General features: G+C 41.9%; 4 protein-coding genes across 45 annotated transcripts; 1 reads left to right on the top strand and 3 right to left on the bottom strand.

Annotated features, from left to right (window-relative positions):
• The first annotated feature begins 6,475 nt into the window (after nucleotides 1-6,475).
• Nucleotides 6,476-143,524, top strand: SAP30 (Sin3A associated protein 30). 7 transcript variants are annotated; one of them, XR_014825641.1, is made up of 9 exons: nucleotides 6,476-7,098; nucleotides 8,643-8,768; nucleotides 9,653-9,751; nucleotides 27,354-27,414; nucleotides 50,762-51,394; nucleotides 54,928-55,158; nucleotides 55,360-55,641; nucleotides 61,747-61,834; nucleotides 61,983-62,119. XR_014825641.1 is itself a non-coding variant. In XM_021072433.2 (5 exons), the coding sequence occupies exons 1-5, from the start codon at nucleotides 6,781-6,783 to the stop codon at nucleotides 50,770-50,772; spliced, it is 615 nt and encodes a 204-aa protein (XP_020928092.1). In that variant the 5' UTR covers nucleotides 6,476-6,780; the 3' UTR covers nucleotides 50,773-52,304.
• Nucleotides 27,027-53,674, bottom strand: SCRG1 (stimulator of chondrogenesis 1). The gene is made up of 3 exons (XM_084994790.1): nucleotides 53,621-53,674; nucleotides 30,713-30,968; nucleotides 27,027-27,236 (listed from the first exon to the last, which is right to left on the bottom strand). The coding sequence occupies exons 2-3, from the start codon at nucleotides 30,952-30,954 to the stop codon at nucleotides 27,182-27,184; spliced, it is 297 nt and encodes a 98-aa protein (XP_084850916.1). The 5' UTR covers nucleotides 30,955-30,968; nucleotides 53,621-53,674; the 3' UTR covers nucleotides 27,027-27,181.
• On the bottom strand, nucleotides 93,178-227,722 carry LOC146396499 (uncharacterized). Of its 36 annotated transcripts, none has more exons than XR_014826532.1 (10): nucleotides 227,469-227,722; nucleotides 214,449-214,786; nucleotides 212,539-212,740; nucleotides 210,790-210,972; nucleotides 209,154-209,273; nucleotides 198,232-198,334; nucleotides 196,520-196,678; nucleotides 194,286-194,360; nucleotides 145,534-145,705; nucleotides 114,259-116,499 (listed from the first exon to the last, which is right to left on the bottom strand). XR_014826532.1 is itself a non-coding variant. In XM_084994789.1 (10 exons), exons 4-5 carry the CDS (start codon nucleotides 211,097-211,099, stop codon nucleotides 209,248-209,250), a joined length of 336 nt encoding a protein of 111 aa, XP_084850915.1. In that variant the 5' UTR covers nucleotides 211,100-211,140; nucleotides 212,075-212,149; nucleotides 214,449-214,746; nucleotides 227,147-227,596; the 3' UTR covers nucleotides 114,259-116,499; nucleotides 145,534-145,683; nucleotides 194,286-194,360; nucleotides 196,520-196,678; nucleotides 198,232-198,334; nucleotides 209,154-209,247. The 36 variants fall into 36 exon arrangements, 24 of the variants coding, with proteins under 24 accessions (XP_084850907.1, XP_084850894.1, XP_084850890.1 ...); XM_084994789.1 differs by lacking the exon at nucleotides 212,539-212,740 and adding an exon at nucleotides 212,075-212,149 and having other exon boundaries at nucleotides 145,534-145,683; nucleotides 210,790-211,140; nucleotides 214,449-214,746; nucleotides 227,147-227,596; XR_014826533.1 differs by lacking the exon at nucleotides 212,539-212,740 and having other exon boundaries at nucleotides 227,469-227,596.
• Nucleotides 227,723-234,979: 7,257 nt separating this feature from the next.
• HAND2 (heart and neural crest derivatives expressed 2) lies at nucleotides 234,980-237,867 on the bottom strand. Its single transcript, XM_013982698.3, has 2 exons — nucleotides 237,233-237,867; nucleotides 234,980-235,862 (listed from the first exon to the last, which is right to left on the bottom strand). Exons 1-2 carry the CDS (start codon nucleotides 237,785-237,787, stop codon nucleotides 235,764-235,766), a joined length of 654 nt encoding a protein of 217 aa, XP_013838152.2. The 5' UTR covers nucleotides 237,788-237,867; the 3' UTR covers nucleotides 234,980-235,763.
• Nucleotides 237,868-238,493: the final 626 nt, after the last annotated feature.

The following is a 238,493-nucleotide window of genomic DNA, read 5'->3' as shown; positions in this document are numbered from 1 at the left end:
TTCTGAAGGCTTCATTATATTGTTTTTTCCATTTAGGATTATGATTGATTTTTATGTATAGTGAGAGGTAGAGGTCCAAGGGTCATCTACCTCTCACTATACGCAAAAGTCAATCATGTCAATCATAATCCTAAATGGAAAAAACAATATAATGAAGCCTTCAGAAGATAATATAGAAGAGTATCTTTATGACTTTGAAGGTACTAGATAGTAAGGAACTATTAAGTCACAAAAATGACCAGCCATAAAAGAAAAGATTGGTATATTTTTCCACATTAAAAGACTTCAACCGGGAGTTCCCACTGTGGCTCAGAGGTAAACGAATCTGACTAGTATCCATGAGGATGTGGGTTCAATCCCTGGCCTTCCTTAGAGTGTTAAGGATCCGATGTTGCCGTGAGCTATGGTGTAGGTCATGGACATGGCTCAGATCCTGAGTTGCTGTGGCTGTGGTGCAGGCTGCCACCTACAGCTCCAATTCTACCCCTAGCCTGTGAACTTCCATATGCTGCACATGTGGCCCTAAAAAGCAAAAAAAAAAAAAAAAAAAAAAAAAAAAAAAAAGACATTAACCAAAAGTCTCCAGCACAGTTAAAAGGCAAGTGATTGAGTATGAAAAGATATTTGCAATACATAACTTTGAGAAAGGGCTCTTACTCAGAATATGTAAAGAACTACAAACCAATAGAAAAAGACAAACCCAACAAAAAAACAGCTGAAGACCTCAAAAGGAACCTCCAAAGAGGAATGCCAAAAAGCAACATATAACCTCATTAGTAATCAAAATATTCAATATAGGGAGTTTCCATCTTGGTGCAGCAGAAACAATCTGACTAGGAACCATGAGGTTGCAGGTTTGATCCCTACCCTTGCTCAGTGGGTTAAGGATCCAGCATTGCCATGAGCTGTGGTGTAGGTCACAGACATGGCTTGGATCTGGCATTGCTGTAGCTCTGGCGTAGGCCAGCAGCAACAGTTCCAATTAGACCCCTAGCCTGGAAACCTCCATATGCTGAGGGTGCGGCCCTAAAAAGACAAAAGACAAAAAAAAAAAAAAAAAATTCAATATATAATCACAATTAGACAACATACAAATGATTCTACCTATATAAAGTTCAAAAACAGGCAAAAAAACCAAAAATCTTTTTAAACTTAACAATTGTGGGTAAATTTATAAAGAAAAGGGAGGTAATGAATACCATAAGTCAGGATAGGATAGTTGTTGCTAGCAGAGAGAGGGGCTGTTATGGAGGAGCAGGGGGTCGCCTCTTGTCAATCAGGGCCAGTTGTGCAACTTGTGGGGCTCAGTCAGAAATCTTTTCTTTCTTCCCTGATCCTTGCCCCCCCCACCCATCTCCCTCCCTTCCTCTCTCTCTCTACCTCTCTCTCTCTCTCCCTGCCTTGGCATGGTATTTTCTAATTTGGTATTTAATGTTTCGCTAGACGGACCCTCTGACCGCGACCTGACCCCTGACTCAGCGTGGGGGTGGGGGGAGAGAGAGGGTCTGCCTACCCCAGAGGTGCTCAGTCCTTTGGCTCTGGTTCTCAGGCCAGAGCAGAGCTGAGAAGGACAGAGCCACTGGAACCCACAAATTCAAAACTACAAGGTTAAGAATTTCATGGTAGTGAGCACTGAACCACAATCAGAGTAGAGAGATTAAAGGGTTGGAGGGAGTGGGCTTCTGAGCCTGGGGCCCTGTGCCACCGTGCTGGTTGCATGCCCAGGAAGCTAGCCTTGTTGACAGTGTTCTATCTCTTGACCTGGGTAGCAGTTATATAGGTGTATATTTTACCAAAACTGCTTAAACTGGACATTTATGTTGTGTGCACTTTTTTGGTATGCTTGCTATATTTTAAGCTAGATTTTTTTTTCTAAAGCATGGTATAGAACGTGATCCTTAGCTGCAATAAAATAGAATTATTCATATATTGTGATGTACATACTGGTATATGCATATAATTTTTTTCTATACGGAAGCACCAGAAATCATTAACATTGGTTGCTTTATTTTTTATTTATTTATTCATTTTTTGCTTTTTTTAGGGCTGCACTGCAGCATACGGAGGTTCCCAGGTTAGGGGTCTAATCAGAGTTATAGCTGCCGGCCTATGCCCCAGCCACAGCAATGCCAGATCTGAGCCTCGTCTGTGACCTACACCACAGCTCATGGCAACGCCAGATCCTTAACCCTCTGAGCAAGGCCAGGGATCAAACCGGCAACCTCATGGTTCCTAGTCAGAATCGTTTCTGCTGCGCTACGACCGGAACACCAAATCGTTAGCATCAGTTGCTTTTATCTGCATGGATCTGGGGAGAAGAGGGGCAAGAGGCTTTTGTTTTTCATATTGAATCTTTTGTATTATTTGAACTTATAGTCATGTTCATGTTAGAATTATGGGCCAATTTGCATATTCTTATAAATAATTTAATTGCTTATTTTGCAATAAAACCAGAAAAATTCAATCATATTAAAAGCCTTAGAGGGAACAAAGGCAAGGGAAAATGCTTTTCTTTTGCTTTTTTTGGCCATGCTGACAGCATGTGATGTTCCCAGGCCAGGGATCAAACCCATGCCACAGCAGCAACCCAAGTTGCTGCAGTGACAACACTGGATCCTTAACCCACTGCACCACAAGAAAACTCCAGAACTTTTAACCCACAAGAGAACTCCAAAAAATGTTTTTTAAAGAGTATTTTGAATGCTTTCAGAAAACGAAGTCTCTGTTGATGTCAAAACACCCTTATGACTTAGGTTTCATAAATCTGTATTTCCATATTGTCTATTGTGAGGTGTATTTACCATGAAATAATAGATGTAAGGTTCAGAGTCCCTCACTTGGACAGTCCCTTTTAAAAGATCTGTCCCAAATTCTGCATTCATAATTCTTTTTTTTGCATTCATAATTCTATATATCTTTTCTCAAAGACCCCTCAGATTTTATAAACTTGAAGCTCACCAAAATCTGATTCCAGTCTTGACTGTGAGTTATACCTAAAGCAAGGAATTATGATCTGCCCTAAACATGAAAAATTGTAGAAATAAACAGTGAACCACGGTTGTTAAGAAAGTTTCTTTGTATGGACAATGGATTCACTGAAGAGATACTTTAAATCAGGGATGGAGAATTTACGTGTCATCTACCCCAGGAATATTTTCTATTTGCCAGAGGTGAATAATTTCCTCCTGTGTGCTAAGTCTAATTTTCCTCAAATTTTATTGGGGTATGCGTGTTACTCTGTCTGGGCTACTATAAAAAAATACTATAGACTGGGTGGTTTATAAACAAGAAGCTGGGAAGTCCAAGATCAAGGTACTGACAGATTCATGGATGGTGAGTGTCCACTTTCTGGTTGACAGACGGCCATGTTCTCACACAATTGGTGGAAGAAGTGAGGTTGCTCTCTAGAGCCTCTTTCTGAGGGCACTAATCCCATTCCTGAGGGCTCCACCTCATGGCCTAATAATCTCCCAAAGACCCTCTCTTCAAATATCATCACAATGGGGATTAAATTTCAACAAATGAATTTCGTAAGGTACAAACTTTTAGTCTATAGCAATATGTATTATGTGTTAAGCTACCTGTGTCTCCTATTAGATAGTGAACTCCAAAATGGCTAGGACTCTCCCCCAATTATTTTTGTATCCCCAGAGCCTGGAAAAGATCCCAGTATGCAATAAATATTTGATTGGATTTTTTTGGATCTTTTTAAAACAATGTATTGTATGTAAAGGAGGCATAGCCACAATTCATGACTTTAGTAAAATTCATATGAAATTGATATTTTACCATTACATACATACATGAACTGATTTGATCACATTTGTGGAATGTCATCAAACAGCTCACAGATTATAAACTTTTAAGGGCAAGAACCAAAGAATATTATAAATTCTTTAAAAATATATAAAAGTACAAGAAATATAAAAATCCAACATCCCAATTTCATGTTTGCTTTAGATCATTTTCTTTCTTTTTTGCTGCACCCACACCACAGCATTCTGATCCCAGGCCAGGCATCAAACCAGAGAGAGCCACAGCGCAACAATACTGGATACTTAAGCCACTGCGCCACTAGATTTTTTTTTTTTTTTTTTTTTTTAAGCAATACCTGTGGAATATGGAAGTTCCCAGTCTAGGGGTAGAAGTGGAGCTGCAGCTGCCGGCCTACACCACAGCAACGCCAGATCCAAGTCTCATCTGCAACCTATGCCACAGCTTGCAGCAACACTGGATCCTTAACCCTCTGAGCAAGGCCAGGGATCAAACCTGCATCCTCATGGATACTAGTTGGATTCTTAATCCCCCAGCCACAATGGGAACTCCCCTAGATTGCTTTTTAATAAATAAAAACTTACAAATAGAAACCACTTTTTAACCATTCCCAGATACTATCCATTGGCCTCTCTCCTAAAAGATGACCATCATCTTGAAGTTGGAGCATATCCATCCTGTCCATGTGTTCTCATTTCTACTATTTAAGAAAATATATCCATAAACAGTAGATAGTATTATTCTGCATTTTAATATTTTAAACCAGCAATATCTAATACAATGTGAGCCATATGTGTAGTTTTAAATGTTGTAACAGCTACATTTTGAAAAATAGAAACAGGTAAAATTTATTTTAATGTTATGTTTTATTTAACCCAGGATAGCCATTTTTAATCATTTGAACATGTAAGCAATATAAAAATTATAAGCTATTCAATATTCTTTTTTATTTTTTTTTTGGTCTTTTCTAGGGCCGCACTTGCGGCATATAGAGGTTCCCAGGCTAGGGGTCGAATCAGAGCTGTAGCCACCGGCCTATGCCAGAGTCACAGCAATATCAGATCTGAGCTAAGTTTGACCTACACCACAACCCACTGAGCAAGGCCAGGGATCAAACTCACAACTTCATGGTTCCTAGTGGGATTCATTAACCACTGCACCTCCACCGGAACTCCATCAATATACTTTTTTTAAAAAAACTTATGGTACTAAGTCTTTGAAATCCTGCTTCTAGTTTTCACTTACCACACATCTCAGTTGAGATGCTAAATTCAGATTTCACAAAATTTTTAAGAAAAAAAAGATTCTTATCCAAGTTGTTCCTATTTAATAATTCTCTGATTACTGAAATCAGTATTAAATATTTAAATGAGGTAAAATTAACAATTCAGTTTTTCATTCACAAAAAACACAAGTGCTCAATATACACATAAGGCAAGCGGACACCCTACTGGACAGTGCAGCTGGAAAAGCTAACACCACTCAGTATCTTTCTTTTACCCACTCCATTTATTTATTTTTTCTTCCTTTCTTTACCCTAGGACAGAAGTGCACAGATGGACTGGATGGCTTTGAATTTCAGTGCAGATGACACTTTACATTTTAAATAACCATCTATAAATAAGTTCACTCCGTAAATATAAAAGAACTTTCAAAAAACCTAATCGCTTTCTATTTTTGTTTAAACAATGTAATTGTTAAACAGGATATACATACTGACAAATAATGAAGCGGTGCAACCAGCAAAGGTGCAGCTTTCGTACCAGCCTCTCCCATCCCTCCACCCCGACCTCCACAGACACGCGTCCACACGCACGCATACACACGCGTGCTCACGGAAGATGCGGCCCCCCCCACCCCATGCCCTTGGGGCAGGGCGAGTGCCGGCAGCCTCAGGAACGGTTAGACCAGCTCCCGGTTCCCCGGAAAAGAAAGCTGCCCCGTTAAGTCCACACGTCAGCAGCTCCACCTCTGGAGGCAGCGGACAGAGTGCACGTCCCTCGCAGGGACAATGCGAGGATTTGGCAGCGGCCTCTAGCCAGGCATTAGCGATGCGGCCGAGCGCGCGGAGAGGCGGGGTCACGGGGGTCGGGACCAGCGTTCCCCACCTCAGGCAGGCGCCCTAATGGACAATTTGGGGCGTCAGTTGGTGGAGATGCCCTCCAGATCCCTTGGTGTTAGCTGCGGGACCTGGAGGGCCCGGAAAACGCCAGGGCGCCCATCTTCCTTGGTTTGGGTTTCCCACAAAAACGGTATCACGGCAAAAACTTTTACCAGTGATACGAAAACGGCCCCAAAACTTTTTCCCACAGGCTCACTTCCCTCCCCTCCCACCCACGGCCCCTACGTTTTGTGCTACGCCTCCGGAGTTGAGTGACCTCTTCCTCTAGAATGCCAGCTCTGCAAAATCCTGGGAGCTAAACACAGCCTAACTTCCCGGGACAGACCAGAAGCCAGAAAACACAGCAACCCCCAACCACAAGTCCTTGTTTTCCCTGTGCTTTACACACAAAAAAGCCGGCCCGCCTCCGCGCGATGTATGCTGGGGTGAGTAGTCTCCCTAAACCGCGAAGCACTGGGTCATATTGGAGCTCGGGTTAACTCCCGGAAGGGGAACTACAATTCCCGTGGTGCCCTGCGGCAGAGTGGACGGGTTCGGGCTGGGCGAGGGCACAAAGCGCTTGCGCAAGTCGAGGACTGAAGAGAGGCGGAGGCGGAGGCGCCACGGTCCAACTGCTGAGGAGTCTCCATGTGACAGAGAGGGGTGTCCTAGCTCCAAACGACGCCCGACCGCGGTTCCCAACCACACACCTTGTGCACTGTCCCGGCGCCAGCAGACAGCGGCAGGCCAGGGACCTCTGGTTTTGGGCGGAGGGCTCGGGCTCAGAGTGAATAGCTGCCGCCGCGCAGGTGTCTGAGGGACCGCTGAGACCCCGGCGTCTCCCGAGAGGCAAGCAGCGCGGCGAGCTGGGGCTTCTGTCAGCGCGGCGCCGCCAGCTCGGGGACATGAACGGCTTCACGCCAGAGGACATAAGCCGCGGCGGGGACGCAGCCGCTGCGGTGGCTGCCGTGGTCGCGGCCGCCGCCGCGGCCGCCGCCTCTGCAGGGAACGGGGCCGGAGCGGGCTCTGGAGCTGAGGTGCCCGGCGCCGGGGCGGTTTCGGTTGCGGGGCCCCCGGGGGCGGCCGGGCCGGGCCCCGGGCAGCTGTGTTGTTTGCGGGAGGACGGCGAGCGGTGCAGCCGGGCGGCGGGCAACGCCAGCTTCAGCAAGAGGATCCAGAAGAGCATCTCTCAGAAGAAGGTGAAGATCGAGCTGGATAAGAGCGTAAGTGGCGGCGGGACGGCCTGGCCTGGCTTGCCCTGCCCACCCTCTGGGCTCTCGGGAGCGGAGCCGACGCCAGGCGGGTAGGGGTGCAGGGGCCCAGAAGGGCGCAGCGCGAGCCGGTTCCGGGATCCTTAGTAGGAAGCAAACAACAAAGTGCTTCAGCCGGGACGGCCGCCCGAGCGGCACACTTGCGCGGCGGACCCGCTCCCCTCCTCCCCCGCCGAGGTAGGGGAGCGGAACAAAGAGGGCAGCTGCGCTGAGGCCCAGAGTAGTTTTCCCATAGCCCGGTAGCTCCTTCTGGAACCAGGTGTCTTTGTTCGGCTGCCCGAACTGGCGGCTGGCCCCGGGGAGTAGCTCCCGGTCTAGGGAAAGTGGAGTCCTGCCAGGACTGACGCCGCGGGCGAGGAGATCCAGTTCCTCGTCCCCCGCGCCGGGAGCCGGGCGCTCAGTGTCAGCATCTAGGGCCGCTGCTATCGACATGCGGAGCACGCAGCCTCCGCGGTTTTACCCTCGGTTTGGCAGCCATCAGGGTTTCTTTTTTCGTCCTTGTGCGGATCTGTTCTTTTGACCACCTATGAGGTTTTTATAAACAACCATTTCCACTTTTCGGAGCTTGAGCCGGCAGTATAAATAACAAGACGTCAGAACTAGCACACGTCCTGCATATTTTTAACTTGCACTTAGCTCAGAGGTTAATTTGAAAGCCTATTAGTTCTGCTTTCAATTATTTTTTTAAGGAGTAACTGTTAATGTACGACACCCAGTATTTCAGATGTTACTATACAGCTCTCAGGACAATGTAATAAAGTCTTTTTTGAAAAGTTTATTTGGGATATTTTCTGCGTGTTCTAACAGTTCCTTAGTCGTGTTCATGAGAACCTTTTCAGGTATACTTGTGTAATTTCACATTGCTTTGGTTGGAAAAACGTATCACAGACAAGTGCATTTACTTAATACTCAGAAAAATTTATGATTTAAATTTATCTAGAAAAAAATAAATTTATCTAGGGTATGAAATCAGTAGCTTATTTGTAAAAATGTGTAGTTTGTATCTGGATGATAATGTATTAAATTAGAAAGATGAGGAAGCATAGTTACGGTATTAACGATTTTTAAGTAGAGAAATATTATCAAATAGCAACATTGTGAACAATATCAATTTTCCATTGTTAAAAAAAAACAGCATGACCTCACTAATCTAGTATACCATGGCTACTGTTTGATGACAGAATCATGAGGGTTGACATTTCTCTTTCCTTTGCATCTCTCTTAACCTTACAGGCACCCCTCTCCCCCCCACGTCTCCCACTCCCGCTCCACTCCCAGTCCTTTTAACAATATTACCAGACCATGGTATGGGTGGTATGTTTTAACTGGGTGCAGGACTTAAAAGAGTAGAAAAAAACAGTTCAGATTATCTTAACAGTGGCCTCTTTGGGCTGTTGTTTTTATTTTTGATAATTCACTGTGAATTATGCATTTTGCCAACACGTAGACACATTTTACGGCCATCATAAGTAGTCTCTGAAACTTTTCTGTTTCAGGCAAGACATCTTTACATTTGTGATTATCATAAAAACTTAATTCAGAGCGTTCGAAACAGAAGAAAGAGAAAAGGGAGTGATGATGATGGAGGAGATTCACCTGTTCAAGATATTGATACTCCAGAGGTAGATGAAAGTTTTGTATGTTAAATATAAAGCTTAAGTACTCCACTCTGAAAAATTTTATTTTAAAAATGAACAGATTTTTAAAAATACTTCAAGGACTTACCATTGTGGCTCAGTGGTTAGTGAATCTGGCTAGGAACCATGAGGTTGCACGTTCCATCCCTGGCCTTGCTCAGTGGGTTAAGGATCTGGCGATGCTGTGAGCTGTGGTGTAGGTCACAGAGGCAGCTCAGATCCTGCATTGCTGTGGCTCTGGCGTAGGCCGGCGGCTACAGCTTTGAATAGACCCCTAGTCTGGGAACCTCCATATGCTGTGGGAGCGGTCCCAGAAAAAAAATCAAAAAGACAAAATAATAATAATGTTTCAAGCATTTGAACAGTCTGAAAATTGAAAACAAATTTAGCCAGTTAAATTAACAACTCTCATAGCTTTTTTGTCTTATAAGTTCTAAATTTTTTTTTAATTATTTTTTAATTTTTATTACAGCCTCACCTGTGGCATATGAAAGTTCCCAGTCAGGGGTTGAATTGGAGCTGCAGCTGCAGCCTGTGCTCCAGCTGTGGCAACTCAGGATCCTTAACTCACTGAGCAAGGCCAGGATTGGAACCTGCATCCTCACACAGGATGGGTACTTAACCTGCTGAGCCACAACAGGAACTTGTCTAAGTTCTATTTTTTTTTTTTTTTTTTTTTGCTGGCAGTCTTTACTATTTATCCCTCAAAAGATTGAAGTGTTTAATTTATTTGTGGTTTCGATTATATAAAAGGCCTTTTTAGTAACAGTATTAAGTTTTTACTGTGTTGAAATTGAAATATTATACATATCAAAGATAAGTTTTTAATCAGTTGTGTGAACTAATTGATATGTGTTAATTTTTTCTAGGTTGACTTATACCAATTACAAGTAAATACACTTAGGAGATACAAAAGACACTTCAAACTCCCAACCAGACCAGGACTTAATAAAGCACAGCTTGTCGAGGTATTTATGAGTTTTAAACCTACGAAAGAGCTTGTTCATACAAAAGGGTCGTTAAATGCTAATGACATTGTTAACATAGTGTATATAATAAATACATTTAGTTAGAACAAAGTTAATTAAAAGAAAAATCTATGGTGGAAAAATCTAGTTACCTAGAAATGTTTACATACTATTTAGGAAATTCCTTTATGTAATGATGACTCAATGGGTTGTGTGCCATTTTCTAGGCATCTTCTAATACTGACTTTTGGAAATATTGAGTGAGAGTTTTCTAATCCTCATTCTGGAAATCTGTTTATTTTAAAATTCTGTTTACTCGGTAAAATTGAACACCTAATTAAGGCATAATAAAATAATTAATAAGCTTCGATGTCTTTGTTAGAATTTATTTTTGAAGTTTTGATTGAAAAGGTTTTACAGATAAGCCCCTAAACAGTATTCTCATAATTTACTGATTTAACTATTTCGGAACTTGTCCTTGTTAATGTTAGTTAATTTTTTTTGAAGCATCCATATTTTTACCTCTAGAAGATGTGAAGATGCTTATCCAAGTTTGTACTTATAATTTCTTTGATATAGAACTTCTAGTCCTTTAATGAATTTTGAAAAGTTGAGTGTGTTTGTGTCCTCAGGAAATAATAGAGCCAAGAAATCTGCATCATATTAAGATGTTTATAGATTTCTATGTTTATACTTGGATCGTATTTTAAAATGTTTAAGCTACTTCACAGAATATAAAGGTAAATATGTAAATCAGTTTTTCTCATATTCAGCTTGAATTTAGTAATCCAACATTTTCTAAAACATGGATATTAAATAAGATAGAATAGAATGGTTCTTTGGCAGAATGGTTTTTAACGTTGATCCGATTTATTAACGTTTTAGCCAGAGTTTCTTTGGCAGAATGGTTTTTAACGCTGATCCGATTTATTAACGTTTTAGCCAGAGTTTCTTTTTTTTTCTTGCCTAGGCCACAAAAATCTAATTTTTCTTTAAATTCAGTTTGAAAGATCAAATCCTTTTTGGGTTGTATAGTACATTAGTATAACATAAATGTAGATATTATCTGTCATGATGAAACTGTATCAATATATATATAGATACTAATCAACTGGAGGTAATTCTGGGGACAAATAAGCTGATTATTTTCTTTCTTTCTTTTTTTTTTTTTGCTTTTTAGGGCCGCACCTGCAGCATATGGAGGTTCCCAGGCTAGAGGTCGAATCGGAGCTACAGCTGCTGGCCTATACCACAGCCACAGCAACGCCAGATCCAAGCCAAATCTGCAACCTACACCACAGCTCATGGCAACACCAGATCCTTAACCCACTGAGTGAGGCCAGGGATTGAACCTGCAGCCTCCTGGTCCCTAGTCAGATTCGTTTCCACTGAGCCACCGCGGGAACTCTGGAACTGATTATTTTAAATGTTGCATTGATTATTTTAAATTTATACATTTAAATGTAGAAATCAAACCTAAAAGTTTTTGATAATCTAATCTTCTTTTTAAAAAATTATATTACTTCTAGAACTGTGTTCTTTTTTAGAAATGAGAAATCCAAATATCCATGAGTATTATAGCTTAGTCAGAAATGCAGATAATTATAAATGCCTCCAGTTGAGTGCCTGTTTTCTTTAAGTCTCTTAATTATCTTTTTAAGAAGTTTTATCTTCTAGAATCTAAATATGCATATTAGTGCTCCAGTTTAGTCTATTATACTTCTCTTGGTGGTTGCAGCGCACATGTTAACATTAGCACAATGAAAAGGCAGGCAATATGGTAGATGTCGCTCTTTCCTTTCTCATTTTCCATCCGTAATTTTTATTCAGAAAAATTTTCAGGGAACCTCAACAAAGAATACTACCAATGAATGAATGAATATAAGTTGTAGTAAATATATTTGTAAGGTAATAACGGTTTATATTTATAGTACCAAAACTTTTTCAACTTGATATTTATACTTTTTCCATAAGTAGAGACTAAACCATTACATGATGCATGTGGACTCTTACATTTCTGTTTTATTTCATTGATATTTTACACTTAAAAGTAAAAATACTTAATTCCTAATCTAGATCTCAGCTATAAAATTTAAAATAAGTAAAGGAAATATGCATTCTAATTAATATATAGTTAATTCAATGGGCCAAGAGATCCTTTGGAATCACACTATCTCTTGTTCATAACATCTTAGTCTTAATGCTTTTTGTCCTGTTGGTATTTTGCTAAATACAGTTTATTTTTAAAAAGGAATAGCTTTTATCATCACATAACACTTTTTTTATGACACTTTTTTACCTAGTTTATAAAATCTGTTAATATCTATAATTTAATTTCCTCAATTTTTTTTTTCTTTATAGATAGTTGGTTGCCACTTTAGGTCTATTCCAGTGAATGAAAAAGACACCTTAACATATTTCATCTACTCAGTGAAGAATGACAAGAACAAATCAGATCTCAAGGTTGATAGTGGTGTTCACTAGGAGAGATGGAATTGAGACTAAGACTTGGATGTTCAGATGTTAAGACTGCTTATTGTTTTTTCACGTGTAGAAATGTTCCTTGTGTATTTTTTCTAAAGAGGATTTTCTCTGGTTTTATTTTCTTTGTTTCTGACTCAAATAATTAGTTGGAAACTCATGTAAAATGAGCTTTCCTACATTAAAAAATATTTTAAATAAAGGTTATTACTATTATAGTTGCTTCAGTGTATTTATTTTGTGAAACTTGATTTTTATTTTAAATTGACTTTTAGGGACCAGTATTAATTGAGATTTTAATAAGAAGATCATTTTGTTAACTTTTTTCTTTTTTTTTTTTTAATTGAGAAACTTAACATAGAAGTAACAGATGTAGCACATTTGCTTTCTCTGGGGTGATCTGATTTGGAAATACGAATATCCTAAACAGTAATATTTTTTTAAAGTGCTTTTTAGAAAAATAGATTTCCATTGGGATGAAATTTTTATTTCCTTTTATTATCATTATTGCTTGATGAAACATCAAGAAGAACAAATAGTTTAACACCTACCTCCTTCCAAAGAAGACTTAATGTGTCAGCAAAGATAAACACAGGGCTGAAAGTTGAAATATGAACATGGAAATAAATAGTTCATCATTTCTTTATTTATAGGAAACGTATTTATATGGCTGAAATATAGAAGGAACCTCTGCACTGCCCTTTAATTTTTAATCATGTTCTGTATTGTTTACATTGCAAATTAAATATGATAAATTTGAGAGATGTAGAAATGTAACAAGATCTTTAAATTTTAATCATACATAGCTCTGACCTGATTTCTATTTTATTTCCTTTTTATATTTCCTTTTCTATCAGTTTTCTCTTAAATATTTTTAACCTCTGCTTTTCATAAGATTGTATTATTTAGCCAAGATCTTCCAGTTAGAAGTGAAAATTTATAGCTTGTGGCATCAGAACAAAATAATAGCTTCAGTAAAGTGTTCTGAGATTGTGGTGCAGATTTTAGGATGGAAATGGGTGTGAGACCATTAATGTGGCTCAGGATATCTCAAGGTTGACATTGGTCCTGATAATTCTTTATTGTGGGAGGTTTGTAGGCTTGGCAGCATCACTGTAGTCCACACACTAGTGCCTATAGAACTCCAAAGATGATAACCCAAAATATCTCTAGACATTGTCAGATGTCCCTGGGGGAATAAAATCACCCTTGATTGTGAACCACTATGTAGTTGATTGGGTACCACTATGTAGCTGAATTTAAAGAATGTACTGCTTCTATAGAAAATGAGTCTGTATTTTTAAGTGTTCTGAGTGTATTGACTGCTATAAAATACGTTGAACGGTAAAGCTACTGGTCTTTGTCTTGCTGTGATCATTTAAAGATTTACTTCTTTATTGGTGAGCAGAGGCTGTAATAATTGGTTTTACAGAAACCTCTCATTTCCAGTAATCCAGACATTGCCATGAGAAGATTTTTCTTAGCTATGTAGAAATGAACCACATAGCTACAAGATATGGTAGTTTATTTGAAGAAAGTGTTATGTATTTTATATTTTTCACCTATAGCTATAAAGACTTAGTTTTTAAATAAAAACTTACCTGTATAAAAACACAGTCCATTGTTGTGAAAAAAGCTTTACGTTTTTGCTGACATTAAAATGTTTATGAATATAAATAACCTTTGACTACCAATGTTTCATATAATTAATTTTTTTTGCATAAAATGTACAAAAAGTGAAAGAATAAGAGTTCTCAGTGTTGATTATCCAATGAGATTCAATCCTTGTTAGAGCAGTTTAAATATGAAAAATTAAGAACTTGAGATCGTCTTAAGATGAGAGATGAGCCAAAGATGAGATTCAAGAAGCTGCAATGTAAAAGTTTTAAACAAAATTTTTATTTCTTTGCTATTGGGTTTTAAAAATTCACTGTGGTGCAGTGAGTTAAGAATCTGACCGCAGTGGCTCTGGTCGCTGTGATGGCATGGATTCGATCCCCAGCCTGGAGCAGTGGGTTAAAGGATCCGGTGTTGCCATAGCTGCAGCATAGTTGGGCAGCTGCAGCTCAAATTCAGTCCCTGGCCTAGGAACTTCCACATGGCTGCAGGTGTGGCCATAAAATTTTTTATTTAAATTATGAATTCACTAGAAATCTTTTTACTTGTCTATATCAACAAGAAAAAGTAAATGGAAATTCATATCTCTGTAAGGATATGGGTTTTAATGTTAGAACGTGAGGGAAAGAATCCAAATTTGACTGCAGGTAGAATATGCAGCAGGAGCTCAAGAAAGAAGTAAGCGATTTGGTAGCTACCTTTTACTGAATAATTTAGGAAAAGGCTTAAAATTAATGCCTGAAATATATTTCTTTAAGAAAATAATAAGCTCTATATTATTCCCACATAAAGTTTTTTTAATTGGGGGAAATGTACATAATATACAATTAACCACTTTAAAGTGTACAATTTGGTTGTATTTAGTGTATTTGCAATGTTGTGCAACCATCAGTTCTATTTTAAAAACTTTTTCATCACTATAGAAACACCTATAAATAGTCATTGCCATTCCACCTCCCCCATCCCCCAATAATCTCTAATCTGCTTCCTATAGCTATGTATTTACCTATAATAGATAATGTCAGATAAAGGGAATCATACAATGTATGTCTTTTTGTGTCTGGATCTTTCTTAGTCTAATGTTTTCAAGGTTTATTGAAATTGCAGCATGTGTATGCTTTGCTCTTTTTTATGGCTGAATAACATTCCATTGTGTGTATCGCAGTATGTTTTTCTGTTCATCCACTGATGGGACATTTGGACTTCCACCTTTGGCAATTATGAATGATGCAGCTATAAACATTCATGTGCAAGTTCCTGTGTGGACATGTTTTCATTTCTCTTGCATATGTATCTAGGAGTGGAGTTGATGAGTCACATGGTAGTTCTATAATGTTTTGAGGAACCTCCAGACTTTGCCATAGTGGCTGTATGACTTTATATTCCCAAATGTACAAGGATTTTTATTTCTCCAAATCGCTAATGCTTGTATTTCCTTTTTGTTTTGTTTTTCTTTTTTTCATTAAGGCCATCCAACTGGGTGTGAAGTGGTATCTCAATGTGCTTTTAATTTGCATTTCTTTTCAAGTCCTTTGTTCATTTTAAAATTGGGTGGGTTTTGTTTTGTTTTGTTTTGTTTTTTAGGGCCACACCCATGGCACATGGAAGTTCCCAGGCTAGGGGTCAAGTCAGAGCTGCAGCTGCCAGCCTACACAACAACCACAGCAATGCCAAGTCTAAACCTCATCTGTGATCTACACAGCAGCTCATGGCAGCTCGGGATCCTTAAGCCACTGAATGGACGAATCCTCATGAATACTAGTCAGGTTCGTTACCACTGAGCCACAAAAGGAACTCCAAAATTGAATGGTTTTTTGTTATTATTGAGTTGTAGGAGTTCATTATTCTGGATGCTAATTCCATAGCCAATATATGATTTACAAATATTTCTTCCGTCATGTGGATTGCCTTTTTACATCTTTGATAATGTCCTTTGATGCATATATGTTTCCATTTTTATTTAGAATAATATTTTTCTTTTGTTGCTCATCCTTTTGGTGTCAAGTCTAAGAATCCACTGCCAAATCAAAGGTTATAAAGACTAACACCTGTTTTTTTTTCCCTAGGAATTTTATGGTTGTTAGCTTTAAGTTTAGGTCATTGACCATGCTGAGTCCATTTTGTATATGGGGTAAGGTAGAGTTCCAGCTTCAGTTTTTTTAATGTGCACAATTTGTTGAAAAGACTATTCTTTCTCCAGTGAATGGTCTTGGCATCCTTGTCAAAAATCAAAATTAATTTGCCGTAGATGGTTTGGGTTTATTTCTATATTCACAATTCTATTCCTTTGGTCTATATTTCTATTACACCAGTACTATTTTTCCCATTTCTGCAAAAAATGACCATTAGAATTTTGACGAAGATTTTACTGAATCTATCACTTGACAATTGCCATCCTAAAAATGTTAAGTATTTCAATCCATAAACATGGAGTGTTGTTCCATTAATTTAATGTCTTCTTTCATTTCTTTCTGTAATGTTTTGTGGTTTCCAGTGTACAAGTGGAATACATTTATTCATGATACTTTATTGGTTAAATCTATTCATGATACTTTATTCTCTTTGATGCTATTATAAATGGGATTGTTTTCTTCACTTCTTTTTCAGATTGTTCCTTAATGGTGTATAGAAAAGTAATTTGTGTGTGTTGACCCTGCAACTCTGCTTAATTCATTTCTTAGCTCTAGTAGTATTTTGTGGATTTTATGAGATTTTCTATATGTAGGATCATGTTATCCTTAAATAGAGGTAACTTCTTGCTTTTTGTTTGTTCGTTTTTTGTCTTTTTAGGGACACACCCATGGCATATGGAAGTTCTCAGGCTAGGGGTCGAATCAGAGCTGCAGCTGCCGACCTACACCACAGCCGCAGCAATGGTGGGTCCCTAACCCACTGAGCCAGGCCAGGAATCTAACCACATCCTCATGAATACTAGTCAGGTTCGTTACTGCTGAGCCACTCCCTCTCTTATAATACATTTAATTTCTTTTTTTTTTTTTTTTTTTTTTGTCTTTTTGCCATTTCTTGGGCCGCTCCTGCGGCATATGGAAGTTCCCAGGCTAGGGGTCTAATCAGAGCTGAAGCTGCTGGCCTACACCAGGGCCACAGCAACGCAGGATCCGAGCCGCATCTGCAACCTACACCACAGCTCACAGCAACGCCGGATCGTTAACCCACTGAGCAAGGGCAGGGATCGAACCCACAACCTCATGGTTCCTAGTCGGATTCGTTACCAATGCGCCACGACGGGAACTCCCACATTCAATTTCTATAGGGTTGGTAGTAATGTCCCTACTTTTCTTTGTAATTTTAATTATATGTGCCTTCTCTCTCGCTCTCTTTTTAGTAGTCTAGCTAAAGATTTGTCAATTTTGTTGATATTTTATTTAGTTTCATTGATTCTCTGGCTTTTCTATTCTCTATTTCATTTATTTCTACTCTAAACTTCATCATTTTCTTTCTCCCACTGACTTTGGAGTAAGTTTGCTCTTCTTTGTCTAGTCTCTTAAGGTGTGAAGTTCAGTTGTTGATTTGAGATCTTTCTTCTTTATTAATGTGTATGTTTGCAGCTATAAATTACCCTCTAAGTACTTCTTTTGCTAATTTCCATAATTTTTGGTATGTTTATTCTTGTTTTGATTCATCTCAAAGTATTTTCCAATTTCCCTCATTATTCCTTCTTTAACTTATTGGTTGCTGCATTGTTTAATTTCCACATATTTATGGATTTTTCTATTTTTCTTCTGTCATTGATTTCTAGCTTCATTCCATTATGGTTAGAGAAGATAATTTGTGTGATTTCAATTTTTTTAATTCATGGAAAATTGTTTTATAGGCTAACATATACTATATACTGAAGAATGTTCCATGTGCACTAGAGAAAAATGTGTATTCTATCATTGGGTGGATGGTTCTGTATATGTCTGTTAGGTATAGTTGGTTTAGAATATTGTTCAAATCCTCTATTTCCTTTTTAATCTTTTGTCTAGATATTTATCCATTACTTAAAGTATTGAGGTCTCCAAATATTATTATAGAACTATCTATTTATCTTTTCAGGTTTCCTTTCATGTTTTTTTCCCTGGTTTTATTATTTGGTACATATATGTTTATAATTTTTACATCTTCTAGTGCGTTCGCCCTTTTAAACAATATAACAAGAGATAAACAAGGTTATCTCTTGTAACAGCTTCTTAATTTAAAATCTGTATTATCTGATGTTGGTATAGCCACCCTCTCTTGGCTGCTATCTGCATGGATTTACAAAGTTTTTTTTTGTTTGTTTGTTTGTTTTTACTTTTTAGGGTAGCACCTGCAGCATATGGAGGTTCCCAGGCTAGGGGTCTAATTGGAACTACAGCTGCTGGCCTACACCACAGCTCATGGCAATGCCACATCCTTAACCCACTGAGTGAGGCCAGGGATCGAACCCACAACATCATGGTTCCTAGTTGGATTGGTTTCCACTGCACCATGACAGGAACTCCAGATTTACAAAGTTTTGATAGCAAAATTCAGACTATGATCTAGGCAAGTGATAGTGGTTCAAACATAAATTTTTGTCATTTTATTGCCTATTTATGTAACAGCAGTTTTAAATTCAAGAAATATATGTATACATATATTTTTAAGTAGGTGTACTGTTTATTATAGAGTTCATTCCTTTTGAATTATGAAATTTGTATTTCTTTGTAGAAAAAAATTGATACTGTAAACTTCAGTTTATTATATTCATGTCCCAGTTGCATTTATAGTCTACATTGTCAATGATAGTCCTCAAATAATAATCATTAATTAACCATAGTAATCACTAACCGTATATGTGTATATGTGTGTGTTTATGTATATGTGTGTATTCCCTTTAATGTCTATTCAAGTAGACATGAAGTCAGTTTTATACCCATAATACTCAGCAGGTTTATTTTTTGATTCTTAAAACTCTGGAAATAATAACAAGTACTTTTTTTGTTGATAATTTACTACAGTTTTTGTGTATGTGTGTCAATTAGTGTTTTTTTTTTTTATTGAAGTATAGGTGATTTACAATGTTGTGTTAATTTCTTCTGTATAGCAAAGTGAGTCTGTTTTTCATATTGTTTTCTATCATGGTTTATCACAGGATACTGAATACAGTTCCCTGCACTATACAGTAGGACTTTGTTGTTTATCCATCCTATATATACTAGTTTGCATCTGCTAATCCCAAACTCCCAAGCCCCCCCATCCCCTCCCCCTCCTTGGTAATCACAAGTTTCTTCTTTACATCTGTTAGTCTATTTCTGTTTCATAGATAGGTTCATTTGTATTATATTTTAGATTTCACATGTAAGTGCTATTATTGTATTTCTCTTTCTGACTTCACTTAGTATGATAATCTTTAGGTCCATCCATATTGCTGCAAATGGCATTATTTTATTCTTTTTTATGGCCAAGTAGTATTCCATTGTATATATGTACCACATCTTCTTTATCTATTCAACAACATTTTTGAATAAAATAAACAACATTTAGGTTGTTTCCATATCTTGGCTATTATAAATAGTGCTGCTTTGAATATAGGAGCACATGTATCTTTTCAAATTAGAGTTTTCTCCAGATATATGGGTGTCCAGGAGAGGGATTGCACGATCATATAGTAACTCTATTTTATTTATTTATATATATATATATTTATTTATTCATCTTTCTGTCTTTTCTAGGGCCGCACTTGTGGCATGTGGAGGTTCCCAGGCTAGGGGTCTAATCGGAGCTGTAGCTGCTGGTCTATGCCAGAGCCACAGGAACACCAGATCCGAGCCACGTCTGCAACCTACACCACAGCTCACAGTAACGCCAGATCATTAACCCACTGAGCAAGGCCAGGGATCGAACCCGCAACCTCATGGTTCTTGGTTGGATTTGTTAACCACTGAACCATGATGGGAACTCCTATTTTTTGTTTTTAAAGGAAACACCATACTGCTGCTTTCCATAGTGGCTGCACTAATTTGCATTCCCACCAACAATGTAAGAGAGTTCCCTTTTCTCCATACCCTCTCCAAAATTTATTATTTGCAGACTTTTTTAATGATGGCCATTCTGACTGGTGTGAGGTGGTAGTACTTCATTTTAGTTTTGATTTGCATTTCTCTAGCAGTTAGTGATGTTGATCATTTTTTCCACATGCCTATTGGCTATCTGTATGTCTTCTTTGGAGAAATGTCTTCTGCTCATTTTTTTGATTAGGTTGTTTGTTTTTTGTTGTTGAGTTGTAGGAGCTGCTTGTATATTTTGGAAACAAAATCCTTGTTAGTAACATCATTTGAAAATATTTTCTTCAGGTCCATAGGTTGTCTTTTCATTTTTTTATGGTGTCCTTTGCTGTGCAAAAGCTTATAATTTTGGCTAGGTCCCATTTTTTAATTTTTACTTTTATTTCTATTTCTTAGGTAGGGAGACCTACCTAAGAAAACATTGGTATGATTTATGTCATAGGATGTTCTCTTCTAGTAGTTGCATGGTGTTCTGTCTTATATTTAAGTCTTTAAGCCATTTTGAGTTTATTTTTTGTCTATGGTGTGAGGGTGTGTTCTAACTTCCTTGATTTACATGTGGCTGTCCAACTTTCCCAATACCACTTGCTGACAAGACTGTCTTTTCCCCATTGTATAGTCTTACCTCCTTTGTTGAAGATTAACTACTCATAAGTGTGGGAATTTATTTCTGGAGTCTGTTCTGTTCCAGTGATCTGTATGTCTGTTTTGTGCCAATACCATGATGTTTTGATTACTGTGGCTTTATAGTTCTGTCTGAGGTCTGGGAGGATTATGCCTCCTGTTTTGTTCTTTTTCCTAAGGATTTCTTTGGCAATTCTGGGTCTTTTATGGTTCCGTATAAATTTTAAGATTATTTGTTCTAGTTCTATGAAAACTATTATGAGTAATTTTTTTTAGGTCCGCATATGAAGCATATGGAAGTTCCCAAGCTAGGGGTCGAATCAGAGCTGCAACTGCCGACATATGCCACAGCCACAGCAACACAGGATCTGAACTGTGTCAGCGAACTGTATATACCACAGCTAATGGCAATGCCGGGTCCTTAACCCACTAAGTGAAGCCAGAGATCAAAACCACACCCTCATGGATACTAGTGGGTTTCATTTCCTCTGAGCCACAATGGGAACTCCTGTTATGGGTAATTTGATAGAGATTTATTAAATCTGTAGCTTGCTTTGGGTAGTATGTCCATTTTACTAATTAATTCATCCAAACGTAGAGTATGGGATAGCTTTCCATCTCTTTGAACCATCTTCTGTTTCTTTTATTTATGTTTTGTAGTTCTCAGCATACAAAAGCCTTTTACTTCCTTGGTGAGGATTATTTCTAAGTATTTTATTTTATTGATGCAATTTTAAAAGGAATTGTTTGCTTACACTCCCTTTCTGATAGTTCATTGTTAGTGTCAAGAAATGCAATCAGTTTCTGTTTGTTTTAATCTTGTATCCTGCTACCTTGCTGAATTCATTTATCAGTTCTAGCAGTTTTTGTGTGGAGTCTTTAGGGTTGTCTATATTTAGTTTCACGTCATCTGCAAAAAGTGACAGTTTTACCTCTTCCCTACCAATTTGATTCCCCTTTATTTCTTTTTCTTGTCTGGTTGCTGTGGCTAGGACTTCCATCATTATATTGAAGAGAAGTGGTGAGAGTGGGCATGCTTGTCTTGTTCCAGATTTTAGCAGTAAGGCCTTCAGCTTTTCACTGTTGAGTATTATATGTGCCGTGGGTTTGATATTGAGTTATGGCTTTGGACCCATTCTGGTAGAGTTTTTATCATGAATGAACATTGAATTTTATCAAATTCTTTTTCTGCATCTATTGAGATTAGCATGTGGTTTTTGTCTTTTGTTGATATAGTGTTATCACACTGATTGATTTGTGTATGTTTGAACCAACCCTAGATAAATCCAACTTTGTCAGGTGTATGAATTTTTTATGTGTTATTACATTTGGTTTGCCACATATTTTGTTGAGAATTTTTGCATCTGTATTCACCAATGATGTTGGCCTGTAATTTTCTTTTTTGATAGTGTCTTTGTCTGGTTTTGGTATTAGGGTGATGATGGCTTCATAGAATGTCTTTGGGAGTGTTCCTTCCTCTTCAACTTTTGAAAGAGTTTAGAAGCTTTAGTACAAATTTTTTGTATGTTTCATAGAATTCACTTATGAAACCATCTGACCCTGGACTCTTGTTCGTAAGGAGCTTTTTTTTCTTCCTTTTTTGTTTTAATTACAGATTCTATTTCACTTCTAGTGATTGGTCTGTTTAAGTTATCTATTTCTTGTTGATTCAGTTTTCATGGGCTGTGTGTTACTAGAAATTTGTCCAGTTCTCCTAGGTTTTTGGATTTCTTGTCATATACTATAGGTTTTTATTTGTAAAATTCTTAGAGTTTAATGGCTACATATGATGCCATGCATTTCTCTATACGTGTACTACTATATAAAGGTGAGCACATTTTGGTAATAGCATTCTATTGAAGTAAATTGAAGAAGCTAATTTAATGTCAATCTACTATTCTTCTCTAATAGTGTTTCTCTTCAATTTTTTGAGAGAAAAGTTTAGGTTTGGGCTGTTACTGCAATATGACTTAGAAATATATGAATTTGATCAATTTTTCCCTTTGGGAAAATTCTTTCAAAGCTCATAGTGTTTTATCGATAAGATTATTTACATTTTAAAAACACCCATCATAATACTTTGAAAAAAACAATTTATTATTGAAAGAACTTGTGTACCTGTGGGCAATTATAAGGAAGTTGAAGTTGCAGAATGAAATGTAAATGTACTTATCTGTCCTTTTCTTCCTCTAAGAGTTGTTACTCATTTTTTGGTTATCCATGTTGCTTCCAATTCTCTAATAATCCTTCAGGATTAATACCTAATCCCAGCAGACAAAAATATTCAAGAAGTCCCAATGGATTATGATGAGGAAAAGAAAACAATTTTTGTTTGTTTGTTTGTTTTGTTAGGTGCAGCATATGGAAGTTCCCAGGCTAGGGGTCCAATCAGAGCTACAGCTGCTGATATAGCCACAGCAATGGAGGATCTGAGCTGCATCTGCAACCTACACCACAGCTCATGGGCAACTCCAGATCCTTAACCCACTGAGCAAAGCCAGGGATCTAACCCATATCCTCATGGATACTGGTTGGGTTTGTAACCCACTAAGCCACAGCGGGAATTCCAGAACATTTTTATTAAGAAGAGATGAGCTATTAGTAAATATTACTGTCAACAGTATACTTAGCACTGTGGAATCCATAGTAGGAATAAGAGTATAGAAAGATAAAAATATAGAATAAGCATTACAGTCATATGTCCCCTACAAGTAAGTTTGCTTTTCTAGGCAGGAAATAGGGGATTCACATTGTGGCTCAGTGGTAACAAACCCAGCTAGTATCCATGAGGACGCAAGTTCAATCCCTGGCCCTACTCAATGGGTTAAGGATCCTGCGTTACCGTGAGCTGTGATATAGGTCACAGATGCGGTTCTGATCTAGCGATTGCTGTGGCATAGGCTGGGAGCTGCAGCTCGAATTGGACTCCTAGCCTGGGAACTTCCATATGCCGCAGGTGTGGCCCTAAATCAAAATAAATAAATAAATAAAAATAAGTAGATTAAATGAAACTATTAAATAATTCAGTGGTTAAGATTCTAGATGCTAGAGGAAGACTGGCCATGTTAAAAACTTGACTCTGCTGCTGTGATGATGTAACTGTAGATGAGCTACTTAATCTCCAAGGCTTGGCATTTGTGTCCAGACAGCAGGGATGGTAGTACTTACCTCATTCGGTTGAATGACAGTGTTTAGAACAGTAGTACATTTTTAATAAAAGCTTAGTTGTAGTTGTGTTTTCTTATAGCTAAAAGAAATTGAAAAAGAATCTATTCAATTAAATAATTGAACCAAGTGTTTGCTTTTAAAAATACATTGACCAAGTTGGAAAAAGTTGCATAAGGTAAGTTGTGTGAACATTCATGCTTTTACATTTATTTGGTAATATGAAAAAGAATCTGTGCTTCTAGGATGCATTCATTTCTAAAAGAATGTAGTAATAATTTGACATTTACAAGTTATTTCTAGAAAGGAGAAATACGATGAAGAGTAATCATAATCTATAAAATTCCATTTATTAAGTATTTAGCTTTTTTCCAAATACTATTTTTCTCATCAGGTTTTGATTGCAGTTAATAAAGGAATACTTACTAAAAAACCATTGTTGAATTGCTTTTTTTCTTCCCTCAAAGAGAGTCTATACCAAGTAGAAAATGGTACAGATTTTACTGATGTTGTTCTTTATTTATCTTTGCTATGCACTGTTCCAGAAATGATATAAGACTTCTGTTGTTGGGTTAGTTTGATTTTAATACCTGTCAATTCAGTGAAGGAAAAAATCTCAACCAAGTCACATCCTATATTGATAAAATAATGTATTTGAGTTGCTTTTTTTTTTTTTTTTAACAATTCCACTTCATGCATTTTTGTAAAGGTCATAGTATTTGAAGACATCTTTTTTTTTTCCCATTGTACAGCAAGGGGATCAAGTTATCCTTACATGTATACATTACAATTACATTTTTCCCCACCCTTTGTTCTGTTGCAATATGAGTATCTAGACAAAGTTCTCAATGCTATTCATCAGGATCTCCTTGTAAATCTATTCTAAGTTGTGTCTGATAAGCCCAAGCTCCCGATCCCTCTCACTCCCTCCCCCTCCCATCAGGCAGCCACAAGTCTTTTTTCCAAGTCTGTGATTTTCTTTTCTGAGGAGATGTTCATTTGTGCTGGATATTAGATTCCAGTTATAAGTGATATCATATGGTATTTGTCTTTGTCTTTCTGGCTCATTTCACTCAGGATGAGATTCTCTAGTTCCATCCATGTTGCTGCAAATGGCATTATGTCATTCTTTTTTATGGCTGAGTAGTATTCCATTGTGTATATGTACCACATCTTCCAAGTCCAATCATCTGTCGATGGACATTTGGGTTGTTTCCATGTCCTGGCTATTGTGAATAGTGCTGCAATGAACATGCGGGCAAATGTGTCTCTTTTAAGTAGAGTTTTGTCCGGGTAGATGCCCAAGAGTGGGATTGTGGGGTCATATGGAAGTTCTATGTATAGATTTCTAAGGTATCTCCAAACTGTTCTCCATAGTGGCTGTACCAGTGTACATTCCCACCAGCAGTGCAGGAGGGTTCCCTTTTCTCCACACCCCCTCCAGCACTTGTTATGAAAACATCTTTTGACTTGTGTTTGCAGATTTTATTTTTAAAAATTTTATCAATTTTTTATGGCTGCATCCGTAGCGTATAGAAGTTCCTGGGCCAGCAATTGATTCTGAGCTGCAACTGCGACCTACGCTACAGCTACAGCAATGCTGGATCCTTTAACCCACTACACCAGGTTGATGATTGTACCCTCACCTCCACAGCGACCTGATCCCCTGCAGTCAGGTTTTCAATCCACTGAGCCACAGCAGGATTTGTAGATTTTAAGAGGAAATTAATTCTAACTCAAAATTGTTTTGTTCAGTCCGGTAACACCTATTGAACACTGAATAGATACCAGATACTATTCTGGGTGTGGCCTTTAGAAATAGATCAGGGACCTCTGAGGATAGATTTTGATTAAATGATGCCACTTTAACCTGCAAAATGGTCACCTCCTACATTTACTATACACATGCTTCTCAAATGTTCCCCCACAGCAGTACTTTGCATAGCACCCTACACTTCTTCTTTGCAGCAACAGGCTTCACATTTACAAATATTTGTAATGATTACACTTGTTAGAATACATGTTCCAAGGAGAGAAGTCCATCTTATTTATTATCCCTCATCAAATCTTAGTAATAGCTGACACTTAGCAAATCAATAAATTTTTATAGCATGAAGGAATTTCTGAAATTACTTCTGCTGGCCACTAGTCACGCATACCTCCTAAGGAATGGGACATAGTCCAGAACTGCCTCTAACAACCAGAAAATATCTTTGAAAGCATCTGTTTCATTTACCTTTAAACTCCATGTGTTTTTAATTTTTACCCATTACATGTTTCTTTTAATATGTGTTTTGTTATTCCCAGGAAAAATGGACACATCAGGACACATTCCCAAAACTATGTATGTAGCATAGTTTTCAGGATACAGCTATGTGTGTGTGAGTGTCTTGGAACTGGAAATCTGTTCAAAGTCTGTCTTGATTTTTAGCAAGTACTTTAAACTTGAGTGAGCATCTGAAAAATGGGTTTACGAATACTAACCTCAGAGTTCCCATTGAGGCTCAGTGGGTTAAGAAGTTGACATAGTGTTCATGAGAATGCAGCTTCGATCCCTGGCCTCGATCAGTGGGTTAAGGATCCAGCATTGCCACAGGCTATGGCATAGGTTGCCAATTCGGCCCAGATCTGGTGTTGCCATGGCTGTAGGCTGGCAGCTGCAGCTCCAGCTCAACCCCTAGCTGGGAAACTTTCATACATCACAGGTGTGGCCATTAAAAAAAGAAAGAACACAACCTCAAAGGTTTTGTTGTTTTTTTAAGCCAGCAAAATGCAAATGTGCTTATAGTACTTGGCAAACATAATATATACTCAAATAGTGGCTCTCTTTTCCCCTCTTACTAGAAAACTTCTAATTTCCTTTCCAAGAACCTCAATTTATATATGAATTCTTTAAGTATGCATGGTCAGTAACTGTCACTTAAGAACTGAAATTAGGAAGTTCCCACTGTGGCACAGTGGGTTAAGAATCCTACTGCAGTGGCTCAGGTTTCTGTGGAGGTACAGATTCAATTCCCAGCCCAGCACAGTGGGTTAAAGGATTGAGGTCACAGTTGTGGCTCATATTCAGTCCCTGGCCAGGGAACTTCCATATGCTGTAAGTGTGGCCATTAAAGAAAATAACCGAAGGTATGTTCCACCTTTGAGCCACGGTTATGGCTCTTCATGTGGGGGACAGAATTCTTTTCCTGACCACAGTGAACACCTTGTAGATGAAATTTTCTTTTTTTTAATAAATTTTTTTAAATTTATTTTTTCTGCTGTACAGCATGGGGACCAAGTTCCACATACATGTATACATTTTTTTCCTCCCATCAAAATTTTCTAGTAAAAAAAAAATCTAAAGTGTTCCAGAGGCAAGTTAAGTTGAATTTTTATTACTACTTATTTAACACAAATTTATAGAATCTGTGCTTTATTGGACTCCATAGAAACCAGCAATAGAATTACACTGTTAGAGTGCAGTTTGTGGGGAATTAGGGATGGTGCTGTCTGGAATACAGGAAGATTCTCAGTGATTGTTGCAAGGAATCACAAACGAGATCTTTGGTCCAAAGAAGACATCTCTGAAAGAAAGTAGAATATGAATTAAATCCAGCTGTATGTTGAGATATATGTTAGTTTTTTCTGGGTGAAAAATGGACAGTAATTTCCAGGATTTCAGATATGACTATTCTTTTCAGGTGAATAAAGTACAAAGAATGAGTGGGAGGACTTGCCACAAGAACAGCAAAGACCAAGAAGGTAATTAATTCTTCTACTTTCCCCCATTTACCATAGACATTATGCTAGTATTATCTATAAAGAAAAGTCAAGATTGGGTGATTTCAAAACCTTACAATCATACCAAAAAATTTATTTTGGAGTTCCCATTGTGGCTCATTGGTTAATGAACCTGACTAGCATCCATGAGGACTCGGGTTTGATCCCTGACCTCGCTCAGTGGGTTAAGGATCCAGCGTTGCTGTAGCTGTGGTGTAGGCCAGCAGCTACAGCTCAGATTCAACCCCTAGCCTGGAAACCTCCATATGCTATGGGTGCAGCCCTAAGAAGACAAAAGACAAAAAAAAAATTCATTTCTCTGATATATGTGGGGATGGGCTATGAAATTTATATCTACAGCTAAGAAAAATTAAAAATTTCTTAGTCAATGTTTAGGTTTTATAGGGAAAGGTGAAATGTTGAGCTACTCAACTATACTCTTTTTGAAAAGATCACATAAGGTAATGTATAAAAATACATGAAATAGGGAGTTCCATCATGGCTCAGTGGAAAACAAATCTGACTAGTATCCATGAGGACTCAGGTTTGATCCCTGGCCTCTCCCAATGGGTTAAGAATCCGGTTTACCATGAGCTGTGCTGTAGGTCACAGATGCAGCTCGGATCCCACTTTGTTGTGGCTGTGGTGTAGGCTGCAGCTACAGCACTAATTTGACCCCCAGTCTGGGAACTTCCATATGCCGCAGGTACGGCCCTAAAAAAAAAGAAAAGAAAAAAAATCTACTTAGCATGCTAGTCCTATTGATGGTATATTTACAGAATGCTAAGAGACTAGATCTTTTTGTGTGTGTGTGTGTGTGTGTGTGTGTGTCTTTTTGCCATTTCTAGGGTTGCTTCCACGGCATATGGAGGTTCCCCGGCTAGGGGTCGAATTGGAGCTATAGCTGCTGGCCTACACCAGAGCCACAGCAACGCAGGATCCGAGCTGCATCTGTGACCTACACCACAGCTCACAGCAATGCTGGATCCTTCACCCACTTAGCAAGGCCATAGATTGAACCCGCAACCTCATGGTTCCTAGTCAGATTCGTTAACCACTGAGCCACGACGGGAACTCCAAGACTAGATTTTAAAAGTTACCACAAGGAAAAAAAATTTGTAACTGTATGAGGTGATGGGTGTTAAACTTATTATGGTAATAATTTCACAATGTAGTTGAACAATGCAGCAGTGAGGGGTGCTGACCCTCTGTGCAGCCAAAAATCTATACATAACTTTACAGTCAGCTCTTCATATCCATAGTTCAACATCAGAGGATTCAGTCAATCATGGATGGTTTAGTACTGTAGTGTGTATTTAGTGAAAGAAATTTGTCTAGAAGTGGACCCATGCAGTTCAAATCCATGTTGTTCAAATCCATATGTATGTCAACTTATTGTACTGTACACCTTAAACTTATATAGTACTATATATTAGTTAAATCTCAAAATATATATTTCTGAAAAAATTGGATGGCAAATTAAAACTTGTGTTTTCAGGGAAAAAAAAGAGATATACTTCTATCTGTTGCAATTGGAAGAATGGTGACCCATAATCAGATAAAAATAACTCTTTATATCCATACTTCTCTTCTCATACATTAACACAGTCACAAAATTATGTCATAAAATAAGTGCAAATACATTTCAGTAAATTAGCTTCAAGTCTTACAATTACAAAAAGCAAACATGGGAATTCCCATTGTGGAGCAGTGGAAACCAATCCGACTAGTACCCATGAGGATGCAGGTTTGATCCCTGGCCTTGCTCAGTGGGTTAAAGGATCTGGCATTGCCTAAGCTGTGGTACACCAGCTTAGATCTGTGGCGTAGGCCAGCAGCTGCAGCTCGGATTAGACCACTGGCCTGGGAACTTCCATGTGCCAAGGGGTGCAGCCCTAAAACCAAACAAACAAAGAAAAAGCAAACATGATGTTTTGATATTAGCGGCATTTCATTTATGTAGTCTGGGTAAAATTAAATCATTTTATGGAATCAGTTAACTCAAGTTCTTGGTATTGTTGAATGATTCTCAAATTTTATTATGCATCAGAATCACTTGGACCATTTAGACCATAATTGCTATGCCTCTTCTCAATTGTTTCAGATTTAGTTGGTCTGGTCTGGGGCCCTAGGATGTATTACATTTTTAACAAGAACTCAGGTAATATTGAGACTGCTGTTCTGGGAACCAAACTTAAGAACTAACTGGCCTGGTAGAAAAAAATTCCTGGTCCAAATCAGAAGACCTGGGTTCTAGTCTCAGTGCTGATATTAACTAGTTCTGTGGGATGGTGCTGGCCATTTTACCTCTCTGCACCTTTTCTTGATAAGATGGCTATATCTGTCCCTTCTATCTCGTACATTTCTTAGAAAAATAAAAAATATGATGACATGTTGAGAGTAATTTGAAAAAGCTAATTTCACTATGAAGCAGCCAAGATCATAGTATTTGAGATTCCTCAATAACTAGGGGAAGATTATGTTAACATCAAGAGCTAAAAATATTGATTTATCTACCTTTATATTACACGTTAAATGCACCTGCTTTCCAAGTTAGTGGATAACTTCTATTTAGGTAATTTCTGTTTAACTTATACAGAAATTATAGAAAGCTTTTCTTTCACCACTACCAAACTTTATTTATTTATTTTTTGGCTGCCCCACAGCACATGGAGCTCCCTGGTCAGGGATCGGATCCGAGCCACAGCCATGAACTAAGCTGCGGCAACATTGGATCCTTAAACCACTGTGCCAGGCTGGGGGTCGAACCTGCGTCCAAGCATTCCCAAGATGCTGCTGATCCTGTGGCACCACAGCGGGAGCTCCATCCAACCCTTACCAAACTTTTCTAACCATGTAATCACTTGATGTCTTTATTGAGATCTTTTGAATAGTTTTCAAATTGGTTTAAGATGTCCTCCTTGAAGGTGACTTTAGCTAGTAGTAGATTGTGTGTGTGTGTGTGTGTGTGTGTGTGTGTGTGTGTGTGTGTGTGTGTGTGTTTAAAAACCAAATAGTAAATTTAGAATTTAATAGATTGGAGCATTATTAATTTTCTGCATTTCATTTAGTTTTACTAAAATCTGCCAAATTTTGTTTCTTAAATGGAAACATTCAGTTCAGTACACAATGGCGGGAATTCTAGAAAATAGCTGAGATTTGAACAGGATTTTACTGAAAAGAGTGATTAATTTCAGCAAAGTCATTATAAAGTTGTCTTAACAAAGTGTGGTTATGCATACACTTCACAACAATATATCTCATGATTGCATTTCCTTACTTTGGGCAGCAGAGCAATTCACTGAAGTTGCAGTAACAGATCATCTCACATCCCTTCCCATCCCAGAAGTGATCCTGGACGTTTACATCAATCTTTGTCAGGTCAGCTACTCCTTCTGGAAGGTTGTGACAGTTGCGATCTTTTAGAATCTTTCTGTAGCAAGAGAGGCGATTTGCAGGCATGGCCTGGACCCCTAGCAGCACAGTTAGTCCAATGGTGACAGCGAGTACTATAAGTTTCATGTTGGCTTTTGGCCCTGAGATAGAAGAAAAACCGAAATGTGTCAGTGTTCATTTTTTCTTAAAAGACAGAATTCATCTGAACAAAGTTCTAAAGCATTCTCATAAACTCTTGGATAGAAAGAGTGGGAGTTGATTTTTTTTTCTACTCTCTTTGTGTTTCTCAAATCATAGTTTTATGACCATCTGCAATAAAAATCACTTAGAATATGTTATAAATGAAATGCCTGAGCACGACGTAGAAATACTGAATGAAAGTTACATGGGGGAGGAAGAAGGGAGTTAGTAATAAGAGCCAGAATCTGCATCTTTAAATACTCAAAGTTATTTTTTCAGTACATTCAGTAGAGGCAAGCTGCTTTTTAAGGTGGTGAAACTCAAAATTTCTAGAACAAATAGCATCATCATATACAGCGATTCTCAACCTTGCAAATCCTAACAGCATTGTCAAAGAACCTAAGTCCCACCCTGACAGAAACAAAAAGCCCATTTATCCTGACATTTATAGATTATAGTCTATAGATTATATTTATAGTTAAGTTTTTAAAAAAACTTTCATAGTTATTTTGAGGACTCATTTTCATTGCATATTTTTTTTTTAGTGATTTATGCACTCTTCTTCCACATGGATTATAGCTGAAAACAGGCTTGAATTCCCACTAGGAGACAGTTTGCCTGTTCTTGCACACCTACCATGATGGAGAACTCATTGGTGACCAAGTTCACACATTGCACTGGTAAACTTCTAGTGCTTCCCTTACTGGAAATTATTTTTTTGTGGCTTCCACACTCCAGTTCTAGCTTCAACTCCTGGGGTCATACCAAGCAAGTCTAATTCCTCTTTTAGGAAATAACGCGTCAAGTGCAATATTTGCATACACCTGTGGAATATCCATTATGCATTTAATCAGTTTCTCTGGCTTCTGTATTAAATAGAGAGAAAACAGAAGCTCTTGTAATATGGGAAGATTAGCAATATAGTGGTGGAACCAGCACCAGACTCTACAGCCATCCAGATTTCATCTTCTTAGCAGGTGCTCAAGTATCTTTCCTACCTTTGGAGTATTAAACAGAGGGGAAGACAGATATGTATGTTGTACTATGAGAGAAAGCAATATTATTGAGAGGAAATTTTACTATGATGTTTTCAGTGATTAGATACCCCTCAAAGGTCAGTTATTTTAGGTAAGATAATGGGTTTTTTTAAAAGACTTAGTTATTTTAGGGCGTTGCTGTCGTGGCTCAGTGATAACAAACCTGACTATTATCCATGAGCATGCGGGTTGGATCCCTGTCCTCCCTCAGTGGGTTAGGGACCCGTTGTTGCCAGTGAGCTGTGCTGTAGGTCGCAGATATGGCTTGGGTCCTGAATTGCTGGGGCTGAGGCATAGGCTGGCAGCTGCAGCTCTGATTTGACTCCTAGCCTGGGAACTTCCATATGCCGTAGGTGCAGCCCTAAAAGGCAAAAACTAAACTAAACTAAACTAAACTAAAATACTTTGTTATTTTAAAGCAGTTTGGGTATACAGTATAATTAAAGGAAGGTACAAATTTCCCATATACTCCCTGCCCTTGCACATGGATTGCTTCCCCCATTATCAATATCACTCACTATAGGGGTACATTTTTTTTAATCACGAATGAACCAACATTGACACATCATAATCACCCTAAGTCCATAGTTTACCTTTGATTTCATGTTCTGTGTTATACACTCTATAAGTTGGATAAGTGTGTAATGGTTTGTACCATCGTTATAATATGATACATAGTATATGCACTACCCTGAAAATCCTCTGTGCCTGCCTATTCATCTCACCAACCCCACCCCTGCAGCCACCACTGATCCTTTTTATTGTCTCTCTAGTTTTTATAGCCTTTTCAATAATGTCCTATAGTTGGAATCATACAGTATATAGTCTTTTCATATTGGCTTCTTTCTCTTAGTAATATGCTTTTAAAATTCCTCCATGACTTTTCATGGCTTGACAGAGCTGTCTTTGTTTTTTAGCACTGAATAATATTCAGTTGTCTGGATGCACCACCGTTTATTTATCCATTCATCTTTTGAAGAATATCTTGGTTGCTTCTAAGTTTTGGCAATTATGAATAAAGTTGCTATCAACATTCTTATACATGTTTTTATAGGGACATGTTTTTATCTCCTATGGGTAAATACAAAGGAGCATGATTAAATGCTAAAATTATGTTTTGTTTTCTAAAAAACCACCAGACTGTCGTCCAAAGTGGCTAGACTGTTTTACATTCCCACCAGCAATGTGTGAGAGTCCCTATTATACCACATTCTCACCAGCATTTGGTATTTATTGTCAGTGTTGTAGATTTTGACCATTCTACTAAGTGTGTAGTGATATCTTCTTAATTTTCATTTCCTGATGACATATGATACAGAGCTTCTTTTCATATGCTTATCTGCCATCTCTATATCTTTTTTAAAAAATTTATTTCCCCAAAACAATTTTTTTCTACTGTACAGCATGGTGACCCAGTTACACATACATGTACACATTCTATTTTCACACATTATCATGCTCCAACATAAGTGACTAGACATAGTTCCCAGTGCTACACAGCAGAATCTCATTGCTAATCCATTCCAAAGGGAATAGTTTGTATCTATTAACCCCAAGATCCCCAATCACCCCACTCCCTCCCCCTTGGGAACCACAAATCTATTCTTGAAGTCCATGATTTTCTTTTCTGTGGAAGTTTCATTTGTGCCTTATATTAGATTCCAGATATAAGTGATATCATATGGTATTTGTCTTTCTCTTTCTGACTTGCTTAACTCAGTATGAGGGTCTCTAGTCCCATCCATGTTGCTGTAGGCATTATTTTGTTCTTTTTTATGGCTGAGTAGTATTCCATTGTGTATATATACCACTTTTTCCTAATCCAATCATCTGTCGATGGACATTTGGGTTGTTTCCAGGTCTTAGCTATTGTGACTGGTGCTACAGTGAACATGTGGGTGCATGTGTCCTTTTTAAGGAAGATTTTGTTCATATATATGCCCAAGAGTGGGATTGCTGGGTCATATGGTAGTTCTATGTATAGATTTCTAAGGTATCTCCATACTGATCTCCATAGTGGTTGTACCAGCTTACATTCCCACCAGCAGTGCAGCATTTGTTATTTGTGGACTTATTAATGATGGCCTTTCCTCCACACCCCCTTTCCTCCACACCCCCTCCAGCATTTGTTATTTGTGGACTTATTAATGATGGCCCTTCTGACTGGTGTGAAGTGGTATCTCATGGTAGTTTTGATTTGCATTTCTCTAATAATCAGGTATGTTGAGCATTTTTTCATGTGCTTGTTGGCCATCTGTATATCTTCTTTGGACAAATGTCTATTCAGGTCTTTTGCCCATTTTTCAATTGGGTTGTTGGCTTTTTTGCTATTGAGTTGTATAAGTTGTATGCATATTTTAGAGATTAAGCCCTTGTCAGTTGCATCATTTGAAACTATTTTCTCGCATTCTGGAAGTTGTCTTTTTGTTTTCTTTTTGGTTTCCTTTGCTGTGCAAAAGCTTGCCAGTTTGATTAGGTCCCATTGCTTTATTTTTCACTCTTATTTTTGCTGCTTTGGGAGAATGACCTGAGAAAATATTCATGAGGTTGATGTCAGAGAATATTTTGCCTATGTTCTCTTCCAGGAGTTTGATGGTGTCTTGTCTTATATTTAAGTCTTTCAGCCATTTGGAGTTTATTTTTGTGCATGGAGTGAGGGTGTGTTCTAGTTTCATTGATTTGCATGCAGCTGTCCAGGTTTCCCAGCAATACTTGCTAAAAAGACTGTCTTTTTCCCGTTTTATGTTCTTGCCTCCTTTGTCAAAGATTAATTAACCATAGGTGTCAGGGTTTATTTCTGGGTTCTCTATTCTGTTCCATTGGTCTATATGTCTCTTTTGGTACCAGTAACACACTGTCTTGATGACTGTGGCTTTGTAATATTGCCTGAAGTCTGTAAGAGTTATGCCTCCTGCTTGGTTTTTGTTCTTCAGAATTGCTTTGGCAGTTCTGGGCCTTTTGTGGTTCCATATAAATTTTTGGATTGTTTGTTCTAGTTCTGTGAAAAATGTCATGGGTTATTTGATAGGGATTGCATTGAATCTGTAGATTGCTTTGGGTAGTATGGCCATTTTTATAATGTTAATTTTTCCAACCCAGGAGCATGGAATATCTTTCCATTTCTTTACATCTTCTTTAATTTGCTTGATTAATGTTTTATAGTTCTCGGCATATAAGTCCTTTACCTCCTTGGTCAGGTGTATTCCCAGGTATTTGATTTTTTGGTGTGCAATTTTAAAAGGTATTGTATTTTTGTATTCCTTTTATAATATTTCATTGTTAGTATACAGAAATGTGACTGATTTATGAATGTTAGTCTTATATCCTTCTACTTTGCTCAATTTGTTGATCAGTTCAAGTAGTTTTGGGGTTGAATCCTTAGGGTTTTCTATATATAGTATCGTGTCATCTCCATACAGTGACAGTTTTACCTCTTCTCTTTCTACTTGGATGCCTTTTATTTCTTTTGCTTGTCTGATTGCTGTGGCTAGGACTTCTAGTACTATGTTGAATAACAGTGGTGAGAGTGGACATCCTTGTCTTGTCCCAGATTTTAGTCCCAGCTTTTCTCCACTGAGTATTATATTTGCTGTGGTTTTATCATAAATAGCTTTGATTATGTTAAGGAATATTCCCTCTATATCCACTTTGGTAAGAGTTTTTTATCATGAATGGATGTTGGACTTTGTCAAATGCTTTCTCTGCATCTATTGAGATTGCCATCTCTATATCTTCTTTGATGAGGTAGCTGTTAAGGTCTTTGGCCTATTTTTTGATCAGGTTGGTTGTTTTCCGATTGTTGACTTTTAAGAGTTCTTTCTATATTTTTGATAACTTTTATTTAGCAGATATGTCTTTTGCAAATATTTTCTCCCAGTCTGTGACTTATATTCTATTTCTTTTCATATTTTCTTTCACAGAGCATTAAGTTTTTAATTTTAATAAAGTCCATATTATTAATTATTTTTTCATAGATTATGTCTTTGGTGTATCTGAAAAGGTATCACCATACCCAAAGTCATCTAGATTTTCTATGTTATCTTCTAGGAGTTTTAGAGTTTTGCATTTTACTTCTATATCTATGATCTATTTTGAGTTAATTTCTTGTGAAGGATGTGAAGCCTGTATTTAAATTCATTTCACTGCATGTGGATGTCTGGTTATTCCAGCACCATTTTTGAAGAGACCATCTTTGCCCATTGTATTACTTTTGCTCTTTGGTCAAAGATCAGTTGGCTGTATTTATGGAATTCTATTTCCAAGCCCGCTATTCCATTCCATTGATCTACTTGTCTATTCTTTCACCAACACCACAGTGTCTTGATTATTATAACTTTATTGTTAATCTCAAAGTCAGGAAGTGTGTGTGAATCCTCCAACTTTGTTCTTTTCTTTCAATAATGTGTTGTATATTCTGCTTCTCCGTATCAACTTTAGAATCATTTGTCAAGGAATTCCCTGGTGGTGCAATTCATATCAACTTTAGAATCATTTGTCAAGGAATTCCCTGGGTGGTGCAAAGTGTTAAGGATCCCACATCATCACTGTTGTGGCTTGAGTTACTGTTGTAGCATGGCTTTATCCCTGGCCTGGGAACTTCTTCATGCTGGGAATGTGGCCAAAATATAATAATAAAAAATAAATAGGAGTTCCCGTCGTGGTGCAGTGGTTAACAAATCCGACTAGGAACCATGAGGTTGTAGGTTCGGTCCCTGCCCTTGCTCAGTGGGTTAAGGATCTGGCGTTGCCGTGAGCTGTGGTGTAGGTTGCAGATGTGGCTCGGATCCCGTGTTGCTCTGGCTCTGGCGTAGGCTGGCGGCTACAGCTCTGATTTGACCCCTAGCCTGGGAACCTCCATATGCTATGGGAGCGGCCCAAAGAAATAGCAAAAAGACAAAATAAATAAATAAGTAAAAATTTTTTAAAAATTTAAAAAATAATTCGTTTTTCAACATCCATAAAGTAACTTTCTGAGTTATTGGGATTGCGTCGAATCTATATAACAAGTTGGGAAGAACCAACATCTTGACAATGTTGAGTCTTCCTATACATGAACTGGAATATCTTTTCATGTATTTAGTTCTTTGATTTCATTCAACAGTTTTGTTGTTTTTTCATATAGATCTTGTTATATATATTTTGTTAGATTTATACCTAAATATCTCATTTTGGGGATGCTAATGTAAATGGTATTGTTTTTAATTTCAAATTCCACCTACTCATTTTTGGTACATAGGAAGACAATTGAATTTTTTATGTTAACTTTGTACCCTATAATTTTGCTGTGATCACTTATTAGTTCCGGTAGGTTTTTGTTGATTCTTTGTATTTTCTACATAAATAACATGTCATTTACAAACAAAGACAGTTTTATGGCTTCCTTCCCACTCTGTATGCTTTTAATTTCCTTTTCTTGCCTTATTGCATTAGCAAAGACTTCTGGAATGATGTTGAAAAGGATTTGTGAGAGGGGACATCCTTACCTCATACCTAATGTTAGTGAAAAAACTTCAAGGTTTTCACCATTAAATATGATGTTAGCTATAAATTTATTTAGTAGTTTAGTTGAGAACATTCCACTCTATTTTTAGTTCACTGAGAGCTTTTATTATATTTGGGTTTGGATTTTATGAAATGCTTTTTATGCATCTAGTTATATGATCATATGATTTTTCTTTTTTAGACTGTTGATGTGATGGATTAGATTAATTTATTTTCAAATGTTGAACCAGCTTTGCATACCTGGGATAAATCCAATGTTGATTTTTTTATACTTGTTTAGATTCAATTTGCTAATAGTTTGTTGAGGATTTTTGTATCTATGTTCATGAGCAATATTGGTCTGTAATTTTCTTGTAATATCTTTGTCTGGTTTGCGTATTAGGGTAATGCTAGCCTCATAGAATGAGTGAGAAAATATTCACTATGCTTTTATCCATTGAAAGAGAGTGTAGAGATTTGCTGTACTTTCTTCCTTAAATGTTTGAGAGAATTCACCAAGGAACCCATCTGGGTCTGATGATTTCTTTTTGTGGAGGTTATTAATTATTAATCCAATTTCTTTAGTAGATACAGATCTATTCCCATCATCTATTTATTCTTGTGTAAATTTTGACAGATTTTTCTTTCAAGGAACTGGTCCATTTCATCTAGGTTATCACATTAGTTGGATTTTCATAGTATTCCTTTATTATCCTTTAACTTTCCATGTGATTTATAGTAATGTCCCCTCTTTCATTTCAGATATAAGTAATTTTGTGTCCCCTCTCTTTTTTCTTGTTTAGCCTTGCTAGAAGTTTATCAGTATTATAGATCTTTTCAGAGAACCAACTTGTATTTTCACTGATTTTCTCTGTTATTTCATGTTTTTTATTTAGTTACTTATTTTTATTTATTTATTTACTTATCAATTAAAAATTGCTATGTCTTCTTGGAGAATTTATCCCTTTGCCATTATGTAATACCTTTCTTTATCCCTAATAACTTTTCTTACTTTGGTGTTTGATTTGTCTGAAATTCATATAGCTACTTCTGCTTTCTTCTGGTTAATGTTAGCATGGTATATTTTTCTCCATCTATTTACTTTTGATCTCTATGTGTATTTATATTTAAAATAAGGCAACAGCATATGGTTGGGTCCTGTTTTTCAATCCACTCTGACAATCTCTGTCTTTTAATTGATGCATTTAGACCATGGACATACAACATTGACATTGATATAGCTGGATTAGTATCTACTTGTTATTGTTTTCTATTTATTGCTCTTGTTCTTTGTTCCTATTTTTCTCTTCCACTCTTTTTCTGACTCCTTTTCTGGTTTTAATTGAGCATTTTGTATGATTCCATTTTCTTCCCTTTCTTAATATGTAAGTTGTGCTTTTACTTTTAAAGTGGTTACCCTAGAGTTTGCAGTATTTGTTTATAACTGATCCAACTCCACTTTCAAATAATATTATATGACTTCACAGGTAATGTGAGTACCTTAGAATAGCAAAATAATTTTAATTCCTTCCTCTCATTCCTTGTATCATTACTGCCATTCATAAACATATATCTATACATCTATATTCATACGTAACACAGATAGTTGAATACATTGTTGCAGTTACTATCTTGAACAAACTGTCACCTGTTAAATCAATTAAGAATAATAAGAGTATGGAGTTCCCATCATGGCACAGTGGTTAACGAATCTGGCTAGGAACCATGAGGTTCGACCCCTGGCCTTGCTCAGTGGATTAACCATCTGGCATTGCTGTGAGCTGTGGTGTAGGTTGCAGACATGGCTTGGATCCCACATTACTGTTGCTGTGGCTGTGGTGTAGGCTGGCGGCTACAGCTCTGATTAGACCCCTAGGCTGGGAACCTCCATATACCACAGGAAGTGGCCCAAGAAAAGGCAAAAAGACAAAAAAAAAAAAAAAAAACAATAATAAGAGTAATTTTTACCTTCTTTTATTCTAATTCAGTGAAGTTTACTTTCTTTATATAGATCCAAGTTTCTGACCTGTATTATTTTCCTTCTTTTTACATTTCTTGCAAGACCAGTTTACTGGCTACAAATCTCTCATTTTTTCTTTGTCTAAGAAAGCCTTTATTTCTTCTTTACTTTTGAAAGATAATTTTGCAGAGTACAAAGCTCTGGGTTGGTAATTTTTTTTCTCTTAACACTTTAACTCTTTCACTCTATTCTAATTTGCATGGTTTCTGAGGAGAAGTTAGATATAATTCTTTTCTTTATCTCTCTGTAGGGTGCATCCCCCTGCCCCTCGGCTACTTCCAAGACTTTAAAAAAATCTTTGATTTTCTGTAGTTTGAAAATTATGTGCCTATGTGTAGATTTTTGACATATGGCCTGCTTAGTGTTCTGTGAACTTTCTGGGTCCATGGTGTGGTGTCTGACATTAATTTTGGTAAATTATCTATCATTATTGTTTCTGTTCCTTCTGTTTTTTGTTTGTTTGTTTGTTTTTTGCTTTTTAGGGCCACACCTGCAGCATATGGAAGTTCCCAGGCTAGGGGTGGAATTGGAGCTACAGCTGCCCCCCTATACCACAGCCACAGCAACATGGGATCTGAGCCTCATCTGCAACCTACACCACAGGTCATAGCAATGCTAGATCCCAGACCCACTGAGTGAGGCCAAGGATTGAGCCCACATCCTCATGGATACTAGTCAGATTCATTTCCTCTGTGCCACAGGAACTCTTTCCTTCTGGTATTCTTGCTATGTGTATAACACCTTTTGTAGTTGTCCCACAGCCTTTGGACTTTGTTTTTTCAGTATTCATTCTCTTTTTAGTTTTCAGGGATTTTGTTGATAAATCCTCAAGCTCAGAGATTCATTCCTCAGCTGTGTCCAGTTTACTAATAAGCCCATCAAAGGGATTCTTCATTTCTGTTATAGTGTTGTTTTTCTCTCTAGAACTTATTTTGGTTCTTTTTCAGAATTTCCACCCCTCTGCTTACATTGCTTATCTGTTCTTTCATGCTGCCCACTTGATCCATTAGGACCCTTAGCATATTAATCATAGTTGTTTTTAATTCCTGGTCTGATAATTCCAACGTTCCTGCCATTTCTGGTTCTGATGCTTGCTTTATTTGTCTTTGGTATGCCTTGTAAATTTTTCCCAATAGCCATATATGATGTACCAGGTAAAAGCAACTGCTGTAACTAGGCCTTTGGTAATGTGGTGAGATATGAAGGGAAAGGAAATATTCTGTGGTCCTATAATTAGGTCTTGGTTTTTCAGTGAGACTATGCTTCTGGGCTGTGAACTTTACAAGTGTGTCTCAGTTTTTTTCTCCTTGCTTAGGTGAGACAGGATGGTTAGGTGGGCTGGAGTTAGGTATTTCCTTTCCCCAAGATCAGTCAGGCTCTGATAATACCCCAACAGGTTAGGCTCTGGTTAACTAGTTTCTCCCAAGGGCAGCCTTGACATATTTTGACAATATTTTGACATGGTTCCTTTTCACCTCCTCCTGCCAGAACCTTGTGGGGATTTTTCTCATATTCACTCTGTCAATCTGCCAAACTACTAGAAGTAATAAAAATTAAATTTAGGAGTTCCTGATGTGGCACAGTTGACACCTGCCCAGTACAATGGGTTAGAGAATCTGGCGTTGGCATAGCTGTGGTGTTGGTCACAGCTTCATCGCAGATTCAGTCCCTGGCCTGGGAACTTAAATGTGCCATGGGTGTGGCCATAAAAAATTCGGTTTAATTCCTACCTCCAAATATTAATGAAAGGAAACAATGAGGTTTATTTCACTTCAGATTTTTTCAGATTTGACAGAACAAGACATCACAGTCTAGTATATATAGAAAAATACCTTCCAATAGGCCATTTGCAAATTGTACCTTAAGTTTTATTTATTTTTTAAATATAATTCACGACAGAGTTCCCATCATGTTAACAAATCTGACTAGCAACCATAAGGACGCAGGTTCGATCCCTGGCCTCACTCAGTGGGTTGAGGATTTGGCGTTGCCAGGAGCTGTGGTGTAGGTCACAGAGATGGCTCAGATCCCGAGTTGTTGTGGCATAGGCCAGCAACTACAGCCCTGATTCAACCCCGCCTGGGAATCTCCACATGCCACAGGTACAGCCCTAAAAAGCAAGAAATATATATATGTGTGTGTGTGTGTGTGTGTGTGTGTATATTTGTGAATATATATATATTTTTGAATATATATATTTGTGTATATATATTATATATATATATATAAAATTCTCTGAGATGCTTTAGTTCTCAATTACTTCTGATTAGGGCCTTCTTTATACATATAAGATAAGTAAAGTTAAAAGAGAGATAGCAAGAGAGAGAAAGAGTTACATTTCCTGACATTTTTTTTCAGGTTATTCTTTAAAGAAGGGAGTTAAAGCTCCTGTTCATTGAGTACAAACTATATGGTAGAAATCTCCATCATCATTAAGCTTTAAAAGACATGCTGAGGTATGGGACAGAACTCCACTATGCAGGCAGGTTTTTTCAACAGCTTTATTGAGGTAAAATTGACATATAATAAAGCGCAAATATTCAAAGTATTCAGTTTGCTAAGTTTGGGCACAGGTATAGTCCCAGGACACCATCACCGCAATTAAGATAGTGAGCGCATCTGTCATCCCTAAGTTTCCTCCTGCCCTTTGTCATCCATCTCTCACATTCATCCCTGCCCCCATTCCCATCCAACCACTGATCTGCATTCTGTCACCACGGATTCATTTGCATTTTCTAGGATTTCATATACATGGTGGAAATTTTATTTATTTTTGTTTTTATTTTTGCCTTTTAGGGCCACACTCGTGGCATATGGACATCATCAAACATGTGCTCTTTTTGTCTGGCTTCTTTCACTCAGCATACTTATTTTGGGAGATTGATACATGTCCATTGCCTGTATCAGTAGCTGATTCCCTTTTATTGCTGAGAGGTATTGTACCATATATGCTACAAATTTTTTATCCACTTGGCTGTTGATGGATATTTGAGTTGTTTTGAGTTTCAGGCTATTGCAAAGAAAGCTATTATGAACACTTGTGTATAAGGCTTTGCAAGATCATAGCTTTCATTACTCTTGAGCAAATACCTAGGAGTGGTATACATATTTCACTTTTTAAGGAATTGGCAAATTTTTTTTGGCAAGAGCTTGTGCCTTTTAAAATTCCCACCAACTTGGGAGTTCCCACTGTGGTGCAGCGGAAACAAATCTGACTAGTAACCACAAGGTTGTGAGTTCAATCCCCGACCTCACTCAGTGGGTTAAGGATCTGGCATTGCTGTAAGCTGAGGTATAGGTTGCAGATGTGGCTCAGATACTGGGTTGCTGTGGCTGTGATGTAGGCTGGCAGCTGTAACTCCAATTAGACCTCCAGCCTGGGAACCTCCATATGCCACAGGTACAGCCCTAAAAAGCAAAAATAAAAATAAAAATAAAAATAAATAAAATTCCCACCAGCTGTAGTTCACAGACCTGGCTGGGATCCTGTGTTGCTGTGGCTGTGCCATAGGCCAGCAACTGTAGCTCAATTCGACCCCTAGCTTGGGAACTTCCATATGCCGCAGGTGCAGCCCTAAAAAGAAAAAAAAAAAAAAATTCCCACCAGCAGTGTGAGAGTTCTAGTTCATCCACATTCTCTCCAGCACTTGGTATTGTCAGTCTTTTTAATTTTTGGCCATTCTAATAGGTGTTGCATTGGGGGGTTTTGTTTGTTTGTTTTTTGGCCACCCCCAAGTCGTACAGAATTTCCCAGGCCAAGGATCAAACATGCACCACTGCAGCAGCAAAAGCCACTGCAGTGACAACTCCAGTTTCTTACCCTGCTGCACCATAAGTGAACGCCTCATGGTGGTTTTATATTGCATTTCCTTAATGATTAATGATTTTGAGCCTCTTTCATATGCCTGTCTTCATCTGTGTATCTTCTTTAGTGAAGTGTCTGTTCAAAGCCTTTCCCATTTTAGAAAATATTGGGCTTATGTTCTTGAGTTGTGAACATTCTTTATATATTTCAGACATAATTTCTTTGTTAGATATATGCTTTCCAAATGTTTACTCTTCATCTATCGCTTTCCTTTTCACTTTTGTAACAAAGGGGTTTTAAAAGAAGTAAAAGTTCTTGAAACTAATAAAGTCCAATTTCTCAGTTTTTTTAGTGGAATGTGCTTTTGGTGTCATATCTAAGAAATCACTACTTTATACAAGGTCACAAAGTGTTTCTCCAATGTTTTCTTCTGTAAGTTTTGTAATTTTAGGTTTCACGTTTACTTCCATGATTCATATTAGTTTTTTCCATTGTTTTTTAATTTTTTTTGTATACAGTGCATAGTATAGGTTGAAATTCTTTTTTTAAGTTGTTTTTTCATGTGGTTGTCCAGTAGTTTCAGCACTGTATGTTGAAGACTTGTTTTCTCATTGTATTGCCTTTGCATCTTTGTCAAATATCAGTTTTTAATATAGCTATGGACCTATTTCTGGATTCTTTATTCTTTTCCATTGATCTATTTGTTTATCTTTATGCCAGTACTACACTTTTGATTACTGATGCCTTATAGCAATTCCTGGAATCAGTTAGAATTAGCCTTCAACCTTTGTTTTTTTACAGAGTTGTTTTCCAACTAGATTTTTTGCATTCCATTATGAATTTTATTACCAGCTTATCAATTTCTATAGAAAAGGGTGCTGAATTTTGGTTGAGAGTACATTGAATCTAAGGATAAATTTGAGGAATATTGGCATCTTAATAATGTTGGATCTTCTGACTTCTGAACATATTTTTCCATACTTTTATTTTTATGTATTTGTGGCTTTATTGTTCAAATGTGTTTCTTACAGGCAGTCTATAGGTTGGTCTTGCTCTTTAATCCAAACCGTCTCTGCTTTTTAAGAGAAGTGGTTAAACTATTTACATTTAATGTGATTATTGACATGGTTAGGTTTAAATCTATCCTCTTACATTATGTTTTCTGTTTGATCCATCTGTTCTTTGTTCCTTTTTTTCCTCTTTTTTTTTTTTTTTTGGTGGGGGTGTGGGAGCATGCCTAAGCATGTAGAAGTTCCCAGGCCAGGAATCGAACCTGTGTCATAGCAGTGACCAGAGCCACAGAAGTGACAATGCCAGATCCTTAACCTACTGAACCATCGAGGAACTCCCTTTTTACCCTCCTTTTGTGTACTCTTCTGGAGTCATTGAAAATTTTTAATAATTTCACTTTACCTCTTTTGTTGGCTATGATGTAATTCTTCATTTTGTTACTTTAAAATAATTGATTAAAGGTTTATAGTAACTATTTTTACTTACCATTGTCTCCCTTCAACTGATATTATTCTGTTTTATATTAGTATAAGAACTCTGCAGTATTATATTTCCATTTCTTTCCTCCCATCCTTTATGCTGTTATTGTTATACATTTTACTTACGTATATGCTATAAACCCCCAAGGATATTATTTTCATTTTTTGCTTAAACAGTCAATTATATTTTAGGGAGTTAAATAATAAGAAAAATATTACATGTTTATCCATGCAGTTTCCATTTCCAGTGGTTTTTTTTTTTTTTTTTGGAGGGGGTCTTTTTAGGGCCACACCCACAGCATATGGAGACTCCCAGGCTAGGGGTCGCATCAGATCTGTAGCCGTTGGCCTACACCACAGCCACAGCAACTCGGGATCCAAGCCGAGTCTGCGACCTACACCACAGCTCATGGCAACTCCAGATCCCTAACCCACTGAGCGAAGCCAAGAATCGAACCCAAGTCCTCATGGATGCTTGCTTGTCAGGTTCGCTAACCGCTGAGCCACGACGGGAACTCCTGTTTCCAGTGCTCTTCATTCCTTTGTGTAAATCCATATTTCCATTTGGTGTCATTTTCCCAATACTTGGAAGATATCCTTTAGTGTTCTTATTAGGTTTGCTGGTGATGAATTCTTTCAGTTTTGTATGTCTGAAAAGGTCTTTATTTCACATTTTTTCTTTTTTTGAACAAAGGTTATAGTGTAAAGCAGATTATAGTGTGATAGGTGGGAGTGTTTTCCTTTTAGCACCATAAGGATGTATCTGTTTTAATGTCCTTTGCTAATTTCAACATTCGTATCAGTTCTGGGTTGGCTTCAAAATTATTCTAGTTATGAGTTATGTTTTCCTGCTTCTGTGTATGCCTGGTAATCTTTGATTAGATGACAGAAATTTAAAGTTTTGCCTTATTGGATCCTGGCTGTTTTTTATAGTCTTATAAACATTCTTGTTCTTTGTTTGGGGAGGTAACTAAGTTACTTGGAAGGAGTCTGACCCTTTCAGGTCTTGCTTTTATGATTTGTTAGGAGTTTCCAGATCTGTTCTCAGTCTAGGGCTAATTATTTCTTACTACTGAGGCCATTCCTTCCTGAGATTTCTCCCCAGAGCCCCATGAATTATGTTTCTCATCCATCTTTGTGGGTATTCCTGGCCCTTTGAGTACCAGGCACTCTGTCCTCGAATCCTTTCATATATTTCCCCCCAAACTTGGGTAGTGTCCTCACTTGCGTACACTAATCTGCAGACACAGGGTCCTGACTCTGAGTCTCTCTTCTCTCTGAAGTGCTGTTGTGTGCGCTCCAGATGCCTCTGTCTCTGACTCTGAGCCCCATTTCTACAACTCAGGGAGTTGACCGCACCTCTCTCAGGCAGAAGACAGGAAACTGTAGGGTTGACCCTATTTGTTTCCCATCTCTCAAGGATCAGTGTCCTTCCTTGCTTGAAAGCCAGTGTTTTGACAAAGATTGTTTCATCTCTTTTGGCTAGTTTTTTTGGTTGTTGTTCCAAGGGAATAAGCAGATCTGGTTCTTGTTATGGCATCTTGGGCAAAAGTAAAGTTTTCTATATCACTTTTACTATTTGTAGCTACTTTTGGAGGAATATGAGGGACAGACACCCAGATCTTACAGATTCTAAAAATGGAGCTGGATGGTACTCTGGTAATTTTAATACTTAAGCTGAATTCTCAGAACTATGTTTCTCTCTTCTATTCTCCCTTCCCCAAAGTGAACTGTGGCTTCTCTGCTGTGCTTCTCTTCTTGGGTCAGATCTTCAAGCAACAAATAAGACCAATATGGAAGCACAGGAGCCACTAGGCTGCACTTCCTTCTTCTGGAAGTATATATGTGTGTATGTATATATATATATATTTTTTTTCCTTTTCCCCTTTTTTGGCCACCCTGTGACATATGGAGCTCCTGGACCAGGGATCAGATCTAAGCCACAGTCACTATCCAAGCTGCAGCTATAGCAATGCCAAATCCTTATATATATATAATGATTTTTATTTTTTCCATTACGGCTAATTTACAGTGTTCTATCCATTTTCTACTGTACAGCAAGGTGACCCAGTCACACATACATGTATACATTCTTTTTTCTCACATTATCATGCTCCATCGCAAGTGACCAGACATAGTTCCCAGTGCTATACAGCAGGATCCCATTGCTTATCCATTAATGCCAGATCCTTAATCCACCTGCCAGAGCTCCCAAGATGCCACCAATCCCATTGTGCCACAGCGGGAGCTCCAGGCTTATATATTTTGTTCTTATGAAATAGGTTGCTGAAATACAGCCTGGGTTCGTTCTCCTCTCTTCAGGCCCAAAGCTTCATGTATATCCTTGGGTGGCTTAGAACCCCTCTGCCTGTGCCAGGACCAAATCAGCAAATATTTTCAGGAGAGGAGCAGCCAGTGCTGGGGAGGTAAGGAAGTGGGAGACTGGTACTGATGTGGAATCACTGATCAAGTCATTCAATAATTACATCAGAGCGGGGAAAACAGGAGAAAGCGGTTTCATTTAGTTCTACTTAACAGAATGTGTTTCAGTGTTTCATTTATGCCAAGCACTGTCCAAAGTGCCAGGAATACTAAAGGAATGAAAGAAGATATTAATAACTAAACCTATCATTTTCTGATATCTCCATTTTGAGTAAAATCTGAAGTCAGTGCAGTGGCCCCCATTTGCAGTCTGGCTCCCATGGCCTCTGTGAAATCATCCACTCTTCTCCTTGTTTATTGTGTTCCAGCTATTCCTCAAAAATGCCAGATGCCTTCTTGCCTTAGAGCCTCTGCACTGGTTGTTTCCCCTGGTTGGAAAACTCTTCTCCCATATATCTGCATATATAACTCCCTCTTCAAGTCTTTGCTCACTTTTCTCCTCAATAAGACCTGTCCCACTATGCTATTTAAAATTCTGACTCCCCTTACATGCACCCCAATATTCATTGCAGCACTATTCACAATAACCAAAACATGAAAACAACCTAAATGTTCATCAACAGAGGATGGATAAAAAAGATATGATACATATACACAATGGAATATTACTCAGTCATAAATAATGAAGTAATGCCATTTATAGCAACATGGATGGACCTAGAGATTATCATACTAAGTGAAGTAAGTCAGAGAATGACAAATATTATAGGCTATCACTTATATGTGGAATCTAAAATGTGACACAAATGAACATATCAACAAAACAGAAACAGATTCACGGACATTAAAAACAAACTTATGGTTACTAAGGAGGAAAGGGGTGGGAGATAAATTAGGAGTTTGGGACTAGCAGATACACACTACTATACATAAAATAGATTTAAAAAACAAGGTCCTAATAAATAAATAAATAAATAAATAAATAATTTTAAAAAGGAGTTCCCATCATGGTGCCTCAGAAGTGAATCTGACTAGGAACCATGAGGTTGAGGGTTCAATCCCTGACCTCGCTCAGGGGGTTAAGGATCTGGCGTTGCCATGACCTGTGGTGTAGGTCACAGATGTGGCTTGGATCTGGTGTGGCTGTGGCATAGGCCAGCAGCTACAGTTCCAACTCGGCCCCTAGCCTGGGAACTTCCATATCCATGGGTACGGCCCTGAAAAGACAAAAGACAAAAACAAAACAAAAAACAACCTAGGTCCTACTGTATAGCACAGGGAACTATATCCATTTCTTGAGATAGACCATGACGTAATATATAAAAATAACTTATACATATGTAAAACTGAGTTACTATGCTGCACAGCAGAAATTGGCACAACCTTGTAAATCAAGTATACTTTAATTAAATAAAAAAGAAGTTCAGAACTTATAAAAAAAAAAAGAAATTTCTGGAGTTCCCTCATGGCAGAGTGGTTTAAGGATTTGGTGTTATCACTGTAGCAGTTCAGGTATTTACCATGGTGTGGGTTCAATCCCTGCCTGGGAACTTCCACACACTATGGTTGTGGCCAAAAAATAAAATAAATAAATAAATAAATAAAATAAAATTCTACTTCCCCTCACATATTCTCATTCTGCCTTACTTGCTCTAGTTTTCCATGGCATTTATATACCTCTAAATTATTATAAAAACATTCTTATTGTGCCTCCCTAAATTTGAATGTAGGTTCAGGAAGGCAGGATTTTGTGTATCTCAAGAACTTAAAACAGTGCCTGGCATGTTACGTAAGGAGAAAAAATATATCCTAATCTCTAGACGCTACAGCCCGGGAAGGAAGAGTTTCTCAGACTGCTAAACTCAGTATCTAACTGCAGAAAACTATTCATGAATGTAAGGGGCTAGTGAGCTGCCTAATCCTTAAATGTGCATGTCATCAGGTCCTATTGTCTTAGTTTAATTTTATTTAAGTTTTCCTAAATAGTCTGGCTTTAAAATGTACTTTCCCATTTCTGTTTTGTTTGTTTGTTTGTTTGTTTGCTTTCTCTCAAACTAGCACTTATTCTGGCCTACTAACTCGTATGTGACTTTAAAATATGTATTTCTGGAGTTCCTGTCGTGGCGCAGCGAAAACAAATCCGACTGGGAACTATGAGGTTTCGGGTTCTATCCCTGGCCCTGCTCAGTGGGTTAAGGATCCAGCATTGCCATGAGCTGTGGTGTAGGTCACAGATGTGACTCTGATCTGGTGTTGCTGTGGCTGTGGTATAGGCTGGCAAGCTGTAGCTCTGATTTGACCCCTAGCCTGGAAACCTCCATGTGCCACAGGTGCAGCCCTAAAAAGACACACACACACACACACACACACACACACACACACACACACACAAGACAAAATAAAATAAAATATGCATTTCTATGTCTGTTTACATTTATCAGAAGATTCAATAGCAAATAGCACCTGGCTTTTCTCTAACCCCTCTCCCCAGATTCCTTTCTATCAAAAGGTTGGGAATATGGGGAAGAGAGTTGTAAGATCTTTTTAATCTTTTTACCTAATTTGTTAGAATTTTTCTGTTATTTTAGGTCTGGCATTTTTCATATCTTTTACAGCCTTGAGCTTCCTAGTCTTTTACTATGTAATCACATTCTTATTTTTGGTAATCTAGCTTAATTCTATTTATTCCTTGTGTCTTTTGGACAAATTAGGCTGCTATTACCTTTCCTTTTTAATTTTTAGGGCCACACCCACAACATATGGAAGTTCCCAGGCTAGGGTTGAATTGGAGCTATAGTTGCTGGCCTACACCATACCAAGATCCAAGCTGTGTCTGTGACATACACCACAGCTCACAGCAACACTGGATCCTTAACCCACTAAGCAGGGCCAGGGACCAAACCTGCGTCCTCATGGATACTAGCTGGGTTCATTACCACTGAGCCATGATGGGAACTCCCTATTACCTTTCTTAATATTTACAACATTTCACTATAGCTTGTTCTTAAGTTCATTTTTTTTGGGGGGGCACATGGAGGTTCCCAGGTTAGGGGTCGAATCAGAGCTGTAGCTGCTGGCCTACACCATAGCCATAGCAATGCAGGATCCAGCCTGTGTCTTCGACCTACACCACAGCTCATGGCAATGCCAGATCCTTAACCCACAGAGCAAGGCCAGGGATTGAACCTGTGTCTTCATGGATTCGTTTCCACTGAGCCACGGCAGGAACTTCTTAGGCTCACTTATGACTGTTACTGTCTTATGCTTTCTTTCCATTAGATGGTTATAATTAGAGCTATAATCTCAGTTGGATTTTTTTTTAAAGAAAAATAACTTTTCTAAGAAGAAAAGTAATAATCTAAAACATGGAAAATACAGAGAAGCACAGATAGAATAAAATTCAACTGGCATTTCAACGTAGAGAGAACTGTTGTTAACATTTTGTGTGTTTCTTTTTTGATGTGCATGGCAAGAGTGTTAAGAAGGAGAAATGAAGATAACCAGATAACCCTGGGAAACTCTTACGTTTATGTTCTAGGTGGGAGATAAGTTGGAGAAAGGGATGGAAGCTGACTGAAAATATGAAGCAAGAGGAGCCGAATCAAGAATGCTCCTAGGTTTCTGATATGAATGTGCTGACATTCATTGAGCTGAGGAAGAACTGAAAGGAGCTGATGGGGTGGGGAAGAATTTAAGAACGAAGGTTTGGACAAGTTAGTCTGAAATGTCTATCAGATGTGAAATGAAGATGTTGAGTTGGCCATTGAATGTGAGTGTGGAGATCAGGGCCAGAAATACACATTGGAGAGTCATCAGGATATTTACTGACTGTATTTATAGCTGTGGGACTGCAGGGTAGTGCGTGCAGACTGGGAAGGTAAGAGGAGAAGGATGGAGCTCTCATCTGGGGACTGGAAGAGAAGATGCCAGCGCTGTGCCTTCTCCTCCCGCTGCATCCCTCTGGGGCCTGTTTCCAGGCTGGGCTCAATGGAAGTGTTCAGAAAGCATTCGCTGAACGAAGGAACCAGTAAATTGCTGGAGAAGTTAGTGGGTATGTTGCCTCACCATGTGCCTTTGCTGGCTGTGTCCAAGCCAGAGCACAGAAAGGTGTTTCTGTCTGCCTTAGTCACACACTGCCATGGAAAGTTCCACACCTGGCAAGCACTCGCTGGTAGGTTTTTTCTTTTTTTTCTTAACGCTTTATAAATTATACGTTTGAACTGAAGTCTTCTCTTCTTCCTTTGCTTAACTGCAGATAAATAGCTTTAACTATTATTTGGCAAGTGGGGAAATGTCTGAACCAGTATGTTCTCATGATACATGAGTTTGTTTTTTCATTAAAAGACACCGCCGACTTTAATCCTTGGCAATCCATCAAGACTCTATTTTCAAGTGCCAACAAGAGTGAAATGACTTTGGCCAATTCAAAACAAATTGCTCTATTTTTTTTTCCCTTTCTGTTGAAGTACCTGCATTTAAAATTCTTCCTGGAGTACCTCCAAATTTTAACAGAAAACAAAGCTAAAGACCGAATATCTAAACGAATAACAAGAGATCTTTTAGCTGGTTACCCATTGCTTTTTTTGAATTCAATTTTATGTGATTAACATTGTTTCTAATGTTGTAAGATACCATTCGTATACCAATAGTGGCATTATTATTATTATCATTGTGCTTTTTAGGGCTGTGCACGCAACATATGGCGGTTCCCAGGCCAGGGTCTAATCAAAGCTACAGTTGCCGGCCACAGCCACAGCAATGCCAGATCTGAGCCTCGTCTGTAACCTACACCACGGCTCATGGCCAACTCTGGATCCTTAACCCACTGAGTGAGGCCAGGGATCAAACCCGCAACCTTATGGTTCCTAGTTGGATTCATTTCTGCTGCGCCACAATGGGAACTCCAAAAGTGGCATTATTTTAAAAAGATCAATGGAGAGGATAAAGAATTGTGGGCAAGATGATTCCAGTTAAACAGTAAATCATTGCCACCATCATACAGGTAGGGAATTGCAAATTTTGCTTATGTGAGGGTCTTTGGCACCAGCAAACTTTTGAATGGGTTGGAGTTAAGTGGAGAGTTAAAAAGAAAAATTATCTCGTCTAGTGGCCCAAATAACAGGGCTAGGTAGTGAAAGTGTTCAGACTCTTACGGAGCAAAGCTCATGCAGACAGCTGATGGCAGTTCTGGAAACTGGTATTAAGAGAAGTGGAATGAAACAGTTGATGAATGAGGCAGAAAGGGCAGTGCATTTTCAGACTCCTTTTGTAACACAGCCAGAAAGAAGCAAAAGCTGCAAAAGCAAATGAACATAGAACCTGACATTTAAAATATCAAAATCACAGTTGGCAGAGATTAAAATTGCTGTCCGTCTGTGATGTTTTACATTTATCTTTCCTGGTGGATGACAATCACTGTTATTTTTTAAATGTTCTCTTTTTCATATTAGCTGTACCAGAAGAGGTTTGTGTGAGAATGGCGAGTGTGGACGTGGACTTCTCAGAGTGTAGGTAGAAGGAGCAGAAGGGGTATTAGAAAGTGGATAATTCCTCCAAATAAATATCTTCTCAACAGACATGGTCAGGGTCAGCCCCTCTAGTCAAAAGACCGCCATCAGTGGAAAAGCCAAGTCCGCGTCCTTCCTAAAGGTGAGCTGCTTTCAGGCCCCTCAGAGGAGGCTGGAGGATGAGGTGAATATGCAGCCTGGCATCATTCTCATTATTTCCCAGGCCACAATAAATCCTCTCTACTGCATACGAGGACCAGCATTTGGGAGAGCTTTGCACAGCCTGTGCAAGGAATTCGAAAGAGGAATTTTCATTGGCCCCCAAGGGAAAAAGGCTTCCCTGTATGCTAGCAGTACAGACACTGCTGTGTTCCATGGTGGGGACACCAGGATGAACTCAATGAATTCCCTCTTTGTCTCCCACATTTACACCAGTTTCTTGTAGGAATCAGGGTTTTAAAAGCAAAAGACATGCCCTCTCTCAGTCATTGCCGTTAAGCTTCATATAAAGTAGGCATATGGAGATTAGCTACTGCGTATAAAAGAAACCTATATCCAGTATCATCCTCGAGTATCCTGAGAGGTGGACTCATGGGCCGAAATTTGGGGTTAACTCGGAGGAGCAGTGAGGGAGCTGCCTCATTTTAAGCCCCCAAGTACCTTTCCCGATTAAGGAATGTGTATGTATTTTCTTTTCTCTTTTAATCTGGTTCTTTCCCTTTAACCCAGGAAGTGTCATCTTTCTCAAAGTGAGCACATCCCATCCTCAGAGGCTCTCTCTGCCTCTGTCTTCTGACTCAACACGTACATACCCATCTGCCCTCATCCCTAGCAGTAGTTTGCAGTAGAATCAACAGCATAAGATGATTTTTAAGGATAAAAGTACATACCCCTTTTCTTCTTTCCTTCGGTCTTCTTGGCAGAGGAATCTTCTTAAATGCTCCAACTCACTGAGTGAGTTTGGGCAAAAGCAGAAGAGAGGAGGTGCTGGAAGGAGGTTACAAATGGACCTTTGTTTGCCTCCTCCTCCAGGACTGGGTGAGGAGGGAGTGGGAGGGAGATGGGGCTGCAAGAACGGCCCCCTGGATTCTTCCAAACCAAACTGGGCGAGAGGGAACCAACAGCTTCTTTTCAGTAGGAAATAGCTGGTCTGTATAGGAACCTCCAGGAGGCAGACTCTCAGAGCAATAAAATGCAGAGCCTGAGGGATTTAAAAAGAGCACAGAGAGTGATGTTTACCTTAAGTGTGTGTGAGAGAGAGAGACAGACAGACAGAGAGACAGAGACAGATCGACAGAGACAGCGACACAGGGAGGGAGAGACAGAGAGAAATCAGGACAGAGACAGAGCAGAGGAGAGGGAGGGGAGGAGGATGGGAGAGGAAAGGCTGCAAGAGCACCTGTTGTCTTTTCACAGTTTCTTTGTGTTTTCACTGAGTTCCCCTCACCATTGAGACCTCGCATCATGACATTTCGGTAGGTCTTTCCGAGGTCTTCCCCCAAAGGTCATTATCGGTCTCTGGAAGCATAAAATAAAAGGACTGAAAAAGAAATCTATTTTGTGCCTCAGAAATAAAGACACAAAAGGAATTTCACTCTGTTTTGAGCAAATGGGACTGGAATTGTAGGATCTATTAACTCTCCTGTAGTTGTTGGTGTTTTAATTCAAAGGCCCCGGCATTGGAAAGATTGTAATAGAGCAGGATTGTCTAGATCGACAAGAGGGTGCATTCCTGCTGTGCTGACAAGGGCATGACAGGAAGGGGAGGTGATGGCTTTGGGGTATAGCTGGAACAAGGGGTGGGAGGAGATAAAATTAGAGGAACAGAAAGTTAATGAAGTGCCCCACATGCTGTGCTCAAAACTGTGGATTTTATCCTGAAGGTGAGTGGAAAGAAAGGATGAAGCCACTGAGTGCGGCCTGGAAGGAGGAGAGTGTGGGAGGGCAGGGAGTGGAAGGAAGGGGGGAGAAGAATAGCCCAGAAGAGAAGAGAGTTAGGAAGGAAACCTGAAAACACTGAAAAGAGGTGGGGACCAATTCGATTTTTATGTCTAGGGCACATCTTAACCTGTGAAGAAAATGGGAACGCACATAAACCCTCTCTGCTGATTTCCACCTGAAGGCACATGCCTGCGCCCTGATTGAGAACCTGCTGCTTCTCTATTCTGTAATTGACCCCTTCTCTCTTTTCCTCCAGGCTTAAATCCTCCTGGAGTGGCTGAGGTGGGGGAGCGTGGGGAGAAGCGGCCAGCCGCTGCCTTCGACCTTCACACGTTCCCCTCAGGAGAGAAGGAGGATCTGTTTTCTGTGGGCATCCAGGACAAAAGGAGTTTCCTAACAATGATGCAGTTCACAGCGTGTGTGTTGGAAGAGTAATGAGCCACAGATAAAATCACCTCTTCAAACGTCTCTAAAAATCTTTCATCAGGTAAAAGGAAACAATTAACCTCTTTTATTAACTTAATTTTTTTGAACTCCATAAAAGAGTATGCGTTTTGATGAAAACTATTTAAGGCTTCCCTGAAGATTTCTTCTGACTCTGGAACATTTGCACTGTGAGAATGTTTGGCTTTTTTTTTTTTTTTTTGCAGCTGAGTGAATTAAGATAACCTCTATTACCCAAATTTAGCTTTTCTGCCACTGCAGTGGAATTTAGGAAGACCTACTCCACGGAGAAGCCCCCAGGGAGGCCCTTGAGGAGACAAGAGAATTAATCACCTGTCGCCTACGATGTCAAGCTGATGTTGCTGCAGCCGAAGAAAGGGACCTGCTTCCAGAGGCCCTCATACTGGAAGTAGGATGTGCTGGGAAACTGACAGGATCCCAGGCTGTAATGGGGGCCCTTGAGGAGATCTTGCCCAGAAATTTTGTCCAGAGAGCAAACACACGACCTCCTTTACCTGGTATGGAGGTAAGTCTCTCACTGGGATGCAGGACTTGTTTGCAGCACTGACTCGGAGAGATTGTGAACATGCTGACGAACCTGCTTATTATTATTATTATTATTATTATTATTATTATTATTATTATTATTTCATGGCCACACCTGCAGCATATGGAAGTTCCCAGCCCAGGGATTCAATCTGAGCCTCAGCTGCAACCTACACCACATAGGCAGCAACTCCAGATCCTTTAACCCATTGCGCCCAGCTGAGAATTGAACCTGTGCCTCTTCAGTGATCTGAGTCACTGCAGTCAGATTCTTCTTATTTTTTTCCTTTTCTTTTTAAGGGCACACTGGTGGCATGTGGAAATTCCTGGGCTAGAGGTTGAATTGGAGCTGCAGCTGCCTGCCTGCACCATGGCCACAGCAGATCCGAGCCTCGTCTATGACCTACACCACAGCTCACGGCAATGCTGGAGCCTTAACCCATTGAGTGGGGCTAGGGAGTAAACCCATATCCTTGTGGATACTAATTGGGTTTGTTACTGCTGAGCCACAACGGGAACTCCCTAGTTGGGTTCTTAACTCACTGAGCCACAATGGGAAGTTCTTGCAGTAGGATTCTTAACCTACTGTGCCACAGTGGGACCTCCACGAACCTGCGCTTTAAATATCATAGAAATAAAATCAGAAATATGGACCTCAGGACAGATTTGAGTCTAGGAGAACTATCCAGTTTTAGGAACCCATAGAATGAACAATAACGGTAACATGAAAATAAACTTTGGCCAGAAAAAAGATCAAGAAGGAGGGAAACTTGAAAACAAGCCCTTGGGTTTCCTGGCAGTCTAAAAGAGGTGCTCGACTGACAGGAAATGGAATCAGAGCCCAGATCCCAATAGTAATTTTGAGGTTTGTTGGAAACAACCCACTTATCAAACGTAGAAAGATAGATGGACAAAGTGTGCTGATGTGTGTTCCTTGTCGATCCTGAGTACAAGCCTCTGGTTGGGCGGTAATGATGACCACAATGGTATTGACACTAGTGGTAATAGTGTCCCTGCCAAGTGTGCCAAACACTTTAGAAATGTTGGCTTTATTTGATCCAAGCAACGATCATTTCAGATGGGGGAACTGAGACTCCAAAAGGTCACCTAGCTGGTAAGTAGTGGAGCTGAGACTGGAAAGAAGACAAAGCTATGCTGTTAGCCTGTTGCCTCAATGAGTGGTAGGCGGAGTGGAATGAGAGATGAGAAAATCTAAAATAACATACTTTTCAAAAAGACTGAGTGTAAATGAACTACACTCCCCTCAGGCTCAGAGGACTTCCTTTAATGTACCTCCTGTCTCAGTCTGTTTTCTGCTAATACCTGGCTTGGGACAACTCTTCCTTGGACACTTAGAAACTTGAATCAGCTCAGTGGAGTTTTCTACAAAATCAGATATGGAAAATTGCCAAAATGTTCATCCTTTGGAGAGGGTTTCTAAGTGATCATAATTCTAGGAGTAAAATGATAGGCAGACACTTAGTAAGTATTTGTTCAGTGAATGAATGAGTTAACAAATGAATGTGTGAATGGCTGAAATACTTGGGTAGAGGCTAGGTTCTTGGGAATTATTCACCATTCAGTAATTCTTTTTTGAGTGTCTACTGTGTACTACAATTGGTGTTTGGTCAGCGAGAACCAAGTTCAGCAGATAGCCACCCCTGTCTTCTCAAAGTGCAGGCTATAAAATCCTACCGTATGCCCTCAGTTTTCTCCCTTACAAAATAAAGGCTTTAATTAACTTTTTTTGTGTTCCCTTCCATTTCCCACTTTCTGTGAGCATATGATTCTCGCTTATTTGTTTTGCTTTTTAGGGCCACACCTGCAGCATATGGAAGTTCCCAGGCTAGGGGTCAAATCTGAGCTATAGTTGCTGGCCTACACCATAGCTATAGCAATGCAGGATCCAAGCTGTGTCTTCGACCTACACCACAGCTCATGGCAGCACCAGATCCTTAAGCTACTTTTGGGAATTCTTCTCATGTGAGATTTCTTTTTTTTCGGTCCTTTTTTTGCTTTTTAGGGCCACACCTGCGGCATATGGACATTCCCAGGCTAGGGGCTGAATCAGAGCTACAGCCGCTGGCCTATACCACAGCCACAGTAACACAGGATCTGAGCCACATCTGCAACCTACACCACAGCTCACGGCAATGCAGGATCATTAACCCACTGAGCAAGGCCAGGGATTGAACCTGCAACCTCATGGTTCCTAGTCGAATACATTTCTGCTGCACCATGACGGGAACTCCTATGTGAGATTTCTGTTCTCCTTCTTTTATTTATATCAGTATGAACTCATGGATATTTATCTTATACTTTGGATTATAATCCAATATTTCTTTAGAAGGGATTTTTTAAAAAATTAAAGCACAGTTGATTTACAATGTTGTGCCAATTTCTGCTATATAGCAAGGTGACTCATACACACACACACACACTTATATATACACTCCTTCTTTTTTTATTTTTGTCCTTTTGTCTTTTCTAGGGCCACACCTGCGACATATGGAGGTTCCCAGACTAGGGGTCGAATGGGAGCTGCAGCTACCAACCTACGCCAGAGCCATAGCAACGCAGGCTCCAAGCGGCATCTATGATCTACACCACAACTCACGGCAATGCCAGATCCTTAGCCCACTGAGCAAGGCCAGGGATCAAACCTGCAACCTCATGGTTCCTAGTCAGATTCATTAACCACTGTGCCATGACAGGAACTCCTATTCCTTCTTTTTTATATTCTTTCCCATCATCGTCTATCCCAAGAGACTGGATATAGTTCCCTGTGCTGTACAGTAGGATCTCGTTGTTTATCCATTCTAAGCAATTACTAATGCCGTAGTAGCTTGCATCTACTAACCCCAAACTCCCAGTCAGTTCCATCAATATTACTTTAAACGTTTTTTAATTGCTCAAACTGTTCCAGCCTTGGAGTTCCTGTTGTGGCTTAGCAAGCTAAGAACTTGACATTAGTGTCCATGAGGATGCAGGTTCGATCCCTGGCTTTGCTCAGTGGGTTAAGGATCCAATGTTGCTGAAAGCTGTGGTGTAGGCCACAGATAGGGTTCAGATCCAGTGTTGCTGTGGCGTAGACCTCAGCTGCAGCTCTGATTCTGCCCCTAGCAGCCGTAAAAAAACAAGATGGAAAAAAATTGTTCCAGCCTTGGCCACTGGGAGTCCTGTAAGTTTTCTCTGGAGTCCTTTTGATGTAAACCCTCATCAGGGGTTAGGTTCCTCCCACCCCTCCTCCCCTGGACATGTTTTTACTTTCTGGAACTACAAGAAGCTCCAGGCTCATCTTGTATGTTTCCTGTCCCAGTCCTAGAATCAACCATGTCCTCACGGAGCCCTGGTTCCTTTCATTGGAGTATGGATTTGAAACGCAGATGCAGGCACTGGTTGGACCCACTGCCCCAGGAGTGTTGTAACCTCTGGGCCCTCTCTGCTGATGGAACCGAATGTGTCTCCTAATCTGCACATGTCTACATACCTATAGGTGTCTCTCTGTGTAACCGTTTGTATCTATATCAAGCTACACATGGGTTTATATTGATGTTGCCGGCTCTAATCTGTTACATGAAATGATCTAGCCTCCCCTTGCTGCTTGGTAACCACCTGCTCCCTGTCTCCACCACCTGCTCCCTGTCTCTACCACCTGCTGTTGTTCATTTCCAGCACACAGAGCACCGCTGATGTTAGCCCGTATCCTGCGATATATAATTTTATCAACTAGTGTACAGTGCTTATGTGCAGTTGTCTTTTGCCCTCAGTTTTATGGGCTCCATTTCCAAAGTTGCTCTCAGGTCAGCACCTCTACCTCCAGCCCATCCTCCAGCAAGGTTGTTTTGTTCATTTGTAATGCAGTGAGGTTGTTCTGGCACCTGCATTCCATCCTGGGACACCCCAGCCTCTTAAATATATGTTTTAACTTGCATGCATGAAGGATCAGTCTTCGTGCTATAAAGGTCTAAGGGTTTTGACAAATGCATAGGGTTGACTGTCCACTATTATGTTATGATACAGTATAGTTTCAATGCCCCAACATATCTCCTGGGCTTCACCTCTTCTGCCCTCCCCCTGCCTGAAACTCTGTCAACTATTGATTGTTTTCTGTAGTTTTACCTTTTCAGACTGTCATATAATTAGAATATAGTATGTAGCCTGTGTAGATTGGCTCCTTTCACTTGGCAATATGTATTTAAGTCAGTCATATCTTTTTAGGGTTTGGGAATTTATTTCTCTTTATCATGAATAATCTTCCATGATATCTTCCACAGTCTCTTCTTCATTTCATCTGTTGAAGGGCATCTTTGTTTCTTACAGTTTTTGCAGTTATAAATAAAGGTGCTATAAACATTTGTGTGCAGATTTTGTGTGGACGTAACATTTTCAGATTTTTTGGATCAATATCTTTTTAATGTTTTTCAGGTTGATTGTAATTGTTGATCTGTAATCATCTAGATTTTATATGGCTTCTCAAACATAGCTATTTCAAAAAATAATTTTCCCATAATAAATCTGTTTTTATAAAAGCATAAACAATGAACCTATAAATGTTTTATGAAATAAGAGAACTCTAAATATAGGGCAATTTAGAAGTAATTTCATTTAATATTCTTTAAAATATGAGCAGACATGTGGTCTGCTGAGGCCATTTCTTTTACATTGCAAACAGAGAAATTTATAGGTGTTAAATTAGCTGCAAAATTGTTCCTTTATTGCTCTCTCACTAATAAAACATGTTAAAAATTGCATGTTTGAGAATCCAAATAAAAGCATTTGCAAGTTGAAGTAATAAATACAACATAGTATTAGATAACTAAACTCAGCTCCCTTTGTGTGTATACATATCAGATAGGAGACTAGAAATGCCAGGAAATAGTAAGCTATGAAAATATTTTCCCTGGATATTTCACCTCTAAATACATGATGTGTATTCCATACAGTATAACCCTATTAAATCATAACTCACTATTTCATAAGATATAGGCATGCATTAGAGAGGGAGGCAAATATGTTCATTAAAATTACTCTAAAACATGACAACAATTCTATTTTTTTTAAAAAAGCCTTTATATAACACTGTCTTCTCTCAATGGCAAGTTAGTCTTTGCCTTTATTACTAATATTCCAAAGAGGGCTCCTTTGGGATGAATTAATAAACTTCACATTGTTACCACCTTACAGAATTTTCACTTCATTTTCCCACAGAATCCAAGTGATTCGTGCTGACTGAACCAGCAGGGATGAAGTATAAAATATCCTGGCATCAAGAAAGCTTTTAACGGCATATGCTCTGTTTTATTTTGTGTCTTAAGTTACTCTATGTAAAGTGTTTCAGGAAATGGGGGAGGCCAAGTGTCAGTGAGAATGAGGGGTTTAAGACTCTCCTACTAGTTCAATGTTTTTCTCCTCTCCAGAGAACCCACAGCCTTTTTAGTGTTAGAAAATCAAAGAGTCCAAACCATGTTGGCAGAGGCTGGGATTTTCCTTCCTGATCTAAAAGGTTTGCAGATTTCTCCCCTAGGAGCCTGACTCACTGAGGACTGGCTTCCCAAGAAGCTCGGGAGGTGGGTAGGGTGGTGAGGGCTTTAGTTCACTGTGAAAAATTCAGGAGAGAATTCTTGAGAGCTTTTCTTCCGAAGCAGAACATACCTTATGATGCATTAGATGGGGGCGTCCATAGATAGACTATGCCCCTTTTATTTTTTTATTTTTTATTTTGTCTTTTTGCCTTTTCTAGGGCCGCTTCCTGTGGCATATGGAGGTTCCCAAGCTAGGGGTCCAATCAGAGCTGTAGCCACCAGTCTATGCCAGAGCCACAGCAACATGGGATCCGAGCTGCGTCTGCGACCTACACCACAGCTCACGGCAACGCTGGATCCTTAACCCACTGAGCAAGGCCAGGGATTGAACCTGCAACCTCATGGTTCCTAGTCAGATTCGTTAACCACTGCACCATGCCGGAAACTCCTGTAGACCATGCCCCTTTTAAATGCATAATTCTAATAGGGAAAAATCTTCTATCTCTCTTTCACAAAAATATAAATATATATTTATTTCGTCTGCTTGTTTTGCTTTTTAGCTGGAGCAGCGGCAAGGAAGAACAAGCCACTAAACCCCTGGATCTTCTCAGCTTGTTCCCTGAATCCCTTCAGTTATGCCAATGCAAGGTGAGTTGATAGACATGTCTCTGGGGAAAGAACGTTTGCAAAGATTGTTTTTCCCAGTACCCCTGTGATGTGCCAAATTAAACTTACAAAAGATCCTCTGGAGCGGGGGAGGCTATGAGACCCCATCTCCTCCCCTTCTGCCTTTCAGCTTTCTGAGGGACTGAGATGGCCCTGATGGGGATCCCTGGCAGGAAAATGCACTAAAGTTCCCCACAGAAAAAAGAAGGCGTCTGAGTCAGCGACTTCGGCTCAACGGCAGAGCCTCGAGGTTTGTGGGGGACAGTGTGTTCCAGGTGCAGTGTGTAGCTGTGGTTAGTAACCCAGTTACACCCGGCCGCCTTGGCAGAGAGGCGGTGTTTGTGGAACAGTGGCTAACTGTGAGTGTAGATCCAATACGCTGGCACCTTGGGAGTCTGTGTCCTCAGGGCCCCCCTGATGCCAGCACAGGGTTCTTCTGAAGCAGAAAGAACATCCTGACGGCAGGATGGGGAGCCACTGGAGCCTGCTGGAGCCCATTTTCAACAGTGAACACCACGTAGAAGTGATGAGAATTCAGAACTTGTTTTTAAAATTGAAGTAGAATTGATTACACTGCTGTGTTATTTTCTGGTGTTCAGCAAAGTGATTCGGTTTATCTATGTATATTTGTTTTCACATTCTTTCCATCGTAGGTTATTATAAGATATTGAATATAGTTCCCTGGGCTCTACAGTAGGAACTTGTTTATCGGTTTTATGTATAGCAGTTTGTATCTGCTAATCCCAGACTCCTAATTTATTCCTTCCTCCCTCCCCTTTGGTAACCAAAGTTTGTTTTCTATGTCTGTGAGTCTATTTCTGTTTTGAAAATAATTGCATTTGTATCATATTTTAGATTCCCGGTATAAGTGATAACACATGATACTTTGATTTATTTCATTTAGTATGATAATCTCTAAGTCCATCCATGTTGCTACAAATGGCATTATTTCATTCTTTTTTAGGGTTGAATAATATTCGTGTGTGTGTGCGCGTGTGTGTGTGTGTGCCCTTGCGTGTGCCACATCTTCTTTATTCATTCATCTGTCAATGGACATTTATGTGGTTTCCATGCCTTGGCTATTATAACTAGTGCTTCTGTGAACATTGAGATGAATGTATCTGTTTGAATTAGGGTTTTCTCCAGATATATGTGTGCCCAAGAGTGAGATCGTTGGATCATATGGTAATTCTATTTTTAGTTTTTTGAAGAACCTTTGTACTGTTTTCCACAGTGGCTGCACCAATTTACATTCCCATCAACAGTGTAGGAGGGTTACCTTTTCTCCACACCCTTTCTAGCATTGTTCATGATGGCCTCTGACCAGTGTGAGGTGCTACCTCATTGTAGTTTTGGTTTGCATTTCTCTGATAATTAGAGATGTTGAGCATTTTTTCACATGCCTATTGGCCATTTGTATGTCTTCTTTGGAAAGGTGTCTGTTTAGGTCTTTTGCCCATTATTTGATTGGGTTGTTTGCTTTTTCATTATTAAGTTGTATAAGCTGTTTGTATATCTTGGAAATTAATTCCTTGTCGGTTGCATCATTTGCAAATATTTTATCCCATTCCATAGGTTGTCTTTTTGTATTGTTTATGGTTTCCTTTGCAGTACAAAAGCCTATAAGTTTGAATAGGTCCCATTTGTTTACTTTTGCTTTTATTTCTATTGCCTTGGGAGACTGCCCTAAGAAAACATAGGTATGATTCATGTCAGAGAATGTTTTGCCCATGTTCTCTTCTAGGATTTTTATGGTATCATGCTTTATGTTTACGTCTTTAAGCCATTTTGAGTTTATTTTTGTGTATGGTGTGAGTAAGTGTTCTCACTTCATTGATTTACATGCAGCTGTCTTGCTTTCCTAGCACCGCCCATTGAAGAGGCTGTCTTTTCTCGGTTATATGTTCTCGCCTGCTTTGTTGAAGATTAATTGGCCGGAGGTGTGTGGGTTTATTTCTGGGCTCTCTGTTCTGTTCCACCAACCCCTTTGTCTGTTTTTATGCCAATACCACACTGTTTTGTAAAATCAGAACTTCTAAGGACTGATCAGTTCTTTCCCCCTGGAATTTTGGAACAAGACTCCTCCCTTTGGACTGATTTCCCAGGTTCCTGGACAATTTGGGGAGTGGAGAGCCCTGAAAAAAATACTGAATTACCTGCAATGTGGAGGGATGGAAGCAAAAAAATTAGAAAAATAGAGATGCCAAAATTTTGACTCCAAACCCAATGGAAGTCATATTGATTAATAGGCTAGTTCTCTGTGACTCTCCAAGGCTCACATGTTTGCCAAATTTGTTTAACTACCGAAACTTTAAAAAAAAAAAACTAAGCATCTTGCGGGACTAGATTCCAAGGAAGACTGGTTGGAAAATGTTTCTCAAATGGCAGAATTTTAGATAGTAAATCATGACAAAGGAGCAGTAAATTTGGGGTAGGGGCATTCCTGGCCTCACTGTCTAAGAGGAGAACAGCCCTATAGTTCTGCAGCATTAATCACAATGTTCTAATAACTCCAACCAAGAAGGGCAGAAGAAATGGTCCTGAGTTGAGATCAGGGCCTTCTCCTTGGCTCCATCCATCCTTGGCTTTGGACTAATGACCCCCTGCCATCACTCGTTGGCCCCCAATAGCTGGGGAGTTTAAGGAAAGGTCTTTCATCACCAATGGTGTAAGGAAATTTTTCTCAACAAGCTGGGGCACCAGAAGCAGCCATTTCAATGAGACCAGGTGAGAATACTGAAAACTCCACAGAGGTATTGGATCTGCATCCAGGGTTGAGAACTTTTATTTTAGGGTTCATCTGTCTGGGGTCCAAAGCAAGTGCTCAGTTTTTCCCTCCTTCAGAGGCCCAGTGCTGCATCTACCCACTTATCCCCATGGGATTAATTCTCAGGAAACTCATGAACAGATTGGTTATTATCTGGGCCTTCTGTCACTCTGTGAACTACTCCTGGGGACAGTGATGCACAGTTTCCTTTAAGTTAATTCCATAAGTTGCATTTAAAAAAAAAAAAAAAAGACTTTACATCACAGGGAAACCACTTGTAGTTGCTCCATTTCCTGGAGCCTACAGCTTTTTTTTTTTTTTTTTCTGGTACAGCTGGCAAAACGCCTGGGACAAGATGTATTCAATTCAGGTCAAAGCAGAGCTGTGTTAGGAGAAACAGATGGCCCACCTAAGGTGAAAAAATTACTTTTGGGGGGAGTGGCTTATTCACCTTTTCCTCTAGGAAGGCAGGAATGTGTGCAAGCAAAATAAATATAACCCATTACAAACACATTCCATGGAGGGACAGAATCATTCGTGCTGAACGAGACAGTGGAGGCAGGCTGAGGGAACATGTCACATGCATATTAAAGTGCCCCCAGAACTCATGTATTGCTCCAAAAATTGCTCCATCAGGACATAAGTAAAGAGACCTATTAGTAGCCCTCTCTGTGAACTGTAATGACACATGGAGAAGATGGGGGACAGTTGAGATGAGCCAGGTACAGCCTCTGAAAAATGACTGAATATAAAGCAAAGCAGTGAGAATTGAACCGTGCTCCATCTGAAGAAAACTGGGGCTAATGCAGTTAGGTGTGGGAGACAGGTAATCCACATTTGTTTAGAAAGAAGGAGACTAGGTCTAAGAACTTGTTACACTGATTATCTAATGCTTTTGCTGGAGGTTACGTGTGTTTGAATCACCTGGAAAGCACATTCTACTCAGAAGGCTTTCCAGTACCCATGAAACACCCCTTAAGGGGTTACCCAGCTCTTTTGTTCTGAATCTTCTTTCAACACGTAGCATCATGGTTATGAATCTGGTCTCCCAACTACCTTGATAATGGGCAGGATTGAAGAAACAAGTTTGGAGGTCACTGGAAAGGCTTATTATATACTTGTTATAAGTAAATTTGTGGTTCATTTGCTGTGTTGGTCTTTTGATGGTTTGCTGAGCACAGATTAGTTCTGCAACTTGCGTGTGCAGCACCAGTACAGACAAAATCCATTCTTTGTACCCGCACAGCTGAGCGCCAGGGCCGAGAACACTGACCATTGCGCTGTGTGCCATCCTGTCAGCTCCAGCCAAGCAGCCCTGGGTCTGTGCCATTCTCTACTTTTTCATTTTTATTTTTTGAGATGGTTTCTATTTTTTAAAAACATTTTAATTGACAGATAGCTGATTTACAATGTTTCAGGTGTATAGCAAAGTGATTCAGTTATTTATATGCATATATATTCTTTTTCAGATTCTCTTCAATTACAGGTTAATAAAAGATACTGAATATATTTCCCTATACTATACAGTGGCTAAACAACAGGTCCTTGTTGTTTACCTGTTTTATATATGGTAATGTGTATCCGCTAATTTCACATCCCTAATTTATCGCCTCCTCACCTTTCATAACCATAAGTTTGTTTTCTCTGTGAGTCTGTTTCTGTTTTATAAATAAGTTCCTTTGTATCGTATTTTATACTCCACATATGAGTGATATATGGTACTTGTCTTTCTCTGTCTGACTTACTTTGCTTAGTATGGAATCTCTCAGTCTGTCCATGTTGCTGCAAATGTGTGCCTCTCTTTAAATGTAACATAAATCATCTCCCCATCTGCCTCTTTAAAATCAGCAAGAATAATTCTAAGTTATCTTCTCTGCAATGCCTTCTAGTGTCTCATGGCCTTGAACCTTAGGAAATAAGTTGCATTACCTGTGATCACCCTGTGACCAGGTGGTGTTGCCCAGTAGCAAACTTTCAGCTTCCTGTGGTCCTTTGTGGCTACTTCACCTTGAGAAGTGGACACAGTGAGGGTCCTGTAGCAAGGAGATGGAAAGAAAGTTTTACGCTACCAAACACATTTCCCACCCACACCTCCTGCACTGCTTGATCAGGTAACTTGAATGGGGAGTTACTTGGGATAAATGAAAACAGGACAGTGTTTTCTCATCCACAAGAGCTGCCTGATGGCTGTGCCCTCAGTAGCTGTGGCTAGTGTGGAGCTTGGCCCTTCCCCCTTCAGAGATCTGTGTGCTTCTTGGACCTGACCCCCTGCTCTTCTCACCCTCCTCAAGGCACCTGCAAGTCAGATGCTCCTGCTTAGGTGTCTCCTTCTCAGGCAGTAAGTGGTCGGCATGGTGCCCTCTGGTGGACACTGCACACAGGTTGTTTGCTGTAGGGCATTTTTCCACTGGTCTTTTGGTGACCAGTTTTGCTCATCTCCAGAAGGATATGGAAGCAGTAATGACTCAACTCTGGAATTATCTACTTGCCTTCTATCCCAGAAATCCCCCTGTATCACTAGAAAACAGCAAACTCCCTTCCCTTTAAATGCAAAATTTAAAAAAAATCAGCGTTTCAAATGAATTTCTTTTTTCCCAAATTGGAGGAATTGGCCCAAGGACTAATAAGGATGAGTATTATAAAGATTTCCTTGAAAGAGTCATTTCATAAATAAAATAAGAGATGCATTCATGCCAACCGAGATTTATGAAGGTTCTGTGAGATGGCAAAATGGAGTTTGCAATTCAGGAAGTTTATTGCTCTCGGGGCTGTGGCTAATCTCTCATGAAGCAAGGTTTCAGTTGGGTAGAGATTGAGTAATTAGAACAGAGGTGCATTGTGTAACTCCTTCTTCCTCTTTATTTATTGTGATCCAGTGACTATGCTAAGTCTCAAGCTATGGGCTCTCTTGATAGACTTGATTTTTGAGTGTCTTGAATCATGAGAGCTCAACGTTTCTTGCAAAAAGTGCCCTCAGATACAAGGCCTGATACCTGTGTGACGCGAAGTTTGTCTGACAGATTCACCTGAGGGCAGCCTAATGGCCTTTTCTTCAAAGGGAAAGAGAAGTGCCGCTGACTGATTACTCACTCTGTAGCCACACTGTCTTTATTTCTCATGGCAAATCCTTGAGACTGATATTATTTCCCCTATGCTATGGATGGGACTGAGATGCAGAGAGATTAAGTAACCTGCTCCAGGTAATAGAATACCTTAGAAGCCAAAAACAAACATGCTGTCTTCCGCTCAGTGTCATACAGCAGAAGAGAGGCAATAGTACCAAAAAGCTGGATTTTCAGATTGAAAACCAGCCTGTCTGACCCCAAAGCCACTACTCTCTCTGCTGTGCTGTGTTGCCACGTTGACATACAAGAGGCTCAAGAAATGCATACGGAATTTTTTTTTTTTTTAGTTTTGCTACTCTGTATTAGTGTTTATTTATTTTTTAGAAATTTATTTTTTTTTTTATTTTTTTTATTTATTTATTTTTTTATTTTTTTTTATTTTTTTTTTTTAATTTTATTTTCCCACTGTACAGCAAGGGGGTCAGGTTATCCTTACATGTATACATTACAATTACAGTTTTTCCCCCACCATTTCTTCTGTTGCAACATGAGTATCTAGACATAGTTCTCAATGCTATTCAGCGGGATCTCCTTGTAAATCTATTCTACATTGTGACTGATAAGCCCAAGCTCCCGATCCCTCCCACTCCCTCCCCCTCCCATCAGGCAACCACAAGTCTCTTCTCCAAGTCCATGATTGATTTTCTTTTCTGAGGAGATGTTCATTTGTGCTGGATATTAGATTCCAGTTATAAGTGATGTCATATGGTATTTGTCTTTGTCTTTCTGGCTCATTTCACTCAGTATGAGATTCTCTAGTTCCATCCATGTTGCTGCAAATGGCATGATGTCATCCTTTTTTATGGCTGAGTAGTATTCCATTGTGTATATATACCACATCTTCCGAATCCAATCCTCTGTCGATGGACATTTGGATTGTTTCCATGTCCTGGCTATTGTGAATAGTGCTGCAATGAACATGCGGGTGCATGTGTCTCTTTTAAGTAGAGCTTTGTCCGGATAGATGCCCAAGAGTGGGATTGCAGGGTCATATGGAAGTTCTATGTATAGATTTCTAAGGTATCTCCAAACTGTTCTCCATAGTGGCTGTACCAGTTTACATTCCCACCAGCAGTGCAGGAGGGTTCCCTTTTCTCCACAGCCCCTCCAGCACTTGTTATTTGTGGATTTATTAATGATGGCCATTCTGACTGGTGTGAGGTGGTATCTCATGGTAGTTTTGATTTGCATTTCTCTTATAATCAGCGATGTTGAGCATTTTTTCATGTGTTTGTTGGCCATCTGTATATCTTCCTTGGAGAAATGTCTATTCAGGTCTTTTGCCCATTTTTCCATTGATTGATTGGTTTTTTTGCTGTTGAGTTGTATAAGTTGCTTATATATTCTAGAGATTAAGCCCTTGTCAGTTGCATCATTTGAAACTATTTTCTCCCATTCTGTAAGTTGTCTTTTTGTTTTCTTTTGGGTTTCCTTTGCTGTGCAAAAGCTTTTCAGTTTGATGAGGTCCCATGGGTTTATTTTTGCTCTAGTTTCTATTGCTTTGGGAGACTGACCTGAGAAAATATTCATGATGTTGATGTCAGAGAGTGTTTTGCCTATGTTTTCTTCTAGGAGTTTGATGGTGTCCTGTCGTATATTTAAGTCTTTCAGCCATTTGGAGTTTATTTTTGTGCATGGTGTGAGGGTGTGTTCTAGTTTCATTGCTTTGCATACAGCTGTCCAGGTTTCCCAGCAATGCTTGCTGAATAGACTTTCCTTTTCCCATTTGATGTTCTTGCCTCCCTTGTCAAAGATTAATTGACCATAGGTGTCAGGGTTTATTTCCGGATTCTCTATTCTGTTCCATTGGTCTGTCTGTCTGTTTTGATACCAGTACCACACTGTTTTGATGACTGTGGCTTTGTAGTATTTCTTGAAGTCTGGGAGAGTTATGCCTCCTGCTTGGTTTTTGTTTCTCAGGATTGCTTTGGCGATTCTGGGTCTTTTGTTGTTCCATATAAATGTTTGGATTGTTTGTTCTAGTTCTGTGAAAAATGTCATGGGTAATTTGATAGGGATTGCATTGAATCTGTAGATTGCTTTGGGTAGGATGGCCATTTTCACAATATTGATTTTTCCAATCCAGGAACATGGAATATCTTTCCATTTTTTTACATCTTCTTTGATTTCTTTGATTAAGGTTTTATAGTTCTCGGCATATAGGTCCTTTACCTCTTTGGTTAGGTGTATTCCGAGGTATTTGATTTTGTGAGGTACAATTTTAAAAGGTATCGTATTTTTGTACTCCTTTTCTAATGCTTCATTGCTGGTATACAGAAATGCAACTGACTTCTGAATGTTAATCTTATATCCTGCCACTTTGCTGAATTTATTAATCAGTTCAAGGAGTTTTGGGGTTGAGTCCTTAGGGTTTTCTAGGTATAGAATCATGTCATCTGCATACAGTGACAGTTTGATCTCTTCTCTTCCTATATGGATGCCTTTGATTTCTTTTGTTTGTCTAATTGCTGTGGCTAAGACTTCCAAAACTATGTTGAAGAGCAGTGGTGAGAGTGGGCATCCCTGTCTTGTTCCAGATTTGAGTGAGAAGGCTTTCAGTTTTTCCCCATTGAGGATTATATTTGCTGTGGGTTTATCATAAATGGCTTTGATTATATTCAGGAATGTTCCCTCTGTACCCACTTTGGCGAGGGTCTTGATCATGAATGGATGTTGAACTTTGTCAAATGCTTTTTCTGCATCTATTGAGATGATCATATGATTTTTGACTTTTTTTTTGTTAATGTGGTGTATGATGTTGATTGATTTGCGTATGTTGAACCATCCTTGTGAACCTGGGATGAACCCAACCTGGTCATGGTGTATAATTTTTTTCGTATGTTGTTGGATTCGGTTGGCTAAGATTTTGTTGAGAAGTTTTGCATCTATATTCATCAATGATATTGGGCGATAGTTTTCTTTTTTGGTGGTATCTCTGCCTAGTTTTGGAATGAGGGTGATGGTGGCCTCATAGAATGTCTTTGGGAGTATTCCTTCTTCTTCAACCTTTTGAAAGAGTTTAAGGAGGATGGGCACCAATTCCTCTTTATATGTTTGATAGAATTCACCTGTGAAGCCATCTGGTCCTGGGCTTTTATTTGTAGGGAGTGATTTTATGACCTCTTCAATTTCATTTCTAGTGATTGGTCTGTTCAGTTGGTCTGTTTCTGCTTGATTCAGTTTTGGCAGGCTGTAAGATTCTAGAAAATTGTCCATTTCTTCCAGATTGTCAAACTTATTGCCATATAGTTGTTCATAGTATTCTCTTATGGTTTTTTGTATTTCTGCTGTATCCGTTGTGATTTCTCCTTTTTCATTTATAATTTTGGTGATTTGGGTTCTTTCTCTCCTCTTTTTAGTGAGTCTGGCCAGGGGTTTATCAATTTTGTTCACCTTTTCAAAGAACCAGCTCTTGGTTTTATTAATTTTCTCTATTGTTTTTTGAGTCTCTATTTTATTGATTTCTTCTTTGATCTTTACAATTTCCTTCCTTCTGCTGACTTTAGGACTTCTTTGTTCTTCTTTTTCTAATTCATTTAGGTGGAGGGTTAAGTTGTCAATTTGGGATCTTTCTTCTTTTTTGAGAAAGGCCTGGATTGCTATAAATTTCCCTCTGAGCACTGCTTTCGCAGCATCCCATAGATTTTGAGAGGTTGTGTCTTCATTATCATTTGTTTCAAGATAGTTTTTAATTTCCTTCTTGATTTCCTCATTGACCCATTGGTTTTTTAGTAACATGTTGTTTAGTCTCCATGGAGTAGGTTTTTTCTCTTTCCTTTTCCCATGGTTGATTTCTAATTTCATGGCATTGTGGTCAGAGAAGATACTTGAGATAATTTCTATGCTCCTAAATTTATTGAGATTCGCTTTATGTCCCAATATGTGGTCGATTCTTGAGAATGTTCCATGAGCATTTGAGAAGAATGTGTATTCTGATTTTTTTGGATGTAGTGTCCTGAAGATATCAATTAAGTCTAACTTTTCTATTGTTTCCTTTAGGATCTCTGTTGCTTTATTGGTTTTCTGTCTAGAGGATCTGTCCATTGATGTGAGGGGGGTATTTAGGTCTCCTACTATGATTGTATTCTCATCAATATCTCCCTTTATGTCTGTTAATATTTGTTGTATGTATCTGGGTGCTCCTATGTTTGGGGCATATATGTTGATGATAGTAACATCCTCTCCTTGGATGGATCCCTTAATCATTAAATAGTGTCCTTCTTTGTCTTTCTTTATGTCTTTTGTTTTAAAGTCTATTTTGTCTGATATGAGCGTTGCAACTCCTGCTTTTCTGTCATGTCTATTGGCATGAAATACTTTTCCCCAGCCTTTCACTTTCAATCTATATGTATCTTTTGTCCTAAGGTGAGTTTCTTGTAGGCAGCATATTGAAGGTTTTTGCCGTTTTATCCACTCAGCCAATCTGTGTCTTTTGATTGGGGCATTCAGTCCATTGACATTTAAGGTGATAATTGATAGATGATTATTTATTGCCATTTGATCCTCGTGTTCCAGTTGATTCTATGGTTCTCCATTCTTTTTTTTTTTTTTTTGGTTGGATGGTCTCCTGTTATTATCTGCTTGAGTGTATTTTTTTTTTTCATTTTTTGCAAATGCAATATTTGGTTTTGGCTTGTGGTTGCCCTGTTTTTTAAGTATGCTAACCCCTTCCCATAATTGTGTGTTTTAGCCTGATGGTCCTGTAAGTTCAAACACTTCATTATTATATTAAAATTAAGAAGAGAGACATACATACAAACAAAAAGGATTATTTACCTCCTAACATCCCTTGCCCACATTTTATGGTTTTGATGACTCTTTTATTTTTTTCTTTTTAATTTTATTTTGTTTGAAGCATGTTCATGATTAAATCTGTATGCTGGCTTATTTGAGTGACTGCTCTCTGATTGTATCTTCCTCAGTCCTAGTTCTTCCTCTTCTTCTTCTTCTTCTTTTTTTTTTTTTTCTTTTCTTTTTTCTTCCCTTTCCTTCCTTTCTTTTTGGTTTAGAGAAGCCCTTTCAATATTTCCTTTAACCTGGGTTTTGTGTTGCTGTATTCTTTAAGTTTTTGTTTGTTGGGAAAAATTTTTATTTCCCCTTCTATTTTAAATGATATTCTTGCTGGATAAAGTATTCTAGGTTGCATATTTTTTCCTTTGAGCACTTTAAATATCTCTTGCCATTCCCTCCTGGCCTGTAGTGTTTCTGTAGAGAAATCAGCTGATATTCTTATGGGGGTTCCCTTGTAGGTAACATTCTGTTTTTCTCTTGCTGCCTTTAGGATCCTCTCTTTATCACTAACTTTTGCCATTTTTATTATGATGTGTCTTGGTGTGGGTCTGTTTGGGTTCAGTTTGTTTGGGGCCCTCTGTGCTTCTTGTATCTTGAATCCAGTATCCTTTAGATTTGGGAAGTTTCCAGCGATAATTTCTTCAAATATATTTTCCATTCCTTTATCTTTTTCTACTCCTTCTGGAATTCCTATTATGCGTAGATTGGCCCGTTTTATATTATCCCATAGGTCTCTTATATTGCTTTCCAGTTTTTTGATTCGGTTTTCTGTCTGTTGACCAGATTGAGTGATTTCCATTATTCTATCTTCCATATCACTGATTCGTTCTTCTGCATTATTCATTCTGGTTTTTACTGCCCCTAGTTCAGTTTGCATCTCTGCAAATGAATGTTCTAGTTTTTCTTGGCTCCTCCTTATATTTTCTAGCTCCTTTCTGAGGGTATCTGCATTGCTGTTCATATCTTCTCTTAATTCCTTCAGTATTTTCACTATTTCTCTTTTGAACTCCAGGTCTGTCAGACTGCAGAGATCAGTTTCATTGTTGACTGTTTTAGGTGAGTTCTCCTGTTGGTTTGACTGGGGGTGGTTTCTCAGCTTCTTCATCTTGCTTGTTGTCTTCTTTCTCCTGAGGGAGTTGTACTCTCCGTTATCGGGTAGTGTTTGCCTTGTCACTGCCCTGGAATATTTCCTGAGGGCTGTCGTTGTTGGTCAATCTTTTTTTGAGGCAGTGTGGCTTTTCTGGAGTGTTGATGGGGCTAACAGTGTTTCTTTGAAGCAAAGGAGGACTTCCTGAGGGCAGACAGGACTGGGAGGTCCACCCCACGATGGTAGCAGATTTCACTTGGTTCTCAGCACCCCCTGGGATCTTGGGCGGGTAGCAGGGCCCTTGGAGACTCAAGAGGTTCCTCCCCAGGGCAGCCCGACTCAGAAAGACCGTCTGAGATCTTTTCCCGATTCGGCCAGGCTTGTTGCAGCTTTTCTGGGCTGCAGGGGGTCCTGCCTGGAGCTGGCAGTCCTATGCAGCTGGTCCACTAGGTCTCAGCACCCCTTGGGGTCTTGGGCGGGGGCAGGGCCTTTGGAGACTCAAGAGGCTCCTCCCCAGAACAGCCCGACTCAGAAAGACCGTCTGAGATCTTTTCCCGATTCGGCCAGGCTTGTTGCAGCTTTTCTGGGCTGCAGGGGGTCCTGCCTGGAGCTGGCAGTCCTATGCAGCTGGTCCACTGGGTCTCAGCACCCCCTGGGGTCTTGGGCGGGTAGCAGGGCCCTTGGAGGCTCAAGAGGCTCCTCCCCAGGACAGCCCGACTCAGAAAGACCGTCTGAGATCTTTTCCCAAGTCGGCCAGGCTTGTTGCAGCTTTTCTGGGCTGCAGGGGGTCCTGCCTGGAGCTGGCAGTCCTATGCAGCTGGTCCACTAGGTCTCAGCACCCCTTGGGGTCTTGGGCGGGTAGCAGGGCCCTTGGAGACTCAAGAGGCTCCTCCCCAGGGCAGCCCGATTCAGAAAGACCGTTTGAGATCTTTTCCCGATTCAGCCAGGCTTGTTGCAGCTTTTCTGGGCGCAGGGGGTCCTGCCTGGAGCTGGCAGTCCTATGCAGCTGGTCCACTAGGTCTCAGCACCCCCTGGGGTCTTGGGCGGGTAGCAGGGCCCTTGGAGGCTCAAGAGGCTCCTCCCCAGGACAGCCCGACTCAGAAAGACCGTCTGAGATCTTTTCCCGATTCGGCCAGGCTTGTTGCAGCTTTTCTGGGCTGCAGGGGGTCCTGCCTGGAGCTGGCAGTCCTATGCAGCTGGTCCACTAGGTCTCAGCACCCCTTGGGGTCTTGGGCGGGTAGCAGGGCCCTTGGAGACTCAAGAGGCTCCTCCCCAGGACAGCCCGACTCAGAAAGACCGTCTGAGATCTTTTCCCGATTCGGCCAGGCTTGTTGCAGCTTTTCTGGGCTGCAGGGGGTCCTGCCTGGAGCTGGCAGTCCTATGCAGCTGGTCCACTAGGTCTCAGCACCCCTTGGGGTCTTGGGCGGGTAGCAGGGCCCTTGGAGACTCAAGAGGCTCCTCCCCAGGACAGCCCGACTCAGAAAGACCGTCTGAGATCTTTTCCCAATTCGGCCAGGCTTGTTGCAGCTTTTCTGGGCTGCAGGGGGTCCTGCCTGGAGCTGGCAGTCCTATGCAGCTGGTCCACTAGGTCTTAGCACCCCCTGGGGTCTTGGGCGTGTAGCAAGGCCCTTGGAGACTCAAGAGGCTCCTCCCCGGGGGAGCCCGTCTCAGAAAAACCGTCGGAGAATTAGGTCGATCTATTCACGGCCTGGCTAGGCTTGTTCTAGCTTTTCTGGGCTGCAGGCCTTTTCTAGGGGGCTGGTGGTGTTTGGTGCTGCTCTGTGGAAGTGTAGCCCCTCCAAAGGGCAAGCAGGCCTGTGCAGGGAGAGCCCCTGCGGTGGTAGGCTTCAGGCAATTGTTGAGGCCAGCCCTCCTGGATGGCAGGCAGCCCCAGGTTCCGCGAGAGCGTAGGGGGTGGCGGGGGTGGGGGGAGGGAATGCACTGGGAAGCACAGCTTTCTGCTAGCTAGCGGGCCTGTAAGCTTGCTGTGGCGTGGGGGGTATTCTATGGGGACCCACCCCTTCTTCTCTCCGCTCCCCAGCACGGGCGCAGACCAGGCTCTTCTCCCAGGTTCCCTCTGAGGCGGCTTTCCACTTCCCCGCCCCTAGAGTATTGCTCCCTTCCTCTGCCGACAGCTTTGTTTTCTAGTCTCCCAGGCAGTCTCTGCCCCGTCAAATGGTTTAGAGACCTCCCAAGCAGTTTCCGCTCTTCCCCGCCCCCCTAGCCCGGGGACTAATCTCTGGAGCCGAGGTCTCGGTACCCAGCCCCCCCCCCCCAGGCGTCCCCCGGCCCTTTCTTGGGGACTAACCTTCGGAGGCGAGGTCTCGGTGCCCAGCCCCAACCCAGGCGTCCCCCGGCCCCCTCTCGGGGACCAACCTTCAGAGCTGAGGTCTCGGTGCCCAGCCCCCACCCAGGCGTCCCCCGGCCCTTTCCCGGGGACTAACCTCTGGAGCCGAGGATTCGGTGCCCAGCCCCCACCCAGGCGTCTCAATTTTTGGTGACTGTGCCCGTAGTTCAGATGGTCCGTTGGGTTCTTGATCGTTTTTCCGTACTCCGACTTACTGCTACACTCTTCTCTGCATCTGGAGATTCCTCCGGTTCGTTTGATCTTTCCCCCGGTAGGAGACTTTCCAGGGTGCGGGATCCCTTTCTCCTCCGCAGTTCCCTTTCGGGAGCGCCCGTCCCGCTCGGATTCACCTTCTCTCACTCTCCTCTTTTCTCCCGTTCTGCCCAATAATGTCACGAACTTCTTGCCGTTATTGGAGTTTAGGTTCCTCTGCCAGCAATTGGTTGTTGTTCTGTGTGAGTCATTTCTTCTGTAGATGTGCTTTTTTTGTTGTGTTTGTGGGAGAGGGCGAGCGTGTCCCCCTACTCCTCCGCCATCTTGTCCTCTCCTCAGAAATTTATTTTTTAATTTTTAAATTTTTTTTCTTTTCAGGCTGTACCGACGGTGTATGGAGGTTCCCAGTCTAGGGGTTGAATCAGAGCTGCAGCTGCCAGCCTATGCCACAACCACAGCAACGTAAAATCCGAGCCGGGTCTGTGAACTACACCACAGCTCATAGCAACGCCGGATCCTTAACCCACTGAGTGAGTCCAGGGATCGAACCTGCATCCTCATGGATGTTAGATTTGTTAACCACTGAGCCATGAAGGGAACTCATGTATTGTTTTTTTAAGTGTGTGTGTGAGTGTACTATACAATTTACCAACCGAACCAGTTTAAGGGTACAGTTCAGTGGTATTAAATACATTTATAACGTTGTGCAGTCATCACCACCATCCTTCTCCATAACCTTTTTCATCTTATAAAACTGAAACTCTGTTCCTACTAAACACTAACTCCCCATTCCCCCCCGCCCCTCCCCAGCCACTGGGAACTACCATTCTATTGCCCGTCTCTGTGAATTCAACCACTCTAAGTACCTCACATTAAGTGGAATCACAGTATTTGTCTTTTTGTGACTGCTTTATTTTAGCATATCGTCCTCGAGTGTCACACACCTTGTAGTGTATTGTAGAATTTCCTTTGCTTTTGAGGCTGAATGTGTGCAGCACTCTTTGCTTATACATCCTTCCGCTGTTGGACCCTTGTCTTGCTTCCACGTTTTATTTATCATGACTAATGCTGCTAGGAACATGAGTGGGCAAGTATCTCTTTCAGATTCTGCTTTCAATTATTTTGGGTATATACCCCAAAAGTAGAATTGCTAGGTCATATGGTAATTCTATTTTTTATTTTTAATATTTAATTTTATTTCTTAAGTTTAATTGAATTATAGTTGCTACAGTGTTGTAATAATTTCTGCTGTGCAGCAAAGGATTCAATTATACATATACACATGCACATATCCATTATTTTTCAGATTCTTTCCACATGTAGGTTATCACAGAATATTGAGTAGAGTTACCTATGCTATACAGCAGGTGCCTGTTGACCACCCATTCCACAGACAATAGTGTGCATATGCCCGTCCCAAACCCCAAGTCCATCCCTCCCCCCACCACCTGTCCCCTTGGGTAACCATACATTTGTTTTGAAGCATGTGAGTCTGTTTCTGCTTTGTAAATAAGTTTATCTGTATCATTTTTTAGATTCTACATATAAGTGCTATAATATGATGTTCCTCTGTCTGACTTCACTTAGTATGATAATCTCTAGATCCATACTTGTTGCTACAAATAGCAGTATTTCATTCTCTCTCTCTCTCTCTTTTTTTTTTTTTTTTTTTGGCTACACCCTCAGCATGCAGAAGTTCAAGATCAAACCCTCACCACAGCAGTGATCCTTTAACCACTACTTCTCATTCTGTTTTATGGCTGAGTAGTAGTCCATTGCATATATGCACCACATCTTTATCCATTCCTTTGTTGATGGACATTTAGGTTGCTTTCATGTTTTGGCTATTGTAAGTAAAGCTGAAATAAACATTGGCGGTGTGTATATCTTTTCAAATTATGATTTTCTCTGGATAGATGCCCAGGAGTGAGATTGCTGGATCATATGGTAGTTCTTTTTGGGGGGGATTTTATTCTACTTTTTTAAAATAATCATTTTTATTTTTTCCGTTACAGCTGATTTACAGTGTTCTGTCAAATTTCTGCTGCACAGCAAGGTGACCCAGTAGTTCTATTTTTAGTTTTTTGAGGAACCTCCTTACTGTTCCCCACAGCTGTTGTACCAATTTACATTCTCATCAACAGTGTAAGGGGGTTTTCTTTTCTCCATACTCTCTCCAGCATTTATTGTTTGTAGACTTTTTTTTTTCTGTTTATGGTCATACCTGTGGCATAAAGAAGTTCCCAGGCCAGGGGAATCTGAGCTGCAGCTGTGGCCTACACCACAACCCTGGCAACGCCAGATCTGAGCCACTTCTGCAACCTACACCACAGCTTGTGGCAATGCTAGATCCTTAATCCACCGAGTGAGACCAGGGTTCAAACCTGTATCCTCAGAGAGATGTTGGGTCCTTAACCCACTGAGCCACAATGGAAACCCCTTCACTTCTGATTTTAGTAATTTGATTCTTTTCTTCTTCATTCTTAGTCCAGTAGCTAAAGTTTTGTCAATTTCTAAAATTTAATTGGGATGTAATTGATTTACAGTATTGTATTGGTGTCATGTTGACGGCAAAGTGGATTAATTACACATACATCTATTCTTTCCTTCCCATAGGTTATTTCAGAACGTTGAGTAGACCTCCCTGCACTGTTCATTAGGTCCTTGTTAGTTATCTACTGTGTGTATAGTAGTGTGTGTATGTTAATCCTCCCAATTTATCCCTCCCCTGACCCCATGGTTTCCCCTTTGGTAATTCTAAATTTAATTTTGAAATCTTTGAGTTTCTGTTTTATAAATAAATTCTTTTGTATCATTTTTATGGATTCCATGTATAAGTAATATCATATGATACTGGTCTTTTTCTGGATTACTTCACTTAATATGATAATCTTCAGTTCCATCCATGTTGCTACAGATGGCATTATTTCATTCTTGTTATGGCTGAGCAGTATTCCATTGTGTCTATGTAGCTCATCGTCTTTATCCATTCTTCTGTTGATGAACATTTAGGTAGTTTCCATGCCTTGACTATTGTAAATAGTGCTGCAGTGAACACTGGGGTGCATGTATCTTTTCGAATTACAGTTTTCTCTGGATATATGCCTAGGGATGGAATTGCTGGATCATATAGTAGTTCTATTTTTAGTTTTTTAGGGAACCTGCATACTGTTTACCAGTTTACATTCCCACCAACAGTGTTGGAGGGTTCCCTTTTTCCAGCATTTGTTGTTTATAGACATTTTGATGATATCTATTCTTACTGGTGTGAGGTAAGATTTGTCAATTTTGTTGATCATTTTAAGAGCCAACTTTTGGTTTCGTTGATTTTTCTCTATTGCTTTTCTATTCTCTATTTTGTTTATCTGTATTCTAATCTTTATTGTTTCCTTCTTCCTGCTAGCTTTAGGTTTAATTTGTTCTTCTTTTCCTATTCCTTAAGTTATAAAGTTAGGTTTTTGATTTGATATCATTCTTGTTTTTAAAGTAGATATTTATAGCCATAAATTTCCCAATTAACAGTACTTTCACTGTATTCCATAAGTTTTGGCATGTCATGTTTTTGTTTTCATTAGTCTGTAAGTATTTTCTAATAATATCCCTTGTATTGTCTACTTTGATCCATTGGTTGTTGATAAGTGTATTGTTTAATTTCCACAATTTTGTGAGTTTTTTAGTTTTCCCTCTGTTACTGATTTCTAACTTCTATACATTGTGGTTGAAGAACACATTTTGTATGATATCTGTCTTTTGGGGGGCATGGGAGGCTGTACCCTTGGCATATGGAAGTTCTCAGGCTAGGGGTTGAATCATAGTTGTAGCTGCCAGCCTACACCACAGCCACAGCAACATGGGGATCCGAGCCACTTCTGCGACCTACACCACAGCTCACAGCACCACCTGATCCTTAACCCACTGAGCAAGGCCATGGATCAAATCTACATCCTCATGGATGCTAGTCGGATCGTTACCACTGAGCCACAGAGGAACTCCCAATATCTGTCTTTTAAAATTGGAGACTTCGTTTCTGGGCTAACATATGACCCATCCTGGGAAATAGCCCATAGACACTTGAGAAGAATGTGTATGCTGCTGCTGTTGGGTAGAGTGTTCTATATGTATCTGTTAGATCTAGTTGTCTGTTGTGTTAAGTGTCTATTTTCTTATCTTCTCTCTAGTTTTTTTTAATCCATTATTGTGGTAATGGGTCTTGACATCTCCACCTGTTATTGTAGAACTGTTCTATTTTTCCCTTCAATTCTGTCAGTTTCTACTTCATATATTTTGATGGGCTGTCATTAGGTACACAAATGTTTGTAATTGTCATTAGGTACACAAATGTTTGTAATTGTTTTATCTTCTTGCTTTATTGAAACTTTATTTTATTTTATTTTATTGTCTTTTCTAGGCTGCTCCTGTGGCATATGGAGGTTCCCAGGCTAGGGGTCCAATCAGAGCTGTAGCCACTGGCCTACGCCACAGCCACAGCAACTCAGGATCCAAGGCATGTCTGCAACCTACACCAGAGCTCACAGCAACACTGGATCCTTAACCCACTGATCCGGGGCCAGGGGTCAAACCCACAGCCTCATGGTTCCTAGTTGGATTCGTTAACCACTGAGCCACAGCGGGAACTCCAAAACTTTTATTAATATACAATGTCCTTCTTATTGTACACTTTTTCAATTAAAGTTTATTTTGTCTAATATTATTATATCCACCCATCCTCTCTTTTGGTTGCTTTTTGCATGGTCTATCTCTTTTCATCCTTTAAATCTCACTCTCTTTGTGTCTTTGATTCTAAAATTCGTCTCTTGTAGATATAGCTGTATCTTTGTATTTTTATCTGTTCTGCCGATCTCTGTCTTTTAATTGAAAAGTTTAAACTATTTACATTTAAAGTAATTACTGGTAAGGAGAGGTTTACTTCTGTGATTTTGCTCTGTGTTTTATAAATGCCTTGTGTCTTTTTTATTGCTGTTTCCTGCATTACTGTCTTCTTCTGAGTTTAGCTGATTTTTTGTAGTGAGATGTTTAAATTCCTTTCTCATTTCCTTTTGTGTATATTCTATAACCATTTTCTTCATAGTTACCACAGGGATTACATTTAACAACCTAACCTTTATAACAGTGTAGTTTGAATATATACCAGCCTAACTTCAATAACATATCTAAACTCTGCTCCTTTACAGCTCCATACCCTCCCTTTCAGCTGTTGATGTCATAAAATTACATCTTTGTACATTGTGTGCCCCCAAATATAAAGTAATATATTTTTATAATGCAATAGTCATTTATGTATTTATTCATTTATTTATTTTTGTCTTTTTAGGGCCATACCCATGACATATGGAGGTTCCCAGGCTAGGGGTTGAATCGGAGCTATAGCCCCCAGCCTATGCCACAGCCACAGCAACATCAGATCTGAGCCAAGTCTCTGAACTACGCCGCAGCTCACGGCAATGCCGGATCCTTAACCCACTGATTGAGGCCAGGAATCAAACCCACATACTCATGGATACTATCAGATTCGTTTCCACTGAGCCATGATGGTAACTCCTGAAGTAGAGTTGATTTACAATGTGTTAATTTCTACGGTACAGCAAAGTAATTCAGTTGTACATATATTCTCTTTCATATTCTTTTCCTATTGAATATATTTCCCTGTGCTATACAGTAGGTCCTTGCTGTTTATCCATCATATATATACTAGTTTGTATCTGCTAATCCAAAACCTCCCAGTCCATCCCTTCCTCCCTTCCCTCCCTCTTGACAACCATAAATCTGTTCTCCATGTCCATGAGTCTGTTTCTGTTTTGTAAATAAACTCACTTGTATCAAATATTAGCTTCCACATATGAGTGATATCATATGGTATTTATCTTTGTCTGACTTACTTCACCTAGTATGATAATCTCTAGGTCCATCCATGTTGCTGCAAATGGCATTATTTCTTTTTTGTGGCTGAGTAGTATTCTATTGTATGTATGTACCACATCTTCTTTATCCATTTTCATCTGTCAATGGATGTTTAGGTTGTTTCCATGTCTTGGCTATTGTAAATAGTATTTCTATGAATATAGGTGTCCATGTATCTTTTTGAATTATAGTTTTGTCTGGATATATGCTCAGGATTGGGGTTGCAGGATCATACAGCAACTCTGCTTTTCATTTTTTTTGAGAAACTTCCATACTATTTTCCATAGTGGCTGCACCAATTTTCTTTGAACTTTTTTTTTGTTTGTTTGTGTGTACTTTTTAGGGCCGCACATATGGCATATGAAAGTTACATCCATGGCCTCTCTCAGTAGGTTAAGGATCCAGTGTGGCCATAAGCTGTGGTGTAGGTCGTAGACATGCTCAGATCCTGTGTTGCTGTGGCTGTGGCGTAGACCAGCAGCTGCAGCTCTCAGGGGTCGAATCAGAGCTGCAGCTGCTGGCCTATGCCACAGCCACAGCAACACAGGATCTGAGCATGTCTACGACCTACACCACAGCTTATGGCCACACCGGATCCTTAACCCACTGAGAGAAGCCATGGATCAAACCTGCACCCTCATGTTTACCAGTCGTGTTGTTACTGTTGAGTCACAATGGGAGCTCCCTTTGAAAATTTTTATGTCAGCTGTTTTAAAGTCTTGATTTAATATTTCTTCTGTTGGATCTCTTTCAGCGACAGTTTTTTATCAATCCACTTTATTTCTTTGAATATACCATATTTCCCTATTTCTTTGTATGCCTTGTGATTTTTTGTTTTTTGTTTTGGTAGAAGCTGGACATTTGAATCGATACAATGGTAACTCTGGAAATCATATTCTTTCTCTTCCTCCAGGATTTGCTTTGTTTTGATATTGTGCTTGTTTATTGTTTTTGTTTTTCAATTATGTAGACTGGCTTATTGTTGAGGGTCAGTCTCAGGCGTAAACTTAGGATATTCTTAGGTCTTTTTTGAACCTTTCCCTGGGCATTACCAGTCACTTTCTAACTTTCCCTATATATGTAGTCATCTTTTAATGTCGTAGTCTTTAATGTCAGACTACCAGAAAGGGGGAGGGGACCCAAAGTGGTTTAAAAATGGCACTGGTGGTAGTTCCCTGGTGGTCCAGTGGTTAGAATTCCCAAGTTTCACTGCTTTGACCCAGGTTTAATCCCTGGTCTGGGAACTGAGATCCCACATCAAGCCACTGCATGCTGGGGGGTGGTGGGTGGGAAAACAAAATATTGGCCTTTTAAATCTCCTGAATGGTACTTCAGCCAGATGAGGAGGGACTTGCATTAGCAGGGAAGTGCAACAGAAATGGCCACTGCACCCCGTGATCAGAACACAGATCTCTGCTCTGTGCCCCAGTGATCAGAGCACAAATCATGGTTTGGAGGACAGGTCCTTTTTGGCATCCTGGCTCATGCAGGCTGGGGGCACAGCTGCCTGCCATGGGGGTGGGGTCGCCACTCTGTGCTGAGAGCTGAAATTGGCCAAAATCAACTGTCCAAGTCTTCCCCTGCACATGGCAAGCCTTCGGTAAACTGTCCAAACTTCCACAAGAGTTACATCAGGCCAGCTCTGCCGGTGCAATTGTTGTGTAGTAGGGGAGACAGATTCCTGGGGACCCCTACTCCACCATCTTTCCAGAACCCTCCAGGATTTTAAAAAACAGATTTCCTTTTTTAAAAAGAGCACTGTTACGGTCACAGAAAAAATTAAGTGAAAGGTATAGAGATTTCCCATGTATCCCCTGTCTCCAATTGCAAGAGAGAAATGTCTCTGGATTTTATTTGATTTATTTTTTATTTTTATTTTTTGTCTTTTTAGGGCCACACCCATGGTATGTGGAGGTTCCTAGGCTAGGGGTCAAATTGGAGCTACAGCTGCCAGCCTACACCACAGCCACAGCAACACCAGATCCGAACCATGTCTTCGACCTATAACCACAGCTCATGGCAAGGCCAGATCCTTAACCCACTGAGTGAGGCCAGGGATTGAACCTGTGTCTTCATGTATGCTAGTCAGGTTTGTTTCCGCTGAACCACAACGGGAACACCATCTCTGGATTTTAAAGTTGCCATTGGTAACATCATGTTTAAGGAAACATTTCTTGAGAAAAGGCCAGGTGTCATATTGGAACATTTCAGTGCTCTCCACAGCAGGACGTCTGGCCCTTTTAGGACCAATACTCATGCCCCAGGGGTTTCTCAGTTCCTAAGAGGGAGGACCCCCTCCTGGGTCCTTCAGGGTGTACATGTGAGATGCAGGAATAACAGTCACACTGCTGCCTGAAGTCACGTGGTTTCTGTCAGTGGCCTTGACATTTCCCTTCTTAGCCAGGAGTCATCTTTCATAATGACCTATCCTCCTTGAAGCCTCTTCATGTAAATAGTTGCCACGTTCTAGAGATTCTGTCACTGCAGCATCTTACTCATCTTTATGCTCACTCCCAATGCCCTCTTTCAAACCCATGTACCTGGGTTCCGTTCTGTCGATAAGAGTCTCCTAACCAATTCTCCCCCTTGCCAGACGCTTCTTGTTCCCATCACTTCACCGCTAGATGTCACATCCTAGAGCACAGTTCCAATTCTCTTATACTTCTGCTCAAAAAAAGAGACGCTCCCCTCTTCCAAAATCAAACTTAGAAACTGTCTGGGGTAGTCACCAACTTCCTGGAGTCCTTCCCGATGCCTCAGGTCCTAGGACGAGGGTGCTCATTTTATGTTTTGGGTGCCGTTTCCCCAAAGCGGTACTTTCTGAGGAACTGTCAGAGTTCTGTTTTATAACAATCTATAAGAGGAAAGTAGGAGTAACAGTCCAGAGCCCTGGAATCTTATCCACGGAAAAACCTTTGTCCTTTTCCATTATGTTGTCGTCTAGTGCCACCTGGTGTTAGAACAAAACAGAGGCTCTAGAGAAAAAGCAAGTGGAGGATCTTCAGCCCTGGAAAGGAACCTTAGAGATGACTTAGACAAATGCCTCATTTTATAGATCAGTAATGATTCCAGGATGTAGAGGAAGAACTAAATTTCGATTTCTCCAGTCCCGGGCGCCTCATTTTCCAACACACCCCTCCCCACCGCCTCCCCCCAGTCGCCTCTTAAGCCTCCAAAAGAATTTGACTGGAGTGATGAACTACCTTTGGAAGTGGACAAAAAGAGGATACTAACCTTTATTGATCCCTTGTTATAAGCCAGTTCTTGTGCTAAATGCATTTACAAATATCTCATTTATTCCTGTAGTCTGTTCTTAATTCTTGTTTCACAGATGTACAAGGTCAGTTTCAGAGAGGTTGGGTAATTCTGCAGTTGCACTGTTTATGTGCAATCATCCATCCTCTCCTTGCCTTTGCCTGTGTCTGGGCCAGATACACCCTCCCCTGCCGCCTCCCCACCCCCAACTTGGGCTTGGCCAATTCAATTTTCTTTGGTCAATAGAATATGAATGAACTTGCTTTGTGCCACGCAGAAGCTTTAAATTCTTTGCTCTGATTAGATGCATTCTTGCCCTGACCTCCTCTTTGGGGACAATATGCCTGAGAGTGTGGTTATCCTTTCAGCCCTGTTCCTGGGATGGGACCAGAATATCGAGCCCATCAGAGTCACAGCCGACCTGTGGTTGGCCTGCAGCCCACGTGAAACATAGAAAAAAATAAGTATTTGGCTCTTAAGTCACTGAGAATTTGGGGTTATTTTTTGCTACAGCAAAAGCTGTCCCACACGGGATTTGAACACAAGTCTGAATGACTCCAAAATCACTTTGGAAACTGTGGAAACCCTGCTCTCAGGATGAGATCTGATTTAACTAATTTGAGTACCTACCTGTTAGGTCTTAAGTTTCTAAGGTTCTCACCTCCTTGGAGTCTTTGCTTAATTCTCCCCTCCTCAACAACACTTATCTTGAGGATCCAATTTAATTCTGCAACCTGCTTCTTCAGCCCCACCTCCTTGGGTGCTTTTGATTCCCTTTCTTTTGATTCACTTTTTCCTCTTTTTAAAGGCAGTCATTACCTTCCAAAATATCTACAATCAACTTATTTATAATGCATATCCTTTCATTGCTGCCCAGCTGAATTTTAAGAGGGAAGGGTTTTTTGGTCTGTCTTCTTTGTCATTCCTTAAACAGTGCCTGGCCCATCCTAGGTGCTAAAAAGTATTGTTAAATGAATGAATGACTGAAAAAACTTCTGAAATAATGATAGCTGTTGTATTTCAGTAGCCTGGCCAGTAGAGGTCATAGATGAGTTCTGTAAAGGTCTTGGACCTGCAAGTATTTATTTAATGTCTGTGTTGACGCAAGTGTGTGTTTGCTCTGGAGGTCTCAGGTGTTAGTGTGGATTGCCACATGGCAGTCAGTGATCACTTTGGTGGTGGCATTTGGCATATATCATGAAAACTGCTGAAAGTTAGAACTTCATGCTGCTTCAGATTTCTTTCTCTTCCTTCTATGACCTAGTCTTGGGAGCAAAAAAAAAAAAAAAAAAAAAAAAAAGGGCAAATGGGATGCAAGATGGGACAAAGTGTTGGCTTTAAGTTTCTGTCTATATAGAAATTGCTTGTAAATAAAAGTTAAATTCAGTCAAACAATGAGCGAGGATAGTAAATGCTTGTTCTCAGTTGCAAAGCTGTTTGCCTAGATGAATGACACAACCTCCCAAAAGTGTGTGCGTGTGTGTGTGTGTGTGTGTGTGTGTGTTTACTGATATAGCCTATCAACGCTGCACTTCACTGACCTTCTCTCCCCTTTTACAACAAAGCATGGCAAGCCAAGAATCACAAGGCAGAACTCTGCCTGCATGTGGTTTATTCCCCCTGGTTCAGTGGCCCCTGCCTAATGTCACAGAGGGAGGGTTTAAAGGAATGATGACCCTAGTTTGTAAGCAAACCATTTTCTTTTGATTGCATGTGGGTTTTGATTGATCGATGAGTTCAAGGGTAAATTTTTCAGAAGGAAGGAAATGTAATTGCACTGGTTGTCTCCCACATGTCAGACCCTGTGCTAAGTGCTTTTACACGGCATCTCATGCACCCCCTGAAGTGAACAGTGCGGAAGATAGCACCTAGAACTTAGCAGAAGCTCAGAAACTACTGAGTCAGTGACTGTTGGGAAAAGGGTCTGTTTCTTTGTTTTGTTTTGGTGTGTTTGGGGGGATTGATTTGTTTTATTTCCTCAACAGAACTAAATCCAATTGAAACCCCAGATAAGGGGTGTTGATGTTTATTCTGACATGTATCCATTTACTGGGCACTGAAAAAGTATGCCCAGACTGTGGTTCCTTTCGAGAGACACTGAAAGGTAGGTTTGGATGAAGACCTCAATGGAACAGATGTTCATTCTGGTCCTGCCATGAAACTGACCTTCCTTTTAGAGTCTGTACCAGGAAAATCATAATCACATGACTCCTACCTTTTCTCCTTGATATGTGTCATGAGATAAATGTGAAATGCCCTATTTGACAGGTTTTGTGGTGAATCATTGGGGAAGTTAGCCAATAAGTGGGGGGTTAGTGAACATTTTTTGTGGTGGTCCTTGCAGAGGGAGTGTGACCAAGTCACAGACTCCAACCTGCAGCACAGGTTGTTCTGTCTTTGTTTCCATTGGTGGATGAACAAACAGGACAGTTGTGCCAGTATCGTACCACCCACACCTCTCCTGTCCCTGTGGGCAGGGTGGACTTGCAGATGGAAGAACTCCATTGCATTGGAAGGTCAGACATGATGGTTTTCTTGAAATTTATGTTGACAACCAACCAACTAACACAGTTCTATTCTGTCATGAGGCTCATGGCCAGGTAAATGCAAGTGTAAGATTCTCCAGTGTGATGATGTAAAAGAGCATGCAGGAGTTCCCTTGTGGCTTAGTGGATGAAGCACCTGACATATTATCTGTGAGGATGTGGGTTCCATCCCTGGCCTTGCTCTGTGGGTTAAGGATCTGGCATTGCTGCATGCTTCGACATAGGTCAGAGATGTGGCTCGGATCTGGCTTTGCTGTGGCTCTGGCGTAGGCCGGCAGCTGCAGCTCCGATTTGACCTCTGGCCCGGGAATCTCCATATGCTGCGGTTGCTGCCCTAAAAAGAGAACACACCAACTACTCAAAACTATTTTTAGGGTGGGGCAGGTCGGGAGAGAGGATGGGGACCAGCGGCCATGGGGAAGCGCCCCCCCAGGAGTTTATGGAGGTGCGTGTGTCTTAGGACTTCTTTCCTCCCCCTTTTCCTCCTCTTCTGTGCTTAGAGCGTCCGTTGACTATTGGGCGTGTGATCTGTTCATTGAAAGCATAATCAGTGTACAGAATGTACAGATGCCAAGTGTGCAAGAACAAATTAGAGGTTCTTAGTCAAATCCAAACATACATATACTCGATAATGGCTTTGGCTGAAATGTATTTTTATGTTTTATAGCATGTTCCCATTTGCCCGTGGTTAGCAGAGATTAAGCTTGCCAAGCTTTAATGTGGTACGAATGCCATGTTCAAGGCAAAGCAAGTGGACTGTTATAAGATCTGGCAAATCTAAAGCATTATCAACAGCTGTGGTTTTCAAATGCTCTGTGAGACTGGAAAAATAAAGCACATGTGCATTTAGAGGGGGCATTAACCCTTCCGTTAATTTTTTAAAAATATAACTTGCGGTCACTGGTAGTTTCATATAGTTTTATAGTTACAGTCAACTTCTGATTGCATGTGATAATGGCCAGAAGGCACAAATTGATTACGTCCCTAATTAGTTAATTAATTAAGGATTTATTGAGAGACTGCTGTGTTCAGGGACATACACTTGGGGCTGACTGTAGCCAATCATGTCACACCCCCTCCCCATCCACGCTTTTTGCCAGACTTGCCATGCGTATAAGCGTTAATACGAATTTCACCTCTTTTCATTTATCTCCATTAAAGGACACGTCTTTAGAAATAAAAAAGATCCAAAGGAAGGAGAATTGTCATAAGGATAACAGAAAGACAGTGATTCTAAATTGTTAAGCAATCGACCTTTATATAGCCAGGTTCTGAGGTATGGTTCCAAGTGTCTGATGTCAAATGTCAACCCATGATTAGTTCAAACTAGGAGAAGCTGTTAGGGAAAAGCTTGAGCATATCATGAAAACTTTCCATGTCTGAGGACACCATGAATGGCTTATTTAGCTGTGCTCTGTGGTGTTCCGTACCATAAGCATTTAGCTATTTGGTTTTATGTCTCATTTCTTTCTTTCTTTTTTTTTTTTTCTTTTGGTCTTATATACCTTTTATTTTATTTTTTATGATTTTTATTTTCTCCACTATAGTTGATCTACAGTGCTCTATCAACCTTCACTGCACCACAGAGTGACCCAACCACACCCACATACATATACATTCCCTTAACAAGGTGAAAATTTTCTCTTCTTCTCAAGAAGGCAAAACAGTGATTTAAAAGTTTACAAGGTTGGAGTTCCCGTCGTGGCGCAGTGGTTAACGAATCCGACTAGGAACCATGAGGTTGCGGGTTCGGTCCCTGCCCTTGCTCAGTGGGTTAACGATCCGGCGTTGCCGTGAGCTGTGGTGTAGGTTGCAGATGCGACTCGGATCCCATGTTGCTGTGGCTCTGGCGTAGGCCGGTGGCTACAGCTCCGATTCAACCCCTAGCCTGGGAACCTCCATATGCCTCGGGAGCGGCCCAAGAAATAGCAACAACAACAACAACAACAACAAAAAGACAAAAGACCAAAAAAAAAAAAAAATTAAAAAAAAAAAAAAAATAAAAGTTTACAAGGTTGGAGTTCCCGTCGTTGGCGCAGCAGAAATGAATCCGACTAGGAATCATGAGGTTGCGGGTTCCCTGGCCTCTCTCAGTGGGTAAAGGATCCAGTGTTGCCCCGAGCTGTGGTGTAGATTGCAGATGTGGCTTGAATCTGGCATTGTGGTGGCTGTGGCCTAGGGCACCAGCTACAGCTCCAATTCAACCCCTCGCCTGGGAACCTCTGTATGCCCTGGGTGCAGCTCTAAAAAAAAAAGAAGTTACAGAGTAGCAGTTCACTCTTTACAAAGAGATATCTCCATTTTGTGTAACATGTCACTAAAAAATTACACATATTAGCTGCTTCTTCCACCAACCCAAGGTAGCATCCTTAAAGCAAGTGACGTAGACGTTGGAACGGTCAGGAGATACATGACCAGCACAGAGTATTGCTCTATCCTTTTTTTTTTTTTTTTTTTTTTTTTGTCTTTTTGCCATTTCTCGGGCCACTCCCGCGGCATATGGAGGTTCCCAGGCTAGGGGTCCAATCGGAGCTGTAGCCGCCGGCCTACACCACAGCCACAGCAACGCAGGATCCGAGCCGCGTCTGCAACCTACACCACAGCTCACGGCATCGCCGGATCCTCAACCCACTGAGCAAGGCCAGGGATCAAACCCGCAACCCCATGGTTACTAGTCGGATTCGCCAACCACTGCGCCACGACGGGAACTCCACAGAGCATTTCTCTAAAGAGTGGCTGATATGGGGCCCACCTTCCTGACCATCGATATTCAAGGCCATACTTTGCTTACCCTGAGCCTAAGGAATGTGTGAAGCTCATCACACCGAGTGACTTCACAGAGCAGAAGAGCTGCCATGTAGAAATCATCAGCCATCATCTGTTTCTGCCAATTTTCCCTGTTCTTCTGCCAATCATCAGAAAGCAAATTACATGTATACTTTATGAGTCCAGCGCCAATGGAAATTTGTTGCTGTGGAAATACTTGCATGGGTCTGTGACATCAAGTCAACCCATAAATAAAAGTATATTTTAGAATGTAGAATTATCAGTGAGTTGCCCATTTCATGACCACCATTTTGACTGACCTTTTGTTTTGTTTTGTTTTTGTTTGGGGGACATTCTTTCCAATTTCAGAAAGATTTCTCATTACTAACTGTGAGGGTTTAGCGTAAACTCAGAAGGCATATGCTATTCAAAAATATCATCATATGCTTTTCTTGAGTTCCATTCAACAGCCAAGGACTTCTCTGCTTGTTTTCATTGGTAGCTGGCTTCCCAGCAGTTTTCCAGGACAGTAATATGATTTCATTCCACTTCATTTAAAAGACATCCATTTCTGTGTCTCTCACACTTCCATTTGGCCAATTCCTGCTTCCCCCACTCCCCTCTCCTCCTTCCATACTTGTGTCTCCAGCCTTGGTCCTTTGTGCATTTAGAGCTCTGTGCTCATTTTTTTTTTAACTCAATGAATTTTATTATAATTGTACAACCATCATCACAACCCAGTTTTACAGCATTTCCATCCCAAATCCCCAGCCCATCCTTCCCCACCCCCAACCTGTCTCCTTTGGTAACCATAAGTTTTTCAAAGTCTGTGAGTCAGTTTCTGTTCTGCAAAGTTCATTGTACCCTTTTTTTAGATTCCACAGATAAGCGATAGCATGTGATGTTTGTGTCTCACTGTCTAAGTTCACTAAGCATGATAATTTCTAGGTCCACCCATGTTGTAGTAAATGCTATTATTTCATTCCTTTTTTATGGCTGAGTAATAGTCCACTGTATATATGTACCACATCTTCTTTATCCACTCCTCTGTCAATGGACATTTAGCTTTCTTCCATGTCTTGGCTATTGTGAATAGCGCTGCTGTGAACATTGGGGTGCATGTATCTTTTTGAGCCATGGTTTTCCTTGGATAGAGAGCTTTCTACTCTTTTATCCCATTGGCCCAAGGCCTGATGAGATGCACAAGAAGGCTGGCTTTTGGACCTTCATTCCTTAAACCAGCATGTCTCACCAATCTTTTTCATTTTATAATAACTTATTTTATGGAGCTATCGTTGATTTACAGTGTTGTGTTAATTTCTGCTCCACAGTGATTCACTTATACATATGTACCTTCTTTTTCATATTCTTTTCCATTATGGCTTATCATAGAACACTGAATATAATTCCTTGTGCTTTACATAGGACCTTGTTTACCCATTCTGTATATACTAGTTTACATCTGCTAATCCCAAACTCCCAGTCCATCCCTCCCCCACTCCCCTTGGCCACAATAACCAAGTACCACAAACTGGGTGCCTTAAACAACAGCAGTGTGTTGTCTCAGAGTCTGGAGGATGGAGGTTTGGGATCAAGGTATTGTCATGGCTTGTCCCTTCTGAGGTTGGAGGGAGAATTTGCACAGGTCTCTCCTCAGGTTGTAGATGGCAGTCTATCCACATGGTGTTTTTCCTAGATGTGTGTCTCTGTGTCCAAATTTCCTCTTTTTATAAGGATACCCGTCATATTGGACTAGGGTCCCACCTAAGACCTCACTGTAACCTAATTACTCCTGCAAAGACCTATCTCCAAATAAGGTCCTACTCTGAGGTCCTGGCAGCCAGGACTCCAGTGTATCTCTTGGGGGGAATTCAGTTCAACTCACAATGGGCTTCCAAAAGAATAAAACATAGTAACTTATAGGAGGCACCTAACAGAAACCCTGGGTTCTAAGGAATAACTTAATAAACAGCAGGTGATATCATAATCATTAACAGTTTTGTCTTCCTTATTTTATTTTATTTTTTTGTCTTTTTAGGACTGTACCTGAGGCATATGGTAGTTCCCAGGCAAGGGGTCAAATCAGAGCTGCAGCTTTCAGCCTGCACCACAGCCACAGAAATGCAGGATGCAGGATTCAAGCCTCATCAGTAACCTACACCACAGCTCATGGCAACACTGGATCCTTAACCCACTGAGCAAGGCCAGGGATCGAACCCACATCCTCGTGGATACTGGTCAGATCTGTTTCTGCTGAGGCGCAATGGGAACTCTTTGTCTTCTGTTCTTTTGTGATCATCCTATGAATACACAGTTACTGTCTGGGATTAATGGATTCAGCATCTAGTGGAGAGAATGTGTAAATACCCAGACCATGTTAGTCATGAGACGCAGTTACTGAACATAAAGGACTTTGTGTGTGTGTTTGGGGTGGGAGGTAGAGAAAGCAGGAGCACAGGATAGATGGTAGAGGGAGGTGGTAGAGTTAATCATCCACACTGGCGCTGGATTGGTTAATACTCCATTTTACTTTGTTTTCAAAACACAATCAGGGAGAGACACAGAGTCAAAGCTTACCCTTGACCAATATACTCTGTGCCAGAAACAATCATAATCACGGTGTTTTTAGAGCAAAAAGGGTCATTAAAGAATCTGCCACTTGATTCTGATGACCGAACAACTCAGACTCGAACTCTTATACAATATTACTGGAAGATATTTACTAGAGCAACACTGTCAAGCTTCTGCGTGGTTTAAACACGGTGCATTTTCTGGCGTACCTTTGGTTTCAGCATCTTATTTGAAGAGACATTCTCCCTGCTGATAAAACTGGCGAGGAGAAAACTGTATTTGTTAGCTTGGAGATGTCTCGTTTGACCTTGAAGGTTTCTCTTCAGGATGTCCTCCGTGGCGCTGGGTAACCCAGACAGTGCCGTGGAATGTAACACGCAGGGCAATTATTTAGAGTCTGGTCTCCATTAAGAATAGAGCAAGAGGACATATGTTTGATTTGCAGAAGGAAGGATTTAGGCCAGATCCAAATACACTTCGCATTGGTAATCAGTAATATAGATGCCCAAGAGAGGCTAAGGAACACCTTTCCAAGAAGATCTATACAATTATGATAGATATTGCATTGTTAATAGCTTTTGAAAATCATAAGGCCTTATAAGTGTTCTATCCAGCATATGAGATTTGCATTACCCTACCCACTGTTTCAATATCACTTACTCTTTTTTTTTCTCTTACTCTTTTTTCCTAAGTAGTCCTGATTAGTTATTCTTACTATTATTATTACTATTCAATTCAATGAAATAATGTATTTTTAAAGTAGGTGGTTGAGTTTTATTAAATTTATCAAATTGAAAGTTAGTTTTGGGAGTTCCCGTTGTGGCTCAGTGGTTAACAGACCTGACTAGTATCCATGAGGACGTGGGTTCAGTCCCTGGCCATGCTCAGTGGGTTAAAGGATCCAGTGCTGCTGTGAGCTGTGATGTAGGTCACAGATGTGGCTCGGAGCTGGTGTTGCTGTGGGATAGGCTGGCAGCTACAACTCTGACTTGACCCCTAGCCTGGGAACCTCCATATGTTCTGGGTGTATCCCTAAAAAGACAAAAAAAAAAAAAAAAAGAAAGAAAGAAAGTTAATTTTGGTGCAATAAAGGCACAGTTTTATCACTTTCCCACTCAAGGATTCCCATTAAAGTCAAGCCAGAGAAAAAAAGAGGAAATGGAGAGTTTTAAACACTGTATTTAAGACCTGAATCCTGATTTTCCCAAGGAAAGCCTAGATTTCTTTGGGAATGGGGCTGTTTCTTCTTTTTTCTCAAAGCCGATTCCTAAGAACCTTTCTCTAAGGAGGCATTCTGTGCTCTGTTTTGGAGAGAGTACCAGACCTTAAGAACCATGTGAAAGATGAGCAGGAGCGGCGCTGCGGTCTCCATACTGATGGTTTCTTCTGACTGAGGCTAGGAGATACTTGCCCAAATCTTTTCACTTTGCCTAAGAAAGTATTCTCAATGTATATCTATATGGGATCAAAAGAGATGATCAAGCAAGTTCATTTTCAGAAGGGACCTCATATACAAATGAATCTTGACCAAAAAAAAAAAAAAAAAGAAAAAGAAAAGAAAAAGAAAAAAGAAAGAATGGAAAGTCTCAAAGTATAAATACATGAAAAATAACAACACAGGACTTTCATTTCTAGTAATATTTGTGATTAGATAATCTGAAAACCCTCTTACTACAAATCACTTAGCTATACTGGATAAAAATATAACAAGTATGAGGGGAGTTCCCTGGTGGTCTAGTGGTTAGGATTTGGTGCTTTCATCACTGTGGCCTTGCTTCAGTCCCTGGTCTGGGAACTGAGATCCCACATGAAGCTGTGCACACTGAGCCCCACCCCCCAAAAAGTGTGTCTTTAAGTGCTAATAAGAAAGTAAAGGAAATACTCCAGAAACTGATATTCTGACTGTTCTGGATTTATTTTTTTGCCAGTCTGGTTAACAATGTGTTTGAATTCTAATGGCTATGTAAATACAGGCAACAAATTTTGAGGTCCACAAAGGGCAGAAATATGGACCTGACAGCCTCAAATAAAGAACCTTTGAATGACTACACATCTGTGAAAGGGGAGAACTGAAAACATTTATCCCCTCCCAAAGGGAGATGAAAAGGAAACTCTTCTGATTAGCCTGACCCATTGAGGGGAAGAGATGTGAAACCCTGAGAATTTGAAAAAACCTGAGAGCTTCATGCTGCCCTCCCTCAGGTTTAGGGTTTGAATTAGTACTGTCTGGAGGGCTCAGATTCTCCAACAAAATAGTTTAAAATGCAGTCTTGGAGTTCCTGCTGTGGCTCAGTAGGTTAAGAACCTGATTAATATCCATGAGGATGCAGGTTCGATCCCTGGCCTCACTCAGTGGGTTAAGGATCCAGTGTTGCCATAAGCTGTGGCATAGGCTGCAGATGCATCTCAAATCCAGTGTTGCTGTGGCTGTGGCATAGGCCAGTGGCTGCAGCTCCAATTCAACCCCTAGCCTGGGAACTTCCATATGCCCTAAAAAAGGGAGAGAGGGAGAAAAAAAATAAAATGCAGTCTCAAGCTGATAACAATACTGGAACCCTCAATAAAAGTAAATAAAAGCCTTCTCTTGAAAGGCAGATTTTCAGCCCTGCACACAATTCCTGTAGATGAAGTCCACTCAAATGAACTCACAATTCTCAATCATAAAATACATGAAAAAAAAAGCAATCCAGAATCATCAGCAATAACAACCTGTATAATTAGACCCTAAGAATTTGAGAAAAAAATTCTAAGTACATTTAAAATTGTTAAAGACAAAAATCAAACATTGCTGAAATATTTATTTTTAGTTTTTCAAGCCTCCAGAGAGCTTAACTGGTACTCTCTCCCATAGGTTGTTTTATTTATGAAGTAACTTGGGGCCAGAGTTCTGCTGATGGGAAGAGGGCACTCCATGGGATTTGCACACCAACCTTCCTGCACATGCTGGGGTCCAATGGGTAGAAATGAACTTGGGAACATGGTAGCTGCCGGCCTTCAGTTGTGGGCTGTTGAGCAAAGGGAAATGTAAATCTGCATTCCAGCTGAAGTCAAGTTTAGACAACAGATCAATTAATTCCAAAGGGGTGGAAAAAGTGGAGCCAAGCAGAAGAAAAGCAAGACAAGGCCAGCAAATTTAGGAGGTGGAGGAGGTGTCCCTTAGACAAAAGAATACAGGTGGAAGCAGCTGTTCATAAATCACCTTCAAAGGAAGCTGTGGTTGGGAGTTGGCTTGGGGAATATTTAGACATGTTGCCTTGGCTGTGAGGTAAGGCCAGATCCAGTGAAAGAAATCTAATTTCACAAAGAGACTAAGTCAGCTGGAGTATTAATAGGAGATTTTAATCCCTGGAACTTGGGTGTATTTAACTGGGTTTGGAGTCTCCTGCCTCTGCTCCAGAAACTTCTGTCCTTTGTTAAGTGGGTGTTGGAGATAAAAAACTACCAGAGACTTGGATCAGCTTTCAAGTGAGTGGGACAGAAATGGTCCTCAGAACTAGAACAGGGCCTCAGTGTTTTAATGTGAATTTACTGTCATGTCAGGTTTGTAGGTAGCACATCATGATGAAAGGAGGTATGCTGAAGTCATGTGGTCGCTGCTTTCATCCACATGTAAGTGTTGGGAATTTTAAGATATAGAATGGAATAAGCAAATATGTAAAATCAATCCAAACTGCTTTTGCTTCAGAAATTTCCAGAGAGGACAGAGCTGTCTCCATGAACAAAATCCAACTCAAACGTAAAAGCTAAATTAGCATGACTTGATGGAGATACTTCTGTGAGATGGACACATTCTAGCTGAATAGGAATAACTTAGAGCCAGTTTTCGAGGGGCCTGGAAAATCATCAAGCAGTTGTTTTTAGTTCCTTCCATCCTTCTTCCCTCCCTCCCCTGCCCCTCATCCCCCTCCCCCACCTGCCATCCCACTCTGCATCCTGCTTGTGCCTTTTCTCTCAGCACCTGTCTTTGCAGACAAGCTTTCCACCCCTACACCTGCATCTGCTACGTGGAGAGTTTTACTGCCCTGTGCCCTGTGTTTGTGTCTCAGCCTATGTCGAGTGTTACAATCAGACACCTCTTCCAGCCTGAGGCAGGCAGGGAGGGGGCTGAAGTAATTGGAGGCCTAGAAGTGAAGGAAAGGTAAAGAGTGAAGTATCTTATCTCTTCAATAAAAATACAGCCATCCTTGCTTGATGGGATAATTTTCAAGCTACCTTGTATGTTTAAGGGCAGCAGGTACCCAGAGCTCCTTATGACGGTCTGCATGGTTTCATGGAACACTTCCCTGTTTCTCTCAAATTTTGTTGAAGCTGGTGGTCTTTGTTTTGTGGTTGGTGATTCTTGGGTTGAATGAGGAATTCTTCACAGTTTGGTGAAGGGCAGCCCTTTTATAGATATGAAAGTGCAGTAGTAAGACAATACTTTGCAGGTAGAAGTCTATTTATCTCCCTAGTTCACTTGGATATGATTTTTTTTTTTTCCTGTTAGAAACTAACAGATAAAAAAGCAGTTTGGACTTAAGTGGTACCTTTTTTAGAACAGCATTGATAACATAGATTGCATGCTCTGAGGAATGTTACATCTGAAAAATAAGGAATTCACAATAAATAAATTTAAGAAATAATTATCTCGGAGTTCCCGTCGTGGCGCAGTGGTTAACGAATCCGACTAGGAACCATGAGGTTGCGGGTTCGGTCCCTGCCCTTGCTCAGTGGGTGGACGATCCGGCGTTGCCGTGAGCTGTGGTGTAGGTTGCAGACGGGGCTCGGATGCCACGTTGCTGTGGCTCTGGCGTAGGCCGGTGGCTACAGCTCCGATTCAACCCCTAGCCTGGGAACCTCCATATGCCGCAGGAGCGGCCCAAGAAATAGCAACAACAACAACAACAATAACAACAACAACAACAAAAAAAAAGACAAAAGACAAAAAAAAAAAAAAAGAAAAAAAAAGAAATAATTATCTCAATAAAGCCAAGCAGGATCCTTTGGTGTAGGATTTCTCCAGTCCTTCAATGTGCTGGTGGCACTAGTTTCCCCAAATGTATTCAACTATCAGGAAAGCAGCCTTGGAAACAAAAGAGTTTAATGTTGATCCTGCCGGTGCAAGTTCCCCTGCTCTTTAGACCCAGAGGTTCCTCTCATGCTGTGCTCGATCACGATGCTGGTCCCCAGCCCCAGACCCTCTCTTCTCTATTCTCTTTTGTGACACAGGGGCCAACAGTCTGGAAACCATCTTTTGCTTTGGTTAGCTGGCTTCCTACAGGGCACCCAAGGAGGAGGCTGGATGGCATGAGGGAAAAAAGTTTTCCTTCTTCTCTTTTGTTTGCTGCTTCTCAGCATCAGCCTCTCAAAGGCTGTTCACTGGGCAGCAGTCAGTTGCTGTCTTCAGCCTCCCTCTATGCTCCCTGGACCTCACTGGAATCCATCCGAGGTAGTGGTGGCCCCTCCTGGTGCCCCCATGGGAGCCAGAGCCCCAGATCCAGGAGCCTCTCCTCCAAGCAGTAGTAGGCAGGGCCCTGCCCTGAGGCCTGGGAACCAGCCTGTGTGGCCCTCACTGGACTGGCTTTCAGGCCTGGTGATTCCACCTCTTCCCCAGGAGTGGAAGCTGCTTCCTCCCTGTCTCTGCATCTTAGTGTCCTGTTTTGCTTCTTTGGTCTTCCACCACCTGTAACAAATTTCCTGTATAAAAACCCCTCTGTTGAAATACCTCATGTGGTGTCTTTTTTCCTGATTGGACCTCGATGGAAAAAGAATGCCTATGAGAGCTTCCTCTGCATAGGCGTGTCTTTGGGGATGGAGGGAGGGTGTGAGAGTGGATAGAGGAAGCAGGGAGGAACAGCCTGGAATTCTTTCCTTGGACCCAAAGTAGTGTTTTTAAACCTTAGAAATTTAAATGAATTCAAAGGAATTTCATTTAGAAAACTTCCCAGCATCCCTTGAGATAATAGGAGATATTCTGGGGTCCCATTAAAATAGAATATGAATTCCTTTCTCTTCTGTTAAGTTACTCAGCAATTTGTGTAAAAGTGAAATGAAATGTCTCTTTCTGCAGGATGCTATCCACCACAACTATAAACCACAGATTAGTCATTCTAAGACAGTGAAAGGAGATACTGGGGCTTGGTAGAGAATTGGAATTGGGAGTAAAATGCAAGCAATACATTCCAAATGGAACCTCCAAAGATACATTTTATTTTTAATGTTTGGCTTTACAAAATAACTAAGTTCTAGTCCTCAAATACGGCTGATCATTAGAATCACCTAGGGAGCATTAAAATTACAGATTGTAGACACTGCACAACCAGGATTCAGACTCTCTTGCTTGGGACCCTGGAACTGGTATTTAAAAAAAAAAAAAATCATGCGATCAAGGGATTCTGATAGTTAAAAGGTTTAGGATCCTTTATATATAAACATTGTTTTTGTCTTTTGTCTTTTTAGGGTCATACCCATGGCATATGGAAGTTCCCAGGCTAGGGGTTGAATCGGAGCTGCAGCTGCCAGCCTATATCAAAGCCACAGCAAGGCCAGATCCCAGCCATGTCTGTGACCCACACCACAGCTCATGGCAACTCCAGATCCTTAACCCACTGAGTGAGGCCAGGGATTGAACCTGCTTCCTCATGGATACTAGTCAGATTCATTTCTGCTAAACCACGGCGGGAACTCCTATATAAAAATTTAAATGTTTCTACTTTTTTTTTTTTTTTTTTTTGTCTTTTGTTGTTGTTGCTATTTCTTGGGCCGCTCCCACGGCATATGGAGGTTCCCAGGCTAGGGGTCCAATCAGAGCTGTAGCCACCGGCCTACGCCAGAGCCACAGCAACGCGGGATCCCAGCCGGGTCTGCAGCCTACACCACAGCTCACGGCAACGCCAGATCGTTAACCCACTGAGCAAGGGCAGGGATCAAACCCGCAACCTCATGGTTCCTAGTCGGATTCGTTAACCACTGCGCCACAACAGGAACTCCTGTTTCTACTTTTTTAAAAGCACTTAGATTCAGAATTCAGTCTTTTGGGATTTTTCCATTAAAAGTCTTAGCGAGGTGCTGACATTCTCTACCCTGCCGAGGGTGGTGGGGAAACACTGGGCTGCAGGAGACCAAAGGCAAAGGAGCGTTCCCCTGAGACAGGCTTTTGATCATCTCCAGTGTCAGAGCCCATCACAGATGTCAGAGCAGGCAGCTGTGACAGACTCAGTTTCCATGGCAACACAGCCTCTGTGGGGAAGTTGGGATTCCCTCTTCCGTGGGTCTTTCCCCAGTCAGCTGTGAGCTTTGCCCAGCTGTGGGATCCAGCTGGGATCCAGCCGAGGGACCAGGCATCTGGCTTCTTCAGACACAGCTACAAAATGTCCACACATCCTGCCAGGAGTTTATCGAAAGGAAAGAACAAAGCATAGCCAGAGTCAGCAGCAAGAAAGTCTCATTTACCTTTACCCGGGCCAGCTTTCTTGCTTTGTGACTTTGAGATGAGATATAGAGCAGAGTATAGCCTCAATATTAAAAAGCAAGCAAACACTTATAAAAACAAGGCATCCCAGGGGCAGGGAGGGATTGTGCGGGTCGCCCCTCTCCCTGTTCCCTCCTTGCCACCAGTCACAAATTTGAGACTTACTGTTCACTACGGGGGGACTGCTGCCTGGGGTAGGGGGTGGGGGGGAAGGAAGCGAAGTCTGTTAAGATCAGGAAAAAATAAGGATCATGTGATGTTGGAAGTTGGGCTGAAGCTCCCTTTACGCTGTAGGTGTCACAGATCAGGCAAGGCTGCAAAACCAGGCAGCCCTGCCCTCCGTTTGCGTTTGCGGGGAAGGAGCTGAAGCAACCAGTCCTGCTGACTTAACTGCATTAGAATTTTTAAAATTCAAACAATTTTTCAAAGGGGTGAAAAAACTACTTGTTTTCTAACTGAGCTGGCCAGTCACCTGTGACCAGCAGCTAGGTGGGCTTGTTGGGGACTCAGTTGGAAGAGCGGGTCCTGGATTTGATCAGGAAGTTTACCAGGCATGTGGCTTCACAGCAGTGGCTCTGCTGACAAAACAGCTCTCAGCACAGTGGGGGACTCCGGGCGCTCTCCAACTCCCTCTTTCCCCCTTGCTATTTCCACCTGCCACCAGAATCCCTCCCTTTGCTCTAACTTATGTGCTGCTGCGGATGTTTGCCTTCCCACTCATGCCCAGCAGCCCGGCTCCTGAACTCCCAGGAGCTACTGTTTGTCCCCTCCTTACTGGTGCAGTCACTGCAGCCCCCACAGAAGGGTGAGCAGCCAGTCCCTGGAGAGCCATCCATCAGGGTCATAAATGTTCCGTGTTTTACCAAGTTCCCTCAAAGTTCACGGCACACCGAAGCAAAACAATTCTCCTGTATGCATCCTTTTTTTCTCAGCATATTTGCTGCCCATAAGCCTGCATGCAGCGTTTGCGCTTGTGACAAGGGCGCTTGAACCCGGGCTTGCATTTGTGCCGTCGTGTGCAGGAGCGTGGGAATGTGGGGCCAGGGCTCACAGGTGACCAGGTGCACCCACCGCCTTCACTGGCTGTCAGTAGACACTGAGCTGCTCCTGGGCTTGAGTTTTCACTGCTCTCCAGTTTTCTCTTCAGCCTCCCAAGAGGTGGTTTTAATCGCCTCGCTCATTTTAGCATCTCCAAAGGCTGTGGTGAGGAGCTGGCATCCCAGGCTGTGCTGGCTCTCCCCTCCTCTGCTTCTGCCCACACCCCCAGCCTCCCTGGACACGTGCCATGCCCAGTCACCAGGATGGGGCTCCTCTCCATGGACATAAAAGGCAGCCTGTCTGCGTTAACGTCAACTCCAGCTTTCATCCTCTTTTTCTTCTGTAAGCTCTCTCCCCTCTTACTTTAGAAAAGCAGCAAACATTACCTGGCTTCCCAGAGCACGCAGTCCTGTTATTGAATATGTAAGATACTGGGGACAAGACAGACAGACACACACATACACACATAAACACACACGCGACAGACAGACACACACACACACAGCGCACGTCAAAACCAGATTGGCATCCTCTCCTTGTTTTTAATCTATGGCTGCTTCCCATCTAGTTTTCACCTCGTGAAACTTTTGAGCAATCTAATGTCATCACCTCCGCTTCGGACTGAGTTCTAAGGAGCCCTGTGGGACAGATGGGCTAGGAATTTGAAGTCTCTTTCTCCATATTCTTGAATCCTTTCAGTATGTACCTTTTAGTGGGAGGCGTGGTGCATCAACCTGCACATTTGGAGCATCAGGTGAAGAAAGTACATGGAAATGGTAGTTTGGGGGATAACAAGAAGTAGCCACAGATTCCTTTCTCTTTTAGCTGGAGGATTTTCAATCTTTCAATGTAAATTCTCTCGACTGGAGTGAGGCTTCTAGTTTTACCTCTTACCACATGTGGTTTTCAGACTTCTTAGAAGACATCATAATAGTGGAAAACGAGAGAATGACTACAGAACAGGACTTACCTCAGCAAAGTTGGACAACAGTGATAAAATTCCACATTTTTATCTAGAATCCGCCCTGGCATCCTGGTATGATTAAGGCTGGAAAGACACGAGGAAGGCCAGGGAATGTTCCATTACAGCCTGTGATGTCAGCATCCAGACTGACCCAGGGAGGCTGGAGAACAGGGTCTGCATCTGTCTCCAGGCTCTAGGGAAGAATCTGTGCACTGGGAAGATGCTTTTGCCTTTATTGATGCCTGTCCTCTGAACTCTCACAGCACCTGTAACCTTTGATGCACAACTGATGTATCCCGTGCCGTGTGAAGATGCTCTGTTAACTTTCTCTTTGTATGAGGTTGACAGAGTTTGTTTTTGGAGCCCTGCTGCCTTGCAGCTGTCACTGTGGGTGACTTGTCCCCACCCATCCTGCCTAAAGCATTCTTTGGACTAGTGGTCAGCAAACATTTTCTGTAAAGGGCCAGTGTATTTGGTTTGAGGGTTTGTGTTTCCTCCAGATTCAGACGTTGAAACTTGATGCCCAAGTGGTGGTATCTGGAGATGAAGATGCTGGGAGTTGATTGGGTTGTGAAGGATGAGCCCTCAGGAGTGGGACTGGTGCTTTTATATGAGAGGCACCAGAGGAGTCCCTTGCCCTTTCACATGACACAGAGTAAAGAGGTGGCCACTTCTGAACTAGGAAGTGGGCTCTCACCAGACACTGAATCTGCCAGCACCTCAATCTCAGACTTCCTAACCCCCACAACTGTGAGAAATGTTTCCTGTTTACCAGCCTCCCAGTTTATGGTATTTCATTAAAGTGGCCCAAACAGACTAAGACCAGCCAGACAGAATGCATTTTAGGTTTTGTGAACCACATGGTCTCTGTTGCAACAGCTCTACTCTGTAGAAAGTAGCCAGAGATCATCTTAAGTGAATGAGTGAGGCTGTGTTACAATAAAACTTTATTGACAAAATGGGCTGAGGGCCAGATGTGGCCCTTGGCTGTAGTTTGATGGCTTCTAGTCTAAACTGTTTCCAGGCATCTCATTTCCCAGGCTAAGTGACCAGAGCAGGCAGCATGTATGTATGTGTGTGTGACCTCATCCTGGATAGAAAATGGGAGGAGACATCTGAAGTGGACCTCTGGGAAAGGCTTTCTTGATTCTAAGACCTTGCCCCTTGTTTTCCTCTGGACCATGCTGTTTCAGGAGCAGCCACCATATTCCCAGGCTGAGGATGGTCCAACACTGACAGGTCAAGGCTGAGACCCTGACATGCCTCTCCCCAGCCCACTCTGCTGTGGTCTCCCAACTATAAGAATCAGTGGCCTTCTACTGTAAGCCAGTTAGCCTTTTTTCTTGCTAGAAAGCATACTAATTGATTCAGTTATATACCTAAAATGATGTTAAATTGCTGTGAACTGAATCTGGCTTCTCCTTGGGGAAAAATTATATACTTTATGTTTCTGATAAAGAACAGTGTCTGACTTTTTGCAGAAATGATAAAAAAATGCCGTGTTAAAAAATTTTAAATGCCATGTTGAGTAAAACATCCATGATATGTTTAAATAAATTTTTTACAGTGCATATAAACTGATGATTAGGACAGAATAGTCAGTACTTCAAACTCAAATCCCCCTAAATACGTACCACATGACATTCTTGCCTTACATCTCCGTAAGTCCTATGTCGTGTTTAGTGCAGTTCATAGAACCTATTGGGATTTTTAGGGGACATTTCAGAGTTCTCTGAGGAGACTTAAGAATATTTGGGCCCACATGATAAATTCTTGAGACATCATTCAAATCCACTTTTTTAATGGATACTTCTAGGCCCCCTTTTTTTTTCATTTTGTTAACCACAAAAGTCACACAGGGTTATTTTTAAAATTCAGACAGGACAAAATAAAAATAATGGTTCCCCCTTCATGCTGCTAAGGATACTAATATTTCTTTTCTTCTTTGTGATTATGTAGTAGCCCTTATAAGCATCGCATTTCAGGGGACCTGTGAGGTCGGTCATACTAATGCTAAGACACTGTTTGCCTTTTTCACTGCGTGGATGTTTGCACTGATGGTGCAAAAGCAATGGTGGGTAAAACTGCTGGCACCTCTGTATGAAGTCGAGTTGTGGCGTCCAGCTATGTTAGTAGTCATTGCATTATTCAATGCCGTGCGTTCATAGGAACCAAAAAAAAAAAAAAAAAAAGCTGCTTTTAATTCAGCATGTTCTTCAAGAATTAGTAAAAAGTACTACTTTCATTCAGTCTCAACCCTGAGTATGCATGTTTTTAATATTCTGTGAGACAAAATGGGGCCCACACATAAAGCATCCCTGCTGCAGGCAAGGTCCTACAAGGACAAGCATGTGTGCCATTATCTGTGTTATAAGCTTAACGAGCCTCTTTTCTCATTAAACACTATTTTTACTTGCAAGGCAGATTATGGTTATTCAGATTGAGTTTTGGCAGATAATTTCTCTCAAATGAACCAAAAGATCCAGTTACATCAAGGAATGTTGCCAATGATAAAGTGTGGGCTTTCAAGTGAAAATCTGAATTCTAAAGAATTTGTGCCTGCCACTGTGAGCCTAATAGCTTCTGTTTTTTATCATTTATTTATATATATATATTTTTTTTTTTCTACTGTACAGCATGGTGACCCAGTTACACTTACATGTATACATTCTTTTTTCTCACATTACATGTTCCATCATAAGTGACTAGACAGAGTTCCCAGTGCTACACAGCTGGATCCCATTGCTAATCCATCCCGAAGGCAACATTCTGCATCTATTTACCCCAAGCTCCCAGTCCCTCCTACTCCCTCCCCTTCCCCCCTTGGCAACCACAACTCTATTCTCCAAGTCCATGATTTTCTTTTCTGTGGAAAAGTTCCTTTGTGCCATGTATTATATTTCAGATATAAGTGATATCATATGTTATTTGTCTTTCTGACTTACTTCACTCAGGACAAGAGTCTCTAGTTCCATCCATGTTGCTGCAAATGACATTATTTTGTTCTTTTTTATGGCTGAGTAGTATTCCATTGTGTATATATACACCACATCTTCCTAATGCAATCATCTACCAGTGGACATTTGGGTTGATTCCATGTCTTGGCTGTTGTGAATAGTGTTGCAATGAACATGCGGGTACATGTATCTTTTTAAAGGAGAGTTTTAAGGAGAGTTTTGTCCAGATATATGCCCAAGAGTGGGATTGCTGGGTCATGTGGTAGTTCTATGTATAGTTTTCTGTTTTTTGGTTTTTTTTGTCTTTTTGCTATTTCTTGGGCCGCTCCTGCGGCATATGGAGGTTCCCAGGCCAGGGGTCCAATCGGAGCTGCAGCCACTGGCCTACGCCAGAGCCACAGAAACGCAGGATTCGAGCCACGTCTGCAACCTACACCACAGCCCATGGCAATGCCGGATCCCTAACCCACTGAGCAAGGGCAGGGATCGAACCCGCAAACCTCATGGTTCCTAGTCGGATTCGTTAACCACTGCTCCACGACGGGAACTCCTATATAGTTTTCTAAGATACCTTCATACTGTTCTCCATAGTGGTTGTACCAATTTACATTCCCACCAACAGGGCAGGAGGGTTCCCTTTTCTCCACACCCCCTCCAGCATTTGTTATTTGTGGACTTATTCATGATGGCCGTTCTGACTGGTGTGAGGTGGTATTTCATGATAGTTTTGATTTGCATTTCTCTAATAATCAGTGATGTGAGCATTGTTTCAAGTGCTTGTTGGCCATCTGTATTTGATAGCTTCTTAATACTAGAAGCATTTCTGATGAGCCAGTGGTGTTACTAATTACTGTGAGTTTTTGGATACTGCACCATGAACTGTGTCATCATCTGGAAGAAACACAGAACCTGCTGTGGGGTTGTAGACTCACATTACATAACCTTTAAGCAACTGCCATTTGTCCAGTTGTGGAGCAACTGCCAACTTGTCCAGTTGTCCAGAGTCAGAGAAGGGGAGCTACAGTGATCTTAGACAGCTGTTAAAATCCTCCTCCCTTTTCCAAAGATACATCTGTTTGAGGGTGGATTTTTTTCATATGTTTTACCCAAAGAGCATATCTCAATGGATTGACTCACAAGAAGATATGAGAGTCCAGCCAACTCCCATGAAGTCAGACATTAAGGAAACTTGCACAGGTGTGAAAACAATGCGATGCTTCCCCTTGATTAAAAAAAAAAAAAAATATATATATATATATATATACACACACACACATAGTTATTTTTCATACAGAATATTGTTAACATAAAGTGAACGGTAAATGTACTTTTAAAATTTCTCCCTTTGAATATCTAATATAATCAATATCAATAGAAATAGCAAACATAAACAAAACCTCTCTGAGGTACTCAGTAATTTTTAAGAATGTAAAGGAATTTTTCAGAATCCAGAACCATAGGTTTGGAAGTGTATTTCATGAAACGGGAAAATACTAGAGATATTATGTCAAGGGGTAAAAAGCAGAATATTGGACACGTAGTGACTCCACCTATGGAAAAAAAACATATGTGCACAGAAAAGAATAGGATGGAACACTACAAAATAATAATAATTTAGGTAACTTAAGTTTTATTTTCATAAAATTCCCAAGTTTTCTACAATAAAAAAAGTTTTGCAGGAGTTCCCATCGTGGCTCAGTGGTTAATGAATCTGACTAGGAACAATGAAGTTACGGGTTCGACCCCTGGCCTTGCTCAGTGGGTTAAGGATCCGGCGTTGCCGTGAGGTGTAGGTTGCAGACACGGCTCGGATCCCGCATTGCTCTTGCTCTGGCATAGGCTGGCGGCTACAGCTCCGACTGGACCCCTAGCCTGGGAACCTTCATATGCCACGTGTATGGCCCTAGAAAAGGCAAAAAGGCGAAAAAAAAAAAAAAAAAGTTTTACAGAGTTCCCATTGTGGCTCAGCAGGTTGAGAACCCAACTAGTATCCATGAAGACTCAGGTTTGATTCCTGGCCTCACTCAGTGGGTTAAGGATCCAGCATTGCTGTGAGCTGTGGTATAGGCTGCAGACGCAGCTCGGACCCAGTGTTTCTGTGGCTGTGGTGTAGGACTGGAGCTGCAGCTCCAATTTGACCCCTAGCCTTGGAACTTCCATATGCCTCAGGTACAGCCCTAAAAAGAAAAAAAAATTTGCTTCTATAATCAGGAAGAATAAAATTTTAGTTCTGACCACAGAATATATATACATCTGCCCTGTAATAGTGGCAGCCACTAAAAGAACATCATGTTTTCCTTTTATTAGTTGTTTATAAGGATTTAATGTCTGATTATGAGACAGTGAGATTTTTATTTTTGTATATGTGGTTTTCCCCCCTTTTTTTGGGCCATACTTGTGGCATATGGAAGTTTCCTGGCCTGGGATCAAATCCAAGCTGGATCTGTGACCTATATCACAATGGCAGCAACACTGGATCCTGAACCCACTGCACCAAAATGGGAACTGAACTGGCAACACCACAGAGACAAGCCAGATCATTAACCCACTGCACCACAGCAGGAACTCCAACAGTGAGATTTTTAAATGAAGAAACTTCCCCAAATTAAATGAATGTATTTCTTCCTGGTAGTTCCCTTAGGAGGCTATGTGCTTATTCAAATGCCATTTTTTTGGAGCTCCCAGTGAAGAACTGTCTCTAAAGAGTCAGCCACAGAAGAAATTTATCTCCTATCTCAAGATACAGAATTCTCTCTCTTCCCTCCTCCGCCAGCTTAAGCTAATGGCTTGTGTGCTTGTTGACACTGACCCTGAAAGCTGTTAGGGAAGACCATGGGGCCATCTTCAGGGGAGGAGCCCAGAAGAGCCCCTAGTCTCCATATGAAAGCAAATCTATTTGTGGACTGTAGGGTTTATTTGGCTGTCCTCCACAAAGGTGAAGAAAAAGAAATTACATTTTCCTTTCTATCCCTACTCAGTACAGAGCACCATGCTGAGCACAAAGCAAAGTTTCAATTACTGATGTTAACTGGGGCATCTGTGACATTCCTGAGTACTAGCTGGGGCCTGGATTGCCTGTTTTGATTTATCACTCAACTAAAGAAAAGCTGAGAATTACCGGCTGGTTTAGACTCATGGTTAAGTCAGTTTCCCCCAACAGCCTAAAATTTGGTCTCCTACTGAGGTGAGCAACTCATCCCAGTTTGCTCAGGATATTTCTCATTTTAGCACTAGAACATCTCAGGAGCTCCCTCAGACCTAGGCTGACTGGGGTGGTTGGTCACTCTCTCTGCAGGTGACCCAATTTTATAAGCAGGCAGCTTCCCTATGTCTTAGTTTGACTTAGCTTCTCCAGCCAAGCCAATTCACCCAAGGCCAGCCAAAGCTGGATGGAGCATCTGACCTCAGGTGCATGTCACTGTCCTGCAGACGAACAAGCCAGAACAAAGGGACTAACTGCCCCAAATGTATAACCTGGTTATAATTTTCCCAGGAGAGCTTGGGCTCCTGGCCTCCCCACCCACTCCTTTTCAAGAATGACTGCTAGGGGAGTTCCCGTAGTGGCGCAGTGGTTAATGAATCCAACTAGGAACCATGAGGTTGGGGGTTCGATCCCTGGCCTTGCTCAGCGGGTTAATGATCCGACGTTGCCGTGAGCTGTGGTGTAGGTTGCAGATGTGGCTCGGATCCCAAGTTGCTGTGGCTCTGGCGAAGGCCGGTAGCTACAGCTCCGATTAGACCCTAGCCTGGGAACCTCCGTATGCCGCGGGAGCGGCCCAGGAAATAGCAAAAGGACCAAAAAAAAAGAATGACTGCTAGGGTTGAGTCATCACTTCTATGTTGATGAGTCATCACTTCTATATTGCTGACCAGCCCGGCACAACCCTCCTCAGCCTAAGGCTTTGGGCCAGGATTTGACATGTTGGAAAACTTATGTCCCTTGAAAAGAAACCCCAGCAAATGAAAACCTATTTTTATTTATTTTTGCATTCAGAGAGGAGCGGCAATGTCATCCATGTCCTGGACACATCTTAATTTGTGGATTTTCTCTTATTTGACTTTCTTAATTGGATGAAAGTTATGCCGGGCTGATTTATGGATCTCCAGCGGTGCCAGGCATCATTTCAAATGTGCACAGCTGCTCTGCAGGAGTTTAACTTGGCGGATAGTATGAAACCCTGGAATTGTGTCATCTATTAGTATATGCGTACAATAGCCTCCTTGTGCAGGTTCTTCAAGAATCCCTGCAGGCGTGGTTGGGCCTGGGGGTTTAAGGGGGTGCACAGAGTGATGTATTCTGTTGGAAGGCTTTCAGGGTTTCCATAAGGAAGGATGAGAGCACATTCTGTGCCACTGATAAGCGCCCGAGGGAATCACAGAGACGGACTGACGTGGGGAGGGCAACAGAATGAAAGGAGTTCCACGCTGGGAACTCCTGTTTCAGGGGCTGTCCGGGCGATGTAAGACATGCGATGCTGACAACAGGCTCCCTCGCTCTGACATGTCACAGGGAAGCAGCTAAAGGGGGCGGTGGGGGGGTAAGCTAATGCAAGTGTCTGTGGGCATAAATAACCTGAAAAGCTCTGCTGACAATAGAAAATCTGGCATCCAGAGTAGTTAACAATGCTATCTTCAAATTCAAAGGGCCCTGAGATTTGTCACTGTTGTCCTTTGTAGTCAAGGATGATGCTGTTGACACTGTGGTTATCCCTGTCAGCCAGTGTGGCTGAAAATACCTGCTTGTGACAGATGATAAGGCCTCTCCGAGGGACCGAGGAGAGCCTGTTTTGGGTTTGTGTGTGTGGGCCTCCCAGCACATAGCTCGGCTTGACACAAAGCCAGGGTGTCTCTGTCTGCAGCGACCCAGCTGCTCTGGCCGCAGGCCCTTGGCTCTATTCTTGTGCATCCCTCCCCTGGGTCCTGTGGCGAGTCCCTTCCTGACTGGCCTGCTTGCTTCTCCTGCACCAGCCTCTTCCCTACACTTTGAGGTGAGAAAAGCCCTTTCAGGTGGGCAGTGTTCTCCAACAGCTTTCTTGATGGGTGACTTTATTTTGCCACTTCAAAACTGAATGTTTTCACCTAGAAAGCTATTTGAGGCTGAAAGAACACTTCCCCCTGCTTTCTCGGTGCTGCCTGTCTCAGAACGGGGAAAAGCAGAGGAAATGCTCTGGGCCGATGGGCGCCTCTCCTGTCAGTGGACTAAGTGGACAATCACACAATTTGTCTTAAAAATGGTTCCACAGCAACCTATACTCAAAATCCATTTTTAGGCCAGAAATTCTGCAAGGCTCATCTCTCATCCTAACACTGGGTATTCACAAGCTGGTGACAGAGGTCAGAAGGCCTTCCTGCTCAGGGGACTGGCTGGGGACAGTACTGAGGTCTCCACCCACAGCAAGTGCCGCCTGCTGCCCAGCACTTCACCTCTCTGGCAAATAAATACCTTTCTACCTGTGGGTTCCGGACAGAGGTTAGGAAAGATAGTAAAAGGGCTTCTCAATGGTGCCTTAGCCTTAAAACCTCCTTTGGGAGGAACTGCAAACTGTCTTGAACCAGGAAGCCCTAGAATCTTAATAGGTACTTAGCTGCTGAGCCAATCGCTGACCAGGTCTTCCTCCAGATGAGTCTGAACTGAGGGTAGCTTTATACATAAGAAAGTTGTGGTGAGGATGGCTGAGAGATAAGAGGGTGGAATGAGACCCACACTAGTCACTGGGCTTCCCCGGGAGGACTTGACCCAGGGCATCCCAAGTAGCAAAGGGACACCGGATGTCCAAGAAGGGGCGTTTTCTTGGGAGAGAGAAGGGGCCTGGAATTAGGATGGGGAGGGACCAAAAACAGACTTTGCCTACTTCACAATTTTGCTCTCTTTGGTTTGAGGTCACCCAAGAGAGTTCCATCTGACATAATTTTTGAAGTCACTTCTCCAAGGAATGTCTCAGAATTAGCTTTCATCTCTTCTTGGTCCTCTAAGGACACTGGAAATAAGGCACAGAGTCCCCAAGACTCTGGCACAGATAGCAATGACCTCTGATCTTGGAGAGAACGAGATATTAACTAAGAGGAATAAGATAGAGAGTAAGCAAGCATCTATTATGTTCTGTCACTCCCATTTAATAGATGAGGAAACTGAAGTTCAGTTACTGGACCAGGACCATGTGAGAGTGAAATAGCAAATCTGGGATCTAAACAGAGCCCATCTAACAGGGGCGTACAGGTCAACCAGTTAGCACAGCTTAGAGAGCTGCTTATATTTGATCTCTCCAGCTCCATCTCAGACCTGCAGGCTTCTCTCTCAAGTCTTGAGTGAGAACTTTGCCAGGAAGATGGGAAGTTCTCCTCATGGAATTTGAGAAACCACTGACTAAAGAATAAGCCTCAACAGTATCTCTGACGGCCTTAAAAAGTAGTAAATACCATACATACACAGTAGTAAAGCCAAGGTCCCAGGCTGTGGAGGTGAAGGGGCTGGAGTGTCTTTTTTAAAAAGTGATAAACATTGAAAATGACACCATCTACCCCTTGGTCATTCTGAAGGTACCATGCAAATTCTGTTCTTAGACCAATACCTAAATTGTTTTAATTAATAAACCTTATTTTGATGAGTTAATGTAATGCTCTTAACCTCTACTATATGTTGGACAAGAGGAAATAAGTTACTCTGAGATAACTCTTGAAAGATCCTAATAGGTTTGAATTGCTAGGCATCCAAGAAGTTACTCAGAAAAGTGACTGACATCGCTTTAAAATTAACATATGCCTGCAAGGCTGAGCCCATAGGGTTTCCTTCCTTCTCCACTGAATTTCTAAGTGTCAGGAATCCTCATCTCCATGGCCTGTGACATGACAGGGCCCCTTCTTTTTTTTTTGTCTTTTTGCCTTTTCTAGGGCCGCTTCTGCGGCATATGGAGGTTCCCAGGCTAGGGGTCTAATCGGAGCTGTAGCCGCCGGCCTACGCCAGAGCCACAGCAACGCAGGATCTGAGCTGCGTCTGCAACCTACACCACAGCTCATGGCAATGCTGGATCCTTAACCCACTGAGCGAGGCCAGGGATTGAACCCACTCAATCCGAGTTCCTGGTTCCTAGTTGGACTCGTTAACCACTGAGCCATGACGGGAACTCCATGGGCCCCTTCAGTTACAAAATTGCTTTGGGAAACCTCCAAGCCTGGGTATTCCTTTTCTATCAGGTGAGAACATGGAGACAAAACAGCCATGCATCCTGATGGCAGCAGAATAGTAAACCAGAGAGCTAGGACTAGAATCTAGAACAGGAGTGCTCTGAGCACTGCCTGCCATGTTCCCTCCTCCACAGTACACAGGAGCATTCATTAAAGATCATGCTTTTGCATAAGGCAGCCAACAGCAGCAGCACCTGTCATCTGAAGCCAAGGTCCCAGGCTGCAGAGTTGAAAGAGCTGGAGTGTCTTTTAAAAAAAAATTATCTTTTAATTGCAGTATAATTGACTTAAAATGTGTTAGTTTCAAGTGTACAGCAAAGCGAGTCAATTATACATACATATCTATTTTCTCTTATAGGTTATTTCAAAATATTGAGTCTAGTTCCCTGGGCTATACAGTAGGTCCTTGTTGGTTGTCTGTTTTATATATAGTGGTGTATATCCGTTAATCCCAAAGTCCTAATTTATCCCTCCCCTACTTCCTATTTGATAACTGTAAGTTTGTTTTCCATGTCTGTGGATCTATTTCTGTTTTCTACATAAGTTCATTTGTATCTTTTCTTAGATTCTACATATAAGCAGTATCATATGATATTTGACTTACTTCATTTAGTATGAGAATCTCTAGGTCCATCCATGTTGCTGCTAATAGCATTATTTTATTCTTTTTTATGGCTGAGTAGTATTCCATTGTGTATATGTACCACATCTTCTTTATCCATTCATCTGTGGATAGCCATCACAGTTGTTTCCATGTCTTGGCTATTGTAAATAGTGCTGCTATGAACACTGAAGTGCATGTACTTTTCTTTTTTTTTCTTTTTTGGCCACACCATGGCATATGGAGTTCCTGGGCTAGGGATCAGATCTGAGCCACAGTTGCAACCTAAGCTGCAGCTGCAGCAATGCTGGATCCTTAGCCTACTGTGCGGGGCTGGTGATCGAACCTGTGTCCCAGTGCTCTCAAGATGCCACCAATCCTGCTGCACCACAGCAGGAACTCCTGTACTTTTCAAATTATAGTTTTCTCCCAAAATATGCCCAGCAGTGGGATTATAGGATCATATGGTAGTTCTATGTCTAGTTTTTTAAGGAACTTCCATTCTGTTCTCCACAGTGGCTGCACCAATTTACATTCTCCCCAACAAGGGAGGGTTTCTTTTTGGGGCTGGAGGATCTCTTGCCTTGGCGTGGGATTGACCCAAGGGATTGACTGGAGTACAAAAGGAAGGACACTGAGGATAAAAGCCTGGCCTGGCCTGAATTGGGCAGCTCTAGTGGCACTCAGTGTAATGAAGCATTTTCAAACTACCCATGAAATATCTTTTAGGTGATAAAATCTTTATGTTCAAACTGCTAGAAAATATTTGAAACAAGCCATTCCTAAGTATGTTGAGGCAAGTATTCATAAAACACATTACACATATGTGTAAGTTAAATTTTTTTATTAAATAGAATTGAATTCAATAGTTTTAAAAAGGGTTTGCTATTGGGTTACATGGAGGAATGTATGTGGTTTGATTGTAGCCCTTACTTTTCAATGCTTTGAATGTCAAAAAGACATAGGATGGCACCTTTCTTAGGAAATATATGATTTATAATATTCTCCACACTCAATTAAAATTGAGTGTGTATTAGTCAAGATTAGATTACCAGAATATCCAAAATAACAGTGGTTTAAAGGAAATAAAGTTTCTTTTTCTCTCTTGTAAAGAGGTCAGGAGTCTGTTCATGGATGGTTTGGTGGCTTCATGGTGTCAGGGACCCATGCTCCTCCTATCTTGTTATCACTATGGGTGAATTCTATTTTCAAATTCACCTCATGGCCCAACATGGCTGTGGAACTCCAACAATCATATCTGCCATCTAGGCAGTAGGGAGTGAAAGTAAGGGAATGCTCTCTTCCACTTCCATCTCCTTGGCTAGGACCCTGTAATATGCCACATCTGGGTATACAGTAGGCTGATAAATGTATGATTTTAGCTAGACATAATGTTCTCAGCTAAAACAATAACTGGGATTATTTTTACAAAGAAAAAAGGGAGAATAAATATTTAGAAACAATTAGGAATCTGCCACAGCTTGGTTCTAGAACCTATTCCCATCATCTTGTTTCCTAGGCTCCCCACACATGCTCCTTCCATATCCTCTCTTGCATATGTGCATTTTACAAAAAGACCCTATTGCTTGAGAGATGCAGAGCCATGCAGAATAGAAAAGATCATTAGGGGTTGAAACTAAGTCAAACTAGGGAGCTTGTGGCTATGATTATTTTGCTTTATTATCAATACCATTTATATTATCAAAAAACTTTCTGTGTACTAGAACATGTAGGGGAAAGTGTCAGAAGTGTTAAGAAATAGAATATGGAATTCCTGCCTCCACTTTAGACTTTCTCATTTAGGAGAGATGAGACTCCCACAGTAAGGTCCTGTCAAGAACTGTGAAAGGCCTGAGATTTTCCCCTACTTGTAAGTTATGAGCTAGCCTGACAGTGTCCTAGATGCTGGCAGGAGACACAGGACACGGGGTCAGAGATAAAGGACTTTATCATAGCAATAGTCCAAGTGCCAGTCTTTTCTTGTGCTAGTTCCCAGGCCCTGATTCCCACAGGGTGACTCAGATGGCCACGTGACAACTGCATGGGCAGCGGGTCACATTACAGGAGAGGAATTCTGAGCATAAGGAATGCAAGTCTTCTAAAATGAGAAGAAAGGCAGCCTGCTCCTCTCCAGAGGGAAACATTGTCTCTGTGGTTCCAGGCGGTACATTGTATAAACATCCTTGTAAAGATGGTCCATCCAGTACAAGGGTGGTCAGTGTCTTCCCCGATGCCTACATAAAGGCCCGTGGAGAATTATCTCCTCACTGATGTGAAGCAGTGCACACCAACCACTGCCCTAGGACAGAAGCCAAACACTCCCTGCATCCCCTTGTGAGTGATAAGGGCAAGCCTGGACGGAGAGAGAAGGCTCTGGCCCACCTGTGCAGGTATAGCGATGGGTGTGACATGCATTTGCAAACATACCAAAGGCCAGTTTGGTTGAAGGGTGAGTGTTTTAGGAAAGCAGTGGGAGGTTGGACGGGTCCCAAGAGGGCCTGGAATACTGGAGAAACTTTCTGAATCCTTGTAAAGGGACAGTAATGGTGCCAGCTGGCAAATCAATGTAGGATGGGATAGAGTAGAGGAGCTTGGAGGCAAGGCAGAGACCACTGGAAGGTTACCACCATGGTCTGGGCATCAAGTGCTGGATACTTGAACTTTTCCCATAGGACAGGAAAACATACCTGTATTCATTCGATTTTGTTTTCTTTGCTATAGAGCACTCAGGCAACCTTTGCAGGGAACTTTACATGTGTGAGGGTCAATGGATAGCATCATTGACAAATCTATTACCTCGAGAGGCATCTCCTAGACTCTCAGGAGGTGTCACCTAGGTGTTTAGTGCTGGTCCTCTCATGTACTTCAGGATCAGGTCCTTCCCTGAAGTGTCAGAGTCAGGTCCAAAGGACCTGGGAACCCTTCCTCCATCTAATCATTGAAGAAAGTGGCTCTGAGGGATTCTGTGATGCAGGATTCTGTGATGCTGTCGATGCAGGATTCTGTGATGCTGTCGATGGGGACTTGAGTCTCAAGTAGAGCATCCTTGTGAAATGCTGGGTTAACACCTGTGTGGTAATGATATCCACAGGAGTGAGAAGGAAACAACTCAAAGGATATATTTACATCCAGTTATAGATAATTAGGTGACCTGACTTGAACTCAGTGAATCTGAAGGTCCAATTTGTCTCAAAAAGATGAGAGCACACACTGAGTCTTTTCCAGGGAAGCCTCTTTGCCAGCTGCAGTATTTCATGGTTGTCTGCCATCACCTAGAATGCAGGCGTGTGCACACACACAAATAATTGCTTTAATTCACACTTGTGTTGCTTCATCATATTAGAAAGGAACTCCCCATGTAAGAGAATAGCTGCATGGAGAACAGCTGAGAATGTGAGCACAGTGAAGTGTGTGAACGACTGGAAGGGTTTAGGAGAAAGTAGGAAGGGCTGCCTGCCCCGCTGTGACCAGATCCAAAAGGCTGCATGTGGTGTCCTGGGGAATGATAACTCCATCAGGGTGGAGGAGCTGATGTCAGGGTCCCTGCCTCCCAGGGGCTCTGCCCAGAGAGTGGTCTTGCTTCATGGGCCATTGTTGACCCTGCCTCCCAGAGGAGCTGTGAAAGGGGCCAGGGGAGGCTCTTTCCTCCATCTCTATACCAGAGGCCAGTAAGGAATAGAGGACACTTAGGAGCCAATGCATCTGTTTGCTTCTCAACAAAACTAGCAGTAAACGTGCTGAAGCCCAGGGCAGCCTGGCCTCTGCCTCCACCTTGTTGCTTAGAAAGGCCTCCTGCAGGAGGAGGGCTCCAGGGCACAGAGAGCTCACCAAGCACAACTGTGAGGGAATGAGAAAGCATCTAGCACTTCCAGAAAAATGCAGCAATTTCTCAAGACAGAGAGACGAAGATGATTGGTGTCTGATTAGCATGCTGATAAAAACAGTGATGACACCTAGCAGAGAGAGGGTTTCCCCCAACCCTGTTCAGAAGACTTGTGGAATGGAGCCGATTCTTTGTGTTTCTTTGTCGTTAAGAAAAATAGTCCTGCTTTGAGTTTGCCTCTGTTTTCTGAAGTCGCAACAGTGGATAACCACCCCTACTCTTTCAAGTGTAACCGATCCTTAAGGCTTGGCCTGCATAACAAGTGGTCTCCCCACCACTTCCCTGTGAGGTGTCTGTCCTTCCCCTGCGGCCAGCGAAGCCTGCACTCGGGGCTGCCTGGGCGCCCTGACACCTGTCACGCCATATTCTTTACTCAGGTTTTACTGACAAGACCTTGCTGTCTGTGGTATTGCAGGCACGTGAGGATGCTCAAAGAGCAATTATGACCCTGTAGTAGCTAAGGAGTGTGTGCAAGTTAGACCTGCAAGATGTGGATAGATCGGGTCTTAGGTCCCGCTCAGGCTCTGTCCTCTTGTCCCTCCCGCCCCCACTCTCAGCATCCTCGCCTTGTCTCCCCAAAGGAGTCCTTGTTCCCTGATGAAAGCATTCCATTTGTAAAAGGTCTGTTTATAAATCTGGGGGGCAGGTGATGGTGGAGGTGCCCACCAGTAAAGGCACAAAGATCCTGTGTGCACAGGCCTTTGCTGGGCTGTGGGTTCCCTAATGGGAACTGGAATTTCATGACCCCTTGCTGCCCTGAGGAGGCAGACTCAATGCTGTGACTCAAACTCAAAATTAAAGGGGCACTAATAGGGCTATTATAGGCTGAGATATATAGGGGACCATATACAAAGCCACCCTGACACCGTTTCAAGGGAATTTAAGAGCCTTCAAATTAGACCAGCCAGGGAAGACAAAAACCAGATGAATAACAACTGTTTAGCCCTACACTTGTCCTACAAAACTGTGATGCAAGTCATGTATAGAATTTTAAATGTTTTAGTAGCCATATCAAAAGTTAGAAAAGAAATGGGAGTTCCTATCATGGTGCAGCGGAAACGAATCTGAATAGGAACCATGAGGTTTCCTTGCTCAGTGTGTTAAGGATCCGGTGTTTCTATGAGCTGTAGTGTGGGTTGCAGACACGGCTTGGTTCTGGTGTTGCTGTGGCTCTGGTGCAGGCTGGCAGCTAGAGCTCCAATTGAACCCCTAGCCTGGGAATCTCCATATGCCATGGGTGGGGCCCTAAAAAAAAAAAAAAAAAAGAGACAATAAATAAATAAATAAAAATTAGAAAAGAAATGGAGAGTTCCAGTCATGGCTCAGTGGTTAACAAACTCAACTAGTATCCAAGAGGATGCAGGTTTGATCCCTGGCCTTGCTCAGTGGGTTAAGGATCCAGCATTGCCACGAGCTGTGGTGTAGGTCGCAGACGTGGCTTGGATCTGGCATTGCTGTGGCTGTGACATAGGCCAGCAGCTACAGCTCTGATTCAACCCCTAGCCTGGGAAACTCCATATGCCACAAGTGTGGCCCTAAAAAGACCAAAAAAAAAAAAAAAGAAATGAGTGAAATTACTTTTAATCTATTTCATTTAACCCAGTATACCTAAAATATTATCATTTCAATATGTAGCCAATGTAAAAAATTGTTTTTGAAACAGTTGACGTTTCATACTAGTCTTCCTATCGTGACATGCAATTTTTTTACTTTTTAAATTTTATCGGCGCATAGTTGATCTACAATGTTGTATTAGTTTCAGGTGTACAGCAAAGTGAATCAGTTATACATATACATATATATATATTCTTTTTTCCCCATATAGGTTATTACAAATTATTGAGTAGCCCTCCCTGTTCCATATAGTAGGTCCTTGTTACCTATTTTATATGGAGTAGCGTGTATATGTTAATCCCATCTTCCCAGTTTATCTCTCCCTCCTCCCATGGTTTCAATCCCTTTGGTAACCATTAAGTTTGATTTCAAAATGTGAATTTGTTTCTTTTATAAATGTGTTCTTTTGTATCCTTTTTTTTTTTTTTTTTTTTTTTTTGTCTTTTTGCCATTTCTTGGGCCGCTCCCGTGGCATATGGAGGTTCCCAGGCTAGGGGTCTAATCAAAGCTGTAGCCACCGGCCTACACCAGAGTCACAGCAATGCAGGATCTGAGCCGCGTCTGCAATCTACACCACAGCTCACGGCAAAGCCAGATGGTCAACCCACTGAGCAAGGCCAGGGATCGAACCCGCAACCCCATGGTTCCTACTCGGATTCGTTAACCACTGAGCCATGATGGGAACTCCTCATTTTTACAATTGAGTCCATATATAGATGGCATCATATGGTATTTATCTTTCTCTGTCTTACTTAGTATGATATCTCTAGGTCCATCCTCACTGCTGTAAATGGCATTGTTTCATTCTCTTTTTTATGGCTGAGTAATATTCATTGTATATATGTACCACAACTTCTTTATCCATTCCTCTACTAATGGACATTTAGGTTGCTTCCATGTTTTAGCTATTGTAAATAGTCCTGCAATGAACACTGGGTGCATGTATCTTTTTGAATTATGGTTTTCTCTGGATATATGCCCAGGAGTGGAATTGCTGAGTCATATGTTAGTTCTTTTTTTTAAAATTTATAATGATTTTTATTATTTCCACTATAGCTGGTTTACAGTGTTCTGTCAATTTTCTACTATACAGCAAGGTGACCCAGTTGGTAGTTCTTTATTTAGTTTTTTAAGGAACTTCCATACTGTTTTCCACAGTGGTTGTACCAATTTACACTCCCAGCAGTACGAGAGGGTTCCCTTTTCTCCAGGCCCTCTACAACATTTATTGTTTACAAACTTTTTGGTAATGGCCACTCTTACCGGTATGAGGTAATACCTCATTGTATTTTGATTTTCATTTCTCTAATTACTGGTGATGCTGAGAATCTTTACATGTGCCTGTTGGCCATCTATCTCTCTTCTGCCCATTTTTTAATTGGGTTGTTTTTTTGACGTAAAGTTGCATGAGATACTTGTATGTTTTGGAGGTTAACCCCTATTGATCACTTCATTTGCAAAGATTTTCTCCCATTGTGGGAGAAAATGGCTTACTTTGCTATGCAGAAATTCCTAAGTTTAATTCGGTCCCATCTGTTTATTTTTGTTTCTATTTCCATTACTTTAGAAAGTGGATCCAAAAATATTGCTGCAATTTATGTCAGAGAATGTTCTGCCTGTGTTTTCCTCTCGGAGTTTTGTAGCATCTGGTCTTATATTTAGATCTTTAATCTATTTAGAGTTAATTTTTGTTTATGGTGTTAGAGAATGTTCTAATTTTATTCTTTTACATGTAGCTGTCTAGTTTTCCCAGTATCACTTACAGAACAGACTGTCTTTTTCCATAGTATATTCTTGCCGCCTTTGTTATAGATTAGTTGACCACAGCTGCATGGGTTTATTTGTGGGTTTTCTATCCTGTTCTACTGATCTATATTTCTGTTTTTACATCAGTACTACACTATTTTCTTTATTATAGTTGTTTTACATTGGTGTGCCAATTTATGCTGTATAGCATAGTGACCCAGTCATACATATTATACACATTTTTTTCCTCATACTATCTTCCATCATGTTCTATCCCAAAAGACTGGATATAGTTCCTTGTGCTATACAGCTGGACGTCATTGCTTATCCATTCTAAATGTAATAGTTTGCATCTACCAACCCCAAACTCCCAGTCCATCCCACTCCCTCCCTGCTCCAGATTGGCAACCACAAGTCTGTTCTCGATATCTGTAAAGTCTGTTTTTGCTTTGTAGATATGTACTACATCTTCTTAATCCATTCACTGTCAATGGACATTTAGGTTTTTTTCCATGTCTTTGCTATTGTAAATAGTGTTGCAACGAACATAGGGGTGCATGTACCTTTTTAATTGTAATTTTGTCTGGATATATGCCCAGGAGTAGGACTGCTGGATCATTTGGTAGTTCTATATTTTATTTTCTGAGTAACCTCCCTACTGTTTTCCATAGTCATTGTACCAGTTTACATTACCCCCAACACTGTAGGAGGGTTCTCTTTTCTACACACCCTCTCAAGCATTTGTTATTTGTAGATTTATTAATGACAGCTATTCTGACCGGTGTGAGGTGGTACCTCATTGTGGTTTTGATTTGCATTTCTCTAATAATTAGTGATGTTGAGCATTTTTTCATGTGCCTGCTGGCCATCCGTATGTTTTCTTTGGAGAAATGTCTACTTAGGTCTTCTGCCCATTTTTTTGATTGGGTTGTTTGCCTTTTTATTATTAAGTTGTAGGAGCTGCTTGTATATTTTGGAGATTAAACCTTTGTCTGTTGAATCATTTGAAAAGATTTTATCCCATTCTGTGGGTTGCCTTTTCATTTTTTTAATGACTTCCTTTGCTGTGCAGCTTTTGAGCTTAATTAGGTCCCATTGGTTTTTGTCTTTAGTGTCATTAATCTAGGAGGTGGATCAAACAATATGATGCTGTGATTCATGTTAAAGAGTGCTCTGCCTATGTTTTCCTCTAGGAGTTGTAAAGTATCTGGCCTTACATTTAGGTTTTTAACCCATTTTGAGTTTATTTTTGTGTATGGTGTTAGAAAGTGGTCTAAGTTCATTCTCTTACATGTGGCTGTCCAATTTTCCCAGCACCATTTATGGAAGAGACTATCTTTCCTCCATTGTATGTTCTTGCCTCCTTTGTCACAGATGAATTGACCATGTGTTTGGATTTATTTCTGGGCTTTCTATCCTGTTCCACTGATCTGTATTTCTGTTTTGTGCCAATACCATACTGTTTTGACTGTAGCTTTGTAGTAGAGTCTGAAGTCAGGAAGCCTGATTCCTCTAGTTCTGTTTTGTTTTGTTTTAATATTGCTTTAGATATTTGAGGTCTTTTGTGTTTCTACACAAATTTTTAAATATTTTCTTCTAGTTCTGTAAAGAATGTCATTGGTAATTTTATAGGGATTTCACTGAATCTGTAGATTGCCTTAGGCAGTACTTTCATTTTGACTATATTGATTTTCTTCCTATCCAAGAGCATGGTATATCCATCTGTCTATTTCTGGCATCTCTGATTTCCTTCATCAGCATCTTATAGTTTCCAGAGGACAGGTCTTTTATCTCCTTAGATAGATTTATTCTTAGGTATCTTACTCTTTTTGATGTGATGGTAAATGGTATGGTTTCCTTAATTCCTCTTTCTGATCTTTCATTGTTAGCATATAGAAATGCTTTTAATTTCTGTGTATTGATTTTGTATCTTGCAATTTTACCAAATTCATTGATAAACTCTAACAATTTTCTGGTAGTATCTTTAGGATTTTCTAGGTATAGGATCATGTCATCTACAAACAGTGATAATTTTACCTCTTCTTTTCCAATTTGTATTCCTTTTATTTCTTCTTCTTCTCTGATTGACATGGCTAAGACTATGTTGAATAACACTGGTGAAAGTGGACATCCTTGTCTTGTTCCTGATCTTAGTGGAAATGCTTTCAGTTTTTTTACTATTGAGAATGATGTTAGCTGTGGGTTTGTCATAAATGGCTTTTATTACATTGAGGTAGTTCCCCTCTATACCCACTCTCTGGAGAGTTTTTATCAGGAATGGGTATTGGATTTTGTCAAAAGCTTTTTCTGCAAATATTGGGATGACTATATGATTTTTATTTTTCAGTTTGTTGTGGTGGTGTATCACATTGACAGATTTGTGGATACTGAAGAAGCCTTGCATCTCTGGGATAAATCCTACTTGTCCATGGTGTATGATCTTTTTAATATATATTTGTATGCAGTTTGCTAATATTTTGTTGAGGATTTTTGCATTTATGTTCATCGGTGATATTGGCCTATAATTTTTTTGTGCTATCTTTGTCTGATTTTTGGTATCAGGGTGATTGTGGCTTCAAAGAATGAGCTTGAGAGTGTTTCTTCCTCTGAAATCTTTTGGAAAAGTTTCAGTAGAAGAGTTGTTAACTCTTCTCTGAATGTTTGATAGAATTCAGCTGTGAAGCCATCAGGTCCTTGCTTTTTGTTTTTTGGAAGGTTTTAAGTCACATTTTCAATTTCAGCAGTTGTGATTGGTTTATTAATATTTTCTATTTCTTCCTGGTTTAGTCTTAGTAGGTTGTACCTTTGTAAGAATCTGTCCATTTCTTCTAAGTTTTCCATTTTATTGGCATACAATTGCTCATAGTAGTCTCTCATGATCCTTTGTATTTCTGTCTATGGTATCTGCTGTAATTTCTCCTTTTTCATTTCTAATTTTGATTAGAATCCTTTTTTTCATGATGAGTCTGGCTAGAGGTTTATCAATTTTGTTGATCTTTTCAAAGAACCAATTTTTGGTTTCATTGATCCTCTGAACTGCTTTCTTTGTCTCTATTTTATTAATTTCTGCTCTAATCTTTACAATTTCTTTTCTTCTACTTATGTTGGGCTTTGTTCTTCCTTATCTAGATGTTTAAGGTGTAAGGTTAGGTTGTTTATTTGAGGGTTTTTTTTTTCTTCTTTTCTGAGATAAGACTGTATTGCTATAAACTTCCCTCTCAGAATTGCTTTTGCTGTGTCCCATAGGTTTTGGATTATTGTATCTTTATTGTCATTTTTCTCTAAGTATCTTTTAATTTTCTCTTTGATTTCTTCAATGATCCACTGGTTGCTTAGCAGAATATCGTTTAGCTTCCAGAAGTTTGTGTTTTTTGCTATTTTTTTTCTTGTAGTTGATTTCTAGTTTCATAGCACTGTGGTGTGAAAAAATGCTTGAAATAATTTCAATTTCTTAAAATTTATCTAGGCTTAATCTGTGGGCCAAGAAGTGATCTATCCTGGAGAATGTTCCAAGTGCACTTGAGTAAAAAGTATATTCTACTGCTTTGGGGCAAAAAGTTCTATAAATATCAGTTAAGCCTATTTGGTATAGTGTATCATTTAAGGTGTTTCCTTGTTGATTTTCTTTTTGGTCTGGATGATCTATCCATTGCTGTAAGTGGGGTGTTGAAATCCCTCACTATTATTGTGTTGCTGTCAATTTCTCCTTTTATGGCTGTTAGTAGTTGCCTCATATATTGTGTTCCTATGTTGAGTACATATATATTTATAATTGTTATATCTTCTTGAATTGAGCCATAAATCATTATGTAATGTCCTTGTCTTTTGTGACCTTTATTTAAATATACTTTGATCAGATATGATATTTTTGTATTGCTACTCCTGTTTTTGTATAATTTGTTTGCATGTAATATTTTCTTCCATCCCCTTACCTCAAGTCTCTATGTGTCTTTAATCTGAAATGGGTCTCTTGTAGAGAGCATATGTATGGGTCTTGCTTTTGTATCCACTCAGCCCATCTGTGTCTTTTAGTTTGAGCATTTAATCCATTTACATTCACTGTAATTACGGTTAAGTACGTACTTACTATCATTTTCTTAATTTTTCTGAATTGCTATTTTGGGTTTTCTTTCTTCCCTTCTTCTTTTTGTTGTCTTCTCTTGTGATTTTTTGACCATCTTTAGTGTTGTGTTTGGTTTCTTTTTTCTTTTTTATGTGTGGGACCATTTAGTTATTCAGTTTGTGGTTCCCAATATTATTTTTTTTAGGCCTGCATCCATGGCATATGGAAGTTCCCAGGCTAGGGGTCTAATCAGAGCTACAGCTGCCAGCCAACACCACAGCCACAGCAATACAGGATCCAAGCCATATCTGTAACCTACACCACAGCTCATGGCAACGCTAGATCCTTAACCTTTTGAGCAAGGCCATGGATTGAAGCTGTGTCCTCATAGATACTAGTCAGGTTCATTACTGCTGAGCCACATGGGAACTTTCTCCCATTACTTTCTTTTTTTTAATTATTATTTTTTTATTTTCCCACTGTACAGCAAGGGGGTCAGGTTATCCTTAGATGTATACATTACAATCATATTTTTCCCCCACCCCTTCTTCTGTTGCAACATGAGTATCTAGACAAAGTTCTCAATGCTATTCAGCAGGATCTCCTTGTAAATCTATTCTAAGTTGTGTCTGATAAGCCCAAGCTCCCAATCCCTCCCACTCCCTCCCCCTCCCATCAGGCAGCCGCAAGTCTCTTCTCCAAGTCCATGATTTTCTTTTCTGAGGAGATGTTCATTTGTGCTGGATATTAGATTCCAGTTATAAGTGATATCATATGGTATTTGTCTTTGTCTTTCTGGCTCATTTCACTCAGTATGAGATTCTCTAGTTCCATCCATGTTGCTGCAAATGGCATTATGTCATTCTTTTTTATTGCTGAGTAGTATTCCATTGTGTATATATACCACATCTTCCGAATCCAATCATCTGTCGATGGACATTTGGGTTGTTTCCATGTCCTGGCTATTGTGAATAGTGCTGCAATGAACATGCGGGCGAATGTGTCTCTTTTAAGTAGAGTTTTGTCCGGGTAGATGCCCAAGAGTGGGATTGTGGGGTCATATGGAAGTTCTATGTATAGATTCCTAAGGTATCTCCAGACTGTTCTCCATAGTGGCTGTACCAGTTTACATTCCCACCAACAGTGCAGGAGGGTTCCCTTTTCTCCACAGCCCCTCCAGCACTTGTTATTTGTGGATTTATTAATGATGGCCATTCTGACTGGTGTGAGGTGGTATCTCATGGTAGTTTTGATTTGCATTTCTCTTATAATCAGCGATGTTGAGCATTTTTTCATGTGTTTGTTGGCCATCTGTATATCTTCTTTGGAGAAATGTCTATTCAGGTCTTTTGCCCATTTTTCCATTGATTGATTGTTTTTTTTGCTGTTGAGCTGAATAAGTTGCTTATATATTCTAGAGATTAAGCCCTTGTTAGTTCCATCATTTGAAACTATTTTCTTGCATTCTGGAAGTTGTCTTTTTGTTTTCTTTTGGGTTTCCTTTGCTGTGCAAAAGATTTTCAGTTTGATGAGGTCCCATGGGTTTATTTTTGCTCTAATTTCTATGGCTTTGGGAGACTGACCTGAGAAAATATTCATGATGTTGATGTCAGAGAGTGTTTTGCCTATGTTCTCTTCTAGGAGTTTGGTGGTGTCCTGTCATATATTTAAGTCTTTCAGCCATTTTGAGTTTATTTTGTTCATGGTGTGAGGGTGTGTTCTAGTTTCATTGCTTTGCATGCAGCTGTCCAGGTTTCCCAGCAATGCTTGCTGAATAGACTTTCTTTTTCCCATATTTTTATGTTCTTGCCTCCCTTGTCAAAGATTAATTGATCATAGGTATCAGGGTTTATTTCCGGATTCTCTATTCTGTTCCATTGGTCTGTCTGTCTGTTTTGATACCAGTACTACACTGCTTTGATGACTGTGGCTTTGTAGTATTTCTTGAAGTCTGGGAGAGTTATGCCTCCTGCTTGGTTTTTGTTTCTCAGGATTGCTTTGGCGATTCTGGGTTTTTTGTTGTTCCATATAAATGTTTGGATTGTTTGTTCTAGTTCTGTGAAAAATGTCATGGGTAATTTGATAGGGATTGCATTGAATCTGTAGATTGCTTTGGGTAGTATGGCCATTTTTACAATATTGATTTTCCCAATCCAGGAACATGGAATATCTTTCCATTTCCTTACATCTTCTTTGATTTCTTTGATTAAAGTTTTATAGTTCTCGGCATATAGGTCCTTTACCTCCTTGGTCAGGTGTATTCTGAGGTATTTGATTTTGTGAGGTGCAATTTTAAAAGGTATCGTATTTTTGTATTCCTTTTCTAATGTTTCATTGCTGGTATACAGAAATGCAACTGACTTCTGAATGTTAATCTTATATCCTGCTACTTGGCTGAATTTATTAATCAGTTCAAGGAGTTTTGGGGTTGAGTCCTTAGGGTTTTCTATGTATAGTATCATGTCATCTGCATAGAGTGACAGTTTTACCTCTTCTCTTCCTATATGGATGCCTTTGATTTCTTTTGTTTGTCTAATTGCTGTGGCTAGGATTTCCAAAACTATGTTGAAGAGTAGTGGTGAGAGTGGGCATCCCTGTCTTGTTCCAGATTTGAGTGAGAAGGCTTTCAGTTTTTCCCCATTGAGTATTATATTTGCTGTGGGTTTATCATAAATGGCTTTGATTATATTCAGGAATGTTCCCTCTATACCCACTTTGGCGAGGGTCTTGATCATGAATGGATGTTGGACTTTGTTAAATGCTTTTTCTGCGTCTATTGAGATGATATGATTTTTTATTTTTATTTTTTGTTAATGTGGTGTATGGTGCTGATTGATTTGCGTATGTTGAACCATCCTTGTGAACCTGGGATGAACCCAACCTGGTCATGGTGTATAATTTTTTTGGTATGTTGTTGGATTCGGTTGGCTAAGATTTTGTTGAGAATTTTTGCATCTATATTCATCAATGATATTGGGCGATAGTTTTCTTTTTTGGTGGTATCTCTGTCTGGTTTTGGAATGAGGGTGATGGTGGCCTCATAGAATGTCTTTGGGAGTATTCCTTCTTCTTCAACCTTTTGAAAGAGTTTAAGGAGGATGGGCACCAATTCCTCTTTATATGTTTGGTAAAATTCACCTGTGAAGCCATCTGGTCCTGGACTTTTATTTGTAGGGAGTGATTTTATGACCTCTTCAATTTCATTTCTAGTGATCGGTCTGTTCAGTTGGTCTGTTTCTACTTGATTCAGTTTTGGCAGGCTGTAAGATTCTAGAAAATTGTCCATTTCTTCCAGATTGTCAAACTTGTTGCCATATAGTTGTTCATAGTATTCTCTTATGGTTTTTCGTATTTCTGCTGTATCCGTTGTGATTTCTCCTTTTTCATTTATAATTTTGGTTATTTGGGTTCTTTCTCTCCTCTTTTTAGTGAGTATGGCCAGGGGTTTGTCAATTTTGTTCACCTTTTCAAAGAACCAGCTCTTGGTTTTATTAATTTTCTTTATTGTTTTTTGAGTCTCTGTTTTATTGATTTCTTCTTTGATCTTTATAATTTCCTTCCTTCTGCTGACTTTAGGACTTTTTTGTTCTTCTTTTTCTAATTCATTTAGGTGGAGGGTTAAGTTGTCAATTTGGGATCTTTCTTCTTTTTTGAGAAAGGCCTGGATTGCTATAAATTTCCCTCTGAGCACTGCTTTCGCAGCATCCCATAGATTTTGAGAGGTTGTGTCTTCATTATCATTTGTTTCAAGGTAGTTTTTAATTTCCTTCTTGATTTCCTCATTGACCCATTGGTTTTTTAGTAGCATGTTGTTTAGTCTCCATGTAGTAGGTTTTTTGTCATTTCTTTTCCCATGGTTGATTTCTAATTTCATGGCATTGTGGTCAGAGAAGATACTTGAGATAATTTCTATGCTCCTAAATTTATTGAGATTAGCTTTGTGTCCCAATATATGGTCGATTCTTGAGAATGTTCCATGAGCACTTGAGAAGAATGTGTATTCTTCTTTTTTTTGGATGTAGTGTCCTTAAGATATCAATTAAGTCTAACTTTTCTATTGTTTCCTTTAGGATCTCTGTTGCTTTATTGGTTTTCTGTCTAGAGGATCTGTCCATTGATGTGAGGGGGGTATTAAGGTCTCCTACTATGATTGTATTCTCATCAATATCTCCCTTTATGTCTGTTAATATTTGTTGTATGTATCTGGGTGCTCCTATATTTGGGGCATATATGTTGACGATAGTAACATCCTCTCCTTGGATGGATCCCTTAATCATTAAGTAGCGTCCTTCTTTGTCTTTCTTTATGTCTTTTGTTTTAAAGTCTATTTTGTCTGATATGAGCGTTGCGACTCCTGCTTTTCTGTCATGTCTATTGGCGTGAAATATTTTTCCCCACCCTTTCACTTTCAATCTATATGTATCTTTTGTCCTAAGGTGAGTTTCTTGTAGGCAGCAAATTGAAGGTTTTTGCCTTTTTATCCACTCAGCCACTCTGTGCCTTTTGATTGGGGCATTCAGTCCATTGACATTTAAGGTGATAATTGATAGATGATTATTTATTGCCATTTGAACCTCGTGTTCCAGTTGATTCTATGGTTCTCCATTCTTCCTTTCTTTTTTTTTTTTTTTTTTGGTTGGATGGTCTCCTGTTATTATCTGCTTGAGTGTATTTTTTTTTCACTTTTTGCAAATGCAATATTTGCTTTTGGCTTGTGGTTGCCCTGTTTTTTAAGTATGCTAACCCCTTCCCATAATTGTGTGTTTTAGCCTGATGGTCCTGTAAGTTCAAACACTTCATTACTATATTAAAATTAAGAAGAGAAACATACAAACAAATAAACAAAAAGGGTTATTTACTTCCTAACATCCCTTGCCCACATTTTATGGTTTTGATGACTCTTTTTTATTTTTTTCTTTTTAATTTTATTTTGTTTGAAGCATGTTCATGATTAAATCTGTATGCTGGCTTATTTGAGTGACTGCTCTCTGATTGCGGTTTCCTCAGTCCTAGTTCTTCCTCTTCTTCTTTTTTTTTTTTTTTCTTTTCTTTTTTCTTCCCTTTCCTTCCTTTCTTTTTGGTTTAGAGAAGCCCTTTCAATATTTCCTTTAACCTGGGTTTTATGTTGCTGTATTTGTTTGTTGGAAAAAAATTTTATTTCCCCTTCTATTTTAAATGATATTCTTGCTGGATAGAGTATTCTAGGTTGCATATTTTTTCCTTTGAGCACTTTAAATATCTCTTGCCATTCCCTCCTGGCCTGTAGTGTTTCTGTAGAGAAATCAGCTGATATTCTTATGGGGGTTCCCTTGTAGGTAACATTCTGTTTTTCTCTTGCTGCCTTTAGGATCCTCTCTTTATCACTAACTTTTGCCATTTTTATTATGATGTGTCTTGGTGTGGGTCTATTTGGGTTCAGTTTGTTTGGGGCCCTCTGTGCTTCTTGTATCTTGAACCCAGTATCCTCTAGATTTGGGAAGTTTCCATCGATAATTTCTTCAAATATATTTTCCATCCCCATATCTTTTTCTGCTCCTTCTGGAATTCCTATTATGCGTAGATTGGCCTGCTTTATATTATCCCATAGGTCTCTTATATTGCTTTCCAGTTTTTTGATTCGGTTTTCTGTCTGTTGACTGGATTGAGTGATTTCCATTATTCTATCTTCCATATCACTGATTCGTTCTTCTGCATTATTCATTCTGGTTTTTACTGCCCTTAGTTCAGTTTGCATCTCTGCAAATGAGTGTTCTAGTTTTTCTTGGCTCCTCCTTATATTTTCTAGTTCCTTTCTGAGGGTATCTGCATTACTGTTCATATCTTTTAATTCCTTCAGTATTTTCACTATTTCTCTTTTCAACTCCAGGTCTGTCTGACTTCAGAGATCTGTTTCATTGTTGACTGTTTTAGGTGAGTTCTCCTGTTGGTTTGACTGGGGGTGGTTTCTCAGCTTCTTCATCTTGCTTATTGTTTTCTTTCTCCTGAGGGAGTTGTACTCTCCGTTATCGGGCAGTGTTTGCCTTGTCACTGCCGTGGAATATTTCCTGAGGGCTGGCGTTGTTGGTCAATCTTTTTTGAGGCAGTGTGGCTTTTCTGGAGTGTTGATGGGGCTAACAGTGTTTCTTTGAAGCAAAGGAGGGCTTCCTGAGGGCAGACAGGACTGGGAGGTCCACACCACAATGGTACCAGATTTCACTTGGTCATGCAGAGCTTGCTCTGGTGTTTTTAGGCTGTGGGGTTCTTGCAGAGGGTTGGCGGTGCTGGGCAGCTGCTCCTCAGGAGTGCAGCACCCCCTGGGGGCTGGAGAAGCTATCTGGGTCACTGAGAACCTAAGAGCCTCTTCCCTAGGGCAGCCCAACTCGGAAGGATGGCCTGAGAATGTAGGTGGATCTTTTCACAGTCTGGCTGAGCTTGTTGCAGCTTTTCTGGGCTGCAGGGGCTCTTCCAGGGGGCTGGTGGTGCTGAGCAGCTATTCCGCGGGAGTGGGGTACCCCCTGGGAGCTTGGGCGGGTAGCAGGGCCGCTGGAAACCCAAGAGGCTCCTCCCCAGGGCAGCCCGACTCAGAAAGACCATCTGAGATCTTTTCCCGACTCGGCCAGGCTTGTTGCAGATTTTCTGGGCTGCAGGGGGTCCTGCCTGGAGCTGGCAGTCCTATGCAGCTGGTCCACTAGGTCTCAGCACAATGCTTGCTAGTTTTGATATGATATTTGTTAGTGGGTGATTTCCTACTTTTGTATTATTTTTGCATTTACAAATGAGCTTCTTCATTTGTAGTATTCTTGCTTCTACTTGTGGTTCTTCCTTTTCTGCTTAGAGAAGTTCTTTTAGTAGCTGATGTAGAGCTGGTTTGGAGGTGCTGAATTCTCTTAGCTTTTGCTTGTCCAAGAAGCTTTTGATCTCTCCATAAAATCTGAATAAGAGCCTTGCTGGGTAGAGTATTCTTGGTTCTAGGTTCCTTCTCTCATCACCTCAAGTATATCCTGCCACTCCTTTAATGCTTGTAGAGTTTCTGCTGAAAAATAAGCTGTTATCTTTATGGGGGTTCCCCTGTATGTTGATCTTCCCTTGTGGCTTTTAATATTTTTTCTTTGTATTTAATTTTTGTCAGTTTGAGTGGTATGTGTCTTGCTGTGTTTTTCCTTGGGTTTATTTTGTATGGAATTCTCTGTGCTTCTTCAACTTGAGTGTTTCCTTTCCCATATTAGGGAAATTTTCAGCTATAATCTCTTCAAATACTTTCTCTGCTCCACCTTCTCCTTCTGGAACCCCTATGATACAAATGATGGTACATTTAATGTTGACCCAGAGGTCTCTTAGACTTTCCTCAGTTCTTATCATTTTTCTTTATTCTTTCCTGTGGCAGTGATTTCCACCACTCTGTCTTCCACCTAACTTATTTGTTCCTCTGCCTCTGTTAACCTGCTATTGGTTCCTTCTAGATTATTTTTTATTTCAGATATTGTGCTATTCATTTTGCTCTTTAAATCCTCTCTTTGTTAAACGTTTAAGTTCTTGATCTGTGTCTCAACTGTTTTCCAAGGTCATGGATCATCTTTACTATCACCACTCTGGATTCTTTTTCAGGTAGATTGCCTACCTCCCCTTCATTTACTGGTTTTTGTGTGCTTTTGTCTTATTCCTTTGTCTGAAAGCTACTTCTCTGTCATCTCATACTGTCTACCTTTCTGTTTATCGTACCCTTGAGAGTAGGTATGTACATGGAGCAGCAGGTGCCCAGTCCTGGAGTTCTCAGGGGTGGTGGTGGTTCACAAGTACCCAGAGCACGTGATGGAAGAAGCAGCTGTATCACACTCCCTCTCCTGGAGCTGGGTGGTTTCTAGGGTTGAGGTCTGTGAGTTAGGTAGCAGTGACTCACAGTTCACAGGATTGCTTCTGTAGCACAAGGGGGGAAGCAGTGTCTCTTGCAACCAGGTAGTTTCAGGACTATTTTCCATAACTTGCAATGTCAGTGGTTGCTCCTATAGTCCCTCCCTTTACTGCGGAGGCTGTAGTGACCGCTCTCTGTAGCTGTAGGGGTAGGCTCCATGGTTCTGCCATCACTCTCCTTGCTTGTCCACTCTAGGGATCTCTCTCTATAGCCCCCCCACCCGGGGGAGTTCTTTCTATTGGAAAAAGTCTCTTTAGCTGCAAGACATTTACTTCTGGCAGTCCCTCCTCCTGCCTGGTTGCTAGTAGGCATGCTCTCTGTAGCCAGTGTGGTTTGGAGTTTGAACTTATGGGCCTCCCATGGCTCCCTTGGTGTGTAATGAGTGGCACTGGTTGTGGGCCCTTGCAAGCCCACTGGAATGGGCCATTACTTGTAATTTTCTCCAACTAGGTAGCCTGTAGATCCAGCAGGGAGCATGCATCAGCAGCCCTTTCTTGGCCCATTTTTTTTATTGGGATTTTTTGTTGTTGTTACTGAGTTATATGAGTTGTTCATATATCTTGGAGATTAGACCCTTGTTGATTGCATTGTCCAAAAGAATCTTCTTCTATTCTGTGGATTGTCTTGTCATTTTTTTAAATGGTTTCCTTTGCTGTACAAAAGCTTTTAAGTTTAATTAGGTCCTACTGGTTTATTTTTGTGTTTCTTGTCATTACTCTAGGAGGTGGACTAAACAAGATGCTGCTGCAGTTTATATCAAAGAGCATTCTGCCTGTGTTTTCCTCTAGGAGTTTTATAGTATCTGGCCTTACATTTAGGTTTTTGATCCATTTGTGGTTTAGTTTTGTGTATTGTGTTAGAAAATGATCTGATTACATTCTTCTACATATATAGCTGTCTAGTTTTCCCAGCACCACTTACTGAAGAGGCTATCTTTTCTCCACTGTATGTTCTTGCTTACTCTGTCAAAGATTAGTTGACCATAGGTGCTTAAGTTTATTTCTGGGCTTTCTATCCTATTCCACTGATTTATAGTTCTGTTTTTGTGTCAGTCACATCTTGTTTTGATGACCACTGCTTTGTAGAATAGTCTGAGGTCAAGGAGCCTAGTTCCTCCAGTTCTGTTTTTCTCTTTCAAGACTGCTTTTGCAGAGTTCCTGTTGTGGCACAGCAGAAATGAATTCAACTAGTATCCATAAGGATGTGGGTTCTATCCTTGGCCTTACTCAGTAGGTTAAGGATCCATTGTTGCCCTAAGCTGTGGTGTAGGTCCCAGATGCAGCTTGGATCCTGCACTGCTGTGGCATAGGCTGGCAGCTGTAGTTCCAATTCGACCCCTAGCCTGGGACCTTCCATATGCCATGAGTGCAGCCCTAAAAACGGAGAGATTTCTTTGGCCATTCATGGTCTTTTCATTTCCATGCAAATTTAATTTTTTTTGTTCTAGTTTTGTGAAAAAAAAAAGTCATTTGTAATTTGATAGGGATTGGGGATTCCACTGAATCCGTAGATTGCTTTGGGTAGTACAGTCATTTTAACAACATTGATTCTTCCAGTCCAAGAGCATGTTCTATCTTTCCATCTGTTTGTGTCATCACTTGATTTCTTTCATCAGCATCTTATAGTTTTCAGAGTACAAGTGTTTTGCCTCTTCAGGTAGATTTATTCCTAGGTGTTGAATTCTTTTTGATAGCACTGTAAATGGAACTGTTTTCCTAATTTCTCTTTCTGACTTTTCATTGTTACTTTATAGGAATGCAACAGATATCTGTGTATTAATTTTGACTCCTGCAACTTTACCAAATTCATTGATGAACTCTAATAGTTTTCTGGTAGCACCTTAAGGATTTTCTATGTATAGTATCATACCATATGCAAACAGTGACAGTTTTACTTCTGTCCCTTGTTGGTTGCATTGTTTGCACTATCTTCTCCCATCCTATGGGTTATCTTTTTGGTTTTTTTTTATGGTTTCCATTGCTGTGCAAAAGCCTGTACTTTTGATTAGGTCCCACTGGTTTATTATTTTTATTTCTATTGTCTTGGGAGACTGAACTAAGAAAGTGTTTGTATGGTTTATGTCACATGGTTTGTATAGAATGTTTCCCTATTTCTTTTCTAGGAGTTTTATGGTGTCATGTCTTATGTTTGAGTTTATTGCTGTGCATGGTGTGAGGGTGTATTCTAGTTTCACTGATTTACATGCAGCTGTCCGGTTTTGCCAGCATCACTTCCTAAAGAGACTGTCCTTTTCCGATTTTATATTCTTGCCTTCCTTGTCAAAGATCAATTGATCCTATGTGTCTGGGTTTATTTCTGGGCTCTCTATTCTGTTCCATTCATCCCTATGTCTGTTTTTGTGCCAGTACCACACTCTCTTGATTACCATAGCATTGTAATATTGTGTGAAGTCTGGGAAAGTTATGCCTCCTGCTTTGTTGCTGCTGTTTTTTTCCTGCGGATTGCTTTGGCAATTCTGGGCCTTTATGGTTCCATATAAATTTTTGGATTATTCGTTCTGGCTTGCTAAAAAAAATGTCATGGGTAATTTAATAGTGACCACATTAAATCTATAGATTGCTTTGGGTAGAATGGCAATTTTTAAATAATATTAATTCTTCCAATCCAGGAACATGGGATATTTCCATTTCTTTGAATCCTCTTTAATTTCCTTGATTGATGTTTTGCAGTTTTCAGTGTATAAGTCTTTCCCTTCCTTGGTTTATTCCTAGGTATTTTATTTTGGGGGGTGTGTTTTTAAAAGGTTTTGTTTCTCTATATTTCTTTTCTAATATTTCATTGTTAGCATACAGAAACACAACTGATTTCTGAATGTTAATCTTGTATCCTGCTACTTTGAATTCTTTGATCTGATTAAGTAGTTATTGCATGGAGTCCTTAGGGTTTTCTATATATAGTATCATGCCATCTGCATATAGTGACAATTTTACCTCTTCTCTTCCAATATGTATACCTTTCATTTCTTTTGTTTGCATGACTGCTGTGGCTAGGGCTCCCAATACTATGTTGAATAAAAGTGGTGAGAATCAGCATCCTTGTCTTATTCCAGACTTCAGCAGGAAGTCTGAGCTTCTCTCTGTTGAATATTATATTGGCTGTGGGTTTGTCATCAATGACGTTAATTCTGTCGAGGTATTGTCTCTCTATACCCACCCTGGCAAGAGGTTACCATGAATGAATGCTGGATTTTATCTAATGCTTTTTTTGCATCTACTGAGATGATCATGTGGTTTGGGCTTTTCCTTCATTATCGTGGTATATGACAAGAGACTGATTTGCATATGTTCAACCATCCTTGTAAACTTGGGATAAATTCCACTTGGTTGTAGTGGATATTTTTTATGTGTCATTGGATTCAGTTTGCTAAAACTCTGTTCAGGACTTTTCATCTGCATTCATCAAATATACTGGCCTGTAATTTTCTTTTTTAGTAGTATCTTTGTCTGGTTTTGGTATTAGGTGATGGTGGCTTCATAGAATGTCTTTAGGAATGTTCCTTTTTATTCAGTCTTTTGGAAGAGTTTACAAAAGATGGGTGTAAGTTTTTCTTTGTATGTTTGGTAGGATTCTCCTGTGAAGCCATTTGGTCCTAGACTTTTGTTTGTAGGGAGTGCTTTTATTACATATTCAATTTCATTTCTAGTGACTGGTCTATTCAAATTATCTCTTTCTTCTTTACTCAGTTTTGGCGGGCTGTATTTTTCTAGAAAGTTTTCCATTTCTTCTAGGTTGTCAAATTTGTTGGCATATAATTGTATTTCTGCAGTATCTGTTGGGAGTCCCACTTTTTCCATTTCTTATTGTTTAATTGCGTTCTCTCTTCTTCTTGAGTCTGGCCAGAGGTTTGTCAGTTTTCTTTTATATTTTCAAAGAACCAGCTCTTGGTGTGTTTTTGTTTGTTTGTTTGTTTGTTTTTTTAAATGTTTTAATCTCTTTTATTTTTTTTTAGGGCTGCAGAAAAATCTGCCAATAACCTTATTGGGGTTCCCTTGTATGTTGTTTCTTTTCCCTAGCTGCTTTCAATATTTTCTCTTTGTCTTTAATTTTGGTCAGTTTGACTAATATGTGTCTTGGGGTAGTCCTCCTTGGGTGTATTTTATATGGTACTTGTTGCACTTCCTGGATTTGAGTGAGTGGTTCCTTTCCCATGTTAGGGAAGTTTTTGGCCATTATCTCTTGAAATATTTTTTCTGTCTCCTTCTCTCTCTCTTCTCCTTCTGGCACCCCATAATACGGATGATGTGGGTGCATTTAACGTTGTCCCAGACTTGTCTGAGACTGTCTTCATTTGTTTTCAATCTTTTTCCTCTTCTGTTCCACATCCGTGATTTCCACTAATCTGTCCTCCACCTTGCTTATTCGTTCTTCTACCTCCCGTATTGTGCAATTGGCTGCTTCTAATGAATTATTTCTGTTATTGTATTTTGCATCTCCTCTTGCTTAAGTTTTATATCTTGCATCTCTTTGCTCAGTGTTTCCTGTAATTTATCCATCTTTGCCTCCAGTTTATTTCCAATGTCTTGCGTCATCTTCAGCATCAACAGTCTAAAGTCTTTTTCCTGGAGAATGAGAATCTCCTGATCACTTGGCTGTTTTTCTGGGGATTTTTCTTTCTCCCTTATCTGAGTTATAGTTCTCTGTCTTTTCATTTTTATGGGTTTTTGCTGTGGTGACTTTTACAGATAATAGAGTTGTAGCCTCTCTTACTTCTGATGTCTGCCCCCTGTGGCTGAAGTCAGTATGGGGGGCTTGCTGTAGGCTTCCTGATGGGAGGGACTGATGCCTGCCCACTGGTGGGTGGAGCCTATTCTAATCCCTCTGGTGGGTGGGGCTTTGTCTCTGGTGAGATTAGAGGTGGCTGTGTGCCTGGGGGCTGGGGTCTTTAAGCAGCTTGTTTACTGATGGAGGGAGCTGTGATTCCACCTGGATTGTTGTTTGGCTTGGGGCTTTTCAGCGCTGATGGGTGGGGCCAGATTTTTCCAAAATGGCCACCTCCAGAGAAACACATGCTGATGAAGATTCCCAAGAACCTTGTTTCCAATGTCCTTCCCCCACAACAAGCCACATTCACCTCTGCCTTCCCAGGAGGTCCTCTAAGAACCACAGCCAGGCCCAACCCAGATTCCCACAGAGACCCTGCTTTGCCCTGGGACCCAGTGCATGTGAAAGTTTGTGCGCACCTTCCAAGAATGGGGTCACCACCTACCCCAGTCCCGTGGAGATCCTGCACACAAACCCCACTGGCCTTCAATGCCAGATGCTCCAGGGGCTCTTTCTCCCAGTGCCAGATCCCCCAGTGTGGGGGTTTGATGTTGGGCTCAAAACTCTCACTCCTGTAGGTGAGTCTCTGTGCTACGGTTACTTTCCAGTCTGTGGGGCTTCCCACCCAGGAGCTATGGGGTTGCTTAGATCATGTAATCGCCCCTCCTACCTCTGGATGTGGCCTTCTCTTTTTGAAAGTTTCAGGTCCGTTTGGTTGAAGATTGCTCGGCATTTGGTTGTAAATTTTGTTGTTTTTAGTAGAGACATTGAGCTCCATTCCTTCTATTCTGCAATCTTAATCCCATCTCTGGCCTTTGTTTTAAAGTCTATTTTGTCTGGTATGAGTATTGCAAATCCCACTTTCCTGTCAATTTCATTCATGTGAAATATTTTTTTTTCTATCCCCTCGCTTTCAATTTATATGTGTCTTTGCCCTAAGGTTAGTCTTTCGTAGGCAGCATATTGTAAGCTCTTGTTTTTTTAATCCAGTCTGCCACTCTGTCTTTTCACTGGAGCATTACGTCCACTGACATTTAAGGTAATTATTGATAAACATGTATTTACTGATATTTTAAACATGTATTTACTGACATTTATTTACTGATATTAGTTGGGTTTGTTTTCCAGTTGATTCTGTCTCTCCTTTGTTCTTTGTTCTTTTTTTGGTTGGATAATTTCATTTTATGCTTGTGTCCTCTTCTTTTTAGTTTTTGTGATTGTATTGTTTGTTTTTGATTTGCGTTTTTTTTTTTTTTCATGTTTACCCCTTCCTGCTATCCGCTTTCTTTAGCCTACGAGTCATATAGGCACAAACACATTCTAAACTAAAAGAGAGTCTAGATTTTCTTGCTTTCCTTTACCACATTTTATGATTTGGATGCCTTCATGTTTATCCTTTTGCTGTGTTTATCATTGCTTTTACAAATAGGGTTTTTTTTTTCCCTTTAGATCTGTATACTGGCTTATTTAAGTGATTACTTTGCAGCTGTTACTTCCTCCATCCTATATCTTCTTTCCTACTTAGAGAAGAACTTTCAGTATTTCTTCTAGAATGGTTTTAGTATTGCTGTATTCTTTTAGTTTTTGTTTGTTGGAGAAATTCTTTATTTATCCTTCTACTTTAAGTGATAACCTTGCTGGGTAGTCTAGGCTGCCAGTTTTTGCCTTTTAGAACTTTGAATACATCCTTCCACTCTCTTATGGCCCGTAGTGTTTCTGTAGAGAAATTAGCTGATAGCCTTATGTAGGTTCCTTTATAACTAACTCTTTGTTTTCCTCTTGCTGCCTTTATTTTTATTTATTTTTTTCTTTTTAGGGCTGAACCTGCAGCATATGGAAGTTCGTGGGCTAGGAGTGGAATTGGTGCTGCAGCTGCAGGCCTACACCATCACAACACCAAATCCGAGCCACATCTGCAACCTACAGCACAGCTCATAGCAATGCCAGATCCTTAACCCACTGAGCAAGGCCAGGAATCAAACCTGCACCCTCATAGATATTAGTTGGGTTTGTTACTGCTGAGCCACAATAGGAACTCCTCTTGCTGACTTTAGAATCCTCTCATCTTTAACTTTTGCCATTTTTATTACAATATGCCTCGGTGTAGACCTGTTTGGGTTCAACTTGTTTGGGGCCCTCTGTACTTCCTATATCTTGACATCTGTTTCCTTTAGGTTTGAAAAGTTTTTAACTATAATTTCTTCAAATATATTTTCAATCTCCCTTTCTTTTTCTTCTCCTTCTTCAATCCCTATTATGTGTAGATTGGCCTGCTTTACATTATCACATAGATCTCAGACTGCTTTCATGTTTTTTTCATTTGGTTTTCTGTCTGCTGTCCTGATTGGGTGATTTCCATTATTCTATCTTCCAAGTCAGTTCATTCCTCTCTTCAATGCCTTTAACTCAGCTTGTGTCTCTGTAAATGAATTTTCCAATTTTTCTTGGCTCCTCTTTGTAGTTTCTAGTTCCTTTCTAAAATAATCTGAATTACTGTTCATAAAGGCTTTTAATTCCTTCAGTTTTTCACTGCTTCCTTTTTGAACTTGGTGTCTGGTAGACTACAGAGATCTGTTTCATTGTCTGCTCCTTCAGAGGAATTATCCTGTTCTTTTAACTGGGAATGGTTCCTAAGAGTCTTCATTTTACTTCTATTTTTCTTATTCTGTGAGTTTAGGGAAAACGGCTATCTACTGGAGGGCTATTTATATGGGACAGCACCCAAGTAGCTTGTGAGGGTTTTTTTTGGGGGGGGTGTGTGAAGGCTGATTTTAGTTTGTATGCTTGCTCTCTCTTCCCTCAGTGTGTTCAGGCTGTTATCCCCTTAATAGGGGGTGTGCTGGTGTATGACCTGTATGTGCTTCCAAGAAGATGGAGGTGATGGGCAGGGCCTGTAGCCAGTGCCTGGATGATGGGCCTTGACAGTGGTGAGGACACACAGGGATGTGGAAGCACAGGTTGCTCCTGGTTGCAGGGCCCTGGGCAGTGGCAGTGACTCTTAGGGAGGTGGAGGTGGCACCCAGAGCCTTTGGCAGAGGCAACATCAGGGCATATGCATTCTCAGAGAAGTGAAGGCAAAGGGTGTTGCTTGGTTGCAGTGCCCTTCTTGTCAGTGACTCCTGAGGTGACTGAGGCTGCAGGTGGTGCCTACTGCCAGGACTCCTCGTGGTGGTTGGCTGTGCCCACCTCTGGAGTCCAAGACAACTGCAGTGACTGCAATGGTTTATATCCACCGCCTGAGAACCCATGCACCCACATAGAGAAAAATGTCCCTATGGTATCCCGCCCATCCTCCTCTTACCCTCCCCAACAATGTTTCCTTAATTCTCCTGTGGGCCCAGGCCTTCTCCTGTACTTCCTCAGCTATGGCACTCCACTCCCCAGCCTGTGGCAAGCAGCTCCCTAGCTCCTCAGGTTGTCTTTACATAGCCAACCCGAGTCCTCTCCCCAAAACTGACCTCTGAGGCCTGAGTCTTAGCACCCAGACCCCTCCTGAGCATCTCGGGCTGTGGTGTCCCAGGCAGTGGCACTGATGGTCTGTGCAGTTCTCTCTGCTTTGCCCTCCTCAGTCTGGCTGCTGCACTTTTCTCCAAGGCTTTGAGGTTTCCCCTCTGTTCTGATTAGTAAGGTGGCCTCCAAGGGCACAAATTCCTTTCCTCTTTCACAGCTTCCTCTCAGGAGTGCTTGTCCTGTACTAATTCCTTTTCTCTCTCTTTTTTCCCTTTTGTTCTACCCATTTATGTAGAGAGTTTCTTGCCCTTTTTGGAGGTCTAAGGTCTTCTGCCAGTGTTCAGTCTTGGAAGTTTGTACCTTTTTAAGAATCTGTACCTTTCTTCTAAGTTGTCCATTTTATTTGTATATAGTTGCCTGTGGTTGTCTCTTATGATCCTTTGTATTTCTATGGTGTCAGTTGTACTTTTTCATTTCTGATTTTATTGATTTGAGCCCTTTATTTTTCTTAATGAGTCTGGCAAAAGTTTATCAATTTTGTCGATTTTTCCAAAAGAACCAACTTTTGGTTTCAATGATCTTCTCTATTGTTTCTTCTTCTCTATTTCATTTATTTCTGCTCTGATCTTGATGATTTCCTTCCTTCTATTCACTTTGGGTTTTGTTCTTTCTCTAGTTGCGTTAGGCGTAAGGTCAGGTTGGTTGTTTACTTGAGATTTTCCTTGTTTCCTAAGACTATATTGCTATAAACTTCCCTCTTTGAACTGCTTTTGCTGTGTCTCATAGATTTATACCTCCTGTGTGTCTAATTCAGACAAGCCACATTTCAAGGTTTGATATCCATGTGAAACTTGTCGCCTCCATGCAGACAGCAAAGGTTTAGTCCATGATTCAGTCAGTCAGTACCCTGGGTTATCTCCTCATTAAAGCTATAATTAATGACTTATTAACTCCTGTTGCCCAGGAGTCTGTCCATATTCCAGCCACAATTTTCTGCTTAGATAATACTGTTTCTGATACTTGGGATCCTGCATCCCTGACCATCATAGACAATGTCCCTCCTCTACATGAGTTTACATACTAGCATCTGCCCTGGGCAATAAGTTTGTAAACAAAGAAGAATATACAGTAGTTGCTGCCAGTAAGAAGCAATATGAAGAAGACAAAACAAGATATTTAATAAGCCTTTTCTTTAGGCTGTCTGAACTCTTGGCAAGGAGTGGCCCTTGGTGTTGACAGACTCTGCACTCTGTTCTGAGGAAGACATGTGTACTAGGCCCGGAGTATAGTACAGTATAGTATAGGGATGGGGCTGAGGATCCTCCTGGATCCTGAGAGTTTCCACACACTTGTATTCTCAGAACACAGTCTCTTACTGGCTCAGATATCAGTTGTGGGGATGGTTTCCTACCAATGAACAGAATCATCTTATAGGAAAGGGCACAGATCTGAGACTCAGTAGACATGATTGCACATAATAATCTCCTGCTTATTAGCTCTGAACAAGCCCTTTAGCCTATGTGGGGGCCTCAATTTCCTCTATGCTCCCTAGGCTTTATTTCATGATTTAATGCTTATACCAGTGGAGCTTTATGGCTTGTAGATCACATGAAAGACCAATGACAGTGGACACTGAGGATCTCAGAGGATAGAAGAGAGTAAGTCCAGTGGGCAGGGCTTCTTATAGAAGAACAGAGAGCACAAGGTGGGCATTTGACCAGCAAAAAAAAAAAATTTTAAAGCAAAATAACAGCTAGTGATTTAATAGGCAGCAGAACCAAAAGCAAATGGGCAGAGAATAAAAAATGCTGATTCGAGCAGCATTTATGACCAGATTTTAAAACTATTTGAGTCTGTGATCAAATAAATGAACTGCTTTTGCAGAATTTTCTTTTTCAGTTGGGTTGGGTGGGGGAGTTGTTGGGGAATGGTGCTTCCAAATGATTACATCTAAACACATCTAAAGTACACATCTAAAGCAGAAAACTGAAATTACATCAAAATTAACTAAAAATCTCTTGCCTCTTGACCATCTATATATTTTACAGAAAATATTGAATATGTCCCAGTTCACTTTCTATCATTAGTTGCTAATTACAAGAAGTAAAAGGAACTTAATGCACAGAACTGCAGGTCATGGCTACACATAAAACAGGACCAGAAAGTGTCCAGTTCAAAGTTTTCAGGAAATTTGGTTAATGGATTCAGTTAGAGACACAATTAATTGTACCTTCTCAATGAACAAAATAGCCACCAAATTAACCAAAAATTCTGGGTATAAAGAAGCACTACCAGAATAGTATCTTTCTTCTCTTAAAGTATCATTTTCAAAAAGTTAAAAATATGTTGGTGAATTGTCACAACACTGTAAATCAACTATATTTTAATTTAAAAAAATATATGGGTGAGCATACAGTCCCCCTTAGGATGGCACTTATAAAAATAAAAGGAAAATAAGTGTTGGCAAGAATGTATGAAACCATGACTCAAAAAGACACATGTACTCCGATATTCATTGCAGCACTCTTTTCAATAGCCAAGACATGGAAACAACCTAAATGTCCATCAACAGAGGAGTGGATCAAGAAGATGTGGTACATATACACAATGGAATATTACTCAGCCATTAAAAGGAATGAAATACCAGCATTTTTAGGAATATGGATGGACCTAGAAATTATTATGCTAAGTGAAGTCGGCCATACAATGAGACACCAACATCAAATGCTTTCACTGACATGTGGAATTTGAAAAAAAGGACAGACTGAACTTCTTTGCAGAACAGATGCTGACTCACAGACATTGAAAAACTTATGGTTTCCGGGAGTTCCCGTCGTGGTGCAGTGGTTAACGAATCCGACTAGGAACCATGAGGTTGCAGGTTCGGTCCCTGCCCTTGCTCAGTGGGTTAAGGATCCGGCGTTGCCGTGAGCTGTGGTGTAGGTTGCAGACGCAGCTCGGATCCCGCGTTGCTGTGGCTCTGGCGTAGGCAGGTGGGTACAGCTCCAATTCAACCCCTAGCCTGGGAACCTCCATATGCCACGGGAGTGGCCCAAGAAATAGCAACAACAACAGCAACAACAACAACAAAAAGACAAAAGGCAAAAAAAAAAAAAAAAAAAAAAGAAAGAAAAACTTATGGTTTCCAAAGGAGACAGTTTGGGGGGTGAGGGGATGTGCTTGGGTTGTGGGATGGAAATCCTGTGAAATTGGACTGTGATGATCATTATACAACTACAGATGTGATAAATTCATTTGAGTAATAAAAAAAACTTTAAAAAGAATGTACAGTGAACTGCTGGTAGGAATGTAAAATGGTGCAGCTACTGCAGAAAGCATTTGATGGTTTCTAAAGAACCAAAACAAACAAACAAAACCCCACAAAGAATTATCATCTGCCCCAGCAATTCCAGTCTTAGGTAGATACCTCAAACAATTGAAACCAGGGACCCAAACAGAAACTCATATCTGGAAGCAGTGTTCACAACATTCCCAAACTGGAAACAATCCAAGTGTCCAAGAACAGGTGGATGGTTTACAAAAATGTGATCTTACTCAGTCTCAAAAAGGACTGAGATCAGATATATCCTATGCCATGGATGACCTTGAACACTGAGTGAAATATTCTAGAGAAAAAGGACAGATTCTATTTAATTGAGGTTCTGAGAACAATCAAATTCATAGAAAGTAGAATAGTGGTTAGAGGTGTTGAGGGAGAGGGGAATGGGGAGGTAGTGTTTAATGGGGACAGAGCTTCAGTCTGGGAAGATGAAAAAATTCTAGGAATGAAAAGCGGCAATGGTTACACAATGGTGTGAATGTATTTAATACCACTAAACTGTACTTTCAAAAATAGAGAAGATCATAAAATGTCGCGCTATATAATGCATATTTTACCATTATTTATGTGTGTGGCATATGTGGTGTGTTGTATCTGTGGTTTATGCATGTATATCTGGAGTGGGGATGTGTGTGTGCCTGTGTGTCTAGTGTGGGGCTGTGGGGTGTGTGTTTTTGTGATGTGTTTATTTGTATGTGTGGTGTATGTGTGTAGTGTATGTGTATGGATTGTGTGCTATATGCATATGGTCTGTGGTGTGTGGGTGTATGTACATGGGGGTTGTGGTGTATATATATGTGGTGTGTCTGGTATGGTGTATGTGTGCAAGGAGTATAGGTATGGTTGCTGGGGGCCTGCGTGTGGTTTATGCACTGTGTGAATGTGGTATGTGTGGTGTAGAGGTGTGGTGTGTGCATGGGGTATGGGTGTGGTTGCTGCGGGGTCTGTGTGTGGTGTTTGGTGTATTTGTATGGGGTGTGTGCATGTGGGTCTGTGCTATGTGGCATGTGTGTGGTACTTGTGGTTTGTGTGTGGAGTGTATATGCTATATGTGTGGCTTGTGTGTAGTTAAGTGGGCTGCTGTGTGTGATGTGTGGAGTGTGTATAGTTATATGCATGATGTGTATCTGTGTGGTGTGTGTGTGCTTTGTATGGTATGTTATGGTATATGTGTGAGGTGGGTCTGTTGTATGTTTGTGTGGTGGGTCTGTGGTGTGGTTTGTGGTATATGTGTGTTGTGTGTGTGGTTTGTGGTGGTATGTGTGTGGTATGTGTGTTGTGTGCATAATGTGTATGTGGTGTGTGTATACACACATAATACCCAAAACATCCTAACCTTGTCTTCTGTGTATGGGTGAGAGTTCTGTCTTCCTGGGTGTGAAAGGGTATCCTTTTCCTTTCCTCACACCTTCCTTTGCACAGACAGGAAAATCAGTGACGGAGGAGACTTGATAGTAGCTTGGAGTCAGGCCCATTTCCTGTTGGTCTGAAGAACATTTATGGATGATCTGAAGTTAAAAAAAAAAAAAAAAAAAAAAAAAAAAAAAAAAAAAAAAAGAGGTTGTGGGGAGACAGGTTAAAAAGAGAAGAGGGAGGAGGAGGAGGAGAAAACCTTGTGAACTTCAGAGCTATTGTCGAGGTCAAAAGGAAAAATTTCCTTTTACTTGGTAAGTAAATTTGTCCTAAGCTATACACTCAAAGAGAAAATTCCCAAGCAGCAGTGCTAGGTTCAGAATCATTTATCAAGTTAATCATGATCTGTTTTCTTGCCTTGAACAGCTTCGGCTGAAATATGCTACATTCCATCCCAGGAAAGGAATCCAAGAGAACAATTCCCAGCAAACAACTGTTCAGTTTGCAGAGTGAAAACAAGTCCTTTCATTACTGTTCACAACATTTTTTCATGATCTTCCAGTTGGGGAAATAAAGTCAAATGGGAAAATTAAGATGGGAAGCTTATACAGTTTTGGAACCAACAGAGTGTTGGTGTGAGGGGAGACCAAGATTCCAATCAGAAGGTAATGAGAGGTTTGCTACAAGACATTCACTTAGAGCAAATGGAAAAAATAGTAAGGCAGGCCTGGTAAATACTTGACACAAACTTAAAAGAGTACAAATGCTTAATTCAGGCCCTTTCCCCAGTACCTGAAATAAATGATTGATCTAATAATGAAATTTTAATTCAGCCATGTAATATTTGACAAAATAATGGAATTAATATGCAAAACTATTTTTTAAAATATAGCAAATTAACATTTAGAATTGTCAAAGTGAAAATCAATGAGGACTACAATAGATTTAAGATGTAAATTTTTATAATTCTGAAATGTTATTATGTTCATATATTTCATTTGAGATAAAAAATGCCAGTATTCTATTTGACTCACAAATCTGACGTAGCTACCTTAAGCATGAATGTCCACAGGAGAAAAATGAACTTGGTTATAAACTAGTTTCTCTAGTTTCTGAATTGCTCTCAGCTATGAGTTCTTCCCCTCTTCCAAATTTGGGCCTGATATTCATACTACAGAGGACATATGTATCTGTACATGGAAAGCATGAAGCTAGGAATTTTCTGGAGCATTTGGACTAATAAACATTTCTCATATAATATACAAAGAAATGAAACAAAAATTTTAAAGAAAATATGTTTTTCTTAATTACAATTTATCAAGTCAATTTCCTCTATTTTTCCTTGTTTGGATGTGAGTAATAAACATTCCACTGACAAAAGGTATTTTCTTATTGTGCTAATTAAGGAATCACATCATCCAGTTTTTGACATTTTTATATTATACAAATAAAATCACTAGACTTTAACCCAAATGGCTACTCAAGGCACTAAATTAAATGCCATCAGATCCACCCAGGAGACAAGCAAGCACAAGTGCACAGCAGTTAACCCTTAACATGCCAGCTGTTGACTTTCGGGTTCATGTGAATGTGGGGAGGACTGAATTTGTTGACAAAAATTGCTAGTCACCCAAATTGTTTTGAGAGAACCTTGCCAATAATCTAGAAAGGATGATAACTTGGACATTTGCCTATAATTCTCGTAACCCCTCCCAGCTGGAGCTAAATACTGGCATTAAAACACTCATGTTAAAATGGTCCCCCAGAAGTTCCTGTCGTGGCTCAGTGGTTAATGAATCCGACTTGGAACCATAAGATTGCGGGTATGATCCCTGGCCTCGCTCAGTGGGTTAAAGATCCGGTGTTGCCATGAGCTGTGGTGTAGGTCGCAGATGCGGCTTGGATCCCACGTTGTTGTGGCTGTGCCATAGGCCAGCGGCTACAGTGGCTACAGCTCCGATTAGACTGCTAGCCTGGGAACCTCCATATGCCGCATGTGTGGCCCTAGAAAAGACCAAAAAAAAAAAAAAAAAAAAAAGGTCCCCCAAAGCTTAGTATCTCTGGGCTGCCTTAACCTGCTCCCAACTCCATTCCACCTGAAATCTAAAAGCTACATGTGTCCTTCTATTCCAGTGGCATCGAGCTGCATCAGGTCGGCTAAGCCAAAAGGCCTTGGGAGTTGGTGGAGGAAAATATTTTGAAATCATCTAAAAAGAACATGCTTTTGCACTTCAAGATGGTGAGGAATGAGGTTTCTCCCAAAAAATAATTGAACCCAAATGGAAACAAGGCCTTGAAAAAATGGGATTATTGAAAAATATCAGTAACAATGATGTCTAGATGGTAAGACAACAGTGGCTCCCTACATCTTTTAGGTCAACAGGCCCACAAAATCCACTCATTTGTCCATTCATTGATGACAGCCTTTACTGAATGTTTACTACAAGCCAAGCACAAGGGTGGGTGGGAGTCAGACAACATTCACTGTAGAAGAGAGACGCCTTGCTCAGAGAGCCATTCTTGGTGCCATCTCCAACCTGACACTGATATCATCTCTTTACCACTGACATTTTCTCACAAAACCCAAAAGGAGGGTACTGCGACTCAGAACATCCTCAGGAATATTTCGTGGCTCTATCCTTTGCAATGGACAAGTATCAGAAATAGGTACTGACAATGGATAGGTGAGCTCAGTAATGACACAAAGCATGGGCTTGTAGGTGAACTCATCCCTATTTTGAAACCCAATGAAACTCAAACTTTTTGCAGATAAAACAACAGAGACAGAGAACAGAGGTAGTGGCCAGGGGTCAGTGGGGGAGAGGGACGCTGACTGCAAAGGGCACCAGAGGGAGCTTTTTGTGGGAGGGAGTGGTTGGCTCTGGATCCTGATTGTGGTACATCTATGACTCCATGCATTTCTCAACATTTGTAAAAATGTACATACACGAAAAGTGAATTTTTGAGTTCTTATTGTGGCTTAGTGGGTTAAGAACCTGACACTGTCTTTGAGAGGATACTGGTTTGATACCCTGGCCTCGCTCAGTGGGTTAAGGATCCAGCATTGCTACAAACTGTGGTGTAGGTCGCAGATGTGGCTTGGATCTGGTGGTTGCTGGGGCTGTGGCATAGGCCGGCAACTGTAGCTCTGATTTGACCCCTAGTGCAGGAACTTCTTAGGTCACTGGTGCAGCCATAAAAAGAAAAAAAAAAAGTGAATTGTACTCTATGCACAATTAAAAGTAAACTCAAAGAAAAGGAACCCTCATACACTGCTGGTGGGAATGTAAATTGGTGCAGCCACTATGGAAAACAGTATGGAGGTTCCTTAAAAAACTAAAAATAGAGCTGCCAACAATCTCTCTTGGACATATTATCGGGACAAAACTCTAATTCAAAAAGATACATGCACCCCACTATACATAGCAGCACTACTTATAATAGCCAAGATATGGAAACAACCTAAATGTCCATCAACAGAGGAATGGATAAAGACATGGTACATATATACAGTGGAATATTACTTAGCCTTTAAAAAGAATGAAATAATGCCATATGCAGCAATGTGGATGAACCTAGAAATTATTGTACTGCGTGAAGGTAGTCAGACGATGAAAGAAAAATACCGTATGATATCAATTACATGTGGAATCTAAAATATGACACAAATGAGCATATTTACAAACCAGAAACAGACTTACAGACACAGAAAACAAACTTGGTTACTAAAGGGGAAAGGGAGTGGGGAAGGATAAATTAGGAGTTTGGAATTAGCAGATACACACTATATGTAAAATAAACAATAAGGTCCTATTGTGTAGCACAGGGAACTATAGTCAATATTCTGTAATAAACTATAAAGAAAAGAATGTGGAAAAGCATATATAACTGAATCAGCCTGATGTACACCAGAAACTAATACAACATTATTAACCAAGTATACTTCAATAATTTTTTTTTTTTTTTGTCTTTTTGCCATTTCTTGGGCCATATGCTCCCGCAGCATACGGAGGCTCCCAGGCTAGGGGTCTAATCAGAGCTGTAGCTGCCAGCCTGCGCCAGAGCCACAGCAACGCGGGGTCCGAGCCGCGTCTGTGACCTACACTACAGTTTGTGGCAATGCCAGATCCTTAACCCACTGAGCGAGGCCAGGGTATCAAACCCACAACCTCATGATTCCTAGTCGGATTCGTTAACCACTGCGCCACAACAGGAACTCCAGTAACTTTTTTTTTTTAAATAAACTCAAAAATTATATACACAGCACTATCCTTCCCCAAGTGTTGAAGAAGAGACCACATAATAACTCACTGGAAGCATACAGCATTTTCCAGCTTAAAACTCCTCTGTGGAAGATAGTATGGAGATTCTTCTGAAAACTAAAAACAGAATTACCATTTGACCCAGCAGTCTCACTCCTGGGCAGCTATCTAGAGAGAACCATGACTCAAAAAGATACATGTACTCCAATGTTCATTGCAGCACTGACATGGAAACAACCCAAATGTCCATTGACAAAGGAGTGGATAAAGAAGATGTGGTATGTATACACAATGGAATATTACTCAACCATTAAAAGGAAAGAAATAATGGCATTTGCAACAACATGGATGGGCCTAGAAATTAACATGCTAAGTGAAGTTAGTCAGACAGTGAGACACCAACATCATATGCTATCACTCACATGTGGGAATCTAAAAAAAGGACACAATGAATTTCTTTGCAGAACAGATATTGACTCACAGACTTTGAAGAACTTATGGTTTTCCAAAGGAGACAGGTTGGGGGGGCTGTGAGGGTGGGCTGGGGGTTTGGGATTGAAATGCCATAAAATTGGGTTGTGATGATCATTGTACAACTATAAATGTAATAAAATTGAGTTTAAAAAACTCCTATTTTATCAAATTCTGAAATTTAAACTGCACACCTCTATTTGTCTTGATTTTAAAAGATTAGAAACATGTTGATATGAAGATAAATATTTAATAGATACTGGACAAGAATAAAACTCTGTCTCCTGAGAAACAGCAACAAGTGAGAAACTTCTGCCTCCAGAGACAGAGCAGGCAGTGACAGATGGTTCAAGACCCTGTTCCAATGAAGTCCATCAAATTGGGCACTGAGCCTTAGCCACCTCTGTGCTTTCAGCATCATACTCTGCTCAGAGCAGGTGCTCAAAAAACTATGTTTTACCTAAAGTGAAGAGAGTAGAAGGCTTCTGTGCAGGCACATGTGTAGCAAAGGCCTGGGGGTATCCCCAGTGTGGTAATCCGTGTAACGTAAAGTTAATTTTGCCACTGTGTGTAAACAAAGAATGCCCAAGGTTTTTCATTTCATTTAGTTTAGAAGTCACTCAAGGCAGATTTAAGAATTAAGAAATGGGATACCACCTTGGATACTGGTGATGGGCCATGAAAGATAAATTAGGCCTTTTAAATAGTTAAGTATAATACAATCTAGGAGTTAACCACAGGAAAAAATGGCAAAGCAAATTTTTAAATAAACTCTGGAATCAAGCAAATCTTTTTAGAATTCAGACAACAGGCTCAGAATTTGGTCATAGAAAAAAGCTGCCAAGCTAATAATATAAAATAAATGCAGAACACTTCACTTTTATGAATTTTTTTTAAAGGAAAACAGAGACTTTGCCAATTTATCCCTCAGTAACCTTCCAACCGGGTAAAGCATTAAAATAATATATGCTATTTAAAAATTATAAGGAATCCATTAAATTGGCAAGATCTCAAATTTCATGTATTGAGGATTTTGCTTTGATGGGAAGTGAATGCTATAACCCCCCTATTGGAATTAGATATTTTTGGATGTGAGCAGCAGTTTTCTTCTAACTGGAGAGAAAATTCTGTATAGATGAAAGTCAGCAATAAATTCTTAACTGCTGAATTCCTCTCTTAGTGTCAGATGTCAACAAAGCAGCCTGCAGGAAGGAGGAAGAAAATGGCCTGGGCTCATGGATTCTCCTTCCAGGGGTTTAGATAGGAGAAGAGCTGCCCTCCAGCTCCTTCAGAGCTCATGCTACACTAGTGGAGGCTTGTGCCTGCTGCCTTTATTGTGTACACAAGCCAGTGATTCTGTCAGAGACAGATATTGTTGCTTATGCTGCTTCATAGCTACCCAGGCTCTGTGCCTGTGTGCACATCTCTCCAGTACACGAATGACAGCCTTTCTGGGTCTCACCTTCCTTGGGAGGCCAAGCATCCGGCCCAATCCCAGGTAGAGAACCCAGACAGAGTTAGGAACAAGGGCTACAGCTCCTATTAGTGATCTATCCTTTTCACATCTCTTCTTCCCAACCCCTCCATTTATCATTGTATGTACCATGATACATGTTTACCAGATGGGATAAGCTGTTGTAGCAGAAGGTAACACAGCTTTTACTGGTGCAGAAACCCATCTTGAGCATCTCTAATAAGCATTCCAGCAGGCCAGTCATAGGGAGATGCAAGATTAGTGGGGCCCAATTCCTACCTCCATCTTGACATTCACAGTCTAAATGACTGAGATCAACTCACAGGTGATTTGGTGTTTAAGTCATATTGATTTGTCAGGTAAACTCTGGTTGCTGAGAAAGCAGTCATAAAGGCTGTAGAAAAAAGAAAAACAAACAAAAACAAAAGGCCTCATTTCCACCAAAGCAAATTAAAAAACAAAGATCCAAACTGGACCATTTGAAAACAGTATGGAGCTACCTCAGACCCAGAGGTAGAACTACCATATGACCCAGCAATCCCACTCGTGGGCATACATCCAGACAAAATGTCCACTGAAAAAGATACATGCACCCATACGTTCACTGCAGCACTATTCACAATAGCCAAGACACGCAAACAACCTAAATGTCTATCAACAGATGAATGGATTAAGAAGATGTGGTATATATACACAGCAGAATACTACTCAGCCATAAAAAAGAACAAAATAATGCCATTTGCAGCAACATGGATAGAACTAGAGACTCTCATACTAAGTGAAGTAAGTCAGAAAGACAAATACCCTATGATATCACTTATATCTGGAATCTAATATATGGCACAAATGAACCTTTCTACAGAAAAGAAACTCATGGACTTGGAGAACAGACTTGTGGTTGCCAAGGGAGAGGGAGTAGGATGGACTGGAAGTCTTGGATTAATAGATGAAAACTATTGCATTTGTACTAGATAAGCAATAAGATCCTGCTGTATAGCACAGGGAACTATATCCAGTCACTTGTGATGGAACATGAAGGAGAATAAAGTGAGAAAAAGAATACACACACACACACACATGACTGGGTCATTGCTGTACAGTAGAAATTGACAGAACACTGTAAATCAACTATAATGGAAAAAAATCATAAACAAATTGGATCATTTGTCATTTTGTTTCAAATGTACTTCATAAGAACATTTGCTTACTGAATTATTGTTTTATACAACATTAAAGAAGCCCTATGGTTTCTGTCTTTATTTCTTTTTAATACAGTTCAATGAAATTATCTGGATTTGGCACCCTGATTTGTTACTTTTTAGCATTATATGAGCTTTGAGAAACAATCATCCTAACTAGTAGCCATGTAACATAAGTTTTATTGATAGTTATATATATTCCTAATTTAGTACCAAAAGGGGACTAAAACGAACAAAGCTCATGAAATATAAGTGGTCTCTAGGAAACAGGCATTAAAAAAAATCTCTGTGAGCAACAGTGGGGAAATGACTTGTGAACTCATACTGACCTCTGCTTCTCTTTCTTACCTATTTCTCCCTGAATTTTGGCAAAAGCCTTCATTTGTTATATGGTGAATTTATCTTGGAATAATCTTTCTTTTAAGAAGGAAGATAGAAAAATAAAACATAATGTCACTTTGGCATAAAACACTTTGGCTATGAACTAAACTAGTACTAGACAGGATGTGTTCACAGATATTTTATCTTTATCATATATGATTTCTTCTATGAGTAGCAGCTCCAGTACATTAACTTTAGAAGTATCATTTTTTTATGGCCACACCCACACATATGGAAGTTTCCTGGACAGGGACTGAATCCAGGCTGCAACTTCGACCTACATGACAGCTGTGGCAACACTAAACCCCTTAACCCACTATACCAGGTCGAGGATCCAACCTGTACCTCCTCAGCACCTGAGCTGCGACAGTCAGATTCTTAACCCACTATGCCACAGCAGGAACTCCAGAACTGTAATTTTTATGAGAAGATTTCTGATACTTCATGGTTGACCTTGACAAAACTGATTTCATTTTGCCAGATATATTAGGGTTCTCCAGAGAAACAGAACCAATATGGTGTATGTGTGTGTACGTGCACGTGTGTGTACACCTGTGTGTGTATTCAGGTTTACTGTAAAAAACTAGCCCATACCATTTTAGGTTTTTTGTTTATTTGTGTGTGTGTGTCTTTTTAGGGCTGCACCCGAGACATATGGAAGTTCCCAGACTAGGGGTTGAATCAGAGCTATAGCCAATGGCCTACGCCACAGCCAGAGCAATGCCAGATCTGAGCTGCATCTGTGACCTATACCACAGCTCATGGCAATGCCAGATCCTTAACCTACTGAGGGAAGCCAGGGATCAAACCTGCATCCTCATGGATACTAGTCAGATTTCATTTCCTCTGAGCCACGACGGGAATTCCCATGCCATTCTGAAGGCTGAGACTATGTGTTTGACATTATAGAGAGTGATTTTAATTCTTTGCCTTTGCATAAACTTGAAATTAATTCTAATAAATCAGATTATTCCAACTAGGTCTATAGTGCACCCAAGAAGAACCAATGTTTCAGTCTGAGTTCAAAGGCAAAAAAACCCTGCTGTTTTCTCTTCAGCTGGGCAGGAAGAGTTTCCTCTCACTGATGAGAGTGACAGCTTTATTAGTTCCATTCAGGCCTTTGGTGGGTTGGATGAGGCCCTCTCACATCAGGCAGGGCCATCCATCCCCTTCACTCAGTCTACTGATTCAAACGGTGACTCTCATTTACAACTGCCCTCACAGGTGCACACACCCAGAATCATGTTTGACCAAATGCCTGGGCATCCCATGGTCCTGTCAAGTTGACACATAAAATTAGCCATCACACCAAGTGAGAATCAATTATAAGATTAAATGGGTCTCTCAGCCCCAGAACTGCTAGGAGAGAGTTTAGGAAGGTAATGGGGACTCTGAATTCAGGGCCTGGTCAGAATACACAGCACCTATAAGAAGGGGACCAGAGTCTTCTGGGAACAACTGTATGAACCTAAAGATGGATCATGACTAAATTGTTGAAGACTGTCTGGCTTCTGGTCCTATGTGCTGGGGGCTGGAGCCTTATTGAGACCTGTGCAGGCAAAGCCCAGGGAAGAAAGGAAATGATTTGTAAGCACAGTATTCTGCCTATAATCTCAGGATATTTGTGGATCCCACAACCCATCTATAGACTCCCTTGGGAGAACTGTTGACCACAGGTATTTTTAAACAGGGAGGGAACAAGTGATGCATAACAATTCTATCAGTCCTATGCCCCATTAAATAAAAAACCTCTTCCAGGAGTTCCTGATGTGGCACAGTGGGTTAATGTCTGACTGCAGTGGCTCATGTTTTTACGGAGGTGTGACCCAGCACACTGAGTTAAGGATCTGGCATTGCCACAAGTGTGGCTCAGATCTGATTCCCTGGCCCAGGAACTTTCATAAGCAGGTGGGGCCAAAAAACAAAAAGAAAAGCCAAGGAACAAAAAAACCTCTTCCACTGAAAGAGAAACAGAAAGCACACTGCCAGAGTTCCTGTTGTGGCTCAGTGGTAACAAATCCAAATAGTTATCCATGGGGATACAGTTTCGATCCCTGGCTTGGCTCTGTGGGTTAAGGATCCCATGAGTTTTGCCATGAGATGTGATACAGATTGCAGACGTGACTCAAATCTGGAATTGCTGTGGCGAAGGCCAGCAGCTACTGCTCTGACTTTGATCCCTGGGAACTTCCATATGTTGTGGGTATGGCCCAAAAAAGACAGATAGACAGAAAGAGGGAGAGAAAGAAAGAGAGAGAGAGAGAAAGCAAGCAAGCAAGAAAGCACATTACCACTAGTGCTGTTCATGGTCTTCTTTCTTTTTTTTTTCTTTTTAGGGCCACACCTGCGGCATGTGGAAGTTCCCAGGCTAGGGGTCTATTCAGAGCTGCAGCTATAGGCCTACACCACAGCCAGAGCAACACTTCATCCAAGCTGTATCTGTGACCTATGCTGTAGCTTATGGCAATGCCAGATCCTGAACCCACTGAATGAGGCCAAGGATGGAAACCACACCTCAGAAAGACAGCATTGGGTTCTTAACCAACTGAGCCACAATGGGAACTCTCTCATGGTCTTCTTTCAATAATGAAGGATGCGGGAAGTTCCTGTTGTGGTGCAGGGGAGATGAATCCAATTGGTACCCATGGGGATGCAAGTTTGACCCCCAGCTTCCCTCAGTGGGTCGGGGATCTGGCGTTGCCATGAGCTGTGGTGCAGGTCACAGACGTGGCTCAGATCCAGCATGGCTATCGCTGTGGTATAGGCTGATGACTGCAGCTCCAATTTGGCCCCTAGCCTGGGAACTTCCAAACTTCTAAATGCTGTGGGGGGTGGGGAGGCCCTGGAGGGCAAAAAAAAAAGTGAAGAATGTGAGCTTAAGGCAAAACCTACACACAAAGGAGGGCAAAGCAAAGCAAGAGAATTATGAAGAAATGGTGCTGGAGCCCCGATTCTACTTCACGCCGAGTCCTCACATCTGAATTTCCTGCTATACCAGGGGTACAGCAGGAACTAACTGAGAGGAACTTGGGACAAGACAACAGAGTAGAAGAACCGTGGCCTCACATATCACAAGCACACCAAAATCACAACTAACTGCTAAATAACCATCAATAAAAAATATAATATTCCTGTCGTGGCTCAGTGGTTAACGAATCCGACTAGGAACCATGAGGTTCTGCGTTAGATCCCTGGCCTTGCTCAGCAGGTTAAGGATCCGGCGTTGTTATGAGCTGTGGTGTAGACCGCAGACATGGCTCGGATCCCACATTGCTGTGGCTCTGGTGTAGGCCAGCAGCTACAGCTCCAATTAGAGCTAGCCTGGGAACCTCCATATACCACGGGAGCGGCCCCAGAAAAGGCAAAAAGACAAAAAAAAAAAAAAAAAAAAAAAAAAAAAAAAAGATTTGAACCGGCCAAGGATATAAAGACTGGAACCTGCCAACCAGTGGGTAGGAAGGGTGTATACACGACATAATCAAATCCCATACCCCTTGGGTGGGCAGTACACAAACTAGAGAATAATTCTATGGCAGAAGTTCTCCCGTAGGAGTAAGAATTCTGAGCTCACATCAGGCTCCCCTACTCAGGAGGAGCTCCCAGAGCATTTGGCTTTGAAGGCCAGTGGGGCTTGACTGAAGGAGATGCACAGGTCTCGGAGAAACAGAGACTCCACTCTTGGAGGGTGCAAACAAGGTCTCTCACTTACCGGGACGCAGGCCAAGAGCAGTGGCTTTATAGGAGCCTGGGCCTAACCTACCTGCTGGTCTTGGATGGTTTCCTGGGAAGGTGGTGTGTGGCTGTGGCTCTGCCTAGGGATATGGACACAGGTGGTAGGAATTTCAGGGAATATTCAGCTATGTGAACTCTCAGGGAGGAGGACATGTGGCTTGGGTCATCTGCACCAAGACCTGGCCCCATCCAACAGTATGCAGACTCCTGTTACTCAGGCCAAATAAGTAACAGGGCAGGAACACAGCCCCACCCATCAGCAGACAAGATGCCTAAAGAATTCCTAAATCCACTGCTGCTTCTACACACTCTTAGACAGAGCCTTGCCCACTAGAGAGACAAAACCCAGTTCCTCCCACCACCAGTGGGACAGACACCAGCTCCTACCATCAGGAAGACCGCACAAGCCTCTAGACCACACTCATCCACCGGGGGGCAGACCCTAGAAGCAAGAAGACTACAATCCTGAAGCCTATGAAACTGAGTCTGCAAACACAGTTATTTAGAAAAAATGAGATGACAGAGGAATATGCTCCAGATAAAGGAACAAGATAACCTCAGAAAAACAACTAAGTGAAGTGGAGATAGACAGTCTACTTGAAAAAGTTTAGAGTAATGATCATAAAGATGATCTAAGATCTTGGAAAAGGAATGGATGCACAAAACAAGACATAATGAGTTTTTAGCAAATAGTTAGAAAATGAGTATAGGGATGGAGATGATGGAAGAGGGTGACAGGGAGCTAACCTTATCCCACAAGGACATTTTTAAAAACCCATTTACATGTAAAACTCATTCACATTCACACAGAACACCTACTGAACACTGGCAGAACACCTCAAAAAGGGTCTTCTTCCAAAAAGAGCAAGACTTTCAAAAAAGGCAAGAACGCTCCACATAACTAAGTAGGACAAAAGGAAAAAAAAGAGAGAAAGAAGGAAGAGGAAAAAAGGAATCAAAACAGGACCAGTACTCCTGAGAACGAGCTGTGAAAGAGGAAAGGAATCCCCACCCTGGGAGGCCTCCTAGCTGACAGAGAGATCAGCCAGGATGGAGGGGGAACCTCAAAGCCTTGGAGAAAAGCACAGAAGGCAGACTGAAGGCAAAGCAAACAGAGAGCCACAGAGACAACTGGTACCACCCACTGGGACACCACAGCCTGAGATACACAGGCAGGGGCTGGGTGGTGAGACTCGGGCTGCAGAGGTCGGTTAGGGGGAGAGAACTAGGGTTGGCTGTGTGGAAAGAGCATGAGGGGACTAGAAAGTGTGTGCCACGGCCAAGGGAGTGCAGGAGGAAGAGTGGGACTGCCAGGGAAGCAAGGTGCAATTGTTAGGGAGTATGAGAAGAGGGGGGGGGGTCAGGACTGCCATAGCAACTTTTCTCTACACACTCATGGGATCTCAAGTGGCAGGAAGAGTTTTTCCCTAAACTCACAGAGTAAGAAAAATATAAGCAAAGTAAAGAAGCAAAGGAACTATTCCCTATAATAATAAAAGACTTTTTAATATCCCACTCAAGTCAATGGATAAATCCCCTAAACAGAATATCAATAAGAGAAGTTCTAGGGAGTTCCCAAAGTGGCTTGGCAAAAATGAATCTGACTAAGATGTGTGAGGACACAGGTTCAATCCCCGGCCTTGCTCAGTGGGTTAAGGATCTGGTATTGGTGTGAGCTTTGCTGTAGGTTGCAGATGTAGCTCAGATCCTGTGTTGCTAAGGCTATGGCACAGGCCAGTGGCTACAGCTCCAACTGCACCCTAGCCTGGGAACATCCATATGCCTTGGGTGTGGCCCTGAAAAGAAAAGAAAAGAAAAGAAAGGAAGGAAGGAAGGAAGGAAGGAAGGAGAAAGGAAAGGAAAGGAAAGGAGGAAGGAAGGAAGGAGGAAGGAAGGAAGGAGGAAGGAAGGAAGGAAAGAAAGAAAGAAAGAAACAAAGAAACAAAGAAACAAAGGAACAAAGAAACAAAGAAAAGAAAAGAAAACAGAGGTCCTAAATTGCAAAATAGAACAGTTAGACTTAATTAGTATTTTCAGGACAGTACATCAAAAAAAAAAAAAAAAGGAAAAAGAAAAAGAAAACTGAATATACATTCTTTTCATGTGTACATGGAACATTCTCCAGGACTGACCACATACTGGGGCATAAAACTAACCTCAACAAATTTAAGAGTACAGAAATTATTTCAAGCATCTTCTCTGACCACAATGGCATGAAACTAAGAATCAAACACAGGAAAATAAGTGAGAAAAAAATGATTACATGGAGACTAAACATGCCACTAAAAATATCAATGTGTCAATGAGGAAATAAAAAAGGAAATTTAAAAATACCTTGAGGCAAAAAACAATAAAAATACAAGCATACAAAATCTGTGGGATGCTGAAAAAGTAGTTCTTAGAGGGAAGTTCATAGGAACTTCCACACACACAAAAAGAAAAATCTCAAATCAACAACCTAAACTACCACCTAAAAGAATTTTAAACAAAGCCTTAAGTCAGCAGAAGGAAGGAAATCATAAATATCATAAATATCAGAGAGGAAATCAATAAAATAGGGATTTTTTTTAAAAATAGAAAAATATCAACAAAACCAATGGCTGGTTCATTGAAAGGGTAAATAAAATTGACAAACCTTTGGCCAGACTCACAAAGAAGAAGTGACAGAGAAGCCAAATCAACAAAGAAACAGAAAAGGGCAAAATACAATATGACTTCAACCATGTACAAAACTAAACTCAAAATAGCTTAAAGACTTAAACATAAGATACCATAAAACTCCTAGAAAAGAACATAGGCAAAATATTCTCTGACATCATCTGTACAAATGTTTTCTTAGGCCAGTCACCCAAGGCAATAGAAACAAAAAATAAATAAACCAATGGGACCTAATCAAACTGACAAGCCTTTATAGGTTGAAAAGACATTGTACAGAATGAGAGAAAATAGTTACAAATGATGCAACTGACAAGGGCTAAATCTTCAAAATATATAAACAACTTATACAATTCAACAGCAAAAAAACAACCCAACAGAAAAGTGGGCAGAAGACCTAAGCAGACATTTCTCCAAAGAAGACATACAGATGGCCAAGAGGCACATGAAAAAATGATCAATTTCACTAATTATTAGAGAAATGTAAATCAAAACTACAATGAGGTAACACCTCACACTGGTCAAAATGGCTATCATTAATAATACTACAAATGACAAATGCTGGAGAAGGTATGGAGAAAAGGGAACCCTCAGAAAATAAAATATAGAACTACCAAATGATGAAGAAATCCTACTCCTGGGCATATATCCAGACAAAATAAATTGCAGTTAAAAAGCTACATGCACCCCTATGTTCACTGCAGCACTATTCACAATAGCCAAGACATGAAACAACCTATATATTCATTGACAGATGAATGAATTAAGATGTGGTACATATATACAATGGAATAGTACTCAGCCATAAAAAAGAACAAAATAATGCTATTTGCAGCAACATGAGTGGAACTAGAGATTCTCATACTAAGTGAAGTCAGATGGATACCATACGATATCACGTACATGTGAAATCTAAAGCATGGCATAGGTGAATCTACCTATAAAACAGAAACAGTCTCACAGACATGGAGAGCAGAACTGTGGTTGCCAATGTGGAGGGAGTAGGATGGAATAGGAGTTTGGGGTTAATAAGTTCAAACCATTACATTTAGAATGGATAAGCAATGAGGTGCTGGTGTATAGCACAGGGAATGATAACCAATCAGCTGTGAGAGAATAGTATGGACAATAACGTGAGAAGAAGAGTGTGTATATATGTATGACTGTGTCACATTGCTGTACAGCACAAATTAACAGAACATTGTAAATCAAATATAATAATAATAGAAAGAAATGGAAAAGGAGAAATCTCAATGGATTTCATCAATACAAAAAACCATCAGAGGAGTTCCCGTCGTGGTGCAGTGGTTAACGAATCCAACTAGGAACCATGAGGTTGCAGGTTCGGTCCCTGCCCTTGCTCAGTGGGTTAAGGATCCAGCGTTGCTGTGAGCTGTGGTGTAGGTTGCAGACACGGCTCGGATCCTGCGTTGCTGTGGCTGTGGTGTAGGCCAGTGGCTACAGCTCCGATTCGACCCCTAGCCTGGGAACCTCCACATGCCGTGGGAGCGGCCCAAAGAAATAGCAAAAAGACAAAAAAAAATAAATAAATAAAAATAAAAAACCATCAGAGAATACTATGAACAATTATAGACCAACAAACTTGACAACCTAGGAGAAATGGAAAGCTTTCTAGAAACATGGAGCCAATGAAAACAGAATCAAGAAGAAATGATTTGAACAGACCGATCACTGGAAATGAAACTGAATATGTAACAAAAACACTCTACAAAAAAAAAGTCCAGAATCAGATGTCTTCACAGGAGAATCCTACCAAACATACAAAGAAAAACTTATACCTACCTTAAATTCCTCCAAAAGACTGAAAAGAAGAAGGAACACTCCCAAAGATGTTCTATGAAGCCACCATCAATCACCCTAATACCAAAACCAAAGATACTACCAAAAACCAAAATTATAGGCCAATATCTTTGATGAATACAGATGTAAAAATCCCCAACAAAATTTTCACCTACCAAATCAAACAACCCATAAAAAGATCATACACCACAACCAAATGGGATTCATCCCAAATTCACAAGGATGGTTCAACATACACAAATCAATCACTGTCATACACCACATTAACAAAAGAAAAATCCAAAACCACATGATCACTTTGATGGATGCAGAGAAAGCATTAGCCAAAATCCAACATCCACTCATAATTAAAAACTCTTGCCAAGGTGGGAACAGAGGGAATATATCTCAACATAATAGTCATTTATGACAAACCCACAGCCAATAGAATACTCAACAGAGAAAAGGTCAAAGCCTTCCCACTAAAATCTGGAACAAGACAAGAATGCCAACTCTCACCACTTTTATTCAACATAAGTATTGTGAGTCCTAGCCACAGCAATAAGACAAAAAAAAAAAAAAAAGAGAGATGAAAGGCACTCAAATTGGCAGGGAAGAGGTAAAACTGACTATATGCAGATGACATGATACCATATATAGAAAAACCCTACAGACTCCACACAAAAACTACTCGATCTGATTGATGAATTGGGCAAAAATAGCAGGATACAAGATTAACATTCATAAATCGTTGCTCTTCTGTACACTCAAAATGGAATGTTAGAAAAGGAATATAAAAAACAATACATTAAAATCATACCCCCCCAAAAATAACATACCTAGGAATAATCCTTACCAAGGACGTAAAAGACTTATACTCTGAGAACTATAAAACAGTAATCAAGGAATCTGAAGAGGATTTAAAAAATGGAAAGACATCCCATGCTCCTGGATTGGAAGAATTGATATTGTTAAAATGGCCACACTGCCCAAAGCAATCTACAGATTGAACAGGATCCTCACCGAAATATCTATGACATTTTTCATGACATTTCATGAAATTTCTTTGCAGTGCCAGGACACAGGTTCGATCCCTGGCTTGGCACACTGGGTTAAAGGATCTGGTGTTGCTGCAGCTACTGCATAGATTGAAACTGTGGCTTGGATCTGATTTCTCAACCCAGAATTCCATATGCCACATGGTAGCCAAAAAAAGAAAAATAAAATAAAATATGGCATAAATGAACCAAACTACAAAACAGACACACCAACATAGAGAACAGACTTCTGGTTGCCAAGCTGGAGTGGGGAGGCAGTGTGATGGACTCGGAGTTTGGGTTTAATGGATACAAATTATTACATTTAGAATGGATAAGCAATGAGGTCCTGCTGTGTAGCAAGAGGGAACTATATCCAGTCTCCTGGGAGAAACCATGATGAAAGATAAGATAAGGGAGAGACAAGATTAAGATAGTAAAGTGGGACTGGAGCTCAGCTTCTCTCATAAAGGCAACAAAATTACAACCAACTGCTGAACAACCTTCAACAAAACAGACTGCAGACTATCAAAAAAGATATCCTACTCCAGAAGACAAAGAGAAGGCCACATTGAGGCAGTAGGAGGGGTGACCACAAGATATAAGAACCCCATATCCTTCAGGTGGGTGGCCCAAAAACTGTAAAGTAACTATATCACAGAGGCTCATCCACAGGAGTGAGAGTTCTGAGACCCATGTCAGGTTCCCAAGCATGGGGATCTGGCAATGGGAGGAGGAGCTTCCCAAGCATTAGGCACTGAGGGCCTGTGGGGCTTGTGACCAGGAACTCCACAGGAGTGGGGGAAATGGAGACCGCTCTTGAAAGGCACACACAGGCTTTCGTGTGCACTAGGTCCCAGGACAAAGCAGAGACTCCATAGGAATCTGGGTCAGACCGGCCTGCGATTCTTGGAGGATCTCCTGGGAAAACAGGGGGTGACAGTGGCTCATTGATGGGGTAGGACATTGGAGGCAAAGGTCTCAGTGTGAACTCCTCTAGAGGTGGCCATTTTAGAAAAATCTGGCCCCACCCATCAGCAAACAGGCTGCCTAACGACCCCCCCCCCTTCCCCAGGCATGCAACTGCCTCCAATCACACCTAGGGATAAAGTCCCACCCACCAGAGGGATAAGAATCAGCTCCACCTACCAGTGGGCAGGCACCAGACCCCCCACCAAAAAGCCTACGAAAACCCCTGTACCAAATTCAGCCACAAGGGGGCAGACATCAGAAGCAAGAGAAGCTACAATCCTACTGTCTGCAAAAAGAAGACCACACCGAAAATCTATATGAAATGAAAAGGCAGAGAATTATGACTCAGATAAAGGAACAATAAAAAAAAAAAGATAAACAGATAGGTGATTGGGAGATTACCAACCTCCATGAAAAAGACTTTAGATTTTCATAGTAAAGGTGATTCAAGATCCCAGAAATAAACAGGAGGCAAAGATTGATAAATTACAAGAAACACTGAACAAAGAAACAGAAGATTAAAGGATTAAGCAAGCAGAGATGAAAAACACAATAACTGAAATAAAAATTCACTAGAAGCAACCAACAGCAGAATACAGAAGTCAGAGGAAAGAATACGTTAGGTGGAAGACAGACTAGTGGAAATCACTAATGAGGAACAGAAAAGAGAAAAATACTAAAAAGAAATGAAAACCATCTAAGGGAACTCTGAGACAACATTAAATGCAACAATATCCATATTATAGGGGTGACAGAAGAAGAAGAGAGAAAGGGCCAGAGAAAATATCTAATGATATAATAGCCAAACTTCCCTAACTTGGGAAAGGAATCACTCACTCAAATCCAGGAAGCACAAGGAATACTATACAAAATAAACCCAAGGAGAAGCACCCTGAGACACATATTAATAAAACTGACCAAAATTAAAGACAAAAAGAAAATATTGAAAGCAGCTAGGAAAAAGAAACAAATAACATACAAGAGAACCCTGATAGGGTTATCAGCAGATTTTTCAAAAGAACTCTACAGGCCATGAAGAAGTGGCACAGTATACTTAAAGTGATGAAAGGAAAAAACCTACAATCAAGATTACTTTACCCAGCAGAGGCTAAGGGAATTCAGCATTACTAAACCAGCTTTATGACAAATACTAAAGGAACTTTTTCTAGGTGGAAAAGAAAAGGCCACAACTAGAAACAAAGATATCACAAATGACAAGGCTTATTGAGTAAAGGAATACATATAGTAAAGGCAGGAAATCATCCATACACAAATATGCTACCAGAACCAAAAATCATGGTAAGAGGAGGGTACAAATAAAGGATAATGGAGATGTACTTGCAATCAAGAGACCAACAACTTAAAACAATCTTGTATATGTATAGACTCCTATAGCAAAAGAAAAAAAATTGCCTTAAATGTAAATGGACTAAATGCCCCAACCAAAAGACAAAGACTGGCTGAATGGATACAAGAAAGAAGATCCATATATATGCTGTCTTCAAGAGACCCACTTCAGTTCTAGGGATGCATACAAATTGAAAGTGAGAGAATGGAGGAAAATATTCCATGCAAACAGAAATCAAAAGAAAGCTGGAGTAACTAAACTCATATCAGATAAAATAGACCTTAAAATAAAGAATATTGTTAGAGACAAAGAAGAACATCACATAATGATCAAAGGATCAATCCATAAAGAAGATATAACAGTTGTAAATACATATGCACCCAAAAGAATATCACCTCAATATATAAGACAAATGCTAACAACCTTAAAAGGAGAAATGAACAATACACAATAATAGTTAGGGACTTTAACACCCCACATATAGCAACGGACAGATTATCCAGATAGAAAATCAACAAGGAAACACAGGTCTTAAATGATGCATTATACCAGAAGAACTTAATTGAGATTTATAGAACATTCCATCCAAAAGCACAGAATACACATTCTTCTGAAGTGCACAAAGAATATACTCTAGGCTATATCACATTCTGGGCCACAAATCAAGCCTTGGTAAGTTTAAGAAAACAGAAATCATATCAAGCATCTTTTCCAACCAAAACACTGTAAGACGAAATCAACAAGAAAAAAACTGCAAAAAGCACAAACACGTGGAAACTAAACAACATGCTATTAAACAACCACTGACTGGATCACTGAAGAAATCAAAGAGGAAAATAAAAACTACCTAGAAGCAAATGACAACAAAAACACAACAATCCAAAAGCTAAGGGATGCAGCAAAAGCAGTTCTAACAGGGAAGTTTACAGCAATACAAACCTACCTCAGGAAACAAGAAAAAGCTCAAATAACCTAACTTGACACCTAAACCAACTAGAAAGAAAAGAACAGACAATACCTAAAGTTAGCAGAAGGAAAGAAATCATAAATATCAGAGCAGAAATAAATGAAACAGAAACAAAGAAAACCACAGAAAAGATCAATGAATCTAAAAGCTGATTCTCTGAAAAGACCAACAAAATTGATAAACCCTTAGCCAGATTCATCCAGAAAAAAGGACTCAAATCAATTAAAATTAGAAATGAAAAAGAAGTTACAATGGATATCACTGAAATACAAAGTATCATAAGATATTACTACAAGTAACTATATGTCCATGAAATGGACAACCTACAAGAAGTGGACAGATTCTTAGAAAAGTACAACCTTCCAAGACTAAGCCAAGAGGAAATAGAAAAGATGAATGGACCAATCACAAGTACTGAAATTGAAACTGTGATTTAAAAATTTTCAACAATCAAAAGACCAGGACTACATGGCTTCACAGGCGAATTCTACCAAAAATTTATAGAAGAGCTAACACCTATCCCTTCTGAAACTATTCCAAAATATTTTCAGAGGAAGGAACACTCCCAAACTCATTCTATGAGGCCACCATCGCCCTGATACCATTAACAGATACCACAGAAAAAGAAAATTAAGGCCAATATCACTGATAAATATAGATGCAAAAATCCTCAACAAAATACTAGCAAACCAAATCCAGCAATACATTAAAAGGATTTTACACCATGATCAAATGAGATATACCCCAGAGATGCAAGGATTTTTCAATATCCTCAAATCAATCATTATAATACACATTAACAAACTGAATAATAAAAACCACATGATCCACTCAATAGATGCAGAAAAAGCTTTTGAAAATATCTAACAGCCATTTCTGATTTAAAAAAAACTCCAGAAAGTAGGCACAAAGGGAACCTACCTCAACATAATGAAAGCCATACATGACAAACCCACAGCTAACATCATTCTCAACAGTGAAAAGCTGAAAGAATTTCCGATAAGTTGGAATAAGACAAGGATGTTACTCTCATCACTACTATTCAACATAGTTTTGGAAGTCCTAGCCATGGCAATCAGAGTAGAAAAAGAAATAAAAGGAATCCAAATTGGAAAGGAAGAAGTAAAACTATCGCTATGTGCAGATGACATGATAACTATATTTAGAAAATCCTAAAGATGCTACCAGAACATTTAGAGGTTATCAATAAATTTGATAAAGTTGCAGGACACAAAATTAATATACAGAAATCCACTGCATTTCTGTATACTAACAATGAAAGATCAGAAAGAGAAATTAGGGAAACAATCCCATTTACCATCACATCAAAAAGAATAAAACACCTAGGAATAAACCTACCTAAAGAGACAAAAGACCTGTACTCTGAAAAATATAAGACACTGATGAAAGAAATCAAAGATGATACACATAGATGTAAAGATACCATGCCATGCGCTTGGATTAGAAGAATTAATATTATCAAAATGACTATATTGCCCAAGGCAATCTACAGATTCACTGCAATCCCTATCAAATTACCAAAGATATTTTTCACAGCATTAGAACAAATGTTTTAAAGTTTGTTTAGAAACACAGAAGACCCAGAATAGCCAATGCCATCCTGAGAAAGAAAAATGGAGCTGGAAGAATCAGGCTCTCTGACTTCAGACTATACTACAAAGCTATAGCCATCAAAACAGTATGGTACTGGCACAAAAACAGAAACATAGATCAGTGGAGCAGGATAGAAAGCCTAGAATTAAACCCACACACCCAAGGTAAGCCAATCTATGACAAAGGAGGCAAGAAAACAAAATGAAGAAAAGACAGTCCTTTCAATAAGCTGTGTTGGGAAATTGGACAGCTACATATAATAGAATGAAATTAGAACACTCTCTAACACCATACACAAAAAAACTCAAAATGTATTAAAGACCTAAATACAAGACCAGATACTATAAAACTCTTAGAGAAAAACATAGGCCAAACAGTCTCTCACATAAACTACAGGAGTATTTTCTCAGATCCAGCTGCTAGAGTAATGACAACAAAAAATAAACAAATGGGACCTAATTAAACTTACAAGTTTTTGCCCAGCAAAGGAAACCCTAAACAAAACTAAAAGACAACCCACAGGATGGGAGAAAATATTGTCAAATGAAGCAACTGACAAAGGATTTCACCTCCTGCAGCTTAATACCCCCCCCAAAAAAACATCAAAAAACAAAAGATTTAAATATACAATTCAAGAAGACATACAGATGGACAAAAAACAAATGAAAAGATGTTCAACATCACTCATTATTAGAGAAAAGCAAATTAAAATTACTATGAGGTACCACCTTACATCAGCCAGAATGGCCATCATCAAAAGGTCTACAAACAATCAATGCTGGAAAGGGTGTGGAAAAATGGGAAACCTCTTACACTGTTGGTAGGAATGTGAACTGGTACAACCACTATGTAAAACAGTATGGAGAGTCCTCAAAAAACTAAAAATAGAATTATCTTTTGAGCCAGCAATCCCACTCCTGGGCATCTATCCAGAGAAAACCATGACTTGAGAGGACATATACCCCAATGTTCACTGCAGCACTATATACAACAGCAAAGGCATGGAAGCAATCTAAATGTCCATGAACAGAGGACTGGATAAAGAAGATGTGGTATATATACACAATGGAATATTACTCAGCCATAAGAAGGAATGAAATAATGGTATCTGCAGCAATATGGATGGACCTAGAAATTATCATACTAAGTGAAGTTAGATAGTGAGACACAAACATCATATGCTATCACTTATTTGTAGAATCTAAAAAATGGAGATAATCAACTTCTTCACAAAACAGAATCTGACTCACAGACTGAAAAACTCATGGTTACCAAAGGAGACAGGTTGTTGGGGAGGGATGGGCTGGGGGTTTCAGATGGAAATGTTGTAAAACTGGGTTGTTATGATGGTTGTACAACTATAAATATAATAAAATTCATTGAGTTCTAAAAAATCTGCTGTATACATGTATGACTGGATCACTTTGCTGTAAAGCAGAAATTGGTACAACATTGTAAATCAAGTATACTTTAATAAAAAATTAAATTAAAAAAAAGAATTAGGGGGAGTTCCCGTCGTAGCGCAGTGGTTAACGAATCCGACAAGGAACCATGAGGTTGCGGGTTCGGTCCCTGCCCTTGCTCAGTGGGTTAACGATCCGGCGTTGCCGTGAGCTGTGGTGTAGGTTGCAGACGTGGCTTGGATCCCGCGTTGCTGTGGCTCTGGCGTAGGCCGGTGGCTACAGTTCTGATTCAACCCCTAGCCTGGGAACCTCCATATGCCGCGGGAGTGGCCCAAGGAAATAGCAAAAAGACAAAAAAAAAAAATTAGAAAATATAAAGAGCGACCAAGCAGACTTGAAGGATACAATAAACAAAATAAAAAATACACTAGAAGGAATCAACAGCAGAATAAATAAATAAACAACAGATAAGTGAATTTGAAGTCAGAATGGAGAACATCACTGCCACATAAATAAAGAATGAAGAAAAAAGAATGAAAAGAAATGAGACCTCTAGGAAAACATTAAACACTCCAACGTTCGCATTATAGGGGTCCCAAAAGGAGAAGAGAGAGAGAAGGTGCCTAAAAAGTTATTTGAGGAGGTAAATTGAAAGCTTCCCAAACATGGGAAAGGAAACAGTCGCCCAAGTCCCAGAATCACAGGGTTCCAGGCAGGATTAACCGAAGGAGGAACATGCTGAAACAGAGTAATCAAATTGACAACAATCAAAGAAAAAGAGGAAATAAAAAAGCAACCAAGGAAAGAAACGAATAACACAAAAGGAAACCACCATAAGGTTATAAGCTGATTTTTTTAGCAGAAACTCTGCAAGCAAGAAGGGAGTGGCATGATATATTTAAAACAATGAAAAGAAAAAACCCATAACTAAGACTACTCTACCCAGAGAGGCTCTCATTCAGATTTGACAGTGAAATCAAAAGCTTTACAGACAAGCACAAGCTGAAAGAATTCAGCACCACCAAACCAGTTTTACAACAAATGCTAAAGGAACTTCTCTAGGAAGAAAAGCAAAAGCTACAATTATAAACAATAAAATTATGAAATGGGAAAGCTTACCAATAATGGAAACATACAGTAAAAGTAGGAAAACATACCTTTTAAAATCAACCTCCCCCCAAAAAATCCAAAACAATTAATCAAATGGCAATGGAAACTTTCCTCAACATAATAAAGGCCATAGATGACACTCTCACAGCTAACATACACTCAACAGTGAAAAGCTTAAAGCATTCCCTGTAAGATCAAAAACAGGACAAGGATGTCCACTCTTGCCACTTTTATTCAACATAGTTTTGGAAATCCTAGCCACAACTAACAGAGAAGAAAAAGAATTAAAAGGAATCTGGGAGTTCCTGTTGTGGCGCAGTGGTTAACGAATCCGACTAGGGACCATGAGGTTTCGGGCTCGATCCCTGCCCTTGCTCAGTGGGTTAACGATCCGGCGTTGCCGTGAGCGGTGGTGCAGGTTGCAGACTCGGCTCGGATCCCGCGTTGCTGTGGCTCTGGCATAGGCCAGAGACTACAGCTCCGATTGGACCCCTAGCCTGGGAACCTCCATATGCCGCGGGTGCGGCCCAAGAAATAGCAACAACAACAACAACAACAACAACAACAAAAGGAATCTGAATTGGAAAAGAAGTAAAACTATCACTGTTTGCAGATGACATAATACTACACATAGAAAACCCTAAAGATGCTACCAGAAAACTACTACAGCTCATCAGTGAATCTGGTCAAGTTGCAGTGTATAAAGTTAATACAAAGAAATGTGCTGCATTTCTATATACTAACAACCAAAGGTCAGTAAATGAGGAAAGAATCCCATTTACCACCACATGAGAAAGTATAAAATACCTAGGTATAAACCCACTTTCTAAGGAGGCAAAAAAACTATATTGTGAAATTTATAAAATATTGACAAAAGAAATTGAAGATGACATGATGGAAAGACAAATATCATATGATACCATTTATATGTGGAACCTTAAAAAAAATACAAATGAACATATTTACAAAACAGACTCAGACGTAGTAAACAAAGTTATGGTTACCAAAGGGGAAAGGTGGAGGGGAGGGATACGTTAGGGGTTTGGGATTAACATATACTCATTACTCTATATAAAGTAGATGACCAACAAGGACCTAATGTATAGCACAGGGAATTATACTCAATATTTTATAATAACCTATATGGAAAAAAATCTGAAAAAGAATATATATGTGTATTATACATGTGTGTGTGTGTGTGTGTGTGTAAACACAATCACTTTGCTATATACCTGAAATTAACACATTATAAATCAACTATACTTCAAACAAAACACAAATTAATAATTTTTTAAGGTTTAAAGTGTTTAAAGTGTTTTTTAAAGTCTAAAGTTTAAGGTGAGTGCTAACAGATTTACATGCAAAAACTATCCTTATATCATAAGCTCGAGTTTTTGGTTATAGAATATTTGAAGACTTAATGAGCTATTTTAAGGGGAAATTATTTAGCCTTTGAAATGTTACTTGAAAAGCTATTGTTTAACCAAAAACAATTCTACAAACATTAGCCACTATTTAATAACATCATTAATTCATCTATCAACCACACATATGCTCAGCTGACCTTGGTTAAGTGCATATTTTGTGCCAAACACTGAGACAGACACAGGTGTTCAGATGTCAAAGGAGTAAAACCCCTTCCTGCTAGCCAGGAGCTTTCTGCCTAGTAGATGAGACAGCCAAATTAATAAATTAGGAAGTAAAGTGGGTTTGGAGGGTTTTTTTTTAAGGTATAATTGACATATACTACTATTTCAGGTGTAAATTACAATTTTTTGATACATGTAAATATGAAATAAAGTGTTAATGTCAGGATGACCACACATGTTACTAACCCAGAGCAGCCCTCTTTACACCTGTAGTCCCAATGGACTAATTAATAGTTCCCTATCATCTGCAAAAGTATCCTGATTTGGGCAAAAATTTATGCAGTCACCTAGATAGAAGCAATGAGAGAGAAGTTTCTGTAAGATACAGGAGGGATGACCATGAGGAAGAGGCTGAACTACCTGCAGGCAGGAGCAGGAAAGCATTCACCAGATCCTAGGACTCACCTGAGAATGCTGGAGTATTTACTGGGAAGAAAGAAAAAGGGAAAGAGGATGCTCTGTGCTTGAGGGCCAAGGGGCAGGGAACCAAAACAACAGAACACTCACAATTTTGAACTGTCTGGGCAGCAGGGCGGGGTGGGTATTGGAAAAGGTAGTTAGGCCATGAGGGTTCACAGCAGCTGAATCCTAAAGGTTTCTCTGTTGTGTTGAGGAGTTAGAATACATCTTTGTTGGTGATGACATAGAAGATAGTGGTTTACGTTACATTTGTGATTTAGGAAAACAAACATATCTCTTAAAACCTGAATCTCTGAGTATTTACTGATTTCAATCAACTTTTAAAAAATTAGGTCAGTATATCATCAAAATTTTAGAGCTTTTTATGGAATAGTTCTAGACCTTAGGCAAGGTAGGTTACATACGATGTCTCAATCCTCAGAACAGTCCTTTGAGCCTTATATCCAATTCCCATGCATGTGAAATTTCAGTGGGGAATCACCAAGAAATGTTCAACCTTTGAAAGTATATAAGCAGTAATTTTAGGTTAGTACGTTTAATAACATCTGCTGAAATGTACTGATTTTCTCTCTGGTCCTTCCAAAGCCCTGAGAAGAGTCAGGTTTTCCCAGTTGCTACCTTGTGTTGTCACCAAGGTTATCCTGGTATTCTGTGAGTATGTTCCACAGGTTCCCATGTATCCTTAGGAACTACTTATTTTTTAATTTTAGATGAATAAGAAATGTTTAGTAACTCAGGACCCCATAGATAAAGAAATGGAAGTTTATCCAAAGAACAAAGGAGTCAAGCAGAGCGCAGGTGGACAAGGATGCCTTTTTCTCTCAGTGTCTTCTGCGAACAACCCAGTGCAGGGCCCCCAAGTTAAAGAACATCTTGGTGCAGGGACTCTGCAGAAAAGGGCCCTTGTAAAGAAGCTCTAGAATAATGGAGCTGGGCTAATGTCACCTGTGGCATTTAGTGACTTTAAATTTTATTTTATAAACTTTTAAATATTATTTATAAATTCAACTCTTCTGTATTTTTCTCTTAGGCTGTTGCCTAACTATTCTTGTTCCTTTAATACTCTAAGGTGGGAAAGCATAGCTAACGTTTTTCCTCTCAATTGCAATACATCTTTTGCTTTTGTCTTTTTTTCCCTATAAGAAAATTAGTTTATTCTAAGCTTTATTTACAGATATACAAAGAGCCAACAGGCACATGAAAAGATGCTCAACATCACTAATTATCAGAGAAATTCAAACCAAACCTACAATGAGATATTACCTCACACCAGTCAGAATGACCATCGAAAAATCTACAGGCAGAGTGTAAGCAAGTGTTGCAGAATGATAGGAAAGGAACACAGCTGGAGCTGAGCTTCCCCCAAAGTGTGATGCCTTGGTGGGGCTAGGGTGTGCAGCAGGTGACCAGTTTGGCACAGAGGGAGGACACCTGAGGGCTGTGCAACCACAACAGGTATTGGTGTGGCTTGGCAGCGAGTGAGCCCTAGGTCCTGCTGGGCTGATGGGCTGGAGCTAGCATGGAGTGGCCAGGCTGAACAGGCCTTGCTTCCTTAAGACTCAAGGTTTTCACTGGTGAGAGAAAAGATAGCAGAGTAGAAGGACTTTAGCTCACCTGCTCTCATGAAAACACCAAAATTACACTAACTCCTGAACAACCATCAACAAAACAGACTAGGAGTTCCCATCATGGCTCAGTGGTTAACGAACCCAACTAGCATCCATGAGGATGCGGATTTGATCCATGGCCTCACTCAATGGGCTAAGGATCCAGTGTTGCCATGAGCTGTGGTGTAGGTCACAGACGCAGCTTGGATCCCACACTGCTGTGGCTGTGGTGGAGGCCAGCGGCTACAGCTCTGATTGCACCCCTAGCCTGGGAACCTCCATATGCTGTAGGGGGGTGTGGCCCTAAAGAGACCCAAAAAAAAAAAAAAAAAAAAAAACCAGACTGGAAGCTACCAAAAAAGATATCCTACACCTAAAGACAAAAAAAGCAGCCACATCAAAAGGTATGAGAGGCCCTTTCATGATATATCAATTCCATACCCACCTGTTGGGTGACCTGCAGACTGGAAAAATAACTATATTGCAGAGGCTCTCCAACAGGAGTGAAAGCTCCAAACATCAGGTTCCCCAGCCTGGGGGGTCTGGCACTGGGAGGAGGAGCCCCAAGTATTTGGTGTTGAAGGCCAGCAGGGCTTGAGCACAGGCGCTCCATAGCAGTGGAGAAATGAAGACTCCACTCTTGTTGGGTGTACCCAGGGTTTTATGTGCGCTGGGTCCCAGGGCAAAGCAGGGACTCCAAAAGGATCTGGGTCAGACTTATCTGTGGGTCTTGGAGGGTCTCCTGGGAAAGCAGGGGTCAGCTGTGGCTCACTGTGTGGGTAGGACATTGGAGGCAGAGGTCCCAGGGAAAAATCACTGGCATGGGCTACACTGGTGGCTTCCATTTTGGAAAAAATCTGGCCCCACCCATTAGAGCTGAGAAGCCCCAATCCAAACAACAGAATGGTAACACAGCCCTATCCATCAGCAAAGAGGATGCCTAAATTCCTCCCAGGCACAAAGCCACCTCTAAAAAGACACAGACAAAGCCCCACCCACCAGAGGGACAAGACTCAGCTCCACCTATCAGTGGGCAGGAACCAGTCCCATCAGGAAGCCTGACACAGGCCCCTATATCAACTTCACCCACAAGGGGGCAGACACCAGAAGCAAGAGGCTCAAGCCTATAGCCTGCAAAAAGGAGACCACACAGAAAGCTAGACAAAATCAAAAGGCAGAGAAATATGAGCCAGATGAAGGTAAAGGACAAAACCCCAGAAGAAATGCTAGGTGAAGTGGAGATAGGATACCTACATGAAAAAGACTTTAGAGCAATGAGAGTAAGGATGGTCCAAGATCTCAGGAAAGAACTGGAGGCAAAGATCATGAATTTTAAGAAATGTTTAAAAAAGAAATAGATGACTTGAGGAAAAAACAAGCAGAGGTGAACAGTACAATAACTGAAATGAAAAACTCACTAGAAGGAACCAAGAGCAGATTATGGAGGCAGAAGAATGAATAAACAAGGCAAAAGACAGACTGAGGAAATCACTGATGTGGAACAGAATAAGGAAAAAAGAATGAAAAGAAATGAGGTCAGTCAAAGAGAACTCGGGGACAACATTAAATGCACCAACATTCACATTATAGGGGTGCCAGAAGGAGAAGAGACAGAAAAAGGGCCTGAGGAAATATTTGATAGCAGAAAACTTCCCAAACATGGTAAAGGAATAACTTGCTCAAATACAGGAAGCACAATGAATACCATATAGAAAAAACCCTCCCCTAGACATACATCAATCAAAGTGACCAAAATTAAAGACAAGGAGAAAAAATCAAAAGAACTGAAGGAAAAGCAACAAATAACATACAAGGGAGCTGCAATAAGGTTATCAGCTGGCTTTTCACCAGAAATTCTGCATGCCAGAAAAGAGTACCACAATATAGTTAAAGTGATGAAAGGGAAAAAACTCCAGCCAGGAATACTCTACCCAGCAAGGCTCTCATTCAAATTTGACAGAGAAATCAAAACCTTTACCAACAAGCAAAAGTTAACAGAATTGAGCAATACTAAACCAGCTTTACAAAAAAATACTAAAGGAACTCCTATAGGTGGAAAAGAAAAGGCCACAACTAGACACAAGAAAATTACAAATGAAAAGACTGACCAGTGAAGGCAAATAAATAGTAAAGGTAGGAAATCACCCAAAAACAAATGACATCAAAACCAACAATTGTGAGAAGAGCAGGGAACAAATACAGAATACTGAAAATGCATTTGGAATTAAGAGACCAGCAACTTAAAACAATCTTGTACAGGAGTTGCTGTTGTGGCTCAGTGGAAACAAACCCTCATAGTATCCATGAGGATGTGGGTCCAATACTGGCCTTGCTCAGTGGGTTAAGGATCTGTCATTGCCAGCAGCTATAGTGTAGGTTGCAGATGTGGCTCAGATCTGGCATGGCTGTGGCTGTGACATAGGCCAGCAACTGCAGCTCCAATTTGACCCCTATCCCAGTAACTTCCATATGCCACACATTCATCCCTAAAAAACAAACAAACAAACAAAAATCTTGTATATATACAGACCTCTATATCAAAACCTCATGATAACTGTGAACCAAAAATCTACAAGAGATACATGCACAAATAAGAAAAAGCAATCCAAATACAACACTAAAGATAATCATCAAACCATAAAAGAGAACAAAAGGGAAGGGAAAAACCCAATGAAAACAGATCTAAAATAATTAACAAAATGGCAAATAAGAACATACATATCAATAATTACCTTATATGTAAATAAACTAAAGGCTCCAACCAAAAGATACAGACTGGCTGATGGATATAAAACCAAGACTCATATATATGCTGTTTACAAGAAACCCACTAGGGACACATATAAACTGAAAAGGAAAGAAGACACTCCAGGCAAACAGAAATCAAAAAGAAAGCTGGAGTAGCAATACTCATATCAGACAAAATAGACTTTAAAATAAAAAATGTTACAAGAGACAAAGAAGGACCTTACATAATGATTAAAAATCAACCCAAGAAGATAAAACAATTATAAATTTATATGTACCCAGCACAGGAAAACCTCACTAATAAGGCAACTGCTAACAACCTTAAAAGGAGAAATGGACAATAACACAATAATAGTGGGTGACTTCAACACTCCACATAAAGCAATGGACAGATCAGACAGAAAATCAAGAGGAAAAAACATGCTTTAAATGATGCATTAGACCAGGTGAACTTAATTGATATTTAAAGAACATTCCATCTGAAAGCAGCAGAATACACATTCTTCCCAATGACACATGGAACATTCTCTAGGATAAATCACATTCCAGGCCACAAATCAAGCCTTGGTAAATTTAAGAAAACTGAAATCACCTCAAGTATCTTTTCCAACCATAATGGGATTAAGACTTGGAATTAACTACGAGAAAAAAATTGCAAAAAAAAAAACTGCAAAAATCACAAATGTGGAGATTAAACAATATGCTAGTAAACAACCACTGAAGAAATCAGAGGAAATCAAACAATATCTAGAGACAAATGAAAACAAAAACACAATGATCCAAAACCTATGGGGTGCAGCAAAAGCAGGTCTGAGTTAGTTTTACAGCAACACAAGCCTACCTCAGGAAACAAGGAAAATTTCAAATAAACAACCTAACATTATGTCTAAAAGAACTAGAGAAAGAACAACAAACAAAACACAAAGTTAGTAGAAGGAAAAAATCATAACTCAGATTAGAAATAAATAAAATAGGAGTTCCTGTTGTGGCTCAGTGGTTAACAAATCCGACTAGGAACCATGAGGTTTTGGGTTTGATACCTGGCCTTGCTCAGTGGGTTAAGGATCTGGTGTTGCCGTGAGCTGTCGTGTAGGTCGCAGTCACAGCTCATATTCCTCGCTGCTGTGGCTCTGGCATAGGCTTGGCAGCTACAGCTCCGATTAGACCCCTAGCCTGGGAACCTCCATATGCTGCCGGAGCAGCCCTAGAAAAGGCAAAAAGACCAAAAAAAAAAAAAAAAAGAAAGAAAGAAAAAGAAAGAAAGAAATGAAATAGACAGAGAAAGCATTAAAAATATCAATTAATCTAAAAGCTAGTTCTTCAAAATGATCAACAAAATTGATAAACCCTTAGCTAGACTCATCAAGAAAAAAAGGGAAAGGGCTCAAATTAATAAAATTAAAAATGAAAAAGGAGACATTACAATGGACATCACAGAAAAGGATCATAAACTACTACCGGCAAATATATGCCAGTAAAATGGACAACCTAGAAGAAATAGACAAATTTTTAGAAAGGTATAATCTCCCAAGACTGAATCAAGAAGAAACGAACACTATAACTAGACCAATTACAAGTACTGAAATTGAATCGGTGATTTAAAAATTCCACAAACAAAAGTCCAGGACCTGATGGCTTCACGGCAAATTCTACCAAACATTTAGAGAAGAGTTAACACCTATCCTTCTGAAACTCTTCCAAAAAACTGCAGAGGAAAGAGCACTCCCAAACTCATTCTATGAAGCCACCATCACCCTGATACCAAAACCAGACAAAGATACCACAAAAAAAAGAAAATTACAGGCCAACATTCCTGATGAACATAGATGCAAAAACCCTCAAAAAAAAATACTAGCAAACTGAATCCAAAAATATATTAAAAGGATCATACACTATGATCAGGTGGTGAGATTTATCACAGGAATACAAGGAGTTTTCAATATTCCTAAATCAATCAGTTGATATGCCACATATCAAACTGAAGAATAAAAACCACATGATCATCTCAATAGATGCAGAAAAAGCTTTTGATAAAATCCAAATCCATTTCTGATAAAAACCCTCCAGATAGTGTGCACAGGGTTAACTACCTCAACATAATAAAGGACATATATAAGAAACAGATAGTATCAATGTCAATGGTGAAAAACTGAAAGAATGTCCACTAAAACCAAAAATAAGACAAGGATGTCCACTCTTGCCACTTTTAATCAATCAACTTAGTTTTGGAAGTTCTAGACATGACAGAGAAAAAAAAGAAATAAAAGGATTCCAAACTGGAAAAGAAGAAGTAAAACTATCACTGTTTGCAGATAATATGATACTACACACAAGATAATACCAGAAAACTATTACAGGTTATCAATGAATTTGGTAAAGTTGCAATTAATACACAGACATCCCTTGCAGTTCCATATACTAACAATGCAAGATCAGAAAGAGAAATTAGGGAAACAATTCCATTTACCATCACGTCAAAAAAGAATAAAATAGCTAGGAGTAAACCTACCTAAAGAGGCAAAAGACCTGTACTCTGAAAAATATAAGAAACTGATGAAAGAAATCAAATACAACACAAACAGATGGAAAGCTATAACATGCTCTTGAACTGGTAGAATCAATACTGTCAAAATGAGTACACTGCCCAAGCCAATCTACAGAGTCAATGCAATTCCTATCAAGTTACTAATGACATTCGTTACAGAACAAGAAGAAAATATTCTAACATTCATATGGAAACACAAAAGACCCCTAATAGTCAAAGCAGTATCAAAAAAGTAAAATGGAACTGGAGGAATTCCTGACTTCAAACTGCACTACAAAGCTACCATCATCAAAACAGTATGGTACTGGCACAAAAACAGAAATACAGATCTGTGTAACAGGATAGAAATCCCAGACATAAACCCAGATACCTAATCTAATCTTTGTCAACAAATCTACGACAAAGGAGGCAAGAACACAGAGTGGAAGAAAAATAGTCTCTTCAGTAAGTGGTGCTGGGAAAACTGGACAGCTACATGTAACATAATGAGATTAAAACATTCTCTAATACCATACACAAAAATAAACTCAAAATGGATTATAAAGCCTAAAGGTAATTCCACATACTACAAAGCTCCTAGAGGAAATCACAGGCAGAACACTCTTTGACATAAATCACAAAACAATCTAGTTTGATCCACCTCCTAGAATAATGACAAGGAAAAAAATAAACCAATGGGGCCTAATAAAACATAAAAGTTTTTGCACATCAAAGGAAAACACACAAAAAAGACAACCCACATAATGGGAGAAAAATCTCTGCTAAGGAAGCAATCCACAAGGGATTAATCCCCCCAATGTACAAATATCTCTGAGCTTTATATCAAAAACAAAAAACCCAATCAAAAAAATGGGCAGAAGATCTAAACAGATATTTCTCCAAAGAAGACATACAGATAACCGAAAACACATGCAAAGATGCTTAACATTACTAATTATTAGAGAAGTGCATGTCAAAACTACAATGAAGTATCACCTCACACATATCAGAATGGCCATCATCAAAAAAATCTACAAACAATAAATGCTGGAGAGCATATGGAGAAAATGGAACCCTTCTACACTGTTGGTGGGAATGTAAATTGGTGCAACCACTATGGAAAACAGTGCGGAAATTCCTTAAAAAGCTAAATATAGAACTACCATATGATCCAGTAATCCCACTCCTGGGCATATATCCAGAGAAAATTCTAGTTCAAAAACATACATGCACCCCAATGTTCACTGCAACACTATTTACAATAGCCATGTCACGGAAGCAACTTGAATGTCCATAAACAGAGGAATGGATAAAGAACATATAAACAATGGAATATTATTCAGACATAAAAACGAATGAAATAATGTCATTTGCAGCAACATGGATGGACCTAGAGGTTATCGCACTAAGTGAGGTAAGACAAAGAAAGACAAATATCATATGATATCACCTATATGTGGAATATAATAAAAATGATACAAAAGAACTTACTTAAAAAAAAAAAAAGGAACAGGAGTTCCCGTCGTGGTGCAGTGGTTAACGAATCCGACTAGGAAACATGACGTTGTGGGTTTGATCCCTGCCCTTGCTCAGTGGGTTAATGATCTGGCATTGCCGTGAGCTGTGGTGTAGGTCGCAGACGTGGCCCAGATCCCGCGTTGCTGTGGCACTGGTGTAGGCTGGCAGCTACAGCTCTGATTGGACCCCTAGCCTGGGAACCTCCATATGCCGCGGGAGCAGCCCAAGAAATGGCAAAAAGACAAAAAAATAAATAAATAAATAAATAAATAAATGGAACAAAACTCAGATTTCAAAACCAGGGAGGGTGGGAATAACATATACACACTACTGTATAAAACAGATGATTAACCACAACTTACTGTATATCATGGGAAAATCTACTCAATAGTTTGTAATAACCTACATATGGCAAAAAAGAATGTATATATTGACATGCATGACTGATTCACTCTACTGTATACCTAAAATGAATACAACATTGTAAATCAATTATACTCCAATGAAATGAAATTTTTAAAAAGTATAAAATACCTAGGAATAAAACCTGCCTAAAGATGAAAAAGAGCTGTACTCTGAAAACTATAAGACAATGATGAAAGAAACCAAAGATGACACAAACATGTGGAATGATATAACAGGCTCTTGGACTGGTAGAATCAATATTGTCAAAATGACTATTCTGCCCAAGGCAATCTACAGAGTCAATGCAATCCCTATCAAATTACCTATGATATTTTCCATAGAACCAGAACAAAATATTCTAAAATTTACATGGAAACACAAAAGATCCCAAATATCCAAAGAAACCCTGAAAAAGAAAAATGAAGCTGGAAGAATCAGGCTCCCTGGCCCCAGACTATACTATAAAGCAAGTCATCAAAATAGCATGGTACTGGCACAAAAACAGAAATATAGATCAATGGAACAGGGATAGAAAACCCAGAAATAAAACCATGCACCTATGGTCATCTAATCTACAACAAAGGAGGTAAGAATATACAATGGAGAAAGGACAGTCTCTTAAATAAGTGATGCTGGGAAAACTGCACAGCAACATGTAAAAGGATGAAATTAGAACATTATCTAAAACCATACACAAAAATAAACTCAAAATGAATTAAAGACCTAAATATAAGACTGGATCCTATAAAACTCTTAGAGGAAAACATAGGCACAACAATGTCTGGCAAAAACTGCAGCACTATCTTTTCAGATCCACATCCTAGAATAATGAAAATAAAAACAAACAAACAGGACCTAATTAAACTTAAAAGTTTTTGCTCAGAAAAGGAAACCATTTTAAAAAAATGAAAAAACCCACAGAACGGGAAAAAATATTTGCAAAGGAAGTGACTGACAAGGAATTAATCTCTAAAATATAGAAATAGGAGTTCCCATCGTGGCGCAGAGGTTAACGAATCCGACTAGAAACCATGAGGTTGCGGGTTCGGGCCCTGCCCTTGCTCAGTGGGTTAACAATCTGGCGTTGCCGTGAGCTGTGGTGTAGGTCGCAGACGTGGCTCGGATCCTGCGTTGCTGTGGCTCTGGCGTAGGCTGGTGGCTACAGCTCCGATTCAACCCCTAGCCTGGGAACCTCCATATGCCGTGGGAGCGGCCCAAAGAAATAGCAAAAAGACAAAAAAAATAAAAATAAAAAATAAAAAAAATAAAACATAGAAACAACTCATGCATGGAGTTACTGTCATGGCTCAGTAGTTAACGTATCTGACTAGGAACCATGAGGTTGCGGGTTTGATCCCTGGCCTTGCTCAGTGGGTTAAGGATCTGGCGTTGCCGTGAGCTATGGTGTAGGTCACAAACACGGCTCGGATCCTGCGTTGCTGTGGTTGTGGCGTAGGCCAGCAGCTATAGTTCCAACTGGACCCCTAGCCTGGGCATCCCCATATGCTGTGGGTGCGGCCCTAAAAAAAAGCAAAAAATAAAAATAAAATGGACATAAGATCTAAATAGACATTTCTGCAAAGAAGACATACAGAGTCAAAAAAACACATGGAAAAATGCTCAACTGCTAATTATTAAAGAAATGCAAATCAAAACTGTAATGAAGTACCACCTCGACCAGCCAGAATGGCCATGATCAAAAAGTCTATAAACAATAAATGCTGAAAAAGGTGTGGAGAAAAGGGAACACTCCCACACCGTTGGAGGGAATGTAAATTGGCACAATCACTAACAGTGGGAGGGTTCCTCAAAAATCTAAATGTAGAAATACCAGCATTCCCACTCCTGGGCATCTATCTGGAGAAAATCATAATTCGAAAAGATACATGTACCCCAATGTTCATTTCAGCACTATTTACAATAGCCAAGACATGAAAACAACATAAATGTCCATTGACAGAGAAGTGGATAAAGAAGATGTGGTACATATACACAATGGAATATTAATCAGCCATAAAAAAGAATGAAATAATGCCATTTGTAGCAACATGGATGGACCTAGAGATTATCATACCAAGTGAAGTTAGTGAAAGACAATTATTATATATCACATATGTGGAATCTTAAAAAAAAAAGGGATACAAATGAACTTATTTGCAGAACACAAACAGACACACAGACTTTGAAAACAAACATATGGTTTCCAAAGAAGTCAGGTGGAGGGAAGGATGGATGGGGGATTTGTGAGTGGCATATGGACACTTTGGTATATGGAATAACGGACCTGCTGTATAGCACAGAGAACTCTATCCAATATTCTGTGATAATCTATATGGGAAAAGAATCTGAAAAAGAATGGATGTATATATACATATAACTGAATCACTTTGTTATACAACAGAAATTATTACATTATAAATCAACTGCACTTTAATAAAACTTAAAAAACTAAAAAAAAAGGAGGAGTTCCCATTATGTCTCAGCAGAAATGAATTTGACCAGTATCTGTGAGGGCACAGGTTTGATCCCTAGCCTTGCTCAGTGGGTTAAGGATCTGTTGCCATGAGCTGTGCTTTACGTTGCAGATGGGGCTCAAATCCTGCATTGCTGTGGCTGTGGCATAGGCCAGCAGTTACAGCTCTGATTCGACCCCTAGCCTGGAACCTCCATATGCCACAGGTGTGACCCTAAAAAGACAAAAGGAAAAACAAGAAAAAAGTCTATAAACAATGAGTGCTAGAAAGGGTGTGGGAAAAACGGAACACTCCTCCACCTCTGGTGGGAATGTAAGCTGGTGCAATCACTATGGAGAACAATATGGAGGTTCCTTAAAAACTAAATATATATGGAGTTCCCATTGTGGGTCAGCAGAAACAAATCTGACTAGTATCCATGAGGACACAGGTTCAATTCCTGGCCTCACTCAGTAGGTTCCTCCATAAGCCATGCATGTGGCCCTAACAAGACAAAAATTAACCAAAAAAACCCTAAATATAGAACTATCATATTACCCAGCAATCCAACTCCTCGGCTGTATCTGTAAAAAAACTGTAATTCAAAAAGGTACATGCACCCCAATGTTCATCGCAGCACTATTTATAACAGCCAAGACATGGAAGCAACCTAAATGTCCATCAACAGAGAATTAGATAAAGACGACGTGGTACATATATACAAAGGAATTATTACTCAGCCATAAAAAGAATGAAATAGGAGTTCCTATTATGGCTCAGCAGGCTAAGGACCCAATGTGGTCTCTGTGAGGATGCAGGTATGATCTCTGGCCTCACTCAGTGGGTTAAGGATCTGGTGTTGCTACAAGCTGCAGCATAGGTTACAGATGCAGCTCAGATCTGGCATTTCCATGGCTGTGATGTAGGCCTTAGCTGCAGGCTCTGATTCAGCCTCTAGCCTGGGAACTTCCATATACTGCAGGTGTAGCTGTGAAAAGAAAAAAAAAAAAAAAAAAGAATGAAATAATGCCATTTGCAGCAACACGGATGCACCTATATATTATCATATTAAGTGAAGTAAGTCAAAGATAAATATCATATGACATCAATAATATGTGGAATCTCACAAAAAACAATTCAAAGAACTTAAAAAACAGAAATAGACTCAAAGATTTTGGAAACCAAATTGGAGTTCCTGTCATGGCTCAGTGGAAATGAATCTGACTAGCATCCATGAGGACGCAGGTTCAATCCCTGGCCTTGCTCAGTGAGTTAAGGATCTGGAGATGCCATGAGCTATAGTTTAGGTCACAGACATGGCTTAGATTCTGTATTGCTATGGCTATCCTGATTCAACCCCTAGCCTGGAAACCTCCATATGCCACAAGTGTGGCCCTAAAAAGACCAAAAAAAAAAAAAAAAAGATTTTGAAACCAAATTTATGGTTACCAAAGGGGAAATGGGGGGGTAAATTAGGGGGTTGGGATTGACATATACACACTACTATATATAAAATACACAGGAAACAAGAACCTACTGCATAGCACAGGGTAATCTACTCAATACTTTGTAATAACCTAAATGGGAAAAGAATGTGAAAAGGAATGGATGTATATGTGTGTGTGTGTGTGTGTGTGTGTGTATGTGTATATATATATATATACACATCTACAATTAATGCTGGAAAGGGTGTGGAGAAAAGGGAACCCTCCTATGGTGTTGCTGGGAACATAAGCTGGTGCAGCCGCTATGAAGAACAGTATATAAGTTCCTCAGATATCTAAAAACAGAGCTACCATTATGATCCTGCAATCCTATTCCTGAGCATATATCCTCAGAAAACCATAATTAAAAAAGATATATGCACCCCAATGTTCACTGGAGCACTATTTACAATAACCAAGACATGGAAGCAACCTAAACGTCCATCAACAGATGAATGGATAAAGATGTGGTACATATATACAATGGAATACTACTCAACCATAATACAGAATAAAACAATGCTATTTGTAGCAATACGGATGGACCTAGAGATTATCACACTAAGTGAAGTTAGAAAAATATCAGATGAAATCACTTATACATGGAATCTAAAATATGACACAGTGAACTTATCTATGAAACAGAAACAGACTCAAGAAATACAGAGAACAAATGGTAGTTCTGTTTTTAGTTTTCTGAGCAATCTCCATATAGTTTTCCACAGTGGTTGCACCAATTTACAATCCCACCAATGGTGTAATAGCATTCCTTTTTCTCCACACCCTCTCCAGCACTTATTGTTTGTAGACTTTTTGAAGATGGCCATTCTGGCTGGTGTAAGGTGGTACCTCATACTAGTTTTGATCTGCATTTCTCTAATAATGAGTGATGTTGAACATCTTTTTTTGTTTGTTTTTTTGCTATTTCTTTGGGCCGCTCCCGCGGCATATGGAGGTTCCCAGGCTAGGGGTTGAATCGGAGCTGTAGCCACTGGCCTACGCCAGAGCCACAGCAACGCGGGATCCAAGCCGTGTCTGCAATCTACACCACAGCTCACGGCAACGCCAGATCGTCAACCCACTGAGCAAGGGCAGGGACCGAACCCGCAACCTCATGGTTCCTAGTCGGATTCGTTAACCACTGCGCCACGACGGGAACTCCTTGAACATCTTTTCATGTGTTTTTTGGCCATCTGTAATCTTCTTTGGAGAATTAAACTAAAAATAGAACTACCATTTGATCCAGCAATCCCACTCCTGGGCATCTATCCAGAGAAAACCATGACTCGAAAAGACACATGTACTCCAGTGTTCACTGCAGCATCATTTTCACTAGCCAAGACATGGAAACAACCTAAAACATCCATCAGCAGAGGAGTAGATAAAGAAAATGTGGTACATATACACAATGGAATATTACTCAGCCATTAAAAGGAACGAAATACCAGCATTTAGCAGCTAAAGCAACATGGATGTACCTAGAAATTATCATGTTAAGTGAAGTCAGTCAGACAATTAGACATCGACATCAAATGCTATCACTGACACGTGGAATCTGAAAAAAAGGACACAATGAGCTTCTTTGCAGAACAGATACTGACTCATAGACTTTGAAAAACTTACGGTTTCCAAAGGAGACAGTTTTAGGCGTGGGGGATGCACAGGGGGTGTGGGATGGAAATTGTATAATTGGATCATGATGATCACTGTAGAACTATAAATGTAATAAATTCATTGAGTAATTTAAAAAAAAGAAATACAGAGAACAGACTCAAGAAATACAGAGAACAGACTTATGGTTCCCAAGGGGAAGGGAGGGTAAGGGAGGCACAGAATGGGAGTTAGAGATTAGCAGATGAAAACTATTATACAGAGAATGGATGAATAACAACATCCTACTCTACAGCACAGGGAACTATATTCAATATCCTGTAATAAACCATAACAGAAAAAGAAAAAAAAAGAAGAAAAATACTTGATTTTACCTTATATTATTCCTTACTTACTGCCCTTCCTTTATGTAGATTATGCCCCTAGAACATATTTCTTCTCCCAAAAGAACTTCTTTTAACATTTCTTGCGGAGTAAGTTGTTTGTCTGAGAAAATCTTTATTTCTCCAAACTTTTGAGGAATAATTTTTGCTGGATATAGAATTCTACATACCACTATATATAAAATAAACAACAAGGATTTACTCTATAGTACAGGGAACTATATTCACTATCTTGTAATAACCTATAATGGAAAAGAATCTGAAGCTGTACACCTGAAACTAACACAATACTGTAAATCAACTCCAGTTAAATTAAAAAAAAATTGTAACTATGTATGCGATGTATGTTAACTATGTGGTGATCATTTTCCAATGTATACAAATACTGAATCATTCTATAGTAGACCTGAAGCAAGTTATATGTAAATTACACCTCAATTTTAAAAAGAAAAAAAAGACTTATTTTTTTAAAGTTGCCATTTTTTAGAAATCAAACCATTATATAAACCCAGAAATTGTGGATAAGGACGCAGACACAGAGAGTAAATACCTTGGTTTGAAAATAGCCAGGCCTCTGACTTCAAAGCTCTTAACCACTTGGGGAAGCAGTACATTAGAAAGTTAGGAAAATAAAATTTGAAAAGGTACATAAAGTTTAAATTAAGAGGAACAAGATCAGAAATTCTTTACATTTTCAGAACATCTAGCTCCTCCGCAGGATATGCAAATTCTTATGATAATTTATTGGTTACTGTCTACAATTACAGTTTTGAAGGGATGACACTTAATGATCATTTCATTGAAAGGCCCTGGCATTACCTGTGGTCATGAGATGTCAAGAGACTTGACAAATCTCAGCTGTCTGTAGGTCACTTGCCTGTGGCTAAGCTACAGCTACAGATGAGTCACTAGGCTAGTATCACATCTCAGGAAAGAGGTTCTGTGATATCATGATTTACAATAAGAAATATAGGAGTTCCCATCATGGCTCAGTGGAAACAAATTTGACTAGCATCCATGAGGACGCAGGTTCGATCCCTGGCCTTGCTCAGTGGGCTAAGGATCCAGTGTTGCCATGAGCTGTGGTGTAGGTCACAGATGTGGTTCAGATCTGGCATTGCTATAGCTATGGCATAGGCCAGTGGCTACAGCTCCGATTCAACCCCTAGCCTAGGAACCTACATATGCCTCAGGTGCAGCCCTAAAAAGATTAAAAAAAAGAAAAAGAAAAAGAAATATATATCTAGTCTTCCCCCACTGTTCCTGGCACACAGCCCCTAAACCCTTATAATTTCTTATATAAGAGCCATAGGGGCATCTTTTCTTTTAAATTTTAGGCTTCTGTCATCAGTTTCTGAAATAGCCCCAGAGCCATAAAGGTGAAATGAGTGCCCATAGCAAGCCCCTTTCAACCCCAGCAGAGCTTTTGTTAATAAGGTAACTTGGAAACCACTCAGGATAGGGGCTGGTTGCCAGGGGACCAACCTCATGATTAGAGGGTTGGAACTCTCAGGGGAGGGAAGAGAGCCAAATCAATCACCAGTAGTTAGTGATTTCATCAAATGTGCCTATGTAGTGAGACCTCCATAAAAACCCAAAAAAGAGGGTGTTGGGAGTGCCCCCGAGTTGAGGGACACATGAGGTCCTAGAAGGGTTCCCTCTGAGAAGAATGGAAGCCCCTGACCCTTTCCCCAGGCCTCGCCACATTCATCCCCTATATCTGGCTGTTTCTGAATTCTCATTTATGACAAACTGGTGAGCTAGTGAGGAAGGTGCCTCTGCAGCTGCGCTGAGTTCTGTGAGCTGCTATAGCAAATTAACTGAACTCAAGGAGGGGGTTGAGGGCACCTCCGATTTATTTATGGACTTATGGTCAGAAGCAGAGGTGACAACCTGGACCTATGACTGGCATCAGAAGTGGGGGGGGGAGCTGTCTTGTAGGCCTGAGCCCTGAAACTGTGGGATCAGATGCTCTCTACGGCTAGACAGTATCAGAACCGAGTTAAATTGCAGGAACCCAGCTGGTGTTGCAGAATTGGTCAAAGTATGGAAAATCAGCCAGTCTGGTGTCAAAAATGAAGTAGCATAATAGAATATGCAAGGGAAAGAGAGACACAGGGAGATGCATTCATTGCATTAATACAATTCATATGTGTTTTTGAAGGACATGTTGTATACAAGTCAGGGCCTTTTTGGAAAAGCTAAATTATCAGACAAGAAAATAAAGATCACGAACAAAGTAGTTACTCTAGAGAAGAAAGTAATAAACAATATGAGAAATCCTTGTGTGGTGAGTCAGTATTTTGAAATAGTAATCTCACTCTCTTCCCTCCTGCTTCCCCCATCCCTTCCTCTCAATTAAATTAGGTCATTCTCCATGGAAACAACCTAAATGTTTACCAACAGATGAATGGATTAAGAAGATGTGATATATATACACAAAGGAGTACTACTCAGACATAAAAAAGAACAAAATATTGGGGTTAATAGATGCAGATTATTGCCTTTGGAATGGATAAGCAATGAGGTCCTGCTGTGTAGTACTGGGAACTATATCTAGTCACTTATGATGGAGCATGATAATGTGAGAAAAAAGAATCTATACATGTATGTGTAAGTGGGTCACCATGCTGTACAGCAGAAAATTGACAGAACACTGTAAACCACCTATAATGAAAGAAATAAAAATCATTACATAAAAAAAACAAAAAAAAGAACAAAATAATGCCATTCACAATAACATGGATGGAACTAGAGACTCTCATACTAAGTGAAGTAAGTCAGAAAGAGAAAGACAAATACCAGGTGATATCACTTATATGTGGAATCTAAAATACCACACAAATGAACCTATCTACATAAAAGTAACAAACTCATGGACATGAAGAACAGACTTGTGGTTGCCAAGGGGGAGAGAGTGGGATGGTCTGGGAGTTTGGGGTTAGTAGAAGCAAACTATTGCATTTGGAGTGGATAAGCAATGAGATCATGCTGTATAACAAAGGGAACTATATCTAATCACTTGTGATGGAACATGATGGAGGATAATGTGAAAAAAAGAATAAATATATGTATAACCAGGTTACTTTGCTATACAGCAGAAATTGACAGAACATTGTAAATCAACTATAATAAAAATTTTTTTAAGTAGGTCATTCTCCACTTGTTAAATCAAGGAAGGGATGTGACAGCACAACAGAGAAAAAAGAGCCTCTTCTGGGATTCTGAGTTTCCAGAGACAAAGACTTCAGGCATCAGACCAGGAGTTCCAACTATGCAGCTTCTTCTCTCCCTTTAGGGGATATGTGGAAGGTGTTGTATACCAGTGTAGGGTGGGGGGAGTGTTGGTTACAACTGGGGATATTATTCCATTTCTGCAAACAGCACGCGAGGCCAGGGGTGCTAAATGTTCTGCCAAGAGTGGGAAAGTCCCAGAGAACAAGAAAAGGCTGACCCCAAGTGACAAGAGCACCTCTGTTAGAACTCACTGGTAGACAAGGATATGGAGAAATTGCATTTAGCCACTCTAGAAAACAATATAGCAATTGCTCAAAAATTAAACTTAAAATTACCATATGATCCAGCAATTCTACCTCTGGGTATATATCCTCCAAAAACTGAAAGCAAGGACCCAAGCAGACACTTGTACAACAGTGTTCATAGCTGAATTATTCATGACACCAAAAGGCGGAAACAATCAACATGTCCCTCATCGGAGGAATGGATCAACAGAACGTGGTCCATCCACACAGGGAATATTATTCTGCCTTAGAAAGGAAGGACATTCCAACACCTGCTACAACACAGATGAACCCTGAAGACATTATGTTAAGTGAAATAAGCCAGCCACAAAAGGCCAAATATTGTACAATACCACCTGTGTGAGGTACTTAGAGTAGTCCGATACATAGACAAAATGGTGATTCCCAGGGGCTCGGGGTGGAGGAAGGGAGAGTTAGTTTGGGGGACAAAGTTTCAGTTTGTAAAGACAAAAACATTCTGAAAACGTATAGCGGTAATGACTGCACAACAATCGAAATGTATTTAATGCCACCTAAAATTGGTTAAAATCATAAATTTTACATGTATTTTACAATTAAAACAAAACAAAACTCACTCAGTGGCAGAGGAGACCTTGAAAGTAAGCCCTTTCTGCCCTTAGAACCAAAAAAAAATTCCTCAGCCTGCAATGGAAGCAACAGCAAGGGAAGCAAACAGGAGAGGGAGGCAGTGATGGGTTCCTGAGAAAGGCCCTGCTCCCTGTCCTTGGGGAATGGGCAAAGCCTTCACAGACCTAAGATAGGGGAACTTGGACCTCACTTCCTGGTACAGCCCTGAGAATGGCAATTATTCAGAAGAGGGATAAATATGGCTATGAGCTATGTCTTGGCCACCCCAAGTCTAGACTCACAAAATCCCCAGGCCCCAGTGGGCATAAGAGTAGCAAAATAACTGCTGAGTGCCAAGAGTGGTGGGAAGTAGCAGAAAGAGGCATAGGAGCTGAGGGCTGGCAGCTGGAGCTGAAGGGGACCTCTCAGGCCTGAGTTTATTATGACCAGGGACAGCACAGGCTGATGGGCAACTCGGTGTCTCCTGAGCACAAAGACACCATGGGGAACAAGATGATGCCTTGACTCTCTGTAAACCTCCCCAGAATTCACCTGTGACACAAGACACAGAGAAAGCTCTGGAATGGACTGAATGAGGGCTTGAAATAGAAATGGAGTTGCATAACAAAGTTACATGCATTGCAGTCTGAACCTTCAGCCTGATACAAAAAGCCATCTTTACACTCCCTCCAGCTCTCTAAAGGTTATGGAGCCATGAGGGCCTTCATCAGAACATTCTGTACTGACTTTTCAATTGGATAAGAATCTCCACCATTGGCGACATTTATTGCTATCATGGCTTTTCTTCTTTTGTTCACAAAGTGTTTCTGCACTGTGTCGGGTGGGGGCGCTTCAGTGGAGCCCCCACCAACCCATGGAGAGCTGGGACTCTCCCCTCTTCTCAGGTAGCACAACCCACATGGAAGCAGCTTTCCACTGCAGGTGACTATTTGAGTGTGGAGGAAGGAAGGGACTTGAATGAGTATGATTAAGCTTTTGGCCTGAGACGTTCTCCACGTGGTCTTGTGTTTATATTTCCTTGACGGAATGATGCTAAACCCTAGTGGATCCCTCAGACACCTGTATTTCACTATCTGATAAGTTAAACTAATTAACAAAACATAATTCCTACTAAATATAGCTTTCATCTGCTCATATCAATTCAATATGATTATTCCCAGTGTTAATTTCAAGTTCTAAATATAGTCTCCTGCAACAGGCAACTCACACAAAATCCCATCTCTTCATTTCACTAATTCTACTGCAGATAAGTGTTCCCTTGGCTATTCAGACAAATCCTTGTAATCCTGGGAATGTGGTCCTTAAGTAACCTCTTGTTGGAAAAAAATACCAGTCCTGGTCTTCATCACATTTCTGTACTCTACTGGGCCCAGGTTTGAGCAATTTCCAGCTTTCTTGTGTCTAGAGACTTGAGCTGCCTATAAGATTTCTGAATTCTCTTGTTTTCCTGGCATGTCTGTTATGGAGCGTCTCACAGTTTTAGTTCCCCCTCTCGCTTGCACGCGTGCACTCTTTCTCTCTCTCTCATTCCCCCTCTCACCCTGGGAATTAAAAGGTATGTGCTCTGCAGTCTCAGTAACGCTAGCTTTTAAGTGAGACCACAGTACAAAATAATAAATGAGATTTTAAACAATGTTTGAAGTGGGTGCGAGCCATGCTGTATGTTTCAAGAAGGATATTCTTGCAGAAGCCATTGTGGAAGATGACGAAAGGCAAATGAATCACAGATGAGGGCGAAACAAAAACAAATGAAGTAAAGAAAATGAACAGACACAGATTCTAGAAATGATTTTCTATTCCTAATTAGGCTTATACCACCACATTTAGTTACTGGTATGTTTTCATTCACCTCTTCCCTCCTTCTTAAAAAAAGAAACAAGTCACTTCGAGGGACCCCCGTTTCAATTCCAGCGTGTGGTTCAATTCATTTATGGTCAGAGTCTGGCAGCCATCACACACTTACAATAAGGCCCAGGTTCTCGGTCACTGGGTGCTGTCCAGATCTCATTTCACTACTCATGACATTCGACATTCACGTCCACAGCATTCTACATTATTGCTCTATGTCTGAACACAGGCCTGGAATAACCATAAAATAAAATGAATAGAAAACGGACCTACAGCACACAGCTCTGGGAACGCACTGATGGCCCGTCCACTAGCACCGTATGCACAATCACTGTAAACCAGAATGGTACCCAAAATGACAAAGACAGGAGCAAGAGAATGAATAATTACCTAATGGCTTAAAACAGACACGGATTTATTTTCATGATTTCAGGCTGAATATACCAGCATGATGAAAACTTTTAAAAACAGTATAGTTGCTTATTAAAATAAAAAGCATAGTGAATTACGTTTTTAAAAAAACTAGATAATAAAATTATTGAATTTTTAAAAAAAGACTAATTTTCAGGCACTGGATATTTTCATAGTGCCAGATTATCACTTCACCGATGGCTTGCTAACTGACCAAGGGAAAATGCATCTTACCAGTGAAGAGCACTGGGGCTGCCACCCCTGGTACTCAGGGAACAAACCTGGCATCACTAATAGTGGGGCAACCATGCTTAATGCCCTCCTGGTATCCCGCACTAGGAAGAAGACGGTCTCACTAATGGAATAGTCTTCAACATGTGTAAACTGAATTTCATCAAGGCTCTTGATCTACAAGTCACAGAAGATGAAGGAGTAAATTAAACCACCATGAAGAAACAATCAAAAAAGTCCAGAATTAGGGCAATCTATAAGACAACTAGTGTGGCCTCTTCAAAAAGCCAATAGTATGAGAAAACAGGGTGTGTGGGTGTGTGTGTGCTATTTTGGATCAAAAGAGACTGAAGACATAATAACTGTAACATATGCTCCTCAACTGGATTCTAAATTGGAAAAAAAAAAAAAAAAGGAGTTCCCACTGTGGCACGGTAGGTTAAGAATCTGACTGCAGTGTCTCAGGTGGCTGTAGAGGTGTGGGTTCAATCCTTTGCCTGATGCACTAGGATCCAGTGTTGCCGCAGCTACAGGTTGGATTCAATCCCTGGCCTGGAACTTCCATACTCTGTGGGTACGGCCATTAAAAAAATAAATTGGAAAAAAATCTGTAAAACCAAGGTTACTCGAATATGGACTGGGTGTTACATGACACTATAGAATTAATTTGTTAAGTGGGTTATATAGGAGGATATTCTCATTTTTAGGGGTGCTTGGGGGGATGACTGACTTTAAAATGGTCCAACAACAAAGATGAAGCAAAGATGGTAAAATGATAACAATTATGAATTAAAGGTATTCATGATTACAGGTATTCACTGCTTTTTTTCCCCTATTTCTCTTAACATTTGAACATCTTCATGATAAAAAGTTTTTTAAAAATCTTACCTTTATTAGTCAATAACTTCTGAAAATTGGATGCTTCAAAACTAGTTAGTTTCTCTCCATTTGGACCAGATCAAACTGCCAAATTTACAAAGAAATAAAATAAATGAATAGGTAAAATACTAATAATTAACAAAAAATTAAGGAGAACCTGTATGTAGCCTTCAGATAAAAAACCATCTACTGGCAACAAAAAAGCAGTAAACTACATCAACTTTCCTTTAGTTGTCTCTATCTTATGAGAAAAAAAACAAAATCTTGAACTGGTAACAGTATCTGGTTTTTAATGTAAGTTAAAATCAATACAACTGATAATGCACTGTCCTTATGAATGCATTTTAACTATATGGTTTAAAAGTGAGAACAATCTTGGAGTTCCCATTGTGGCACAGTGATTAACAAATCCGACTAGGAACCATGAGGCTGCAGGTTCAATTGCAGAGTGGGTTAAGGATCTGGTGTTGCCCTGAGCTGTGGTGTAGGTTGCAGACATGGCTCGGATCCCACATTGCTGTGGCTCTGGCGCAGGCTGGCGGCTATAGCTCTGATTAGACCCCTAGCCTGGGAACCTCCATATGCCACAGGTGCGGCCCTAAAAAAAAAGAAGAGCCAGACATAGGGAATTGCACATAATTTGTAAATAGTTGTGCCAATGTGCAAATTAATAAATAATTCTCACATCTATTTTAACTAGTCTACTTTCCTATTTGGATGTATATAGAATACACTAATTAAATATTTATATTTTGCTGTATACAGGAGTTAAATTGTTGTCCAGATTTGATAGTCAAATGTTGACTTCTAAAATTGCTAAAATCCATCTCTGGTAATAATAAGGTGATTATCAATTGGGTATAATGAAAACAGCCCAGGGACTTATGGAACCTGTGTGAAAGCCCACTCTTCCATGTCTATATACTAAACAGTCTGTGGTGTCTTTGGACTTTAAAATATGCCCCTCCAAAATTATTTTTTATTTTTAGGGCTTCACTTGTGGCATATGGAGGTTCCCAGGCTAGGGGTCCAATCGGAGCTACAGCTGCTAGCCTATAGCACAGCCACAACGATGTGGGATTCCCAACCCACTGAGGGAGACTAGGGATCGAACCCGCATCCTCATGGATGCTAATCAGATTTATTTCTGCTGTGCCACAGTGGGAACTCCATCAAACTGCATTTTAAGTTCTAGAATTTTTGAACTGAAGAATCAGGTCTTTGAGGCTACAGTTCAAAAACGTTTTCTACTTTCTCCTTGGGAAAAAAAAAGTGAAACAGTCCTCAGGCACATCTTATATTCTTCCTATTTTTTTTTTCTTTCTTTTGTTTTTGATATATTTCATTTATTTATTTATTTTTGTCTTTTCTAGAGCCGCACCCGAGGCATATGGAGGTTCCCAGGCTAGGGATCTAATCAGCCTATCTAATCAGCCTACGCTAGAGCCACAGTAATGCAGGATCCCAGCCGCGTCTGTGACCTACACTACAGCTCACAGCAATGCTGGATCCTTAACCCACTGAGCGAGGCCTGGGATCGAACCTGCAACCTCATGGTTCCTAGTCAGAGTGGTTAACCACTGAGCCACGACGGGAACTCCTATTCTTCCTATTTTTAAACATTAAGGCGACTTCATCTGAAAATTCTAATATTCTGGTTTGTTTTTTCTAGATCAGTGTTAGGACTTATTTAAGTCAGCATTTGTTCCTAAGTGATCTTATTCTTCAATCCTTATCAAACTCTGTTCCCTCCTTTCTAAGGTATAAAACAGAGTCTGAGGGTGAGGCCACCTTGTATCTTTACTGCTGACATAACATCAATGAAGGTCATCCCAGTCCTGATGGAGTCTACACTGGCTTTTGCTTCAAACAGCCCTTTTCATCGTCAAGAATGTCAGCCTCCTTCTGGATATAGCCTCTCTTTTCCCACATGTTCTTGGCAGATTTTTCTGTATCCATGCTTTTTTTTCTAGATCATTTCACATTTCATATACACCACTTAAAAATATATCTGATCTCAACAGACAGCTTCCTGCACAAAGACACTAAAGCTTTTTGGCTACCTCCTTTCCCTTTTCTTCTCGCTGCTGCCCCCCACCACCACCTCTGGCTTTGGACCATTTATAATCGTAGCATCAGAATTTCATTTTGAGGACTCTCCCCTGCTTCTTTTTGGAATCTAAGACCAGAGGGTCAAAGTAAGGCTTATATAATTTCCTGAGATATTTTAAACTCAAACTAACCAAGTGTGTGTCTGGCAGTGACCACATCCCTCTGGAATTTTCTGATGGCCAGGTGGCCCTCTTCCAGGATTCCAGTCACTTCTGATTTTCCATGCAGGGCCTCTGAGTTGGCCAGAATTAGAAGCAGGGTGTTAATCCTCTTCATCACTTCCTCTCCCTCTGAAAGATAAAATTATCATGTGGTTAGGATTCTCAACCTGGCTGCACATTTGAATCATTTGGGGTTAGGGGCACTTAAAAAATAAAATCAAATAAAGCAAGGTCTGGCGCCTACTCTGAGAGATTCTGTTTTAATTAGAATGGGTGGAACCCACCTATCCATTTTCTTTTTGGCTAAGCCCACAGCATGTAGGGATTCCTGAGCCAAGGATGAAACCTGCACCACAGCAGCAACCTAAACCACAGCAGTAACACCACCAGATCCTTAACCTGCTGAGCCACCAGGGAACTCCTCCATTTTTTATTTTAAATTTTGAGATAATTCTACTGTGCAGCCAGGGATGAGAACACTAACTGAGGCAAATCATGAATTAATCAGATGTCCTGAGTTTAGAAAATAAGACATCTGGCAGATGCCTAGATAGTTGAAGCTCCCATCATTAAGAGTTCAAATGTTTCTCTTCTCTAATCCATTAAGTTCTACACAGGCAATCTAGTTCTAGCATGTCTAAACAGGATAACGACAACCAGAACCATGATATTACTTTCTGATTGTTGATATGAATCTCAAAACAGCTCTAACATCTTTAAATAAAATGAAGCTAGACACCAAAAGTCCTTCAAAAAGTTCAGACGACAAGTGGGGACAATAGCTTTTCTGACATTTCAAATAAAGACAAACAACATTGCTCTTGATGGTTTTCCTTATTAGCTAACAGAGTAATTTGACAAAGGAAGTGTATTGAAAATGAAAAAATAAAACAAATTTTTTTTCTCCTTCTTTGGTCAATTTTCAGGATGCTAACTATGTGTCAGTCAAAAGGCAACTGAGATGTCAAATACATTATATTTTTTAAAAATTCTCTCTCACCATACACACATATTTGGGCTTTAAAAATGTTTCTAAATTCCAGGAGTTCCCGTCGTGGCTCAGTGGTTAACAAATCTGACTAGGAACCATGAGGTTCGATCCCTGGCCTTGCTCAGTGGGTTAAGGATCCAGCATTGCCATGAGCTGTGGTGCAGGTCACAGACGCGGCTCAGATCCTGCATTGCTGTGGATCTGGCATAGGCTTGGCAGCTACAGTTCCAATTAGACCCCTAGCCTGGGAACCTCCATATGCCGTGGGTGCGGCCCTAGAAAAGACCAAAAAAAAAAAAGTTTCTAAATTCCAATCATTAATTATTATCACCAAGTATTCAAATGAAATTTTCCATGAGGCAATTATTCTCCTTTCACAATGGAAATGGCCTTGTTTCCAGTTAGTAGCAGAATTGAGTCTGATGTCATTCTCAGAGATAGGCTAAGTGTCAGCTAAGCTTGGACACTGAGGCAGGAACGGCAAATCAATTCTGCACGATCATCTGTTCAAAGGATCTACTGAGGACACGGCTGCATCTTGGTAACCACAGCACATGCTGAGCATGCACAAGCATGATTACGCCATTTGGTAGGTGGTGTCAGACACTACAGGCATGTGGGGGAATTCAGCCTCCTACAAACTGGAGAAGACCATGGGAGAACATGGGGATGCAATTTCCTGAATGCTTACTCAAGGAATAGAAGGTGTAGTATTCTAAAACTAACTCTCATCTGTTCCAAGTTCGCTTTGTAGAAACTGCTATCTGCAGACAGCAGAAGTCCAGAGGTATGCTCTAAAAACAGAAAGACACAGAAAGGATGAACAACATTCTCATGCTGAAATACTGCAACTGCTTTCAATCAATCAGGCTCTTTTGGAATCATATGCATTTTGTCAATAATTCAGTTTTGCAAACATTTTGGAATATGGTATCATCTGACAAACTCTCAAGAATGTATTTTTCCACTTTCTAAAGAAAGCACATGTAGAAAATGATGTCAAATAACATGAAAGGATGTGTTTTGAAACCGTGAACACTAAGGAAACTAGTGTCACTTCTCTCGCCAACTCTAACTCATGCCATCTTGAGCTAGGATTACAGGAGTTGAAAACAATGCATGAGAGGATGGTGGGATGAAAATCACAGCTTGACAGAACAAGACAGAGCTAACAGCAGAGTGAAGAAAATTGCTACACACAGGGGTTCCTCAAACTGGTGGACGTAATTCAGATCACCAGTTATTTTAACATCTTTCATTTTACTTAGATAGACATACCTAAATACAGACAAATATTTCACCTACTGCTGCCAAATATCAACACTGAAAATGATGTATACTTTTGTTCTGTATCAGGGCAAGAACTGCAGAAACATGCATAAAATAAAATCAATCTTGCTGTATAGTACTGGGAACTATGTCTAGTCAATTATGATGTAGCATGATAATGTGAAAAAAAGAATGTATATATGTATGTGTGACTGGGTCACCTTGCTGTACAGTAGAAAACTGGCAGAAGAACACTGTAAACCAGCTATGATGGAAAAAATAAAAATCATTTTAATAAAATCAAGTTACATTTTCACTCTTGCTGAAATTGTGCAGTCTTTCTCAACAATTCTGTTGACTTTCCTGGAGAAAAGAGCAGACTCCCATTGCATCAAATTAAGGCCCACATATTAGCAGAGGAATTATTGTTTATGACCAATTGAGGACAGATTGGGTGTTCCTTCAATGAGAAGTAAGTGTATTTATTTTATAAATAGTTTGCCATTGGAAACTAAGCACTTCAGATCTCAGGTGTGGATTAATGATTGCTTTTTCCACCTCTTTCCTTAGTTGGACAGGAAAAAACATACTAGTACCTTAATGTTTTGGTTTTGCAAGCAATACAATCAATCTCCTGATTTCATCCTGAACCAGGAATCATTCCTACTTTGGTACAATTCAACCAGGATTGCACAAATGACTACGATCAAAAAAAGACATTCTACCTCTTCACTGGAACTGAGTCAGTGTGAATTAATTTAAAATGTCAAACTTGATTTCGATAAAACAGGCTTGAAAAACAATACTGTTTGGTTAAGAAAGAGGTTAATGAGGAAAATGTAATCCCCACTCGAATGCCATTGGAATGCAAAGCCACATTTATTTGCATGTGTGGTATCTGTAAAAGGTCCAAGGAATTTTGTTTTTAGTGTTTTGAATTGCTTATAATGTATTCTCTTTTTATTCCATCACTAACAATTCCCAGAAATGATGGAAATCAAAAGATGGAAAAATATAAATGCATTTGAGTTCTAAGAAAATTACCAGTTGCAACATCTGCTCTAGCCACAGTTCATAAAGCAGGTGATTATGGAGACAATAAAGAAAAATGTTATTAAGTCACTAAAGATCCCTTGAACCTTGCCAATTCTATGATAGCGCCTAGAAGTCTGACACTCCAAAACAGTCCATGCAAAATTTTGCAACAAAATTTTCACTAATAATGATGCTTATTTGTGAGCAATTTCAGCTATTTCAGGCTGCAGGACACGAAACACAGTGGGTAATTTCTTTGACCTTGTTATGTTTTATTGAATCATTTACCAAAGTGTCAAAAAAAACGAATCTACTATTTAAAAATCAACCCTGGAAAGGTCACTGATTTTTCAATAAATCAGTTTTTCTTCACACTTTTAGGTATTTTTCCGCACATTTTGGAGCCAGGAACTGCTTCATTAAGAGCACCAGGTTTCAAAACAATCCCATTTCCCTGAGGCTCGGCAACCAGAACAGAGCACTGTACTGGGAGCCACAGGCCGCCAATTAATGAGCAGCCAGGCCCTCTGAGCCAGGGACGTCTTGGCAGAAAGTCTGTCCTGTTAAAAGTTTGGGCCAGAGTCCATCTACTACGGAGTTGCTGCTCTATCGGTTAGGATTACTGTCATTTAAAGTTTTATTTAATGCCTTGATCTGTCACTTGAATGGTCTCCGTAGGCTTTCAAATATGCAAGAATGAAAATGAGACAAGAATTAACATTTTTATGGCCTCTCCTAATATTTCTATTTCTGGTGAATTCTTTCAGATTCAGGGAGTGATATAATTCTACAGTTACGAAATCCCTTTGGAAACATCTTGTATTCCCCTCCCCTAAAGTATTCTGGGGACAGGACTGCCTTTGGAGAAACTCCCTGCTCCCCTTTCTGACCAATCAGACCGATGAGTTTGGAAGAACCATCAGCCTTTTTGGACAGAACCCTGGCTGGGATGAGAGGTGCAATCTTTAGGTTTCTAAAATCCCAACCACTTCACAGAAGTAAATTAATATAGAATTCATATGTTTAAAATGTTTTGGCACCATGTCCCTCCTGAGTTCCTATAGCTGGGCTCTGCATCATGTTTCTTTGGGGCCCAGGCTGGGGAGCTGCCTTTATCTGCATCATTGCTGACGTGCAGTGAGAGGGACTAAAGAGCAAGTACAAACCAAGGGCAGTCATTTCAACTCCCACTTCACTGGCCAGAACCAGATCACATGGTCACATCTAAGTGCTGCAGAGTAGGGATGTCTCCTCCTGCAGGGAGGGGTACCATGCCCGAAAGTAATGAGGCAGTTCCCAGAGCAATCAAGTCCTTCTGGACAAAAATTAGTAAGTGACATAGTCAGCCTTGCCTCTCCTCAGGAAGAATTGCTGAGCCAAAGAATCAGCTCTGGGATAATGTCAGCAGGTTCGGGGCAGTAAGAGGGGGCTTAGGCAGCAAGGTGGACAGAGGAAATGGCCCCAATGTCCCTGCTATGGCTGGGATCTGCAGTGTCTGTCCAGCTCTCCATGCACACTGACCCAGACCAAACTGCTCGAGTCTCTTAGCCTTGCGCTGGAAACTGAAAACTATTTTCCCTTAACTGGGGGATAAATTTCACTCAAGTGTTAATGTCCAGAAATTAGAACACAGGACAGGATGACATTCAATCAAGAATCAAAATGGGCAAAAGAGCCAGGCATGGAGCCCTAGCGAAAAAGTGTGCCTGAACTCTCTCCCAAATTGATGTTTTTACCCTGCTTTGCTGCAGAAACCAGAAAGGGAAGCTGTGGAAATGAGGCTTTGTGGTGAGAGAGGCAGAACAAGCTGAGGGCATCCCCCAGCCTCAGGATTTTCTGGGCAGTGGGCAAGCTCTCCTGGACCCATCTCCTCACCCCCAAATGTCCCCAGCCAAGGACGACCATCTCATGGGCTACAGGGTCTATGAGGCTCCATGCACACACTACCCCAACCTCGGACACCACTCAACAGCCTCTCCTGGAGTTCCCTTTGTGGCTCAGCAGTTAACGAACCGGACTAGGATCCATGAGGATGCAGGTTTGATCCCTAGCCTCGCAGAGTGGGTCAAGGATCCAGTGTTGCCGTGAGCTGTGGTGTAGGTTGCAGACGTGGCTTGGATCCCATGTTGCTGTGGCTGTGGGCCTAGGCTGGCAGCTACAACTGCAATTGGACCCCTAGCCTGGAAACTTCCATATGCTGGGGGTGTGGCTCTTAAAAAAAAAAAAAGCAAATAAATAAATAAATAAACAGCCTCTCCCTATGTCTGTCAGGGTTCAATACAAGAAACAGAAAACACTCCAGATCTTTCAAGCTCAGGGGGTTTAAGACAAGCTGTCAAGTGGAAGGACTGGAGGAACAGTAGCCATGAGAGCCCCACACCCTCACAGCTGGGGACTAGGTAGCATGGAACGTGGCCGCTGCCCTCACCCCTTCCTGAGCCCTCTTGTGCACCTCTACAGTTGAGGTGCACATCTCTTTTCTGCCTTTCAAATCCTACGGGACTGCACACTGCATTTTGTTACCAGAACCAAGATGAGAATTCTAGTTCTTGTACCCCTGGGCCTCACAGGACAAGGAGTGCTATAGAGAGCAGCATGGCTCTCCTCTGGGGACAGTCAACCACAGTCCTTAGTGGCCTGCCACGAGTAAGGTGCCCCAGAACCCTACTTTCCTGAGTCCTCTCGGGATGGAGAGTTCCAATACTAACTACTCAGAGCTGGTTTTAGTGCCTGAGTCACTCTCCTCCAGATCCAATCCCCAGGCAGCTTTGAGTGTTAGGGGGCTGGATTGGGAATGTGGGGCAGGATTCATGGAATTAAGGTGGTATTAAGGCCAAGATCTCAGGAGGCCTTTCACCTTGCCCTGGTGTTGGGTATGTTAGAAACATACCCCAGACTAAGTCCCTCAAAGGGGGTGGAGTCCAGCAATCTGTAGCTTAAAAAGCCCTCCAGCTGTTTCTCCAGCACCCCAAAATTTGAGAACTCCTGCTGTCAGGAATTACACATTTTTGGAACAAGAGAAAGTAGAAACAATGGCCACTTGATAACTAGGGATGAACACGCCACATACCTCGGCAGAGCTCCAGTCAAGCTAAGATGGAGCCTGGGCTAGTCCATCACCCCCAAGTCCAAATCTGTATCTCCTTTCCTTCTGGTTGACCACATGGGATGGGGTCAAAGCCATGACCAGCATGTTTTCAGGGGTAGAGAGAAGAAAGGCCACACCAATCTGTGTCTGGCTCAGGTAACCAATCCTAGTATCTGGTGTGGAAAAAAGAGGGGCCTGGTTGACATTCCTGAGGCCGGGATTTTTTACCAGGAAACAGGAACCTCTTAACAAAAAAAGACCTGCCCTCCAAAAAATAGTTTAATCAAGCTCCTGTAATATCTGCTTCCCTTAGACACTGGGGAGGAGGGACAGAAGCATTCCTCATTCCTAGTGACAATCCCTGAGCTCCAAAATTACTCTAAGACTATTCTACCTGTCCCTGCTAAGATAAGACAACAATTCCTCTCTCCAAAACTTGACACCAGCGGCCCCTCCCCTTCCCATACCCAGGCTGAATAAGCAAGTGTCTTATTGGGCTTTGCTGCAGAAGTCCTGTTCCCATCTCCCCATTGCCACATTCCTCTCTGAGGCCCGGGGCTCCATGTCATTCTTCTGTGCCAATCTTTTCCCTGGGGCCTTAGGGCTGATGTAATATCTTATCAAGTATAACTTTCATATCCAGAAAAGAACCCACTGTGTTGAGATTTTAAAAACTGAATACCCACCTCCTGATCTCCTTCTCACTGAGGGTCATGCTCAGTGTCAGGCCTGCAAGGGGACCTGATACACAAGGGGGTACATAGCACTGAGCTCAGAGCAGAGAAAGAGGCGGCAGTAGAAGCCTCAACCCTGTACCCTACACCCCAAGAACACAACACTAATGGAAACCTTGTTGGAAAAACATGAGTTTTTCTACAACCACAGCTTTCAAACTTTAACTGTAATCCATGATATGAAATATTAGTTTGCACTGATTCAGTACACCTATATATGTATGTGGGAAAAAAGTTTTGTGAAAGAATATCCTTATCCTCCTTCTAACATTTTCCATTCTTTTTCATTCCACTTTAAAAATGCCAGTCAAGGAGTTCCTGTTGTGGCTCATTGGTAATGAACCCGACTAGCATCCATGAGAACGCAGGTTCTATCCCTGACCCCACTCAGTGGGTTAAGGATCCAGCATTGCCATGAGCTGTGGTGTAGGTCGCAGACACGGCTTGGATCTGGTGTTGCTGTGACTGTGGAGTAGGCCAGCAGCTACAGCTCCAATTCGACCCCTAGCCTGGGAACTTCCATATGCCAAGGGTGTGGCCCTAAAAGGCAAAAAAACCAATATCATAAAAATGCTAAGCAAGGAGTTCACGTTGTGGCTCAGTGGGTTATGAGCTCGACAGAGTGTCTGTGAGAATATGGGTTTGACCCCTGGTCTCGCTCAGTGGGTTAAGGATCTGGCACTGCTGTGGCTGTGGCACAAGCCCACAGCAGCAAATCAAATTAGACCCAGGAACTTCTATATGCCACACGTGTGGCCTTAAAAAAAATACAAAAAGAAAGAAAAAAATTCTAGTCAAATCCCACAATATTGATTTCATGATTTACTAATGGTTGGCAAATTGTGGTACAAAAATCTCTAAAGTCTACACTATGACACACCACTGGCATCACAGAAAAAGCAGCATGAATAGCATACTGCCATCATGACCAGCATTGCTAAGAACTCTATGTGTTTTTATGTGTGTTACTGTCATTTCAATTAAAATCCTAAAACTGCTATGGGCCATTCATACCAACTCTGCTCCTAGTATTCCAATGAATACGAAAAATTATTTTTATTGTATTGGATTCATCTTAACTTCAAATTTGGTGATGATTTGAAACAGCAGCACATGTGGATAGCTAAATTTTCATTACCAGATAAGTACTTATTTTCTAAGTTTCAACAAATATTTTTGTTCAAGATGTTTGGTTTGGTTTAAATCAAGTAAATCAATATAATCGCATAATGGAGTTTCTCTCTTTCCCGTGTTAAATAACGGTAGTTCAAAGACAGGAAATATTTCAAGGATAAAAAAATGGGGCTTGAAAGCTGAAATGTGTGCCTTCTCTAATAGATTCAGACCCTCAGCTGTCATGAGAGAGAAGCTCAAAGCCCTCCTTTTACGGCTGGACAGTTTCTGCCTCTTTAGGACCTGGACCTACTCTGTCACTCAGGCACAGGCAGGCCCACACACAACACGCACAACCCGCTCCTGTCCCGAACCACGCACATGGAGGGCCACACATCATCTGCATCGCAGACAGACAGATAAAGGATGCTGCAAGACTGGAACCCGCCTGCCCTGCTCCTTGCTCTCCTTCCCCAAATCGAAACCCACCATAAACACTGTGAAGAGCCAGGAAGCCTCATAGCTTTAATTATTTCCATTCCCCAAAGCTCCATGTGGCACACAGGATACCTCTTTTCCTTTAGACCGGCCATCATCCCACAAGGGGTGCACAGGGAGAGAAGAACCGCCACCTCCAGCGGGGAAGGGCACAGAGAGCAGGGAGGGGGTGCCAGCGCAGCCGCACCCTGCCTCCCAGCTCTGTGCCCAATGAGGACTGGATGACCTGGGGCAAGGCTTGGCTTGGGCACAGCTTGAGGGCTGGCACCACCTGGCTTTTAAAGCAGAACAAGAGGTGAGAGGTTGAAGAGGGGGAAAAGGGGCCTTGCCGTCCTTCCCCCCAACTCCCCACAGACCTCACACAGGGAAGGAAGCCCCCAGCGCCTTCTACTTCAAAGCCCAGGGGCAGCTGGGCAGCTGGCAACCCTGAGCTGCAGAAGGAGAGGCAATTACCCTCCCAGGAATCGAAAAACCAGGAATTTCCCCCACTACTGATGTTAGGAGCTTGGATTGGGATTCCACGTTTAGGTCAGGCCCAAGTGCAGACATGACTGTGGCAATTCAAAAGCATTATAAATAAGCGCCAGTTGGTTTCTGCCTTGATCTAGCCAGTTTTACCAATCACCTATCCTATTCAAATTTCCAACACCAACTCGTAGGAAAATAAAGACAGAAGTGAGGGATCTCCACTGCAGCAGTGGAAGATGGTTAAATGGATCGCATATGCCTCAGTTTGCTCACAAGCAAAATGGGAAAAGCCACACCTTCAGTAACTTCTCCAAGTGACCAATGTGAAAATAAAATGAAAGCCTGGCAAGGAAGTGCTTTCAACCTTACCCCTTTAGTAGAAAAGTATAATTTCAGTCATAGTAAAGATGGTCATGGACTCTAATACCCGCTCAGTGTGCCATAAATTTGCACTAAGTTTGTATTTGTGTGTATGGATGTAATGAATTCACAGAGGAGTGCTAACTGCAGGACACTGCTACTAAGCTGCTTTATCTAGAACCAGGGCCAGTTAGTGAAAGTAATTATCTATCCACCCTATATCAGCATACCTGTTAAAGGGGGGAATCTAAAGAGGTATATCTAGAAAGTGTACCAACAGACACATGGATGCATATCATAAGCACATATTATGTGCATGTGGGCTTGCATTTATGATAATAAAGACTCATGCTCAGTACTATATGGTTTACAGGAAACTTTTACATTCACTTTTCATTTAATCTTCATAACATTAGGGGGCATCTTTAGTCCCTATTTTACAGGTGAAAAAAACTGCAGCAGGAAAAAAATAACTTTTCCCAAATCATGATGATAAGCTATAAAACCAAAAGCATTCATTCTAATTCTGGGCCATTCTCATATTCAACAAACAAGCAACAGACACCCACTGCATGCCAGGCACTAAAACACTGTGGCCACAAAGATTGAAGATGTATTCTACTGCCCTTGGGAACTTACACCTATTGGAAAAGAGAGAAATTACAATCCTATAGATATAAAGTCCATAATCAGCTGGTGGCTTAGTGAAGGCTTCAAAAAAGAGAAGACCCTAGGCTGAATCGTGAAGAGCAAGTAGAATGACCTCTACCTTATGGAGAAAAAGGGAGGTGTGCACCAAGCAGAGAGACAACACATGTAGAGACACAACACATGCAGACAAACATGAAGGCAGAAGAAATTCGGGTGTTCAACACAGTTCAGCAGAGCCAGGTTCAGCATGTGTAAAGGTGAGAAAGATGTTATGTAAGGAGCATTACCTGTTCAGTGTGGGTTTTCCTGATGTCTACAGGGAGAAAATAAAAGATTTAGAGCAAGAAAACGACACGATCAAACTGCATTGTATAAAGATGGCTCTGGCTCTGTGAAGACAGACACTGAGAGCACAGCTGCCACAGGAGAAATGCTGGCAATGCAGGTGAACCCAGTACCTGTCATTACGAAGGCAGGAGAAGAGAGGGTGGATTAGAAAGATATTTAGGAGGACCTGGGGACTGTTGCCAAGTTACTGACCTAGCTTCTGTCTGATGGTGATGTCATTCAGAGACTAGGAAAACAGAGTGTGTGAGAGGAACTAGAAATACATTCCATTTTGAGAATGATGAATTTTAAAAATTTAAGAATATCTACTAAGGACATAGAAATGCCTCTAGTAAGAGTTGGATATTCAGGCCTAGTACTTCTAGAGGAGGTCTGAATTGTAGAGAAATATGTCATCAGCATCATCTGACTATAGAATGGTTAATGATAATTTTTTTTCTTTTTTCTTTCCTTTTCTTTTTTTTTTTTAGGACCACACCTGTGGCTTAGAGAAGTTCCCAGGCTAGGTGCCCCGGAAAGGAATCTGACTAGTATCCATGAGGATGTGGTTTCCATCCCTGGCCTCGCTCAGTGGGTTAAGGATTTGGCATTGCCATGAGCTGTGGTGTAGGTCACAGATGTGGCTTGGATCATGAGTTGCTGCGGCTGTGGTGTAGGTTGGCAGCTGTAGCTCTGATTCGACCTCTAGCCTGGGGAACTTCCATATGCCAAAGGTACAACCCTAAAAAAAAAGTATAAGAAGTTCCCCTGGGTGGGGGTCAAACTGGAGCTGCAGCTGCAAGCCTCCACTGGATCCTTATTCCACTGAGCAAGGCCAGGGATTGAACCCGCATCCTTATGAATACTAGTCAGGTTCTTAACCTGATGAGCCACAAAGGAAATTCCCAATAATAATAATAGCCAATATGTATCTTGTACTTACTACGTATCTGGCACTATGACAATCACTTTTTTAGATTTTCTCATTTAATCCTCATAACAAACACAGAAAATAAGTATTTAACAGGGAAAGGTTTTCATATAAGAAGAGAAAAGGTCTGAAACAGGACTCTAAGATTAAGTTTAAACATAATGGCTGGAATGCTCTTTGTACTCAGTTGCACAGTCAGAGTTCCAACAAAGCCCTTATACAATCACCCAGACTCAGGTGCAAAAGGATGTTAGGTGAGCATCTTTCCTCCAGTCCGGCCTATGGCAACATCCTAGAGTCACTGCCTGGGCCAGGCAGCCCCTTCCCACAGGCGTAAGGTCCCTGCTGAGGGAGATCCCCTCAAGACCTGGTGCTGTGTGGGGTTCTTTTAGCCCCTAAGTTGTCAAGGTCCCCTGGCGTGCAGGTGATAGAGGAAGAGACTGCTTTAGTGTAGAGAAACTGCCTGCTGCACTACACACCCATGGGAAATACATTACGAGTGTTCCTCTGAAACACTCTGGATTCCTGCCAGGCAGCATCAATCAGGCTTATCAAGGTCGACCAAAGTAGAAAGAAGAAAGTGCCCAGACTTAACTTTCAACATGGCAGACAGTTGAAATAATCTCACATCAAGAAGGTGCTCCCCAAAAGCAGGCAAGAGCAGCTTAACCATCTTACTATTAATAGGGCATGATTCCTTTGTTAGCTCTTCCACCTGCCCCTAATGTTAATTTGGGAGTTTCTTGTGTGAGGAGAAAGGATCAGTTGAATATTATTCTGAACATTGGCCTTACTTTTTAAATTAATTATTATCCTGCCTCTTTATTAAGCTTGATCATGGATTTTTCTCTCTTACATTGAATTTATGACTCTAAAAACAACTGAGACTTGCTACTGTATCCTCATTGGAGGAACCATAATCCTGTTCCAAAGGTCCTTGGGGGCTCAAAGTCCACACAATAGAGCTGGTATGTTTAAAGAGGTACACACAAGTGACATGGTACTGACTTTGAGTTTTGCTTTAAGTTTGTACTCCTGAACCTAAGACTATTATATTCTCTTCCAGTTAACCCTGTTGTGAATGGAAAGGGAGAGAAGTACCAATGGTTGGATGGTAGAAAGATCTGTCCCATGCTCACCTAAACCTGGAGTCCATCTTTGCAATAAATTTCACATAGGAGGATGGCACTGAGCAAGAAGCCATCCTGGACTCAGCTGTGTGACCTGGGGAAATCAGCTCTCTGGGCTCATGTGCTCATCTGTAAGAAGAAAGGATGGAAAGAACTCTAAAGCACTTTGCAAGTTTAATACTCATCAAGTGTTTAATGCACTAAGCAGGCTGCTAGTGTTGCCTCTGCTGCTTCTCCATCTGGTATGTGTAAGGGGATCATGGTATGCTGATACATAAAATAGCATCAGAGAATATAAGAACAGAAATTGGATTTATGAACCAACAGATCACCAAGATTAAAAATTGATAATAGGAGTTCCCGTCGTGGCGCAGTGGTTAACGAATCCGACTAGGAACCATGAGGTTGCGGGTTCGGTCCCTGCCCTTGCTCAGTGGGTTAACGATCCGGGGTTGCCGTGAGCTGTGGTGTAGGTTGCAGACGCGGCTCGGATCCCGCGTTGCTGTGGCTCTGGCGTAGGCCGGTGGCTACAGCTCCGATTCGACCCCTAGCCTGGGAACCTCCATATGCCGCGGGAGCGGCCTAAGAAATAGCAACAACAACAACAACAAAAAAAAAAAGACAAAAAAAAAATTGATAATATATGTATATGTGTGTATACACACACACACACAGAAATACTAAATAAGTAAAAATGAAAATTAAAAAATACGTATATGGAGAGAAACAGATCCAGAGAAAATGACTGGTCAAGATAATGCAGCAGGTTGATGGCAAAATCAGATGTAAAGTTGATTTTCTAACTGCTTGTCAGGTAATTTGCCCACTGGTCTGAGTGTATAAGTCATATAAGTCACCAGACAACTGGAAGATTTGATAAGATTCATGTTAATCAGGTCCATGTCTGGTGTGTTTCCTTCCCCCACCATCAATAGTTCGTTAGAAAAAGCTGTGTTCTGGACAGCATGGATCTTCTCTTAAATGAGAGAGTTTACCCCTGCTTTTAATACTCACCCTACATGTAAATTTGCTGAAGAAGAATAATATCCTGAGATCATTTGTCAGAGGCAACGATAGGAATCCATTTAATGGAAGCAGCTAAAAGAGGAAATTATTCAGCTTGTCCTTCCACTGAGGGCGGTGTGGGACAGTGAGCTCTGCAGAGCCAGGCCCGGAAAAGAGGGCACTTCCCCAGCTCCATCCCAGTGTATGTACTGAGGTAGGTAATTACTTTTTTGGGTCTCAACTCACCTTCAGGGAAATTCAGAAGTTGAGACTAGATCATTTTAATGACCCTTCACATTCTGAGATTTCATCTTGAGAAATTCCTGAAGCAAACTGCCTGCACTTTGGGCCAACTATCTTTACCTCTCTCTGCTAGGTAATTTAAAAAACTGCAATAGTAATCTAGGTAATAATAGTATGAATAATAATTTTAAATAGCTCTTAATGAGGGAGAGGAGGTTGGCATCTATATTTTGTTTAGAATAAAGCAAAAAAAGTAAAGTAAAGCCAGACTTGTAGGCTATTGCTATTGCCTTCACTTCCTTCTTAAGTATTTAAGTGGCCCTATCTACAGAAAGCTGCACCTGGAGACTCAGGTGTAACTCGACATTAAGGAAGGCTTACCTACAGGAAAACTTACCCGCTTTTGCAGGTAAAAGGCAAAAGCGACCTGGAGCTTCTGCGCTGGGTCCTGGGCGAGTCACGGATCTGCCATCCCCACAGTCCCTTCCCGGAGAGACAGGTCCAGAAAGGCCTTGTGGATCGATCGCCTTGCAGCCTCCAGCGGACGCAGGACGCCCCGGTAACCCGAGCCCGCCGCTCCCTCCATTTGGGGAGGAAAAAAGAAAAAAAAAGGATGTGGGTGGGGGTGGGGCGGGGCTGGACAAAAAGGGAAGGAGGAAAATCCTGAGAAACGTGTTTTGGCAGGCCCGGCCTTCGGAGACCGCCATATGTGCTCCACATTGCGCCGCCCTGGTCTTTGATGTTTTTCCTGAAAGTAAAGACATCATTCTTTCTCCAATTGCGCCTGAGCCCCACAGACAGGAACACAGCGCGGACAGGACGCGGGCCCCCGGCAGACCAGCCACGTGGACCTAGGTGCTGCCGCGACGCCCTTGGCCCCTGGCTTTTCCAACGCGGACGCCGGCCGCGCTGGACGCGAGGCGTCTGGCCCACGGTGGCCAGAGACCCTCGTCTCTCTGGAGTTTTCTCAGTCGGCCCTCACGCGCCGACTGTCAGGTCTCCTTTGCCTTCCTCTACCCGTGTCCAAGCGGCGCGACGGGCTTCCGAGGGCCCTACATCCGCTCGGGCTCCTCCTTAGCACCCGGAAGCCACCCGCCAAAACCCCAGAAGGGAAAAGCCCCGCAGCCTAGCGGCAGGTGCGGAAGGTTGCTCCGACGCCGACCCAGCTCTCGAGCTAAGTTAGGCTTCACCAATTGGGACACCACCCAAATGGGCGGGACGGGAGGGCTGGCCCAGGAGAGCTGCCTTGCTTCCGGTTCTCCAAAAGCGCTTCCGGGGCGCGTGCCACATGGGGAGTAGCGGCGCCTGTGCCTAATTACAATTGGCTAAGGGGAACCTTAAGGCCAAAACAGAGTAGCAGCTACCTAGGCTAGTGGTAACGTCGGGGTGGGTGATGCCGGGGCCCCTGCAGTTAGTCATGATCAAGCCCCAGGGCTCAAACACGTCAGCCTCTGCCCTTAGCTGCCTAGAAGAAGGGGATTCAGGAAGCGAGAGACCAAGAGTCTCAGCCTCTCCACCGCATCCGTGGTTGCAGGTACTCTGCCACCACCCGGACGCCCTGTTCCCCACGTAAGTTCACTGGACGCACGAGGAAGTTCCCTGCTCCTGGTTGTCTGGAGTGAATCTGGCCTGAATGTGGCTCAGGCTCACCCTGACCCTCGTGGGGTCTGCTGACTTCTCACCTTGTCGTCAGAAGTCACAATGATGTCCTGTCTGTTCAGCGGCTCAGCTAGAACGAGATCCCTTGTGTTTGGGTACTGTGTTGAAAGCAGGAGCAGGAGTTCCTGTCATGGCTTACCAGTTAACGAATCTGACTAGCATCCATGAGCATGCAGGTTTGATCCCTGGCCCCACTCAGTGGGTTAAGGATCCAGTGTTGCCGTGAGCTGTGGTGTGGGTTGCAGACGCGGCCGGGATCCTGCGTTGCTGTGGCTGTGGTGTAGGCCAGCAGCTACAGCTCCCATTGGACCCCTGGCCTGGGAACTTCCATATGCCTCAGATGTGACCCTAAAAAGCAAAAAAGGGGGTGGGGGGCAGATCCTCCTAAGTCGATCTCATTTGTGAGCCTATAGTTAACTGAACAGGCACAGGATATGCACATGGGCACCTTCTCTCAACAATTTCTCTCAAATAATTGTCCCCTTACCTTCAGAGCCTCCATCTGTCAACCAGTTCTATTGTCTCAGTGCCTCCTGTGTGCTCAGATCTTCCCAGGCCCTTCCAGGGATACAGGGCCACAGAAGGCCAGGTTCCTGCCCATGAATCTGGCTCAGGACTGGGAATTGGTGCGTTAGTGGAAGAAAGGGAGGGCACCTGTTAAAATTACTTCTTGTGCTTCACTTTTTTTCCTGGAATGAATCAAAGGCACCCAGAGAAGAATTTAATATTGCATGCTTGGACTTCGACTTGGTTTCCTTTTTCTGACCCTTCCTCAACCTGGCTTTCCCCCCTCAGGAGATTTGAAAATCCCCCTAGGAGGGTGGGTGGAGAAAGAGCCAGCCCAGGTAAGTATGGGAGCCACATGGTCTCGGGCATGAAAAAAAGGAAATCATCTCCAAATGCAGCCAGGCAGGTGGGGGTAGATGGATGCCGAAAGGGAAGAGGAAATCCGAATAACCCCCGGGCAGCCGACTCCATACCCGGTGGTGAGGTGTGAGAAACAGTCAACATTTGGAGCTCTGGAGTCAGAAGATTTTTGGCAGCTGTTAGATAACTTCCTGATCTGCAATAAAGTTCACGTGACCGAGAAGATGTTTCCGCACTTCTGTTGCCTGGCTACTTTCCTCTCTCTCCAAGTTGGCAAGTTCTAAAAGATTTTACTGGGTCCCAGTTGAATGGTGGTGCCGGCTGAATGTGGGCCCTGGAAGGACTCCTGGCGGCCAGGGACTGCTCCGGTGGGACAAAGTTAATTCCAATTTCACTGACCCAGGTGGCTCCGATTTCCAGCCACCAACCTGTCAGTTCTGGACACTCCACAGTCAAAACTAAACATTTTTTTTTCCTATTTATGTATAGTTTCTGGCGCCCTCCTACCCCATCAGCTGAGTAACTGGAATGCGATTTTCCATAATTTGGGCCTGACCAGTGTGGAAATACATGCAAGGTATTTCCTTTTCTCAGTGACAAAAATTAAAAGGGAGCCTGGCACACAATGCAGGATTACCTGGGAAGTAGTGTGCAATTAGAGGGGCCCAACACTGGCCAATCTTGAACCCTTCTCTCCCTGGGTCAAGGAAGGTGGAGGGGCTACCCAAGCAGCTCCCTATGGCCCAAATCCCTGCATTTGGTCATAGCTAGTGCAGTTGCCACCTCTCAGTCCCTATGGCCAGCTGGCCATTGCATCATTCCCACTCCCAGGCTACCTACTCATATATGTGTGGCCTGGCCTGCCGGGCAAGTGGGTAGGAGACCTTGCTCCACTGGTATCAAGGATCCAGCTGGTTCCAGCCCTCTTTGAGGGACCAGCCCTTGGGGTGGTCAAATGTAAGCTTCTCAGATGTGCAGTAATAGAACTGGCTCTAGAACATAAGGATTAGATCTCACCCACTGGTCTGAGACTGTCAATTACTGAACAAGGTGCTTGTGAGACCCAAGGGAAGGACTTGGAAATCCAGAGTCTTCGGTTGCTGGTCAGGGTAGGGAGGTGGTCACTTAGAAAGCCACACCTCAAGGTGGGAAGGGGTGATGGCAATGCCTTCTGTCACATTTCCTGCATTTACAGGAAGAAAATAGGGATTTTTCCCAAAGATGAGTAATATGCAACACTGAGGATCACCAGGGCTAGAAGCAGCACTGTCAAACTCTTATTGGGCACATATCTTCATTTTTCAAAGGCAAAGACAAAGTGAGGCCAAGATGCTGGCTCAAGATCACCAAGCCAGTAAGTCCAGAAGCCAGGACCCAGGCAGGTATACCTGGCCCCAAAATACATCAACTGGCAAGGAGCTCAAGTAGGATCATCCACATTCCTAATTCTGCAAGAATCGCCTTTCTGTCCTAACTCTTGAAGGCTTTTGGAAGGGAGGCGGCTGTCATCCTTAGCAAAAAGAGACTTACCTTAAACCTGCAGCAGGGAGGAAATGTGGGGTAATAAGTCTTCTTAAGTACGCCAGGAGAGTCTTCTCTTTCTGCCAGCCATAAGCACAGTATAGTCTAATTGTTTCGCATAACTGCGTGGCAGCCCTGCACTACTGCAAACTTGGGCTTCACCCAGCCAGAGTGGATACCAGAGCAGCAGCTGTGGATGTCATCACTGGTGCCATTCCTGCTCACAGCCATCTCAGAGAACCCAGGCTGTGCTGGTGTGCTCATTTGAAGGATGTGGGCTCCTGCCCCCTAATTTTTCTTGCCCAGGCTCAGCATCCCAGAGAGAAAAGAAGAAGGGAAAGGTGAACCTAAATAGAGGATGGAGACGATTGGGACTGAGACTGTCTTTGTAGGAGAGGAAACAGAAAAAAAGCTTCCCCAGTCAACTCCCTAACCATAATAGCCTCCCACCCCAGGCCTACACACTCATCTTCCTTGCCTTCTGGCTTTGTCTGCTCTCTCACACCCTCTCCTTTCCCTCTGCAAATGCTTCAAATGCAAATCTAATGGATTTTCTCTAGAGCCTAAGCAAGCAGTCACTACACGGCCTCTTTGTAGATGAAGGGAAATGGTGGAGGAGGGTCCAGGATACCCTGAAGCAACTCTTGACCAAGTGCTGGGGGGCGGCTGTGTGCAAATAACAATGTTTGGGGAAAAAATGGAGTTCTGCTCTGGCATAGCAGGTTGAGGATCTGGTGTTGTCACTGCAGTGGCTTAGGTTACTGCTGTGGCCTGGGTTCGGTCCCTGTCCCTAGGAACCTCCACATGACTTGGGCAAGGCCAAAACCAAAAACCAACCGAAGAAAACAAACAAAAGACTCCAGTGTGTGGGAGGTAGAGCTCCAGGGGTTTCACCACCAAAAGTTGACACGTGGGTTTCCAGAGCCCCACTCAGTCATTCCCCCAACTTGGGGGGAGTTGTCCCTTTTGCTCACTGGACAGACTCTAAACTGGCCCTGACAAGTAGAGGAAGGGCTCAGGTGACTCTTGGAAGTTAGGAACCACATTAATCCCTTCCTAGGCCTCCCCAGGCTGAAGGGCCACCCTCTGGGCCCAGTTTAGATGTTGTTGGTAGAGCAGGAACAAGTTCAGTGAATGAGAGCTTAAATCTTCTCAACCCTGGTATGGTGGAGAAAGAAAAGTGACCCTGAGGGACATGTGTGTGATGGATTCTGGACTCCTCTGGTTGACTAAGAGTCTGGTAACTGACTTGTGGATATTTTGGAGGAATAGGTGTAAAGGCACTATAGCTTGTGTAGTGTCCAAAACTTTAAGTCCCTACCCTGGGATTTCCCATTGCCACCATCACCCTCTAGGAGTGCAGGCTGGAGGCTCACAGAAGGCAGCCCGACCCCCTCCCAAGGCTACCAGGAGACATGGCCCAGGCTGCAGGACCCCTCAGTGTGTCATCAACTCCCAGGACATTGCTAGAAGCACAGAATGGTACTGAGAGGCCTGGAGTTTGTTTGCAGGCACAGATCTATGTCTCTGGCCAGGTCCCGCCTCTCTGCACCTCAGTTTCCTTGCAGGTACACAGGGTATGGAAATACTCCTCTTACAATTTGTGAAGATTAAACAATATTCAAGCTGTAAAATGCTCCACACTTAACAGGCTCCCATTAAAAGTTAGTTCAGGAGTTCCTGTCGTGGCTCAGCGGTAACAAACCCAACTAGTATCCATGAGGACGTGAGTTTAATCCCTGGCCTCACTCAGTAGGTTAAGGATCTGGTGTTGCGGTGAGCTGTGGTGTAGGTTGCAGATGTGGTTCAGATCTGGCATTGCTCTGGGGTGTAGGCCGCAGCTGCAGGTCCAATTTGACCCCTAGCCTGGGAACCTCCATGTGCTGTGAATATAGCCCTAAAAAGAAAAAAAAAAAAAAAAAAAAAAAAAAAAAAAAAAAAAAAGTTCCTTCCTCCCCCACCCTACTGTCCTGGAGGTAAGGAGCAAGCAAAATTCATTGCTCCCATTTTCTTGATGGAAGAATTGGAGTTGGGGTCCCAGAAGGAGGGGCAGAGGATTACCCTTGCCTTTCCCCGACTTTTCAGATTGAAGCCTCAGGGCCACTGGCCTCAGTCCTGCTGAGGGAGCTACTCCCCAGCCCCACGGTGTGCTCTAGGAACCCAGGGCCAGGCCCAGCTGAGGGCTACACTGTAGATGCAGCAACCTAGGTCCAGTGCACTGTAACTGGACTCTGAGGACCCACTCTTCCTGATGCTGTATATCTGGGAGCCAGTGCCACTCAACAGAGGCCATTAAATCTTCTCAACCCTACATCAAGAGTAGGCAGCCAAAGAGCTACCTACTCTTGATGTAGGGAGTGGTGTGGCTTCCTCACCATCTTGACCACTTTCTCCTCTGCTCTGCCACTTTCTCCTGCTTGGCTCCACCTCCGCCCCCCACTCCCTCACCGCTGCCCCCACCCCAGGTCTCTGGAGGAGCTGCTGTTCTCATTGCAGCTTCCTGGAAGCCAGAAGAGGGTGAGGGGCATTGGATTCAGCAGAAGCTCTCTTTGTGTGCCTTACTGCCCAGATGCCTGGGGCCTGGTGCTCCTGAAGGGAAGGCAGGAGGTGGTGCCTACCATGCAGGCCAGGTCGTACTCCTGGTCCTGACCGAGGCCTGGAGCAAGGCTTTGTTCATTGAAAAATCGTCCATCTAGCCACACATAATTACCAAAGGCCAGAGCAGTCCCCACACCCTTCCCTCCCCCACAACCGCCTCCTCCACCTGCTTGAAGGTCAAGGCTAAGACCTCCTCCATACTTGTGCAGCCCACCAGCCTTTCTGGGGTCGGGAAATAGATCCCAAGAGAGGAGAGAAGGAAGCCAACAGGACCCATGCCGAGAGCTGTCCTAGTTCCCATCATCAGGAGAAGTCTGATGAAGGCCTCCGTTGCTTTGCTGGAGGGCTGGCTTGGCGCATGGAAGTATTTAGCAGGTTCAGTGCTATTACTGCCTAACAGGGTGTGAAAAGTAATATGAATGTGAAATACTGTGGGAAAATGGAGAGTTTCCAAAGCAGGCAGCAAGGCCCCTCCCAGGCCTGGCCTGTAAGGCTCAGAGTCTCTGCTGCCCATGCGTGGTGCCAGGAGGCAATGATGTGGCAAGCAGTAGTATAGAGGGACTTGCGGGGGAGGGATGAGGGAAGAGAGAGGGGACTTGGGGGCGAGGGATGAGGGGCCAGAGAGGGAGTGGGGTGCACATCAAGACGACCCCCCCCCTCAAGCTGGCAGCACACTCCAGAAATTTGAGTAATGCTCCCTGCTCCTGATTCACAAGGTTGACACCAGGTGGCTTCACCACTTCCCCTGGAAAGACTTGGAGTATTCAAATAGATAACCATAATGTGGTAGGTTAGGCTGAAAAGAATGAGACAGACTGTGGATCCACTGGGTAGATTACAAGAGGTATGTAGGCACTTTCTACAGGAGGTGGGATGGAAGAGAAAAGGCGTGGTCCTGGTTGATGCAAACTTCTCTGGGAGATTCCAGAGCATACAAACCCGAGGAGCATCCCTACAGTGTGCCCTGCGGACAAGGGCCTGGCCTTGTGGTCTGACTCTAAACCCGAACTTCCTCCTACACAGATGTATTCAGGCTCTCCAAGCTCCCGAGCTCCAGGGCCTCCCCAGTCCCTAATTGTTTGACGCCCCAACCACGAGCAGGCTTCATGGGGAGGCAGGTCCTAGGCCGCATCCCCGCGCTGCTTTGGAGCCCAGGCGCCTACTCCAAGGGAGAGGGCAGGGTCCTCCAGCAAGGCCTGGAGCCGTGGTCTCCCAGTACAGCAGAGAACCAGCCCCTGACGCCAACGCGCTCTGCCGAGACGAATGAGACTCGGCTCTCGAAGGCCAGTCCGCCTGGAGCAACATAGCGGCCCCGGGGGGCCGAGGTGCCAAGGCCTCCCTTTGGAGAGGTGTTGCCCTGCTTGGTCAGGCGCCTAGTCAGTTTGGAAACGCTTGTACCGCCTGCTCCGGTTTTCTGCTTTCTCGTGCGGGGAGAGACAGCCGGCCTCCAGGTTCTCCAGACCCGACTGCAGCCGAACCGCTGGGCCACTGCGCGTTCGGTGGCAGACGGTATGGGTTTGGAGACGGACCCGCAGCGCATTATTCTGAAGCACGAGTACTGAGCTCAATCACGAGTGGGCGACTGCAGTCACCCTGGTGAGTACCCTGGGACCGTAAACCCGAGCTCCACGACCTGGCGTCTCCAGGGGTGCTTATGCAAGCAGAGGGGAAGCGGGCGTGGGCCCGAGCGCGCTCGCGTGGTGGGATGGCGGGGCCGCGGGGACTGGACCGGGAGGCAGAACCCTGCGCTCCCGGGACCCCAGCCTCCAGGTTCGGTCCTCGAGGCCTGAGCCTCGTGGGTTAGACCCGGCGCGCTACTTCCCGCGGGCGCGAAAAACAGAGCCCGCGCTCGGACTTCCTCCGCGGGCGCCGGCGGCCCAGAGCTCCTACCGGCGTCGCGGGCCTGTCTCCCCCGTGAGCTCACTTCCTCCCCGCGGCCTCCCGAACCGCTCCCGGCCAGCGCGCGGGGCTTGCTCAGCGCCCTTGGGCTCTGCACCGGGCGACGTCCGCGAGCTGCGAGGAATTCTTCTGGGAGGAAAAGCGAAACCTCAACCCCTGGAAAGAGTGGAAATGGCCTCCTTCGTGGACCGACTCCGATCCCCGGCCGGGAGCCCGAAGCGGCCGGGGAGATGAAGCCGAAATTCGAGACTCGGTCCGGAGGCCTGCATCTCTCGCCGTCTTTCTTTTCTCTCGTTTGTTCTTTCCTTCTTTCTCTCCCATCCCTGGTCCCCTAGTTTCTCTACACCTGTGTTTACAAAATTCATATGTGGGCAAGTTTAAAAAGCAGTTTCGCGTTTTAAAGTCGGCAGCAGCTGAGGGTGAATTACAAATAGGATTGGATTTAATTAGCTGGTAATTCTCCTCTCCTGCCCCCTTAATTAAACAGAGATTCTAGCGGTGCTTCAGGGCCCGAAAGTGATTATGACAAGCATACTTTACATTTACATTAAAATGCTGTCCCCGGGGTGTAATCCAAGACCGGGCTCCATTTATTCGGATTTCGAACCTGAACCTGAATGCTGAGGCCTGAAAACTGCTCCCCGGTCCTGAAAGTCTGGTTTGCGGGGGGCTCTTCAGTTTTCTTGCTGATTTTTCATTTTGTCGGGTTCTGTTTCTGAGGCTTAAGGAAAGACCACCGACGACTGCCCAGGCCCCTCTGTATCCGACCCGACGGTCTTCAGCCTCAGACCCCGCGGAAGCGCACGCCAAAGAATGACAAAACTTTTTTTAAAAACTGAATTTGTGCAAAACCGAGAGTCAGTTTTAGGGTGGGGACCCCCAAGCAGTATCTTCAGTCCGGACAGGGAACCGCATCTGGCTGCCCCGCGGGGGAACGGTTCCCCTGAAGGGACCCAGCAGCCTGGTTCCCTGACTAAGCAATCTCTCTCTTCCTGAACTCTCTTCATCTTATCTTTCTGTGGTGGTGAGATCGTGGCTAGTCCCCTGGCTGGGCCCCAGCCTCTCTCTGGCCCAAGGAACCAGCCGCCTGGAACCCAGTACCCGGCGCACCAACATGGGACACCGCAGTTGTAGTTGTCCCCTACTTTGCCTCCCCACCGCCTAACAACTCCAGGCTCTAGACTAAGTGCGGGTGCCTTTTGTCACCAGATCCACCAGTGCTTTGGATGAGAGCTGCTTCACTTTTGGAAACACCATTCCGTTTTCTCAAGGGAGAAGAATCTGTCCTCCTGTACTGGCTTAAACACACCCGTGACAAAGTATTTGTGGTGTGAAAACATCAACCTCTAATAGCTGCCTTGGAGTCCACTAAATAAAAGCTTTCAGGAAATGTAAAGATAGGCCACCAGTAACCCACCCCCAGGTTACCATTTCTTAAGCTACTTTTCTTCCCATTGGCCCTCTACATCATTTTTTTCTTCAAAACTTTTCCTACTGCCATCTCCTCCTTGTTTATACCTTCATCTTTCTTAAAGGAGAGGTCTTGGGAAATAACTACCCAAGGAGAAGAGAGAAACTCCCCAGCCCTAGTTTCCCTCATTAGTTGCACCTGCTGGCCAGGAACCAGGAGCATTTTTGAACTTGTCTTCCCACCTATAAAGAAGGGGTTAGAACTCTAAAGACCCTTTTTCACTCAAACTCTATACTATTAAGACAAAACTTTTCTTCTGTATTTCTGAATGTTTGAAGACACACACACATGCACACATCCTCACTCCAGTAATGTTCTGTGCCAAGAGGCAGATGAGGAGGACGTTTTAAACCTCTGCTGGTGTCATCTTCGGCTGGTTCCTCCCAGACCAGCCTTCCTTTCTGGGCATGAAAAAGAGCCTCAGGGTAGAGAACACCAGGGGTAGGTCTCCTGATCACGGCCACCATCCAAGACCACTTATGGTCACGTGATTCATTAGGACCTTTAATCCTCATCTGACCCTGATGATTCAAGCACCACCAGTGAAATCCCATAAAACTGGCCAAGAGGCTGGTCAACATATGCACACATTCATTAGAGTTATGTGAGCCTTTGGCTTCCAGTCTAATGAACAGCTTCAGGGAGGCAGGGGGCAGGGGTTTGAGGTTCTTTTCACCTACCAGTGCCCTTTGGTCCTACCAGGGCATCAGCTGAACTCAGTGGGTGATCTGAAAACTATCCTCCTTTGGAAGGTGGCTTAACCACAGTAACTAAGGGTAAAACCTGGCAGTGGGTCCCTAAAAGGGACAGGCAAGAATCTGTTCAGAGGAGGGAAAGAGATTCAGCAGTGAGATTTTATTGTTATTAGTGCATGTGATATTATTATGAGAGAGAGGCAGAAAAATCCCAAAGTGAAAGAAGAGAAATGTTTGGCTTTAATAGAAGACATGGAGACTTAGCCACCCTGTCCCTGAAAACACACACGTGCACAGAGTAATAGCTACATATAGTTCATCAAGAAGCTAAAGATGCTTTCAACCCCACTTACAAGGAGCAGGGAAGCTTGAGCCAATTTAGCAACTGCAATTCCGAACAGGTACCAGGAAGTCACCCAACAGCACAGATAGCAGAACTGGTCCCATCCCTAGCAGATCTTCTTCATCTGCATCTGATTCTTAGATGGAGAATGCTCAGGGTCAGTCACTCTTGGGCAGCAAGACCTCCTAGGCTCTCTGAAGGCTGCACCTATATAACTCAAGGTGCCATCTGCTCTGTATAGGGAGCAATGAACTCTGGCTTTATTTTTGTCTCCTTGAATAGTTTTTTTTGTTTGTTTGTTTTGTCTTTTTGCCTTTTCTAGGGCCGCTCCAGGACATATAGAGATTCCCAGGCTAGGGGTTTAATCAGAGTTGTAGCCACCGGCCTACGCCAGAACTACAGCAATGAGGGATCTGACCCGTGTCTGTGACCTACACCACAGGTCATGGCAACTCAGAATCCTTAACCCACTGAGCAAGGCCAGGGTTCAAACCCACAACCTCATGGTTCCTAGTCGGATTTGTTAACCACTGTGCCATGGCAGGAACTCCATTTGTCTCCTTGAATTGTAAAGGGCAGAACTCAGGATGGCTATCAAGTCTACATATACTAACTTGTTATGCTGCAGAATTTATCTCAGTTGTTTTAAAACACATGTGCATTTCCCAGTCCCCCCCCCCACTCCATTTATAACTCATGCAAAATATCTACAGGCCAGACCATGGCAAAACCTCTCTGATCTTAAGAGGAAATTTATTTGTGTGTTATTTGATGGATAACAATTTAGTTCTTTTAAATTTGGGGGGCACATCCAAAAAAATGAGGAGCCACATTCTCACAGTTTCAAATTTGATAACCTCGGTTTTTCTGCTTGCTTTTCTTTCTTTCCTCCTTCCCTTTTTCCTTACACTTTGAATTCAGCCACAGAGAAAAGCCAATTCAGTTTGGCGCCTTAGGGCTCATTTGTTCGGCATGTGCCCTGTCTTTTCCTCCCCAGATATTTCAAAATTACCATCAGGAGGCATCTCACACCCTGACCAGATTATATTTGGCATGAGCCTCTTTAAATTCTTCAAAGCTTCTAGAGATCTTCCTCCCATCCCCCAAGGCCTTCAGATCAGCAGAACAGATACAAATGGAGTAACTTGCATCCTTCTGGATCCCAAAAGAGTCTCCTCCTATTTGCTTTTCTATGCATTAGGAAGCTCTGGAGGAATATGCAAGAAATGAATAACAACTGGAAGAAAGGCTATTCACACATGCATTTTGTATATTTTTGAACCTTGAGAATGTATTGCCTAATCATTAGAAATGAATCTGATCAGGTTATATATGATAGATACTAGATGCTGAATATATTTAAACATAATGTCACAACTTGTGGAGGGGATCTAGAGGCCATCTACTGAGAATATGGGATTAAAAAAATATAATAAGCTTTTTGTTTTGTTCAATGAGTCATAAGTTGGAAATCTGACTAGAAAATAACATTTTTATGCAGAAGTGTGAAATTTTAGGTGAGGCGAAGTGAACACTACTCTTGTTCCCACATGGGAATATTTGCCAATTGAAAGCCATTTGCTCCTCCAGGTAAGCCAGGTTACTAGAAACATGGATTTATAGGACTGGCCAAACCCTCAGGCCTAAATGGAAAGGCTAAGCTAGGACACAACTGAAAAAGGATTGACATCTCCTCATAGATGCTTGAAAATGGACCGTTTCTTGTACACGGAGGACTAGACCCTTCCCTAGGAATGGCTGCTGGTCAGCGCCCTCCCCTCTTCTCCGCTCAGGATGGGCTGAACACTTTGTCCTGGCATACCTGCCCCTTTCCCTTTAACCAGCTACAAAAGTCCTTATTAGGCAAATTCTACTCAGGAAGCCTGAATCAAAAAAAGTAGGGTCAAAATTCCCTTAGTGATGTTAATTCAGAAACCAACTGATCAGCTAAGCAGTGAGTTGAATAATCTACTCACTCCACCCCCAGGTCGTTAAATGGCCCCTGGATGCCTATGAGCCTTTAAATTAGAACTCCACCGCTCTTAAAAAAAATATGCAAATAAACAACTCTACCCCAATGGAGGTGCATCTCATCAGCTCACACTACAGTTTATACCGCCAGCAGTTTTTCCCGTAGCTAATAAACAACTTAAACCACTCCTAAGGCAAAGGTCAATTGCAAAATGAAAGAGACTCCTAAAAGCTTATATTTAAAGGTATGGTATATGGAAAACCACAAGGAGAATCATCTCTGCTCTACCCACTCCTGTTACTATACAATCCTCCCCCAAACACAAAATCAGACCCTCTTCTCCCATGAAAACAGGTGGTATGATCAACCAAGGGATTTCTAAGGAGGTACTCAGTTATATCTGAAAATGGGAGGCTTCAGAAGAGGGACCAGAGGAAAGAAAAGGGCGATGTTTGTGAGACCCCAAAAAGTGCCATTTGGGGGAACCAGTAGGGCAGGATGGAAGGGGGAGGAAGTTGAAAGAGCCCTTAGTTTCCCCAGATGTTTGCAGCAGCTGGAACATATGGTGGCAGTGTTTTCCAAATATGACAAGGGATAGAAAGTACAATTCTCCCCTGCCCTCCCATGCCTTCCCTCAAAGATACATGTTCACGCTGGAGACTTTCCCTCTTTCCACAGGGAATGAGCAGAGGTCAGTTAGAACCAATTCTCATCATTTAGTAAAAATAACAGTCATTATGGAAGCAACAGAAGGAATCAAGGTGTTTGTACTAAAAAAAAAAAAAAATTAAAAAAATTCAAGATCAGTCTGGCCTGGAGTGGAAATATCCAAAGGGGTTCTTCATATTTCACTTTTTATAAAGTCTTTTCCCTAAAGGATATACTTTCATTAGATCACGAAAGCACGAATAGATGAGAGAGAGAGGCAAAGAGGGAGTCCGTGTCTGCATACGCGCGATAGTGCGCGCACTCTGCTTTGGGCGCGGATAGGTAAGCGGGTCTGAGTGGAAGATGGGATCCGGGTGCCGCCCACTCCCGCAGGCAGAGGTCAGGCACCCAGCGTGGAGGGTGGAGGAGCCTCTGTGAGGCTTCCTCTCTTCTGCCTCTATTTCTTAGTTCTTATGTTTCGGTGGGTTCTATCGAAGCTCCTAAATGCCCTAAGTCCAAGACTTTACTCTCCTACAGACCACGTGCTTTTTCTAGAAAGTTTGCTAAAAATTTAACTCGGTGAAGTTTATTTGTTGGGGCCTCAGTGCCAGAGCCTAGGAGGGAGGGAAATGGGTTTTCTGGTGACTTTCCCTTTTTTTTGGACCCGGATTGGAGAGGTTTACCTCCCCCATCTCCCAAGGACTGCTCCAGACTGAGAGGACCCTGCCAACAGGAATCGCCTGGCCCCTCCAGCCTCTTTGGCTTCTTGCACTCCATTTCTTAAAGTGAGTCCGAATCACACAACCAGCGTCAATTCGCCGCGTTTTCCAGGAAAACGTTTGAATCCGCAGCACTGATTTCATACTTAGAAGTCAGTAGGAGTTTTGAAATTTTTGTAAAATACCACCTGGATGATTTATTGTCCGTCTAGGCCAGATTAGCAAACCCCACACGCATACTCAATGTTTAAATCACACCCCAGAACCCGGAGAAAACGTTTCAATAGGGATCGACACGCAACAGAGGAAAACTGGAGCACTAATTATTTCTCTTTTTTGATTTCCTGTTTCTAAAAAAAGCATTGGTATCAAGGACGAGTTAGGTAATGTGAACTACAAGGCTAGCAGGTCGCTGTCATTTAAGCACAATCACAGTTCGTAGTTCAAGGAAAACTGCCTTTAATTGACACCGTGTATATATTCTTCTGCTCCTCTCGGCTGCCCAGGCAGGGACGCCCCCAAGAGTATTTATTTCTAGGGCTGGAAACAAAACAACTAACCCGGTCTGCTGCGTAAGAGAGCGTTCCAAGATGGACTGCCGGAGAAAGGCTTTTTGACCCCAGTGGAAATTAGTCATATTGACAGACTCCCGGGGAAGGTAAATTACACCGCGCGCTGACGTTACGCAGAAGCGCGCCCGGTTGCGACTCCGCCTCGGCGCCCGCGGGGCCAGAGGCTCAGTTGGTTTCTCCAAAATTCGGACAAAGCCCCACTCTGCTTTTCTAAGGAGATGAAGAGAGCGGTAAAAGATGCTGGAGAGAAAAGAGACAAGAAAAAAACGAAACATGGACAGGAGGAGAAGTGCTGTGCGCCCTTGGCGCGGGCAAGCTGAAGGTCCGGAGAGAAGGAACGGAGTCCGCAGGGGAGGGAGGGAGGGGAGAGGCGGGGAGGGAGAGGGCCGCGCGGCTCCGGACTCCCAGGTCCGCCACTTGGGAGGTCCTGGCCCCAGCGCAGGCCCGGCCAAATGTCCCCCCGGGAGGCTCGCGGCTCGGGCGGGGTCGCAATTACACCTCGACTCCAGGCGAGGACTTAAAAACCGAGTGGCGGGGGCTGTAGTCTGGAAGCAAGGCCCTGCGGTCATCAGAGGGGGGCCTGGCCCGTGCACGGGAACCTTTTACAAGGCATGTGGGTACAAGAAAAAAAAAAAAAATCAAAATAAGCCACTTTCATCCGGCGTGGGCCGTGAAAATAAAAGCTGCCTTCTAGAGGGGGCTGAGCGGGAGTTTTGAAATTCAGTGTGTTTGCTGTTTTACAGAGTTTTGTGATTTTACTTGATAACCAGGGGAATCGTGGGGGGAATAATAGCCAGATTTTTTTTTTTTTCCAGGAGAGGGCTATAATAGAGGTTAACAGGTTTCTCCCAAATCATCTAGAGCCCCCGGATTGCAAGCAACTACATACACCATAGAGATCATTATACAGAGTGGGGAGTGGGGAACAGCCAGGCCGGATTACTATTGACATAAAATAGGATCTGGTGGTCTTACCTCTTTTCTTTCTAAGACTGAGTCTGCAGAAGGGCAGAAAGAGTCAAAAGCACGGCAGCTGAATTTACCAGAGGTTGGACCAGAAGGCTTTGCTACAAAAGGCCCGGGTCGGCGCTCAAAGAGACGGAATTCGTCCAGCTAAGCCCGAGCCGGGCCCTCGAGGTGGAGAAGGCGGCCCCTCCAGGACAGGCCGGGCCGGGAGAAGCCACTGGCCCTGCCTCCGACCGCAGCACCTTGGGCCTCGCGTCTGCGGTATTTTTAGCTCCTTTCTCGGTTCCCTAGAGGCTCTTTTGTAGGCTGAACTAAGCTGTCCTGGCTTGGTGGGTTATGGGAGTAGGTGCGGGCAGTTGCACCGGTATTTATAAAGAGGGAAAAATGTCTTATCTTGAAATTAAAACAAAACAAAACTCGCTCTCTCCAGGTTTCTGCCCTTCCTTCCTCTTCTCTCTTCCGCCCTCGGCCCAGGCACCTGGGAACACGTGGAACTCCCCAGTTAAGAGGATCCTGGGGTACGGATAAGTGGGGTCTGGAGGTCCCAGCAAGATCGGAGTGCGGCGCGCCTTTCACCCTCTCTCCCGGCCTAGGCACCCTGGGGAGGAGACGGGAGTGGGGGAGGAATCTCCGTCGCCTCGGAGGAGGTAACGACGGGGCTGTTTATTTTTTAAATAAACGTAGGTTTAAAAATAAGTCCAAGTGTTTCTGCAATCGAGTTTCCAACCCGATCTGGGTACAGGAAGACTAAACCTGGGGCCCCACTCTCAAGTGGGCGGATGTTGGTTGTGTGGAAAGCAGAGTCCCGCTGTGTCCTCTCTCACCTGGGAGTATCCATCGCCCCTTTCTCCCCATCCGGGAACTCACTGGATTCCCGAAAGCTCCGGAGGCCGCCGGCACGGCCTTCCTGGCCCGGGCAGACCGCTCCCGCCCCTTCCCCGGTTCCGCGCGGCTCCTGAATTTGCCTAGGCTGGCGTGATGGCGCTCCGCTGGGGTAGACGGGAATGGGAAGCGAGCCCAGGTCGGGCTGGGCGCTCCCCGCTTCTTCCTGAGGTTCCATCCTCCCGCCCCCAGCTCTCCCCCGGCCGGCTGTCCACCCAGCTGCCTGGGGTGCCCTGAGTTACCCCACGCCGCGCCCCTACCCACCGGATTGCCTTGTGGGGGGGCCCCTCGGTGCTGAGTCGAAGGCGAGGCGCTGCGGGCGGGGCAGACAGGAATCACCGGGCCGCCAGGTCTGCGCTCTTAGCAGCCGGCTAGCCCTGTGGGTCGAAGATGCTCGGAGAAGGAGGAAGTGCAGAGAAAAAAGAAGTGTGTGTGTGTGTGTGTGGGGGGGAACCTAACATACACACACGCACGCAAAACCAACTTTGGGGTTGGACTTTTTCAGTTTCACACGAAGCGACCTGGAGTATCTGGAGAAGGTTTTTGAAGACGTTTAGGAGGGAGGGAGGTTCTCTGCTGAGAAACTCAATCTGCCATACAGTAGCGGCCCCATCTGGGATCTGTCACAGCTGACAGCACCACAGGGCACAGCCGTGATCTTCTGCACAGCCTGCACTCCCCGAAATACCCTCCTTAATCAAAGGATGTCTGCGCGCCTGGGCTCAGCTGACCGGGAGCAGAGAGCCGGCAAATTCCACCCCCTCCCCGCCCGCCTCCTCCCCACGGACACAGCCCCGGCCCCTCTCGTCTCCCCAGCACATTAATTAAAAGCGGAAAAGAGACTGAAGCTGATGTCATTGCTCTCAGAAGATCATAAACGTAAAAGAGTCATCCTGTGAGAATCCCTGAAAAAGACTTTAATGAATAATTTCAGAGACAGTTATGGCTTTGGGTGATTACTGAGAGAGAATATGAAAACCAGATTTGGAAAGCGAAGACGATGGTCAGGCGGCTCGGCGGCTACTTTCTCCCAGTAAAACCGCACCAGTTTTCTTCCATGGCCAAGTTCTAGTTACAGACTTAGCTTGCGTTTTCTTCTTTTCAAATAAAAGCAACAAACACACAGTTTTTGTTTCCTGCACTCCTGCTTTATCCTAAAGACCAAATGTCCCCTCTAGGCAACAGCCCACTTTAAATAGAAGGCAATCATGTACTCGCCTAGTGGCTACTGGCTTCCATCTTTCCAGAAGGTATTTACTGCCATCTTAATTTAGAATGATGCCTTTTTTGGCCTCTTCTCTAGGCAATGTACTTAATGAAGGTTGAAAACTCCCTCTGCCAAAGCAAGTGCACTGTTTGTTCTAAGTTCTTTCAGCAAGGGGAGCAGCAAACAAACAAGCAGCAAATGACCCCACCTCCTACAGAAAAATCTTCAGGTCTCCCCACTCTTTATTCCTTGCTCTCCAATGAACTGAAAGATGATTTGGTGTTACAACAAGGAATGACATGTTTGAAACCCTCCATCTGGTCCCAGGGAAACATCAGGTTGAGTCTAGTTGTTCAGGATTAGTTGTGCATTAAACATACTATTTGAGAAAACTGGGTTGCAAGTTGGGGTGGAGACTGGTGAATAACCTGTGATTTTTAAATAAACGGTTTGGCTGCCTGCAAGCCTGTCTCCTTTGCTTAGCAATATGAACTGGGATCCTCTGGGCCTGTGGGCCACATAGCTTCCTTCCATTTAATTCAAGTAAAACTGTCAAGTCCAAGAGAGCATCATGGGAAAAAGCAATGTGGGATTTTGTTGCTGTTGTTGTTTGTTTTGTTTTGTTTGTGTGTGTGTGTGGTCTGAATGACTCAGAAAACTGCCTCTTTGCCTGAGTAGACTCTACAGTTAAGGCAGAACCTGGAGGAGCTGGCTTATCAGTGCTATGGGAAACCGTTCCGTGCAGCCATTACCAGCCCCTCCCCCCAGCACTGATAAGCCCCTCCTCCTCCAGTTATTAAGGATTCAGTCTCTAAAAGCCTCACTCTCTCTCCCCCTATCCCTCACTCTGCTGGGGAATGGGGGGGGGGGGGGAGCCAAGCTCTCTGCGTGATGCTTTCTCCATCTTAGAAGGTAACTATTTTCTTCCCTTCCAGATTATATGCAGAAACTTTGCAGTTTGCTGCATTGAGTTGTCTCAAAGAATTGACTAGTGGTGAACATTTGGGAAATTTTCTAGTCTGGATCCCCTATTTATTTTAGATACCCTTCCACCCCCCAGTAGATCTTCTCACCACTATTCACAAATTGTGGGCTGTGAATTCCCTTCCCTTCCCTCTAGCTAAATTATCTGTAGCCTCTGAGTAAACATGCATTTTGGCCTTTGTTGCCTGTGTTGAAATAACTAGCATCCTCTGGCTTTGCTTTGAGTCCTTGCTGATGCCCAGTTAAATCAAGGCGTGGTACTGATCCATGAAATGGCCAGTTCTCTCCCTGTGGAGACTTTACATAATTCAGACCTCACCCTCTCCCTCCCCCTGGAGAAAGCCACCCCCCCAGACCAGTCAGTGTTTCACATGGCCCCTTGAGAGAGTGCCAAGTTTGGGGGACCTGCTGCAGTGGGTATATGTGCCCTCAGGCAGTGGTTCCTGAATCCCTGGGGGAGTTTTGAAAACCACAGACTTTAGGTTTCACTCCTGACTTGCTGAATCAGAATTTCTGGTGAAGGTCGGGGGCTGAATTTATAACTTTATCAGGTACCTTGGGAATTTTGGATCACTAGGTAAAGCATGGGAAGCTCAACTGAAATGGTTCTGGAGTTGGATTCATCTCAAAGATCAGGCCAGTGCCCAGGGCACCAGTGTTGAAGGTCAGGAGTGTGGTTTTTCCATCCAGGCATTGTACAAATACACCAAGCCTCTGCCCCGGACATTAAGACAAAGTTGCACCTGGGCATCCTTGCCCTCTCCAAGTGTCAGGGCAAGTGCTCATGTTAAGGACAACTCCTGTGGAGGAGGGAGAGAGGGAGGCAGGAGAGGGTCCAGAGCCACTGCTTCTTAGATCCTTTAAGCTGTAATAACAGGTGCAAGGATGGAGGTTTGGAGGGGCGTCCTGTTCCATAACCAGCCTCTGCCCACAGTCCTGCTAGGCATAAACTCCCACTATTTTGGTACGAGGGCTATAGGGGCCAAGCAGGTGCCAGTACTAGGAGGGCAGCCCTAAGAGCCCCTTGAACCCCTAAAAGCCACCCCCTCCCCACAGCCTGGCCTGCATGGGCAAGGATGCAGGGCCACAGCTGTTGGTGTAGGAGAGCAGCACCCTGGCGCAGGGATTACTAAGGAGCGCCTGTCAGTCGGGGCCGGACGCGGAAGCCTTTTCCAGGCGGGATCCACCAGACTCAGCGAGTAGGAACATTTAAAGTGGGGAGGGGCCCCTTAGAAACGTTCCCTGGCCCCACCTCACCTCAAAGGAGGAAAACAAAAACGACTAAAAATACGTAAGGAGAAAAGTCCCAGCGCGCAGGCGGGCGGCGCGTTCCAGCTGCCGGCCTGGCCCGGGAGGACTTGGCCGCGCGGCCGCGGATTACACCCAGCTCGGTCGGGATGGCTCCGAGCCGTCTGCCCTGACGTCAGCCAGGCTCCGGCCCCGCCGCGGCGAGATAGGCAGCGCGGCCGGGCGCGGGCGCGGCGCTAATCACTCCCAGATGGCCCTAATAGCGGAGATAAAGAAGGACGGAGAGGCCGGGAATAAATTTGTAATCAGGGCTCTACCATCTGATCATCAAAGCGGCCCAACTGCCGGGAGAATTGGAAGGGAATGCGTGTGTAGGGGGGTGGCTTCAGGGGAGAGGCGGGGGGCGCGCTCCTGAAGGGGCTGACTTGGGCAGGGTGGAGAGGAACGGGAGAGGCGGCGCGCTGGTGCACGTGTGAGTCAGTCCCCCGTGCTCTTGGACCGCCACCAGCCCACTGGCTGCAGCCTTGGGGCTGAGCCTGGCCAGGCCCTGGCGGGCCGCGCTGCGTGCAGGACGCGCTCCCAGCCGTCCGACCGATACGCGGGATCGCTTCATCTCCCCAGGTTGCCCCCTCCCCTCCTCTCTCGCCAGACGGTCAAACAACACTTGGTTCCTCTTCCCCCCAGACTTAAACTCAACCGCAGGGTTGAGCTTCCTGGGGAGAGAAAGAGGGCTGCTGAGACTTCAGAGGCAGCTCCAGGGTCTTTCTCTCCGAGGGATGCGCGGGCTTCCACAGGCTGGGGCACCCATTGGAGCCCCCTCCTCGGCCGGGGATCTAGACCCAAGGAGTTGGACCGGCGAATGGGTTCCCTCAAATCAACACATCAGGAAAGGACAGGCGGCGCCCAGGGTCCAGATGCCGCCCTCTACAGGACGCCCGCCCCAAGCCTCCCTTCCTGATCACTGCTTGGCACCTACCAGACGCTTGGGTGAGACTCGAGGGGCAGCCGTGGAGGAGGAAACTGTGAGCCGCACAAGCAGCGGGAGACTTGGCGTTTTCTTAAAGCTATTGGACGAGCTGAGCGGTTTCCCGCGCTTTGTAGAGCCGCAGTGCAAACGCAGTGCTGGCTATTGTGGCATCCTGTGTCCAGTTTACCTCCTCCTGTGCACACACCTCAGGCCTTTGCAGCTGGCTCGGGCTCTGTCTGCAAAACTAGTCTCAGAAGCAGCTAGCAGGCTTCCTACCTCCGCGTGGCTTTGCAACGAGCTCACTCACCCCTGGCTCCCCTTCCTGCAAAATCTGCGGGCACACAACTCACTCCTTTTCACTCTCACCATCCTAACGACGGGGTGGGGGATACCAGCCCCGATGGTGCCCAGCCAAGGCCCAGGTGAGGGGGCAGGAATCCAGCCCGGCTCTACCCTGACTTAGGCACACTCATTTTCCCTGGGTCCAGAGGCTGTCCTCCCTGGTGCCACCGCTGCACCACCACACTTCGGGGACAACTGGGCAGCCTGGTCCTGCCACACCAGAGGAGGAGAGCCTAGGTGGGAGGTCACCTTTCCTAGGACTTATTGACTAACCAACTCAGAGACTGGACCTTCCCCTCGAGCCCCCCCACTCCCCAGCATGTGGCCCCTGAGTTTAGAAGGCAAGAACTCCAAGTGATCTTGTTATCTTCTCTGCATCTTGACCTGGAAAAAAACCAAAAAACAAACAAACAAACAAAAACCCTGAAAGCCCCAAGGTCAGTGTCCTCGCTGGGGGTGAAAAGTCCAGGAAAATTGTGACTGGGAGTAGGGAGTATGGTCAGGTCCCATTGTTTTCCATATTACTTCCCAGGAAGTTGAGAATGAACGCACACAGGCACATATGCACACGCACACACACGCGGTGGCCGATGCTCCAGGGTTATCAGGCGCTGGGCCTGCGCAGCGGTCTGGGGCCTGGCCCTGACAACCAGATCTACCATCAATTTACCTTCCGCCGCCCCAGCTTCCCATTTAGCTTTTAACGTCAAATCCTGCATTTTTGTCGGCTCCGGCCTGTCTAGAGAGCTTGTGATTTCGCTGCAGGAGTGATTGCTTTTAACAAAATGGCAGCAACCACATTATCCGAGCAATTAAAACAGAGGCCTTTTAGCCAGTCCCACAAGGCAGGATCTTGGAGACTTTTTTTTTTTTTTTTTTTTTTAAAGCAAAGAAGAAAAGGAGTTAAAAGAAAGAAATGTGCAGAAGAAAAAAGCCCGGAAACGTAGAAGAAACACCTCCTTAGCCCACAACTCAGTGCTCTGGGTCTCTACAACACCAGGCACAAGGTTGTGGGGCTGAGAGCTTGGGTGCACAAGGATGTGGGGACAGCTGGAGTGACTGACAATCTGGGGTGTCTTTCGGGATGAAGTGTCTGTTCAATTAGCACTCGGGGTCTCGGTTCCCTGGGGTGTCGAGTCTGCTGGATGTCTGGCCCATCCGGGTGGCTGGTGGGTTGGAACGTCCAGGTGGTGGAGGCGTTGGGGCCTGGTACAGCTGAGCCCGAGGAAGCGGCATGGCGCCCAGGACGGGAGGCCGGCAGCGCCGGGCCCAGACTAGACAAAGAGGGCGCGTTTCTGGAGCGTGGTTTTAAAAGCATGTGTAGAAGCCAGCGGCCTCGTAGCAATGGTGTTGCCAGGGTCTTCTGGTCCCCTTCTGCTGGTGTTTAACAAACCAGAAAAAGTGTTAAACCAGCAGAAATGCATTAAGGCCCAGATGGCGAGGAAGACCAGCCACCCAACGCCAGCACAGGAGCAAATGCACGTGAAGATAAGTCTTCCGTCGTTCCTGTTTTGAAAACCTCAATGCCTCCACCACCACTCACTTCACTACTTTGGTAAACTCCTTCCCTCCACCCCTAGGGTCTGGCATCTTTCTCCTGAATGGATTAAAGTAAAGACGCCAAAGGCGGCTACAGGCAGGAGAGGGAGGGAGCTGCTAGGTCAAACAGACAGGGATCCCGAGAGTAATAGAAAATCAGGGCGCCTCCCTCCGCCCCCCAGCACTATAAACAAAGGCAAGTGTCTGTAAACACAGCCCCGCGCCCACCACGTCGGCCCAGCGCCGGCTGACCCGAGGGGAGAAAGTTCAGATCGCTTTGGCCGAGTTGTTCTAACCCCGCGCCCTCGCGTTGTCAGCCGCCCCGCAGAAGAACCCCGCAGCGCCCTTCTCTCGCCTCCCGCCTGGCACTTGCGAATTCGCGGGCTGCGGGCTCAGAGCGGGCTCCCGCGGGCGGGAGTGGGACCCCTGGGATGGCGGGGGAGGGTCTTCGCCCGAGACCCCGACGTTCAAGCATCATCCTGGGAGTATGGGTTTCAAGGTGGAAACCCTCTGGCAAGGCTCCCTAACCCCAGATTTGTACGGGCGGCATTTTGTGAAAACGCTTTTTAATACGTTTCGCCGCCTTTCTTCCCTCCCACCTCCGCACCCCCAATCCATCCCTCTGCTCCCCCTCCCCGGTCTGCCGACTCCTTTAGGGCACTTGAGTTTCTCCGGTTCCTAGAGAAGTGATTCCGCTCTGGCAGAGCCCATGGGCCAAGGAGGCCTGGGGGACTTCCTTCCAGGACGTGCGGGAATTTCTGGAGCCCGAACCTCCGACGGGCGGTGTCCTGGCGGCTGGCAGCGGCGGAGGGAGCCCCGGGCTAGACCTGCCTGGGGCGGGGGAGACTTCAGACACCGCACAGTTAATTCTGAGTTCCCTATAGCTCCTTGTAAATCTAGCCTCTCCTCCCCCCCCCACTTTAAATCTTGGGTCGAGTTCGCGATTTCTTACTTGAGGTAGAATTCCTTGTTAGCTAATCACCGACTTTTCGAAGGCCTTCCTCCTCTCTGCTCAGATGAGCCCCCCAGCAAAAACCTCTTTTCCTTTCTCCTTGCCTTTTGTCCTCTTGGAGGAAAGTCCTATATTTTTAATTAAAAAACTCTAGCCTAGTTTCTGCAGCTACAGTAATGTCTAGGTTCCTCCCCAAAACTCCTCTTCTGGAAAACAGAAACAAAAAACAAAAGTCTCCTTGAAAAAAAAAAACCAAAGCCCCCACGGAATGACATCTGATAGATTTCAGGAAAACGAGGACACCTTTCCACCTTCTGAGAGAAGTGCCCAGGCCTTGGTCTGGCCCAGACCACCCTACAGCCCACACAGCGCTCTCCTGGGGCCCAAGGCAGAGGGAAGGAGGCTGAGTTCTGTAGAGCCCAGGCCCTTGGCAGAGTTTTCATCAAGGATACTCTTCTCCTTAAGGGGTCTTCTCACCCTGTGAGGTGAGGCACTCATGTGATGAACCACTAACTATCAAATAAAGTTAGAGGCAATCATGATAATTTAGTTTACTTCTGAATATTTTAAATATAATGAAAACAAGTATAACAGTTTTGTTTTCAGAACTCTTTTGAGGTATCAACCATTAAAAGATTGGGGTTTTGTAAAAAAAAAAAACACACAGTGGTTTATTGATTACTTACAACGTTTACACCTTCAATATTAATTAAATTCCACTTAGTTTTAGAGGACGGAAGTGCACAAAACAAGGAGCTGTTGGAAACATCTTCAAATAGGGAACCACACAGATGAAACGGCAGCACTAGATACCGACCCCAACGGAAATGTTAGCGGCCCCGTTTTCTGCTTTGAAATAAAACTTTATAATCCCCAGGAATATTTATATCCAAAGGCCAGGTATTAAAGATACACTTCACAAATACACTATTATCAGCTGTCTTTATCTGTAAGGGGCTGGATAGGTGGGGAGGGAGCAACGCTGGTGTCTACACAGCCAAGAGGAAACATTCACAAACAGAGAATCTACAAGACGACGACGGGATCCCTTACCACGCGGGAGTGTCCTCTTCATATTAAAATATGGAATGCTTTTCTTCAAATATCCACTTTTTTGGAGGGGGTGGTGGGGAGCGGATGCCTCAAAGGGGGGCAAAGAGAGGGAGGCACATTGCACATAAATAAACCGGATGATCCAAATGCAGGAAGTCCTCAGAGCGGAGTGCGCAGAGCTCGCCCCGGAGTCCTGGGTCTGCATCCGGCTCCAGGGCCTGGCTCTCGCTCTCCTCCTCCTCTTCCTCCTCCTCCTCCTCCTCCACCTCACTGCTTGAGCTCCAGGGCCCAGACATGCTGCGGCCAGCCCGTCCGGCCTTTGGTTTTCTTGTCGTTGCTGCTCACTGTGCTTTTCAAGATTTCATTCTGGGCAGAAGAGAGGCCAGGGTGAGAAAAGTAGAAAGAGAAAATTAAAAGGGAGAACCTGGTTCCACACCACCCCCGTGCTTTCCTGACCAGAAGAGACTGAGAGAGTTAGCAAGGGATGGTGGGTGTGATGGTTTCTAGTCCCAGCCCCTGCAGAAGAGCTATGAAGCCTTGCTCTGCCCTCGCTACCGCCCAGGCCTCCGCAAGCCTGCAGCGCTCAACTCCCGGATCGGCAAGTTTATAAACAACCACCCGTTTTCAAGTCGTTTATGGAGGAACTGGGGGCCTTCTCTTTAACTCCAGATGTAGGGCTGCGAGCGGGGGGGTTGGCGCTAAATCTGGTTTCCCTGTTTCAATCGCAGTCCCAGATCTGCGCTCTAGGGAAGATGGGCCAAGTGCCTCCGCCTGGGCCTGTCTGCCGGCGGCTCGGCCTCCGGCTCGGCTCTCCTCCAAGGCCTCCAAAATCCCTGGTTACCCCGGATCACTCGACTATGCAGCAACTAAAACGCCACAGGCCCCAAGAAGGAAAACTTGACAAATGGGATTATTTTGCAGGCCTTTCATGGGAATAGCCCTGCTCTAAACACCACTACCCTATGGGCACCTGGTAGGTACTTGAGAAAACTAATTTTCAGTTATAATTTTTCATTTTTGTTAACGATAAAATGACAGTGGTAATATTTACCATTTGTCTTAAATGGGCTCATGCAAACAAAACAAGAAATGCCCATTTAAGTACAGTCGCCTGGGAAGTTACATTTTATCTTCACTGCCAGAGAGAAACGAGATGCATTTTGAAGTTAAAAGTACATATTTTATGTTAACCTTTACGTAACTGGGCATAGTAATCAGAACAACCACAAAACTCTCTTAGAATCAGTGGCAGCCTCGATCTTAAAAGGGGACAATGCGATCAACAGTGAAATCATTGGAATCAAGCGCTTCTAAACAACTTATTTTATAACTATCTGAAAGTAAGATCGGATTGGACGCCAAATGAAGGCTCTAAAGGACAGAAAATGAGGGGTCCGGGCCAGTGCGATCAGAAGATCAATTCGGAACCTGAGTCCTGCCTCAAGGGCCCGGGGGAGCGGGGTGCGGGGGGGGGGGGTGTTGGGGGGGGGGAGAGCAGCAATGACCCGGAGGGAAGATCACCCACACGAAGCATCCCTCTTAACCTCCTCCGCGTGCTGACACCCTCCCCCACCTCCTCTGCTTCTTCGGGAAACCATCTCGACCACAACCTGGTGCAAACAACCTTGTCTCAGGATGCAGCAGAGAGCGCGGTGTGCCATTGCTCAGGCCAAAGGGAAAGAGACCGGGATTCTCGGTCCCCCACACCCCACCGCCCGCCGTCCCCTGGTACTAACCAGCTCCTTCTTCCTTTTCTCTTCTTTCACATCTGTCTTCTTGATTTCCGCCTTAAAGGCCTCCGCCTCGCCGTTCTGGTCGTCCTTGGCCAGCAGGTCCATGAGGTAGGCGATGTAGCTGGTGGCCAGGCGCAGCGTCTTGATCTTGGAGAGTTTGGTGTCGGCGGGCACATTGGGGATACACTCGCGCAGCTCGGCGAAGGCGCTGTTGATGCTCTGAGTCCTGCGCCGCTCCTTGCGGTTGGCTGTGCCCCGGCGCTTCACCGGGCGCGGCCCCCCCAGGCCCGGGGGCCCGGCGCCCGGCGGCACCCCCCCGTAATGGGAGTGGTCCAGGCTGGCGGCACCGCTGGCGTACTCCGGACTGTAGGACAGGGCCATGCTGTAGTCGGGGGGCGACATCTCGGGGTGGCCGATGAGCCAGCCGTGGAAGTAGGGGTTCTCCTCGTGGCTGCAGCGGCTGGCGGCCGCGGCGGCCGCAGCGGCCGCGGCCGCGGCGAACGGATAGCCCTCATGGTGCACCACCGGGTGGTGAGGGAAGCCCCCAACCAGACTCATTTCGCCCTCCGCGCCCCAGCGTGCGCGCAGCCCCGCCGCGCCCCCAGCCCGGGCCCCTGCTTCGGCGCTCGGCGTCCTCCCCCACCCCCCACCCCCCAGCCCCCCGGTGCCCGGGCCGGCCCCGCAGCCGCAGAGGGGGCTGCTGCAGCCCGGGCCCCGGCCACCCGCCTGGCCCGCGGGGCCCGCCTCAGCAGCGCCGCGGCCGCCGGCTCCCCATAGGGCGCGGCGAGCTGGTCCCGGCACCGTGCGCCCCTGGCCGCCGCCGCCTCCGGTTCCCGCCTTGTTCCACGGCCCGCGCGCGGGGTCCTGCTTCCCGGGCTGCTGCGGGCAGGCACAGTCCTCTCGTGCTCATGCAAAGGCGTCCCGGCTCCCGCGGGGCTGCTCGGCCGAGTCGCCGGGCTCCGCGCCCCGGCCGCGCTCCTGGCGCCGCGGCTCCTCCGAATCCCGGGAAGAGTCCGAGCCGCGGCTGGAGGAGCCGGCCCGGCTCTGCGGGGAGGCGGCGGGGTCGACCGCTCACTGTGAAGCTACCTCCATGCGACCCTCCCCTTCCCGCCCCTTCCCCTCCCCCAACCAGCCTGATCTGGGTTCTTGGGCGCTTATTGTTTTAATGAAATTTTTGGTTGTTGTTGTTTTGGTCCTGGAATGTGACTTTAGCAGCGAGTAACGTGTTCCGCTCTCCTCTCGTGCTCCCTCGGAGGGTTTTCAG

Source organism: Sus scrofa, chromosome 14 (genome assembly GCF_054392235.1).
Source record: "Sus scrofa isolate SSC_HxYL_T2T_F1_AM1 chromosome 14, Sscrofa_HxYL_maternal_Yorkshire_Landrace_v2.0, whole genome shotgun sequence".
Classification (NCBI taxonomy): Eukaryota; Metazoa; Chordata; class Mammalia; order Artiodactyla; family Suidae; genus Sus; species Sus scrofa.
Note: the sequence above shows the minus strand (reverse complement) of the source record. Positions and strands in the feature narration are given on the sequence as shown.

Coding starts and splice junctions, on each gene's coding strand:
- SAP30 (XM_021072433.2), top strand. CDS start 6,781: ATGAACGGCTTCACGCCAGAGGACATAAGCCGCGGCGGGGACGCAGCC. Junction 8,769..9,652: donor AAGATATTGATACTCCAGAG/GTAGATGAAAGT, acceptor AATTTTTTCTAG/GTTGACTTATACCAATTACA. Junction 9,752..27,353: donor ATAAAGCACAGCTTGTCGAG/GTATTTATGAGT, acceptor TATTCTTTTCAG/GTGAATAAAGTACAAAGAAT.
- SCRG1 (XM_084994790.1), bottom strand. CDS start 30,954: ATGAAACTTATAGTACTCGCTGTCACCATTGGACTAACTGTGCTGCTA. Junction 27,237..30,712: donor GAATTGCTCTGCTGCCCAAA/GTAAGGAAATGC, acceptor ACTTTCTTTCAG/AGATGTCTTCTTTGGACCAA.
- LOC146396499 (XM_084994767.1), bottom strand. CDS start 211,159: ATGATGTCTTTACTTTCAGGAAAAACATCAAAGACCAGGGCGGCGCAA. Junction 196,679..210,789: donor CCTTTTACCTGCAAAAGCGG/GTAAGTTTTCCT, acceptor TTTATCTTTCAG/AGGGAGAGGAAGTGATGAAG.
- HAND2 (XM_013982698.3), bottom strand. CDS start 237,787: ATGAGTCTGGTTGGGGGCTTCCCTCACCACCCGGTGGTGCACCATGAG. Junction 235,863..237,232: donor AGAAAAGGAAGAAGGAGCTG/GTTAGTACCAGG, acceptor TCTTCTGCCCAG/AATGAAATCTTGAAAAGCAC.